At 43.5% G+C, this 234,430-nt stretch overlaps 1 protein-coding gene and 1 pseudogene across 1 annotated transcript; one reads left to right on the forward strand and one right to left on the reverse strand.

Annotated features, from left to right (window-relative positions):
- Positions 1 to 19,739: 19,739 nt before the first annotated feature.
- LOC142596472 (exosome RNA helicase MTR4-like) lies at positions 19,740 to 94,532 on the forward strand (annotated as a pseudogene).
- A 414-nt stretch (positions 94,533 to 94,946) lies between these two features.
- On the reverse strand, positions 94,947 to 199,744 carry LOC142596494 (phospholipid phosphatase 1-like). Its single transcript, XM_075725618.1, has 6 exons — positions 199,687 to 199,744; positions 159,802 to 159,953; positions 154,366 to 154,646; positions 116,875 to 116,932; positions 100,229 to 100,405; positions 94,947 to 95,072 (listed from the first exon to the last, which is right to left on the reverse strand). Exons 1-6 carry the CDS (start codon positions 199,742 to 199,744, stop codon positions 94,947 to 94,949), a joined length of 852 nt encoding a protein of 283 aa, XP_075581733.1.
- Between the last annotated feature and the right edge of the window lie 34,686 nt (positions 199,745 to 234,430).

Consider the following 234,430-nt stretch of genomic DNA (forward strand, 5'->3'; position numbering starts at 1 on the left):
TTTGTTACAAGCTGCATATTACCAATCTATTCTTTCAAGTGTGATTTGCTAAGATTTCATTACATGTATATAAAATTTCCCATAATTTCCTTTAATTCTCTCCTTCATTCCTCCCTCTTGTCTTCATCCCACATATATAGTGTTCTGAATTAAGCTTGTACATCAACTGTGTAATACAAAAGCCCATGGAACCACAAAAAGTAGTTACCACTCCAACACGCCTGAAAATGGATCCAGCCATCAACTGTCAGGAGATGCTCCTGATGCTGGACTTCTATATCCCCACTAAAAAGCAAAATAGGAAAGGGGGATATTAAAGTAGTCTCTCTCAAATATACCTTAGTCTATGTCATGTGCATATAAATACACACAAGCATTAAACCCAACAAAAACCCAAAACCACATAAGAACCATAACACCACATTTGATTGCTACTTTTAAAAGAAAAAAAAATGTATTTTTTGTTTTTAAGATTGATCAACACAAGTCATTATACACAAAACAGCTGGTGGCAATTTGTCTGCTCTATACCATATAAAATACATCACATTTAAACCTCTTAAGTGACAGGCTTATATGCTACTAGGAAACTAGCTAAAGCCACAATTTTCTGGTTAAAATTCAAACAGAAAGATAATGTTAGCCTAGTGCTATCCAGAAAAAAAAGAGACATCAAAACTAACAAACCTACTGAAATAAGAGGCAGGTAAAACTCTTATATTAGACATTCTTAGCAGCAGCTGGCTTGTCAATCTGTTTATCTATATCCACATATGCACATGCATACATGCATAAATGTGGACACAGAGTAAACTATGGGGCTAGACTCAGCATATGCTACTTCTGGCTTTGGAACTTCTTGCAGACAAAGGTGTAACAGGATGAGAGAGGAGTTGTAGCTGGAGGAAAGGAAACAACGAGAGCGCATCTTCACACAGAAGCACAGGCTTTGTTTGTTCCACTGTTCATGGAATAACTTATCTACCTTAGCTGCTGTCTTGCCTTTACACTACAAGGTTATTGGGGCAGGAAATATTTTCAGCTCTCCAAAAAATACTATCGCTTCATATGCGTTAAGAAGTCTAACATAATTTCCTGCTCTTCTACAGTAAAGTTGGCCATTAAGCAACTGCTATCAAGGTTTTGTTGTACCAGAAGTTTATCTAACTAAATGTAAACACTTGACTTCAGCAAACAGCTGACAAAATTTTGAGCTGGGAGGGGGAAGAAAGCAACAGAAGAAAAATGCAATTCACTTAGGAAGTTCAGCAGTCAGTTACAGAACTGGCTATTTCATTTTAAGTTATTATTGGGGATATTCTTTCTTCACATCCTGAAATTAATAAGGTATTAGTAAAACTCTGAATTTAAAAAGGTACATACTCCAGTCCACCAGCAGGCAATGACACTCCATCCCAAATATTCATGCTTTCCAGTAGAAGATTTCTTTCTTATAAAAACACTTGTATTTTCTGCAACCACCTTGGAGTGCGGGCTGTTTCTATGAGGAAAACATTACCTGGAATATGGGATTAGATATATGGTACTATATATACAGCAAATACTAAATCTCTAAGCCGTACTTAAAATAAAAAGATACACTTACATCAAGTATACACTTCTGCTTAGAACTCACACAAACTAAACTAGGAAAGACTAATTAAAACATTTTCTCACCAAAAATAAAAGGCCATTTACATAAGATTGTGACTCATCTTTCAAACTAACTGTTAACAGACTTGTTCTTTGATATGAAGAACAACACACCCTTAGTATTTTAATTCATAAGTTTTGATTCTCTGGTGGAAGTAAGGACTAGCTTCTCCAATACAAGCAACTGCAAAAACGTATACTAACAAAATGCGCATATCAAAGAACTCAAGTACCGACACAACTACCTGAATTGAGGGTTTTTCATCAGTCCCTAGCGTTCCACTTGCTTTTGTCTTGTCTAAATAGTAACTGTGATATATTACCACTTTAAAAGGGCAGGATATTTTCAGAGGTAAATTTTAACAGACATCATTTGAGTGCAGAGCATAATTATTCAGTTTACCTGTAGATTTAACAGTGAAGTCCTATTAAGGAAATGTCTTCTGCAGCAAGTCATTTTAGCATGATACCCTCCTTCTTGTTGAGCCTAAGGAAAAAAAATCCTGTCTTATTAGAGCAAAAAGAGTACATCAAGAGTATAACAATATGAAAGCGGTAGTAAGTTAAAAGGCAATACTGTGTTTTGGTGAGCATTCTTCACTCAAAACCAGAAATAAATGGCATTAACAAAGATGAATGCTGCTGGTCTAACAGCATACAGGAGAACATAGCTGTAACAGGTTCATTGCATTACCAATTACTTGCAGCTGTAGCAGGTCTAATGCTCTGGAAAGGAAATTTTATGAGAGCTGTCATGGTTTAACCCCAGCCAGCAACTAAGCACCATGCAGCCGCTCGCTCACTCCCCCTACCTCAGTGGGATGGGGGAGAGAATTGGAGGAGTAAGAGTGAGAAAACTCCTGGGTTGAGATAAGAACAGTTTAATAATTGAAATAAAGTAAAATAGTAATAATAATAATAAAGAATATGCAAAGCAAGTGATACACAATGCAATTGCTCACCACCCGCCAACCAATGCCTAGTCAGTCCCCGAGCAGCAGTCACTGCCCCCTGGCCAAATCCCCCCAGTTTATATACAGAGCATAAAATTAAAATACATAACTAACTTAAATATCAGTATATTGAGAATATATCTAAATGGTATTTATTTGAAATAAACCTTGGATACAACTGATTAATGAAAGTGTAAAAATTGGAAAATGAAAGTGTTACTGCATTAGTTCATCAAGTCTATCTCCCTGCCAATTCAGAATTGTTCCTTCTAATACATTCTATAGGACATTATAGAATTAAAATGGGCAAAAATTAACTTCTAAAAACTGAGATAGTATAAAAAGGATACACTTTACTTTTAAATCAGTACTTAATCATGATTCTCTACATCTATGAACAAATCCCCTTGTTGTTCTTCACATAATTTGAAAATCCAAAGATTCATCCCAAACTTGTACCTAAAATGAAAGCTCTTCTATGAGCTCAGCACTATTTTTTTTTTCTGTCTGTAAGTGTATGTTAATAAGGATAGAACAAAATTCTTGCAGTGCTAACCTCCCAACATTCACAATAACAGTATGATTTATAAATGTGGTGGGTTGACCTTGGCTGGGAGCCAAATCCCCACCAAGCTTCTCTATCACTCTCCCTCCCACCTGCTCTGGCATGGGGTCCTCCATGGGCTGCAGGTGCATATCTGCTCTGACATTGACCTCTATGGGCTGCAGGGGGACAGCCTGGCTGACCATGGTCTTCACCACAGGCTGCAGGGGAAACTCTGTTCTCGCCCCTGGAGCACCTCCTCCCCCTCCTTCTTTGCTGACCTTGGTGTCTGCATAGTTGTTTCTCCCACATATTCTCACTCCTCTCTTCCAGCTGCTGTTGCACAGCAGTGTTTTCCCCTTCTTAAATACGTTATCACAGAGGTGTGACCACCTTCACTGATTGGCTCAGCATGGGCCAATGGTGGGTCTTTCTTGGAGCTGGCTGGCATAGGCTCTATCAGACATGGGGGAAGCTTCTGGTGTCTTCTCACAGAAGCCACCACTGCAGCCCCTCCCCCTACCAAAACCTTGCCATGTAACACCCCACCCCCACCCCCAAAAAATCATCATACTCTCACATATTTTCTTTTGTTCTTCCAAGGAGACTTTACTCGCATGGCTCACTTCATTATCGCTCTCTACAGTTACCTGAAAGGAGGTTGTAGCGAGGTGGGTGTCGGTCTCTTTTCCCAAGTAACAAGTGGTAGGATGAGAGGAAACGGCCTCAAGTTGCGTCAGGGGACGTTTACATTGGATATTAGTAAAAATTTCTTCACTGAAAGTGTTGTCAAGCATTGGAACAGGCTGCCCAGGGAAGTGGTTGAGTCACCATCCTTGGAGGTATCTGAAAGACGTGTAGACGCTTAGGGACACGGTTTAGTGGTGGACGTAGTAGTCTTAGGACAATGGTTGGACTTGATCTTAAGGGTCTGTCGTGGTTTAGCACCAGACAGCAACTAAGCACCACGCAGCTGCTCACTCACTCCCCCTACCCCGATGGGATGGCGGAGAGAATCGGAGGAGTAAGAGTGAGAAACACTCCTGGGTTGAGATAAGAACAGTTTAATAACTGAAATAAAGTAAAATAATAATGATGATAATAACAATATAATAACAACAACAACAACAACAATAATAATAATAATAATAATAATAATAATAATATACAAAGCAAGTGATGCACAATGTAATTGCTCACCACCCGCCGACCGATACCCAGACAGTTCCCGAGCAGCGATCACTGCTCCCCGGCCAACCCCCCCCCCCCAGTTTATATACTGAGCATGACGTCATATGGTATGGAATAGCCCTTTGGCCAGTTTGGATCAGGTATTCTGGCTGTGCCCCCTCCCAGTTTCTTGGGCACCTGGCAGAGCATGGGAAGCTGAAAAGTCCTTGACCAGCATAAGCAGTACTTAGCAACAACTCAAACACCAGTGTGTTATCAACATTCTTCTCCTACTAAATCCAAAACACAGCGCTATGCCAGCTACTAGGAAGAAAATTAACTCTATCCCAGCTAAAACCAGGACAGGGTCTCGTCCAACCTAAATGATTCTATGCTTCTATGTTTAACATTCATGGGTGACCTGTGTGATGGCCTCCATGGTCAGGTCCACCCCTCAATCACGAGCCCATCTGTATGTTGCATCTCTCCCTAGATGTCCCAATGTTTCGTGGGCCCACTGAGCTACAAATAGCTCACCCTTACACTCCCAGTCCAGGTCCACCTCAGCCACTTCAATTTTGACAGCCTTGTCTGCCTGTTCATTGTTTTGATGTTCAGTGGCACAGCTTTTGGGCATGTGAGCATCTACATGACATACCTTTAGAGCCATGTTTTCTACCTGGGCAGCAATGTCTTGCCACAATGCAGCAGCCCAGATAGGTTTACCCCTGCGCTGCCAATTGGTCTTCTTCCACTGCTGTAGCCACCCCCATAGGGCATTAGCCACCATCCAGGAGTCAGTATAGAGTATTGGCCACTTATCGTTCAGCAATCTCTAGGGCTGGTTCAATGGCTTTTACTTCTGCAAACTGACTTGACTCACCTTCTCGTGCAATGGCCTCAACGACTTGTATAGGATTATCGTGTAGGATTCCATACAGCAGCTTTCCACCTCTGATGCTTTCCCACAAGACAACAGGATCCATCAGTGAACAGGGCATATTGCTTCTCATTTTCTCGTAGTTTATTATACAGTGGGGCCTCTTGAGCACACGTCACCTCCTCCTCAGGTGATATTCCAAAATCTCTGCCTTCTGGCCAGTCCATGATCTCTTCCAGGATTCCTGGGCAGTTTGGTTTCCCCGGTCGAGCTCGTTGCGTGATCAACATTACCCACTACTACTCAATGTAGCGCTAGTTGCCTGATGTGTAGAGGGGATGTTTCCTTTAAACATCCTGTGTAGCACGGGCAATTGCGGTGCCAAGAGGAGATATGATTCTGTACAAACTTCTGAAGCGGCTCAAACCCCCTCATGCTGCTAGCATCTCTTTTTCAGTCAGGGTGTAGTGGGCTTCTGATCCTCAATACCCCTGGCTCCAAAACCCTAATAGTCGACCTCAGGTTTCTCCTGATGTTTTCTGCCAGAGGCTCCAGGTGAGACCATGCTCCCCGGCTGCAGTGTAGAGTACATTTTGCACAGCTGGTCCTATCCGGACAGGCCCAAGAGTTACCGCACGAGCTATCTCCTGTTTGATCTGCTCAAAGGCTTGCTGTTGCTCAAGGCCCCACTCAAAATAGTTCTTCTTTTGGGTTACTCGATAGAGAAGGCTCACAAGCTGACTTTAACCTGGAATATACATTCTCCAGAATCCCACAAGGCCTAGGAAAGCTTGTGTTTCCTTCTTGTTAGCTGGTAGGGACATAATTGCTATCTTGGTGACCACATCCATAGGCAAGCTGCCATTTTACTCCTAAGAACTGGATCTCCTGTGCAGGTCCCTTGACCTCGCTTCTTTTTATGGCAAAACCAGCTTCCAGAATAATCTGATTTTTTTTTTTCCCCTGTATCTCCCTTCTCAAACACTTCTGCTTTCTTGATTATGTCATCGACGTATTGTAGATGTTCAGGGGCATCACCCTTTTCCAGCGCAGTTTGGATTAGTCCACTAGAAATGGTGGGGCTGTGCTTCCACCGCTGGGGTAGTCGATTCCAGGTGTATTGGACACCCCTCCACGTAAAAGCAAACTGTGGCCTGCACTCTGCTGCCAAAGGAATTGAAAAAAATGCATTGGCAGTTGCAGAATACCACTTGGCTGCCTTTGACTCCAGTTCATATTGGAGCTCTAGCATGTCTGGTACAGCAGCACTCAGTGGTGGCATGACGTTGTTCAGGCCATGATAGTCTACTGTTAACTTCCACCCTCTGTCAGACTTTAGCACTGGCCATATGGGACTATTAAAAGGGGAGTGAGTCTTGCTGATGACTCCTTGGCTCTCCAGTTGATGAATCAGCTCATGGATGAGAGCCAGGTAGTCTTGGGTGCTTTTGCCACTTGTCCCTGTTAAGCTCACCTCAGCCTCCAATACAAACAATTCTTGGCATGCCCCTGTCGCTCTAGAGATTCAGATGGGTTCCGTGCCCTTATACCCTGATGGCACCAGCATACACTGGCACCAGTGTCTACCAAAGCCTTATACTCCTGTGGGTCTGATGTGCCAGGCCATCGAATCCACACAGTCCAGTATACCTGGTCATCCGTTTCCTCCTCCTGGCCAAAGGCAGGGACCCTCTAGTCCTGTTCCTGGTCAAAGTATTCACTGTCTGACCCTTGCAGTGCCAGACCAGAAGTCCCCTCACCAGGATCAAGGGAGGTGATCTCAGTCCTTCTATGTCTGGGAGATCGCTCATTGTCTTCTTGTGTCTCTACAGCAACTAAGCTGACAGCCTTCCTGGGTGGCCCCTTCTTAGCAGCTGTCTTCCCTCTCAGTTCACGTACACGGGCTTCCAGCTTAAAGGTGGGTTCACCATCCCACTTCCTCATGTCCTCCCCCTGGTCACACAGGAATAACGAGAGGGTTCCCTTTCCCTCTGACTGGGGCAGGAAGGGACTGACTCCTTGGGGCACGCCTGACAGCCAAGGCTCTGGCCCATGGGGATGAGGGAGAGAGGTTTTCTTCAAAGTTTTGGAGCCAAGAAGACACTCCACAGTTGGTGTATCCATATCCAGGCAATACATCGCTGCCAAGATGTTAGAATATGATGCTGGGGCACTTTGAAACACCTTCCTCCACATGGCCCATGTGCACAGGACATCCTCTGGATCTTTGGAGACCTCATAATTGTCTAGATCACCGTAGATGACTTCCAGCACCACTAATTCTCTCAGGCACTGGATGCCTTCATCTGCAGTAGTCCACTTTCATGGGGAGTTCACAAGATCTTCCTTGAATGGATATCTTGCCCTCACACTTGAGAGGAGCTGTCTCCAGAGACTGCAAATTGCTGCCTTTTTTCCAATTCCTCTCTCAATTCCCTGGTTTCTAGCAAGGGATTCCAGCTGTTGGGCTGCCTTACCTTCCAATTGTTGAATGTCGGCCCCATTATCCCAGCATTGGAGCAGCCAAGCAGCGATCTGCTCACCTGGCTGGCGGCTGTAATCTTTCCGCATGTCTCGAAGTTCTGACGAGGTCATTGGGCACCAAAAAGGACTGTGGTGGGTTGACCTTGGCTGGATGCCAGGTGCCCACCAAGCTGCTCTATCACTCCCCCTCCTCAGCAGGACAGGGGGAGGGAGAAAATAAGATGGAAAAAACCTCATGGGTCAAGATAAAAGCAGTTTAATAAAGCAAAAGCAAAAGCCAAAGCCGCGTGCAGAAGCAAAGGAAAACAAAAGATTTATTCTCTACTTCCCATCAGCAGGCTATGTCCAGACACTTTCTGGGAAGCAGGGCTTCAGTATGCGTAGCAGTTGCTCCGGAAGATAAATGTCGTAATAACAAATGCCGTACCTTCCTCCTCCTTTCTCTCAGTTTTTATTGCTGAGCCGATGTCATATGGTATGGAATATCCCTTTGGTCAGTTTGGGTCAGCTGTCCTGGCTATGTCCCCTCACAAGATCTTGCCCATCCCCAGCCTACTGGTGAGGGGGGGAAATGTTGGAGAGACAGCCTTGATGCCGTGGGAGCACTGCTCAGCAGTAGCCAAAACAATGGTGTGTTACCAACACCTTTCTAGCTACCGATACAAAGCACAGCACTATGAGGGCTGCTATGGGGAAGATTAACTCCATCTCAGGCAGACCCAATACACCCACTTTGTTATCTATTTTTACATTCGCATCATTGTGGGCTACTGAAGGGAAAAAGGGAAATGTGTTGAAACTTCTCCTTTCCTAAGCTGTTTTTCCTTTCTCTCTCTCTTTTCTTTTTCTTCTTTTTTTTTTTTTGGTTTTTTTTTTTTGTTTTACTGGGCTCGAAATACTGAATGTGTTTTGCTGGAAAGGAAAGATTCTTGAAACACATCTCAGTGAGATTAGGAAAGTGACTATAAAAGTTTGAGAGGTTTTGACTGTTAGTTACTTAAAATCTAATTGTTCTTCCTTTTGTGTAAACTTGGTATAAAGGAGAAAAATCCACATTTTTTTTTATGAAGTTCATTAAAAATGACAAGCGTTCAACTTGTAATTAATAATTCTCTTTGAAATAGAACAAGGTACATACATCTGGCTGCCAAGCTTCAGAAGCAAAAGAATAAGCAAGCATCTCCAAGCAAGACAAAGACAAGCAAGGCCAGAAGGTAGCACAGAAGAAAATAAGAATTCAGCAAGGTAGAGCTATGCAAATTGCCTGTGTTTTATTTTGTGGCCTGCATATTTGTTAGGCAAGTCAGTCTCTGAGTCGGATTGAATTGATTTCATCATCTTTGATGTCACTATGTGAATTGCAGGTTTTTCTGAATCTATTCATGTGGGTCAAATTCTAAAATGTTAGTAACACTTCATTACTTCTAGTTTTGGGTGCTCAATTAATATAATGAATCTTTTCTTTTTAAGGAATAGATGCTCAGCAATTGGTGGGTATAAGTTGTATTCTCTCTCCTTGAAAGAAGTGGTAATACTTGAAGAACATGCTGTATTTCATCTGGCTATAAAGATTTCAAACCAACAACAAAATGAAAAGAAAAAAAATCCCTTACCTCATCCTCAAGAAACCACTTTGAATTTGAGCTTGCTTGCTGCAAAAGAAGACAAAGGTGTGTCAGGAATTGTTCAGTACAAGCTTGACATGTACCACAAACTTCCAGTGTAAGTTATCTTTTTTTTTTCTAGGTTGTGTTGCATTGCATTGCAGTGCTCTGATTGTGGGAAAGGCAGGTAGACTACCTCACTGATCCTTTAAAGGATCTATATTTGGTTTAACACATGATGTTGAAAGCTATTTTTGCCCTACCATCATGTCTAAAATCTTGGGGTTTTTTTTTTTCTGTAGTTGTAGGGCTGTTTACTGTTCCCATTGTCACCCTCATCATTTGAAACTATTTTCATTGTAAACTTTCTGTTACTTTATTTTCTAATAGTCAAATATTAGTGAAAGTTCTAAAATTATTTAGTGATCAAAGATGGCAAACAGAATATTGTAATTAAATTCCTGCTAGATACTTTTATGGGAAAAGCAGTGTCACCTGACACTGAGGGGACAGACAAGTTCTTTTAGGGATCCTTGGCAGAATGATGACAGCACTAAATCATAGTTACAATTAAAGCTTTATTGTCTTGACAGGATATTATGATTAGTATAGCACAAAAATTATTATTAGAATGGCACAGGATTTCTACAAGCAGAATCAATGTAGCACAATTTATAATAGTGTAATACAAAATTTTATAGCTTATGGTTTCTAATCACTGGGACCCTCTGCAGATCAGGTCAAATCTTAATACGTGGTTTGCTGTATCAACATAACAATCATAATCTAGACTCAAAAAACATATAAAAGAATACAAGTCACTCAGTCCTCAGAGGAAGCAGATGACAGTGGAGGCATCCCTGACCACTGGAGGGTCATGGGTCTCACTGTCCAGCAGCAGTTCCAGGCCAAGTTCCCCCCTAGGACTTGTAACTGCTTGATTTTATAGACAGTGCTCTGTGTGCTGTCATGCTTTCCTGTTCTGTGATGGGGTCATCAACAACACCTGGTTGGCCAGGTGCCTGGGACCTTCAAGGCTGCTAAGGAGGGAGTAATCGGCCTGGTGCCCAGGAATCTTGAGGCCGGTAGGGAGGGGAAGAAGAAATCTGTTTGGTTTATCTACTTGGTTCATAGGATCTTCAGGGCCTGATAATGAGGGAAAGGAAATGAATATATGACCCACTCGGTCACAGAGAATGGCTGCTTGCCTTATAAAATGGCATTAGTTATGCTAACCACATTACCGGGGTCAGGAGGAGGGGGTACCAGTCACAAGCAGAAATTTCTATTGTGTATCAGTGCCAGTATTTTCCCTCTGTTTATTTAACAGAGCTACAGAACATTTCAGTAAATACTGCTTTCTAGTAAAAATACATTTGAAGAGAAGTCTTGGCTCTCAAAGGAATGTAAAATAAATTTTAGGAGAATTAAAATGTGTGTCTTTCTGCTCTTATAGTGAAAAATAAAGAACCACTAGATATAAGAAACTTTGATTATAGTGCTCGAAGCTGGACTGGTAAGTCTCCAAAATAATTTTTGATTGACTTGTTGTCCTGGTTTCGGCTGGGATAGAGTTAATTTTCTTCCTAGTAGCAGGCATAGTGCTGTGTTTTGGATTTAGTATGAGAAGAATGTTGATAACACGCTGATGTTTTTAGTTATTGCTAAGTACTGCTCATGCTGGTCAAGGACTTTTCAGCTTCCCATGCTCTGCCAGGTGCACAAGAAGCTGGGAGGGGGCACAGCCAGAATAGTTGATCCAAACTGACCAAAGGGCTATTCCATACCACATGACATCATGCTCAGTATATAAACTGGGGGGGGGTTGGCCGGGGAGCAGTGATTGCTGCTTGGGAACTGGCTGGGTATCGGTCGGCGGGTGATGAGCAATTGCATTGTGCATCACTTGCATTGTATATTATTATTATTATTATATTGTTATTATTATCATTATTATTTTACTTTATTTCAATTATTAAACTGTTCTTATCTCAACCCAGGAGTGTTTTTTTTCCACTCTTACTCCTCTGATTCTCTCCCCCATCCCATCGGGGTAGGGGAAGTGAGCGAGCGGCTGCGTGGTGCTTGGTTGCTGGCTGGGGCTAAACCATGTCAGTTCTTTTTGGCGCCCAACGTGGGGCACAAAGGGTTTGAGATAATAACAGATTAACCAGAGTGTATTAAGGAATTTGTTGACAGTTGCCGGTCATGATATTAGTTCATCTGATCTGTACCATGTTCTTTTCCTGGCTGTGCATGTTAAAGCTTGGTGTTGGTCTGTGCATTGCACTATGCTCTGCAGTGATCAATGATGTTTTGCTTGGGAGGTTCCTTATCGAAATCCTGACCTTGAGCATTGTTTGGTATCTGGGTTTCATACACAAGTCATTACTGTACTTTGGGTGCCACCTCATGGAAACAGTTAGCAATTATACCTTTTCCTCGGAGAGGTTTTTTGTGGAGGAAATACAAAATGGCACCTTCATTACCTTATTCTATAATGCTTCCTCCCTCATTACAAAAATTTTTCAGTATCTTGAACATCCCTGGGCAGTTAAGATACTTCTATTGATACTTCTTGGGAATATTGTTTTGGTTTTGACAAAGGTTAGTAAGCGCTTTAAGAATATCATCCAGAGACCTGCCCCAAGGCTGGAGAGTTATGAGTGGCAGGCTGTGTGGGATTGTATGGGCAAGTACCTAGGGCAGTGGGCACCTCCAATGTTTTGGAACTTCACCCCTGAACAAGTGCAGAATCCTGAAGAACTAGTAAAGTATTTGGGAAAAGTATGTTGTCACCCTGGCAACTCCAGAGAGACACAACTCATTGCAACATGCTGGGGGCTGGCCCATGCTTATAGAGCCCTGTTGAACACTATTCAGTACCCTCAAGGGAAACAGAGGGTCTCTGGATCGGATGACAAAACAACAGGCACTGCAGCTACTCCAACCACAGCCACGGGCACTGCGGCTACTAGAACCCCCACCACAGGTACTGCAGCCACTCCAACCCCAGTGACAGGCACTGTGGCTAAAACAGAGAATCAACCCGCGCCAGTATCAGTTGCCCCTATACAGAAGAAAAAATACACGAGAAAATCAGCTCATTTAGTAAGGGATGAAGATGAACCAGGGCCATCACGAGAACCAGAGGAGGAAGAACCCATAAATGAGATGGTAACCACCCAATTCCTATCCCTGAGTGAGCTGCGAGATATGCGAAAAGATTTCAGTCGTCATCCAGGCAAGCACATCATCACCTGGCTGCTCCGATGCTGGGATAACGGGGCCAGTAGCCTGGAATTAGAGGGTAAGGAAGCCAAGCAGCTAGGATCCCTTTCTAGGGAAGGGGGCATTGACAAAGCAATTGGAAAAGGGGCAAAACCGCTCAGCCTCTGGAGGCGACTTCTGTCAAGCATGAAGGAAAGGTATCCCTTCAAGGAGGATGTTATATATAGCCCAGGCAAATGGACCACCGTAGAGAAGGGTATCCAGTACCTGAGGGAATTAGGTGTGCTGGAGGTTATTTATAGTGACCTGAATGATGAGCAGTTACCCAAAGACCCAGATGAAGTCAGGTGCACACGACCCATGTGGCGGAAGGTGATACGGAACACACCAGCATCGTATTCCAACTCGTTGGCAATACTGGCCTGGAAAGATGACGAGGCACCAATGGTGGATGAAGTGGCTGGACGACTCCGGGAATATGAAGAAAGTATCTCTTCATCCCTATGGGCCTGTGTCTCGGCTGTGGAAAAACTGTCTGAAAAAATGTGCCGAGAGTTCCAACAACTCAGAGGGGATCTGTCCTACTCCCCACCTGCACGGACCAGTGTCTCAGCCATTAGGAGTCAACGTCCCTATGCTCAAGAGAGAGGATATAGAGGATACACACCACGGGGCACCCTGTGGTTTTACCTGCGTGACCACGGAGAGGACATGAGGAAGTGGGATGGAAAATCCACCTCGACCCTAGAGGCACAGGTGCATGAGTTGCAAGGAAAAACTATTACAAAAGGTGGTTCTCCCAGGAAAATTGCAGCTCCAGTTTCAAGTGAGCAGTTCCCCAGACAGAGGAGGAGGGCTAATTCTACTCCCGATCTTAATCAAGGGACTTTTGATTCACATGTACAAGGAGTGAACAACGAATACTATGACTAGTGTTAGAGGGGCCCTGCCTCCAGCCAGGTGGAGGAAAGGGACAACCGGGTTTCCTGGACTGTGTGGGTTCAATGGCCTGGCACATCAGACCCACAGGAGTATAAAGCTCTAGTGGACACCGGTGCACAGTGTACCCTAATGATATCAAGCTATACAGGGGCAGAACCCATTTATATTTCTGGAGGGACAGGGCGATCCCAACAGGTAACTGTACTGGAGGCCAAAGTGAGCCTAGCTGGGAATGAGTGACAGAAGCACCCCATTGTGACTGGCCCAGAGGCTCCGTTCATCCTTGGCATAGACTACCTCAGGAGAGGGTATTTCAAGGACCCAAAAGGGTACCGGTGGGCTTTTGGTATAGCTGCTTTGGAGACAGAGGAAATTAAACAGTTGTCCACCTTGCCCGGTCTCTCAGAGGACCCTTCCATTGTGGGGTTGCTGAAGGTTGAGGAACAACAGGTGCCAATCGCTACCACAACTGTGCACAGGCGGCAATATTGCACCAACCGAGACTCCCTGATTCCCATCCATAACCTGATTCGTCGACTGGAGAGCCAGGGAGTGATCAGCAAGACTCGCTCACCCTTTAACAGTCCCATATGGCCAGTGCGAAAGTCTAACGGGGAGTGCAGACTAACAGTGGACTATCGTGGCCTGAGCGAAGTTACACCGCCATTGAGTGCTGCCGTGCCAGACATGCTAGAACTTCAATACGAACTGGAGTCAAAGGCAGCCAAGTGCTATGCCACAACTGATATCGCTAATGCGTTTTTCTCCATCCCTTTGGCAGCAGAGTGCAGGCCCCAGTTTGCTTTTACCTGGAGGGGTGTTCAGTAAACCTGGAATCAACTGCCCCAGGGGTGGAAACACAGCCCCACCATTTGCCATAGACTGATCCAGACGGCACTGGAACAGGGTGAAGCTCTGAAACACATGCAATACATTGATGACATCATTGTGTGGGGCAATACAGCAGAAGAAGTTTTTGAGAAGGGAAAGAAAATAGTCCAAAACCTTCTGAAGGCTGGTTTTGCCATAAAACAGAGTAAGGTCAAGGGGCCTGCACAGGAGATCCAGTTTTTAGGAATAAAATGGCAAGATGGACGTCGTCAGATCCCAATGGATGTGATCAACAAAATAACAGCTATGTCCCCACCAACTAGCAAAAAGGAAACACAAGCTTTCTTAGGCGTTGTGGGTTTTTGGAGAATGCATATTCCAAATTACAGCCAGATTGTAAGCCCTCTCTATCAAGTGACCCAGAAGAAGAACGAATTCAAATGGGGCCCTGAGCAACAACAAGCCTTTGAACAAATTAAACGGGAGATAGTTCATGCAGTAGCCCTTGGGCCAGTCTCGGCAGGGCAGGATATTAAAAACGTGCTCTACACCGCAGCCGGGGAGAATGGCCCTACCTGGAAGCTCTGGCAGAAAGCACCAGGGGAGACTCGAGGTCGACCCCTAGGGTTTTGGAGTCGGGGATACAGAGGATCCGAAGCCCGCTATACTCCAACTGAGAAAGAGATACTGGCAGCATATGAAGGGGTTCGAGCTGCTTCAGAAGTGGTTGGTACTGAAGCACAGCTCCTGCTGGCACCCCGACTGCCGGTGCTGGGGTGGATGTTCAAAGGGAGGGTCCCCTCTACACATCATGCAACTGATGCTACGTGGAGTAAGTGGGTTGCATTGATCACACAACGGGCTCGAACAGGAAACCCCAGTCACCCAGGAATCTTGGAAGTGATCATGGACTGGCCAGAAGGCAAAAACTTAGAATATCACCAGAGGAGGAGGTGACACGTGCTGAAGAGGCCCCACTGTATAATAAATATCCAGAAAACGAGAAGCAATATGCCCTGTTCACTGATGGGTCCTGTTGTCTTGTGGGAAAGCATTGGAGGTGGAAAGCTGCTGTATGGAGTCCTATACGACAGTTCGCAGAAACTGCTGAAGGAGAAGGGGAGTCGAGTCAGTTTGCAGAGGTGAAAGCCATCCAGCTGGCTGGCTTTAGGTATTGCTGAATGAGAAAAGTGGCCAGTCCTTTATCTCTATACTGACTCATGGATGGTGGCAAATGCCCTGTGGGGGTGGCTGCAGCAATGGAAGCAGAGCAACTGGCAGCGTAGAGGCAAACCCATCTGGGCTGCCGCATTATGGCAAGATATTGCAGCCTGGGTAGAGAACCTGGTTGTAAAAGTTCGTCACATAGATGCTCACGTACCCAGGAGCCGGGCTACTGACGAACATCAAAACAACCAGCAGGCGGGTCAGGCTGCTAAGATTGAAGTGGCTCAGGTGGATTTGGACTGGCAACATAAGGGTGAATTATTTATAGCTTGGTGGGCCCATGACGCCTCAGGCCATCAAGGAAGGGATGCAACATATAGATGGGCTCGTGACCAAGGGATGGACTTAACTATGGAGAGTATTGCACAAGTTATTCATGCATGTGAAACATGCGCTGCAATCAAGCAAGCCAAGCGGTTCAAGCCCCTTGGGTATAATGAACGACGGCTGAAATATAAATATGGGGAGGCCTGGCAGATTTATTATATCACGCTCCCACAAACTCGCCAAGGCAAGCGCCATGTGCTCACCATGGTGGAAGCAACCACCGGATGGTTGGAAACATATCCCGTGCCCCATGTCACCACCCGGAACACCATCCTGGGCCTTGAAAAGCAAGTCCTGTGGCAACATGGCACCCCAGAAAGAATCGAGTCAGACAATGGGACTCATTTCCGAAACAACCTCATAGACACCCGGGCCAAAGAGCACGGCATTGAGTGGGTATATCACATCCCATACCATGCACCAGCCTCGGGGATAATCGAGCGATACAATGGACTGTTAAAGACTACCCTGAGAGCAATGGGTGGTGGGACATTCAAACATTGGGATACACATTTGGCAAAAGCCACCTGGTTAGTCAACACTAGGGGATCTGCCAATCGAGCTGGCCCTGCCCAATCAAAAGTTCTACGTACTGCAGAAGGAGATAAAGTCCCTGTAGTGCACATAAAAAATATGCTGGGGAACACAGTCTGGGTTACTCCTGCCTCAGGCAAAGACAAACCCATTCATGGGATTGTTTTTGCTCAAGGACCTGGGTGCACTTGCTGGGTGATGAGCAAGGATGGGGAAGTCCGATGTGTACCTCAAGGGAATTTGATTTTGGGTGAAAATAGCCAATGAACTGAATTGTATGATATTAATTGCTATATAATACTGTATGTTATCTCTTATTGTATGTTATCTCTTAACTGTATGTTAATGTAATAATACAGTATAATGTTAATATAATAATATAGTCTGTTAATGTTAAGTATATAGTACTGTATGTTATGGTTGCTATATGCCATATCAATGGTATTACAGTGAGAACTGCCCAGCTTAATGGAAATGAACTTTGATGAAACCGTGTTGGAATGAGAACTGGCTTCAGCATGCAACCATCCAACACTGCACTCCATCTCTCCTGCTCTGAAAGACAGATGGAACCCAAAGTCATGGGCTAAATGAACTCACTGGACATTGTAGAGGGATGGGCCATAGACGAAGGGAATGATATCTGTGTGTATATCAAGATAGGGAAAGCGGTGGTGATTAATTAGAACACATTGGAGAGGGGAGGGCCTGTGCATGACGTAGATGGTATAGAATAAGGGGTGGATACTGTCCTGGTTTTGGCTGGGATAGAGTTAATTTTCTTCCTAGTAGCGGGCATAGTGCTGTGTTTTGGATTTAGTAGGAGAAGAATGTTGATAACACGCTGATGTTTTTAGTTGTTGCTAAGTACTGCTTATGCTGGTCAAGGACTTTTCAGCTTCCCATGCTCTGCCAGGCGCACAAGAAACTGGGAGGGGGCACAGCCAGAATAGTTGATCCAAACTGGCCAAAGGGCTATTCCATACCACATGACGTCATGCTCAGTATATAAACTGGGGGGGGTTGGCCGGGGAGCAGCGATCGCTGCTTGGGAACTGTCTGGGTATCGGTCGGCGGGTGATGAGCAATTGCATTGTGCATCACTTGCATTGTATATTCTTCTTCTTATTATATTGTTGTTATCATCATTATTATTTTACTTTATTTCAATTATTAAACTGTTCTCATCTCAACCCAGGAGTGTTTTTTTTCCACTCTTACTCCTCTGATTCTCTCCCCCATCCCATATGGGCAGGGGGAGTGAGCGAGCGGCTGCGTGGTGCTTGGTTGCTGGCTGGGGCTAAACTACGACACTGGTGCAGGAAGAATTTTCCCAAGAGTCCAAATCCTGCTTTTGAAAAGGTTCCAGTTGGAAAATATTGGAAATGTAGGTATGTATTTGCTATGAACTTTACATTTTACTTCTGGTTAATTTAAAAATACATATGCTGGGTACTTCTGTCTTGTCATGTTGATCTAGATTTATATGAATATAGTATGTTTAACCTAAACCAATTTTTTTAGTCTACCAGGGAGGTATTTCACTCCGGGTAGCTCTGCAAAAGTAATGCTTAGGCTGTAAACTATGGCAAAAATAAGTTTCTAGTGAATGATCCCTTAAAGAAAGGATTAGCTTTTAATTCTGTACTGCTGACTGAAATGTTCTGAAGCACATTACTTCTGTGAGATAAATTTGGACAATTAACTTCTGGTATTCTCATTCGAAGTAATATATTAAATCGTAGGTTTTAAGCATATGAATACCAAAACCCATTTTGGGATTGTTTAAAATAAAGCAGAAATTAGAAATTTGTGTGAAAGCTACCATAAGTTTGTAACCAAAACAGTGCAATATCAGTGATTTTTAAGTTTATTCTAGAAAATGAGTCTATAATATAGTGGTATAAAGTAGAATATTATAATGTACAAATAAAATATACATGGCATTGCAAATGAGTAATGTTTCTTAAAGGAAACAAGTAAAAGGGAAAACCTGTTAAAAGCTACTAACTATTTAAACATACTGATCCCCCAAGAATATGAGACATTTGGCTGCTGGTCTGGCTGGCACATATCTGTTAATGACCTACTGAGATGCCTGTTTAACTGTCATCTCAGTCAGTGCCAAGTAGTTACAACCACACAAACAAATACTTAGTCCTTGTATTGGGTCTGGCTGGGATGGAGTTAATCTTACCCATAGCAGCCCTCATAGTGCTGTACTTTGTATTGGTAGCTAGAAAGGTGTTGGCAACACACCATTGTTTTGGCTACTGCTGAGCAGTGCTCCCACAGCATCAAGGCTGTCTCTTCAACATTTCCCCCCCTCACCAGTAGGCTGAGGGTGGATGAGACCTTGGGAGGGGACATAGCCAGGACAGCTGACCCAAACTGACCAAAGGGATATTCCATACCATATGATGTTGGCTCAGCAATAAAAGCTGAGAGAAAGGAGGAGGAAGGTGGGGCATTTGTTATTACGACATTTGTCTTCCGGAGCAACCACTACGCGTACTGAAGCCCTACTTCTCAGGAAGTGTCTGGACATCGCCTACTGATGGGAAGTAGAAAATAAAATCTTTGTTTCCTTTTGGTTTTTTGCTTCTGCACGCAGCCTTTGCTTTTGCTTTTTTTTATTAAACTGCCCTTATCTTATCCCACAAGGTTTTTTTTCCATCTCATTTTCTCCCCACCAGTCCTGCTGAGGAGGGGAGTGACAGAGCAGCTTGGTGGGCACCTGGCATCCAGCCAAGGTCAAACCAACCACAGGCCTTTTTGGTGCCCAACGTGGGGCATGAGAAATTCGAGATAATGATAGTAATTGGGAGAGGTAGCGGGCAAAACATAGACTGAACAATGTTAGAAAACAGAATATTCATGGGGAATTTTGGTTGTTATAATTGTGGTGAAGGGACAAGGGGTGGATTGTGTGTAAATTGTCCACTTTCTTTTGGTATTGTGATGATGTTATTTTGATTTTGGTATGGGGAATTTTTTTTGTTGATGTGAGTGAAGTTTGTGAAGATTGTGTGATGAATGTGGATTTTAATGATAACTTAAATATGTGATTCACAGAGGTGAGGGGTGGAATGTATTGGGTTTGTGTGGCAATCTTTTGGTAGCGGGGGGGCTACAGGGGTGGCTTCTGTGAGAAGCTGCTAGAAGCTTCCCCTATGTCCCATAGAGCCAATGCCAGACAGCTCCAAGACGGACCCACCACTGGCCAAGGCCGAGCCAATCAGCAATGGTGGTAGCACCTCTGGCATAAAATATTTTGAAAGGGTGGGGGGGGGGACAACCCAACCGGGGACACAAACTGCAGCTGGAGTGAGGAGTGAGAATATGTGGGAGGAACGACTATGCAGACACCAAGGTCAGTGAAGAAGGAGGGGGAGGAGGTGCTCCAGGGGCCAGAGCAGAGATTCCCCTGCAGCCCCTGGTGAAGACCATGGTGAGCCAGGCTGTCCCCCTGCAGCCCATAGAGGTTAATGGTGCAGGAGATATCCACCTGCAGCCCATGGAGGACCCCATGCCAGAGCAGGTGGATATGCCTGAAGGAGGCTGTGACCCTGTGGGAAGCCCGTGCTGGAGCAGGCTCCTGGCAGGACCTGTGGACCCATGGAGAGAGGAGCCCATGCTGGAAAAGGCTTGCTGGCAGGTCCAGAGAAGGGCAACAAAGCTGGTGAAGGGTCTAGAGAACAAGTCTTATGAGGAGCAGCTGAAGGAACTGGGGTTATTTATCCTGGAGAAAAGGAGGCTGAGGGGAGACCTTATCGCGCTCTACAACTGCCTGAAAGGAGGTTGTAGTGAGGTGGGTGTTGGTCTCTTCTCCCAAGTAACTAGTGATAGGATGAGAGGAAATGGGCTCAAGCTGTGCCAGGGTAGATTTAGATTGGATATTAGGAAAAATTCCTTTACGGAAAGGGGGGGTCAAGCATTGGAACAGGCTGCCCAGAGAGGTGGTGGAGTCACCATCCCTGGAAGAGTTCAAAAAATGTGTAGACGTGGCACTTTGGGACATGGTTTAGTGGGCATGGTGGTGTTGGGTTGATGGACTGATGATCTTAGAGGTCCTTTCCAACCTTAATGATTCCTAGTTTTTACTTTCATTAAAAATAATCCAGCCACCAAGCCAGGAAACATGAAATTGCTACTCTGCCCTTAATTGGTTTAGTGGTGGACTTGGTAGTGTTAGGTTAATGGTTGGACTGGATGATCTTAAAGGTCTTTTCCAACCTAAATGATTCTATGATTAGTAATCTTTGAATCAGGGAGTGTAGGGACTGCATGGAGTACATGCACTGCAGCCTCCCGATTTTTATCAGGGTTAGGGTTGATATTTGAACTGAAGGGCCACACACTGCCGTCCAGCAGGTGCCAGGTTCTGCTGTTCAAAACATCAAAATCCAAAATATTTTCATTGTGATCTTTGATTGCAAAGCACATGTGCTTCTTGCCCAGGAGCCATAAATTAACTTTCAAGGTTTGGCAAATAGCACTTTCTCCATTTATTCCGGTAATTTTAACTCTTTGCTGTCTAGGTCGTACACCCAGCATCCTGTTGTGTTAACATTGAAATTTGTGCTCCTGTATCTATTAGGAATTTTACCAATTGTCGTCGAGGACCAACTGGAATCAGAATATATGGGCCATTATTATTTATCCATTGACAGGATTCCACTTGCCAGACAGGTAGGCCCAGTTGCCATCCTAGCATTACTCATTTTTTGGCCTCATGCTTTGCAATTCATCCCTAAGGGGGAAGAAAGGGTTATCGCTCTTTCTTGGACTGGTTGATGGTGCCGGAGTACTTGGAGTACGCTCTCTTTTTTTGCCATCATCGCCTTTCTGGAATGCTTGAATTAGACTCAGGATAATGCCAGTAGGCTGTCTCTGAATTGTGATTTTGGGAATGCCTAGTGCCAATGCTTTCCTCCACAGCTCATTTCTCCACTCCCAGGATTCTGCTCGAGGGTCTTTAGGCGAACCTCCAGGGTCTTTAGGCATATTTTCCCTTGGTCTAGTTTCTGTTCCCTGTGGGGGTGTTTTTACTGGTTGCACCTGGTTTATTGGTTGCACTCGGTGTTCTCCTGTTCAGGGCCTCGGGTCCGATTTCTCGGCCAATGGATTGTCCCACTGATATACTGCAGAAAATGGAATTTTTTTCTGCTGAGCAAAAACAATGAACCATGTGTAACAGAATCTGGTGGTTGGAGGGAGGAGCTAAGAGATAAAGAAGTATTTACTTTGTCAATTAACTATGAAAAGAAGTGGTGGCTATAACCTTGAAGAGGAACTGAGAAACTGATAAAAGGGAACATCCTGCCCCAGAAGGTGCCGAAAAACTGGATGATTGCCGAAGCATGGTAACTGGGGGAAAGGTGAAAGCAGCAGGGGGAGATCAAGACCATCGACTCAATTTAAGACTGAAATGACTTGACCCCCACCTGTAAGGAGCATGCATGCTAATTTACGTAGCAAGCGAGTCTAATTTAAATATAGCTAACCAACAGCAGATGGGATGGTAATTACTGACCAATGAACATAAATTTAGGTGGGTCTTTGCTAATCATGTAATGGGATAAATACGTTGTGGTTCCTGTGTGTGGTGTGCTAGCTTTGTTGAATTACCACCTAGTACCCATCTCTGTGCAGAAATGAATTAAATAAAATACCCCTGCTCTGTGTATATATTGGCGTATTGCACACTGGGTAAATGATCCTGCTTTTGGGATAACACCACCCCATTTCATGGGCATGGTTTACAATGTCATGCATTAATTCTGCCCAGGTAGGGAATTGGTTGCGGGGGTCATTATCACCTAATCCCTCATTGTGTTCTGTGTCTCTTTTTATTTCATCTCGTTTTGCAATTAAGTAGGGTTTAAGAATTGCCAGGGCTCCTCTAAATAGTGGTTTTAGCATCGCATAATCAGTTGTGGCAGATATTGGGATATTATTGGATTCTTGTTTATGCATGGCTTGTATGCAGTCAGATTTTGTGATAGCTGTGGAGAGCTCATTAAGAGATCTTATGGGGATTATGGAGAGTTCACCTCATTCCATAGCATCTATTCCCCCAGCCCAATAAGCTACTCTGCTAGTGATAGAATGGGATGCATTTGGCGGGTTGGGTCCTAAGTTTAAAAGAATTCCCGGACCCCAAAAGCCATTTGCTTCATCTCCACTCAGCATTATTTGGTCACTGCCACTTAGGCAGACTCACCACAAATACTCTGTTTCAGTTTCACCTGGCTTTCTGCCGTATTTTTCTTGTAAATTTGCCAGTTGTAATGGATCTCAGGGAATGATTCACACGGTATATCACGGAGCACCACCCCGAGGTCCTTCAGATTGTTCTGTTTTAATAATGGGTCTGGTTTCATATTCAGGGGAATTTGAGGGAAACAAAGAATGATCTTCCCCTGATTCACTATTGTCGGGATTACCCCATATGTTACCATCCCATTCTTCAGGGGATGCAATTAATTTTCTAATCTGTACAATGTCAGGGGGATGGGGAACCTGCATAAGCATCATTTCGACCTTTTCTTCCAACTTTTGTTTTTTCTCTTTTTCTTCCTGTAACTGTTTCTGCAGCTGATCAATTTTTAAAGACAGTATTAATTCAGCAGCCTTTCTGCCTTCTATTTCTTCTTTTAGGTCCTGCTCCCTTTTATTGTTATTCTTCCTATCCTGATAAGCAGCTTCCAAACAAGTACCTAGCATTTTGCAAATAATTCCTTTTCCTTTTTCATTCTTTATATGCCCCCTGGCCACATTTAGCTGTTCTTCCACAGCTTCCCAATCATGCCAATTATCATGAGCCCATTCTGAGAATTTGGGACTTATTTGGGACTTATTTGGGACTTATTCCATGCTTCCGTAAGTAATTAGTGATACTACTTGCCATCCTGCCGACTACGCCAATTTGTTGCAAATGGGTGATTTAGGACACTTAAAGAATCATCAACAAAGGCATTAGTAAAAGTGGTTTTAATATGATGTTGTAAAAGTGCGACTTAACAAAGTTCAAGGGCAAGGTTCACTATTAATTACTGCATGGAAGAATTATACAAAGGAAAATTGAGTTACACTCGAGTTAGCTGCACCTAAGCTCCATCGGGAGTTTAGAAAGCAAGGGGGTTTACTCTGAACCTCGTGACTCAATGGGAGGATCTTCCTTACTTTTTGTATTTCTTCCATTAGACATAAACCGTTGTCCAAGTCTGACAAGATTGGACCTGGTTGCACCTAAGCTCCGTCAGGAGTGTAGAAAGCAAGGGGGTCTACTCCGAATCTCGTGACTCAACGGGAGGGACCTCCTTACCTTTTTGTGTCCCCAGTTTCTCTATGAATCAGTCTAACTGATAGATAGATCTTAACACTTGAACAATAACAACTGCTGTAAAGGGAAAAAACAAAACAAAACAAAAACAACTTTTGCAAGAAATCTTTTAGATTTCTAGGTTTAAGATTCAACAACCACAGAAATCAAAACACTAAAAGTACGCAAGGCAAACTTAAACCCACACAAGTACATAGACTGCCAACTGTAAATAAACAGAATGAACCCATTCCAGGAGAAAATTAAGCTATGATTTACCACAAGAATGAACTACAAAAAGTCTTCCAGAATTCACATGAAAAAAACGTTACCTTCAAATAACCATTCCACTGAAGTTAAAATAATGTGGGTGACCATTATTAAGCATATCATCTTTTCAGGAGTTTTCCACATCAGTGTTGAAGTCAATGCAAGTCCTGTATTTTGGAAAACTTCGTCCTCTCTTCCCTCCAAGTAAATACAAATTAATTTCCCAGATTACCTTAGTTTCAGGGCCATTTTCTTTCTTTTTGTTATCTACTAAGCGAGATGGAAGTTCACGTGTCACAGGAGAACAAAATTTTGCTCTAGGTTTCTGTTGCTGTTCTTCAAACTGCTGGCAAGGCAAACCTTCAGGCAAGGCATCTTCAAAATAAAAAGGCCATATCACAGAATGTCAATAATAATTACTTAAAATCTTTTTAAGTGTGTTGGGAGCCAACTAGAAGAACATAAAACAAAAACAGCATGCCTGAAATAAAGTTAGGCTTTAGCATTTAGATAAGTCAGCATTTGCTTGTTGGATTTCCATAAAACTCTAAGAGTAGGAAGAAGAGGACTACAAGACTTTATACATAAAAAAAAAAAAATCACAGAACCAGTCAGCAGCACATCTAGGAAAAGAACACTGTGATGACTACTGGTCTTAATGAAACAATATATTTAATTACTACTATGAAGCATTCCCATGTCATAGTAGGTCCTATTACTCTTCTGTTAAAAACTGTAGTCAATTCTTTGTCACCATACTCGCTGTCAGGAAGGTTTAAACAAAGCCAATCAAGTGCAGAGTGAAGATCACTACCATATTTTACTTGAAATAAAAGAATTCATTCCTTATTGCAGAGAAGGCCCATTTACATCTTCAAGGAAATTTTGTATGTCAATGGAACTACTGTAAGGAAATAAATAATTCTACCAGAAAGAACAAGGCATTTTTCCTCAGCTTACAAGAACTGGTATAAAATAATTTGATCATCAAAATATGATGTGACACACTTCTTCCTATCTGGCTTAAAAAAATAATCCAGACATCATAATTTTAGTATTTTTAACACTTCTAAAACACAAACCAAGCTTAGGTTGCTACTGAGGTGGTTGTATAAAATCTGTTTTCTTCCTCTGACAGGAAGAAGGGTCTATATGCACAGCAGAATCCCAAATATAACTCTTTATAGTCCTGCATGCAATATATCATTTGTTACTTTAGAAATATAGATGTTCTCCTGCCCTGTTAGTTTACCCCTATTTCTTAAAGCACACTCAAAATCCCAAACACCTCAAGCTCAAGAGAGTCAATGTCTAATACATGAATGTAGCTTACCTGCATAACTTAATACTTATACCTGAAGAAATATTTACTCAGCTAAAAAAAGTACTATGAAAACCAAAGCTGTTTTACCTAAAGAAGATACTCACCTTAAGAACAGATTTATCTAGATTTGAAGCAGCACTGGAATCTGTTGTTGAACTACAACTGTAAGTTTTTGGACCTGCAAATTACAAATAACCATCAATTACATAAGCAGAACACAGAGAACATTAATTACAATAGCTAAAGCAAACCAAACATAATGCAGATTAATGCGGGCAAGTATTACACTAATTTGCCAGAGACACACACACATACATAACAACAATAAAAATAATCAATGGTACAGAGAGACCCTTGAACAAGGAATAGCAAAGAAGGGTATGACTCTTAGCAGACAAAATGTAAAATCACGAGTGGCACAATGAGAGGAAATGTAATTGACTGCTCGCTCACTCTCAACCCAGAAACAAGAAGTGCCAAATAGGGAAGCTAATGGCAGGTTCAAAACAAACAAGAGTGATTTTTTTTTTAATTTTATTTTTTTTATTGCCAAGTGCATAGATACATAACAGAACTCTTTGCTGCTAAAGGTGTGGATATTGGGTGTTTACCTAAGTCCAAGGGCAGACAGGATAGCTTTGTAGTTGTATTGGGTTTGCGTGGCAAGGTTTTGGGAGCAGAGGGGCTGCAGGGGTGGTTTCTGTGAGAAGGTGCTAGAAGCTTCCCCTATTTCTGATAGAGCCAATGCCAGCCGGCTCCAAGACAGACCCATTGCTGGCCAAGGCTCAGCCAATCAGCGACGGTGGTAGTACCTCTGTGATAACATATTTAAGAAGTGGGGGGAAAACTGCACAACAGAAATAGCAGCCAGAAGAGAGGAGTGAGAATATGTGAGAGAAATAACTCTGCAGACACCAAGGTCAGTGAAGAAGGAGAGGGAGGAAGTGCTCCAGGGGCACTGCAGATTCCCCTGCAGCCCATGGTGAAGACCATGGTGAGCCAGGCTGTCCCCCTGCAGCCCATGGAGGTACACGGTGGAGCAGATATCCACCTGCAGCCCATGGAGGACCTCACACCAAAGCAGGTGGATGTGCCCGAAGGAGGCTGTGACCCTGTGGGAAGCCCGTGCTGGAGCAGGCTCCTGGCAGGACCTGTGGACCCGTGGAGAGAGAGGAGCCCACGCTGGAGCAGGTTTGCTGGCAGGATTTGTGACCCCATGGGGGACCCATGCTGGAGCAGTCTGCTCCTGGACTGCACCCCGTGGAAGGGACCCACGCTGGAGCAGTTCCTGAAGAACTGTAGCCCATGGGAAGGACCCACATTGGAGAAGTTAATGGAAGACTGTCTCCCGTGGGAGGGACCCCACACTGGAGCAGGGGAAAAGTGTGAGGAGTCCTCCCCTGAGGAGGAAGGAGCAGCAGAGACAATGCGTGATGAACTGACAGCAACCCCCATTCCCTGTCCCCCTGTGCCGCTCAGGGGGAGGAGGTAGAGAATTTGGGAGTGAAGTTGAGCCTGGGAAGAAGGTAGGGGTGAGGGGAAGGTGTTTTAAGATTTGGTTTTATTTCTCATTACCCTACTCAGTTCTGGTTGGCAATAAATTAAACTGATTTTCCCCAAATTAAGTCTGTTTTGCCTATGACAGTAATTGCTGAGTGATCTCCCTGTCCTTATCTTGACCCACGAACGTTTTTATGTTTTCTCTCCCCTGTCCAGTTGAGAAGGGGAGTGATAGAGTGGCTTTGGTGGGCACTTGGCATCCAGCCAGGGTCAAACCACCACAACCTGTAGCAAATATGCTGCCAAATAGAGACTGGGAGAAAAATAACATTTTTTTTCTTTCCTGTTCCTTCACTGTTCTTGCAGGGACATCAGTTCATCTCATATCATGAGACTTGTTAGATTCAACTTGGAAAGCACCTCAACAGCCAATCTTTAAATGCTTTTGAGTTTTGTGCAAAATAAGATTTCATATTGCCATATAAATGTCAACCAAAAATTCCGGCAATTTCTTAGTGATATCTCTGTAACATGACTGTTGTTACTTCATGTGATGGATCTCAGTATTTGTTTTTTCCTTTTCTAGATTTTGAGAAGTATGCTCTACAGAGGTTCTGAGGTTAGGCGAAACGTCGCATGGGTTATTTTTGATGAAATCCACTACATGAGAGATTCAGGTATCCTAGATGTACAATTTTTCTTTTCAAATCTTTTCTTTTTTTTTCAAGAACAAAAAACATTTCTTTTAAAGAATTAAGTCTTTATTCTCTGTCTTAAAGTCTGTCATCATTGTGCATGAATAATTCAGAATTTGTTTTCTACTGAATGTATGAAATAGTTATTGTGTGTCACGGTCTGCATTTTCTTTGCCAAGGCAAAAGCCACTGGCATTTGTGTATACATATAGGGGAGGCTTTTTTTAAGTTTTTGTTTTATTTTGTCTTTAAGCATGCTGTTCTTTGGTCTTTTTCCATTTTCAGAATGTGGTGTGGTTTGAGAAGAGACAATTATTTTGCTCACTGTCCTGGTTTCGGCTGGGATAGAGTTAATTTTCTTCCTAGCAGCAGGCATAGTGCTGTGTTTTGGATTTAGTAGGAGAAGAATGTTGATAACACGCTGATGTTTTTAGTTGTTGCTGAGTACTGCTTATGCTAGTCAAGGACTTTTTCAGCTTCCCATGCTCTGCCAGGCGCACAAGAAACTGGGAGGGGGCACAGCCAGAATAGTTGATCCAAACTGACCAAAGGGCTATTCCATACCATATGACATCATGCTCAGTATATAAACTGGGGGGGGGTGGCCAGGGAGCAGCGATCGCTGCTCGGGAACTGTCTGGGTATCGGTCGGTGGGTGGTGAGCAATTGCATTGTGCATCACTTGCTTCGTGTATCATTATTATTATTATCATTATTATACTGTTACTATTAGCATTACTATTTTACTTTATTTTAATTATTAAACTGTTCTTATCTCAACCCAGGAGTGTTTCTCACTCTTACTCCTCCGATTCTCTCCCCCATCCCATCGGGGTAGGGGGAGTGAGCGAGCGGCTGCGTGGTGCTTAGTTGCTGGCTGGGGCTAAACCACGACAGTCCTTTTTGGCGCCCAACGTGGGGCCCGAAGGGTTTGAGATAACAACAGATTAACTAGAGTGTATTAAGGAGTCTGTTAACAGTTGCCGGTCACGATATTAGTTCATCTGATCTGCACCATGTTCTTTTTTTTTCAGCACGCGTTAAAGCTTGTTGTTGGTTTGTGTAGTGTGCTATGCTCTGCAGTGATTCATGATCTTTTGCTTGGGAGGCTCCTTATCAAAACCCTGACCTTGAGCATTCTTTGGTATTTGGGTTTCATACAGAAGTCACTACTGTACTTCGGGTACTACCTCATAGAGAGAGTTAGCAACTATACTTCTTACTCTGAGAGGCTTGTTGTGGAGGAAATACAGAATGGCACCTTTGCTGCTTTCTTCTATGATGTTTCCTCCTTCATTACAACAACTTTCCAGTATCTTGAACACCCTTGGGCAGTTAAGGTACTTCTATTGATACTTCTTGGGAATGTTGTTTCCATTTTGATAAAGGTCAGTAAGCAGTTTAAAAATATCATCCAGAGATCTACCCCAAGGCTAGATAGTTATGAGTGGCAGGGTGTGTGGGATCGTATGCGCAAGTACCTAGGGCAGTGGGGACCTCCAGTGTTTTGGAACTTCACCCCTGAACAAGTGCAGAATCCTGAAGAATTGTATTTGGAAGTATTTGGAAGAAGTATGTTGTCACCCTGGTAGCTCCAGAGAGACACAAATCATTGCAACATGCTGGGGACTGGCCCATGCCTATCGAGCCGTGGTCAACACTAATCAGTACCCTCAAAAGAAAGAGAAGGTCTCTGGATCTGATGACAAAACAACAAGCACTGTCGCTACTCAAACCCCCACTACAGGCCCTGCGGCTACTCCAACCCCCACTACAGGCCTTGCAGCTACTCAAACCCCTGCCCCAGGCACTGTGGCTACTCCAGCCACAGCCATGAGCACTGCGGCTACTCAAACCACAGCCATGGGCACTGCGGCTACTCAAACCCCAGTGACAGACACTGCGGCTAAACCAGAGAACCAACCTGCGCCGGTATCAGTTGCCCCTATACAGAAGAAAAAATACACGAGGAAATCAGTTCGTTTAGTAAGGGATGAAGATGAACCAGGGCCATCACGAGAACCAGAGGAGGAAGAACCCATAAATGAGATGGTGACCACCCGATCCCTATCCCTGAGTGAGCTGCGAGATATGCGAAAAGATTTCGGTCGTCATCCAGGCGAGCACATCATCACCTGGCTGCTCCGATGCTGGGATAACGGGGCCAGTAGCCTGGATTTAGAGGGTAGGGAAGCCAAGCAGCTGGGATCCCTTTCTAGGGAAGGGGGCATTGACAAAGCAATTGGAAAAGGGGCAAAACCGCTCAGCCTCTGGAGGCGACTTCTGTCAAGTGTGAAGGAAAGGTATCCCTTCAAGGAGGATGTTTTATACCGCCCAAGCAAATGGACCACCGTAGAGAAAGGTATCCAGTACCTGAGGGAATTAGGCGTGCTGGAGGTGATTTACAGTGACCTGAATGATGAGCAGTTACCCAAAGACCCAGATGAAGTCAGGTGCACACAACCCATGTGGCGGAAGGTGGTACGGAGCGCACCAGCATCGTATTCCAACTCGTTGGCAATACTAGCCTGGAAAGACGACGAGGCACCAACGGTGGATGAAGTGGCTAGACAACTCCGGGACTACGAAGAAAAGCTCTCTTCCTCCCTACGGGCCTGTGTCTCGGCTGTGGAAAAACTGTCTGAAAAAATGTGCCAAGAGTTCCAACAACTCAGAGAGGATCTGTCCTACTCCCCACCTGCACGGACCAGTGTCTCAGCCATTAGGAGTCAACGTCCCTATGCTCAAGAGAGAGGATATAGAGGATACACACCACGGGGCACCCTGTGGTTTTACCTGCGTGATTATGGAGAGGACATGAGAAAGTGGGATGGAAAACCCACCTCAACCTTAGAGGCACGGGTGCGTGAGTTGCAAGGAAAAACTATTAGAAAAGGCAGTTCTCCCAGGAAAATTGCAGCTCCAGTTTCCAGTGAGCAGTTCCCGAGACAGAGTAAGAGGGCTAATTTTACTTCCGACCTTGATCAGGGGACTTTTGATTCACATTTACAGGAAGTGAACAGCGAATACTGTGACCAGTGTTAGAGGGGCCCTGCCTCCAGCCAGGTGGAGGAAAGGGACAACCAGGTTTCCTGGACTGTGTGGATTCGATGGCCTGGAACATCAGACCCACAGGAGTATAAGGCTCTAGTGGACACTGGTGCACAGTGCACGCTAATGCCATCAAACTATAGAGGGGCAGAACCCATCTGTATTTCTGGAGTGACAGGGGGATCCCAACAGCTAACTGTACTGGAAGCTGAAGTGAGCCTAACTGGGAATGAGTGGCAAAAGCACCCCATTGTGACTGGCCCAGACGCTCCGTGCATCCTTGGCATAGACTACCTCAGGAGAGGGTATTTCAAGGACCCAAAAGGGTACCGGTGGGCTTTTGGTATAGCTGCTTTGGAGACAGAGGAAATTAAACAGTTGTCCACCTTGCCCGGTCTCTCAGAGGACCCTTCGATTGTAGGGTTGCTGAAGGTTGAAGAACAACAGGTGCCGATCGCTACCACAACTGTGCACAGGCGGCAATATTGCACCAACCGAGACTCCCTGATTCCCATCCATAACCTGATTCGTCGACTGGAGAGCCAGGGAGTGATCAGCAAGACTCGCTCACCCTTTAACAGTCCCATATGGCCAGTGCGAAAGTCTAACGGGGAGTGCAGACTAACAGTGGACTATCGTGGCCTGAGCGAAGTTACACCGCCACTGAGTGCTGCCATGCCAGACATGCTAGAACTTCAATACGAACTGGAGTCAAAGGCAGCTAAGTGGTATGCCACAATTGATATTGCTAATGCATTTTTCTCCATCCCTTTGGCAGCAGAGTGCAGGCCCCAGTTTGCTTTTACCTGGAGGGGTGTTCAGTACACCTGGAACCGACTGCCCCAGGGGTGGAAGCACAGCCCCACCATTTGCCATGGACTGATCCAGACAGCACTGGAACAGGGTGAAGCTCCAGAACATCTGCAGTACATTGATGACATCATTGTGTGGGGCAACACAGCAGAAGAAGTTTCTGAGAAGGGAAAGAAAATAGTCCAAATCCTTCTGAAGGCTGGTTTTGCCATAAAACAGAGTAAGGTCAAGGGGCCTGCACAGGAGATCCAGTTCTTAGGAATAAAATGGCAAGATGGACGTCGTCAGATCCCAATGGATGTGATCAACAAAATAACAGCTATGTCCCCACCAACTAGCAAAAAGGAAACACAAGCTTTCTTAGGCGTTGTGGGTTTTTGGAGAATGCATATTCCAAATTACAGCCAGATCGTAAGCCCTCTCTATCAAGTGACCCAGAAGAAGAACGAATTCAAATGGGGCCCTGAGCAACAACAAGCCTTTGAACAAATTAAACGGGAGATAGTTCATGCAGTAGCCCTTGGGCCAGTCTCGGCAGGGCAGGATATTAAAAACGTGCTCTACACCGCAGCCGGGGAGAATGGCCCTACCTGGAAGCTCTGGCAGAAAGCACCAGGGGAGACTCGAGGTCGACCCCTAGGGTTTTGGAGTCGGGGATACAGAGGATCCGAAGCCCGCTATACTCCAACTGAGAAAGAGATACTGGCAGCATATGAAGGGGTTCGAGCTGCTTCAGAAGTGGTTGGTACTGAAGCACAGCTCCTGCTGGCACCCCGACTGCCGGTGCTGGGCTGGATGTTCAAAGGGAGAGTCCCCTCTACACATCATGCAACTGATGCTACATGGAGTAAGTGGGTTGCATTGATCACAAAACGGGCTCGAATAGGAAACCCCAGTCGCCCAGGAATCTTGGAAGTGATCATGGACTGGCCAGAAGGGAAAAACCTTAGAATATCACCAGAGGAGGAGGTGACACGTGCTGAAGAGGCCCCACTGTATAATAAATATCCAGAAAATGAGAAGCAATATGCCCTGTTCACTGATGGGTCCTGTCATCTTGTGGGAAAGCATTGGAGGTGGAAAGCTGCTGTATGGAGTCCTATACGACAAGTCGCAGAAACTGCTGAAGGAGAAGGGGAGTCGAGTCAGTTTGCAGAGGTGAAAGCCATTCAGCTGGGCTTTAGATATTGCTGAATGAGAAAAGTGGCCAGTCCTTTATCTCTATACTGACTCATGGATGGTGGCAAATGCCCTGTGGGGGTGGCTGCAGCAATGGAAGCAGAGCAACTGGCAGCGCAGAGGCAAACCAATCTGGGCTGCCGCATTGTGGCAAGATATTGCTGCCCGGGTAGAGAACCTGGTTGTAAAAGTTCGTCATGTAGATGCTCATGTACCTAAGAGTCGGGCCACTGAAGAACATCAAAACAACCAGCAAGTAGATCAGGCTGCTAAGATTGAAGTGGCTCAGGTGGATCTGGACTGGCAACATAAGGGTGAATTATTTATAGCTCGGTGGGCCCATGATGCCTCAGGCCATCAAGGAAGGGATGCAACGTATAAATGGGCTCGTGATCGAGGGGTGGACTTAACTATGGACAGTATTGCACAGGTTATTCATGAGTGTGAAACATGCGCTGCAATCAAGCAAGCCAAGCAGTTCAAGCCCCTCGGGTATAGTGAACGATGGCTGAAATATAAATATGGGGAGGCCTGGCAGATTGATTACATCACACTCCCACAGACCCGCCAAGGCAAGCGCTATGTGCTCACCATGGTGGAAGCATCCACTGGATGGCTGGAAACATATCCCGTGCCCCATGCCACCACCCGGAACACCATCCTGGGCCTTGAAAAGCAAGTCCTGTGGCGACATGGCACCCCAGAAAGAATCGAGTCAGACAATGGGACTCATTTCCAAAACAACCTCATAGACACCTGGGCCAAAGAGCATGGCATTGAGTGGGTATATCACATCCCTTACCATGCACCAGCCTCCGGGAAAATTGAGCGATACAATGGATTGTTAAAGACTACCCTGAGAGCAATGGGTGGTGGGACATTCAAACATTGGGATACACATTTAGCAAAAGCCACCTGGTTAGTTAACACCAGGGGATCTGCCAATCGAGCTGGCCCTGCCCAATCAAAACTTTTACGTACTGTAGAAGGAGATAAAGTTCCTGTAGTGCACATGAAAAATATGCTGGGGAAGACAGTCTGGGTTACTTCCCCCTCTGGCAAAGGCAAACCCATTCGTGGGATTGTTTTTGCTCAAGGACCTGGGTGCACTTGGTGGGTGATGCGAAAGGATGGGTAAGTCCGATGTGTACCTCAAGGGAATTTGATTTTGGGTGAAAATAGCCAATGAACTGAATTGTATGATATTAATTGCTATATAATACTGTATGTTATCTCTTAACTGTATGTTATCTCTTAACTGCATGTTAATATAATAATATATTAGGTTAATATTAAGTATATAATACTGTATATTATGATTGCTATATGCCACATCAGTGGTATTGCAGTAAGAATTGCCCAGCTTAATGAAAATGAACTTTGATGAAACCATGTTGGAATGAGAACTGACTTCAGCATGCAACAGTCCAACACTGCACACCACCTCTCCTGCTCTGAAAGACCGTGATGACAGATGGAACCCAAAGTCATGGGCTAAATGAACTCAATGGACATTTTAGAGGGATGGGCCATAGACGAAGGGAATGATACCTGTGTGTATATCAAGATAGGGAAAGCGGTGGTGATTAATTGGAACACATTGGAAAGGGGAGGGCCTGTGCATGACGTAGATGGTATAGAATAAGGGGTGGATACTGTCCTGGTTTTGGCTGGGATAGAGTTAATTTTCTTCCTAGCAGCAGGCATAGTGCTGTGTTTTGGATTTAGTAGGAGAAGAATGTTGATAACACACTGATGTTTTTAGTTGTTGCTGAGTACTGCTTATGCTAGTCAAGGACTTTTTCAGCTTCCCATGCTCTGCCAGGTACACAAGAAACTGGGAGGGGGCACAGCCAGAATAGTTGATCCAAACTGACCAAAGGGCTATTCCATACCATATGACATCATGCTCAGTATATAAACTGGGGGGGGGTGGCCAGGGAGCAGCGATCGCTGCTTGGGAACTGTCTGGGTATCAGTCGGCGGGTGGTGAGCAATTGCATTGTGCATCACTTGCTTCGTGTATCATTATTATTAATATCATTATTATACTGTTACTATTAGCATTACTATTTTACTTTATTTTAATTATTAAACTGTTCTTACCTCAACCCAGGAGTGTTTCTCACTCTTACTCCTCCGATTCTTTCCCCCATCCCATCGGGGTAGGGGGAGTGAGCGAGCGGCTGCGTGGTGCTTAGTTGCTGGCTGGGGCTAAACCACGACACTCACTCAAAATATCCATTATGTGTTCCTTTCTGCAACGATTCGAAATGCCCATCAGTTTGTTGAATGGATTTGCCATCGTCACAAACAGGTAATATTTCTGATGTGATATACCTCCACCCTTGTACTCTTGTGACATAATACTGTCTCTTCAGTTGATGAGAACTGGACTTTTGAGCCTCTTTTTAGTCATCTTATTATTGCTTATAAATGATGGTATAGAATCATAGAATGCTTTGGGTTGAAAGGGACCTTTAGAGGTCATCTAGCTCAACCCCCCTGCAGTGAGCAGTGAGCAGGGACAGCTTTAACTAGATCAGGTTGCTCAGAGCCCCATCCAACCTGACCTTGAATGTTGCCAGGGATGGGGCCTCTACCACCTCTCTGGGCAACCTGTTCCAGTGCTTCACCACCCTCATTGTAAAAAATTTCTTTCTAATGTCTAGTCTAAATCTATTCTTCTTTAGTTTAAATCCGTTATTTCTTGTCCTGTCACAACAGGCCTTGTTAAAAAGATTCTCCCCATCTTTCCTGTAGGCCCCCTTTAAGTATTGGAAGGTTGCAATAGGGTCTCTTCGCAGCCTTCTCGTCTCTAGGCTGAACAATCCCAACTCTCTCAGCCTGGCCTCATAGGAGAGGTGCTCCAGCCCTCGGATCTTTTTGGTGGCCCTCCTCTGGACCCGCTCCAGCAGGTCCATGTCCTTCTTGTGCTGAGGGCCCCAGAGCTGGACACAGTACTCCAGATGAGGTCTTACCAGAGCAGAGCAGAGGGGCAGAATCACCTCCCTCGACCTGCTGGCCACGCTTCTTTTGATGCAGCCCAGGATACAGTTGGCTTTCTGGGCTGCAAGTGCACATTGCCGGCTCATATCCAGCTTTTCATCTACCAGTACCCCCAAGTCCTTCTCCGCAGGGCTGCTCTCAATCCCTTCATCCCCCAGCCTGTATTGATATCGGGGGTTGCCCTGTCCCAGGTGCAGGGCCTTGCACTTGGCCTTGTTGAACCTCATGAGGTTCACAGAGGCCCACCTCTCCAGCTTGTCCAGGTCCCTTTGGATGACATCTCGTCGTTCTGGCGTGTCAACCGCACCACTCAGCTTGGTGTCATCTGCAAACTTGCTGAGGGTGCACTCGATCCCACTGTCTATGTCATTGATGAAGATGTTAAACAGCACTGGTCCCAGTACGGACCCCTGAGGGACTCCACTTGTCACCGGTCTCCATGTGGACATCGAGCCATTGACCACGACCCTCTGGATGCGACCATCCAGCCAATTCCTTATCCACCGAACAGTCCACCCATCAAACCCATATCTCTCCAATTTAGAGAGAAGGATGTTGTGGGGGACTGTGTCGAACGCTTTACAGAAATCCAAGTAGATGACATCCATTTCTTTTCCCTTGTCCACTGATGCGGTCACTCCTTCATAGAAAGCCACTAGGTTGGTCAGGCAGGACTTGCCCTTGGTGAATCCGTGCTGGCTGTCTCGAATCACCTCCCTGTCCTCCATGTGCTTGAGCATAGCTTCTAGGAGGATCTGTTCCATGATCTTCCCAGGCACAGAGGTGAGGCTGACAGGTCGATAGTTCCCAGGATAGATCACTCCTATTTTCTTTGGTTGTACTCCTAGCCTTTGCAGCTATACTGGCTGTTGGTTCTACATAGTAACATTAAAGCTGTTTCTTTAAAGTTTATTTTCAACACTTACTTGCACACTACCTTGATTTCAACAAACATTTTGAATTATGAAACATGATGAACGTAGTATAATTCTCAGAGGGCCGATAGAGAAGTGTATATTTGGAGAATTTTTTGAAGAACTCAGGAAAAAGGCCATGTGGGAATCAAAAGTAAATCATAAATCCATAGGAAATACTATATATGCATGCAAATAAAATGAGAAGAGAGGAATGTGACAAATCTATCCTGTCCCATAACAGGATAAACATAATAAACATAAGTTTATTTTATTCTGTTTTTTAAGAGATGCTTTTGCAGCAAGGAATATAGGAATTAGAATTGGGGAAGTTACTATTCACAAGAGGTTGTTCTGATTTTTATAAATTTCCCAAAGATTGATTCTTGTGTGGTTTGTAATGAAAGGAGTGTAGCATAAGAGATGTCTACTCAAGCTTGGCACAAAACCTTGACTTTGTTTTGCAGAACACTATACTGTGATTTTTGTTTTTAAAGCAGATTTATGTAATAGTTAATGTCTTAAAAGAATTGTTTTGTTTATTTTTTTCTAAACAAGCTTTTCCCATGCATTAAAACCTTAAATGTTTTTAAAAGTCTACAGTGTGTCTTTTTTAGGTGGTGTAAAAATACTGCAGGCTGTTTTACAAAATAGAAATTAACAGTTCTTCCTTTGGTTTTAAAAGGTATTAGGGTTTTGAGTCTGTGTAATAATATAGAAGAAAACATTACTGTCCTTACTTTTTCTGTTTATGAGAAAGAATTTTTGTAGCCAATTTTTGTTCTTCTAAAGGATTTGCAAACTTTCATGTTCTTAAGCAACATTATTAGTACAAATCCATACTCAAGAAAGAAAATTTATCTTAGTTTCTGTGAGTCTTACTTTCTGGTTTTTAGAAAGATGTAGTAGTAGTAATGTATTGAGTTTTCCATCAAGCAAGTATTTTTACAATGCAATTTGAAACATAAAATATTTACGTGTATACTGTTCTTTCTTTACATCCTTGCCATGTGATTTACACAGACTATCGACCCACTCCACTGCAGCATTATATATTCCCAGCAGGAGGAGATGGACTCCATCTGGTTGTTGATGAAAATGTAAGGAATATTCAGTTTGTTTGAAAGACCTTTTTCCTTGCATATCAGTTATGAACTTGATCTCTTGCAAAATTTGGATTTGCTATGCAAAGGATGTTTGTGTTAAAGTAAAATGAAGTACAAATTGGTAACAGTGATCTCCAAATTGCTGTTAGATTTTTGGAGTCATATAGAAGAGATTATTTTTATTACCTAGTGCCATGTAGTCAGCTGAGTAATACTTTGTTGAGATGTCTTAAGTGCCTTCATCCTTGCCTTGCTTTTTCAAGTGCATGCTGCTTTCTGTAAATCTGCAAAGTAGCTGATGTTTCTTGTACAGTTTCTCACTTAAATTAAAAGAAAACTTAGTAGCATTTAAATTTGGCTTCAGTTGAGGGGGCAAAATATTTTTGTGTCTTTAGGTGATTCAGAAGTAACAACTTGTTTAAAACTCATCATCGGCCTGCACAACAGTAGCTAATGCCATAAACAGTAGTACTGCACTTGAAGATGGGTCTTCCCTGGGCAGTATAGTTTCATGCAGACATTCTTAAAAGTCACTTTTGGTGTTGTGTCATTCAGCAGGTCTAGTTGATGGTGTAGTGGACAGAACAATGAGCAGGAACTTCAGACACCAATGTAATTCTGAGTTGTGCCACTGACCTAGTAAACTCACTTGCTAGCTTATGCATTGTTTTTGTCCTTCTGCCTGTAAATATGGGGTAATGGTACTGGCTATGTAAAGCACTAAGTATTTTTAAGTGGGCTATGTAATAAGTAATTGCTTACAAAGGTTGTGGTTTATATCTAGGGAGATTTCAGAGAAGATAATTTTAATACAGCAGTGCAAGTGCTTAGAGATGCAGGAGACCTGGCAAAAGGAGACCAAAAAGGCAGGAAAGGAGGAACAAAAGGTGGGTTTGAATCCCATTCTAAAGTAACTTCTTACATAACACAACAAAGTTGTATGCAAGTTGTGATTGTGTCTCAATTATTCCATAAGATACTTTTTCACTAAAATTACATTGAAATTAACATAATCTCTCTGCAGGTCCTTCAAATGTTTTTAAGATTGTGAAGATGATCATGGAAAGGAATTTCCAACCTGTGATTATTTTCAGCTTCAGTAAAAAAGATTGTGAAGCCTATGCACTTTAGATGACAAAGTTAGATTTCAGCACAGGTACAGATAAGTAAAATATGGTTTCATTCACAATTGTAGTTTGACGTGAAATGTTACTTTGGTTAGATATTTCTGTTTCCTTTGGGACATTTTGTCTAAAAACAAATGAAAAATACGTATCACTTTTTAACGTACTATTCCAGTACATCAGGCTATTTTCAGTAGGAAACAGTGCACAAATACTTGGTCATTACAATGTTGAACTGTTCCTATATTTTAAACTTTATTTCTTTCTCCAAAATCCTGTTCACTACAATAATAATAGCACAAGAGTTCCTAGAAAATTCTATCTAGAATGGGAGAAGAGTGATCATAACAAATGTATTTCCCAAAATTTTCATGTTATGTCCATTAGAAAAATGAGTATTCTCCCAAAGTCAAAACAACTGTATAACAAACCACTAGACTGTTCTTTCTCAACTATTCAATCCACTTTTCTTTCCTTCTTTTCTCCCCATCTCCTCAAAGGAGAAACCCAAATGGTAAACAAAGAAGATTTTTTCATTTTGGATTAAGACCAAGCTTGGGAAATAAGCTTAAGTTCATCGCTTCTCAGAAATGTTAAGAGTTGTAACAAAAATAAAGGGACTGTTGTAAATCAACATATAATTTCATGTTTGTGAACTGTTCAGGGTTCTTGCTGGCTTACTTGCTCCAATCTTTGCATGTTCTGGTTCAGTGTTGCAAAATAATGCAGCCATTTCTGTCAGAAAATGTAAAGATTTGCACAAGTGTAGAGATGCATTTTTATATGCTTTCTTCAGTCATGCCTTTGAATATATATTCTTGATATTTGTACTACTTAATTAGAAAGTGTGTAAACCTTAAGAGTTAATGGGGAAGAGGAGGAGCCTCTATGTCCATGCAGACAGGGACTAGTAGGTAGAAGAGAAACATGCGGAGGTTTATGAAATATACAGAAAGTATGTAAAGCTGAGAAAACCCAAGCTTGGAAATAGCTGAAGTTTGGATTATTCTTCCAGGCTTGTTCTGTTCTTCCTTTTCCCCGAGCATCTACTTCTGGTTACTGTTAAGCTGCTTAAGGCCCACATTCAAGTCTTGATTGTCTGATCCGATATGGGTGGTTTTGTGTAGATTTCACAGTCTTCCACACTATTTTTATTGTAAACTTTTGTAAATATTAGAATGCAGTAACACTTTATTTACATAGGGTATTAGCCTTCTAGGTTTTCTAATAACTTAGAAATTGCCTTCTTAGATGAAGAAAAAAAGATGCTTGAAGAAGTGTTCAATAATGCAATTGATTGTCTGTCAGATGAAGACAAAAAGCTTCCTCAGGTGAGTGGAGACTGAATAGGGGTAGCTGCTGCTCTCTTGCTTTCTGCAACTTTTGAGGCTGTGGGTCTTATGTAGTGGGTACAGAAATCATAAACTGGATATTCTCGTTGATCTCCTTGGGATTTAATATCTCTTGCATTGCTCCTTGGCATTGTGAAATAGGACTCAGTGACTAGGATTCCTTCCAGTTGTGATTCCTGAAAATAACATATGCCAAAATTAACCATGGAGTTCCTACCCTGTGTTTTATTTTTTTCCAATTATGTTTTTAAGTAAATGTGAAGGCTTATAAATGGATATATCTCGGTTAAACTCTCTGGAAATAGTTAAAATGAGGATGCAGTATGCACTTTATCAGGTGTTGACTGCTGAGCCTTCAGAAAGCTGAATTGATGCATCTGTATTCTAATTTACTGTATAATGATGAAGCATAGTGACTGTATCTTTACAGTAGAAAAATCCAAGCTTCTAAATGAACAGAATATTACAGGATTCAGTACTTCTGTAACAAATACTAAAACTATAGTTTCTTTCTTACTCCCTCTTCCCATTATTTATCTGTGTCCATCATTTCTTAATGTAGTGATCTTTATTGTGAGCATGGCAATTTCTCCTTGAAAAAAACAACCATTTAATTTTTGGCCATGCCTACTTGCTTCAGATTCAACATATCTGTTTTGTTTGTGAACTTGACAACTGAAAATAGGAATCCAATATATAAGGTTTTATGTGCTGGTTTTTTAGTAAGCTTATAACAGTGGCATTATATCCAAGTGATCTGGTTTGGTCTCTATGGACAATGATATCTGAAAAGGTTATTCTCAGAATTAGGTTTGGGGTGGTAACCAAGTGTTGATAGATTGTTAACAAGAATCTTTGTTTTTAAAGAAATAAACAAACAGAGATAAAGCTAAGTTTATGTAGACATTTGTTTTAATTAAAATTTTTTAGAATTTAAGAGATTAATTCAGTCATTTACAGCCTGAATTTCCCTGTATGGCTCTCATAGGTGCTGACTTCACTGTTTTACAACACATATCAATAAATTAAATCACTGCAACTGAAATTGAAACAAAATATCTCATGCATACCAGGATCACTATTTCCAAAACCGACAAATTTAAATACTGACTGCATATGTAAATTAGGGCATAGCTTCACAGTTGGCCTAACCCAAACTGGAAAGGTTGAAGGGGTATTTATTGTATTTAAAATCAGTAAATAGTGAATTACATGAACACTAAGAGCAGTGCTGAGGTTTTCCATACTTTTTATATGTTTTAGCAAAGAATGTTAAAATTTGTTTACTGGTCTTAATATGTTTCTTCCCAGTTTGAGCATGTACTTCCTCTTCTCAAGCGAGGAATCGGTATCTGTCATGGTGGTCTGCTTCCTATCTTAAAAGAAACCATAGGAATTCTTTTCTCTGAGGGCCTAATACAGGTATATATTGGTAACCCTGAGAAACTGAGAAGTATGTCTTAGCTCAAAATGTACACTTAGTATTATAGTGGAGATCTGCTTCTTGAATGAAAAAGGGGAAAGACTCATTGCACATGCCAAACTCAAAAAATGCTTTGTGTTTTGAATGTGCTTCTATGCAGGAGCATAAGGCTTAGTACTCACAAAAAACTTTTTTTTAACATTGTATGGACTAGTAAGTAGGCAACATACGTATGAAGGGGAGGGCTCTGTTCTGTGGATCTAAATACTGGGTTCTACAAATGCACACAGCACCTCTGGAAGCCTGTAGGTGTTCCAGTGGCACAGGTTAATTGATGTAACTGGTTGCAGCTGCCTTCCCCTGAGAAATGCAAATATTTGCATAAATGCCTCCATCTTCATCTGAAAAAAACTCTTGAAGCTGTTTTTTTTTCTCTATAAGGAAAAGTTTGTAGTCTTTAATGCTTTGCCTTTGATGTCTTATGTTAGTGCATATTTATAGCTTTAGTTTTAAGTGTTCCAGATTTTATTCTAAAGTATTTAAACTTACAATGACTAACTTTAAAAATTTCTTTAACTGTTGTATGATATAATTTGCTCCTATAAATGATTGTAGACATTTACAAGGCTGTTTATTGGTTGCAGGACCCGGCACTTGGCCTTGATGAACCTCATACAGTTGGCCTCGGCCCATCAATCCAGCCTGTCCAGGTCCCTCTGCAGGGCCATCCTACCCTCCAGCAGATCGACACTCCCACCCAATTTGGTGTCATCTGCAAACTTACTGAGGGTGCACTCAATCCCCTCATCTAGATCATTGATAAAGACATTAAACAAGACTGGCCCCAAAACAGAGCCCTGGGGAACACCGCTCGTGACCAGCCACCAACTGGACTTAACTCCATTCACCACTACTCTCTGGGCTCATCTACCCAGCCAGTTTTTTACCCAGCGAAGAGTATGCCCGTCCAAGCCATGAGCCGCCAGCTTCCCAAGGAGAATGCTATGGGAGACAGTGTCAAAGGCTTTGCTGAAGTCCAGGTAGATGACGTCCACAGCCTTTCCTTCATCCACCAGGCAAGTCACCAGGTCATAAAAGAAGATCAGGTTGGTCAAGCAGGACCTGCCTTTCATGAACCCATGCTGGCTGGGCCTGATCCCCTGGTTGACCTGCACATGCCCGTTAAGCGCACTCAATATGAACTGCTCCATAATCTTCCCCGGCACCGAGGTCAGGCTGACAGGCCTGTAGTTCCCCGGGTCCTCCTTCCGGCCCTTCTTGTAGATGGGCGTCACATTGGCAAGCCTCCAGTCATCAGGGACCTCCCCTGTGTTAACCAGGACTGCTGATAGATGATGGAGAGTGGCTTGGCAAGCCCCTCTGCCAGCTCCCTCAGTACTCTCAGGTGGATCCCATCAGGCCCCATAGACTTGTGAGTGTCCAGGTGGCGTAGCAGGTCATTAACTGCTTCCTCCTGGACTATGAGGGCTCCATTCTGCTCCCCATCCCTGTCTTCCAGCTCAGGGGGCTGAGTACCCTGGGGATGACTGGTTTGGCTATTAAAGAGAGAGGCAAAGAAGGCATTAAGTACCTCAGCCTTTTCCTTGTTCTTGGTGACAATGTTCCCTCCACATCCAGCAAAGGATGGAGATTCTCCTTGGCTCTCTTAGTTGTTAATGTACTTGTAAAAACATGTTTTATTATCTTTTACAACAGTGGCCAGATTGAGTTCTTGCTGGGCTTTTGCTTTTCTAATTTCCTCCCTGCATGACCTAACAAGATCCCTGTATTCTTCCTGAGTTTCCTGCCCCTTCTTCCAAAGGTGTTAGACTCTCCTTTTTTCCCTGAGTCCCCGCAAAAGCTCCCTGTCCAGCCAGGCCGGTCATCTTCCCTGCCGGTTCGTCTTACGGGACACGGGGACAGCCCGCTCCTGTGCCCTTAAGACTTCCTTCTTGAAGAAGGCCCAGCCTTCCTGGACCCCTTTGCCTTTCAGGACTGCCTCCCAAGGGACTTTCCCAAACAGGGTCCTGAACAGGCCAAAGTCTGCCCTCTGGAAGTCCACGGCAACAGTTTTGCTGCCCCTCCGCTTGGCATCACCCAGAATCGAGAACTCTATCATATCACGGTCGCTAAGCCCAAGATGGCCTCCGACCACGACATCTCCCACAAGCCCTTATCTGTTTGTAAACAGCAGGTCAAGCGAGGCACCTCCCCTGGTAGGCTCACTTACCAGCTGCATCAGGAAGTTATCTTCCACACACTCTAGGAACTTCCGAGACTCTTGCCTCTCTGCTGTGTTGTATTTCCAGCAGATGTCTGGCAAGTTGAAGTCCCCCACGAGAACAAGGGCTAGTGATTTTGCTTGCTTAACTTTAGTCTGTTTATTTAGGCCTTATTTGCAACAGAGACTTTTGCTATGGGAATTAATATGCCAGCCAGGAGTGTGCTGTTTACGAGTGCCTGCAAATTTGATGGAAAAGATTTCCAACGGGTAAGTGAAAAACAGGTTCTGCAGAAGAATGACTGAATTGCATTATTTAAATTTTTATTAGGATTAAATTTACTACTGACATATCCACTTCAGTGTAGTAGAAAATAGTTTTTTTCTTTCTTTGGTCACTAATCCATTTATAATTAGCGTAGAAATTCCTGAAGACAAGTTTCCTCAGATTATGCATGAGACTATTTATTTTAACAGATACAGCAAAAGGGCATCAAACACAGGTTAGCAGTGAATATTGGACTAGCCTAAGACTTCTGCACAACTTGTCCAAAACTGAGACCAAGTTTTTTCTTCTGTGTTAGAGGAAGCTAGAGAATAAGCGGGATCAGTATCATATCATGATGATCAATAAGTTTAGGTTTTGACAGACCCAAGAAAAGAGATCATTGGTTGTACTGTTATAGCTGAGTATTTTGTACTGAGTGTTTTGGGTAGCCCATAGGAAGACAGAGATGTGAGGAGGAAGAGACAGGTTCTTAAATATCTGGAACACAAATAATTTAAAAGTTTTAAACATTAAAACCAGATATGTGATTCACATGTAAATAATAATAAGGGCGTACAAATCACAGAAAAGCTTTATAAATAGGCATCATAGTTCCTCTTTCATAGATGGGAAAACTGAGGTAAACAGGACAACTGACTTGACGTGAATTTTGAAGTAAACATCTTCAGTCTCAGTTTGGGCTGTTCAGTTTCATAATTCATTCAGTCTGATTAAGAAATATGCGAGGATATTTATACCTTTGAGGTATCATAGATGTGGAACTCCTGCTTTTAAAATGATTTATCACAGTTTCCTTAAGTAGTTTTTGAGATCTGACTTAAAGTGAAATTCAGGAAGGTGCTGGGAATACAAGTAGCGCAGACGACAAAAAAATTGTTTTATAACCTACTGAAACATAGGAAACCAGTTACAGCTGACTCTTGTCCATGTCCCAGTTCTTTATAACCTTCTGAGTGACAATGATCTCTTCTATTTCACGGTTAGTAGGCATAGAAATACTGCTCTTGCTAGGTATCAGTATTTTAATGTTACATTTGAATCATTTGAATGAAATGATCTGAAGATGGTGAAGATGCATTATCAGTATGTTGAAGATGCATTATATTTTAATCTCCACCATGCCCAGCAGCCTTCCATCGCATAAGGCATTAATAAAATGTTTTTTGTTCTTATTGAAATGATGCAAGGTGTTACGGAAATCGCTGTAGCTAGGTATCAATAAGCGTAGCTATGAGAGCACTGGTTAACTTATTCTGCTGACATACGTTATTCATAGTCATAGATTTATATCTTAGTAGCTTAGTGGTCAATTATGATGAGTAATGAATTCAATCTGTGAAAAGTTCATGTCTTATATAACTCTCCTTTGCTAATTTTTATACATCCTGATCATTTACTGTATAGTTGTAAATAGCACTTTATATGTTCTTGCTATTTTTCTATTGCTTGTTAATTTTTTTTTTTTTTTCATTTTAATCTAGGTGAATACATTCAGGCAAATACATTCAAATATCAAGTCGTGCAGGATGCCGAGGTATGGATGACAGAGGAATAGTAATTCTTATGGTGGATGAAAAAATGAGTCCAACAATTGGCAAGCAGCTTTTGAAGGTAGGAGAGAAGCTAATTTTTTTTTTCTCCTCCCCATTTTCTCCTCCCCACTAAGGTTATTCTCATTTGAATACTGTAACATGTAAATTTATATACCTAGGAACAAAAAATATGTAAATCATTCAGGTAGGAAATGAAAGCTCCTAAAAGGAGTGTGGGCTTCCACTGAATTCTCATTAAAGTGGGAGCTTCTATTGTGAAACAAAGTTAGAAAACTAGTATCATCCTTCTCTGTATAAAAGGAATCTCAGGCAGGAGAGGTAGAATTATATCCTATTTTCTAGTGATATCACTACTACTGCAGTAGTCTGTTTGTTTATTGCTGATCACAATCAGTTTGAGGATATTGCTAAACTAGAAAAGGTTTGCTGAGCTCTCACGAGAATAATTAAAGGGTTGGTTCTGTGGTGAAATAAAACTTTGATAATGGACTTTTCAGTGTATTAGAAAAACTGGACAAAGTCATGCAAAAATGAGGTGCATAGGATAACTAAGGAAAGAAAGACATCTCTCAGTGAGCCAAAATTAACTATGGAGAAATCAGTAGTGGTTGTAGGAAACTTTTAGAGGTTTGCAAATCAAAAGAGATTGAAAACCACTCTTGTGGTTGAGATGGGCATTAGATTATAGGGCTTCTCCAAACTGTAGTGGAAGTTGTTACAGATTATTCCAATAATCTTGCTTTATAATTTGAATGTGAAACATCGCACTCATTCACACTTTTATTTAAATTCCATGGCAAAAATCACCATAATGAAGCAGAATATTCTATTGTGTGTATTGCCTTAGACTGCTTACATTAATTGTGCAAACATGTAAAAATTAAACACTTGGGGAATTACTCTGCATGCTATTCAGGAGCTTGTAGCCTTGCTACACCTAGTAGGTCATTTGTGCTCAAACGGCACTTCAAGTACTTTTAGAGTTCTTATAAATTGTGGGAATAATCTTAAGTCAATGGCAGGGTAAGTTAATAAAAATAATGTATTTGTAGGTCTTGTGCTAAAAAAAACCCAGATGCCAATAATTATTTTGTTTAGACAAATGAAGAACAAGGGGAAAATATGTGCATGGCTGCTGTTACTTATGCAGTTGTGGATTCTTTGTTACGTATCTTGCTCTCTGTGTTCATTAGATCCATGTTATACACAAGTAGTGTTTATCTTCTTAAAGTCAGAATTTTTATGAATGCTATATTATGGCTAACTAACCAGAAATTAGTAAAATAAGAAATTTGAAAAATACTGCAATTCATTCATGTGTGGTAGCATTCGGTTTTGAATTCATTTCTTAGTCTTGATTTGATTTCTATTTTCTCAGTGGACTGGACATATATTTATTTGTTTACATGTACACTTAAAGCATGTGTACATTTCTGACATGTATGAAGACTAAATATTTTAACTGGATTTTTATGAGTTTTCAAAACTTTTAAAAAAATAGATGTAATTTTGTGGCATACTTATTTAAATAAAGGCTTTATACCTTTGTAATACAAAATGAGAGAAGAAGAAAACCACTCCTTATAAATAACATTAATTTTGTGTACTTGTAATCTGTAGCTATATAAAGAAGTAAGTTTGTAAGTTCAGTAGTTTGAGAAATATAGAACTTGAGCTGCATGAATGTTGTGGTTTAACCCGGTAGGCAGCTAAACACCACAGAGCCGTTCGCTCACTCCCCCACTCCCCAGTGGGACAGGGGAGAAAATCAGAAAAAAAAAAAGTAAAATTCGTGGATTGACATAAAGACAGTTTAATAAGACAGAAAAGGAAGGGAAAATAATAATAATACTAATATACAAAGCAAGTGATGCACAATGCAATTGCTCACCACCCACCAACCGATACCCAGACAGTCCCCGAGCAGTGATCGCAGCCCCCCAGCCAACTCCCCCCAGTTTATATACTGAGCATGATGTCATATGGTATGGAATAGCCCTTTGGCCAGTTTGGATCAACTATTCTGGCTGTGCCCCCTCCCAGCTTCTTGTGCACCTGGCAGAGCATGGGAAGCTGAAAAGTCCTTGACCAGCATGAGCAGTACTTAGCAATAACTAAAAACATCAGTGTGTTATCAGCATTATTCTCATCCTAAATCCAAAGCACAGCACTATGCCTGCTACTAGGATGAAAATTAACTCTATCCCAGCCGAAACCAGGACAATAAATTAAGATGAAAAAAGGAAATAATAGATCACTTAAATTTTTTTGATACCATCCTTTTTTTTTTTTCCTAGATTTTAAGGAAATAATAAAGAATATGTCTTTTATTAAAACTATACAGCTCTCATTTTTTTCTTTTCAATTATAAGGAAACAAAAAGGGAAAATAATGGCAATTTTTCCGCTTTATATATTATCATTTGGTTCTTCTCCACAGATCTAAATAAATTCATGTATTTCATTGATTTTTCACACTACCTCACCTGTGAGCAAGGAATGTATTTAAGATTTCTTTGAAAAGGATTGGAAGGGGCTATAATGAAGGTATTGATGCTTCTGTAGCTATTCAGCCAATTGCTGAAAGGGCAGTAAAAGTAATCTTTTATGAGATGAGCAGTACAACATAAAAAAATTCTTCTTATTTTCCTTTTAAAATACAAAACACTTAGAGGAAATTTCATGTCAAAACAGGCCAAGAATGTATGCAGACTAACATTTCTTCAATATTCACATTTTGTACTCATCGTTAAGTGTGTTTGAATTAGGTTTTACTTACCGACTGACAGTATTTGTCTCTGGTAAGATCATGATCATGTCTTGTGGTAGTATTTTGCTGCCACATCAAGTATTGTGGCTTTGCTCCAGGATAAACTAAAGATTTATAGGGAAAACATCAGAAGAAGTAAATTAGCCATATTGAGAATGATAGGACATTTTTAGTATAGCTCTTCAACCGTAATGCATGTCTGATCTAAAGCATTTCCTGAACACTACAGCAAAACGTCTAAGGGGTAATGTATATCCACTGCCTAACACTGCGGTCGGTAGTGAGAGCTTTGAGTATGTTTCAGTCCCAGCAGTATTACTGCAGCTGTGCTGTTTGGTATGACACTGTTCATTGTGACATTGTGTACAGTACTTCAAACTTAAATTCAAAGTTCAAATCTAGGAGGGTTATTTGTAAATATTTCTTAAACTCGGTAACATACATTTGTCTTCTGCAGTGTAACTAGTTTTTTTTTTTGTTTAGCATTTGTTTGACCACTGAATATTTAGTAAACTAGCCACTTGCACAAATCTATAAAACTAAATGCTTACAATACTGTTGAATAGCTTTCTGAAGACAGTAAATTATAGTTTTACATTTGCGTTATATTAAGTAATATTTGATGGGATTTTTTTGTTTTGTTTCCTTAATTGAACTCTTTAACTACATTGTTAGTTTAGGCAGGAAGTGGAAAGCTTCTCCTTGATGGTAGCTGGCCTTTGAAACCGTAGCAGCATCTCTCTAGTTGGAATTTGGCCATGTTACAAGCATGTATTCCTACAGAGACAATTGGGATACTGAACAGTGATAATCTGTTATGTCTCTAAAAGTCAAAAATCTTAAGCTAGTTATGTTACAGAAATGAATGATTGTATAATGAAAGAAAATGTGCTAATGTAAGTAGGTTTGAGAGACTTGAATTTGAGTGTATCAATGCTTTGCATCTACTTATTCCTTCACAGGAGAAGTTAGATGGACTGAAAATTTGAAAGAAAACATTCACCTAGCCAGATAAAATATACAGTATTATGCTTTCCTTGTCATTTGTGTATGGAACATAAAGTGTCCTGATGCCAAGCTGTAGGAGATACTGCACTAGCTACATCTGGCTCCTTGGCAGGGCCTTCATTTATAGAGTTGGCAGTACTGTGCTTATTTGGCCTGTATGCTGCTATTAGAAATCTGTCTGGTCTTTTTGTATTTTATTTTGACTCTTAGGTTGTTTTATTGTACTGGCCAAATGAACAGGGTGGCAAGTCAGAGAGTTTAAAATATTTCTCTAACTTCCTGCCTGTTTGCACAGCTCTCTCATATGACCACTGTGCAGTTGCTGGAAAGTTTCTTAATTTTGAAAGAGCAAATCATCGTTCCATTATAATTGAGGCAGCATCATTAGATTTTTGTGTGGTTTAGTCATCTGCTATGTATCACATATGGCTGTTCCTTTCAGACTCCTAAGTACAAAGAAAATGATATTTAGTGTGAAAAGCAATATTTACATACAAATAAATAAATTTATGCTGATTTGGAATAAATTTAAGATTGGACATGATGAGGAGGTGATGAGAAGTTTCAGTTGTTAGAAGAGGAAGTTTCTGGAACGAGAGCTATCTGATAAAATTTTCTGAAGTTGGTACTTTTGCATAAGCATAACTACCTGTCTGCAAAAGGGATTAATAATAAGCCTTGGGCACCAGTGTCATTTTGTGTGGATTTCTAACATAGAAAGTGTAACAAGCAACTAAAACTCTTGCCCAGGTCATGAGAAACTCTGTATTTATGTGATACTATAAAAAAAAAGTGATAAATCAGAATTCAGGAAAAGCAATGGTTAATGTCTAGGAAAGAAATACTGTTTTATATGGAAGTAGTTCACTTAATCTTTCACTGTGAGGTTGCTTGTTCCTTCTTTTGGCTTGTCTGGTATTGACTGATAGGCCATGGGTCTGCTCATGTATTGGTCTTTCCGTATTTTAAAATAAATATGGGTGTGTATGCTCTTGAATCGGGTTGAAAAATAGTAAAACTTCAAAAGTTACTTAATGGAAGAGTATAGATTCTGTTGTTTGAGGGGCTGGGTTTTTTGGGTGCTTTGTTGTTGTTGTTGTTGTTAGGTAAATTTAGGACAGTCCAAAACTTTTGTTAGTCCTTGTCACTCTTTAAAATACCCATATACATTAACATCATAATCTTGAAATTATTAGTGTGGGTTTGTTCAAACGACCTCCTTTGACTAATATATAGAAAATCTTTCCAGTGAATGGGATTTTTTTTCAGGTGGTAAGATTTATTCTGTTACATTGAGTTCTTATTTTGCTCTTACAAATTGTATTGAATTTTTACTATATGATCAGGCAAGAAGCCCAGGATTAAAGTATCAACAGAGGTCCTTTTTGCAAATGAAATACTTAGCACCGTCTGAAGTAAAGATGCTGAGTTTGGTAGCTATGCATGGCTGCCACTGAAGGCAAGAACAGGGAGCTGCTCTATCAGGAAGCTCAAGGTATAATCAGATACAGGCTATATAGCATAGCAGTTGTTTAGTGCAGCGTTTGGCAAAATTGCAGCACAAGCTTCTTTGGCAAGAGAAGGTATCCTGATAGTAGAATGACTATGAAGAATGTTTTCTTGCGCAAAATGTAGTAGTCTGTATTGAAATTTGTATGGAATGATAAGGCTTACTGCTTCACTTTTATGAAAAAGACTCTGAAAAATCTTTAGTACTCCTGGTTGTCCACCCCTTTTAAAACTGTGCTGTGTGCAGATTTTCCATTTACTTTTCCCCAAATGCTTTAAAGATGTTTCTAGAGAAGCAAACTGATATTTCAGTTCATCTGCCATAACTTGTGAGTGAGTAGTAAATGACAGCTTTCCATTTAATCTTGTTGTTTGGGACTATACACAAGACAGCAGGTGAAACCTTCTAGTGAGACTGTCTTCCATCAGCTTTCAGTCCCTTTGCAAACATCAGCTTAACATGCCAGCTTAATTATACTATTGTATTTTGGTTTGACTTAAAGCTTACTCATATGGGAAGAAAAAAAAAAAAGTGTCAGGATCCGAGAAATTTACCAAAGCATAGTTTGGGAGAGAAATAGACTTCACCTGGAGGCTGGCACTAACACTTGTTGGAAAAGCCATTGCAAAATCTAAAGAAATATATTGTCACTAGTAGTTTGAGGACAGTATAATGTTCTTTCTAATCTAAAGTTGTGACATAGATGAGAATCTCAATGAAACAAACATTTTGGATACTTTATCAAAATTTAGATAAAAATAATTTTAATGTGAAATTTTTATTTTAAGCTGCCAAACTTTTCTTGTTCTTATAAAGCTTGCACTGCAGAAATTTTTGAGGCTTCAATTACTTAACTTCTAACCTTAATTTAAAATCTGCTTAAAGTCAACAAGACTTTAGCGTGAAATCATGGAGGGAATTCAACTGTTTAAAGAGAAACAGATATTCAAATGCCATTGTGAACAGGGTCACAGTTTTGTAGATAATTATGCAAGCCAACAGATAGAAAAGAACAGCAAATAGTTCTTCTTCCTGATGTTTGCAACCAAAATGTGGGACTATAGGGTGCATCAGATGGCATGTAAAATGGTTAGTCACTTGGACTTCATCTCAGGCTTTTCCAGAGCCAGTAGGACTAAGCTAACTGGTATTATTTATTAATTGTGGTTGCTGCTTGTTAATACCACAACTTGCTTGAAGTTTCATTAGGCCAGTCTGTGGAAAGCAGTTTTCCCCCAAATGACAGATTTTTTGGAAATTTTATTTTACTTTGGTAAACTCATCACTGCTGCGTTACAAATTTAAGTCCATTTTGACTGATTAAGCTAGATGTTTTTCTTTACCTTCTTATTCTTAAAACAAAAAAAGTAAATGTGAGATGAACAGAAGACAAAGTTCCTTTTTTAATTTATTTTTATGTTAACGTTTTGTAGAAATATACAGTCTTTGTTAGGGCACACATTTCCTTTAAGTTAAAAAGTACTGCGTATTTACTGAAATTGTAAATTGTCACATCACTGACCTGATACCTGTAGTAGCAAATCTGAAACCAATGTGTGTTGAGGAACTCAGCTAGCTTCTGAGTGCAGATACAGATACCATTTGGGTTTTTTTCCATTTCAGCTTTCTTTGAGCTCATCTAACTTAGAAGGAGCAAAATTATTCTCTCAGACATTATACAAGTACAGTTACAGTGGTACCAGGCCAGCTCAGATCCAAAAGAATCATTGCACAGTATGGTGTTGAACACATTAAATTACTTCCCCCCGCCCCCCCGTTCACTTGTATTCTGTGCAGAACAATTCATGTAGCAACGCTATGATCCTGGTTTTGGGAGGGCCAATATTTAATTTTTTTAAGTTAGTTTAAGTATGATATTTGTACCATATAAAATATTTGTAGTTTTAAATATTTGCTTGAGAGTTTAAATATTGCTTTGTTAAATCGGGATGCCTTGGTACAAGTATGCAGGGGTTTTTTGTTTATTTTTCTGTGTTCAGTTCAGAATGAAGATAAAAGGCTTAGGGGAAGAACAGAACTTGAAGTTACCAGCCTGAAGTAAAACTAAGGATAATTATGATGGTAGGAGCTGCTATATTAGAGAGGGTAAATGACTGAAAAATTCAGTCATTCAGAACTAACTTCAGATGGTGATAGTTGCATGCAAGAGAAATCAAGATACATTTTTTCCTTTTAAATCTCTTATTACAACTGGAGTGTTTGTGGAACCCAAGTCTGAGGTATTTTCATCAGCAAAGCCTGCTAAAAGCAGTCTTTTGCCACCCACAGTGGTTTCTGTTTGTGTTGGTGCAACTGTTTCTGGGGCAAAGCAGTGAGCCAGATTGGTAATAAATTTGGGCTTAAAATAGCTGCTTACCATTGTCTGTTAAAAATAACCCTGCAGGAGGAGTTTTTATGGGATTTGCAGTCATGCTAATGTAGCTCAGTATAATCCTGTTATCAGTATAGCTACACAGTCTTTTTTGATATTTCTGAAAGATCTGATTATTCACGTTGTAACATTGATATGTATGAAAAAATGTATGCTGTTAATATTTCACAAAGGTAGTTGTGTCTTACAGATGTATCAAGCAGTTACTTGCATTTTTATTTAAGGAATTTTTTCATATAAATTAGTAATGACAACTATCACACACAGCTAAGTGTACTTTTTTCCCCCTTATGAGGAAAAAAGTGAGAGACCTTTTAAATATCATCAATATATTCTGTTCTTTGCTCTTTTTGTAAAGTGGTTCTCTGTTTTCTTTTTGGAAACTCATTCATGCCACTTATTTCTAGAAACTCTGATAAGCAAATGAAATTGTCGGTGGACCAAATGGTATAAATATGTCCTGTAATGTATCTGATTTGTGTCATTATGAAAGATACTTTATTGTCACTTTAAAAGTTGCCACTTTCATCTTTTTTAGCTCCTAATGTCTCTGTGAGTTAGTTTCAGACAGTATTTCCCATCTTATGTTCCCTGTGAAAGCTTTGTACAAGTTTTCCATGAGAAGCTGGAGAGCAAGCAAGTTACGTGCAAAATTTGTTCCTCTCTCTGCATGGGAACCATTCTGAAAATCTAAATATTTTTCTCCCACTATAAGAAAGAACAGAAAGTAACCCTTACCAAAAGTATGTCTTGCTCAACACTACGTGCCATAATGCAGCAATGATAGCTCCCGCATCTCTGGTTTGACAAGGCTTCCAAGTCTTAACAGTAATAAAAAAAAAATCTGACAAAAACTATGAGTATCAATTCCAGACACTAATCTTCCTCTTCCCCAATCTTTTTATCTTTCTAGTTTATGTGGGCAAGAAATGGTAGAACTAATAAATGCTGAATGCCCTGTTGGATGATTTGATTGTGTAAGAGACTCCATTCTGAAATTGTTGGCAGTTAAACAGGGGAGAGTGTATAGTGGCTATAGTTTTCAGATAATTCTTGACTAAATTATTTCTGTAGTGAATTGTTTATGGTCATGTTCTTGATTTTTAACATTATCAGCCTAAACTAATAATTCTGTTCCAACCCTAATCTTGGAAAACTTGAAAGGGTGCTACTGGTAAATTGGATTAAAATTTCTCAAGAAATGAAGTGGTTGCAAGCACACCAAGTCAGTCATTAATTTCTGAGAACTTCAGTTGATATATCCAGGCTGTTCTCATGTATCCAGGCTGTTTTCATCCAGAGAGATAAAAAAGCTTGCAAAATCATTCTGTTGTTTTTTTTTTTTTTAAATATTCAGAAATAAATCTGTTGCTACTGTCTGTTGAAGATTTGGGATGGGGGACTGTCCTCTTTGAAGGGGTGAAGAGGAGGATTACTTGCAGAAAGAAGGACAGAGTACTGGGATGGTAGTTCTCCAACAATGATAAAGTCATGGACACAGAGGGTGTTTTGAAAGTGACTTTTTGATGCCCATTCAAGGCAGTCTTTCTCATCAATTTTTGTTGCAGGTCTGATCAGTTAGACTTTTGCCTGATCTTCTGCATGAGTGGTTGGTGGTTCTTCCTTTCTGTGTAATATGGAGCCTTTTCTCTGAAGACAAGGAAGAGGCTTCCTCACAGACTGAGAGAACTTGAGGCAGGTGATTTCATACCCTAGCTTGCAGAAGAGAAAGTGACAGGAGGATCTATGGTAGAGGGTGAGCTAAATGTTATGCACATGCTTCACAATATTTTTAAGAAAGTAAGAAAGAAAAGTAATCAATCTGGGAGCTGGTGACACAGGGCTTGAGCAGAGAAAGGGATTGCAAGAGGAGCAAACCTTCATGGAGAAAATGTAAGTTCAACTTATTTGCCTCTTATTATACTTTAGCAGCAAGCAAATTCCAGGATGGATGAACACTTTATACTGTGTAGATTTTTCGAAAGCAAGTTAGAAAAGGAAAGGCCACCTTTTCCATTTTCCTGTCAGTAATCTCTCTCATCTTCCATCCTGTTTTTCCCTTCCCTCTACCATATGTATCTGACAGGTGTCTTCAGGTAACCACTAATTGCCTCTTCAATAATCATGCCAATCTTTAAAATTTGCCAGGAAAGGCTGATTGTCTACTCATGTGTCCTGGTTTTGGCTGGGATAGAGTTAATTTTCTTCCTAGTAGCTGTCATAGTGCTGTGTATTGGATTTAGTATGAGAATAATGTTGATAATGCACTGATGGTTTAGTTGTTGCTAAGTAGTGCTTACACTAGTCAAGGACAAATGGGGGGGGTTGGCTGAGGGGCAGCGATTGCTGCTTGGGGACTGGCTGGGTGTCTGTCAGCAGGTAGTGAGCGGTTGCATCACTTGTTTTTCCTGGGTTTTGTTCCTCTTTTTGTTGTTTTCCTTTTCACTACAATTTATTATTATTTTATTTTATGTCAATTATTAAACTGTTCTTATCTCAACCCACGAGTTTTCTTACTTTTGCCCTTCCGATTCTCTCCCCCATCCCACCGGGGGGGGAGGGTGAGAGAGCAGCTGTGTGGTGCTTGGTTGCTAGCTGGGGTTAAACCACGACATCATGTTTTGTGTGTATTTAGTATAGAAGAACAACTGTATTTTGCTATAAGATTTCCTAATGCAGCTGCAGAATCCCTATATTGCTCTTAGGTAATTGAAGCAAGGGCATCCAGATCATTGCTGCCCACTAGATGCAAGTCTGCTGATAGCCCAGGGTAGTTAGTAGAGACTAATGCACACTGCAGAATTTGCTGGCTGTGCTGAAGGTGTAATACAGTAAAGCTACTATAGTTATATTTAGTTTGGAGAAGTAACAGTTTCAGTTTTCAGAAAAAAATAAGTTTCTCCTAACTTTATATTTTGGATGTATTATTGCCTAGAGAACAACACTTAGAAAACAGGAATTTCTGAAATTTGGAGAAAGATGAGTTTATGAGATGAAGGAACAGGAACAATTCACAATTTTTGCCAAAACAGGATTCATATTTTAACTGCTTTGTCTTCATAGTATGATCTTATTTTCAAATTGTAAAATGCTGATCATGTGTTTAAAATAAAAATTGCCACATCAGCAATTGGCTCAAATGCTGCCTTTCAAATAAATCTGCTTTATATAATCTTTGAAATAGCTGGTTTTTTAGTTTGTTTTTAAATCACTCCTTCACAGTTGAACTGTGCTGATTTTAAAAAGCCATTTAAAGAGTTTGTTTAAAGTGACTCTGCAGGAATTGTTTGGTCTTTCTTGGCATGTTCTGTACATATATTTTAGTTGTATAAAGTACATTGTTTTCATTTCTCACTTTATTATAGTATTTAAGTGAGTGTGATGCTTCTGATTTTATTCTTTCAAATAATTGATAATCTTGCAAGCACACAGCTAAATTATGCTTTAAAGCAATGTAACATTCTCAGGAATGGAAGGGGGGTGGGTTCATAGCATGATCAGAGCGATCATGGTGGCATTTTGCCAGATCTCTGCTGGTCTGTAGATAGGTTGGTGATTGTAGCTAGCTGGTGGGTGTATTCCAGCTGCTTTAGTTGATGCCTAGCTACAGAAGTGAATGTTCCTGTAGGAAAGAATCTGACCTGCTGTTAACTGATACTGGCATAATCGCTGTGCCGTTCTTTAGTAAATGCCATTCTTTAAATGGCATTCTCCGTTGTAGAGAAGCAAGCTTTTTAGGGAGTGATAATTTCTCTTTCCTAGAACAATTGATATATTTAGAAAAATAGGCAAGAGCTTGGGCACATAATCCTTTTATCAAGTGTAAGGAAAAAGCTGTGTTATACATTGGTTAGCATCAGCAACAGAAGTTCTCTCGTCTTTGTTTGGTGTATCAGACCAGACACATCTGTAGAAACTTGAGCTTTCCTCCGCACACTGCAGCTCAGCTGTTGATGTCATGCTTATTAACACTTTTTTGTTAGTAGAAACCCATTTGTGGTAATTGCAGAACTTATGGTGTTATTTTAAATATACATTTCATGATCTAATTTAAGAGGTATTTTTGTTCTGTGGTGCATCACTTGAGGTGAAAACCTACGTCTGTATTTATGATCTACTCACAGATGTAAGCTAGAATGACTGTGGTACTTTCTTAGTATAAAAATATGCTGAAAGTAACAGCTGTGGGTTTTTCTGAGATGAAATAATCATGGACTGAGTAGGATTCTTGCATTTGTAAGGTAATCTCATAAGGCTCTATATCTTGCATAAAGCAAATGCGTTTACAGTATTCTTAAATCTCCTACATGTGAAGTAGTCTTAGATTCAAACTGTCTCGTTAAATCTGACATCAGTCAGGTTACATCAATGGATGTAATATCAGAATTCCTGACTGTACATTTAAAATGGAAAGAAAAATGTGTATATTGTGGTAATGTCATTTAAAAGCCATTAGACTTAGCTTGATCTAGGAGAGCACTTGATCTCAATTTCAGCATCTGTATATATAAACTAATCATCAGTTTGGTTTTTTTTTAATAGCCTATACATTTTTTATTATGTATAATGAGGGAATATCTCTGCTAGATACCTTACTCTATGGCAAAAGGCAAAGAAATGAGTTGCAAGAGGATGCAATATAATTGTTTTTAGGTAAAGCAAATCTTGAGCTTAAAAGAAAGTGCAGAGGAGCATATTTCCCAGTGTCAGCTCTCTCTGAGCTTCTAAAATGTCTGATAGAATATGTTGAACTTTAGGTAACCATACAGTTGCATGAAAAATATGTCTTGAAACATCCTCATTTTCTCGTTATCTGTTTTAGTTGTTATTAATTTCAAATGTTTAATCATAACTGAATTTACTCATAGGCCTTGTTGAAATGACAACACTTGTTTAGTAAATCTCATTTCATGTATAGGTCACTCTTTTATGAGCAGTAAATTTTAAACCATTGCAGCTGTTGCACTTCATCTTCTTATAATATACTTTCAGATTAAATTTCACTTGCCATTTTATTCCTCTTCATGCAACTCTGTGGATTGCTGGTGTCTTCAGTGATCTAGTAGTTAGTACTTTTAGCAGACCTTGCTATTTTTCTGTCTTTGCCTTTTCTAGATTTTTTATAAGTCCAGACCTTTTTGAGTCCCCACTGGGAAATTTTGTTTGAAAAAATACCAAATTACACTGGTTTTCTGTTTATTAATTCACAAGAGTGGGGTTTTTTTATCCCTAAAAGACTTAATTACATTATTTTGGTGGGGATAAGGAGTGTGTTGTCATAAGCTTTTCAGGAATCAAGAAGGTAGGTTCATCCACGTATTTGTTAACACCTTCAAAGAGCTCTGAAAGATTTGTGAGATCTAACTTGGTTTTATAAAAAGTCTGTTTATGCTGCCATTATGCTGTATTCTGTCCAGCTGTCTGTTGCTTCTGATTTCTCCTCTTTTTGTTGCACAGAAATTGTAATTTTCTGCTTCATAGCTACTGGATTTTCCTTAGTTCCTTTCTGAAGAACTGTCAGGCACCTGTTCCTTTGACACCAGTGCTACTTTAGATGAAGGGTTATGCACCACAGTTGGGCATTTTCATACTTCAGAAGTTTTGGGTCTCTCTCATCTGGTCACAGCAACATCTTATTTGGTTTATCAGTATGGCCTTCTGTGCTGACACTTAAGTTGGAGACAATTTCTCAAGTTTGCCCTTTGCTCAGAAAGGCTGTAGTGTTGCAGTCTTCTAGATCTTCCTTGGACACTGTTTAACTGTTCTGTGTGTTCTTTGAATAGCTAGTTGTTTAAATGTATATCAATTAAATGTTTGTTCTTCTTATGATAATGAGGTCTTCCCCTTGGGTAAGAACATAAGAACAGCCATGGTGAGTCAGGCCAAAAGTTCATCTACCTAGTCCAGTACCCTTTCTTGACAGAGGACATTAGTAGGTGTTCTTAGAAAATAAGATTGAGGAAAGAAGGTAGCGATGTGATGCTTCCCCACAATACATTCCCAGCATCCTTTCTTCTTAGGTTATTCAAAATACCTGTAAATACCACCTTGTAAAAAAATCAAACTTCACGGAATCACAGAATTGTTGAGGTTGGAAGGGACCTCTGGAGGTCATCTTGTCCAAGGCCCCTGCTCAAGCAGGGTCACCTAGAGCAGGCTGCCCAGGACCATGTCCAGATGACTTTTGTGTATCTCCACAAGTAGAGAGTCCACAACCTCTCTGGGGCAACCTGCAAAGTAAATTAATTTTATAATGAGACGTTACTTAAGTTACAGAAGCTGCAGACTACCTATTTTTTGAACGGACTTCCCAAGACTCCAATGTGATCAATAAGTCTTAAGAGAAAAAGGTGTGCAAATACGTTTTTCCAGAGTGTTAAAATAATGGATTACTTTAAATAGTTAAATAACTATTATTTTAAAGTTAAAATAATGGAATCCAAACAATAAACTGTAAGAAATATATAAGTGCTTCATCTGAACTTTTCATTTAATTCAGATCTAATTTATAATGTTGTAGTATAATTATAGATACAATGAGACATATAAATACTGTTACATGTTGAGCATAATAAAATTGCTTAGGATTTGATGAGACACGTAATCTCAGTTCAAGACAAGTTGTACTACCCAGCAAAGCAACTCCTCATAAAACATTGCATTATACTTTATTTGATATGTTCTTATATGCTGCAATTAATATTTTTTTAACTGGGCAGTGTTCTTGAATCTTTTTCAGGGTTCAGCTGATCCTTTAAAAAGTGCATTCCACCTGATGTACAATATGGTATTGAACTTGCTTTGAGTAGAGGAAATTAACCCTGAATACATGTTAGAAAAATCCTTCTATCAGTTCCAACATTACAGAGCTATTCCAGGAGTAGTAGAAAGTAAGTATTACTGTATGTTGTACTCATGAGAGTCAGTATAAAAGATGCTGCAACTGTGAGATTGGGTAATTACACTTCATTATGCTTATAAGGGTTTATACCTGTGCAGTTCTTGTCTTCCCTGTCAACAGTTGCCACTGCACCATTTGCTGTTATGTTATAGTTTCAGGAAGAGTAATTTCCTCTTGTACTTAGGACCTATATTGATCTGCACTGTCAATGTATGAAGAGGGCTTTCCCCTCTGAGTCAGACAAGAATGGTTGTCACGCTGCTAAACTGTAGGACAGGAAGAAGGAAAAACAATTTAAAAATTCTTGTGGCCTGCTAGAGGTGTAGAGATGAAAAGTCTTATTCCTTTTTGATACTCAGAACTTAGCTAAAAGAAATATAATTTTAATATTTCATTACAATCTCTAAAAATAACTAAGGCACACTGCATCCAGAGTAGTGTAGGAAAAAATGTTTAATTAAAATACAAAGCAAAATTCAGAGAGGATTGAGACATTATTTGCACCCCATTGAGTAACTAAATTTTGAGCCATGATCTTTTAAATAGTGTGTTTTCATGAGCCAAAGTCAGTTTCCAAAGATCTCAGCCAGTGTTTGAGAGTGAAGTCTCTTTCAAAATTTAACCCAGAAGAATCTTAAGAACATGAGAGATAACTACTTCCTTTGCCACTGATGAATGAGCAGTTTATCTATTCATTTGATAATTGAATATCAAGAGAGACAGTGTGCGTGCGCATGCGCGTAACGTTGATAGATATGCAGGGGGGTTGGGGTGGTGGTGTTTGTTTCCCTTTTCAGAGTTTCTGTTAGCTTGCAGGTGCAGTATTTAAGACAGTAGTAGTCAAATATAGTATGTGTTTCCTGAGAACCTCCCTGTTCCAATTGGCATGCCTAGATCTTCATTCTGGCATTCCAGCATTGCTATTTAAATAGAGAAATGGAGCTGGGGAACATTTTTTGTGTTTCTTGGTCATTTTTTGTTTAGGCACCGTATCGGGCATTAGAATTTTGTAATCACTTCAGCTGCAAATAAAAACACAAAGCAGAGAAATGGTTGTTCAGATCAAGGTGGAAATTATGCCATGAGTATGGATTGCTAGCTTTTTTCTTTAAAAAGTTGGCAGCTAAAAATAGGGAGCATTTCCCTGAGCTGTTTCTCAAGTCCTAGTGAAGTGGAATTTCTGAGTCATCCATATGCATTCAAGTAGCATGCAAGAGGGTGAGTTGGTAGAGAGGAAGGAGATCTATATAATGTGACCTTTGTTTATGTTTACTAGTGGTATTACCAGTGTGAGAGAATGAAGTATGTTGCTTATAATAAAAACTGATTTCCCTAAATAAGGTGTAAAAATGTTAGAGGAAGAAAAGATTTCAAACTAATTAAATCAGAGCCTAAAACAGGTTAAGAACAACATCATCTAACAACTTCCCTCTTGTTGGAAGACATCTTGTTAGAAGATGTCTTTGACCAATCTTATTTTCATAGGAGGAGGTAGAAGAATGCCAGTAGGCAGTGAATACCCTCCTACAAATCATTGCAAGTCTGTGGGACTTTTGTGCAAACTTAAATCAGTGATTCCCGGACAATTGGGGGTCCAGCCTTCTCCATTTTCTCAAGTTTGTTTATATTTTTTTTAATTTAGTATTAATATTTAATTTCCTATAAATAAAATGTAACGGACACATTTATAGATTTTTAGCTTTCCAGAGAATGGATTATTGTACAGAGAAAATGAATGCCAAAAATGGTGACAAAATAGTAGTTATGTAAATCTGAAAGTGAAACATTGATTTCTAAATCTGTGAAGTTATTAATTTCCATGAGATTTTACTTTTTATTATAGAGGTGAATAAATAGGAGTGACAGTACAACAAAATAGCCATTTCCAATGAAGAAAATGAGGTCATATACTATAGAATCCAACAGCAGCTGGGTAAAGAGATTGAAAAATATGTTCACAAACCAAAGTATTGCTTGCCCTTTCTACAGCCAGGAAGACTGGTAAAGGTAATTTGATTTTTTTGTTTTGTTTTGTTTTTATTTCAAATCTCTTCCTACCCATGAAATTTGCAGGGTTCATTTGTCTTTGCCAGTTTACCATCTTGAAAAATTACATGCATCTGCACTAAGCAACAATTTTGTCTTTTATTATGTCTCTTTCTTAAACATTCAACAATGAATTAAAATAAATATTGTTTTCAGGGTGAATAATAGTCCATGACTGCTGTTGTAAATAACAGAAATACAAAAAGATATGCTTGCTAGGATGTGATTATACATGGGTTATGTTATAACATCTTGTAATATTTTCAGGTGAAAAATTAAGATGATGACTTTGGATGGGGAGTGTGTTGCGCGAAGAGAGGCTTTGGAAGGTACCCAATTTATCGTTATAAGTCCGGTCGCGTTCAGCACACTGAACTATCACGATTACGGATTCACAAATAACGTAGGCACCTTTCGTCTAGTCATGCTGCATGAACTACCACGGCCACACTTAAAGTGTGTGGTCGCGTTCAATGACCACTATCACGCTAGACCAATAAATCAAAGCAATTTATTAAAGCAACAGACACACAGGTTCTTTGGATTACCGGTGATAAATTCACTGACTGCAAGGCACCTACGAGTACCAAAGTTTAGAATAACACAGATGCATCAAAAGACATAAAGTGACTCTATAGAGGTTTCTAAGTTTCCCGCGGAGGCACTTGGTATAACCAAGTGTTAGATTCTTACCCAAAGGCGTCCCGATGGGGGGGAAGAGAGGCTCAGCCCGTCGACTGATCCCAGAGGTCAGAGTAGTACACGGTGATGTCTTCCCTAACATCCCCTTTCCCTTAGGCCAATTTTATAGTATTTTTACACATTAGGTGGAGCTTGAGGGACTCTAGTCATACATACTTTTGTTACGATTGGTGTAAAACTTTCTTGCTTCGTTTTAAAGGTACAGGCTCAGAAAAATTCAGAGCGCAGGCTCAGTGAGGGGGGGTCTTACCTTGGAGGCGGGTGGGTTTTGAGATGGGAGTGTGTTCTAGTATTATAATGACATTATAATGAGTAAAAGTTACTAAAGGACAGCATTTTTGTCAACATCATGATAGTTTGCTGACGCAGGGTATCACTTATGCAGCTTATCAGGACCATGGTGCCCCTTCGAGTTCCCTTATCACAGGGCTTGGCCGTGATGTCTCCACACCACTCCACCCCCTGGGCAGCTCCTCTCAGAATCAGCACACCAGGCTCCCCTGGGTTGCGACATCCAAGGTTACAGGCTTAGGAACTTCTGTGGGATAGATTCCTTGCATCCAGCTGCATTCCATCCAGAGAGCTTCTTCAATGCTGTACCTTTCTTGTAATCGTAAATCTACGTCTGGTGTCTAAGTCACCTCCAGCAATCACTCCACAGAGTGGTTGTTAATTTCTCTAAGAAATCAAATGTTAAGGTAAAATATACATTCCCTCCATTAGAAAAATATGTATCTTACTGCTTTTTCTGAAAATAAGACAAAACTCCTATTTTCTTTGTAGTTTTCAAAGGCAAAAAAAATTTGTCCTTTCACCCCAAATTTACAAAAAGCTCAGGCCTCCCTGAAGTCAAAGTATAAAGAAAAAAAACACTATGGAAGGTGGGACAAACCCTAAGTCCTGCGTTCATTTTTTAACTTTTGGCCTATTTATGGAGGAAATGCTTGCTTGTGTCTGGGATAAGTAGTTCAAAAGCGCACTTAGCACTACAAATATTTCAAACTGTTTAGTTTGTTTCTGAGACATCCCCAACAGCGCTACACTAAGCCATACATAGGAAAGATGTTATGTCAGAAAATCTATAGAAGCTGTGAGCGTTGAGAGCATAGTGAGACTGACATTTGGCACTGTGTAGAAGGTTATCTTAAACTGGTGAATTGTATCTTGAATCCTAAGCTAGTGCATGAGACATGGGATTGCTTGTCCTCTGAGATGTTGCTGTAGAGTTGAGGGTTGGGAAGTCAAAATAGAAAGAGAGCAAAACAATAGAAATGGATTTCTGGAAAAGTGGAAGAAAATACAGACTGCAGTGATGCAATAGAAGCCAGATGTGTTTTTCCTTCCGAAAATCCATGTTTATAGTTGGTCTCTGCATAACCCCAGAAATCATGTTTTAGTCTCCTTTTCAGAAATGTTTTGACAGGCTACTCTGCTGGCTAAATTAAAAACTAAGTTTAAAGTATATTTTTCTGTGGTAGCATTTTTGCTGTAGTTTTGGCAGGAGAGCATTGGCATTAATTACTAGGTCTAAGAAGCTGTTTCTGTCAAGTTCTGGTGGCGTCTGTACACTGTAGCATCTTTTGGTGCTTCTCTAATATATTCATAAGAAAAAAGGAGAAAAATGTGTGCATACAGAACTTATTAAAAGAGATTTTGTTTTGTTTTTCCATCTTCCTTTTGAAAGTCACATTTCTTTGTTTTTCAAGTTGGAAAACTAGAATGTTACTGCTGTTGCTTAAACTTTTGCTTCTAGACTGCTTTTTCGTAGAACCACGAGTAGTAAAACTGATTTGTTCCCCCATCACCCCGGCCTTTTATGTAAAATTGCCAACTTCTGTGTCACTGGAGGAATTTCTTCTATCTGTGCCATATTTTATCCATATATATTTTTGCCTTCCCTATCTAGCCTTTCTCATTGTTGTATAATGTGCCAAAAGACAAGCTGGCCAGGAAGAAGACTGGCCTGGCTGAACAGAGAGCTTTGGCTGGAACTCAGGGAAAAAAAAAGGAGAGTTTATGACCTTTGGAAGAAGGGGGCAGGCAACTCAGGAGGACTACAAGGATGTTGTGAGGTTACGCAGGGAGAAAATTAGAAGGGCCAAAGCCCAACTAGAAATTCATCTGGCTACTGCCGTAAAAGACAATAAGAAATGTTTCTATAAATACATGAGCAACAAAAGGAGGGCTAAGGAGAATCTCCAGCCTTTATTGGATGCGGGGGGAAACATTGTGACAAAGGCTGAGGAAAAGGCTGAGGTACTTAATGCCTACTTTGCCTCAGTCTTTAATAGTAAGACCAATTGTTCTCGGGGTACCCATCCCCCTGAGCTGGAAGACAGGGACGGGGAGCAGAATGAAGCCCCGATAATCCAAGGGGAAGAAATGGTTAGCGACCTGCTACACCACTTAGACACACACAAGTCTACGGGGCTGGATGGGATCCACCCAAGGGTACTGAGGGAGCTGGCGGAAGTGCTCAGCAAGCCACTCTCCATCATTTATCAGCAGTCCTGTCTAACCGGGGAGGTCCTAGTTGACTGGAGGTTAGCAAATGTGACACCCATCTACAGGAAGGGCCAGAAGGAGGATCCGGGGAACTACAGGCCTGTCAGTCTGACCTCGGTGCCAGGGAAGGTTATGGAGCAGCTCATCTTCAGTGCCATCACGTGGCATGTGCAGGTCAACCAGGGGATCAGGCCCAGCCAGCATGGGTTTATGAAAGGCACGGCCTGCTTGACCAACCTGATCTCCTTCTATGACAAGGTGACCTGCTTAGTGGACGAGGGAAAGGCTGTGGATGTTGTTTACCTGGACTTCAGTAAAGCCTTTGACACTGTTTCCTACAGCATTCTCCTGGAGAAACTGGCTGCTCATGGCTTGGATGGATATTCTCTTTGCTGGGTAAAACACTGGCTGGATGGTGTGGAGTGATTGCTGGAGGTGACTTAGACACCAGACGTAGATTTACGATTACAAGAAAGGTACAGCATTGAAGAAGCTCTCTGGATGGAATGCAGCTGGATGCAAGGAATCTATCCCACAGAAGTTCCTAAGCCTGTAACCTTGGATGTCGCAACCCAGGGGAGCCTGGTGTGCTGATTCTGAGAGGAGCTGCCCAGGGGGTGGAGTGGTGTGGAGACATCACGGCCAAGCCCTGTGATAAGGGAACTCGAAGGGGCACCATGGTCCTGATAAGCTGCATAAGTGATACCCTGCGTCAGCAAACTATCATGATGTTGACAAAAATGCTGTCCTTTAGTAACTTTTACTCATTATAATGTCATTATAATACTAGAACACACTCCCATCTCAAAACCCACCCGCCTCCAAGGTAAGACCCCCCCCTCACTGAGCCTGCGCTCTGAATTTTTCTGAGCCTGTACCTTTAAAACAAAGCGAGAAAGTTTTACACCAATCGTAACAAAAGTATGTATGACTAGAGTCCCTCAAGCTCCACCTAATGTGTAAAATACTATAAAATTGGCCTAAGGGAAAGGGGATGTTAGGGAAGACATCACCGTGTACTACTCTGACCTCTGGGATCAGTCGACGGGCTGAGCCTCTCTTCCCCCCCATCGGGACGCCTTTGGGTAAGAATCTAACACTTGGTTATACCAAGTGCCTCCGCGGGAAACTTAGAAACCTCTATAGAGTCACTTTATGTCTTTTGATGCATCTGTGTTATTCTAACCTTTGGCAATCGTAGGTGCCTTGCAGTCAGTGAATTTATCACCGGTAATCCAAAGAACCTGTGTGTCCGTTGCTTTAATAAATTGCTTTGATTTATTGGTCTAGCGTGATAGTGGTCATTGAACGCGATCACACACTTTAAGTGTGGCCGTGATAGTTCATGCAGCACGACTAGACGAAAGGTGCCTACGTTATTTGTGAATCCGTAATCGTGATAGTTCAGTGTGCTGAACGCGACCGGACTTATAACGATAAATTGGGTACCTTCCAAAGCCGAAAGGTGCCTGCGTTATTTGTGAATCCGGAATCGTGATAGTTCAGTGTGCTGAACGCGACCGGACTTATAACGATAAATTGGGTACCTTCCAAAGCCTCTCTTCACGCAACAGATGGCTGGGCCCAAAGAGTTGTGGTGAATGGAGTTAAGTCCAGTTGGTGGCTGGTCACAAGTGGTGTTCCCCAGGGCTCAGTATTGGGGCCAGTTCTGTTTAACATCTTTATCAATGATCTGTATGAGGGGATCGAGTGCACCCTCGGTAAGTTTGCAGATGACACCAAGTTGGGTGGGAGTGTCGATCTGCTGGAGGGTAGGATGGCCCTGCAGAGGGATGTGGACAGGCTGGATCGATGGGCCGAGGCCAACTGTATGAGATTCAACAAGGCCAAGTGCCGGGTCCTGCACTTGGGTCACAACAACCCCATGCAATGCTACAGGCTTGGGGAAGAGTGGATGGAAAGCTGCCTGGCCGAAAAGGACCTGGGGGTGTTGGTCGACAGCCGGCTGAATATGAGCCAGCAGTGTGCCCAGGTGGCCAAGAAGGCCAATGGCATCCTGGCTTGTATCAGTGTAATGGTTTAACCCCAGCCAGCAACAAAACACCACACACCTGCTCACTCACTCTCCCCACAATGGGATGGGGGAGAGAATCAGAAGGGTAAAAGTGAGAAAACTTGTGGGTTGAGGTAAAGACAGTTTAATAGGTAAAGCAAAAGCTGTGCACACAAGCAAAGCAAAATAAGGAATTCATTCACTACTTCCCATCGGCAGGCAGGTATTCAGCCATCTCCAGGAAAGCAGGGCTCCATCATGCATAATGGTTACTTGGGAAGACAAATACCATAACTCCGAATGTCCCCCCCTTCCTTCTTCCTCCCCCAGCTTTATATGCTGAGCATGATGTCATATGGTGTGGAATATCCCTTTGGTCAGTTGGGGTCAGCTGTCCCAGCTGTGTCCCCTCCCAACTTCTTTGTGGATCCCCATCCTACTCTCTGGCAGGGCAGTGTGAGAAGCAGAAAAGGCCTTGACTCTGTGTAAGCCCTGCTCAGCAATAATGAAAGCATCTCTGTATTATCAACACTGTTTTCAGCACAAAAAACATAGCCCCATACTAGCTACTATGAAGGTAATTAACTCTATCCCAGCCAAAACCAGCACAATCAGCAATAGTGTGGCCAGCAGGACTAGGGAAGTGATCGTCCCCCTGTACTCAGCACTAGTGAGGCCACACCTCTAATACTGTGTTGAATTTTGGGCCCCTCAGTACAAGGAAGACATTGAGGTGCTGGAGCACATCCAAAGATGATCAACGAAGCTGGTGAAGGGTCTAGAGAACAGGCCTTATGAGGAGCGGCTGAGGGAACTGGGGTTGTTTAGCCTGGAGAAGAGGAGGCTGAGGGGAGACCTTATCGCTCTCTACAACTACCTGAAAGGAGGTTGTAGCAAGGTGGGTGTCCGTCTCTTCTCCCAAGTAACAAGTGATAAGACGAGAGGAAATGGCCTCAGGTTGTGCCAGGGGAGGTTTAGATTGGATATTAGGAAAAATTTCTTCACCAAAAGGGTTGTCAAGCCCAGGGAAGTGGTTGAGTCGCCACCCCTGGAGGTATTTAAAAGACATGTAGATGCTTAGGGACATGGTTTAGTGGTGGAATTGGTAGTTTTAGGTTAATGGTGGGACTCGATGATCTTAAGGGTCTTTTCCAACCTAAATGATTCTATGATAAAGCCTTTAGATTTGAACGTTAGCTTTGAAATTACAGTCTGTTCTGAAGGAGATGGTTCTGGCTCCAGCAGCACTTTTTTCGTTAAGTCATTCTAGCAGCTGGGTTGAATTTTTCCTTCTGAGTTCTATGGAAAGAATGACAATAGGTGCTGAAAATTATGGAACAGACTTAAAGCTATGTAGCTTTTAAAATCAGGATGGAAAAACTAGTTTCTATGGGCAAAAGAAATGACCACTTAAAGAAGCTGTTATTTTCCCATTTTAATGTGTTTATTCATGTATCTTTGTCCTGGGATATAGATGCATTTCCCCATTACTATTTAATGTAGTAGTATACTTAGTGAGTATTGGAAATATATCGCTATTATGCCATATCTTTAAACCTTCATCCACTTCTAAGCTGTGACAGTTCTGTGGATTTGCTTTCACAAATTATGTTGAATTCAGTCTATATTACTAGCTTTTCTTTAGTTGTCAATTTTTCTTCACTGTATCATAGCTTCTAATGTAGTCCTTTTTCTAGTGAGGAATACATATAATTAAGATTGACATTCAGGGTTACAGTATTTCACTGATTAATTCTCTTAAAAAAAGATACTACCTATATTTGTTCAATATCTAATAATCTTTTTCCCCTGCAAAATCTGATAGCAAATGGGGAAGCTGAATGAGAATTTTATCAACTTCCTGACCTTCAGGAGCTGTTTGCTGATGAGTTATACTTTTCTTTGTAAAAAAATCTACATTTTTTTTCCCATCCTATGCATTTGTCTGATAAACTCCAAAAATAAAGGTACAGTCTTATCAACAATTGATCCAAATAGCACGCTTGGATTTTGTATCTGCATCATGCACTTCTTTTTATAATTCATGATTAAGTCTTTATTCTACAAAGTAAATTGAAGCAAGTTTGTTCCTCTTTTCAGTATCTTGGAAATATCCAGTTGAATCTCTTTTTTTTTTTGAGCAGCAACAGTACCAATTTTAGTCCTTTTCATAAACTGCCTCACTTTTCAATCTCTTGATGTCCTATCTGGTAAAAACTGACTAAAGCAACTGTTAATACTAACTTTTATGAACTATCAGGAGAGATTCTTTGTAGGTCAGTAAGAACTTTTAGTTTCTTTAAAATACTGTCTCACTCTCTTATTAATTAGCACCCCCCTTAAAAAACTAATATATTAGGATTTGGTTTTCCAGTAAGTAAAATTAAGAAACTGTTGTTTCTTATATATATCTAGTTGCTTCACAAAACAGATTAATAGTACTTCATTAAAAAATACATTTAATAAGTCTTTTCTCTAAGCTTCTTTCTATTTCTCTATTTTAGTGCTGATGAACTACTCCTGACAGAGATGATGTTCAATGGTCTCTTCAATGACTTATCTGCAGAACAGGCAACTGCACTACTAAGCTGTTTTGTATTTCAAGAGAATGTGATTTACTTCTTGAATTTATGAATTCTAGACATTCCTGTCTACCAACAGTATTGCTTTTAAATCAATTCCAGAAATTGGTCATAACAGTACAAGTCATGGCACATTTTTATCTTTTCCTAAGGTGATTGACATGAACTCTCATTGAACTTACCAAAAGTATTGCAGCTTCAGTGCTAAAACGCACAGAAAAAACAGGTCCATACCAGTTATTTTAAAATACCAGCGAGAATTGTTTGAAAGATCTCTCACGTAGAAAAACACACTTGAAAAAATTACGTCTCCCCCGTCCCCCCTTCCCAGTGTAGCCTAAAGTCTAATTGCAGCTTTAGGTGCTTCTGCCTTTTCCTTGTCCTCAGTGACAATGTTCCCCCCCGCATCCAGCAAAGGATGGAGATCCTCCTTGGCTCTCCTTTTATTGCTGATGTACTTGTAAAAGCATTTTTTATTATCTTTTACAGCATTGGCCAGATTGAGTTCTAGCTGGGCTTTTGCCTTTCTAATTTCCTCCCTGCAGGACCTAACAAGATCCCTGTACTCCTCCTGAGTTGCCCGCCCCTTCTTCCAAAGGCGGTAGACTCTCCTTTTTCCCCTGAGTCCCCGCAAAAGCTCCCTGTTCAGCCAGGCCGGTCGTTTTCCCCACCGGTTGGTCTTGCAGCACACGGGGACAGCCCGCTCCTGCGCCCTTAAGACTTCCTTCTTGAAGAAGGAATTTTACCAAAATTTTACCAAAAATTTGGGGAATCTGTTTAATTTGCAGGTTTATAAGTTCAAGTATTTCCCCACAATAAAGATCACAAAAAAAAAAAAAAATCTTTCAAGCGTAACAGCTTGTATCTGCAGCAAACAGGAAGCTATATCTTGTAGGCCACATCTTTATACACCCCAAACTGCACACTTAACATCTGACATCTATTTAAAGAACACAAACATGCAGATATGGCGGTTAAAGAGTATTGTTCACAAAGCCAAAGGGGGCGGGAGAGATGGGGGGGGGAGAGGAATCCCTTGTTAGTTCAGTTTTACTGGGCAATATTTTTCATTGCAAACTGTTCCTCCGTCTTCTGTCCTACATTTGCAGAAAGCACTCACAGCAGTCATGTACAAGATCCACAGTCCACTGCTGTTCTCTGAATTAGAATTTGAAAATAATATCCACATATACCAAATCAGTATCCAGTCAAAGCCACAGAAAGCATAATGCTGGCTTGAAAGAAGAGGAGACTAAACTCATAGCAGCACATATATACTAGAGAAAATACTAGAATTGGAGATGTCTAGAAAATTATGAGAGAAAAAAAGATTTCTATCAGTAACTACTAATAAAGGAGGAGTATAAATGTCATTAACATTTGCTGTTAATATTACTCTTTGTAAGTTTAGGTATACCAATGGCTTTCAGAAAATGCTGACCAGATGTGACTTAATCTATAACTGCTTTTTGAATGTGTGCTGTTTCCTTCAATGGGTTTCCTACAATTTTTTAGGTACTAAAACCTTGAATAGGAACAGCCATGTTTTTATATGTAAGAGTAAAAGGCATCTAGAACACCCTGTAAAAACTTGTTAGTCACAGAAGTCTCTGTCATATCAAGTTTGAATGATCCTTTGATTCATGCTGCATCAATTCACATGCTTCAAGGATAAAATTCTGCCCCCTTTGGCAGAATATTGCATGATTAGGTGTATTCCAAGGATTTTAGATTTGCCCTGAAACATCTATTACTTCATGTGCCTGAAAACAAAACAAGATAAAACAGCTGATCATATCTGCAAAACAAGAAATATGGCACAGATAACAAATTCAGATTCCCAGATTAATAACATCAGACTTACTGAAAATTCAATGACCATGACACAGCACTCTAAAAATGAGAATATTGTGGGAGATGGTGTCAAAAGCTTTGCTGAAGTCCAGGTAAATGACATCCACAGCCTTTCCATCATCTACCAGGCGGGTCACCAGCTCATAAAAGGAGATCAGGTTGGTCAAGCAGGACCTGCCTTTCATGAACCCATGCTGGCTGGGCCTGATCCCCTGGTTGACCTGCACTTGCCTGTTGAGTTCACTCAAGATGAACCTCTCCATAATCTTCCCTGGCACCGAGGTCAGGCTGACAGGCCTGTAGTTCCCCGGGTCCTCCTTCTGGCCCTTCTTGTAGATGGGCATCACATTGGCAAGCCTCCAGTCATCAGGGACCTCCCCTGTTAACCAGGACTGCTGATAGATAATGGAAAGTGGCTTGGAAAGCTCCTCTGCCAGCTCCCTCAGTACTCTTGGGTGGATCCCCTTCCCCTTCCCCCTTCAAACCTAGTTTAAAGCCCTCTCAGCCACCTGTTAATCAGGTGAGTTTTCCCGTTCCTTTTAGCACTCCTAGCTGCCACTGACGGGATTGAGGAAAATACTACCTGCGCTCCCAATCCTGCGACCAATCGCCCCAGTGCCCTGAAGTCCCTCTTCATTCCCTTAGGACTTCTATGTGCGATCTTATCACTGCCCACCTGTACAACCAGCAACAGGTAATAGTCGGAGGGCCTCACGAGGTCAGGCAGTTTCCTAGTAACATCCCTAACCTGGGCCCCAGGGAGGCAGCAGACTTCCCTGTGGGATGGGTCCGGGCGACCTGGACGTGCAGTCCACGAGTTGGCGGGACTCATTGAGAGGGCTTTAAACTAGGTTTGAAGGGGGAAGGGGAAGGGGATATAAACGGGCCCGCTAGTGAGGAGCCCAGGGGCAGCATGGCATCATTAGGGGTGAAATCGATAGCACAGCTCAAGTGCATGTACACCAATGCACGCAGCATGGGCAACAAACAGGAGGAGCTGGAAGCCCTTGTGCAGCAGGATGGCTATGACATAGTCACCATCACAGAAATGTGGTGGGACGATTCTCATGACTGGAGCGCTGCACTGGATGGCTATAAGCTCTTCAGAAGGGATAGGCAAGGAAGGAGAGGTGGTGGGGTGGCTCTGTATGTTAGGGAGTGTTTTGACTGTATAGAGCTCGACAGTGGTGATGATAAGGTCAAGTGCTTATGGGTAAGGAAGAGGGGGAAGGCCAGCAAGGCGGATGTCCTGTTGGGAGTCTGCTATAGACCACCCAACCAGGATGTAGAGGTAGATGAAGCGTTCTATAAGCAGCTGGCAGAAGTCTTGCAATCGCCAGCCCTTGTTCTCGTGGGCGACTTCAACTTGCCAGACATCTGCTGGAAATACCATACAGCAGAGAGGCAGCAGTCTCAAAAGTTCCTAGAGCATGTGGGGGATAACTTTCTGACGCAGCTGGTAAGCGAGCCTACCAGGGGAGGTGCCTCGCTTGACCTGCTGTTTACTAATAGAGAAGGGCTTGTGGGAAATGTCGAGGTCGGAGGCCGTCTTGGGCTTAGCGACCGTGATATGATAAAGTTCTCGATTCTGGGTGATGCCAAGCGGAGGGGCAGCAAAACTGTTACGATGGACTTCCGGAGGGCAGACTTTGGCCTCTTCAGGACCCTGGTTGGGAAAGTCCCTTGGGAGGCAGTCCTGAAAGGCAAAGGGGTCCAGGAAGGCTGGGCCTTCTTCAAGAAGGAAGTCTTAAGGGCGCAGGAGCGGGCTGTCCCCGTGTGCTGCAAGACCAACCGGTGGGGAAAACGACCGGCCTGGCTGAACAGGGAGCTTTTGCGGGGACTCAGGGGAAAAAGGAGAGTCTACCGCCTTTGGAAGAAGGGGCGGGCAACTCAGGAGGAGTACAGGGATCTTGTTAGGTCCTGCAGGGAGGAAATTAGAAAGGCAAAAGCCCAGCTAGAACTCAATCTGGCCAATGCTGTAAAAGATAATAAAAAATGCTTTTACAAGTACATCAGCAATAAAAGGAGAGCCAAGGAGGATCTCCATCCTTTGCTGGATGCGGGGGGGAACATTGTCACTGAGGACAAGGAAAAGGCAGAAGCACCTAAAGCTGCAATTAGACTTTAGGCTACACTGGGAAGGGGGGACGGGGGAGACGTAATTTTTTCAAGTGTGTTTTTCTACGTGAGAGATCTTTCAAACAATTCTCGCTGGTATTTTAAAATAACTGGTATGGACCTGTTTTTTTCTGTGCGTTTTAGCACTGAAGCTGCAATACTTTTGGTAAGTTCAATGAGAGTTCATGTCAATCACCTTAGGAAAAGATAAAAATGTGCCATGACTTGTACTGTTATGACCAATTTCTGGAATTGATTTAAAAGCAATACTGTTGGTAGACAGGAATGTCTAGAATTCATAAATTCAAGAAGTAAATCACATTCTCTTGAAATACAAAACAGCTTAGTAGTGCAGTTGCCTGTTCTGCAGATAAGTCATTGAAGAGACCATTGAACATCATCTCTGTCAGGAGTAGTTCATCAGCACTAAAATAGAGAAATAGAAAGAAGCTTAGAGAAAAGACTTATTAAATGTATTTTTTAATGAAGTACTATTAATCTGTTTTGTGAAGCAACTAGATATATATAAGAAACAACAGTTTCTTAATTTTACTTACTGGAAAACCAAATCCTAATATATTAGTTTTTTAAGGGGGGTGCTAATTAATAAGAGAGTGAGACAGTATTTTAAAGAAACTAAAAGTTCTTACTGACCTACAAAGAATCTCTCCTGATAGTTCATAAAAGTTAGTATTAACAGTTGCTTTAGTCAGTTTTTACCAGATAGGACATCAAGAGATTGAAAAGTGAGGCAGTTTATGAAAAGGACTAAAATTGGTACTGTTGCTGCTCAAAAAAAAAAAGAGATTCAACTGGATATTTCCAAGATACTGAAAAGAGGAACAAACTTGCTTCAATTTACTTTGTAGAATAAAGACTTAATCATGAATTATAAAAAGAAGTGCATGATGCAGATACAAAATCCAAGCGTGCTATTTGGATCAATTGTTGATAAGACTGTACCTTTATTTTTGGAGTTTATCAGACAAATGCATAGGATGGGAAAAAAAATGTAGATTTTTTTACAAAGAAAAGTATAACTCATCAGCAAACAGCTCCTGAAGGTCAGGAAGTTGATAAAATTCTCATTCAGCTTCCCCATTTGCTATCAGATTTTGCAGGGGAAAAAGATTATTAGATATTGAACAAATATAGGTAGTATCTTTTTTTAAGAGAATTAATCAGTGAAATACTGTAACCCTGAATGTCAATCTTAATTATATGTATTCCTCACTAGAAAAAGGACTACATTAGAAGCTATGATACAGTGAAGAAAAATTGACAACTAAAGAAAAGCTAGTAATATAGACTGAATTCAACATAATTTGTGAAAGCAAATCCACAGAACTGTCACAGCTTAGAAGTGGATGAAGGTTTAAAGATATGGCATAATAGCGATATATTTCCAATACTCACTAAGTATACTACTACATTAAATAGTAATGGGGAAATGCATCTATATCCCAGGACAAAGATACATGAATAAACACATTAAAATGGGAAAATAACAGCTTCTTTAAGTGGTCATTTCTTTTGCCCATAGAAACTAGTTTTTCCATCCTGATTTTAAAAGCTACATAGCTTTAAGTCTGTTCCATAATTTTCAGCACCTATTGTCATTCTTTCCATAGAACTCAGAAGGAAAAATTCAACCCAGCTGCTAGAATGACTTAACGAAAAAAGTGCTGCTGGAGCCAGAACCATCTCCTTCAGAACAGACTGTAATTTCAAAGCTAACGTTCAAATCTAAAGGCTTTATCATAGAATCATTTAGGTTGGAAAAGACCCTTAAGATCATCGAGTCCCACCATTAACCTAAAACTACCAATTCCACCACTAAACCATGTCCCTAAGCATCTACATGTCTTTTAAATACCTCCAGGGGTGGCGACTCAACCACTTCCCTGGGCTTGACAACCCTTTTGGTGAAGAAATTTTTCCTAATATCCAATCTAAACCTCCCCTGGCACAACCTGAGGCCATTTCCTCTCGTCTTATCACTTGTTACTTGGGAGAAGAGACGGACACCCACCTTGCTACAACCTCCTTTCAGGTAGTTGTAGAGAGCGATAAGGTCTCCCCTCAGCCTCCTCTTCTCCAGGCTAAACAACCCCAGTTCCCTCAGCCGCTCCTCATAAGGCCTGTTCTCTAGACCCTTCACCAGCTTCGTTGATCATCTTTGGATGTGCTCCAGCACCTCAATGTCTTCCTTGTACTGAGGGGCCCAAAATTCAACACAGTATTAGAGGTGTGGCCTCACTAGTGCTGAGTACAGGGGGACGATCACTTCCCTAGTCCTGCTGGCCACACTATTGCTGATTGTGCTGGTTTTGGCTGGGATAGAGTTAATTACCTTCATAGTAGCTAGTATGGGGCTATGTTTTTTGTGCTGAAAACAGTGTTGATAATACAGAGATGCTTTCATTATTGCTGAGCAGGGCTTACACAGAGTCAAGGCCTTTTCTGCTTCTCACACTGCCCTGCCAGAGAGTAGGATGGGGATCCACAAAGAAGTTGGGAGGGGACACAGCTGGGACAGCTGACCCCAACTGACCAAAGGGATATTCCACACCATATGACATCATGCTCAGCATATAAAGCTGGGGGAGGAAGAAGGAAGGGGGGGACATTCGGAGTTATGGTATTTGTCTTCCCAAGTAACCATTATGCATGATGGAGCCCTGCTTTCCTGGAGATGGCTGAATACCTGCCTGCCGATGGGAAGTAGTGAATGAATTCCTTATTTTGCTTTGCTTGTGTGCACAGCTTTTGCTTTACCTATTAAACTGTCTTTACCTCAACCCACAAGTTTTCTCACTTTTACCCTTCTGATTCTCTCCCCCATCCCATTGTGGGGAGAGTGAGTGAGCAGGTGTGTGGTGTTTTGTTGCTGGCTGGGGTTAAACCATTACACTGATACAAGCCAGGATGCTATTGGCCTTCTTGGCCACCTGGGCACACTGCTGGCTCATATTCAGCCGGCTGTCGACCAACACCCCCAGGTCCTTTTCGGCCAGGCAGCTTTCCATCCACTCTTCCCCAAGCCTGTAGCATTGCATGGGGTTGTTGTGACCCAAGTGCAGGACCCGGCACTTGGCCTTGTTGAATCTCATACAGTTGGCCTCGGCCCATCGATCCAGCCTGTCCACATCCCTCTGCAGGGCCATCCTACCCTCCAGCAGATCGACACTCCCACCCAACTTGGTGTCATCTGCAAACTTACCGAGGGTGCACTCGATCCCCTCATACAGATCATTGATAAAGATGTTAAACAGAACTGGCCCCAATACTGAGCCCTGGGGAACACCACTTGTGACCAGCCACCAACTGGACTTAACTCCATTCACCACAACTCTTTGGGCCCAGCCATCTGTTGCGTGAAGAGAGGCTTTGGAAGGTACCCAATTTATCGTTATAAGTCCGGTCGCGTTCAGCACACTGAACTATCACGATTCCGGATTCACAAATAACGCAGGCACCTTTCGGCTTTGGAAGGTACCCAATTTATCGTTATAAGTCCGGTCGCGTTCAGCACACTGAACTATCACGATTACGGATTCACAAATAACGTAGGCACCTTTCGTCTAGTCGTGCTGCATGAACTATCACGGCCACACTTAAAGTGTGTGATCGCGTTCAATGACCACTATCACGCTAGACCAATAAATCAAAGCAATTTATTAAAGCAACGGACACACAGGTTCTTTGGATTACCGGTGATAAATTCACTGACTGCAAGGCACCTACGATTGCCAAAGGTTAGAATAACACAGATGCATCAAAAGACATAAAGTGACTCTATAGAGGTTTCTAAGTTTCCCGCGGAGGCACTTGGTATAACCAAGTGTTAGATTCTTACCCAAAGGCGTCCCGATGGGGGGGAAGAGAGGCTCAGCCCGTCGACTGATCCCAGAGGTCAGAGTAGTACACGGTGATGTCTTCCCTAACATCCCCTTTCCCTTAGGCCAATTTTATAGTATTTTACACATTAGGTGGAGCTTGAGGGACTCTAGTCATACATACTTTTGTTACGATTGGTGTAAAACTTTCTCGCTTTGTTTTAAAGGTACAGGCTCAGAAAAATTCAGAGCGCAGGCTCAGTGAGGGGGGGTCTTACCTTGGAGGCGGGTGGGTTTTGAGATGGGAGTGTGTTCTAGTATTATAATGACATTATAATGAGTAAAAGTTACTAAAGGACAGCATTTTTGTCAACATCATGATAGTTTGCTGACGCAGGGTATCACTTATGCAGCTTATCAGGACCATGGTGCCCCTTCGAGTTCCCTTATCACAGGGCTTGGCCGTGATGTCTCCACACCACTCCACCCCCTGGGCAGCTCCTCTCAGAATCAGCACACCAGGCTCCCCTGGGTTGCGACATCCAAGGTTACAGGCTTAGGAACTTCTGTGGGATAGATTCCTTGCATCCAGCTGCATTCCATCCAGAGAGCTTCTGGAGCGCGGCGACCAGGACGGGCAAACAGGGCGTGGCGCGTCAGGAGGGCGTGGCGCGTCAGTTTGCGCGTCAGTTCGCGCAGTCAGGGCGCGCAGGAAAGGCTGAGTGTCCCCCCCTCCAAGTTCCAAAGGGGAACCCAGGCAGTGGTCACCGTCCTCCCAGGAGAACACCTGGCAGCCATGGTCACCACCCGCCTGAAAGCCGCCGCCAAAAGGAATGCGGCGACCCAGACGGAGCTCCCGCACAGACACGCGGCCGTCCAGGTCACTGGCTGCAGGGAGTGCCTGGGCCTGTCGCTTGTGCCAGACAGCAGCGGGGACGGCAAATGTCTTCGGTGTGAGCAGGTGGATGATCTGCTCAGCCTGGTGGCAGAGCTGAAGGAGGAGGTGGAAAGGCTGAGGAGCATCAGGGAGTGTGAGCAGGAGATAGACTGGTGGAGCCGCACCCTGCCGTCCCTGGGGCCAGGGCAGCGGGCAGAGGCCCCACAAGGAGCAGAGGATCCCCTACCCTCTTGCCGGCAAGCAGAAGGAGGGGATCCAGGAGACGGGGGGGAATGGAAACAGGTCCCTGCCCGGGGAGGCAGGCGAATCCCCTCCCGGCCTCCCTCACCTCCCCAGCTGCCCCTACACAACAGATACGGGGCTCTGGAGGTTGAGGGCCAGGCAAGCGGGGAGGGAGGTGAAGGGGAAGGTCCAGCCAGGGGGTTGCCGAGGGTCAGTCAGTCACCCCCACGGATTACGACTGCCCCTGTTAAGAAAAAAAGGAGGGTGATTGTGGTGGGGGATTCCCTCCTGCGGGGAACTGAGGGCCCGATCTGCCGCCCGGACCCATCCCACAGGGAAGTCTGCTGCCTCCCTGGGGCCCGGGTTAGGGACATTACGAGGAAACTGCCTGACCTCGTGAAGGCCCTCCGATTATGACCCACTGCTGGTTATACAGGTGGGCAGTGACGAGATTGCAGAGAGTAGTCCTAGGCCAATGAAGAGGGACTTCAGGGCACTGGGGCGATTGCTCGCAGGATCGGGAGCACAGGTTGTGTTTTCCTCTATCCCGTCAGTGGCAGCAAGGAACACTGAAAGGAATGGGAAAACTCACCTGATTAACAGGTGGCTCAGAGGCTGGTGCCATCGCTGGAATTTTGGGTTCTTCGATCACAGGGAGGTCTACACAGCACCGGGCCTGCTGGCGGCTGATGGAGATCGGCTGTCTCCAAGGGGGAAAAGGATTCTCGCCCAAGAGTTGGCGGGACTCATTGAGAGGGCTTTAAACTAGGTTTGAAGGGGGAAGGGGATATAAACAGGCCCGCTAGTAAGGAGCCCAGGGGCGGCATGGCAACATTGGGGGCAAAATCGACAGCCCAGCTTAAGTGCATGTACAGCAATGCACGTAGCATGGGCAACAAACAGGAGGAGCTGGAGGCCCTTGTGCAGCAGGATGGCTATGACATAGTCGCCATCACGGAAACGTGGTGGGACGACTCTCATGACTGGAGTGCTGCACTGGAGGGCTATAAGCTCTTCAGAAGGGATAGGCAGGGTAGGAAAGGCGGTGGGGTGGCTCTGTATGTTAGGGAGTGTTTCGACTGCATAGAGCTTGACAGTGGTGATGACAAGGTGGAATGCTTATGGGTAAGGATGAGGGGGAAGGCTGGAAAGGCGGATGTCCTGTTGGGAGTCTGCTATAGACCACCCAACCAGGAGGTAGAGGTAGATGAGGCATTCTATAAGCGGCTGGCAGAAGTGTCGCAATCGCTAGCCCTTGTTCTCATGGGGGACTTCAACTTGCCAGACATCTGCTGGAAATACCACACAGCAGAGAGGCAGCAGTCTTGGAAGTTCCTAGAGCATGTGGGGGATAACTTTCTAATGCAGCTGGTAAGCGAGCCTACCAGGGGAGGTGCCCCGCTTGACCTGCTGTTTACCAACAGAGAAGGGCTTGTGGGAAATGTCGAGGTCGGAGGCCGTCTCGGGCTTAGCGACCACGACATGATAAAGTTCTCAATTTTGGGTGATGCTAAGCAGAGGGGCACCAAAACTATTACCATGGACTTCCGGAGGGCAGACTTTGCCCTCTTCAGGACCCTGGTTGGGAAAGTCCCTTGGGAGGCAGTCCTGAAGGGCAAAGGGGTCCAGGAAGGCTGGGCCCTCTTCAAGAAGGAAGTCTTAAGGGCGCAGGAGCGGGCTGTCCCCGTGTGTCGTAAGACCAACCGGAGGGGAAATCGACCGGCCTGGCTGAATAGGGAGCTTTTGCGGGGACTCAGGGAAAAAAGGAGAGTCTACCGCCTTTGGCAGAAGGGGCGGGCAGCTCAGGAGGAGTACAGGGATCTTGTTAGGTCCTGCAGGGAGGAAATTAGAAAGGCAAAAGCCCAGCTAGAACTCAATCTGGCCAGTGCTGTAAAAGACAATAAAAAATGCTTTTATAAGTACATCAGCAATAAAAGGAGAGCCAAGGAGGATCTCCATTCTTTGCTGGATGTGGGGGGGGAACATTGTCACCGAGGACAAGGAAAAGGCTGAAGTACTTAACGCCTTCTTTGCCTCTGTGTTCAACAGCCAGACCGGTCATCCCCAGGGTACTCAGGCCCTTGAGCAAGAGGATAGGGATAGGGACCAGAATGGAGCCCTCATAGTCCAGGAGGAAGCAGTTAATGACCTGCTATGCCACCTGGACGCTCACAAGTCTATGGGGCCGGATGGGATCCAGCCGAGAGTACTGAGGGAGCTGGCAGAGGAGCTTGCCAAGCCACTTTCCATCATCTATCAACAGTCCTGGTTAACAGGGGAGGTCCCTGATGACTGGAGGCTTGCCAATGTGACGCCCATCTACAAGAAGGGCCGGAAGGAGGACCCGGGGAACTACAGGCCTGTCAGCCTGACCTCGGTGCCGGGGAAGATTATGGAGAGGTTCATCTTGAGCGAACTCCACAGGCAAGTACAGGTCAACCAGGGGATCAGGCCCAGCCAGCATGGGTTCACAAAAGGCAGGTCCTGCTTGACCAACCTGATCTCCTTCTATGACCTGGTGACCCGCCTGGTAGGTGATGGAAAGGCTGTGGATGTCATCTACCTCGACTTTAGCAAAGCTTTTGACACCGTCTCGCATAATATCCTCCTCGGGAAGCTGGCAGCTCACGGCTTAGACAGGCATACTCTTCGCTGGGTAAAGAACTGGTTGGGTGGCCGAGCCCAGAGAGTAGTGATAAATGGTGTTAAGTCCAGTTGGCGGCCGGTCACGAGCGGTGTTCCCCAGGGCTCTGTTTTAGGGCCAGTCTTGTTCAATATCTTTATCAATGATCTGGATGAGGGGATCGAGTGCACCCTCAGTAAGTTTGCAGACGACACCAAATTGGGTGGGAGTGTCGATCTGCTCGAGGGTAGGATGGCCCTGCAGGGGGACCTGGACAGACTGGATCGATGGGCCGTGGCCAACTGTATGAGGTTCAACAAGGCCAAGTGCCGGGTCCTGCACTTCGGTCACAACAACCCCATGCAACGCTACAGGCTTGGGGAGGAGTGGCTGGAAAGCTGCCTGGCCGAAAAGGACCTGGGGGTGTTAGTAGATAGCCGGCTGAACATGAGCCAGCAGTGTGCCCAGGTGGCCAAGAAGGCCAACAGCATCCTGGCTTGTATCAGGAATGCTGTGGCCAGCAGGAGCAGGGAGGTGATTGTCCCCCTGTACTCGGCGCTGGTGAGGCCACACCTGGAATACTGTGTCCAGTTTTGGGCCCCTCAATACAAGACAGACATTGAGGTGCTGGAGCGTGTTCAGAGGCAGGCAACGAAGCTGGTGAAGGGTCTGGAGAACAAGTCTTATGAGGAGCGGCTGAGGGAACTGGGGTTGTTTAGCCTGGAAAAGAGGAGGCTGAGGGGAGACCTTATCGCTCTCTACAACTACCTGAAAGGAGGTTGTAGTGAGGTGGGTGTTGGTCTCTTCTCCCAAGTAGCTAGCGATAGGACAAGAGGAAATGGGCTTAAGCTGCGCCAGGGGAGGTTTAGACTGGAAATTAGGAAAAATTTCTTTACGGAAAGGGTGGTCAGGCATTGGAACAGGCTGCCCAGAGAGGTGGTGGAGTCACCATCCCTGGAGGCGTTTAAAAAACGGGTAGATGTGGCACTTCGGGATATGGTTTAGTCTGGTCTACCCTTGATTAGTCTAGAGTGGGCTTGGTAGTGTAGGTTAATGGTTGGACTGGATGATCTTAAAGGTCTTTTCCAACCTAGATGATTCTATGATTCTATGATTCTATGAATGCTGTACCTTTCTTGTAATCGTAAATCTACGTCTGGTGTCTAAGTCACCTCCAGCAATCACTCCACAGAGTGGTTGTTAATTTCTCTAAGAAATCAAATGTTAAGGTAAAATATACATTCCCTCCATTAGAAAAATATGTATCTTACTGCTTTTTCTGAAAATAAGACAAAACTCCTATTTTCTTTGTAGTTTTCAAAGGCAAAAAAAATTTGTCCTTTCACCCCAAATTTACAAAAAGCTCAGGCCTCCCTGAAGTCAAAGTATAAAGAAAAAAAAACCTAAAAAAAAAAAATCCTTGTAGGCCTCCTGAGTTGCCTGCCCCCTTCTTCCAAAGGTCATAAACTCTCCTTTTGTACTCTCTTTTTGTACTCTACTGTACAAAAAGATTTTGTTTTCTGATGTAGTTTGAGGAACAAGTACTTGGGGAATTCAATAAATTTTAGAGTGTTTGATAATAGGTTTGAGAAGTCACTGGAATAATTTAGGAAGGCAGTAGCGCACATTTTGATGCAACTTCTGTTTTTTGCATCTAATTTGGTGTAGAGCAAATATATGGGAGTACATGAGATTATTTAATGTCGTCTTTTTCAGTCCAATGGAATGCCAAAATTGACAGAGCAGTTGGCAGGACCACTTCAGCAAATGCAGGTAATGTGTCCATTAGAAATCTGAGCTCAGGGTTAATGCTAACATGAGAGAAGTGCATGTATAATAAGCGCATGAGGAAGACTTGATTTTGGATCATCAGTGAATTTGGCTGGCACTGATTGCATGTGGTTTTGCAGCGTGTAATAACAGGTTTTCTCATTTGCAATAAACTTTTATGCTAATTTAGAACATGCCTTTAAAAACTTTTATAAGCTTGCTTACTAAGTTGTTAGTGCAGGCAGACTTAATGTAAACTGGTTTACTTTCTATTTCTGAATAATTTCACACTGAAAAGGAAACCTCATCTTGTTTGCAGTATCTTGTAATATTGAAGCCCTTCTATTGGTTAAACACTTGATTAAGATTTTTTAAAGCATATTATAAATTTAAAATATTTTAATTTAAAGGAGTGTGCCAAAAGAATTGCCAAGGTGTCAGTAGAAGCAAAAGTGGAAATTGGTGAAGAAAATTACTTAAATTCTTTCAGACCCAACCTAATGGACGTTGTGTATACATGGGCAAATGGAGCTAACTTTGCTCACATCTGCAAAATGACTAATGTCTTTGAATGTATGTTAATCAGTTCTTCTTTAGGAGGTGTGAGATGGTAGTTCCGTAACAGATATACAAAAATGTGTTCTGAATAACCTTGTAATAGGTCATAACTCAGATGTATTAAAGTATCTGCATGGCTGAAACGAAGTGGGGAAAAAATTTACTATATATCTTAATTTATAGTTACACTGTTGATAATTTAGAATCTATAGAAGACTTTTTAAAAGGGCTATCTCTACATCTTTAAACTTTCTATAAAACTCAGAAATCCTAAGTATTGCAAAAAATGGTAATACTTACCTTTGCTGGAGGGAAAAATACCATATTCCAAATGCTTGCCATTAAGAATTACAGCTCTTGCACTTATCCTCATTACAGTCAATTGTTTTATTTACTTGGTAAGTTGAAAGTTCCTCCTGCTGTCTTAAAGATGACAGAAGTGAGATGTGGTAATCAAGTCTCTGTTTTGGATGGGTCATCACAGCAGTGCAATACAGATATTTGAGAAGCCTAGATGTAACCTGTCACCTGGGTTAATTTGGTTCCTAAAATTGGAGTACCAGAAACTGTGCCTTGAGGAAAGATACTGAGTAGTTTTCATTATTTTAAAAGTAGGATGAATTAAAGCCCAGATAATTTGTAAAAAGACAAGCCATTCACCTGAAGGTCAAACCAGAATGAAAAACCTAATTTCTTCTTTTACTAGATATGTTGAAAGTTGTGAGGAACAGTAGGATAGGTGCACCAGTCTTACAAGTCTGTGTGTAATGACTGATATTTGAAAATCTTTTTTGAAGTTGTTACTGTCACCATTGTCTTGCCTCTCTCAAATGATATTTTTGTCTTTGTATGTACACAGCTGCATAATGTGAGCCCTTAAAACAAAGGAATTAATGCATTTTGGTAATCCAGTGCATAGACTGAGGAATTTCCTAAAGCAGGTTGCCTGCAAGCAACAGGAATCCTGGCAGTCTTTGACTCTGCATTCAGCAGATTCCACCTATCGCACTGAATGTCTGAGCCTTACATCTACTGCAGAGGCATCCTGAGTAAGGAGAACACAAAAGGAGAAGCAGTAGCTCACTTATGTTTTTATGTCAGTGCTTGACTGTTCAGAATACACAGGCGCAGTAACATTTTCCATGTATTGTATTTTGGTTAAGGATAGCCAGTCAGTTTTGTCCTAGTCAACAGTCCTAGCTCCCACAAAATTAGATCTTATGGGCCTATTTTGAGAAGTTCAGCTCTTGTGACAGGGGTTGACATATGATTCTTCCCTTAATTTTTAACAGGCTGGTTTTCTGTGCATTGTCAAAAAGGAAGTAAATGGCCTCCTTTTCAGGTTGCAGTGTAAGCCTGAGTGCTCAAAGAGCAAGCATCAGTGCCACAGATAGGAGCAATGTTGATTGGCTAGTTGTTGCAGTTTAGACCCAGTCGGCAGCCAAGCACCACACAGCTGCTCGCTTACCCTCCCCCTGCAGTGGGATGGGAGAAAGAATCTGAAGGGCAAAAGTAAGAAAACTCGTTTGTTGAGATAAGAACAGTTTGATAATTGAAATAAAATAATAATAATAGTAATGAAAAGGAAAACAACCGTCAGCAACCCCACAATAGAAGGGTCCTCTGAGAGACCGGGCAAGGTGGACAGCTGTTTAATTTCCTCCGTCTCCAAGGCAGCTATACCAAAAGCCCACCGGTACCCTTTTGGGTCCTTGAAATACCCTCTCCTGAGGTAGGCTATGCCAAGGATGCATGGGGCCTCTGGGCCAGTCACAATGGGGTGCTTCTGCCACTCATTCCCGGTTAGGCTCACTTTGGCCTCCAATACAGTTACCTGTTGGGATCCCCCTGTCTCTCCAGAAATACAGATGGGTTCTGCCCCTCTATAGCTTGATGGCATTAGGGTACACTGAGCACCGGTGTCCCCTAGAGCCTTCTACTCCTGTGGGTCTGATGTTCCAGGCCATCGAATCTACACAGTCCAGGAAACCCGGTTGTCCCTTTCTTCCACCTGGCTGGAGGCAGGGCCCCTCTAATCCTGGTCATAGTATTCATTACTCACTTCTTGTACATATGAGTCAGGAGCCCTTCATTAAGATTGGAAGTAAAATTAGCCCTTTTACTCTGTCTGGGGAATTGCCCACTGGAAACTGGAGCAGCAATTTTCCTGGGAGAACCGCCTTTTGTGATTGTTTTTCCTTGCAACTCATGTACTTGTACCTCTAGGGTCGAGGTAGTTTTTCCATCCCACTTCCTCATGTCCTCTCCCTGGTCACGCAGGTAAAACCACAGGGTGGCCCGTGATGTGTACCCTCTGTATCCTCTCTCTTGAGTGGAGCAACGCTAACTCCTAATAGCTGTGATACTGGTCCGTATAGGTGGAGGGTAGGACATATGCTCTTTAAGTTGCTGGACCTCCTGGGACAGTTTCTCCACAGCCAAGATGAGGGAGGAAGAGAGAGTTTATATTCCTGGAGTTGGCTAGCCAATTCATCCACTGTTGGTGCCTCTTCATCTTTCCAGGTCAGTATTGCCAACGAGTTGGCATACGATGCTGGTGCGCTCCCTACAAACTTCTGCCATATGGGTTGTGTGCACCTGACTTCATCTGGATCTTTGGAAAATTGCTTGTTGTTCAGGTCACTCTACATCACCCTCAGCATGGCTAATTCCCTCAGGTACTGGATACCTCTCTCCATGGTGTTCCACTTGCCTGGGCGATATATAACATCTTCCTTGAAGGGATACCTTTCCTTCACGCCTGACAGGAGTTGCCTCCAGAGGCTAAGGGCTTGTGCTCCTTTTCCAATCACTTTATCAATGCCCCCTTCCCTAGAAAGGGATCCCAGCTGCTTGGCTTCCTTACCCTCTAATTCCAGGCTACTGGCCCTGTTATCCCAGCATCAGAGCAGATAGGTGACATTGTGCTTGCCTGGATGATGGCTGAATCTCGCAGCTCACTCAGGAATGGGGATTGGGTGGTTTCCGTCTTGTTTACGAGTACTTCCTCTTCCTCCTCCTCCTCCTCCTCCTCTCCTTGTGATGGCCCTGCTTTTTCATCATCCCTTTCTAAATGAGCTGACTTTCGCTTCCAATATTTCTTCTTGTGTACAGGGGCGAGTGATACCGGCACAGGTTGGTTTCCTGGAGTAGCCACAGTGCCTGTCGCGAGGGTTGGAGTAACCTCAGTGCCCATCGTTTTGTCATCAGATCCAGAGACTTTCTGTTCCCCTTAAGGGTTCTGAATAGTGTTGAACAGGGCCTGGTAGGCATGGGCCAGCCCCCAGCATGTTGCAATGATTTGTGTCTCTCTGGAGTTGCCAGGGTGACAACATACTTTTTGCAAATACTTTACTAATTCTTCAGGATTCTGCACTTATTCAGGGGTGAAGTTCCAAAACACTGGAGGTGCCCACCATCCTAGGCATTTGCCCATGCTGTCCCACACACCCTGCCACTCATAACTCTCCAGCCTTGGGGCAGATCTCTGGATGATATTCTTAAATTGCTTACTAACCTTTGTCAAAACTGAAACAATATTCCCAAGAAGTATCAATAGATGTATCTTAACTACTCAGGGATGTTCAAAATACTGAAAAGCTGTTGTAATGAAGGAGGAAACATCACTTACCAACAACTAAAACATCAACATTATTCTCATACTAAATCCAAAACACAGCACTATGCCAGCTACTAGGAAGAAAATTAACTCTATCCCAGCTGAAACCAGGACACTAATGAAAATGAGTTGGCATTAAGCTGAAATGTGTGTGTTGGGAAGAACTAGAAATTAGAGAATCTTTTCAAAGCTGTAGGGAAGAATGGTTAAACTAAGTACCCTATTAATCAATTCCAGATCGACTGTTTTGTTTTGTGGATGTAAGTATAGACAATAGTAATTTATTCCAAAACTGCAATTTTTTTCATGCTCAAAAAACTGTCTGCAACAACCCCAGCTATGCTGCCTGTAAACAAGTACTCCCTGGAACAGTCTTCAGGGTTAGCCTTGTAAATAGAGATGTGCAGGATCTTTGAGAGCTGAGCTGGGGCCTGCCAGAATGCAGCGTGGCCGTGCTCAGGGGAGCTGCCCACAATCCATCTGCTTTGGATTTGTGCTTTGTGTCCAATAGACAACATATTTCCACCTCATAGGAATAAGTTTTATAGACTGCTGCCCTCACACAAACTATCCTTACTGTAGAAACTGACATGACATACTGGTACCATATGAATGCTATTTTTTTAGAAGAGAAAGCTCATTTTACTTTTCCTAACTTCTCACTTTCACAACAGCTTTGTAGAATGTTCTTTTTCTATAGACAGTTTTTCTCCAGATATTACGCTTTGTCCAGAACTAATATTTACCCTGTTTTTTTAAAACTGTAGATTTTTTTTTTTAATATTTAGACTGTTATTTTGCATACAATAATTTGACTCTCAGTGTGAGATGATGCGGGAGGAAATAACCAAACAGCATACTGTTTGTATGCTGCTATAAGCATTAGGCTCATTCTGTGCAACTTGCTACAGTGACTTGGGCTGAGCTGAGACGTTAGGAGGAGATGAATGTATAACAAACTATAGTTATAGTGTAGGAGCTATTTCAAGATTGAGCTTGTATGCACTTCTGTAAGCACTCAATTGCATAGTAGAGTGGTCCATAGACTTGAGTGGTACAGGAGTAGTAAGTAGTAAGGTAGACCACTTACTGTCTCTGCCAACAAAAGAACTAAGGAGTATCAAAAAAAAAACCAAACCCAAAACCAAAACCCCACACACCAATGTGTGGTGGTTCTTAAAGCAGCAAACTTGTCAGTCCCCCAAGCCTGTATGTTTTTTGAGAGAAGTCTGAACAAGTACTTGAAAGAAAAATCCACTTGGAATTACTAAACAGCTCAGAAAGTCATAGAATCATAGAATCATAGAATCATCTAGGTTGGAAAAGACCTTTAAGATCATCCAGTCCAACCATTAACCTACACTACCAAGCCCACTCTAGACTAATCAAGGGTAGACCAGACTAAACCATATCCCGAAGTGCCACATCTACCCGTTTTTTAAACGCCTCCAGGGATGGTGACTCCACCACCTCTCTGGGCAGCCTGTTCCAATGCCTGACCACCCTTTCCGTAAAGAAATTTTTCCTAATTTCCAGTCTAAACCTCCCCTGGCGCAGCTTAAGCCCATTTCCTCTTGTCCTATCGCTAGCTACTTAGGAGAAGAGACCAACACCCACCTCACTACAACCTCCTTTCAGGTAGTTGTAGAGAGCGATAAGGTCTCCCCTCAGCCTCCTCTTTTCCAGGCTAAACAACCCCAGTTCCCTCAGCCGCTCCTCATAAGACTTGTTCTCCAGACCCTTCACCAGCTTCGTTGCCTGCCTCTGAACACGCTCCAGCACCTCAATGTCTGTCTTGTATTGAGGGGCCCAAAACTGGACACAGTATTCCAGGTGTGGCCTCACCAGCGCCGAGTACAGGGGGACAATCACCTCCCTGCTCCTGCTGGCCACAGCATTCCTGATACAAGCCAGGATGCTGTTGGCCTTCTTGGCCACCTGGGCACACTGCTGGCTCATGTTCAGCCGGCTATCTACTAACACCCCCAGGTCCTTTTCGGCCAGGCAGCTTTCCAGCCACTCCTCCCCAAGCCTGTAGCGTTGCATGGGGTTGTTGTGACCGAAGTGCAGGACCCGGCACTTGGCCTTGTTGAACCTCATACAGTTGGCCACGGCCCATCGATCCAGTCTGTCCAGGTCCCCCTGCAGGGCCATCCTACCCTCGAGCAGATCGACACTCCCACCCAATTTGGTGTCGTCTGCAAACTTACTGAGGGTGCACTCGATCCCCTCATCCAGATCATTGATAAAGATATTGAACAAGACTGGCCCTAAAACAGAGCCCTGGGGAACACCGCTCGTGACCGGCCGCCAACTGGACTTAACACCATTTATCACTACTCTCTGGGCTCGGCCACCCAACCAGTTCTTTACCCAGCGAAGAGTATGCCTGTCTAAGCCGTGAGCTGCCAGCTTCCCGAGGAGGATATTATGCGAGACGGTGTCAAAAGCTTTGCTAAAGTCGAGGTAGATGACATCCACAGCCTTTCCATCACCTACCAGGCGGGTCACCAGGTCATAGAAGGAGATCAGGTTGGTCAAGCAGGACCTGCCTTTTGTGAACCCATGCTGGCTGGGCCTGATCCCCTGGTTGACCTGTACTTGCCTGTGGAGTTCGCTCAAGATGAACCTCTCCATAATCTTCCCCGGCACCGAGGTCAGGCTGACAGGCCTGTAGTTCCCCGGGTCCTCCTTCCGGCCCTTCTTGTAGATGGGCGTCACATTGGCAAGCCTCCAGTCATCAGGGACCTCCCCTGTTAACCAGGACTGTTGATAGATGATGGAAAGTGGCTTGGCAAGCTCCTCTGCCAGCTCCCTCAGTACTCTCGGCTGGATCCCATCCGGCCCCATAGACTTGTGAGCGTCCAGGTGGCATAGCAGGTCATTAACTGCTTCCTCCTGGACTATGAGGGCTCCATTCTGGTCCCTATCCCTATCCTCTTGCTCAAGGGCCTGAGTACCCTGGGGATGACCGGTCTGGCTGTTGAACACAGAGGCAAAGAAGGCGTTAAGTACTTCAGCCTTTTCCTTGTCCTCGGTGACAATGTTCCCCCCCCACATCCAGCAAAGAATGGAGATCCTCCTTGGCTCTCCTTTTATTGCTGATGTACTTATAAAAGCATTTTTTATTGTCTTTTACAGCACTGGCCAGATTGAGTTCTAGCTGGGCTTTTGCCTTTCTAATTTCCTCCCTGCAGGACCTAACAAGATCCCTGTACTCCTCCTGAGCTGCCCGCCCCTTCTGCCAAAGGCGGTAGACTCTCCTTTTTTCCCTGAGTCCCCGCAAAAGCTCCCTATTCAGCCAGGCCGGTCGATTTCCCCTCCGGTTGGTCTTACGACACACGGGGACAGCCCGCTCCTGCGCCCTTAAGACTTCCTTCTTGAAGAGGGCCCAGCCTTCCTGGACCCCTTTGCCCTTCAGGACTGCCTCCCAAGGGACTTTCCCAACCAGGGTCCTGAAGAGGGCAAAGTCTGCCCTCCGGAAGTCCATGGTAATAGTTTTGGTGCCCCTCTGCTTAGCATCACCCAAAATTGAGAACTTTATCATGTCGTGGTCGCTAAGCCCGAGACGGCCTCCGACCTCGACATTTCCCACAAGCCCTTCTCTGTTGGTAAACAGCAGGTCAAGCGGGGCACCTCCCCTGGTAGGCTCGCTTACCAGCTGCATTAGAAAGTTATCCCCCACATGCTCTAGGAACTTCCAAGACTGCTGCCTCTCTGCTGTGTGGTATTTCCAGCAGATGTCTGGCAAGTTGAAGTCCCCCATGAGAACAAGGGCTAGCGATTGCGACACTTCTGCCAGCCGCTTATAGAATGCCTCATCTACCTCTACCTCCTGGTTGGGTGGTCTATAGCAGACTCCCAACAGGACATCCGCCTTTCCAGCCTTCCCCCTCATCCTTACCCATAAGCATTCCACCTTGTCATCACCACTGTCAAGCTCTATGCAGTCGAAACACTCCCTAACATACAGAGCCACCCCACCGCCTTTCCTACCCTGCCTATCCCTTCTGAAGAGCTTATAGCCCTCCAGTGCAGCACTCCAGTCATGAGAGTCGTCCCACCACGTTTCCGTGATGGCGACTATGTCATAGCCATCCTGCTGCACAAGGGCCTCCAGCTCCTCCTGTTTGTTGCCCATGCTACGTGCATTGCTGTACATGCACTTAAGCTGGGCTGTCGATTTTGCCCCCAATGTTGCCATGCCGCCCCTGGGCTCCTTACTAGCGGGCCTGTTTATATCCCCTTCCCCCTTCAAACCTAGTTTAAAGCCCTCTCAATGAGTCCCGCCAACTCTTGGGCGAGAATCCTTTTCCCCCTTGGAGACAGCCGATCTCCATCAGCCGCCAGCAGGCCCGGTGCTGTGTAGACCTCCCTGTGATCGAAGAACCCAAAATTCCAGCGATGGCACCAGCCTCTGAGCCACCTGTTAATCAGGTGAGTTTTCCCATTCCTTTCAGTGTTCCTTGCTGCCACTGACGGGATAGAGGAAAACACAACCTGTGCTCCCGATCCTGCGAGCAATCGCCCCAGTGCCCTGAAGTCCCTCTTCATTGGCCTAGGACTACTCTCTGCAATCTCGTCACTGCCCACCTGTATAACCAGCAGTGGGTCATAATCGGAGGGCCTTCACGAGGTCAGGCAGTTTCCTCGTAATGTCCCTAACCCGGGCCCCAGGGAGGCAGCAGACTTCCCTGTGGGATGGGTCCGGGCGGCAGATCGGGCCCTCAGTTCCCCGCAGGAGGGAATCCCCCACCACAATCACCCTCCTTTTTTTCTTAACAGGGGCAGTCGTAATCCGTGGGGGTGACTGACTGACCCTCGGCAACCCCCTGGCTGGACCTTCCCCTTCACCTCCCTCCCCGCTTGCCTGGCCCTCAACCTCCAGAGCCCCGTATCTGTTGTGTAGGGGCAGCTGGGGAGGTGAGGGAGGCCGGGAGGGGATTCGCCTGCCTCCCCGGGCAGGGACCTGTTTCCATTCCCCCCCGTCTCCTGGATCCCCTCCTTCTGCTTGCCGGCAAGAGGGTAGGGGATCCTCTGCTCCTTGTGGGGCCTCTGCCCGCTGCCCTGGCCCCAGGGACGGCAGGGTGCGGCTCCACCAGTCTATCTCCTGCTCACACTCCCTGATGCTCCTCAGCCTTTCCACCTCCTCCTTCAGCTCTGCCACCAGGCTGAGCAGATCATCCACCTGCTCACACCGAAGACATTTGCCGTCCCCGCTGCTGTCTGGCACAAGCGACAGGCCCAGGCACTCCCTGCAGCCAGTGACCTGGACGGCCGCGTGTCTGTGCGGGAGCTCCGTCTGGGTCGCCGCATTCCTTTTGGCGGCGGCTTTCGGGCGGGTGGTGACCATGGCTGCCAGGTGTTCTCCTGGGAGGACGGTGACCACTGCCTGGGTTCCCCTTTGGAACTTGGAGGGGGGGACACTCAGCCTTTCCTGCGCGCCCTGACTGCGCGAACTGACGCGCAAACTGACGCGCTACGCCCTCCTGACGCGCCACGCCCTGTTTGCCCGTCCTGGTCGCCGCGCTCCTGGTCGCTCGCGCTCCCTGGGGGCTGCTTTTATAGGTGGGGGGGGTTTGCCCGCCGTCACTCCTGGCCCCGCCCACGCCGCGTCAGAGCTGCCGCACGTCAGCAGCTCGCCCTTTCCCGCTCTTTCCCGCTCTGGGAGGGGGGCTGGGCTGCCCGCTCCCGCCCTTCGCGCTTTGTTTTTGCCGCCTCAGCAAGGGTGCCCCGGCACGAGTGTCCGCTCCGGAGCCCTTGGCCTCGGTGACTGCGCCCAAGTGGCAGTTACACCGGGTTTTAAACTGCCGCCGTCACTCCTGGCCCCGCCCACGCCGCGTCAGAGCTGCCGCACGTCAGCAGCTCGCCCTTTCCCGCTCTTTCCCGCTCTGGGAGGGGGGCTGGGCTGCCCGCTCCTGCCCTTCGCGCTTTGTTTTTGCCGCCTCAGCAAGGGTGCCCCGGCACGAGTGTCCGCTCCGGAGCCCTTGGCCTCGGTGACTGCGCCCAAGTGGCAGTTACACCGGGTTTTAAACTGCCGCCATCACTCCTGGCCCCGCCCACGCCGCGTCAGAGCTGCCGCACGTCAGCAGCTCGCCCTTTCCCGCTCTTTCCCGCTCTGGGAGGGGGGCTGGGCTGCCCGCTCCTGCCCTTCGCGCTTTGTTTTTGCCGCCTCAGCAAGGGTGCCCCGGCACGAGTGTCCGCTCCGGAGCCCTTGGCCTCGGTGACTGCGGTGTCCTCTGAGCAGATAATAGAGGCTGTGAAAATAGTAGAAGAAAACAAGAACAGGACAAGCAGTTGGAGATAACTTCAAGGAAATGCCTGATGAAAAAAAGATACTGTTAAACAGAAACCAAGCTTAAAGACAGATGGCTGTTCTTGCCCTTGGCTTCTAGATAAACTGGGTTAGAGAAAACTAACTGTTCTAGAAACAGGGTTAGAGAAGGAACTATTGCTTTGGTCCAAAGTGAGCTCAAGCAACTGAATTATTCAGTGACATGATGTGGCACGGGATGCAACATTATACCTCACCATTTTTATACAGTTAGCGTAATTCATTGCATGAGAAGGCTAGAATTGCTTCGACAGATGTGCCAGGCTGCAAAAGTCATTGGAAACACAGAGTTGGAAAACAGGTTTGCAGAGGATATGTATTTCACTTCCACAGTGTAAAAAGTAATTCTAGAAAGCATATGAAAGGCAAGTTTGGGGTATAGTCGGGGGGGGGGGCGTGTTTGAATGATTTGGGAATATAAACTTCTGCTATTGACTTCATGGTAAACAGTATCATTGCTCTTTCCAGATACCATCTATGTTAGAAAGTTTGACTTAAAGAGGTAGTGTTGCTTTGAGGCATACTGACACATTAACCAAGTTTATGACTGAAAATGGATGCACAATGACTTCTATTTAAGACTTGTAACACTTTCTCTACTGCAAAGTATAACATGCCTGTCACTATACTTAAAACAGGGATTGTTTCAGTTATAACTGCTATTTATGTTTTTTCTTTTTCATAGGGATTACAAAAATCAAGAGAGATATTGTGTTTGCTGCAAGCCTTTACTTGTAACAGAAGGCATCTTCTAAAAACAGTACTAGATCAATTCCCACTTCACATTATGGAACAAGTTCATCAGCTTCACATGCTACTTCCATCACAAGTCAAGACATTATTTTTAATGGTGTGTATTTAAACCACAGTTGTTTCAACAAGACATGTACAAACAGCAGTGTATGTAATATAATTGTTATCATGTTTTTAATACATTTACAATTTGAATAGCTTTTTTTTTAAAGCAAGAGCTTGAACCAACAGAAATTTAAAGTTTAGATATACGTAGCTGTGGTAGATGTTACTATATACAGGTAAAGTGAGCATCCAGGAACAGCAGCAGTCCCTTTAAGGCATTTACTTATATTACATAGTTAGACTTGTGAAATTGTTTTCCTTTTGGAGAGCAAGACAGGTGAGGTGGGTCATTCTTCATGGCTGATGATTACTGTCAAAGTGATTTCCATTTGTTGGAGTCTCACGTAGGGTTGTATGGGATTCTTCTTTCGGTTGAAACATACATCTTCTCACTTTGAAGAAGTCAGACACATACACAGCCTAAGTGAACAAATTAGCGTTAAGCTCCTGCAACTTGTAAGTCTTCAAAACAATGGGTAAATGCTTTTGCAGAAGGTAAATTCCTTAAACAGATTAGAACATTAGAAAATTGCTAGGAAGTCTCATATGAAATTCTGGCATCTGTTCTTTCAGTAGCTTTTTCTCCATTGACCACTTAGCCATTGATGGTTTAAGCCAAATTCAAAGGCTTGTGTGCTAACTGCTCTAACTGCCTTATCAGGCACTGCTTCATTACAACAGCCATAGTTTGAACAACTAAATGAAGGAGCAAGATACGCTTGCTGAGGACCCAGTTGGCATGTATGGTTAAATTTATTCTGTAATTTATGTAGGACAGGAGAGCTTGTGCTTTAGCTGAGCAAGAGGGTTCAATGGTTAGTCACTAGTGTTCTCTTGAGCATCACTCTCACTTGCATTTCTTTAAAAGCTGGTTAAACCAAACTTGGACTCCTTGCCATGGCAAGGCTCACAGCAGCTCCCTCCGTGATACACATCTCACTCACAGCCCCTGCAGCTGCAAGACCAACTCTACCTACAGTATCCTTTCCTGCATTTCTTTGAACATACCACCTTGCTTCCTTCACAGCTACTGACTATAAGATAGGTCCATTGATCCAATTCTGCAGCTTCCTCTCCCCCCCGCCACACTTCACCAAGTCATACTAGTAGAGGTGCTAGGTACAGTGATGCATGAAGTGCAATAAATGAGAAGCCTTCTCTCATGATCTCTTCCCTTGCTACATCACCTCTTCCCCTCCTACTGCAAACCTGAGGACTGCAGAACACAGTTTAGGGAGACTGAAGAAACCATCTTCCACACTGAGGGCTGATTCCTGCACAGGCAGTGGAAGCAGGGACAGGTGTCCTGGGAAGAGTACAGGGAAGCTGCCTGGTTTTGTAGGGATGGGGTCAGGAAGGCCAAGGCACGGCTGGAGCTGAATTTGGCAAGGGATGTAAAGAATAACAAGAAGGGCTTCTACAGGTATGTCAATCAGAAAAGGAAGGTTAAAGAAAGAGCACCCCCCCCCCCCCCATGAACAAGAATGGCGACCCAGTATCAACAGATGAGGAGAAGGCTGAGGTACTCAAGTTTTTTGCCTCAGGCTTCACCGGCAACCTCTCTTCTCACCACCCCCCCCCCCCCATGGACCGCAAGTTGAGGACCAGGGGGGTGAAGCCCCTCCCACTGCAAGGGAAGATCAGGTTCAAGACCACCTGAGGAACCTGAATGTACACAAGTCTATGGGACCCGATGAGATGCATCCCAGAGTCCTGAGGGAATTGCCTGACATAGTTGTGTCAGGGACTGAAAGAGTTAATGCCTCAAACACTGTGGTAAGGCAAGTTAAGGTCTGCAAAGAGACAAGTTAAGGTCTCCATAGTGATAAATTGGGGTCTGCATAGCACCACAGGTGAGAAGCCAATTGGTGTGGAGTTGGTACTGAGCCAGAGTGAGGCGTGTCAGAGGACTCCCAGTTCCTCCCTCTGATGGCCAAAGGTCATGCAGAGTTCATTTGAGGAAGGGGCTCACAACCACCCGAAAGACCACCCCCTCCACAGTGGCGCCTGCGCAGAAGGTGGAGAACATTCTGGAATAAGCCTCAAGGGGGGCGAAAGTAGAGGCGGGGACTGACCTATAAAAGACACAACTTCGAGGAGCTGTGTGGCACACCCCCACCACTGGAGAACCCCGTGCTCCTGCGGCCCCTGCTCTGGACCAGCCTCCCCCACCCGCTGCCGGTGCTGCTGGAGGCCCTGCACTCCAAGAGCAGTGTGCCCGCTGCCGGAGGACTGCCGCGTTTATCGTCGATATCGTGGGATACAAGGGTGGTGATATCTCTCTCTTTCTCCTCTTTCTTCCTTTTCCTTTCCTTTTGTAAGTATTTGGATTAGAACCCACATTGCTTATTGTGGTGCTTTCCTGGTTTGGGTTGCCTCCTTATTCACATAAACTGTTGAACAAGTCTGAGACTAAGATTAGACCTAGCTGCAGCTAGACTCCTCTCTGGAAAGGAGTTCAGAAAGCAAGGGGGTCTATTCTGAACCTCGTGACTCAACAGGAGGGTCCCCCTAATCCCCTGCATATCGTGGTGCTTTCCAAGTTCAGGTTGGTGTTTACCGTCAATAAAGTGTTTTAATTGATCATTTGGTGTTGTTTCACCTTAATTTAGCCCAAGGGAATCACAGAACCTCCATGATCCTCTCTGGACAGTCCAGTTCCGGTCATGACAAGTTGCCAAGCCACTCTCCATGATATTTGAAAAGTCATGGCAGTCAGGTGAAGTCCCTAGTGACTGGAAAAAGGGGAATGTTGTGCCCATTTTTAAAAATGGAAGAAAGGAGGACCCTGGGAACTACCGACCTGTCAGCCTCACCTCTGTGCCTGGGAAGATCATGGAACAGATTCTCCTAGAAGCTATGCTCAAGCACATGGAAGACAAGGTGATTCGAGACAGCCAGCATGGATTCACCAAGGGCAAGTCCTGCCTGACCAACCCAGTGGCTTTCCATGAAGGAGTGACTGCATCAGTGGACAAGGGAAAAGCAATGGATGTCATCTATTTGGACTTCTGTAAAGCGTTCGACACAGTCCCCCACAACATCCTTCTCTCTAAATTGGAGAGATATGGGTTTGATGGGTGGACTGTTCTATGGATAAGGAATTGGCTGGATGGTCACATCCAGAGGGTCGTGGTCAATGGCTCGATGTCCACATGGAGACCGGTGACAAGTGGTGTCCCTCAGGGGTCTGTACTGGGACCGGTGCTATTTAACATCTTCATCAATGACATAGTGGGATCGAGTGCACCCTCAGCAAGTTTGCAGATGACACCAAGCTGAGTGGTGTGGTTGACACGCCAGAAGGACGAGATGTCATCCAAAGGGACCTGGACAAGCTGGAGAGGTGGGCCTGTGTGAACCTCATGAGGTTCAACAAGGCCAAGTGCAAGGTCCTGCACCTGGGACGGGGCAACCCCCGATATCAATACAGGCTGGGGGATGAAGGGATTGAGAGCAGCCCTGCGGAGAAGGACTTGGGAGTACTGGTGGATGAAAAGCTGGATATGAGCCGGCAATGTGCACTTGCAGCCCAGAAAGCCAAACATATCCTGGGCTGCATTAAAAGAAGCGTGGCCAGCAGGTCGAGGGAGGTGATTCTGCCCCTCTGCTCTGCTCTGGTGAGACCTCACCTAGAGTACTGCGTCCAGCTCTGGGGCCCTCAGCACAAGAAGGACATGGACCTGTTGGAGCGGGTCCAGAGGAGGGCCACAAAAATGATCTGAGGGCTGGAGCACCTCTCCTACGAGGCCAGGCTGAGAGAGTTGGGATTGTTCAGCCTGGAGAAGAGAAGGCTGCAAGGAGACTTTATTGCAGCCTTTCAGTACTTAAAGGGGGCCTATAGGAAGGATGGGGGCAATCTTTTTAGCAAGGCCTGTTGTGACAGAACAAGGAGTAATGGATTTAAACTAAAGGAGGGTAGATTTAGACTAGATATAAGAAAGAAATCTTTTACAATGAGGGTGGTGTAACACTGGAACAGGTTGCCCAGAGAGGTGGTAGAGGCCCCATCCCTGGCAACATTCAAGGTCAGGTTGGGTGGTGCTCTGAGCAACCTGATCCAGTTAAAGCTGTCCCTGCTCACTGCAGGGGGGTTGGGCTAGATGACCTCTAAAGGTCCCTTCCAACCCAAAGCATTCTATGATTCTATGATTACCCAGCATGTGGCTTTAGCTGCACACTAGGTGAGTTTCAGTTTCCACTTAAATGCTAAATTCGCTCAACTCAGTTTTAGTGCTCCATTTCCTATTGCTTTTCCAGCATGCTCTTACCTCACCTTTCTGTTTATGGAGGTGAAACTTCAGTTCTTTCAGCTAAGGGTTTTGTTTTGTTTTGTTTTCTTGGTTTGGGGTTTGTTTTTTTGGGGGTGGTGGTGGTTTTTTTTTTTTATTTCCTCAACTTTCAACTCTTTATTCACTGTAATACCACTTTCTACTCATTCTTGGATTACCAAGCATCAATAAGACATCCTCTTAAACACCAACACCTTTCACTAAACTTATTTTGCTAATGAAAAGTACCCTTGTCTCTTCAATCCCTGATACTTCTCATTCCCTCCACTCTTCGTCTTAGAAATTGAGATTGTACCAAAACAAGGGGTAGGATTATGTTTTAGTCAACAGAGACATTTAATAACAGATAATGCAGTTTGTATGGTTTCCCAGACCTGCTCCAAGATTTGTTTTTCTAATTCATTCTAACAAGAACAAAAAAAAAGCTTTATCTTGAAACAAACCATACCCTTCTGTCTTTCAGCTGAGAAAATGTTATTTTGGAGGTGGTTCTTCCAGGTGAGCCTCAGTTCTTGGTAACTGAATTCTTCAGCATGAGCTCAATTAGTTCATGTCTGAACCAGAAGTCTCTCTTCCTTGATTTGTCCCTTCCCATGAAGATTTATCCATGGCACTCTATGGTGGCATCCAGCACAACTGCTCAGCTGTCACTAAGTTAACCAGGCCCGCAGCTTTAAATTTAGCTGATTTCCTGTTCCTTAGGATAGCCTTTCACTCATCAGTACAGCTAAGCATCACATGCAGGTTATTGTGAACACCCTTTTAGCACTCAAAATGCACACAAGAAATGGTAAAGGGCTTTAATTTCCCATCAGACTGAAAAAAATTAACAAGAGGCTGTAGAAGCTGGCAGCTGGAAACACTTTCATGCTCTGTCCTTATTCTTAGAGGCCTTTTTTTTCCCTGCTTACTTCATACACAGTTCTCTGCTATTATACTTGGGATTTAGAATTTGGCTAGAAACAAAAGGTATGGTTATATAGAGGTCCACATGTTTTTGTAGTTGGTTGTTTCCATCTCAGTTATTTGAAAAGCTCTTGGGCAGGGACAATTTCATGTTGTCTAACAGCTAAAACAGCCTCTTATCATTGGCCCAGAATCTGCCTCACTAGCAATAGTACTATTACTACACCCAGTTCAAGGAGTTTTCCCCCTCTCCAGCAATTTTCAAAGCATCAGGAAAACAGGTCTGCTTTCCTCTGGACACAGCCTGCAATTCTAAGGTGCTGTTTATAAAAGCAGCATTTAAAACCAAACACACACACCCCTTCAGGAATTACTTACAATAAGCACAGCTACCACTGCTCCCTGAATGAGTCCTGTTAAAACATCACTCCAATGATGTTTGTAATCAGAAACACGTGAGAGACCCACATAGATGGATGCAGCAATAAGACCAAATTGTAGAGCAGGACGTACAAGTCTTGCCCAGTCTCCTTTCATTCTGGCCTGAAGGTAAAGCTAAGAGGAAAAGAAAAATTGTTATAAAATGCAGTAAATACAGAAGCAGTTATCAGTTAAAATTGTCTTGGGTCTGTTCAAACAGCCGAGCTGGAACATTTGTGGACATTATCATGTCTCAACACTGATTTCAAGTGCTATGCTCTCACAAGTATGCTAAGGCAGAGTTTGATAGCCAGTGTTGATCTTTATGTTTCATATAAAACTACACAACACTATCATATTGTTATGATACAGAAAAACTTGCTGTATTTGTACCAATGTGACAAATGACTATTTTGAAGATAAAGGTACTGGTAGTAACAGAGCCATTTAAGGTTTAGAAAGAATCCAATGGAAATCAAAGCAGTATTTTACTCCTACATTGACTACAAGTAAGTCTGTCTTATACAAAGAATAGCTGGCAACTGTCCAAATGTACAATCTTCTAAATATAGGGAGCCCCATCTTGCTCTGAGCAGGAAAACTATTAACATCTTGAATATAATAAAGTTGACATATAGCATACATAGAGCTGACAAGTTTTTAGCTTTATTCTCAATTCCAGTTACCTTTAGTATTATCAACTTTTAGCATAATATTCCAGCTGTAGTTAATTGTCACAACTAACTTGAGTATAATAATTGATAAGATCTAGGATCACATTCTTCAGTTGTCACTGGTGTATTTCATTGAACTCTATTCCTAGTCCTTTCTAGGTGCATATTAATCATGTTACCACTCTGGTAAGCAAGTGGATGCATGCAATTCCCATCCTTTTTCTCTCCCCTCAGCTGTATATGTTCTGTATATCTATGCTTTTGATGCATCATCTCAAATTCATTCTATGAAACCATAAAATTTAACTCCATTACTTTCCCATCTAATCTATTTAAGACCCTCCTTTTCTCTCCTCTGTTCTGTCTAGGACAGAGACCTCTTATTTCAGCAATAAGAGGAGCTTCTCCAAGTGCACCCTGTAAACATAATTAAATTTATTCTGGAACTTGATCCTGTCACCAAAAAAGGCACCATAGTTACTGTATTTACAGAGAAGAACAATACAGTTGGAAATTATTAAACATTTCAGGTATATCTTTTCAGTACCATCTAGGAACTTCAGGTCTAGTACAAAACCTTAATTGACAGTCTTGCAAAATCATAGAAGCTATCTAAAACTTAGTGCTTCAGGCACTAAGACAGCATACTAAACTTCTAGTAAATCCCTCCAACTTCAAAAGCCATGGCTACCTTTTAGAAGCATTAACATTTACAATGTAAATACGGGCATAGAGCATACACTGTAGATGCAAAGGTGCTACTTTCCGAAGTTTAACATTTGGGGAATCTTTGGTTGGTTTCTCTGAGTAATTTGCATCATAATTTTGGCATGCTTTTTCAGCTATAAATGGAGTGTCAAAAAGATCAACCCTATCCATAACTGGTTCTCTTTAATAGTAAGGTCAGGGTGAAATCAGGCTCTGGAGAAGCTACAGCTAAGCCTGAACTGGAAAATAATTTTTTCCCCAAGTAGTAGGCACTCTACATATTTCTGGGGACCAAAGTTTCACCACTAGGGAAAAAGGGAAAAATAGTGTTTAGCCACTTCAAAAATTAGCTGTCACACAGTGCTTTTAACAAAAGGTGTTTTAATGGTCTTGTATTAACACTACTTCTGGATTTACAAACAGTAGACCAGAACACTACCTGAGTGCCAGATGGAGCAGAGGTGGGTCCAAGGAGCTGGTAGCCTACAAAGAGCTGGCTGATTATTCAATACTGGCTGTTCTTTCCCCTTTCCCTATTCCCACTAAATTCTGCTGAAGACAGCTAAAAATACCTTGCTGTAATAAAGTTTTTTCCATGTAAGCATTTCTGGTAGTTGGCAAAGATGTACAGTCGTATTAGAAAGAAAAAGTGTTATGCAACTGCAGATAGGTGGGAAACCAGGTTTACTTCTGAACAGAGAAAGAAGATGAGGCAAACCTCACAAAAAACAAGCTTGGAAAAATGCCAGCCCACAACACCAAATGACCAATAAAATAGTCTTTGAATCTCCCTTAAGCAGCATGTATTCAGGACAAATTTCTCATCTTCTTTCTGCCTGACAAAGCAGCAAACAAGAAACTTGGATTTAACATCTACATGAAGATTTAATTTCTGTATTAAAAGAGTAATCTCTAGTCATAGAGAAGATCTGGAGCTACTTTATCACCTGCAGAACACATGCAGTTGGCTACAGGCTTTATCAATTCTAGGTGCTTCTTGTAGACTTGCACACCAACTCCAGTAGATATACTAGGAAATCCCCAAAGCCCTTCTTGCACCTTCTACCAGCAGATGGATTTATATTGTTCTAAAACTAGGTCTGAGAAGGGTGAGAAATCATACCACAGATAAGTTGTCAGTGACTGATCACTGCTGTGTTTAACCAGAAGAACAGCTGCTACTTCTGAAATCACAATTGTTTTTCTGATATTGCTTGTTCAATTGAGAGTAATTTCGTATTAACCAGATGCTGCAATGGCAAATTCCATGTTATTTTTAAGCAAGTAACTTCAAACTGACATTGCTTTTAATAGGCTCAGGCAGTCATGCTTCCCTGCAAATATTCTTCCTACTACCATGACTCACACTTAGAAAAACAACAGCAACATATCTGAGCTGAAACAGGCCAGTAGTACTACACAGGAAAATAAAGCAGCCAAAGAAAGGAAGGAGCTTTTGCCTTATAATTCCATTAAATATAAAACAAGGTTGATACCAGGAGTATGCCCAAAGAGTCCTTTAGATAGCGTTATATGCACAATATAGAGATGTCCTGGTGTTACGCTGCATTAACACTTATTACTATTTTATCCCTGTTGACTAACAGAGGGCAATGACTTCAGACTGTTTACAGAACCCCTCCCTACATACGCAGCATGCCTCTGGTTTTTGAGCCTAATTTTGCTCCTCTTTGAAGTAATTTACAACACAGGCATAAAAAAGGGAAATAACCAAATCCCTGCCTGTCTCCCCACCCAAGTCTCTTTACTAGAAAGGAATAAACTTGACAAGTAAAACTTTTCATCTACAGAAGCAGCAGGAACTTTAGGAAACATCATCTGGTTAATAGCACTGTAATGTCCCTTACCAGCATTTCACCTGTCGCTGAGAAATATATTTGTGAGCCTATGAACACAGTATGAGCATCCAGAGCTGTTCTGGTAGCAACGTGATCCTATCAATGACAGTTATTTGACCATGCTATCTTCCCTGCTACTCTGTTTCTCAGAAGCACCTGTCTGGTCTTTCAGTAATATCACAGAATCATAGAATCATAGAATCATAGAATCATTTAGGTTGGAAAAGACCTTTAAGATCATCCAGTCCAACCATTAACCTAACATTACCAAATCCACACTAAACCAATTAAGGGTAGACTAGACTAAACCATGTCCCGAAGTGCCACGTCTACCTGTTTTTTGAACGCTTCCAGGGATGGTGACTCTACCACCTCTCTGGGCAGCCTGTTCCAATGCTTGACTACCCTTTCCGTGAAGACATTTTTCCTAATATCCAATCTAAATCTCCCCTGGCGCAGCTTGAGCCCATTTCCTCTCATCCTATCGCTAACTACTTGGGAGAAGAGACCAACACCCACCTCACTACAACCTCCTTTCAGGTAGTTGTAGAGAGCGATAAGGTCTCCCCTCAGCCTCCTCTTCTCCAGCCTAAACAACCCCAGTTCCCTCAGCCGCTCCTCATAAGGCCTGTACTCCAGACCCTTCACCAGCTTCGTTGCCCTTCTCTGGACATGCTCCAGCACCTCAATGTCCTTCTTGTATTGAGGGGCCCAAAACTGGACACAGTATTCCAGGTGTGGCCACACCAGAGCCGAGTACAGGGGGACAATCACCTCCCTGCTCCTGCTGGCCACACTATTCCTGATACAAGCCAGGATGCTGTTGGCCTTCTTGGCCACCTGGGCACACTGCTGGCTGATATTCAGCCGGCTGTCAACCAGCACCCCCAGGTCCTTTTCGGCCAGGCAACTTTCCAGCCAGTCTTCCCAAGCCTGTAGCATTGCATGGGGTTGTTGTGACCCAAGTGCAGGACCCGGCACTTGGCCTTGTTAAACCTCATACAGTTGGCTTCGGCCCATCGGTCCAGCCTGTCCAGGTCCCTCTGCAGGGCCATCCTACCCTCCAGCAGATCAACATTCCCACCCAGTTTGGTGTCATCTGCAACCTTGCTGAGGGTGCACTCAACCCCCTCATCGAGATCATTGATAAAGATATTAAACAAGGCTGGCCCCAAAACGGAGCCCTGGGGAACACCGCTCGTGACTGGTCACACACTGGACTTAACTCCATTCACCACAGCTCTCTGGGCTCAGCCACCCAGCCACTTTTCTACCCAGCAAAGAGTACGCCCGTCCAAGCCATGAGCTGCCAGCTTCCTAAGGAGAATGCTATGGGAGACAGTGTCAAAGGCTTTGCTAAAGTCCAGGTAAATGACATCCACAGCCTTTCCATCATCCACCAGGCGGGTCACCAGGTCATAAAAGGAGATCAGGTTGGTCAAGCAGGACCTGCCTCTCATGAACCCATGCTGGCTGGGCCTGATCCCCTGGTTGACCTGCACTTGCCTGTTGAGTTCACTCAAGATGAACCTCTCCATAGTCTTCCCCGGCACCGAGGTCAGGCTGACAGGCCTGTAGTTCCCCGGGTCCTCCTTCCGGCCCTTCTTGTAGATGGGCATCACGTTGGCAAGCCTCCAGTCATCAGGGACCTCCCCTGTTATCCAGGACTGCTGATAGATGATGGAGAGTGGCTTGGAAAGCCCCTCTGCCAGCTCCCTCAATACTCTTGGGTGGATCCCATCTGGCCCCATAGACTTGTGAGCGTCCAGGTGGCATAGCAGGTCATTAACTGCTTCCTCCTGGATTATGAGGGCTCCATTCTGGTCCCCATCCCTATCCTCTAGCTCAGGGGGCTGAGTACCCTGGGGATGACTGGACTGGCTATTAAAGACTGAGGCAAAGAAGGCGTTAAGTACTTCAGCCTTCTCCTCATCCTTACTGACAATGTTCCCCCCCACATCCAGCAAGGGATGGAGATCCTCCTTGGCTCTCCTTTTATTGCTGATGTACTTATAAAAACATTTTTTATTATCTTTCACAACAGTGGCCAGATTGAGTTCTTGCTGGGCTTTTGCTTTTCTAATTTCCTCCCTGCATGACCTAACAAGATCCTGAGTTGCCCGCCCCTTCTTCCAAAGGTGTTAGACTCTCCTTTTTTCCCTGAGTCCCCACAAAAGCTCCCTATTCAGCCAGGCCGGTCGTCTTCCCCGCCAGTTACTCTTACAGCACACGGGGACAGCCCACTCCTGTGCCCTTAAGACTTCCTTCTTGAAGAAGGCCCAGCCTTCCTGGACCCCTTTGCCTTTCAGGACTGCCTCCCAAGGGACTTTCCCAAACAGCGTCCTGAACAGGCCAAAGTCTGCCCTCCGGAAGTCCATCGTAACAGTTTTGCTGCCCCTCCTCTTTACATCACCAAGAATCGAGAACTCTATCATATCGCGGTTGCTAAGCCCAAGACGGACTCTGACCACGACATCTCCCACAAGCCCTTCTCTGTTTGTAAACAGCAGGTCAAGCGAGGCACCTCCCCTGGTAGGCTCGCTTACCAGCTGCATTCAGGAAGTTATCCTCCACACACTCTAGGAACTTCCGAGACTGTTGCCTCTCTGCTGTGTTGTATTTCCAGCAGATGTCCGGCAAGTCCCCCACAAGAACAAGGGCTGGCGATTGCGAGACTTCTGCCAGCCGCTTGTAGAACGCTTCATCTATCTCTGCATCCTGGTTGGGTGGTCTATAGCAGACTCCCAACAGGACATCCGCCTTGCTGGCCTTCCCCCTCATCCTTACCCATAAGCACTCAACCTTATCATCACCACTGTCGAGCTCTATACAGTCAAAACACTCCCTAACATACAGAGCCACCCCACCACCTCTCCTTCCCTGCCTATCCCTTTTGAAGAGGTTATAGCCATCCAGTGCAGCACTCCAGTCATGAGAGTCATCCCACCACGTTTCTGTGATGGCGACTATGTCATAGCCATCCTGCTGCACAAGGGCTTCCAGCTCCTCCTCTTTGTTGCCCATGCTGCGTGCATTGGTGTACATGCACTTGAGCCAGGCTATCGATTTTGCCCCCAGCGTTGCCATGCCGCCCCTGGGCTCCTCACTAGTGGGCCCATTTATATCCCCTCCCCCCTTCAAACCTAGTTTAAAGCCCTCTCAATGAGTCCTGCCAACTCATGGGCGAGGATCCTTTTCCCCTTTGGAGACAGCTGATCTCCATCAGCCGCCAGCAGACCCAGTGCCATATAAACCTCCCCATGATCGAAAAACCCAAAATTCCACTGATGGCACCAGCCTCTGAGCCACCTGTTAATCAGGTGAGTTTTCCCATTCCTTTCAGCATTCTTCGCTGCCATTGACGGGATAGAGGAAAACACTACCTGCGCTCCTGATCCTGCGACTAATCGCCCCAGTGCCCTGAAGTCCCTCTTGATCGCTTTAGGACTTCTCATCACTGCCAACCTGTACAACCAGCAATGGGCAATAATCGGAGGGCCTCACGAGGTCGGGGAGTTTCCTAGTAATGTCCACTTGGCTTGCTTGATTGCAGCACATTTTTCACATTCATGAATAACCTGTGCAATAGTGTCCATGGTCAAATCCACCCCTCGGTCACGAGCCCATCTATATGTTGCATCTCTTCCTTGATGGCCTGAGGCATCATGGGCCCACCGAGTTATAGACAATTCAGCCTTATGTTGCCAGTCCAGATCCACCTGAGCCACTTCAATCTTAACAGCCTGATCCACCTGATGGTTTTTTTGATGTTCTTCAGTGGCCCGACTCTTGGGTACGTGAGCATCGACCTCGAGTCTCTCGTGGTGCTTTCTGCCAGAGGCTCCAGGTAGGGCCATTCTCCCCGGCTGGGGAGTAAAGAATGTACTCTACATTTTGACCTGCCTGGACAGGCCCAAGGTCTACTGCATGAAGTATCTCCTGTTTAATTTGTTCAAAGGCTTGTTGTTGCTCAGGGCCCCATTTGAAATCGTTCTTCTTCCAGGTCACTTGATAGAGAGGACTCATGATCAGACTGTAATTTGGAATATGCATTCTCCAAAAACCCACAATGCCTAAGAAAGCTTGTGTTTCCTTTTTGCTAGTTGGTGGGGACATGGATGTTATTTTGTTGATCACATCCATTGGGATCTGACGACATCCATCTTGCCATTTTATTCCTAAAATCTGGATCTCCTGTGCAGGTCCCTTGACCTTACTCTGTTTTATGGCAAAACCGGCCTTCAGAATGATTTGGACTATCTTCTTTCCCTTCTCAAAAACTTCTTCTGCTGTGTTGCCCCACACAATGATGTCATCAATGTACTGCAGGTGTTCTGGAGCTTCACCCTGTTCCAGTGCTGTCTGGATCAGTCCATGGCAAATGGTGGGGCTGTGCTTCCACCCCTGGGGCAGTTGATTCCAGGTGTACTGGACGCCCCTCCAAGTGAAAGCAAACTGTGGCCTGCGCTCTGCTGCCAAAGGGATTGAGAAGAATGCATTAGCGATATCAATTGTGGCATACCACTTGGCTGCCTTTGACTCCAGTTCGTATTGAAGTTCTAGCATGTCTGGCACGGCAGCACTCAGCGGCAGCATGACTTCGTTCAGGCCGCAATAGTCCACTGTTAGTCTCCACTCTCCATTAGACTTTCGCACTGGCCATATGGGACTGTTAAAGGTGAGCGAGTCTTGCTGATCATTCCTTGGCTCTCTAGTCAACAAATCAGTTTATGGATGGGAAGCAGGGAGTCTCGGTTGGTGCGATAGTGTCACCGGTGCACTGCTGTGGAGGCAATCGGCACCTGTTGTTCTTCGACCCTCAGCAACCCCACAACAGAAGGGTCCTCCGAGAGACCGGGCAAGGTGGACAACTGTTTAATTTCCTCCGTCTCCAAGGCAGCTATCCCAAAAGCCCACCAGTACCCTTTTGGGTCACTGAAATACCCTCTCCTGAGGTAGGCTATGCCAAGGATGCACGGAGCGTCTGGGCCAGTCACAATGGGGTGCTTCTGCCACTCAATCCCAGTTAGGCTCACTTCAGCCTCCAGTACAGTTAGCTGTTGGGATCCCCCTGTCCCTCCAGAAATACAGATGGGTTCTGCCCCTCTATAAATTGATGGCATTAGGGTACACTGAGCACCGGTGTCCACTAGAGCCTTCTACTCCTGTGGGTCTGATGTTCCAGGCCATTGAATCCACACAGTCCCGGAAACCCAGTTGTCCCTTTCCTCCACCTGGCTGGAGGCAGGGCCCCTCTAATCCTGGTCATAGTATTTGTTACTTGCTTCTTGGTTCTTGGATATGCAAATCAAAATTCCGTTGATTAAGATCAGAAGTAAGATCAGCCCTTTTACTCTGTCTGGGGAACTGCTCACTGGAAACTGGGGCTGCAGTCTCCATGAGGTGGTATCCGAAGTATGTTAATGATTTCAGTACAAATCCCAAATACCTGATAAAGCTAAAGGTCAGTGTTTTAATAACAAATCTCCCAGGCAAAACATCAGTAATCTCTGCAGAGCACAGTAAACTGCAAAACCCAACACCAGTCTTTGGGGTTTTTAATCCTCCAGCCTCAATTGGCTGTATATTGCAGAAATAATTGTTTATTGACATCATTTTACCATAAAGCAGGATAAACAATAATATTTTATTCCACTATGAATGCTTACACTTGGCCATTTTCTGATAAGGAAAAACCTAAATGTGTTCCTTCTACTTGAAATAACACATTTTTCTGTTGTATCTACCACGTTATAGAAACCTTCACTAAAAGAACATAAGCACCGCAAGGTATTGCTTTCAGCTCAGTCCTACGGGATCTGATTCACAATAATCTCATCACTGCTGACAGCCATAATTCCCAAGCACACTACAGAGAAGTTGTTTTGCTTTTTTTGTTTACTATTAAAAAGTCTAAATACCAGTATTAAAAGAATACTAAGAGCACATACAAGTAGGAGAAAGAAGCACAAGAGTCTCCATATTTCAGCCTCACAGCATGACCAGTTATCCTTTATTTTTTTCCATCTCTCCTTCAAGTAAGATGCTTGGTACTGCCCAAAGCTACAGACAAACAAAACATTTTCAGTAAGAAATATCTTTTCACTAGGTTTTGAAGACTAGGTAGTCCTCAACTTTCATGTGGGCAGGAACACATTAGGGACTGTTCTGTAGCTCTAGTCAGTAGCATTTGGGAAAGTAAAGAAATATTGCCATGCAAACAGACATACCTAGAATACTGTGTTAAAGGCTCCTAGGCTTTTATTTGGGTACTGTTTCACTCAACCTCCAATTGCAACATAAACAAAGTATGAGATTTCAAGAGCAAAGCTTGATTGGCACATTTAGGAGCATGAGCACAAAAAAGCAGCCTAAACCCTGCTTTCACTTGTGTTTAGCCTATGTCCTCTCTGCAAAAGGAGCAGGCTGTCAGCCCAAGTCACTGAAATACCAGTCGCCCTCCCATTCTCTTCTGTAATTCCACATTTTCTTGGGCACACAAGATGTTCTTTCCCAATGAACTGTGGGAGAGCTTAAGAGCAACTCAAGTTACATTGTGCAGAGGTTCATCATCCCCTTTCATCCCAAGTCGAAGCAACACAAACACGTTGCCGTCCCCAGAATAGCAGGGCACCTTGGCCGGGTTTCTGCAGTCCAGTTCCTCATCCCAGGTTAGGTACAGGCAGGGAAGTGCCCAGGCCAGCTACAGCCAAGACTGTCTCCATTACAGCAACCTGATCCTCAGAGCTGCACTCATTTCTGCCAGCTGCAACAGTTGCAGTGAGGTCATTCTAGCTACTGAAGACAGAGAACACACATTTAACATTTTAATTTATAATAGCTTTCAGACAGAAGTTTAAAAAAATAAGTTGAATCAAAAAATTATGATTAACTGCAGTATCTTCCCCTCTAGGGGAAGGGTGCTAGTTTGGTTGCATGGACATTGCTAGAAGAGGTGTTCAATTAAACTCATCCTCCCATTCTCGAAGCCAAGATAAAATGGTTTTGTTGATACAGAAGAGATCGTGCAAGCTCTTTAACTATGAAAGAAAAGGAGAAGCAGGGGGAGGGGATGACAGAGACTTTTTGGGATCCAGCATCTGTTATTAATTCACTGGGTTCCCACACACTGTTGCTGCTCAAACTCCCTCTAGTTTCCACATGAAGCTGCTGTTGGCAAAAGCATCCCAGAGATAACAGGTCAGTCTGGACCCAAACTGACCCATCTAGCTCTGCCAAATCAATCTCAAAATATGTTCTCCACCACAGCTTCCTGGCCTGACAGTCTGCAAGCAGATTTTTCCGTGGTTTCACTCATTCCATATACCGACAAGTTAGTAACTAGAAGAAACCAAAAGTCTAGCCTAGAAGTAGGCTGAAAACCCAGGTCTTAACCTGGTCCAGCTAGAGACAACAGCTTTTTGACAAGTACATGGCAACATAACGTCCAGGTAAAAATACAGCAGTGATCTCTATGCTATAAGAATGATAAAAGTGATATACACTACTGTTTATTTAAGTAGGCAGATTAGATAAGCTATTTAACATTTCCTGAAATTACTCAAAACTCACACATTTCCTCTGTATTATCATTCTTTTAGAACTTGTTAGATAAATGTTTTATGAAACAGAATTAATGCATTCTTCTCCTTACTCTGCAAATGAGCAAACTTCTTTTCTCAATGGCAGGTGCCACAGTCTGAGTCGCAGTAGGCACTATCCTCACTTCTGTTTTAATGCCAGTCACATACAGCAAGCTACACAAGACCAGTTTGAATATTTTGCACATGAACACACTGACAATACAAACATGATAACAAAATGTAGATTCATTATAGTTTTCCATAAAAGGCTTTAAGCAGGGACTAGCTTAATGAAGCTGCTATCAATTATGGAAGTATATAAGTTGATATGGTATCAAAGACTCATTCCTTTTATTTAGATAACCTTTAAGCTTGACTGCTACATGCATGGAAGGTGAACATTGTTCATGCAAGGAAAAGCTAATAATAAGAAAGCTAATATTAAGTAACTGTAAATGCTGGGGAGCAAAGGTTATTTGTGTCCTCCCAGAAAGACATGAGCCCAAATTACATACCAAGTATTTCCATTCCTGAAGTTAAAAGTTAAGTTCTGCTCTCCAATCCTGTCCCACAAACCAAAAGACAAACTAAGGAGAAATGTTCCAAATTCCCATATATGTGCTTGCTTAGACTATTCCTTTTGAACAGTTCATGTGGCATGATATTCTTACATAATTTACATTTAGGAAGAACTAAAGAAACATGAATTTTCAATTTGGAATTTTAAACTTTTCAGCTTCTATCCTTCCTTCTGAACTAAATAACACATTTTCTTCTATATGTTCCTGAAGCAAGGAAATGAGAGACCATCTAGTTAAAATCCTTGCTTCCCAGGTAATGAAGCCCCCAGAATATGAAGACACTGAAGTCACAACATCCCTAAGAGAAGAACTTAAAAAAAAACCCCAAACCAAAACAACCAAAAAACCCCACCACACCCACAGCTTACAGTTTTTGCCAACAACTTCCTTCACATTAAGTATAAAGCCTGAGCTGTTGGGGTTTCCATGTACCCTGCCCTCACTATGAGATGGGACATGCAGCACATGAGTACGTTCAAAACTGCAGTTTTTTCTCCTAATACCAGAGAAGCTATACAGTCAGAACTCTGATACCACAGTTCCCACTGAGACTTGTGGAATTTCTCATGTTACCAAAGGTTTAAACAGTGCTTCCTGCAAAGTACTGTGCACCTGTAACCAGCAGAAGTCACCACTGTTGATACATAGCACATTGCATGCCTGTCCCTGTACTTGCTTCCAGTTGGATCCCCTGCTAACCTCTCATGCTAAACCATTCCTTGGTAGGGATCACACAGATGATTCCAACAGAGATGTTTCTAAAGCCCACTCATGTATTGCAAAAACCAAGCACTTATAAGAGATTTTTGTAAGAGAAACTACCATTTAAGTAAGAAAAAAACATTTTAAGTTACAAGACTTCAACTCAGGCTGCAGCATTTTGAGTTCTCTCAATACTGAAGAATCTTTTTTTCCAAATATTTTTATATCAGTCTAATGTAGCTACAAGAAGAGCTTCCTCCTTAATTCAATCCTCATTCAAAGCATAAAGAATCAGTGACACCCCACTAAGTAGGAAATCAGACCCTGAAGGATTATTACATATAGCAATATTATTATACATTATATATATTATTATATATAATAATAAAATATATAATAATTATATATTATTATATATAGCAATAGACTGCTGTAGCCATTCACAAGTCAAAGCATCTAAAACATTTGAAAATACTGGTGAACCACCTCATGTTCATTTTTAATCCATCATGTGCAAGCGCACAGAACAGAAAATAAAGCTACAATTTAACTTGTTTGTAATTCAGCAATTCTGCGTTAAGTAACTGAAGCTGCAGAAGTATTTCACTACTTTGCCTAGTATTTTGCAAGGTGGCTTGATTTAAGCCACATACTTCAAGCATCTCCCATTTCATAGTTGCAGTGTTTGTGCTGTCTGTGGCAGAGATCATTTCCCCTTTGATTCCCCCAAAATGTTCCCTCATTTCTGAAATGCATAACCTGACACGGTATACGTGTTCACCAAATAACATTTAAGAGTATGCTTTTTGCAGTATGCATACATGGCAGACTCCTCCAGTCTCTCCAGAAACCAGCATGCTAGTGTCTGGTTATGATTAATACTGCCTATGAGTAATGCCACATGTTAACAATTCTGTCCTGCTCCTGACTCAGTATGCGGCTGGCATAAGTGTGCAAAGAGCAGATGAAGCCAGCATCAGAGTTCAGTTAATGAACAGGTCATCAAGTGCCACTGGTTTGGTTTAGAGCCAGTGGCAGCACTCTGCCTTGCCATGTGGGAGGGTCAGAAAGCAGTTTTCCCTAACCTTCCCCTGCAGTAGCTGTCTGCTTGAAGACATGTGTACTTTTTTTTTTTTTCACTTTTTTTTTTTTAAAAAAAGACCACATTCAGTGCAAAGGTTGGTATGTAGTAATGCTGTGTTAATCAGCAAGGAAAAAACATCCTGCGCAGGAGTTAACCTTCTTCACATGTCCTTCTGAAGGCCTTCCAACAGTTGCAGGACAGAAGAAGGTAGAAGTCTAATCTCCACAAAGCCTCTTATTATTTGTACTGGGTGATAGCTCAGCCAGATACAAGACAAGAAACTGGAGTGCAGGAATAGAAGAACACCTTCTCCTCCATCCAGGGTTCTGGCTACTCATTAACAAGTTTACTGAATAACAAACTAATCTCCAATAAATCATTTACTGTTTAACTCTCTTAACATGACATTTGTTAAAGACATTAGTACCCTTCTAGATTAAGGGAGCTGCTGTCTCACAGTTACTACAGGACTGAACGAACACAAGGACAGTTTCTGTAGCAGCATGCAAAGCCACAGCAAGTTTTATTTCATTGCTGAACCAGGACTGACACAAGCTCTGTATTTACAGCATTTCAAAGTGGCAGAGGATGGATTTGACTCCCACTGTCCCACCTCTCCCCCATGCAGAAGGTTGCTAAGAGTGAAGCTCACACACACAAATCCCGACAGGTAAAGTTCATAGTTGCCTATATCTTAGCTCAGTAGTTCAGGAACTCTCCACACAAGCTCCTTTGCATGGATTAAAAAAAACCCAAAACAAACAAACCATGCCACAGTCAGCTACAAAGCTTTATTCAACCCACATAAAGAAGTCAGTATGTTGAAAATAAAAATTAAAAAATTCTTGACTTTCTTGCCAAAGGCTGCATTTTTTAAATCCTAGTAGGTTTAACAGCAAGGCCGAAAGTCCAAGCTGTTCAGCACAGCTTCTAATTATATTATATTCAACTGTTTGAAACTAAAGATGGTCTCAGATTTACAGCAAGCAATGGGTGGGGGTGGGAGGGGAACCGGGGCATACCACAGATTTTAATTAACAGATGCAAGGTTTGAAAATAGCATCTCCTTTCTCAGTCTCTACCATCTGAGAAGTCCTCCTGACCGCAACCATTGCCCCAGGCTGTAGCAAGCAGGACTCTCCTTACACATGCATGTGACAGGTAAAAGTTCAGACACTCAGGTCCCTGCCAAATGACTAATCCAGTGTACTGGTTTTGGCTGGGGTAGAGTTAATTTTCTTCATAGTAGCTAGTATAGGGCTATGTTTTGGATTTGTGCTGGAAACAGTGTTGATAATACAGAGATATTTTAGTTACTGCTGAGCAGTGCTTACACAGAGTCAAGGCCTTTTCTGCTTCTCACACTGCCCTGCCAGAGAGTAGGCTGGGGGTGCACAAGAAGTTGGGAGGGGACATAGGTGGGACAGCTGACCCCAACTGACCAAAGGGATATCCCATACCATATGATGTCATGATCAGCAATAAAAGCTGGGGGAAGAAGAAGGAAGGGGGGGATGTTCGGAGTTATAGCGTTTTGTCTTCCCAAGTAACCATTATGCGTGATGGAACCCTGCTTTCCTGGAGATGGCTGAATACCTGCCTGCCGATGGGAGGTAGTGAATGAATTCCTTGTTTTGCTTTGCTTGCGTGCACAGCTTTTGCTTTACCCTTTAAACTGTCTTTATCTCAACCCTCGAGTTTTCTCACTTTTACTCTTCTGATTCTCTCTCCCATCCCATTGTGGGGGGAGTGAGCGAGCAGCTGTGTGGTGCTTAGTTCCCGGCTGGGGTTAAACCACGACATCCAGTCACTATAAATTATAAACCATACTCATTACCACAGCTAGTAAATTTTCTCTTGTCTCTAAGTTTGTGCTTCTGAGAGGTGGCAGTATCACATTCTCACATTGCTCAACAAAAATATGCACGGAGAAGTTAGATCAGGTAGGTATGGCTGAACACAATGGAGCAAATCAGTATTAGGTTGCTACATAGCAGCAATTGCTTCACTGTACTATGGAAATAGTGGGTTTGATCCATGGATTTTATTTTTGGAATCACATCACAAGTGGACCTATATAATTTTGGAGACTGACAGTCATAATGAGCATGTAAAGACACTTGACTTTTTTTTTTTTTTTAAACAGCTGACAGATAGGAAGTTGTGCTATACTGTAGTCAAACCCAGGACATAATACTTTTATGAACCCTTTGTATTTATAGTAGATAAAGACAGGTAAGAGAGGGAGAGGAACTAAACAGGTTTCACTATAAATAAACTGCAGTGATAGACCCAAACTGAACACTGAGCTTCTGAAAAAACTCAGCTTCTCCAGACAAAAATCAATTTAAAGACCTATGCCATACTAAAGAACCACCTTTTTGTGTGTGCTGTTTCGGGGGGAGGGGTTAGTTCATTTTGAATAATCTGGATGTTATACTATTGCCAAACAAGACAATAAAAAAATTAAAAATGCAATCAAGATGGGAAGGCAAATTGAATCTGAGTTCTGTGAAGATCCTGATATGTATGTATTATGTTAGTAATTTATACACAGGACTGGAGCTTAATTTTACAACTGCATTAACAACAAAATTGCACAAAATTGTTTAATGACTTCTGTGTTACAAATTAGCAGGGGGAGAACAAACAAATCAATCTTTTAGTGTTACAAAGCTTATTCTAGGAGTGAAGATAATTTGCCCTAGCCGACTTATAACAATTTGGACTGAAATGTATTAGGCTCCAATTGAAGCACTCAAATCCTCATTATATAGTACTTATTAGTGAAATGATCTTCTCATTAGTATTTACTTCCACAGATAGATCTCTTTCCCCTTGCTTCCTGTGACCTCCCTCCCTGCCCCCAAAAGACAGGAGAATATTAAAAGCAATTTAAAATTCAAGTTGATCTGCTGTTTTGTGCTTATGGGCCCACCCATGTTTGATCAAGGTTTAAGTTTAGGGTTTTGGGTGGTTTTTTTTTTGGGGGGGGGTTCTTTTTTGGTTGTTGGGTTTATTCTGTGTTTAGGTTTTTTTCTTTTCTTTTTTTTTAAGTAGGTTTTGCATGTTTCATTGTGAGACATCTTATATTTTTTTTTATTTATGGCTTGCAATACTTTTAATATAACCAAATTTAAGTAGCAGTGTATTTTCCAAACCCACTGTCAACAGGTTTGTTTGGGACAAGACACACAAGCCAACTGCCATATTAAATATTTTTAGGCATCTTGAATATAATTCTGCTACTTCTTGTCCCAGTATCAGTGACCTTATCTTACAAATCCACTTACCTCAGACAAACATCCTACAAAAGAAGTGTCCCTTGCACAAAGCAGCCAAGTAAATGTTTTAATTTTGTACTAGATAACTAACAGACTTTGTTGCCATGTAGATGGAAAGAGTATACTTACTGCTAGGAAGAGCATGCAGTACATGGAGAATGAAGAATGGCCGGAGTAAAATGATAGTCTGGAAGAGAAGAGAGTAGATGTTTCATTGTTTTTCATTTGCAACACTCGGTCTACAGTGATATTGTTATCTTACACAAGTGAACTGGTAAAATGCAAACATCCCCATGCTTGTTCTTCAAGGAGGCTACCTAGGAAAAACAGCAATCACTCATGTCCGACAACAGCTTTTGACAAACAGCACAGACTTTACTACTCAGCAGCTATCCTATTTCAGCATTAAGTTGATCTCAACATCAGGTATTAACTGCTAGTCTTTTAACTGAAGTTTGAACAGCAAGTGAACACATCCTCAAAGCTAGAAATAAAGCGTCCTTTAAAGCAGTATATTTGTTTCATCTTCTTGATAAATACCAGAACAAAATACTGTAAATATCAATTTTAAAAATTACTTGTCTGAAAGTCACAGTATGCGTATGAGAATAAATGACACATTAAACACCCAAACTGATCAGTTGCATTCGGTCACCATCAAGAGGCAGTACTTAACTACTCATGTTTATACCATATATACATATGTTTGTTAAATGTACCAATTCATACAGACCACTATCATCTATCACTGAAGGGTAGAAGGAAAGGCAAGAAGGCAATTCAATAGCCAGCCAACCTCAAAAGATGACACCTCATCTAATAATTGTAGGAATAGCTTCATACTTGGATATCTGTGGTGGTTTGACCTTGGCTGGATGCCAGGTGCTCACCAAGCTGCTCTATCAGTCCCCCTACTCAGCTGGACAGGGGAGAGAAAATATAATGAAAGGCTTGTGGGTCAAGATAAAGGACAGGGAGAGATCACTCACCAATTACCACCATGGGCAAAACAGACTTGACTTGGGAAAATTAATTTAATTTATTGCCAATCAAATCAGAGTAGGACAATGTGAAATAAGAACAAATCTTAAAACACCTTCCCCCCCACCCCTACCTTCTTCCCAGGCTCAACTTCACTCCTGATTTTCTCTACCTCCTCCCCCCGAATGGCACAGTGGGACGGGAAACTGGGGTTGCGGTCAGTTCATCACACATTGTCTCTGCCGCTCCTTCCTCCTCAAGGGGAGGACTCCTCACACTCTTCCCTGCTCCAGTGTGGGGTCCCTCCCACGGAAGACAGTCCTCCACGAACTTCTCCAATGTGGGGCCTTCCCACGGGCTGCAGTCCTTCACAAATGCTCCAGCTTGGGTCCTTTCCACGTGTCCTTTCCATGGGGTGCAGTCCTTTAGGAACAGACTGCTCCAGCGTGGGTCCCCCGCGGGGTCACGAGTCCTGCCAGCAAACCTGCTCCAGCGTGGGCTCCTCTCTCTCCATGGGTTCACAGGTCCTGCCAGGAGCCTGCTCCAGCGCGGGCTTCCCACAGGGTCACAGCCTCCTTTGGGTGCATTCACTTGCTCCTGCGTGGGGTCCTCCATGGGCTGCAGGGGGACAGCCTGCCTCACCATGGTCTTCACCACAGGCTGCAGGGGAATCTCTGCTCCAGTGCCAGGAGCACCTCCTCCCCTTCCTTCACTGACCTTGGTGTCTGCAGAGTCATTCCTCTCACATATCCTCACTCCTCTTCTCCGGCTGCCATTGTGCAGCAGGTTTTTTTCCCCTTTTTAAATATGTTATCACAGAGGTGCTACCACTGTCGCTGATTGGCTCAGCTTTGGCCAGTGGCGGGTCCATCTTGGAGCCGGCTGGCATTGGCTCTATCAGACATAGGGGAAGCTTCTGGCATCTTCTCACAGAAGCCACCCCTGTAGCTCCCCCACTACCAAAACCTTGCCACGCAAACCCAATACAATATCTCATTTAAAGAATGGCACCATTGCCTTCAACTTTTAAAGGCTTCTAGCTGGTCCAGACTGAAGGGACTTGAGAATTGACAGTGACAGTCCTGTGGACTCCTAGAACAGGGTGCTTTTGGCAAGGTCCTCCCCTGCACAGGTGGTTTCTGCAAGGAGCTGAGTAGCAGAGGCTTAAAACAAATCCCACCCACCTCTTTGTCGAGAATAGACAGCAAAATGGAAAGACGTTTCTGATTCAGTCTTAAGTGGAGAGATGAAAAACTGTACTTAAACTATTTTTTTCTATTTTATGTGCAGAGCCTTGTAACTGTGCTGTTTCACAGGATATCAGCCAGGTCACAGCCAGGCTTCTGGCTATTTAACACAGCACTCTTTGCTCAAGAGAGTTTGGCATACACAAACAAAGCCAACTTAATAAAAAGTTTCATTGCTCTCCAGGCTGCCCTCTACCATATCCAGCAGGTATCACAGCACATTCCTATTTCAGTGCCTAAAGACAGGTAGAGAGCCTGGGTCCAGAGAAATTCCTGGTCAAGGGAAATGTTTCTACTCTTTGGACCGAGAGTAATGAAGGAAGCTCTGATGTGCAGTAAGATAACTGGGTTCAACATTCACCACTCAAATACCACAAAGGCAGCAATAAAGCAATCTTGTGCACAAGTGAAACTGCAAAACTTCTTAAATTAATTTGCATGCACAACATTAAGAAACTGCATCAGACACCAGAAAGAAAAAACCCACATAAGTTTCCTCTGTAGGTTTTAGAGTTCTTGGTTTATATTTGATTCCAAACACTGTCAATATATTTCAGTTTCAGAGATACTAAACAAGCACTCTGAAAAGAATAACAAGATGACTTTTGTGTGTGTATACACACACACACTCTGGATATTTTTCAATTCGGTTCTTAAATAGAAAAACTGTATTGACAATGTGTTATCTTCAGATGCTTAAAATTCAAAAACATTAATATTGCACTTTTGCTAGACATCCCTTCTCCACTTTAGTACTCTAATTCTTCACCAGTTAAAGTCTCTGGGCAAAAGTCCACTATGAAAGCCAATACAATAAGAATTTTGAAGAGTTCTGTCCTTCCCGACAAACACATCGTCTGAGCCATGAAAGCAAAGCATGCTGTTCTACAAAACAGAAGATACAGAATAAGGAATTCCTGGCTCCTAAGCCAATATTTTATCCACTGACTTTGGGGCTATTCCTGTTGTCCATAAGATGATGTTTCCTACAATTCCTAAAGGCAACCTATTGCCAATTGGAGGAATTCAGAAGGCTAATGAATGACAGAAGGAATAAATACAGTTCTTTAAGATTATTTTGGAATTCCTATACCATTTTAAAGGTGTTGTTGACTACTGGCATTCTTTGTTTTAGACATACATTAGCCCAATGTAACATTAAGAATGCCTTGTTCCAAGTTGAAGATTACAAAATTTAAATGCATTCTCATCAGGCATAGATAAATATGCTGTACATGACTGAAAATGTTGTGCTTAGGACATGAAGTATTTCCAGAAATACAACTGGACAAAGTACTGATCCAACTTGTACAGTGTGCAATCCCAGTGAAATTTCTTTGGCAATACTGCTGTTTCTAGACTTCTTAAAAAACTCACACACATTTAAAAAAAATGCTTAAGACTCCTTCAAACATTAAGTTTAACGATGGAAAAGTTTCCCGACAGTTCCTCAGCATGCAAACAACATCTTCCCAAAGCCAGGAGAACATCCTGTCTATCAAACCAGCCAAGCAGCTGCACAGCCCAGGCTTCTTTGTGACCATACTGCAAGTGCTGGTTTGCCATGAGCCAACATTTAATAAATAAATAATTTTTTAATTAAAAAAACAACCAGTATTTGCTAGTCTCAAGAATGCAGAGGTATTAGAAGAAAATACATTTATAAGTAAAATGGTACAGACAACACTCAGAACTCCTACCTTTCACTAATAAAGGAAAGGCTAAATTATCCCAGTAGGAATTTGCACATCAGATTTCAGGACCGTATCTTTTTCAAATGAACATTAGAACAGTATCCAGTGAAACTGTAGTGTCATGAAAGAGTTAGCAAGACTTATTTTGATTTTTTCCCAAATGGCAAAGTCTGACATCAAAAGAACAGCTTTGCAGAGACCCATGCCTTTTACTCCATCAGTATCTACCTCACAGATCACTTCTGATGTGAGGAGCAAGGCTTCATTTTAACAGGAAAAAGCATAAGCTTTAATTATTTCTACTTGGACAATATATTACTACCAAGTTAGAAGAATGCCTTAAGTAGTAATATGAAATCAGTTTCAGATCTCAGTTGAGGTCTAAAGTATACTCTCAGTTTCTAATGTATAGAGTACAGCTGCACATCTCAAAAAGGTCTTAAAACAAGGTAATTTAAGGGCTGTTTAGCTTTCTTGAAACTTAGTTTTGCCACAAATTTCACATAGTATACAATAAAGACAAAAGTAAAAACACTATACTTTCTAAAAAAGGTTGCCATAAGACTGATTACAATTAATCACTACAGTCTGTTATTGTAAGTCTGCATTTTTAAAGATTACCTGGAAAAATAATTGAAGTACAAACAATTCCTGCAAGAAAGCAATTGGAGTGAACTGAACCACTTGGTACTTTTAGCCAGGATTTCTAATCCCAGATAAGCAAGTCTAAGACAGATTGCCTTGCAGGACTTGACACCTACAACCCTTTCATTCTGTTCTATTCCTTTCCATGCACACAAGGCAACTTAGCCTAGAGAGCAGAACCTGCCTGACAGAAGGTACTGTTTCTCAAATCCTCTAAACTAGACAGTAAACCTCACAGTATAAACTAAACTGCGTGGTCCCCTTTATTCAAGCCTTCTACAAGGAAACACAGTACAGCTTGAGGAACAAGACTTTGCTAGCAAGGCACTAGATGGGTTGTGTTATCTAGTGGAGCTGTACAGAGCCATGTCCATAAATCTGCTAAGCTCTCTATAACGTTTACAGAAGTACAGAATGGCAAAAGAGAAGTCTTCTCAATGAAGACTGAGATGGTTTGGAAAAACCCACACATCTACAATGCTCTACAAACACCATAGCTTGGATTTTGATTTCTCGTGGCACCTATATGGTCTAGTATATTGTGTTTTATATCTGCCCCCAATTAGAGCCTCTGCCCGTTTCCAGCACTCAACTTCCCCCCCCCCCCCATTTAAACAGCTTAACAGTAAACTGCTGTTAAAATGATAGTTCTGTGGATAGAGCAATTCTAGCAGTTACACACCCGTATGTGAATTAGTAGAAAAATAAAAGAAACAAATAAGACAAATAAAAGAATCATTTGTCTTACACTGTCACTTGCAAGAAAAAGCATGTTTTAGGTAGTAAGTTCTGCTTGGCAGTATTTTGTAAAGTGCATTATTTCATAAGTGAATTACTGAACACTGGAGTTCAGTAAACAAGCTGATGTCATGTCTCCATGTAATGTAAGGACAACTGAATGCACAGAAACACTTAAGCAAAGTGCAATAGTCTTATTGGGAAGTGAATAGCCTTAGTGAAACAAGAGACTAGGAAAAGAGCTAAATAGATATGGAACAGTGAAGCATTAAATGGTGAGAAATTAAAATGTTAGAAATTACAGTAGAAAGGGATAAACCAGAAGAAAGCATATCCTGTGGTGCCACAATAAACCTGACAGAAGCTGAACGATAAGGGAATCTTCCCAATATAATTATTGAATTATGGAATAAACCCTTAGAGGAAAAACAGGAGGTCCAGCAAAACATTATGCACACTGCCACATCAAAGCAAATAAAACCACCCACTGGATTAGCCAGCAAGTCCTTGCTGTCCTCAAGCTCTCTGGATTCTCCAAGTCTGACTCAAAGCTTCCGCTGACATTCATGTTACCCATTCCATTGATCTGGAGGGGAATAAGTGTCAGACAGAGCTGCAGCCTAGCACATCTGTGTCGAGTAGGCCAGAGCACTCCACACGCTTGTCAGGGAAATATTCCTAGAATTTCAGTGCAATGAGGACTTGGTTTAATAAAGTGCTAGTCCTATGCTCAAGCTGAGGCACCACATTCTTTACAGACAACTAGCTTTGCATTCAGCAATCAACATGTTCTCACAGCACCTGCTCTCTTCTCAAGTGCTACAGAGTTGCACTAGTACAACTATCATCAGTGGGGGTTGAAAGGTTTGAGGACTCTGAAATGAAGTGCTTCTGTGATTATTGCAAAGAAATGTTTAAGTAAACACACAAGCAATTCATGCATTTAACAATATCAGCAACTACTCAGAACTTAGAAATCCATTTTCAAAAGACAGTATTCCCAATTTCTCTACTTTCTTCCTCCTCTGCCAGCAGTTAAATCCACACTTAAGTACAAAGCCTTACACTTACAGAGAGGAAAAAGCTGCCAGAGTCTTTCCAATTCAGTAATCCTTATCTGGACAATTTTATTGACAAAGGTGTTTCAACATGAGACTTCTATTAGTGTCTTGCACAATTCCCTAATCATATTTGGGGTGAGGGGTCGATCCACTCAGCTCTACTTTAAGTAGTGGCAGATAGTGAGCAAACATTGCCAGTGCTGAGACATAACATGCCATGAGACTATACCCAGCTTTTTGCAGACAGGTAGTTACATGTTTTTCCTTTTACAGGCTCTCTCACCATATTCTTATCTTACACAAATGAAAGTTCCTTGCTTATCCTACTAACGTAAAACAGATCTAGCAGGTTCTAGGAAGAAATAGGCAGTCTTTTTCTAATTTGTAATCAGCTTCCTCCCCCATCACCCTTTTGAAACAAGCCCTGCAGACAGTGCAAGAAACAGGGGTATAAAGTAACCTTTTCCTGAGCTCAGGATCAACACAAAGTAGCTTGACTCAGCTGAGTTACTACAAGGCTTGCCTTCACTGCTAGGTTTAACAGATTTTAAAGTTTGTTACAAACTGGCATAATTTGTTTTTTTCCTTGCTGGAAATTGAAGAAATACATCATAATACATATAAGCATGCTGCACGCTGATGGAACACTAATGATTAGTTGCTAGCTATTCTGCATCTGTCAGCTGTGGTTTGTACCAGCAGCTACTAGAGGAGTAAACTTCACTGTAAGGTAACTAGTAAGGAAAAAACCTCATCCCCCTACTATTTTTTCTTTTCAAATGAGCAGCAGTTAACCTGTTTTGAACTTACAAATATTTTTTCTTAAAAGTTTCATCCAGGGAGCAAGAAGTTACCAACTCCTGGCATTCTTGCCACACAAACATGTATGTTCTGAACTCTCAATACTACAAAGTCCAACCAACTGACATGATGCAATGGCATTCCACATGCACATTGCAAAACCACCACAAAGCAAGTTCTCTGTCAGTTTTGACTTGTCACTCAATTTAACTCAACACACAAGAGGAAAGTTTAACTTTCCCCTACATTGCTAGTTAGCCTCCTCCAATAAAACAAACAAACCAACCAACCAACCAACCCACATTGGGACTTTGTTTACTTCTCTTTCCAAGTAATCCCCTCTCAGAAAAGAGTACAAGTGAAAATGGCAGCAAGGGGGACTCAAACTAACATTTCTAAAGGCTAATGGTTTGCTCACATGCATCAGATTACAGGCTTCTGTTCCATTAGCCATGTCTGCACAAGTTATCCACATAATATTGTTCTGACTCACAGGAGTGTTATTATAATTTTACATAAAGGGAATGAGAACAAGAAAAGATAATCCCTGTTAAATCAGGGATTTGATGGTCATTTGCTCTTTAAGAAACTGCTTTGGGCATGAAGCACCTGGCAAGTGTGCAGAACCCCTCCCCCCAACAGATTTTTGTAATCTTCAAGAGGGAAAAAGGGAAGAGAGGCAGCAGGAGAACAGTAAGCATTATGGGGATTTCAGTCCCCACGGTACTGTTTGAGCTTTGAGCAATACACAGTTATACACATGTCCAAAGTTTTATCTTAAGAAGATTCTTCCCTTCTGTTAACTTGGACATAAGCTTTGCAAATCAGTGAAATTCTGCCAAGAGTGAGAAGATGCATCTACCTGCTCCATTAGCTAGCTTACAAATAATTTTCAGGGCGTACTGAACACAAGTTACAAATTTTGATTTCTAATGAACTTAAGCATGATAAGCTACTGAACGTGCAGATAATTTTTTTTTAAAATAGGTATTTTTCAGCCTGACATTTGTCTATTCTGCAGCTTAGAAATAAACCAGTCCAGTTGCACAGGAAATGCAGTACTGTAGCTTACATGACTAGACCAATGGATAGGAAGTACCACATAATGGCCTTTAAAGATATCATATCTGCTCTTCTCTACACAGTGATTAAGTAGAAGAATCGCTGTACCCATAGTTCAAAACATAAGGCCAAAGACTGCAAGCATAGCTTCTTCTGAAAACTGTTCAAGGTGAAGAGTTTTATTTTCAGTTATGAAAATGAATGCCATCAATCATCACTGAGAAGGGCCAAGTCACATTAGGGCAAAGGAGATGTAAGATCAGAAACGTGATCCAGATTGCAAAACTGTTGAAGGCTAACTCATCATATCAGGCCAAGATGTTTTTGTAAGCTAGCAAGTAAAGGACACTTAATCATCCCTAATCAGAAGAACAAACATTCAGTATCCTTTAACCAAAGACATCCTGGAGCAACTAGACCTTGAAGAAGTACTGAGAAACTGATAAAAAGGAACATCCTACCCCAGCAGGTGCTGGAAAAACTGGACGATTGCCGAAAAACAGTAACTGGGGGAAAGGTAAAAGCGGCAAGGGGGGATTGCAACCACCAACTCAATTTAGGACCAGAAGGATTTGCCCCCCCACACCCATAAGGGGCATGCGTGCTAATTTACATAGCAAGCGAGGCTAATTAGAATATAGTTGACCAATAGCAGATAGGATGGTAATTACTAACCAATCATCGTAAAAAGGATAATGACTAACTCTGTAAGTTTTGGTATAAATAAGGCGCAGAAAGTCTCATTCAGTGTGCTAGCTTTGTGGAATTACCACCTAGCACCCACCTCTGCACAGAAATTAAATAAAATTGATATCTCGACTCAGTGTGTGGATTGGATTGTTGCACACTGGGTAACGAACTCCCTTTGTGAGACAACAGAACTGCATCTCAATTGGATACAGCATGTTCATCTTTCAGATTTGGTTCTCCCTACTACCAGTTAATTTCTATTGCAAAGGCAGCTCTTTATGTTTCTAGATCAAGTACAGCCCCATTTCATCATCCACTGTAGGCCAGAAGAAGCTTCTAAAGTTAAATATTTAAGACAGACACTCATTCACTACCATATTTCAGCTTTTTCCTTCCCTGTAAACTTCCAGCAAGTGTTAAATGTAGGTGACCTGACTTTAAGTTCCAATTCTCAGAAGTGGTGGATAATTTGGTTAGGACTGGAAGTGTTCCCAGATCAGCTGTGTTACATCTTGAATAACAGTAATGACAGAAGGGTGAGAAGTAGTGTTTAAGGAAAAAGTTGCACCATTTGAATAATAGTAAAAATATATCTGGCCTTCCATTCATCTCTTCAACTGCTTTAATATCCAAGCTTCTTGAGAATTTTTTGGCATATATCTTTTCAGAAGTGAAAACTACTAAATTATGTTCTGATGAAAACTCCTGAACATTTAAGTTTCAGTGCTGTATAACACTTCACAGGTTAAAAGCTCTGTAACAGAAGTCATCAGAATGCTATACACAACAAACCAGTATACCCCTAGCAAACATGTAGTTAAGTCCGCAGCAGCTTTAGAGACATTTCTGATTCACAATGCTGTTAGAAACTACCAGTTTAGATAAGTAATCATTCAGGCATAACTAAATGGATTAAGTGCAGTTTGATTTTTGACAAAGCTTTAAGAAGTTTCAAAACAAAGCTTGTATGAAGTGTGCCAATAAAACAAAATAATGTTTCATCTTAGAAATACTCCCAGTACTGAGAAGTGGGGGAAGGGGGAGAAAACAAGAGGGAAAGACAGGAACAACTGTTTAATAGAGATGGACTGACCCGAAGCAAGTGTCCCAGTCCCTCAGCTTATCTTTATAAATCCAAAGCAAACCAATTGCAAAGGCTATCTAATGAAACAAGGAAAAACAATAATATCCATTAAAATGGAAGTAATGTATGAAGATTTTTTTTTAACAGTTACAGTTTTGAAGGTGTTTTTAGTATACAGAACAGACAACATAAGAGTTTCAAAAGTTTGGTTGAACTTCAAAACAAAGTTATGCAGGTTAGCCCCATACCAGCCACAGGTGCCTAGCTACTGGGAACTGCTTGAAGTGATTTAACTGCACTCATAGAATCATAGAAAAGTTTGGGTTGGAAGTGACCTTAAAAGGTCATCCAGTCCAACCCCCCTGCAATAAGCAGGGACATCTTCAACTAGATCAGGCTGCTCAGAGCCCCATCCAACCTGACCTTAAATGTTTCCAGGGATGGGGCATCTACCACCTCTCTGGGTGTATTGGGTTTGTGTGGCAAGGTTTTGGTAGCGGGGGGGGCTACAGGGATGGCTTCTGTGAGAAGCTGCTAGAAGCTTCCCCTATGTCCGATAGAACCAATGCCAGCCGGCTCCAAGACAGACCTGCTGCTGGCCAAGGCCGAGCCAATCAGCGACAGTGGTAGCACCTATCTGATAACATATTTAAGAAGGGGGGAAAAAAAAAACCACCGGGAGTCAAACTGCAGCTGGAGTGAGGAGTGAGAATATGTGAGAGAGACAACCATGCAGACACCAAGGTCAGTGAAGAAGAAGGGGGAGGAGGTGCTCCAGGCACCGGAGCAGAGATTCCCCTGCAGCCCGTGGTGAAGACCATGGTGAGCTAGGCTGTCCCCCTGCAGCCCATGGAGGTCCACGGTGGAGCGGGTACCCACCTGCAGCCCGGGGAGGACCCCACGCCGGAGCAGGTGGATGTGCCTGAAGGAGGCTGTGACCCTGTGGGAAGCCCATGCTGGAGCAGGCTCCTGGCAGGACCTGTGGACCCATGGGGAGAGAGGAGCCCACGCTGGAGCAGGTTTGCTGGCAGGACTTGTGACCCCATGAGGGACCCATGCTGGAGCAGTCTGCTCCTGAAGGACTGCACCCTGTTGAAGGGACCCATGCTGGAGCAGTTCCTGAAGAACTGTAGCCCATGGGAAGGACCCACGTTGGAGAAGTTCATGGAGGACTGTCTCCTGTGGGAGGGACCCCACGCTGGAGCAGGGGAAGAGTGTGAGGAGTCCTCCCCTGAGGAGGAAGGAGCGGCAGAGACAACATGTGATGAACTGACCACTAACCCCATTCCCCATCCCCCTGTGCCACTCAGGGGGAAGGAGGTAGAGAAAATTGGGAGTGAAGTTGAGCCTGGGAAGAAGGGAGGGGTGGGGGAAGGTGTTTTAAGATTTGGTTTTATTTCTCATTACCCTAGTCAGTTTTGATTGGCAATAAATTAAACTGATTTTCCCCAAGTTGAGTCTGTTTTGTCTGTGACGGTAACTGCCGAGTGATCTCCCTGTCCTTATCTTGACCCACGAGCTTTTTCGTTATATTTTCTCTCCCCTGTCCAGTTGAGAAGGGGAGCGATAGAGCGGCTTTGGTGGGCACCTGGCATCCAGCCAGGGTCAACCCACCACCCTGGGCAACCTGTTCCGGTGCTTCACCACCCTCATCATAAAAAATTTCTTCCTTATATGTAGTCTGAATCTACCCTCTTTTAGTTTAAAACCATTACCCCTTGTCCTATCACAACAGGCCCTGCTAAAAATTTTGTCCCCAGCTTTCTTATAAGCTCCCTTTAAGTACTGAAAGGATGCAATAAGGTCTCCCTGGAGCCTTCTCTTCTCCAGGCTGAATAACCCCAACTCTCTCAGCCTTTCCTCATAGGAGAGGTGTTCCAGCCCTCGGATCATTTTTGTGGCCCTCTTCTGGACCTGCCCCAACAGGTCCATGTCTTTCCTGTGCTGAGGGCTCCAGAGCTGGATGCGGTACTCCAGGTGGTGTCTCACCAGCATGTGCACAACATGCAAAAGAGCTCTATACAAAGCTGAAATAAAATTCCTGGGAAGTGATTAGTAAAGGGCACCACCTTGGCAATTGTGCTGAAATAAATTATCAGGGTCAAAACAGTCAGCTCTAATTTCCTAAAGATTTCTTTGAAGATTACATTTTTGAGTTTGCAATGGCAGAGTGCACAGCTTGTTTTGAGTGCAGTCAGCATGGGAGCACTATATCAACTGAAATAGGGAACTGTTTTATCCTTTAGACATCTGAGTTTTGATATGAATCTGTACATTAGTAATACAATTATAATTATGAACTTTAACAGCTGTGTTATCTGTTACAGCAAATGGAACAAAGTGAGAGACTGAAATTAGAGACCTTCAACTATCCAACGTTAAATTGAACTTCAGAGAAAGTGTTTCGCACACACATACACATCCCTGCTAGCTGCACAAGTCTGCTTTGGAGCCTAATAACATTCAGACTGCACAAAGTGCCTCTGAAATATCTAGATTTGTACAACATGGTTTAATATTTACCACCTTAGGTTCACAGGTTTCACTTGTGTGTATGTGCTTCGTGAGCTAAGGAATAAATCAGAAAGGACAGCTTCTTGATCTCCCTAGTCACTGGGTTTTCAGTGTTCCTCCAAACCCCCGACTCTGAGCTTTCAGGTCCCACCCCATGACCATACTCAGTAAGAAAGCTAAAAAGTGATATCTAACAAAAAATATTTAGAAGTCAGTGATTGCAATATTGGGAAAAACCCGTACTGCTCAGCTAAAATGCAATAAATCCTGCATCCAAGAAAAAATTGTAGTACACTCAGGAAGCCTGAGCATGTAGATTAAGAGTTCATCTTCTAAATATCCATACCGCTGCTCCCTTCCCCAACCTTTATATTTAACTGTCCCATTAAGGGAAAGCATAGATTTCAGGAACAATTATTAAAAAATGATTTTGTTTTAATTGTTGAAGTTTTCTAAAATCTAAAAGCAAGCTCTGAAAAATTAAAGTATGTCCTCAGAATTGATTTCCAATATGACAAGCTTCCAACTACAAAAAATTTGAACAGCAAATTCCTTTTAATATATACTATAGAAGAGAATTAAGACAACCATTTAAAGTACATCCACTGTCAGTACTCATTTGCAGATCACCTGCACCACTCTATGCGCTCAGAAACAGAAGTTACTCAAGACACTGTATTATGCACATGCATAATACATGTGTATTGCATGTATTGCATGTGTATTGCATGTGTATTGCATGTGTATTGCACATGCATAATACATAGTGTACACACACTCTCTTAATTGGTTAGTTAGGAACCTGCTATCATAGTTAAAATTGCTTGCTTAAAGGGCTAATTGTCAAAAGACTCTTTAGAATTACATTCTCACATCCTTCCATGGAAAGGAGCTGAATCCCTATTTTCTACTCCCAACTTTGCAATGTATTAATCAAGGAAGAACATGTAATGCTTATACCTTCCCAGTCTCCAAAATGGAAGCAACTTTTTCGTATCTCATACCAACAGCATGGTAATTAAGCACTTTACATCCCTGGAATGAAAAAAGCAGCTTAGTTTACCTGAAGATTATAGAACATTGTTACACATGTGTAATACCTCTGCTTTCTCCATTTTAAAGAGCAGGAAAAGAGCAGGGAGTGAGAGGTTTGATATATGCATCTTTTTCTCTAACGAATACTGCCCCTTCCACTTTCAGGAGTTTAGAAACCTGAACCATCTCCTTATACAACGCTCAAATCTCTTTGTTATGGAACTAGTGACAATATTTCAGTTTCAAAAATGTGAAAGAAAGTTTTTGAACTGCATTCAGGAAGACTTCTAATTTTTTTTTTACCCAGATTTGAAATTCAATCCAAATTTTTAAGTTGCAGTCCAAAATGGCAATAAAATTCCATCACAAAATTACACATCTGACAATTATAAAATCCAGTTTGGAGCAGATTTTTATATATAAACAAGTCATAAAGCCCTCATACCTATGTTTCCATAGAAAAACAGAAACAAGCCAACAATACCTCACCTGTAGATGTTTTAAGAGACAGGAAGACTGGGACACCTCCAAATCTGCACCTTAATTGAGAGCTCAATAAATAAGCTCCAGAGTAAAAGCTAGTGGATTGAAGGGTTCAAGAAATTAAACCATATGTTGACCCTTCTCCTTTTCACTCACCATAAGGTACAGCTGGAGATGCATAAAAAGGAAAAGCAAAGGCATTAGAGAAGTTCAGCAAAGAGGAAGCTCACTTAGATGTTTAGAGGTCAGGGTTCAAGTCTTTCCCAAGACTGAAGAATATGAAGAATTGCTAAGTCTTCCTTTCAGGCTCAATAAGTAATTGTTGTATATGGGGTGGGAGGACACACCACACCCTCCACAAACATTAACCCCAAGATATCTTAGAATCCACTAGTTAGAATGGGCATCTCTAACACTGAAATACAGATTCAAGTTTCTAGAGACTGGAGGCATAGGAACCCAGGCATCTCATATCCAGAACGGCTTCTCAAAATTCTCAAAATTCAGCTGCCTCAAAATCTGCTGGAAGGGCAACATGGCAAGGTGCAAGCAATTCAACAGCTTTCTTTTTTGACACTGCTGCTGGACAAGTGTCATGGTTTAGCCCCTGTCGGCAACCAAGCACCACACAGCCGATCGCTCATCCTCCCACCCCCCCCCGGTGGGATGGGGGAGAGAATCGGAAGGGCAAAAGTAAGAAAACTCATGGGTTGAGATAAGAACAGTTTAATAATTTACATAAAATAAAATAATAATAATAGTAATAAAACTTGTAATGAAAAGGAGAACAACAAGAGAGAGAAACAAAACCCAGGGAAAAAAAAAACAAGTGATGCAACCACTCGCCACCTGCCAACTGATGCCCAGCCAGTCCCCGAGCAGCGATCACTGCCCCCCGGCCAACTCCCCTCCCAGTTTATATACTGAGCATGATGCCATATGGTATGGAATATCAGCTTGGTCAGTTCGGATCAACTATCTTGGCTGTGCCCCCTCCCAGTTTCTTGTGCACCTGGCAGAGCATGGGATGCTGAAAATGTTCTTAACTAGTGTCAGTACTACTTAGCAACAACTAAAAACATCAGTGTGTTATCAGCATTCTTCTCATCCTAAATCCAAAACACAGCACTATGCCAGCTACTAGGAAGAAAATGAACTCTATCCCAGCCAAAACCAGGACAACAAGCCTAACAGGAAAGGTGCTCCGTGCTAATCTGTTACTCAGGAGCAAGGATGAACTAGCTGGACACGTCAGCAGCAGCCTTAGTTGCAGTGACCATGAGATGATAGGATTTCAGGGACAGCCTCCTCAGAGTACAAGGACATTCCATCCCTTGTGGAAGAAAACATGCAGGAATAGCAACAGGCCATCTTCATTCAGTGAGCAACATCTGACTGAGCTCAGATACAAAAAATCATGAGAAGTAGAAATAGACTGCCTACCAAAGACAAGTACTGAAGCATCACCCAAGCATGCAAAGAAGGAATCAGAAAGGCCAAGGCTGGAGCTAGTGAGGGATAAAGGGCAACGTGAAGGTCTTCAACTGGTAGGTCAATAGCAAAACAAAGACAAGGATAACATGGGCCCACCACTGAATGGGGTAAACTACCCTATGACAAGGGGCATAGAAAAGCTAAAAGTACTTGGTGCCTTCTTTGCCTCAGGTTTTGAAGTCTTTTCCAACAAGCTCTCTCCAGCCTCCCAGGTCTTCGTGCCTAGTAGTAAAGTTTAGAGAAGAGAGGTACTATCTAGTCAAGGAAGATCTAACCATGATTACTTAAAGCTAGACTTGCAAGTCCATGAGACTGGATGGCTTGCATTCAGTAGTGCTGAAGAAGGTGGATGATGCTGAGATGAGGCTGTTCTAGATATCTTTAAGAAGCCATGCTAAGGAGGCAGGGGGTCCACCTGATTATTAGAAAAGGGGCAAGAAGGACTGAAGGAACAGATTTTCCTAGCAAGCTGTGGAATCTCCATCTCCAGAGATCTTGAACAAGTGAAGATACACAGGGCCTTGTCAAAACTCTACAGTTATCCCTGCTTTAAACTGGAGGTTGGACTAGATGACCTCCAGAGGTTCCCTCTTGAATATACACAAAGGCTTCCTAAGCATCCAGCCACATACCAGAAGTATTTAAGCCATTCTTGCTAGACATTTTAACAAGGTCTCCACAGCCTCCAGGATGATGTGGACATTAACAATACTGGGGGGGGGAAGAAATCGATTCAGCAGTAAGAAAAGGTTCAATGAAAAAACCAGAAGACAAAGATGCACAGAGTTTTATAAGATATCTCTAAGGTATATTCAAAAGGATAGAAAGCATTAGCTTTTAAGAGAAGCCAGCACGATTATTTTCTTAAATGTATTAATACTTTTCTTGGTGAAATTTTAGAAAGGTTTTTTAAAGTAGTTTTCGCCATCATTTGCAGGTAACAATCATCCTGAAATACAGTATTGAAAATATGGATTTATGTTAACTTCATAACCCAATTGCCAGCTATTCTTCATAGTTTTGGATTATCTGAATTGATTCTTTAACTTTTATCCACTAAATTCATTGGTCCCAATTAGTTTCTGTTTCAGAGACTTTTGTGGCTAATACGGCACAACAAGCAAATCAGGTACACTGAACATGCGAGAACACCACCACATTAATTAAAAGCCCTTTGGTTTCAAAGGTTATAAGTTCAACACAGCATTAGCAACAGTTGTGTTTCACATTCCTTATTGAGTATTGATATGACAAACCTACTTTTTTTTCCTACATTACTGCAAGAAGTGATTCTAAAACCAGAAAACTTAAGGAAGTATGCTTTAAAGTTTTAAAGTTCTAGGAAGACATTTGCACCAGCAGTAACTAGAACTTATATTTATTTCCTCCCTAGTATATTATTGTCCCTGTGACATTATTTAGAAGACAGAGTAATAATACTGCATACTTCATGCTAAAACATTTATTCTTATCTTTTTGTGGATAAAATGTAAGTTTAAATAGTATCAGATTCAATATACCTGACCTTTACACAAGGCTTTAATGTGCAGTTTGTGCTGCCAAGTTTATAACATGATATATACACAAAAGTGACAGCACAATCCTAAATTAAATTCTAAAAATACTGTCAGCTGCATATAGCACCTGCTATGTTGTCTGAGAATTAAAAGGGACTCTTATTCAAATGCTCTTTCAATTACACACAACTCTTCAATACCAGAAGCTTGGTTTGTGGGTTGGGGGCAGGGGTGTTCAGTTTTGGGTTCTTTTTGGTTTTGTTTTGTTTTGGGTTTTTTGCTGTTGGTTTTTGTTTTTGCGTTTGTTTTTTTTTTTGTTTAGGGGGTGGGGGTTTTTGTCATTTGGGAAGGGGGAGTTTGCTTGTGGGCTTTTTTGTGGGTTTTTTTGTTTTGTTTTTTTTGTGGGGGTTTTTTTAGTTTGGTTGGTTTTTTTAAGGTTTTACCTGCTTATAGAAACAATTTTTTAAATCTGGAGAGAAAAGCCTATAGCTGTTACTATGTTCCCATCCTCCTCCAAAAAATATTGACAGAATCTTTATTTAAGCCACATTTACTGTCTTTGGGATTGGATTTTACAAGCAAGAAGAAATACCCATTCTTTGCTTAAGATGATGCTCCAAATTTACATACACGGTTAAAAACACTGACCTTTCCCATGTTCAGGCTGACCTGGTCAAGCTTGTCTGCTGGATTCCAGATCCTACTACCTAGGGATTATCAATGCTCTTCTGCACTAAGGTGACCAAGGTGGGATTAGCAACTCCTGACTGCCAAAATGAGTCAGAAGCAACCAGTTAGCATTTCCACACAATATATCAGTATAGTCTAACAATACAGTTAGAAGGCACTCCATCACCATCTTGAAGTCCTGAAGTACAATACATTTAAGCATAACTAAAATAGCTTTTAAGGCTTCCTTCCCATAAAAAAAAAAAAAAAAAAAAAAATTCCAGACCAATGAAGTGTTAGATACACTAACAAAGTTTTTTTTGAGGGTGTTGAAGACATCCCACAATTCATATACTAGAACAAAATAGAAGCTCTTACTGTTCTAATTTCTTACAAGTTTCACTGTTTATGAACTCATTTCAGACAGACAACCAGCAACTACAGCAATATACACTCAAGAGAAGAATAGTAAAATATTAATTCACAGCTCCTGTTGGTGAACATTTGTTGTTTCTACTAACTCCTTCGGATGCAAGAAAGCTAACAAACAGGATACATGAACAACCTGCCATGGATTGGCTGGAGTGGACAGGTTTGGGAAGTATGCCTTAGCAAACAATAAGGAATGGAAAAATCATCTGTCCCTTCCACATCTTCTCTACCTACTTCTCTTTGAGGAATTTGAATATCTTGCCAACCAACTCAAAGCTAGGTAGAGGTAAGTCGTAGCAAGACAAAAGAGAAGGAAGAATTGAACAACAATTAGAGCTATAAAAAACCAAAATGATCAGAGAACAGCAGACACTGCTCACTCGCATACTTATTCAGTCAAGGTTAAAGTTTAGCACATTTACCTATTTTACTGAGTCCTACTTTGCTGATTTGAAAGAGAAAACACCCATTTGGCAAGTCATGATCTCTATAGGCGCTAAAGAAAATACCTTAAAGGCAATCCAGCAGAATTAAAGTATGTACTGATATACTAAAAGTGACATACTAATTCCTACTACCATTGACAGGAGGACTCCTTGGCTTTGATCTTCCTTCATTCATAGACACTAAAACTTGTGCTTGTATATCAAACTTACTTTTTTAAAATAGTAAAACAAGCCAATATTGTCTAATATCATTATCAGTGATCTGGATGAGGGGATTGAGTGTGCCCTCAGTAAGTTTGCAGATGACACCAAGCTGGGTGGGAATGTCGATCTGCTCGAGGGTAGGAAGGCCCTGCAGAGGGACCTGGACACGCTGGACCGATGGGCCGAGGCCAACTGTATGAGGTTTAATAAGGCCAAGTGCCAGGTCCTGCACTTGGGTCACAACAACCCCATGCAACGCTACACGCTTGGGGAAGAGTGGCTGGAAAGTTGCCTGGCCGAAAAGGACTTGGGGGTGTTGGTGGACAGCCGGCTGAACATGAGCCAGCAGTGTGCCCAGGTGGCCAAGAAGGCCAACAGCATCCTGGCTTGTATCAGGAATAGTGCGGCCAGCAGGAGCAGGGAGGTGATTGTTCCCCTGTACTCAGCGCTGGTGAGGCCACACTTGGAATACTGTGTCCAGTTTTGGGCCCCTCAATACAAGAAAGACATTGGGGTGCTGGAGCATGTCCAGAAAAGGGCAACAAAGCTGGTGAAGGGTCTGGAGCACAGGCCTTATGAGGAGTGGCTGAGGGAACTGGGGTTGTTTAGTCTGGAGAAGAGGAGGCTGAGGGGAGACCTTATCGCTCTCTACAACTACCTGAAAGGAGGTTGTAGTCGGGTGGGTGTTGGTCTCTTCTCCCAAGTAGTTAGTAAAAGGACGAGAGGAAATGGGCTCAAGCTGTACCAGGGGAGGTTTAGATTGGATATTAGGAAAAATTTCTTCACGGAAAGGGTGGTCAAGCATTGGGACAGGCTGCCCAGAGAGGTGGTGGAGTCACCATCCCTGGAGATGTTCTAAAAACATGTAGACATGGCACCTTGGGACATGGTTTAGTAGGCATGGTGGTGTTGAGTTGACAGTTGGACTGATGATCTTAGAGGTCCTTTGCAACCTCAATGATTCTATTCTAGTTTTACTTTCATTAAAAAATAATCCAGCCACCAAGCCAGGAAACATGAAATTAATTATTACTCTACCCTTAACTGGATTAGTGTTGGACTTGGTAGTGTTAGGTTAATGGTTGGACTTGATCTTAAAGGTCTTTTCCAACCTGAATGATTCTATGATTCTATGAAAAACTATTACAAAAGGCTGTTCTTCCAGGAAAATTGCAGCTCCAGTTTCCAGTGAGCAGTTCCCCAGACAGAGGAAGAGGGATAATTTTACTTCTGATCTTAATCAAGGGACTCTTCATTCACATTTAAAAGGAGTGAACAGCGAATACTATGACCAGTGTTAGAGGGGCCCTGCCTCCAGCCAGGTGGAGGAAAGGGACAACCAGGTTTACTGGACTGTGTGGATTCAATGGCCTGGCACATCAGACCCACAGGAGTAGAAGGCTCTAGTGGACACTGGTGCACAGTGTACCCTAATGCCATCAATCTATACAGGAGAAGAACCCATCTGTATTTCTGGAGTGACAGGGGGATCCCAACAGCTAACTGTACTGGAGGCCGAAGTGAGCCTAACTGGGATTGACTGGCAGAAGCACCCCATTGTGACTGGCCCAGAGGCCCCATGCATCCTTGGCATAGCCTACCTCAGGAGAGGGTATTTCAAGGACCCAAAAGGGTACTGGTGGGCTTTTGGTATAGCTGCCTTGGAGACAGAGGAAATTAAACAGTTGTCCACCTTGCCCGGTCTCTCGGAGGAGCCTTCTGTTGTGGAGTTGCTGAGGGTTGAAGAACAACAGGTGCTGATCGCCACCACAACAGTGCACTGGCAGCAATATCGCAACAACCGAGACTAACTGAGTCCCATCCATAACCTGATTTGTCGAGTAGAGAGCCAAGGAATGATCAGCAAGACTCGCTCACCCTTTAACAGTCCCATATGGCCAGTGCGAAAGTCTAACGGAGAGTGAAGACTAACAGTAGACTATTGCTGCCTGAAAGAAGTCACACCGCCACTGAGTGCTGCTGTGCCAGACATGCTAGAACTTCAATACGAACTGGAGTCAAAGGCAGCCAAGTGCTATGCCACAATTGATATTGCTAATGCATTCTTCTCAATCCCTTTGGCAGCAGAGTGCAGGCCACAGTTTGCTTTTACCTGGAGGGGCGTCCAGTACTACCTGGAATCGACTGCCCCAGGGGTGGAAGCACAGCCCCACCATTTGCCATGGACTGATCCAGACGGCACTGGAACAGGGTGAAGCTCCAGAACACCTGCAATATATTGATGACATCATTGTATGGGGCAATACAGCAGAAGAAGTTTTTGAGAAAGGGAAGAAAAGAGTCCAAATCCTTCTGAAGTCCAGTATAGCCATAAAACAGAGGAAGGCCAAGGGACCTGCAGAGGAGATCCAATTTTCAGGAATAAAATGGCAAGATGGACGTCGTCAGATCCCAATGGATGTGATCAACAAAATAACAGCTATGTCCCCACCAACTAGCAAAAAGGAAACACAAGCTTTCTTAGGCGTTGTGGGTTCATGGAGAATGCATTTTCCAAAGTACCATCTGATTGTAAGCCCAGGTGACCTGGAAGAAGAACGATTTCAAATGGGGCCTGAGCAGCAACAAGCCTTTGAACAAATTAAACGGGAGATAGTTCATGCAGTAGCCCTTGGGCCAGTCCGGGCAGGGCAGGATATTAAAAATGTGGTCTGCACCTCATCCGGGGAGAATGGCCCTACCTGGAGCCTCTGGCAGAAAGCACCAGGGGAGACTCGAGGTCGACCCCTAGGGTTTTGGAGTCGGGGATACAGAGGATCCGAGGCCCGCTATACTCCAACTGAGAAAGAGATATTGGCAGCATATGAAGGGGTTCGAGCTGCTTCGGAAGTGGTTGGTACTGAAGCACAGCTCCTGCTGGCACCCCGACTGCCGGTGTTGGGCTGGATGTTCAAAGGGAGGGTCCCCTCTACACATCATGCAACTGATGCTATGTGGAGTAAGTGGGTCACACTAATCGCACAACGGTCTCAAATAGGAAACCCCAGTCGCCCAGGAATCTTGGAAGTGATCATGGACTGGCCAGAAGGGAAAAACCTTAGAATATCACCAGAGGAGGAGGTGACACGTGCTGAAGAGGCCCCACTGTATAATAAATATCCAGAAAATGAGAAGCAATATGCCCTGTTCACTGATGGGTCCTGTCATCTTGTGGGAAAGCATCGGAGGTGGAAAGCTGCTGTATGGAGTCCTATACGAAAAGTCGCAGAAACTGCTGAAGGAGAAGGGGAGTCGAGTCAGTTTGCAGAGGTGAAAGCCATCCAGCTGGCTTTAGATATTGCTGAACGAGAAAAGTGGCCAGTCCTTTATCTCTATACTGACTCATGGATGGTGGCAAATGCCCTGTGGGGGTGGCTGCAGCAATGGAAGCAGAGCAACTGGCAGCGTAGAGGCAGACACATCTGGGCTGCTGCATTGTGGCAAGATATTGCTGCCCGGGTAGAGAACCTGGTTGTAAAAGTTCATCACGTAGATGCTCACGTACCCAGTAGTCGATCCACTGAAGAACGTCAAAACAACCAGGAGGTGGATCAGGCTGCTAAGATTGAAGTGGCTCAGGTGGATTTGGACTGGCAACATAAGGGTGAACTATTTCTAGCTTTGTGGACCCATGATGCCTCAGGCCATCAAGGAAGAGATGCAAAATATAGATGGGCTCGTGATCGAGGGGTGGACTTGCCCATGGACACTGTTGGACAGGTTATCCATGAATGTGAAAAGTGCTGCAATCAAACAAGCTGTCCTGGTTTCGGCTGGGATAGAGTTAATTTTCTTCCTAGTAGCAGGCATAGTGCTGTGTTTGGATTTATTATGAGAATAATGTTGATAACACACTGATGTTTTTAGTTGTTGCTGAGTACTGCTTATGCTGGTCAAGGACTTTTCAGCTTCCCATGCTCTGCCAGGTGCACAAGAAACTGGGAGGGGGCACAGCCAGAATAGTTGATCCAAACTGACCAAAGGGCTATTCCATACCATATGACGTCATGCTCAGTATAGAAACTGGGGGTGTGGGTGGGGTGGGGTTTGGCCGGGGAGCAGCGATCACTGCTCGGGAACTGTCTGGGTATCGCTCGGTGGGTGGTGAGCAATTGCATTGTGCATCTCTTGCTTTGTATATTATTATTACTATTATTATTATATTGTTATTATTATTATTTTACTTTATTTTATTTCAATCCTTAAACTGTTCTTATCTCACCCCAGGAGTGTTTCTCACTCTTACTCCTCTGATTCTCTCCCCCATCCCATCGGGGTAGGGGGATTGAGTGAGCGGCTGCGTGGTGCTTAGTTGCTGGCTGGGGCTAAACCACGACACAAGCCAAGCAGCTAAGCCCTTTCTGGTATGGTGGGCGATGGCTGAAATATAAATATGGGGAGGCTTGGCAGATTGATTATATCACACTCCCGGAAACCCACCAAGGCAAGCGCCATGTGCTTACAATGGTGGAAGCAACCACCGGATGGCTGGAAACATATCCTGTGTCTCATGCCAACGCCTGGAACACCATCCAAGGCCTTGAAAAGCAAGTCCTGTGGCAACATGGCACCCCAGAAAGAATCGAGTCAGACAACGAGACTCATTTCCGAAACAACCTCATAGACACCTGGACCAAAAAGCACGGCACTGAGTGGGTATATCACACCCCCTCTCATGCACCAGCCTTTGGGAAAATCAAATGATACAATGGACTGTTAAAGACTACCCTGAGAGCAATTGGTGGTGGGACATTCAAACATTGGGATACACATTTAGCAAAAGCCACCTGGTATTCTGGTCAACACCAGAATATCTGCCAATCAAGCTGGCCCTGCCCATTCAAAACTTTTATGTACTGTAGAAGGAGATAAAGTCCCTGTAGTGCACATAAAAAATATGCTGGGGAAGACAGCCTGGGTTATTCCCCCCTCGGGCAAAGGCAAACCCATCAGTGGGATTGCTTTTGCTCAAGGACCCTGGTGCACTTCGTAGGTAATGTGGAAGGATAGGGAAGCGTGATTTGTACCTCCAGGGGATTTGATTTTGGGTGAAAAGAGCAAATGAACTGAACTGTATGCTGTTAATTTTTATATAATACTGTATGTCATCACTTCTATGGTTGTGTTGTGGTTTAGGCCCAGCCAGCAACTAAGCACCACGCAGCCGCTTGCTCACTCCCCCTACCGCAATGAGATGCGGGAGAGATTCGGAGGAGTAACAGTGAGAAACACTCCTGAGTTGAGATAAGAAGAGTTTAATACTTGAAACAAAATACAATTTTAGTAGTAATAATAACAATATAATAATAACAATAATAATAATATACAAAGCAAGTGATGCACAATGCAATTGCTCACCACCCACCGAGCGATACCCAGACAGTTCCCAAGCAGCGATCGCTGCTCCCCGGCCAACCCCCCCCAGTTTATATACTGAGCATGACATCATATGGTATGGAATAGCCCTTTGGTCAGTTTGGGTCAACTGTCTTGGCTGTGCCCCCTCCCAGTTTCTTGTGCACCTGGCAGAGCATGGGAAGCTGAAAAGTCCTTGACTAGCATAAGCAGTACTTAGCAACAACTAAAACATCAGTGTGTTATCAACATTCTTCTCCTACTAAATCCAAAACACAGCACTATGCCTGCTACTAGGAAGAAAATTAACTCTATCCCAGCCGAAACCAGGACAGGTTGCTATATGCCATATCAACGGTATTACAGTAAGCATCACGCAGACTAAAGAAGAATGAACTTTGATGAAGTGAGCAAAGCGCAGCGGTGATGGAACCAGAAATGGCTTTAGCATGCAACAATCCAACACCACACACCATCTTTCCTGGTTTGAAAGACTATTATGATAGATGGAGCCCAATGTCATGGACTAAATGAACTCGATGGACATTTTAGAGGGATGGGCCATAGACTAAGGCAATGATATCTGTGTGCATATATCAAAAGACAGGGAAAGCAGTGGTGATTAATTAGAATGTATTGGAAAGTGTAGGACCTGGGAATGACGTAGATGGTATAGAATAAGGGGTGGATACTGTCCTGGTTTCGGCTGGGATAGAGTGAATTTTCTTCCTAGTAGCTGGCATAGTGCTGTGTTTTGGATTTAGTATGAGAAGAATGTTGATAACACACTGATGTTTTAGTTGTTGCTAAGTAGTGTTTATACTAGTCAAGGACTTTTCAGCTTCTCATGCCCTGCCAGCGAGAAGCTGGGAGCGGGCACAGCCAGGACAGCTGACCCAAACTGGCCAAAGGGCTATTCTATACCACATGACGTCATCCTCAGTATATAAGCTGTGGGGATTTGGCTGGGGGGCAGCGATTGCTGCTCGGGGACTGGCTGGGCATTGGTCAGCGGGTGGTGAGCAATTGCATTGTGCATGACTTGCTCTGTATATTACTCTTACTACTACTACTATTTATTTCATTTCAATTATTAAACTCTTCTTATCTCAACCCATGAGTTTTCTTACTTTTCCCCTTCTGATTCTCTCTCCTATCCCAGCAGCGCAGGGTGAGTGAGTGAGCGGCTGTGTTGTGCTTAGTTGCTGGCTAGGGTTAAACTACAACAGTACCACTTCTTCAGTATTTTTTAAAGACTTGCACCTTATTCCCATCTCCAGCTCACTCACACACTCCTGCTCACACTCTGTTTCAGGCCAAGAGCCCTGATCTACTCAGAGATCCTGAATACCAAAAGTATTTTATACTTGGAGTTTAGGGATGAGAAGGGAGGAGAGAACAAACAGAACAGTTCAACAGTTCTGGGAGTCTGGAGAGGTCCCAGTTGACTGGAAGCTGGTAAATATTGTCCCAGTTTTCAAGAAGGGTAAGAAGGAAGACCCTGGTAATTACAGGCCTGTCAGTCTCACTTCAGTGCCTGGTAAAATTATGAAGAAGGTTATTCTGGGAGTTATTGAAAAACACTTGAGAGATAATGCAGTCATTGGTCATAGCCAGCACAGGTTCACAAGGGGAAAGTACTGCTTAACCAACTTAATTTCCTTTTATGACAAGGTCACCCATCTAGTTGACCAAGGGAAGCCAGTAGATGTGCTGGTTTTGGATTTTAGCAAAGCTTTTGAAACCGTCTCTCACAGTATCCTTCTGGACAAAATCTCCAGGATACAGCTAGACAAGTCCATAATATGTTGGGTGAAGAATTGGCTGACGGGTCGGGCTCAAAGATTTATAGTAAATGGGTTTACATCAGACTGGCAGCCAGTCACCAGTGGGATTCCCCAGGGCTCAGTTTTAGGGCCGGTGCTCTTTAATGTTTTTCTAAATGATCTGGGTGCAGGAATCAAAAGTACGTTAAGTAAGTTTGCCGACGATACTAAACTAGGAGGAGCTGTGGACTCCCTTGAGGGTAGAGAGGCCTTACAGAGAGATCTGGATAGACTAGAGAGCTGGGCAATCACCAACCGTATGAAATTTAACAAGAGCAAGTGCTGGATTCTGCACCCGGGACAGAGTAATACTGGTTATACATACAAATTGGGGAACGAGAGGCTGGAGAGCAGCCCCCCAGAAAGAGATCTGGGGGTTCGGGTTGGTGGCAAGTTGAATAGGAGTCAACAGTGTGCCCTGGCACCCAAAAGGGCCAACCGTGTCCTGGGGTGCATCAAGCACAGCATAGCTAGCCGGTCGAGGGAGGTGATTGTCCCACTCTGCACTGCACTGGTGCGGCCCCACCTCAAGTACCATGTGCAGTTTTGAGCACCTCAATACAAGAAGGACATCAAACTATTCGAGTGTGTCCAGAGGAGGGTGACCAAGGTGGTGAAAGGTCTCGAGGGCAAGACTTATGAGGAGCGGCTGAGGTCACTTGGTTTGTTCAGCTTGGAGAAGAGAAGGCTGAGGAGTGACCTCATCGCAGTCTACAACTTCCTCAAGGGGGGCAGTGGAGGGGGAGGTGCTGATCTCCTCTCTCTGGTGACCAGCGATAGGACACAAGGAAATGGAATGAAGCTGCATCAGGGGAAGTTCAGACTGGACATTAGGAAAAGGTTCTTCACTGAGAGGGTGGTCAGTCACTGGAACAGTCTCTCCAGGGAAGTGGGGACGGCACCAAGCCTGTCAGAGTTCAAGGAGCATCTGGACGGTGGTCTTAGTCATAAGGTTTAGTGTTAGGTAGTCCTGCAAGGAGCAGGGAGTCGGACTCGATGATCCTTTGGGTCCCTTCCAACTCAAGATATTCTATGATTCTATGTGTAGCGGAAGCACACAATAGATTTTCACACTAGAAACATTATTTTCCTGTTATGAATTAAGAAACAGTAAACATATTATATTTGTCCTTTTGACTGTATAACTGAGCATGAATCTTTAAAAATATTCAAAAACAACCTCAAGTTCTATTACTACACAGGAATAATAGGTTCAGTTCAGAATATAAGATTCTGTATGCAATATTATGATTGTCCTGTCTTCTTTCTTTGTACTTTTACCTGCATATTTATTTTATGCAAATGAGGGTAGATGGTAATAAGTTTGCCTCTAATAATTTTATCCAACTGATCCAGAAATTCACCTCTGGGTTACAGCTCGAGAGCCTGCTGACCTCCTCCAACTTGCTGCAAAACTCACTGCAATCAAACTCTCCTCTTAGTGGCTTATTAACTGTAAGGTATGTAGGCACATGACCAAAAAGCACTGAAACCACCCTCCCAGATGTAGGGCCTAATTTACATAAGAAACTCAGAATTATTTACTGGGTCACTGCATCTATGACATCCACCTGTATCATTATGTCCCACTTTAATCTACCCTCCTTTAACCACTCACTAACTTACTTGCACAGGAAGCTGTAAGCAAAACAAGTATGCAAAAGCCCAAGTTGAAAGCAGAAGCACCAAAGGTGAGCTCACATTGACGTCATCACTTCAAGGCAAGTTTTAACCAAACAGAAGAGCCTTCTTACATCATTTTCTAGGGAGCAACAGGGACAACAGAAAAAAGGGAACAAAATAGTAGCTGTGAATACAAACCTAACATCAGTTTGTTAAGAGATGACAAACAAATCTTGCTTCCCATATGCAAGTCGTTATTTTAAAGCACTAGCTGCACAGGGAAGAACAAAAGCTAAGTGATCACTCTGCCATTGTTCCCCCATGTTATTCTCATACAACAAAAAAAACTGGTTTTCCCTATTTGAGGATAAACTAACTTGGATTGTTTTTCAGCATCCCCAAAAAACAGAGAAAGCTTTATTTCAGGACCATTTTAGGCATTACAATCAACTCAAATTTTCTCCTTTTCCCACTTTATATTTGAGAAGCCTTTTTAGATTCATGCAGAAGTTCAACTGATGACTCGGAGCTATACCCAAGTTGAATTTTGACCCCACAATTTCATGCTGAAAGCCAGGCAGTTCTGTTTCACAAAGCACCTGAAGATGTGCAACTTTTTTTAAAGACTCATTCCATTTGAAACTTAGACAAGTATCTTTTTACATAGTAGTGGAATAATAAAAATAAAATACCACATTTAGTGAGTTGAAGCAAAAAAGTCAAAACATTTTTACAGAAACAGCTCATATTGAGAGGACTGGAAGAACATAGTTTTGTAATATTCAGACACAGAAAGGCTGCTTCCCCCCTCTTGCCACAATGTAATACACAACAAAATCAGTATTTCCCCATTCATGTGTTATAAATTACCATTTTATTTTCTTTTAAACTTGAAAGAGTTCATTTCTGGCAATTACTTCTGCTAACTCACCACACTAAAATTTGCAAAGCTGACAAGATACCAAGACAATTTGGTATGGGGGAGGTAGCGTCTCCTTTATTTCAATTATTTAAGCCTGTTCAATGACAAGTCAGATCTTTGATAAGTCAGTAACTTAGAACTCTGACAGACATGCTGGTTTTTGTACATTTCATGAAAATTCTCCTTTGTTTACTCTGCCTTTTTCCAAATTGAAGTTGACAGTCATATAGAAAGTGACCATTACAAGTTTTATTTAGAAGTACATCACATATTTCTTGGAACAGAGATAAAAGTTATACCTTACTAGTGGATATTCTGACTCTACAGGGCTACTCACAGGCGAGGGAAGTCCATCCAATCAGTGTCTAGAATAGCTCAGAATAAGTAAATAAAAATCTTCTAAACAGAATTATGTGCATTAGTAATAAAAAAAGCTGCACATGAAGAACTTTTTAATCTCTCATAGAACAAGCTCCAATTTGTCTATTTACTACCTGCATGAAGCTCTGCTCATTTTAGGACTATCTGCTTGTCCTGGTTTTGGCTGGGATAGAGTTAATTTTCTTCCTAGTAGCAGGCATAGTGCTGTGTTTTGGATTTAGTAGGAGAAGAATGTTGATAACACACTGATGTTTTAGTTGTTGCTAAGTACTGCTTATGCTAGTCAAGGACTTTTCAGCTTCCCATGCTCTGCCAGGTGCACAAAAAGCTGGGAGGGGGCATAGCTGAGATAGTTGATCCAAACTGACCAAAGGGGTATCCCATGCCATATGACATCATGCTCAGTATATAAACTGGGGAGGGTTGGCCGGGGAGCAGCGATCGCTGCTCGGGAACTGCCTGGGTATCTGTCGTCGGGTGGTGAGCAATTGCATTGTGCATCATTTGCTTTGTATATTGTTGTTATTATTATTATCATTATCATATTGTTATTATTATCATTACTGTTTTACTTTATTTCAATTATTAAACTGTTCTTATCTCAACCCAGGAGTGTTTCTCACTCTTACTCCTCCGATTCTCTCCCCCATCCCATCGGGGTAGGGGGAGTGAGCGAGCGGCTGCGTGGTGCTTAGTTGCTGGCTGGGGCTAAACCACGACACTGCTGTACTGCCAGATCATGCTCCTCTATCAACAGCCCTTCAAAATGTAAAATGCTCCTGGAACCTTTGAACAGCTGCTGTCCTGTTGGAGCTAGACCTGGTCCCCAACCAAATCAATATGCAACATTTTCCTATGGCTGCTGAGGAATACCATGCGTGCTGCTGGAATATCCATAGGGGACACATGCTAGGAGAGCAAATGAGCAGAGGAGAATGAGCAAAACCTATGCCCATGTATTAAAAGAAAAAAAAAAAAAAACAACCCCCCAAAGAACCCCCCAAAACAAAGAAACAAACAAAACCCACACCACTGTCGTGGTTTAGCCCCAGCCAGCAACTAAGCACCACGCAGCCGCTCGCTCGCTCACTCTCCCTACCCCGATGGGATGGCAGAGAGAATCAGAGGAGTAAGAGGGAGGAAAAACTCCTGGGTTGAGATAAGAACAGTTTAATAATTGAAATAAAGTAAAATAGTAATGCTAATAGTAACAGTATAATAATGATAATAATAATAATGATACACGAAGCAAGTGATGCACAATGCAATTGCTCACCACCCGACGACCGATACCCAGGCAGTTCCCGAGCAGCGATCGCTGCTCCCTGGCCACCCCCCCCCCAGTTTCTATACTGAGCATGACGTCATATGGTATGGAATAGCCCTTTGGTCAGTTTGGATCAACTATTCTGGCTGTGCCCCCTCCCAGTTTCTTGTGTACCTGGCAGAGCATGGGAAGCTGAAAAAGTCCTTGACTAGCATAAGCAGTACTCAGCAACAACTAAAAACATCAGCGTGTTATCAACATTCTTCTCCTACTAAATCCAAAACACAGCACTATGCCTGCTGCTAGGAAGAAAATTAACTCTATCCCAGCCGAAACCAGGACAGTATCCACCCCTTATTCTATACCATCTACGTCATGCACAGGCCCTCCCCTTTCCAATGTGTTCCAATTAATCACCACCGCTTTCCCTATCTTGATATACACACAGGTATCATTCCCTTCGTCTATGGCCCATCCCTCTAAAATGTCCATTGAGTTCATTTAGCCCATGACTTTGGGTTCCATCTGTCATCACAGTCTTTCAGAGCAGGAGAGGTGGTGTGCAGTGTTGGACTGTTGCATGCTGAAGTCAGTTCTCATTCCAACATGGTTTCATCAAAGTTCATTTTCATTAAGCTGGGCAATTCTTACTGCAATACCACTGATGTGGCATATAGCAATCATAATATACAGTATTATATACTTAATATTAACCTAATATATTATTATATTAACATGCAGTTAAGAGATAACATACAGTATTATAAAGCAATTAATATCATACAATTCAGTTCATTGGCTATTTTCACCCAAAATCAAATTCCCTTGAGGTACACATTGGGCTTCCCCATCCTTTCACATCACCCACCAAGTGCACCCAGGTCCTTGAGCAAAAGCAATCCCACGAATGGGTTTGCCTTTGCCAGAGGGGGAAGTAACCCAGACTGTCTTCCCCAGCATATTTTTCATGTGCACTACAGGAACTTTATCTCCTTCTACAGTACATAGAAGTTTGATTGGGCAGGGCCAGCTCGATTGGCAGATCCCCTGGTGTTGACTAACCAGGTGGCTTTTGCTAAATGCGTATCCCAATGTTTAAACGTCCCACCACCCATTGCTCTCAGGGTAGTCTTTAACAATCCATTGTATCGCTCAATTTTCCCGGAGGCTGGTGCATGGTAAGGGATGTGATACACCCACTCAATGCCATGCTCTTTGGCCCAGGTGTCTATGAGGTTGTTTCGGAAATGAGTCCCGTTGTCTGACTCAATTCTTTCTGGGGTGCCATGTCGCCACAGGACTTGCTTTTCAAGGCCCAGGATGGTGTTCCGGGTGGTGGCATGGGGCACGGGATATGTTTCCAACCATCCAGTGCATGCTTCCACCATGGTGAGCACATAGCACTTGCCTTGGCGGGTCTGTGGGAGCGTGATGTAATCAATCTGCCAGGCCTCCCCATATTTATATTTCAGCCATCGTTCACTATACCCAAGGGGCTTGAACTGCTTGGCTTGCTTGATTGCAGCGCATGTTTCACACTCATGAATAACCTGTGCAATACTGTCCATAGTTAAGTCCACCCCTCGATCACGAGCCCATTTATACGTTGCATCCCTTCCTTGATGGCCTGAGGCGTCATGGGCCCACCGAGCTATAAATAATTCACCCTTATGTTGCCAGTCCAAATCCACCTGAGCCACTTCAATCTTAGCAGCCTGCTGGTTGTTTTGATGTTCTTCAGTGGCCCGACTCTTAGGTACATGAGCATCTACATGACGAACTTTTACAACCAGGTTCTCTACCCGGGCAGCAATATCTTGCCACAATGCGGCAGCCCAGATGGGTTTGCTTCTGCGCTGCCAGTTGCTCTGCTTCCATTGCTGCAGCCACCCCCACAGGGCATTTGCCACCATCCATGAGTCAGTATAGAGATAAAGGACTGGCCACTTTTCTCTTTCAGCAATATCTAAAGCCAGCTGGATGGCTTTCACCTCTGCAAACTGACTCGACTCCCCTTCTCCTTCAGCAGTTTCTGCGACTTGTCGTATAGGACTCCATACAGCAGCTTTCCACCTCCAATGCTTTCCCACAAGATGACAGGACCCATCAGTGAACAGGGCATATTGCTTTTCATTTTCTGGCAATTTATTATACAGTGGGGCCTCTTCAGCACGTGTCACCTCCTCCTCTGGTGATATTCTAAGGTTTTTCCCTTCTGGCCAGTCCATGATCACTTCCAAGATTCCTGGGCGACTGGAGTTTCCTATTCGAGCCCGTTGTGTGATCAATGCAACCCACTTACTCCATGTAGCATCAGTTGCATGATGTGTAGAGGGGACCCTCCCTTTGAACATCCAGCCCAGCACCGGCAGTCGGGGTGCCAGCAGGAGCTGTGCTTCAGTACCAACCACTTCTGAAGCAGCTCGAACCCCTTCATATGCTGCCAGTATCTCTTTCTCAGTTGGAGTATAGCGGGCTTCGGATCCTCTGTATCCCCGACTCCAAAACCCTAGGGGTCGACCTCGAGTCTCCCCTGGTGCTTTCTGCCAGAGGCTCCAGGTAGGGCCATTCTCCCTGGCTGCAGTGCAGAGCACATTTTTAATATCCTGCCCTGCCCGGACTGGCCCAAGGGCTACTGCATGAACTATCTCCCGTTTAATTTGTTCAAAGGCTTGTTGCTGCTCAGGGCCCCATTTGAATTCGTTCTTCTTCCGGGTCACTTGATAGAGAGGGCTTACTATCTGGCTGTAATTTGGAATATGCATTCTCCAAAAACCCACAACGCCTAAGAAAGCTTGTGTTTCCTTTTTGCTAGTTGGTGGGGACATAGCTGTTATTTTGTTGATCACATCCATTGGGATCTGACGACGTCCATCTTGCCATTTTATTCCTAAAAACTGGATCTCCTGTGCACGCCCCTTGACCTTACTCTGTTTTATGGCAAAACCAGCCTTCAGAAGGATTTGGACTATTTTCTTTCCCTTCTCAAAAACTTCTTCTGCTGTGTTGCCCCACACAATGATGTCATCAATGTACTGCAGATGTTCTGGAGCTTCACCCTGTTCCAGTGCTGTCTGGATCAGTCCATGGCAAATGGTGGGGCTGTGCTTCCACCCCTGGGGCAGTCGGTTCCAGGTGTACTGAACACCCCTCCAGGTAAAAGCAAACTGGGGTCTGCACTCTGCTGCCAAAGGGATGGAGAAAAATGCATTAGCAATATCAATTGTGGCATACCACTTAGCTGCGTTTGACTCCAGTTCATATTGAAGTTCTAGCATGTCTGGCACGGCAGCGCTCAGTGGTGGTGTAACTTCGTTCAGGCCACGATAGTCCACTGTTAGTCTCCACTCCCCGTTAGACTTTCGCACTGGCCATATGGGACTGTTAAAGGGTGAGCGAGTCTTGCTGATCACTCCCTGGCTCTCCAGTCGACGAATCGGGTTATGGATGGGAATCAGGGAGTCTCGGTTGGTGCGATATTGCCGCCTGTGCACAGTTGTGGTAGCAATCGACACCTGTTCTTCCTCAACCTTCAGCAACCCTACAATCGATGGGTCCTCTGAGAGACCGGGCAAGGTGGACAACTGTTTAATTTCCTCTGTCTCCAAAGCAGCTATACCAAAAGCCCACTGGTACCCTTTTGGGTCCTTGAAATACCCTCTCCTGAGGTAGTCTATGCCAAGGATGCACGGAGCCTCTGGGCCAGTCACAATGGGGTGCTTTTGCCACTCATTCCCAGTTAGGCTCACTTCAGCTTCCAGTACAGTTAGCTGTTGGGATCCCCCTGTCACTCCAGAAATACAGATGGGTTCTGCCCCTCTATAGTTTGATGGCATTAGCGTGCACTGTGCACCAGTGTCCACTAGAGCCTTATACTCCTTTGGGTCTGACGTTCCAGGCCATCGAATCCACACAGTCCAGTAAACCCGGTTGTCCCTTTCCTCCACCTGCCTGGAGGCAGGGCCCCTCTAACACTGGTCACAGTATTCGCTGTTCACTTCCTGTAAATGTGAATCAAAAGTCCCCTGATCAAGGTCGGAAGTAAAATTAGCCCTCTTACTCTGTCTCGGGAACTGCTCACTGGAAACTGGAGCTGCAATTTTCCTGGGAGAACTGCCTTTTCTAATAGTTTTTCCTTGCAACTCACGCACCCGTGCCTCTAAGGTTGAGGTGGGTTTTCCATCCCACTTTCTCATGTCCTCTCCATAATCACGCAGGTAAAACCACAGGGTGCCCCGTGGTGTGTATCCTCTATATCCTCTCTCTTGAGCATAGGGACGTTGACTCCTAATGGCTGAGACACTGGTCCGTGCAGGTGGGGAGTAGGACAGATCCTCTCTGAGTTGTTGGAACTCTTGGCATATTTTTTCAGACAGTTTTTCCACAGCCGAGACACAGGCCCGTAGGGAGGAAGAGAGCTTTTCTTCGTAGTCCCGGAGTTGTCTAGCCACTTCATCCACCGTTGGTGCCTCGTCGTCTTTCCAGGCTAGTATTGCCAACGAGTTGGAATACGATGCTGGTGCGCTCCGTACCACCTTCCGCCACATGGGTTGTGTGCACCTGACTTCATCTGGGTCTTTGGGTAACTGCTCATCATTCAGGTCACTGTAAATCACCTCCAGCACGCCTAATTCCCTCAGGTACTGGATACCTTTCTCTACGGTGGTCCATTTGCTTGGGCGGTATAAAACATCCTCCTTGAAGGGATACCTTTCCTTCACGCTTGACAGAAGTCGCCTCCAGAGGCTGAGCGGTTTTGCCCCTTTTCCAATTGCTTTGTCAATGCCCCCTTCCCTGGAAAGGGATCCCAGCTGCTTGGCTTCCCTACCCTCTAAATCCAGGCTACTGGCCCCGTTATCCCAGCATCGGAGCAGCCAGGTGATGATGTGCTCGCCTGGATGACGACCGAAATCTTTTCGCATATCTCGCAGCTCACTCAGGGATAGGGATTGGGTGGTCACCATCTCATTTATGGGTTCTTCCTCCTCTGGTTCTCGTGATGGCCCTGGTTCATCTTCATCCCTTACTAAACGAACTGATTTCCTCGTGTATTTTTTCTTCTGTATAGGGGCAACTGATACTGGCGCAGGTTGGTTCTCTGGTTTAGCCGCAGTGTCTGTCACTGGGGTTTGAGTAGCCGCAGTGCCCATGGCTGTGGTTTGAGTAGCCGCAGTGCTCATGGCTGTGGCTGGAGTAGCCACAGTGCCTGGGGCAGGGGTTTGAGTAGCTGCAAGGCCTGTAGTGGGGGTTGGAGTAGCCGCAGGGCCTGTAGTGGGGGTTTGAGTAGCCACAGTGCTTGTTGTTTTGTCATCAGACCCAGAGACCTTCTCTTTCTTTTGAGGGTACTGATTAGTGTTGACCACGGCTCGATAGGCATGGGCCAGTCCCCAGCATGTTGCAATGATTTGTGTCTCTCTGGAGCTACCAGGGTGACAACATACCTTTTCCAAATACAATTCTTCAGGATTCTGCACTTGTTCAGGGGTGAAGTTCCAAAACACTGGAGGTCCCCACTGCCCTAGGTACTTGCGCATACGATCCCACACACCCTGCCACTCATAACTCTCCAGCCTTGGGGCAGATCTCTGGATGATATTCTTAAATTGCTTACTAACCTTTGTCAAAACCAAAACAATATTCCCAAGAAGTATCAATAGAAGTATCTTAACTGCCCAGGGATGTTCAAGATACTGGAAAGTTGTTGTAATGAAGGAGGAAACATCATAGAAGAAAGCAGCAAAGGTGCCATTCTGTATTTCCTCCACAACAAGCCTCTCAGAGTAAGAAGTATAATTGCTAACTCTCTCTATGAGGTAGTACCCGAAGTACAGTAGTGACTTCTGTATGAAACCCAAATACCAAAGAATGCTCAAGGTCAGGGTTTTGATAAGGAGCCTCCCAAGCAAAAGATCATGAATCACTGCAGAGCATAGCACACTACACAAACTGACAACAAGCTTTAACGTGTGCTGAAAAAAAAAGAACATGGTGCAGATCAGATGAACTAATATCGTGACCGGCAACTGTTAACAGACTCCTTAATACACTCTGGTTAATCTGTTGTTATCTCAAACCCTTCGGGCCCCACGTTGGGCGCCAAAAAGGACTGTCGTGGTTTAGCCCCAGCCAGCAACTAAGCACCACGCAGCTGCTCGCTCACTCCCCCTACCCCGATGGGATGGGGGAGAGAATCGGAGGAGTAAGAGTGAGAAACACTCCTGGGGTGAGATAAGAACAGTTTAATAATTGAAATAAAGTAAAATAGTAATGCTAATAGTAACAGTATAATAATGATAATAATAATAATGATATACGAAGCAAGTGATGCACAATGCAATTGCTCACCACCCGACGACCGATACCCAGACAGTTCCCAAGCAGCGATCGCTGCTCCCTGGCCACCCTCCCCCCAGTTTATATACTGAGCATGACGTCATATGGTATGGAATAGCCCTTTGGTCAGTTTGGATCAACTATTCTGGCTGTGCCCCCTCCCAGTTTCTTGTGCGCCTGGCAGAGCATGGGAAGCTGAAAAAGTCCTTGACTAGCATAAGCAGTACTCAGCAACAACTAAAAACATCAGCATGTTATCAACATTCTTCTCCTACTAAATCCAAAACACAGCACTATGCCTGCTGCTAGGAAGAAAATTAACTCTATCCCAGCCGAAACCACGACAACCACATACACCATAAACACACACACAGAGAAAAGTTCTAACTACAAGGGTATATAGTTCTTCTGGAAAAAGAACGACAATGACTTTCTCTAAAACTGAGCTTCCAGGGAGCTCAAGCAACTTTAATACCAGAAAGTATTCTGAACATGCTTTATCATTTCCAATAGCATTCAAACATTGTTCTTTATACCACAGTGAAAAAAATCAAGTGTGTCACATGCTTCATTTTTGTTTCCTCGTTATCTTGCTGCAAATGAACTGGCAGTTAAGTATTTAAGGTAATGAAATGCCTAATAATTAGAAAACTGAGTAAAGTGATTCTCTTAATAGTCCTCTGTATTTTTATATGGATACATCCAATTTTTATTTGCTTTCATTCTAAATCTGAACTATTTTCCCTGTCATTCCACATAGTTTTTTTGAAGGCATATTTCAAATTCTTCTCTTAATTAGGATACACAGACATTTTAGAAATATATAAACAGAAGCCAATCAAAATTGAATGTCACTCACATTTTGTTAAAAAGCAGAAGTGAATACACAATAATTTATGCATTCTTCTGTACATTAATAAAACCATTTTCCACGATTTGGAAAAAAAAAAAATCCCGGTGTCTAGACAGGGCTCAGAGTTTAAAATTCATTACAAGAAATTTATTCTAGGAGAAGCACAAAAAAATGCAGTAGCAATACCAAACTCATCATCCCAGAACATTCAGAAGTTAAGGAACAGGTCTCACAACCAAGTACACAAGGTTACTCAGACTCACCTTCCCTCATTGATTTTTGCTTTGTCTCCTTGACAAGAGAAGTTCTCAATGTAACCTAGACTGCAGTTGATTTGTGTCCAGTCAGGCTGGCAGACAGCAAGGAAGTGAGGACGCAGTCTACCTATGGAGTACTTGGCAATGTCTGTCAACGACTGGCTAGCAGCTGCTCCAAAAATGAAGGTCCCAATGGCTTTGTAAATAGTGGCTATGTAGTTATTTCTGACAAATGAGTTTGAGTGCAAATGATTATAAAAGACAGAGAGTGTCTCTCCTAGGATTATCTGAAAGAGAAAGGAGAATAGTTAAAGAAAGATAATTGCTTAAAAAGAAAGATTACTCTATTTTTGTTAATACTCAGATATGTAGTTTCAGAAATTAATTTTTTTAAACATTTGGAAAATTTAAATTTGCAGCTTAGAGTCAGCAGTATCCATTCCCAAAACTTTAAACACCATTTTTATGTAGAAGAAAAAAATACCCAAACCCTTTTACCTTACCCTGCTTCATGTGAACTTATTATTGATTTTCAGAATATTTATTAAAACAAAGCCTTCTCATAATAACATTTATCCATATTACTTGACATGGCCCTAATTAGAAACATTCTCTCCAGTATTACATTTTATTCTACATTGAGCCTTCTTCAGCTAAACTTCTGCTGAGCAAAATTTTTCTATTTCATCATAAAGTTGTTGGGCTTTTTGTGAAGCCAGAGACTATTCTGAAGGATCTAGACTTCATTTCCAGATGCGAAAGGCCAGTTATTTAAACAAAGAAATTTCCTGTTCCTCAGGAAAATTAAATCTTTAGGGGAGAAGAGAAAACTAATGAGAGCAGGGAAAGACACACATTACTGAGGGTTTTCAAAGGATTTTTCACCTTGCATGTCCAAGGTGTATGCATCAAGTGTTGACAGGAAAATAATTCAATTTTGTTTTCCTGTAGCTTCTAACTTTTGCAGAAAGTGAGTTTTTTTTTTTTTCTCTTAAACCAAGTACAAAAATTCAGCCTCATTATTGATATAGTTAGTTCTTCAGCCCAGGCAGGTTGGATATAAACCAGGCGGTCCCATTTTATACAGAAAGGCTCACCTCATACAGGTGATCAAATACGTGGGGAACTGCATGCATATATGTGAAATGATCTTTAAAAATCTGAAAAGATTAAATGATGGCTGTGTCTGTCACCTGAGAGAGTGACACAGCTAGGATCCCAGCAAAGCAGAGCTTTGGTGTATGAAGCTGTTATTAGACATTCTAACACCTGGGCAAACAAAGTAGCTGTCAGTGGCTTTGGACATTAAGACAATCCAATCAGATGCATGACACTGAATTTGTGCACTCTGCACCATACTGAAACATGGACTGAAGCAAAGAAACACCAGAACATAGACTAAAGCAGAGAAACTTAAGCTTTCAGTAAAGTAAATGTTGGTATGCTCTTATACAGAATCTACCCATTCTAGAGAATAACCTCTTAATGAAGATAGTTGAGCAGAAATATCACAGAGGTGACAATATATTGACTGGTAAAGAATTAATCCCTTTTAAAAAACACTGGAAGAAGGTCACTTCTCAGTTGAGGCAACAAAAAAAATTAGGTGATGTCAATGCAGCTGCTTCACTGGACTCAAAGAATATTCATCTTCCATCATCTATCAGCAGTCCTGGTTAACAGGGGAGGTCCCTGATGACTGGAGGCTTGCCAATGTGACGCCCATCTACAAGAAGGGCCGGAAGGAGGACCCGGGGAACTAGAGGCCTGTCAGCCTGACCTCGGTGCTGGGAAAGATTATGGAGTGGTTCATATTGAGTACGCTCAACAGGCATGTGCAGGTCAACCAGGGGATTGGGCCCAGCCAGCATGGGTTCATGAAAGGCAGGTCCTGCTTGACCAACCTGATCTCCTTTTATGACCTGGTGACCCGCCTGGTAGATGAAGGAAAGGCTGTGGCTGTCATCTACTGGACTTCAGCAAAGCCTTTGACACTGTCTCCCATAGCATTCTCCTTAGGAAGCTGGCAGCTCATGGCTTGGACGGGCGTACTCTTCTCTGGGTAAAAAACTGGTTGGGTGGCCGAGCCCAGAGAGTTGTGGTGAATGGCGTTAAGTCCAGTTGGCGGCCGGTCACGAGCGGTGTTCCCCAGGGCTCTGTTTTGGGGCCAGCCTTGTTTAACAGCTTTATCAACGATCTGGATGAGGGGATTGAGTGCACCCTCAGCAAGTTTGCAAATGACACCAAACTGGGTGGGAGTGTCGATCTGCTGGAGGGTAGGATGGCCCTGCAGAGGGACCTGGACACGCTGGACCGATGGGCTGACGCCAACTGTATGAGGTTCAACAAGTCCAAGTGTTGGGTCCTGCACTTGGGTCACAACAACCCCATGCAACGCTACACGCTTGGGGAAGAGTGGATGGAAAGATGCCTGGCTGAAAAGGACCTGGGGGTGTTGGTCGACAGCCGGCTGAACATGAGCCAGCAGTGTGCCCAGGTGGCCAAGAAGGCCAACAGCATCCTGGCTTGTATCAGGAATAGTATGGCCAGCAGGAGCAGGGAGGTGATTGTCCCCTTGTACTCGGTGCTGGTGAGGCCGCACCTGGAATACTGTGTCCAGTTTTGGGCCCCTCAATACAAGAAAGACATTGGGGTGCTGGAGCATGTCCAGAAAAGGGCAACAAAGCTGGTGAAGGGTCTGGAGCACAGGCCTTATGAGGAGCGGGTGAGGGAACTGGGGTTGTTTAGTCTGGAGTAGAGGAGGCTGAGGGGAGACCTTATCGCTCTCTACAACTACCTGAAAGGAGGTTGTAGTCGGGTGGGTGTTGGTCTCTTCTCCCAAGTAGTTAGCAATAGGATGAGAGGAAATGGGCTCAAGCTGCGCCAGGGGAGGTTTAGATTGGGTATTAGGAAAAATTTCTTCACGGAAAGGGTAGTCAAGCATTGGAACAGGCTGCCCAGAGAGGTGGTGGAGTCACCATCCCTGGAGGTGTTCAAAAAACGGGTAGATGTGGTACTTTGGGACATGGTTTAGTAGGCATGGTGGTGTTGGGCTGATGATTGGACTGATGATCTTAGAGATCCTTTCCAATCTTAATGATTCCTAGTTTTTACTTTCATTAAAAATAATCCAGCCACCAAGCCAGGAAACATGAAATTGCTACTCTACCTTTAATTGGTTTAGTGATGGACTTGGTAATGTTAGGTTAATGGTTGGACTGGATGATCTTAAAGGTCTTTTCCAACCTAAACGATTTTATGAGTCTATGATTCTATAATAGTCTGTCTGAGCACTGAGTAAAAGACACCAACATTTGCTTTTACCATCTGACTTTCAAATGATCTTGCCAGAAAAGCCTGATTTCACCACTGGAAGATGGTCCCTGATGTTACAAAGGTAACTTTGCTAGCTAAATGTTCATACAGTCTGATACAGAGATTGTATAAATTCAATGGAAATAAATCCATTAAAAATTACTATATTCACTGAAGCCTTGTCTGACTCAGGAAGTCCCCGAGCTGCAAATGGCTGGTATGAAAGTACTGAGGGCAAAATATGAGTCTTTGATTGCTCTATTTTTCTGTTCTTCCTCACTCATCTGTTTTAACCACTGCTAGAAATGAGATTAAAAGCTAGATGGACCTCAGCTGTGACCGCGTACTACTGCTCTTAGATAATATTGATTACCAATGATAGTACAGTGTAAAAAAATAGTCCTATCTTAAAAGGCAGGATCTTTTAGCATAAACCACTTGCCGGTTAGTTGAATAGACAAAAAAAACAAAAACAAAAAACAAAAAACCCACACACACAACAAAGTTTTGTCTGCTCCAGAAGTATTTCTATAAGTTTTTGAAGCAGTTTTTCCAAGAAAAGGAAAACTAGGTAAATCACAGTTTTGCTTCCCAGCCCCACATTTCTACAGTTAAGGAAAAAAACTCCATGCAAGAGCAAACATAAGCTACAGGTTGACCCTTATGTTGGAACCTAGATAAAAATCCATGCAGTCCCTATGCAAGAGTTAGAGTGCCATAATATCCCCCCTGATTTTAACCCATTAGCCCAGAGAAACAGCTGGCCAATACTGAGGTTTACATTTAGCTGCTCCTTTCCAGCTTTGATTCTTAAAATATACTTGGATAAATATTTATACACCTAAAAGTCTTATTTGGCATAAGAGTTTTAACTCTGCTCAAATTGTAGCTCTGATGAGCTTGGATGTCACCCAACACAATGCCATGACTGGAGTCTGAAGCTTTTTAGCACATCTGGACAGAGATTTTGAAGCCTCTGTTGAAGGGCCATTGTTGGAATTAAAGTCCAGTCCCAGGAGACTTAGGGCACAAAATGGTTAACTGATGAGGTCTAGCTCTCCCCTCTGCCCATGCCTGAGGACATGCTCCCACCACTTTTTGCCTCAGCACTGATATTTTATTCCACAGGCCATTTTACTCAATAACCTAGCACAAAGAAACCAGCTATTTTCTGCCAGATTAAGGAATTTCGCTAATTTGTCCTGGTTCAGACAAGTCACTAGAGATGACAAAAGACAGGGCAATAGTGGGACCTCACCTTTTGTCCACAGCAAGCTATTAGGTTAGTTCAGCTGATAGCATGTAATTAAGTCTTAAGGATACAGAGTCACTACATGCTTGAACCAGTTCCACTGAGCTAGGAGCTGTGGTCAGAGAGATCCCAAACTGGCAGTTGCAGAGGCAATCTCTCCAGCTCACTGATCTGGTCTAAAGAAGAGGGAAGGAGAATAGTATCCCTTTTTCAACCAGATTAGGTGCAGTGCAAAAGTGAGCCTTAGCATTAACTCAAACACAACTGGGCCCAGTGTTTTATCCTGGCCTTTGGGGGAAATATCCAGGGAAAAACTCCCTGGCTACTTATTCTTTCTATTCTAAAGTTATGTTTGGGGTAAATTCTGATTGGAAGTCATAATATTTTTCTATTAAAGAACTTAGTATCTGTTATACTTCCACACAGAGAAGTATTTCCAATGACTCTGTAGCAGATAAAAATGCTGACTTAATAGGTTGTACAAACTCATATTCTGAAAGTAGTAGCTCTCAAAATAGAAAAGCTTGAGACAGTCATTTAAAATACATTAGTGTTATTCTTATATGGAAAAGGAGGAAGTTTTTACCAGTTATCTCAGACTATAGAATTAAGTCACCTATAAACAAAATATGCCACCATAGTTCTAAGGTATTTTTCTGTTCTACAGTTCTATTTGTTTGGCCTCAGTAGAAAAACTTTTAGTTATCCTTGTCAGAACACCATTTGTATTGTTGTAGCACATAGTCCAAGTGCATTATTTTAAAGTTGAGGAATCTTATAGAACACAGTTTTAGAAATCTGTATTAACAGATTGCCCCTCCTCCCTTTTCCCCACCCCATTGAAATCAAATGCAATGAAGAAAAGTTTAACTTACAACAATTATACTGAAAGGAACAATTATTCCTGCTAACAACTTATAAGAAATTGTGTCCTCTTTGTATGGATACCGGATGGATTCATCACTACAGAAAACTCCTCTCTGGAAAGGGATACGTCTTGAATTGAGAATTGCAAAAGGCAAGCCAGCTAGCAAAAAGGAATAAAAAAATACATTACAAAAGCAACACAAGCTCTAGTGATGATTATACCCCCATGTTTCCAAAGAGAAGTGCATAAAGAGGAACAAGCATGCAGCAAGTCAGAAGGTTATGCACTTTCTTTGTCCAATGACTACTACCTTGTCTTTGCAGCTCCCAGGAAAGACTGTTGAATGAAGAAGAGCAAAGACAGGATTTCTCTCAGCTTCAAATTTGTGGCACATCAAGTATGGAAACATTCCAAAACCATGACTGAGTAAACAGTTCGGTGACAACCACTGAGTTGCTCAATCTGCTGCTACTGCGACAATTATTGACTATTCCTTTATATTCCAGTTGCCCCTTTATACTTTCTCTGGACAGCTTTACAAATCAAAAGAGCATAAATTGCATTTGATGAAATCAGAAAAGGGGTGCTCCTCAGGGAATGCAAGTGCAGACGGAGTTTTCGGAAAGAGATATGGAAAAAGGGAAAAGTTACGCATGCATGCGATCCCCTCACTTCCACACACACTGGATAGTTCCCTGAAACAATGTGGTCACTGCACAAGCCCTACAACCTCAGGGCATGGAGATTTTATTCCCCTCTCTTCCACAAAAGAGAAAGCAGAACACAAGATTAAGGTGCACAATGCTTTATGCTATCATGCCTCAAGAGACCTGCAACACTAACTAAAACTAGTCATTTGAACAGCAAAGGTTTTTTTTAAAAAAAAGCTCAAAATAGGATACAAATTACTACAAACTAATAGAATTACATTTTTAAATGCTGATCCTCCATCCTTGACACACAAGCAGTGTCTGCAGAATCTATTTGTGTATAGGGATGAGTACCCTCAGAAAGAAATGGCTATATGGAAAAAAGAAATGGAGGACTACCAAGAATGTTCAACAAAACAATAGACAATGTTCTTTAACTTAGGGATGTACAGCCCAGTGGTGTTAAAGTGCTTAAAAGCACTTGATTTTGTGCTCAAAATTCAGTAGTATCATATATAAAATGCATACCAATTTAGAGTTAGACAACAAAAATCATTGGGTGGGGGGGGAAGACACTCCTAATCTACCAGTAAGGGATCAAAAGGATGAAAACCAGCCTCCTTCCTGCCTGCCTGAGAAGGATGTTGCTGTAGTCTCAGTTCTCTCCTCAGGACCTCTGTGTCAGGGCATAGCCCACCTCTTCCTTTCCATATACATACCAGCTACCCCCAAATAAATGTCTACAAACAAAACTAAACACTGAAAAAACAGAAAAGACAACAGGAGAAAAAGAAAGGATTAAAAAGATACCAATCAAGCAATAAGAGAACTGGGGGAGAAGAGAAGAGAAACACTAAGTTACATAGTTGGGATTTACAAAAAGGAAAAAAAGAAAAGACCTAGGATCCTTGTCAACCCCCTTCCCCCTTTAACCCCCACCCATGAAGTCCTCCAAACTAAGCCTGACTCCTGGGTCCATCATGAATGGGGAATACTGTGGTTTCACCAATAATTTGCTATGGATTTTGTTCTTCACATCATATGGAAGTGACTGTTTAAAAAAATACTTCAGTTTGAAAACAGACAAGGAAGAATAAACAAACTAATGGCTCATAAGGTGAAAGCTTCCTTGAAGCAACATCTGATGATTGACATGCAGCTTTGTTCCACAACCAGGTAGTTACAGGCTTATCGTAGTGCCCATGTATTTCAGCTAAGCATGTCACAAAGAATCCAATGTCTTCTGTACCGTTACAGTCATAAAATCAATAGCATGCAAAACCTCCCCTCTAAAAGTGACAGAAAAAAACCACTGTCATTGTGAAAAGGGGTTGTTTCCAGTTCCATGCCAGCGGGACTACAACTGACCTAGCTCTGGAAGCTGTCCAAGCACACCAACAAAGCAGGACAGCAGGATGAGCTAAAAGCCAAGCCAGAGCCTCGCCAAAACACTGAACCATTCAGACACCAGCCAGCACAGAACCCTGGAGCTGGACTCTGCAGTACAGCACAAAAACATAGCCTTTCCTATCAGGAAGAAATCCTCTTCCTTTCTCCTAATATTAAGAATAGCAGGGTTTTGAAAAACACTGCAGTCCAGCTGTCATTTCCACCCTCCCCCTGTGTTGGTATTGTGATAGCATGTCACAATATATCATCAGTTGTTTATTATTTAGCTAAGTTGTGTAAGGGAAGAGGCAGAAGCAGTGTGCAGTCATGATGAGGGAAGGACATGTTTTTGTCAACATAATGCTGTAGCATATTTCTAACACCATTTATTCTATAAAATTATGTATGGAATGAAAGCTTCATCCTTTGCCCTACACACATACTAACACCAAGATTCAAGACTGCATATTTGAGAAAAGTGTATTTTTTTTTAGATCTCCAGAATTGGAGAATGAGGCATACACAAATAAGAGTCTCTTGATTATTTACAATTTACTTCTTTAGAGTAGGTAGTTTTAATCATCATGGTAAAACAGTTGCTCACAAAATTAAGTTCAGCCTAAAAAAACCTTATCGCAGCTTCAGCACACTGCCACTAATACTTGCTACCCTAGTTAGGTGCAGTCATTGACATCACATCACCAGCTCTGCATCATCCTTTTTAAAGATCTGCTCTATGAATAATGGCGTCATGGTGACTTAGTCCTCATTTCCTCCTACTCATACCTGACTGTTTCAACTTCTCAGGGTAGGGGAGAAAATTTTCAGAGTGCTGGGGTTATTCAGTTGTTGGGGGGGGCTTTTTTTTTTTTAATGTAATTACCTGCTGCTAAATCAGAAATGCAAAGCAATGGCATATGGATCAAGGGAATTAAGTCCCTCATGTAGTGACAAGGTGCACTCTTCCATGCAAAGAGAAGCTGCTTGAAATGTGTGGTCACTCTTTTATTTCGCAATATTGAGATTATGATGTAATTAGTCTGTAATTGCTTGCAGCACCTTCCTATATTGAAAATCATGCAAACAAAATACCAAACAACTCAATGCTTAGTTTTGTTTCACTTTTTAAGCAAGTAAGAACCATCTAAAATAAGTGATTAAAATGCCTCCTTTTTTCACAATTTCCACCTCTTTTACTCTAACCTTTTAAGAAAAAAAAAAAAAAGCCAATCCCAAAACAATGTCCAGTATAGCTTGATTGCACTCACCAGACAAGTTTTTTCACCTGCTCTGCTTTCTTCTCCAATATAGTTTTCAACACGAGGGAACTAAGAATTGTTGTTCTGTCTCTTCCTAGTATTCTCACAATCCTTTTAGATGAAAGGAGAGTATCTTCATATTGTCTAAGCTAAAAACCCATACTGCTGGCTATTATCTGCAGGAATTAAGTAGATTACAGCCTGTTTCCAGAGAAGAACCATGACCTGAGCACCCACAATGCATCTTCATCTGTCTATTGTTCCACAGCTCAAATTTTCTAGACTACTCTCTTGATCTACCAAAGTGATGAACAGCATGGTTAAAGAACTTGCATTTCACTCTAGTACTCAAACTTCTTTCCAAACTTAAAGAAAAAAGGATTCTGATCTTCTTGGACTATAACTCCTTTAAGCAATATTATTGAGACAAAACAGAAAGCATCAAGTATTATGCAGTCACTTGTGTCTAGCAGGGTCTAAGTGGACTAATGAAATATCAGCATTAGGTAAGAAACTATAGGATGAATTTATTCTAGAGAGCTTTGAGGAAAGTATTACATCTATACCTGAAGATCACTTAGTATTGGGAAGAATACCATTAAGAAAAAAAAACTTATAAACAATTTCCAGAAGTCATAACCAGCAAAATTTAGGTAAGACGGCATGAGTCTTAAAAGTTGAGATATCTACCTGGTTTGAAGTAACAATTACTTGGAAGAGCATGCATTGAAATACAATACTGCTAAAAAGCTTATATAGTAAACTTCGTGAAGTGTTTCTTCTGTTTCCCCAAACTGTATAACAGATTTAAAAAGTAATTCCACCAGTCATTTCTTGTTTTATTGCTGTTCTCAGCACATTTCAGTGCTGAAAGAAGAGCTGCTCCAAGAAAGCTTGAGATAAGAGTTTTAATTTAAAAAAAAACAGATTACAGTAAGATTGATCAGATTAGTTTTCAGTTTAACAGTGCTAAGTCAAAGTCACAGAACTACAACATTTGTAATTTACCTTTTGCCCAATCCAAGGCAGTTATTAGCCTGAAAGACCATGCCAGTATTGGCTTTTGAAGTCTTTTTGGTTAAAGTACTCTCCAATGTCAATACCTAATCGCTCAGAACATGCTCCATACAGCAGATTTAAATTTACTTCTTTTAAACACACATGAATTAGCTTCACTATTACCTGGTGGGAGGAGGGAGAAAAAGAGAAGTCAACCAGAGGGGCAGCAACTCCTACTGTTTCTGGCAAGTGAAGCCGTTAAAAAAAAAAAAAAACCACCCCAAAACAAACTTCTCACAATACTTAGGGATTTTGTTCTGGTTTAAATGAATCAAAGTTTGGTTTTGTGGTATTTTAAGTTTAAAAAAAAAACCAACTTAATTTCTAAAAGCAAATCCAAGCTATTTGAAATATATAGCTTGAGTACTTTCTGCAGTGCACGTCTCTCCCTCAAAGACAATGCAAATGAGAGATATCAATTTCAGAGGACAGGAATAAGTTTTTGCATCATGGTAGCAATTTCCTAAGTATGAAACCTCCTGCACAGGAGGACAGGATATGACTGAAGATATCAAATGATGTTTGTCTTCATAATAGTACAACTATCATTAGTATCAAGGTCTTCACTAAAATTTGTTCTCCAGTTGTATTTGGGAAGTTAATGGTATAGAGATATTATATTTCCTAGCCAGAACATATATCGACATAAAAGTCTAAAAGTAGTTTCTCAAGGAAAAGTAGCAAAGATTCAACAGCAGATCACTGGAGAAAAAAAAACCCTACTCAACTTGCATACTCATGTGTTGCCACAGTAACTTAAAAGAAAGGCCCTGCTTTTTCTACTGTCCTGGCTTCGGCTGGGATAGAGTTAATTTTCTTCCTAGCAGCAGGCATAGTGCTGTGTTTTGGATTTAGTAGGAGAAGAATGTTGATAACATGCTGATGTTTTTAGTTGTTGCTGAGTACTGCTTATGCTAGTCAAGGACTTTTTCAGCTTCCCATGCTCTGCCAGGCGCACAAGAAACTGGGAGGGGGCACAGCCAGAATAGTTGATCCAAACTGACCAAAGGGCTATTCCATACCATATGACGTCATGCTCAGTATATAAACTGGGGGGGGTTGGCCGGGGAGCAGCGATCGCTGCTCGGGAACTGTCTGGGTATCGGTCGTCGGGTGGTGAGCAATTGCATTGTGCATCACTTGCTTTGTATATTATTATTACTATTATTATTATTATATTGTTATTATTAATATTATTTTACTTTATTTTATTTCAATTATTAAACTATTCTTATCTCAACCCAGGAGTGTTTCTCACTCTTACTCCTCCGATTCTCTCCCCCATCCCATCAGGGTAGGGGGAGTGAGCGAGCGGCTGCGTGGTACTGAGTTGCTGGCTGGGACTAAACCACGACAGTCCTTTTTGGCGCCCAACGTGGGGCACGAAGGGTTTGAGATAAGAACAGATTAACCAGAGTGTATTAAGGATTCTGTTAACAGTTGCCGGTCATGATATTAGTTCGTCTGATCTGTACCATGTTCTTTTCTTGGCTGTGCATGTTAAAGCTTGGTGTTGGTCTGTGCATTGCGCTATGCTCTGTAGTGATTAAGGATGTTTTGATTGGGAGGTTCCTTATCAAAATCCTGACCTTGAGCATGGTTTTGTATCTGGGTTTTATACACAAGTCATTACTGTACTTCGGGTACCACCTCATGGAGAGAGTTAGCAATTATACCTTTCCCTCGGAGACGTTTGTTGTGGAGGAACTACAGAATGGCACCTTCATTACCTTATTCTATAATGCTTCCTCCCTCATTACAGAAAGTTTTCAGCATTTTGAACATCCCTGGGCAGTTAAGATACTTCTATTGATACTTCTTGGGAATATTGTTTTGGTTTTGACAAAGGTTAGTAAGCAATTTAAGAATATCATCCAGAGATCTGCCCCAAGGCTGGAGAGTTATGAGTGGCAGGGTGTGTGGGATCGTATGCGCAAGTACCTAGGGCAGTGGGGACCTCCAGTGTTTTGGAACTTCACCCCTGAACAAGTGCAGAATCCTGAAGAACTAGTAAAGTATTTGGAAGAAGTATGTTCTCACCCTGGCAACTCCAAAGAGACACAACTCATTGCAACATGCTGGGGACTGGCCCATGCTTATAGAGCCCTGTTCAACACTATTCAGTACCCTCAAGGGAAAGAGAGGGTCTCTGGATCTGATGACAAAACAACAGGCACTGTGGCTACTCCAACCACAGCCATGAGCACTGTGGCTACTCCAACCACAGCCACAAGCACTGCAGCTACTCCAACACCCACCACAGGCACTGCGGCTACTCCAACACCCACCACAGGTACTGCAGCCACTCCAACCCCAGTGGCAGGCACTGTGGCTAAACCAGAGAACCAACCTGCGCCAGTATCAGTTGCCCCTATACAGAAGAAAAAATACACGAGGAAATCAGTTCGTTTAGTAAGGGATGAAGATGAACCAGGGCCATCACGAGAACCAGAGGAGGAAGAACCCATAAATGAGATGGTGACCACCCGATCCCTATCCCTGAGTGAGCTGCGAGATATGCGAAAAGATTTTGGTCGTCATCCAGGCGAGCACATCATCACCTGGCTGCTCCGATGCTGGGATAACGGGGCCAGTAGCCTGGATTTAGAGGGTAGGGAAGCCAAGCAGCTGGGATCCCTTTCCAGGGAAGGGGGCATTGACAAAGCAATTGGAAAAGGGGCAAAACCGCTCAGCCTCTGGAGGCGACTTCTGTCAAGCGTGAAGGAAAGGTATCCCTTCAAGGAGGATGTTTTATACCGCCCAAGCAAATGGACCACCGTAGAGAAAGGTATCCAGTACCTGAGGGAATTAGGCGTGCTGGAGGTGATTTACAGTGACCTGAATGATGAGCAGTTACCCAAAGACCCAGATGAAGTCAGGTGCACACAACCCATGTGGCGGAAGGTGGTACGGAGCGCACCAGCATCGTATTCCAACTCGTTGGCAATACTAGCCTGGAAAGACGACGAGGCACCAACGGTGGATGAAGTGGCTAGACAACTCCGGGACTACGAAGAAAAGCTCTCTTCCTCCCTACGGGCCTGTGTCTCGGCTGTGGAAAAACTGTCTGAAAAAATATGCCAAGAGTTCCAACAACTCAGAGAGGATCTGTCCTACTCCCCACCTGCACGGACCAGTGTCTCAGCCATTAGGAGTCAACGTCCCTATGCTCAAGAGAGAGGATATAGAGGATACACACCACGGGGCACCCTGTGGTTTTACCTGCGTGATTATGGAGAGGACATGAGAAAGTGGGATGGAAAACCCACCTCAACCTTAGAGGCACGGGTGCGTGAGTTGCAAGGAAAAACTATTAGAAAAGGCAGTTCTCCCAGGAAAATTGCAGCTCCAGTTTCCAGTGAGCAGTTCCCGAGACAGAGTAAGAGGGCTAATTTTACTTCCGACCTTGATCAGGGGACTTTTGATTCACATTTACAGGAAGTGAACAGCGAATACTGTGACCAGTGTTAGAGGGGCCCTGCCTCCAGGCAGGTGGAGGAAAGGGACAACCGGGTTTACTGGACTGTGTGGATTCGATGGCCTGGAACGTCAGACCCAAAGGAGTATAAGGCTCTAGTGGACACTGGTGCACAGTGCACGCTAATGCCATCAAACTATAGAGGGGCAGAACCCATCTGTATTTCTGGAGTGACAGGGGGATCCCAACAGCTAACTGTACTGGAAGCTGAAGTGAGCCTAACTGGGAATGAGTGGCAAAAGCACCCCATTGTGACTGGCCCAGAGGCTCCGTGCATCCTTGGCATAGACTACCTCAGGAGAGGGTATTTCAAGGACCCAAAAGGGTACCAGTGGGCTTTTGGTATAGCTGCTTTGGAGACAGAGGAAATTAAACAGTTGTCCACCTTGCCCGGTCTCTCAGAGGACCCTTCGATTGTAGGGTTGCTGAAGGTTGAGGAAGAACAGGTGTCGATTGCTACCACAACTGTGCACAGGCGGCAATATCGCACCAACCGAGACTCCCTGATTCCCATCCATAACCCGATTCGTCGACTGGAGAGCCAGGGAGTGATCAGCAAGACTCGCTCACCCTTTAACAGTCCCATATGGCCAGTGCGAAAGTCTAACGGGGAGTGGAGACTAACAGTGGACTATCGTGGCCTGAACGAAGTTACACCACCACTGAGCGCTGCCGTGCCAGACATGCTAGAACTTCAATATGAACTGCAGTCAAACGCAGCTAAGTGGTATGCCACAATTGATATTGCTAATGCATTTTTCTCCATCCCTTTGGCAGCAGAGTGCAGACCCCAGTTTGCTTTTACCTGGAGGGGTGTTCAGTACACCTGGAACCGACTGCCCCAGGGGTGGAAGCACAGCCCCACCATTTGCCATGGACTGATCCAGACAGCACTGGAACAGGGTGAAGCTCTGAAACACATGCAATACATTGATGACATCATTGTGTGGGGCAACACAGCAGAAGAAGTTTTTGAGAAGGGAAAGAAAATAGTCCAAATCCTTCTGAAGGCTGGTTTTGCCATAAAACAGAGTAAGGTCAAGGGGCGTGCACAGGAGATCCAGTTTTTAGGAATAAAATGGCAAGATGGACGTCGTCAGATCCCAATGGATGTGATCAACAAAATAACAGCTATGTCCCCACCAACTAGCAAAAAGGAAACACAAGCTTTCTTAGGCGTTGTGGGGTTTTGGAGAATGCATATTCCAAATTACAGCCAGATCGTAAGCCCTCTCTATCAAGTGACCTGGAAGAAGAACGATTTCAAATGGGGCCCTGAGCAGCAACAAGCCTTTGAACAAATTAAACAGGAGATAGTTCATGCAGTAGCCCTTGGGCCAGTCCGGGCAGGGCAGGATATTAAAAATGTGCTCTGCACTGCAGCCAGGGAGAATGGCCCTACCTGGAAGCTCTGGCAGAAAGCACCAGGGGAGACTCGAGGTCGACCCCTAGGGTTTTGGAGTCGGGGATACAGAGGATCCGAAGCCCGCTATACTCCAACTGAGAAAGAGATACTGGCAGCATATGAAGGGGTTCGAGCTGCTTCAGAAGTGGTTGGTACTGAAGCACAGCTCCTGCTGGCACCCCGACTGCCGGTGTTGGGCTGGATGTTCAAAGGGAGGGTCCCCTCTACACATCATGCAACTGATGCTACATGGAGTAAGTGGGTTGCATTGATCACACAACGGGCTCGAATAGGAAACCCCAGTCGCCCAGGAATCTTGGAAGTGATCATGGACTGGCCAGAAGGAAAAAACCTTAGAATATCACCAGAGGAGGAGGTGACACGTGCTGATGAGGCCCCACTGTATAATAAATTGCCAGAAAATGAAAAGCAATATGCCCTGTTCACTGATGGGTCCTGTCGTCTTGTGGGAAAGCATCGGAGGTGGAAAGCTGCTGTATGGAGTCCTATACGACAAGTCGCAGAAACTGCTGAAGGAGAAGGGGAGTCGAGTCAGTTTGCAGAGGTGAAAGCCATTCAGCTGGCTTTAGATATTGCTGAAAGAGAAAAGTGGCCAGTCCTTTATCTCTATACTGACTCATGGATGGTGGCAAATGCCCTGTGGGGGTGGCTGCAGCAATGGAAGCAGAGCAACTGGCAGCGCAGAGGCAAACCCATCTGGGCTGCCGCATTGTGGCAAGATATTGCTGCCCGGGTAGAGAACCTGGTTGTAAAAGTTCGTCATGTAGATGCTCATGTACCTAAGAGTCGGGCCACTGAAGAACATCAAAACAACCAGCAAGTAGATCAGGCTGCTATGATTGAAGTGGCTCAGGTGGATTTGGACTGGCAACATAAGGGTGAATTATTTATAGCTCGGTGGGCCCATGACACCTCAGGCCATCAAGGAAGGGATGCAACGTATAAATGGGCTCGTGATCGAGGGGTGGACTTAACTATGGACAGTATTGCACAGGTTATTCATGAGTGTGAAACATGCGCTGCAATCAAGCAAGCCAAGCAGTTCAAGCCCCTCGGGTATAGTGAACGATGGCTGAAATATAAATATGGGGAGGCCTGGCAGGTTGATTACATCACGCTCCCACAGACCCGCCAAGGCAAGCGCTATGTGCTCACCATGGTGGAAGCAACCACTGGATGGTTGGAAACATATCCCGTGCCCCATGCCACCGCCCGGAACACCATCCTGGGCCTTGAAAAGCAAGTCCTGTAGCGACATGGCACCCCAGAAAGAATTGAGTCAGACAACGGGACTCATTTCCGAAACAACCTCATAGACACCTGGGCCAAAGAGCATGGCATTGAGTGGGTGTATCACATCCCCTACCATGCACCAGCCTCCGGGAAAATTGAGCGATACAATGGATTGTTAAAGACTACCCTGAGAGCAATGGGTGCTGGGACATTCAAACATTGGGATACGCATTTAGCAAAAGCCACCTGGTTAGTCAACACCAGGGGATCTGCCAATCGAGCTGGCCCTGCCCAATCAAAAGTTCTACGTACTGTAGAAGGAGATAAAGTTCCTGTAGTGCACATGAAAAATATGCTGGGGAAGACAGTGTGGGTTACTTCCCCCTCTGGCAAAGGCAAACCCATTCGTGGGATTGCTTTTGCTCAAGGACCTGGGTGCACTTGGTGGGTGATGTGAAAGGATGGGGAAGCCCAATGTGTACCTCAAGGGAATTTGATTTTGGGTGAAAATAGCTAATGAACTCAATGGACATTTTAGAGGGATGGGCCATAGACGAAGGGAATGATACCTGTGTGTATATCAAGATAGGGAAAGCGGTGGTGATTAATTGGAACACATTGGAAAGGGGAGGGCCTGTGCATGACGTAGATGGTATAGAATAAGGGGTGGATACTGTCCTGGTTTCGGCTGGGATAGAGTTAATTTTCTTCCTAGTAGCAGGCATAGTGCTGTGTTTTGGATTTAGTAGGAGAAGAATGTTGATAACATGCTGATGTTTTTAGTTGTTGCTAAGTACTGCTTATGCTAGTCAAGGACTTTTTCAGCTTCCCATGCTCTGCCAGGCGCACAAGAAACTGGGAGGGGGCACAGCCAGAATAGTTGATCCAAACTGACCAAAGGGCTATTCCATACCATATGACGTCATGCTCAGTATATAAACTGGGGAGGGTTGGCTGGGGAGCAGCGATCGCTGCTCGGGAACTGTCTGGGTATCGGTCGTCGGGTGGTGAGCAATTGCATTGTGCATCACTTGCTTTGTATATTATTATTACTATTATTATTATTATATTGTTATTATTAATATTATTTTACTTTATTTTATTTCAATTATTAAACTATTCTTCTCTCAACCCAGGAGTGTTTCTCACTCTTACTCCTCCGATTCTCTCCCCCATCCCATCAGGGTAGGGGGAGTGAGCGAGCGGCTGCGTGGTACTGAGTTGCTGGCTGGGACTAAACCACGACATCTACAAATATCCATTTTTCCCCTAAGCAAGCTAAAATTTCAAAGGGCAAAGTTTGGCACATTAAAAAGTAGAATTAGTAAGAATTGGCTGGGCTCAGTTTTACATGAAAGTAAAAAAAGGTTGACAGATTCTAAGTACTCCTTTTAAGTAAGGAGTAGAGATGGCAGAGGGTCATAGAATCATAGAATCATAGAATCGTTTAGGTTGGAAAAGACCTTTAAGATCATCCAGTCCAACCATCAACCTACACTACCAAGTCCACACTAAACCAATCAAGGGTAGACTAGACTAAACCATGTCTGAAAGTGCCACATCTACCCGTTTTTTGAACACTTCCAGGGATGGTGACTCCACCACCTCTCTGGGCAGCCTGTCCCAATGCTTGACCACCCTTTCCGTGAAGAAATTTTTCCTAATTTCCAACCTAAACCTCCCCTGGCGCAGCTTGAGCCCATTTCCTCTCATCCTATCGCTAACTACATGGGAGAAGAGACCAACACCCACCTCACTACAACCTCCTTTCAGGTAGTTGTAGAGAGCGATAAGGTCTCCCCTCAGCCTCCTCATTAAACGTTCTCTACTTGTCCTGGTTTCGGCTGGGATACAGTTAATTTTCTTCCTAGTAGCAGGCATAGTGCTGTGGTTTGGATTTAGTAGGAGAAGAATGTTGATAACACACTGATGTTTTAGTTGTTGCTAAGTACTGCTTATGCTAGACAAGGACTTTTCAGCTTCCCATGCTCTGCCAGGTGCACAAGACACTGGGAGGGGGCACAGCCAGAATAGTTGATCCAAACTGACCAAAGGGCTATTCCATACCATATGACGTCATGCTCAGTATAGAAACTGGGAGGGATTGTCCGGGGGGCAGCGATCGCTGCTCGGGAACTGGCTGGGTATCAGTCAGCGGGTGGTGAGCAACTGCATTGTGTATCATTTGCTTTGTATATTATTATTATATTGTTATTATTATCATTACTATTTTACTTTATTTCAATTATTAAACTGTTCTTATCTCAACCCAGGAGTGTTTCTCACTCTTACTCCTCCGATTCTCTCCCCCATCCCACCAGGGCAGGGGGAATGAGCGAGCAGCTGCGTGGTGCTTAGCTGCTGGCTGGGGCTAAACCACGACACTACTGAATACTTCCCATATGACAATACCAAAAAGCATCCCTGATATATATTTCATTTTCCAAGTCAACTCTAACAGTGACGAAAATGCCTAAAGGGAAGATGACAACAGAGGAATTATAAGTTTGGGAAGAGGTTACCAGTACGGTAACCTCGAGGATAAAATCAATGAGCTAGAGTTATGCAGTGTATAGCCATTAATGATTCTGGCACAACTAGTAGATGTACTGCTGACAAAGCTGGCAATTCATTGATACACTGTGCATTGGGTTTGCGTGGCAAGGTTTCGGTAGTGGGGGGGCTACAGGGATGGCTTCTGTGAGAAACTGCTAGAAGCTTCCTCCATGTCTGACAGAGCCAATGCCAGCCGGCTCCAAGATGGACCCACCGCTGGCCAAGGCTGAGCCAATCAGTGGCGGTGGTAGTGCCTCTGTGATAACATATTTAAGAAGGGGGAAAAAAAGCTGCACAACAGCAATTGCAGCCAGGAGACAGGAGTGAGAATATGTGAGAGAGACAACCATGCAGACACTAAGGTTAGTGAAGAAGAAGGGGGAGGAGGTGTTCCAGGCACCGGAGCAGAGATTCCCCTGCAGCCTGTGGTGAAGACCATGGTGAGGCAGGCTGTCCCCCTGCAGCCCATGGAGGTTAACGGTGGAGCAGATATCCACCTGCAGCCCGGGGAGGACCTCACGCCAAAGCAGGTGGATGTGCCTGAAGGAGGCTGTGACCCTGTGGGAAGCCCGCGCTGGAGCAGGCTCCTAGCAGGACCTGTGAACCCATGGAGAGAGAGGAGCCCACGCTGGAGCAGGTTTGCTGGCAGGACTTGTGACCCCGCGGGGGACCCACGCTGGAACAGTCTGCTCCTGAAAGACTGCACCCCGTGGAAGGGACCCACACTGGACCATTTTGTGAAGGACTGCAGCCCGTGGGAAGGACCCACATTGGAGAAGTTTGTGGAGGACTGTCTCCCGTGGGAGGGACCCCACACTGCAGCAGGGGAAGGGTGTGAGGAGGAAGGAGCAGCAGAGACAATGTGTGATGAACTGACCGCAACCCCAGTTCCCCGTCCCACTGTGCCACTCGGGGGGAGGAGGTAGAGAAAATCAGGAGTGAAGATGAGCCTGGGAAGAAGGTAGGGGTGGGGGGGAAGGTGTTTCAAGTTTTGTTCTTATTTCACATTGTCCTACTCTGATTTGATTGGCAATAAATTAATTTTCCCAAGTCGAGTTTGTTTTGCCCATGGTGGTAATTGGTGAGTGATCTCTCCCTGTCCTTATCTCAACCCGTGAGCTTTTTGTTATATTTTCTCTCCCCTGTCCAGCTGAGGAGGGGAGTGATACAGCAGCTTTGGTGGGCACCTGGCATCCAGCCAGGGTCAACCCACCACACAGTGGAAGATGAAGGTCAGCCAGTTCTGCCTGCAAAAAAACTCTAAAGGCTGAATGTCGTGGTTTAGCCCCAGCCAGCAACTAAGCACCACGCAGCCGTTCGCTCACTCCTCCTACCCCGATGGGATGGGGGAGAGAATCGGAGGAGTAAGAGTGAGAAACACTCCTGGGGTGAGATAAGAACAGTTCAATAATTGAAATAAAGTAAAATAGTAATGATAATAGTAACAGTATAATAATGATAATATTAATGATATACAAAGCAAGTGATGCACAATGCAATTGCTCACCACCCACTGACCGATACCCAGACAGTTCCTGAGCAGCGATCGCTGCTCCCCGGCCAACCCTCCCCAGTTTATATACTGAGCATGACGTCACATTGGTATGGAATAGCCCTTTGGTCAGTTTGGATCAACTATTTTTTGGCTGTGCCCCTCCCAGTTTCTTGTGCACCTGGCAGAGCATGGGAAGCTGAAAAGTCCTTGACTAGCATAAGCAGTACTTAGCAACAACTAAAACATCAGTGTGTTATCAACATTCTTCTCCTACTAAATCCAAAACACAGCACTATGCCTGCTACTAGGAAGAAAATTAACTGTATCCCAGCTGAAACCAGGATACTGAAGCAAGAGAACAGATGGAGATTTGTGCAGTAATGAGTTTGGAGTCATACACTTGGAGGTTAAACAACTCAGATGAGCTGGGAGCTTGTAAGTTCAAAATATGAGGGGAAAGTAATGTCTGCTTCCTATGGCTGTTGTACATCAATATAATACTGTAGTCATTAGACAAGTCTTTCCAAAAGCATGAACATTTCTAAACACCTGACAAGAAATTTTTTCTGAAACAGCATTCAATCATTTGCAAACATCTTTGGTTTTAATTCACCTGTCAAACTCAAACAGAGAAGGACTGCTAAGATACATTCCTCAGTATCTCAAAAACTAGAAAAGTTGGGGTTTGCACAGTTTAGCAGAACATAAGGGCTGTGAGTCAGCTAATTGCATCAGTAGATACCAGAAAAAAAATGAGCAATACTGATCTAATAACAAGCAAGAATTAAAAAGAAACAGAGTTGTTAAAGATATTCATAGTGAGTGAGATACAGGCCTCTGAAACAGCCTTTCAGTCAGAACACAAGAGTTCAACTGATCAGACTAAATATTTTTTTTTAAATTATAGTATGTTTGTCCAATAGTCTGACTCATATAGACTAATGAATTAGATTTCCTCACAAGCTGATATGAATGAGTGATTATGTTTTCATTTTACTGATGGATGAAAAGCTGGACATGAGCCAACAATGTGTGCTTGCAGCCCAGAAGGCCCACCGAATTCTGGGCTGCATCAAAAGAAGCGTGGCCAGCAGGTCGAGGGAGGTGATTCTGCCACTCTGCTCTGTTCTGGTAAGACCTCATCTGGAGTACTGCGTCCAGCTCTGGGGCCCTCAGCACAAGAAGGACATGGACCTGCTGGAGAGGGTCCAGAGGAGGGCCACAAAAATGATCCGAGGGCTGGAGCACCTCTCCTATGAGGCCAGGCTGAGAGAGTTGGGGTTGTTTAGCCCGGAGAAGAGAAGGCTGCGAGGAGACTTTATTGCGGCCTTCCAGTACTTAAAGGGGGCCTATAGGAAGGATGGGGAGAATCTTTTTAACAAGGCCTGTTGTGACAGGACAAGGAATAATGGATTTAAACTAAAGGAGGGTAGATTTAGACTAGATATAAGAAAGAAATCTTTTACAATGAGGGTGGTGAAACACTGGAATGGATTGCCCAGAGAGGTAGTGGAGGCCCCATCCTTAGAAACCTTCAAGGTCAGGTTGGACGGGGCTCTGAGCAACCTGATCTAGTTAAAGCTGTCCCTGTTCACTGCAGGGGGGTTGGGCTAGATGACCTCTAAAGGTCCCTTCCAACCCAAAGCATTCTATGATTCTATGATTTGTGGGATTGCCTTCGCTCAAGGACCTGGGTATACTTGGTGGGTAACGCGGAAGGATGGGGAGACCCGGTGTGTGCCTCAAGGAGATTTAACATTGGGGGAAAAATAACCTGTGATGTGAGTTGTATGTTGTAGGAAGTAATGTAAGAGGAACGACCTGAACGAATGAAGAGTGAGTTTTGCAAGGAACCAGACAAGTACAACGATGACTCAAACCAAGCCGGTGTTGGTGCCCAACAATCAAACATGCTGCTTCTCCTGTCCTGAACACCCATCTTGACAGATGTGGCCCAAGTCATAGCCTGTTTGTGAACATCTGGAGGAGTGGAGAAAGCCCAGGGGACAGTAGTTAATGAGAATGTATAATTCTGTATGTTGGGTATAAAAATGGTTTCAGTATGTAGTTCAAGTTGTAAGTGTTGGTAAGAAGGGATTTCAGTAGTGAGAATTAAGTACAATGGAATGGTCAGACGATATATATTAAATTATGTGGGACCTGAGCATGATGCAAATGGTATGGAATAAGGGGTGAAGGTTGCATTGGGTCTGGCTGAGATGGAATTAATCTTCCCCATAGCAGCCCTCATAGTCTTGTGCTTTGTATTAGTAGCTAGAAAGGTGTTGGTAACACACCAATGTTTTGGCTACTGCTGAGCAGTGCTCCCACAGCATCAAGGCTGTCTCTCCAACATTTCCCCCCTCACCATTAGGCTGGGGTGTGCAAGATCTTGGGAGGGGACATAGCCAGGACAGCTGACCCAAACTGACCAAAGGGATATTCCATACCATATGACATTAGAAGGAAGGGGGGACATTTGTTATTTACATTTGTCTTCCAGAGCAACCGCTACATATACCGAAGCCCTGCTTCCCAGGAAGTGGCTGGACATCGCCTGCCTGACAGGAAGTAGAGAATAAAATCTTTGTTTTCTTTTTGCTTCTGCATGCGGCCTTTGCTTTTGCTTTTTTATTAAACTGCCTTTATCTTGACCCACGAGATTTTTTGGGGTTTTTTCCATCTCATTTTCTCCCTGCCTGTCCTGCTGAGGAGGGGAGTGATAGAGCAGCTTGGTGGGCACCTGGCATCCAACCAAGGTCAACGAACCACACTCAAAAATTCCAAGTCTCTTGCCACCAAAGTACACGTTTACAGTTATAGGTCATGCATTTTTTTCAAGGAAGATTTCTTTAGGAACTGGAAGAGAGCCATTACACAAGTATACATTAAAAAGTACCTTAAGTTTGACAAGCAGTGTTTTAAACTTACCAGCAAAACAAACAATCGGTTTGAATATAAAGTTTTTGTTGTTTAACTGCAGCAGGAGAGAATTACTCACTACATAACCTAGTTAAGACAGAAGCTCGAGGGCTTTTTTTTTTTTTTTAATTCGGAAGAATTCCTGACAGCAAGTATTATGTGCTCAGTTTTCATTAAACAAAGAGGAAAGGAACTCAAGATTGAATTTAAGATTTCTTTTCTTCCTATTAAAGTGAGAACTTTTACATAACCAGCAGTTATCCAAATTTTTCTCATGCCTCTAGATTTAAATATTGCTGCTTCTTACATTTTTGTTCTTTTCTACATCCGTTTCATTGAAAGAAAAGGATGCACCTTTTTGTTAAATCAAAGTGTTTTGACTACATTATGTTGTACTTAGTACTTTAAAAGTATGTAACCTAGAATGGAATTAAGACACATTTTTACTTTTTGGGAAGGGAGGGAGGGGAAGAAGAGCAGCAAATGAAGGGGTCGGACGAGGACAGTTTATACGAGAAATTGGAAACTGGTTACACATCCTACACTAACTGGCTATTTCCATTTGTTCCATTACTGCTGGAATTCCTACTGCAATCTAAATGATGCACTGCTTTCCAGACAGCAGTGGAGTAGAAGACTTCATGAAGTGGTGTTTAGTTGAAAGTTAACCTGCACCAAAGAAGTAGCAGCATTTTCACTATTACTCATTTTACAGGGGGAGAAGACAACACTTAGAACATGTAAACAAACAGTCCTGAAGCTCACTATAACAGAAACAAACACTACTGTACATAACAGACTAGTATTGCTATTGCAGATGCCAAGCATCTCCGTGACCTTTAAGCAAGCTGACTGCACACTGAACTTCTGAGGAATGTGCATATGTTCAGATTCATTATCTTTTACAAACTGGAGGAAAGGATGACCAAGATCTAGTGAAAGATTACAAGGCTAAAAAGCAATCTTGTAAACCAACCCTCATGCCTTGTCCTCTTCATAACGTACATGCTCCTCCTCTTTACCTAGCCAGTACCAGCAGTAACCTCTAAGCATACACTTCTGATCTAGGTAACTTTATACCTTAAGGGATCATAAGGGCTCAGTTGTTATTTATCTCGTCTAAGACATAGCCTTCAGCTGTAAAGGACCGTTCCTTGAATTTCTCCATGCTTCAGGCTCAGAACTGGAGTTTCCCTATTTTCTGTTAAAATTTGCCTAGTTAATCTAGTCAAGGACTAGTGACAAACAGATTCAGAGCTGTTTTGCTAGGGAGCAGCAAGAAACAGATGGCAATCTCCTAATACACTGATCTGATTTCTCTCCCCTTAAAATATACAGTGAAACCAATCTGATAACTCAACTGCTCTGGAACAGGCCTTTTCAAGACTTTGTAAAAGATGGTAGGCACGTCTCCTACAATACTCAAGCAAACAAACTCTGGCTAACCCCAAAAGCTGCTGCAGTAGTAACAAAGTGGAAGAGGAAAAAAAAAAAAAGACTGCGGAGATTTAAAACATTTCCCTATGAAAAAAAAGTGAAAAAGCTTCATACGCATGGACCAGAATAAAAGAGCACAGGACGGAGAGGGAGATTGTCCTCTTTTCAGCTGGGATCGGGTTAATTTTTTTTTTTCTTCTAGCAGCTGGTGTAGTGCTGTGGTTTGGATTTAATATGAGAAGAATGCTGATAACACACTGATGTTTCAGTTGTTGCTAAGTACTGCTTATGCTAGTCAAGGACTTTTCAGCTTCCCATGCTCTGCCAGGTGCATGACAAACTGGGAGGGGGCACAGCCAGAATAGTTGATCCAAACTGGCCAAAGGGCTATTCCATACCATATGACGTCATGCTCAGTATAGAAACTGGGGGGAGTTGGCCGGGGAGCAGTGATCGCTGCTCGGGAACTGTCTGGGTATCGGTCGGCGGGTGGTGAGAAATTGCATTGTGCATCACTTGCTTTGTATACTATTGTTACTATTAATATATGATTATTACTATTTCACTTTAGTTTATTTCAAATATTAAACTGTTCCTATCTCACCCCAGGAGTGTTTCTCACTCTTACTCTTCCAATTCTCTCCCCCATACCACCAGGGCAGGGGGAGTGAGTGAGCGGCTGCGTTGTGCTTAGTTGCTGGCTGGGGTTAAACAACGACAGTCCAAATTTGGCACCCAATGTGGGGCACGAAGGGTTTGAGATAACAACAGATTAACGACAGTGTATTAAGGAATCTGTTAACAGTTGCCGGTCACAATAAGAGTTCATCTAATCTGTGCCATGCTCCTTTTTTGCTGTATATGTTAAAGATTGGTGTTGGTTTTTGCAGTTTGCTGTGCTCTGCAGTGATTAGTGATGTTTTCCCTGGGAGATTTGTTATTAAAACACTGGCCTATGAGCATTCTTTGGTATTTAGCTTTCATACACAAGTCATTACTGTACTTCGGGTACTACCTCATGGAGAGAGTTAGCAATTATACCTCTTCCTCTGAGAGGCTTGTTGTGGAGGAAATACAGAATGGCACCTTCACTACCTTCTTCTATAATGCTTCCTCCTTCATTACAACAACGTTCCAGTATCTTGAACATCCCTGGGCAGTTAAGATACTTCTATTGATACTTCTGGGGAATATTGTTTCAGTTTTCACAAAGGTCAGTAAGCAATTTAAGAATATCATCCAGAGATCTGCCCCAAGGCTGGAGAGTTATGAGTGGCAGGATATGTGGGATAGTATGGGCAAGTACCTAGGGCAGTGGGCACCTCCCGTGTTTTGGAACTTCACCCCTGAACAAGTGCAGAATCCTGAAGAACTAGTAAAGTATTTGGAAAAACTATGTTGTCACCCTGGCAACTCCAGAGAGACACAAATCATTGCAACATGCTGGGGGCTAGCCCATGCCTACTGAGCCCTGTTCAAACCTGTTCAGTACACTCAAGGGAAAAAGAAGGTCTCTGGATCTGATGACAAGATAACAGGCACTGTGGCTACTTCAACCACAGCCACAGGCACTGGGGCTACTCCAACTCCCGCCACAGGCACGGTGGTTAAACCAGAGAACCAACCCGTGCCGGTATCAGTTGCCCCTATACAGAAGAAAAAATACACGAGAAAATCAGCTCGTTTAGTAAGGGATGAAGATGAAACAGGGCCATCACGAGAACCAGAGGAGGAAGAACCCATAAAGGAGATGGTAACCACCCAATCCTTATCCCTGAGTGAGCTGCGAAATATGCGAAAAGATTTTGGTCGTCATCCAGGTGAGCACATCATCACCTGGCTGCTCTGATGCTGGGATAACGGGGCCAGTAGCCTGGAATTACCTTTCTAGGGAAGGGGGCATTGACAAAGCAATTGGAAAAGGGGCAAAACCGCTCAGCCTCTGGAGGCGACTTCTGTCAAGCGTGAAGGAAAGGTATCCCTTCAAGGAGGATGTTATATATCGCCCAGGCAAATGGACCACCACAGAGAGAGGTATCCCATACCTGAGGGAATTAGGCATGCTGGAGGTTATTTATAGTGACCTGAATGATGAGCAGTTACCCAAAGATCCAGATGAAGTCAGCTGCACACAACACATATGGCCGAAGGTGGTACAGAGCGCACCAGCATCGTATTCCAACTCGTTGGCAATACTGGCCTGGAAAGATGACGAGGCACCAACAGTGGATGAAGTGGCTAGACGACTCTGGGAATATGAAGAGAGTATCTCTTGCTCCCTAAAGGCCTATGTCTAGTGCGTGGAAAAACCGTCCCGAGAGTTCCAGCAACACAAAGAAAATAGGTCCTACTCCCCACCTGTACGGACCAGTATCTCAGCCATTAGGAGTCAACATCCTTCTGCTCAAGAGAGAGGATGGAGAGGATACACACCAAGGGGCATTCTGTGGTTTTACCTGCGTGATCATGGAGAGGACATGAGGAAGTGGGATGGAAAACCTAACTTGTCCCTGAAGAATAGCCACGAGCAGGTCGAAAGCTTATGGGTAAGAGTCAGAGACAGAGGCAACAAAGGGAGCCTTGTGGTTGGTGTCTACTACAGGCCGCCTGATCAAGGGGAGCCTGCTGACAAAGCCTTCTTCCTCCAGCTCCGGGAGGCTTCGCGCTTGCAGACACTTGTCCTGCTGGGGGACTTCAACCACCCTGACATTTGCTGGAAAAGCAACACGGCGCGCTGTAGGCAATCCAGGAGATTCCTGGAATGCATAGACGACAACTTCCTAAGCCAGGTAATAGACACCCCTACCCGAGAGGATGCAATACTGGACCTGATGGTCACCAATGCAAGTGAGCTCATCGGTGATGTCAAGACTGGAGGCAGCCTGGGCTGCAGTGATCATGCGTTGGTGGAGTTCACGCTCCTGAGGGACATGGGAATAGTGGGGAGTACAGTCAGGACCCTAAATGTTAGAAAAGCAAACTTCCAGCTCTTCAAGGAGTTAGTCAGAAGGACCCCCTGGGAAATGGTCCTCAGGGACAGGGGAACGGAACAGAGCTGGCAGATCTTTAAGGACACCTTCCATAGAGCACAAGAGCTCTCAGTCCCCAAGTGTAAAAAATCAGGCAAGGAAGGGAAGAGACCAGCATGGCTGAGTCGAGACATGCTGGTCAACCTAAAGAGCAAGAGGGAACTGCACAGGCAGTGGAAGCAGGGACAGGTGTCCTGGGAAGAGTACAGGAAAACTGCCCGCTTGTGTAGGGATGGGGTCAGGAAGGGCAAGGCATGGCTAGAACTGAATTTGGCAAGGGATGTAAAGAATAACAAGAAGGACTTCTACAGGTACGTCAGCCAGAAAAGGAAGGTTAGAGAAAGCGTACCCCCCTTGATGAACAAGAAAGGTGACCTTGTATCAACAGACGAGGAGAAGGCTGAGGTACTCAACAACTTCTTTGCCTCGGTCTTCACCGGCAACCTCTCTCCTCACCCCTCCCAAGTCGATGGACCAAAAGAGCCCCTCCCACTGTAAGGGAAGATCAGGTTTGAGACCACCTGAGGAACCTGGATGTACACAAGTCTATGGGACCTGATGAGATGCATCCCAGAATCCTGAGGGAATTGGCTGATGTAGTTGCCAAGCCACTCTCCATGATATTTGAAAAGTCATGGCAGTCAGGTGAAGTCCCTGCTGACTGGAAAAAGGGGAATGTTGTGCCCATTTTTAAAAAGGGAAGAAAGGAGGGCCCCGGGAACTATCGACCTGTCAGCCTCACCTCTGTGCCTGGGAAGATCATGGAACAGATCCTCCTAGAAGCTATGCTCAAGCACATGGAGGACAGGGAGGTGATTCAAGACAGCCAGCACGGATTCACCAAGGGCAAGTCCTGCCTGACCAACCTAGTGGCTTTTTATGAAGGAGTGACTGCATCAGTGGACAAGGGAAAAGCAATGGATGTCATCTACTTGGATTTCTGTAAAGCGTTCGACACAGTCCCCCACAACATCCTTCTCTCTAAATTGGAGAGAGATGGGTTTGATGGGTGGACTGTTCGGTGGATAAGGAATTGGCTGGATGGTCGCATCCAGAGGGTCATGGTCAATGGCTCGATGTCCACATGGAGACTGGTGACAAGTGGGGTCCCTCAGGGGTCTGTACTGGGACCGGTGCTATTTAACATCTTCATCAATGACAGAGACAGTGGGATCGAGTGCACCCTCAGCAAGTTTGCAGATGACACCAAGCTGAGTGGTGCGGTTGACACGCCAGGAGGACGAGATGTCATCCAGAGGGACCTGGACAAGCTGGAGAGGTGGGCGTGTGTGAACCTCATGAGGTTAAACAAGGCCAAGTGCAAGGTCCTGCACCTGGGACGGGGCAACCCCCGATATCAATACAGGCTGGGGGATGAAGGGATTGAGAGCAGCCCTGCGGAGAAGGACTTGGGAGTACTGGTGGATGAAAAGCTGGACATGAGCCGGCAATGTGCACTTGCAGCCCAGAAAGCCAGAGAGCCCAGAGGCTCCGTGCATCCTTGGCATAGATTACCTCAGGAGAGGGTATTTCAAGGACCCAAAAGGGTACCGGTGGGCTTTTGGTATAGCTGCCTTGGAGACAGAGGAAATGAAACAGCTGTCCACCTTGCCCGGTCTCTCAGAGGATCCTCCTGTTGTGGGGTTGCTGAGGGTCAAAGAACAACTGGTGCCGATCACTACCACAACAGTGCACCAGCGGCAATATCGCACCAACTGATTCCCATCCATGAGCTGATTCGTCAACTGCAGAGCCAAGGAGTGATCAGCAAGACCCGCTCACCCTTTAACAGTCCCATATGGCCAGTGCGAAAGTCTAATGGGGAGTGGAGACTAACAGTGGACTATCGTGGCCTGAATGAAGTCACACCGCCACTGAGTGCTGCTGTGACAGACATGCTAGAACTTCAATACGAACTGGAGACAAAGGCAGCCAAGTGCTATGCCACAACTGATATCACTAATGTGTTTTTCTCAATCCCCTTGGCAGTAGAGTGCAGACCTCAGTTTACTTTCACTTGGAGGGGTATTCAGTACACCTGGAATTGACTGCCCCAGGGTTAGGAACACAGCCCCACCATTTGCCATGGACTGATCCAGACAGCACTGGAACAGGGTGAAGCTCCAGAACATCTGCAGTACATTGATGACATCATTGTGTGGGGCAACACAGCAGAAGAAGTTTTTGAGAAGGGAAAGAAGATAGTCCAAATCATTCTGAAGGCCGGTTTTGCCATAAAACAGAGTAAGGTCAAGGGACCTGCACAGGAGATCCAGATTTTAGGAATAAAATGGCAAGATGGATGTCGTCAGATCCCAATGGATGTGATCAACAAAATAACATCCATGTCCCCACCAACTAGCAAAAAGGAAACACAAGCTTTCTTAGGCATTGTGGGTTTTTGGAGAATGCATATTCCAAATTACAGTCTGATCATGAGTCCTCTCTATCAAGTGACCTGGAAGAAGAACGATTTCAAATGGGGCCCTGAGCAGCAACAAGCCTTTGAACAAATTAAACAGGAGATAGTTCATGCAGTAGCCCTTGGGCCAGTCCGGGCAGGGCAGGATATTAAAAATGTGCTCTGCACTGCAGCCAGGGAGAATGGCCCTACCTGGAAGCTCTGGCAGAAAGCACCAGGGGAGACTCGAGGTCGACCCCTAGGGTTTTGGAGTCGGGGATACAGAGGATCCGAAGCCCGCTATACTCCAACTGAGAAAGAGATATTGGCAGCATATGAAGGGGTTCGAGCTGCTTCGGAAGTGGTTGGTACTGAAGCACAGCTCCTGATGGCACCCCGACTGCCGGTGCTGGGCTGGATGTTCAAAGGGAGGGTCCCCTCTACACATCATGCAACTGATGCTACATGGAGTAAGTGGGTTGCATTGATCACACAACGGGCTCGAATAGGAAACCCCAGTCGCCCAGGAATCTTGGAAGTAATCATGGACTGGCCAGAAGGGAAAAACTTAGAATATCACCAGAGGAGGAGGTGACACGTGCTGAAGAGGCCCCACTTGTATAATAAACTGCCAGAAAATGAGAAGCAATATGCCCTGTTCACTGATGGGTCCTGTTGTCTTGTGGGAAAGCATCGGAGGTGGAAAGCTGCTGTCTGGAGTCCTATACGACAAGTCACAGAAACTGCTGAAGGAGAAGGGGAGTCGAGTCAGTTTGCAGAGGTGAAAGCCATCCAGCTGGCTTTAGATATTGCTGAAAGAGAAAAGTGGCCAGTCCTTTATCTCTATACTGACTCATGGATGGTGGCCAATGCCCTATGGGGGTGGTTGCAGCAATGGAAGCAGAGCAACTGGCAGCGCAGAAGCAAACCCATCTGGGCTGCCGCATTGTGGCAAGATATTGCTGCCCAGGTAGAGAACCTGGTTGTAAATGTCCGTCACGTAGATGCTCATGTACCGAAGAGTTGGGCCACTGAAGAACATCAAAACATGGGTGCACTTGGTGGGTGATGCGAAAGGATGGGGAAGTCCAATGTGTACCTCAAGGGAATATGTTTTTGGGTGAAAATAGCCAATGAACTGAATGGTGTGATGTTAATTGCTATGTAATACTGTATGTCATCTCTGCCATGGTTGCTATATGCCACATTAATGGTATTACAGTAACAATCACCCAGCTTAATGAAGATGAAATTTGATGAAACCGAGCAAAGTGCAGTAGTGTTGGAAGCAGAGCTAGCTTCAGCATTCAACAGTCCAGCACCGCACACTACTTCTCCTGCTCTGAAAGACTGTGATGACAGATGGAACCCAAAGTCATGGACTAAATGAACTCCGTGGACATTTTAGAGGGATGGCCCACAGACTAAGGCAATGATATCTGTGTGTATATATCAATAGACAGGGAAAGTGGTGATGATTAATTGGAATGCATTGGAACGGGGTAGTACCTGGGCACGACATAGATGGTATAGAATAAGGGGTGGATACTGTCCTGGTTTGGGCTGGGATAGAGTTAATTTTCTTCCTAGTAGCAGGCATAGTGCTGTGTTTTGGATTTAGGATGAGAAGAATGTTGGTAACACACTGATGTTTTAGTTGTTGCTAAGTACTGCTTATGCTAGTCAAAGACTTTTCTGCTTCCCATGCTCTGCCAGGGGCACAAGAAACTGGGAGGGGGCAGAGCCAGAATAGTTGATCCAAACTGGCCAAAGGGCTATTCCATACCATATGACGTCATGCTCACTATGTAAGCTGGGGCGGTTGGCTGGGGAGCAGCAATCACTGCTCGGGAACTGTCTGGGTATGGTTTCAGCAGGTGGTGAGCAATTGCATTGTGCATCACTGGCTTTGTATATTATTATCATTATTATATTGTTATTATTATCATTACTATTTTACTTTATTTCAATTATTAAACTGTTCGTATCTCAACCCAGGGGTGTTTCTCACTCTTACTCCTCCGATTCTCTCCCCCATCCCACTGGGGCAGGGGGAGCGAGCAGCAGCTGTATGGTGCTTAATTGTTGCCTGCAGTTAAACCAGGACACCAGGAGAACCATGTTTGCTTTTCTGCTCATTTTTGAATGTACAGTCTGGGTAAGGAAATATGCAAGGTCTTAAGAAACTGAGACACGTCAACCTCATGGTGCTGGAGAGACTTTGAAAGCATCTGTAAGAGACTGTTCCTTGCAGAAAAGCAGAGGTGCTGAAAATTTTTTTCCATAAGCAGTCAAAAGACAAAGAAGTTGTGACAGAATCAACACCTCTTAGGCAGTAGGTTCTGGGAATACAGAAAACTACTATAAAAGAGGAAGTGATCAGAAAAATGAGCAAGGGTTTAGACTTCTGACACCTAGATATAAGGGATATACAGGAGAAAAATCAATACACTATTTATTTTCAGTAGCTGAGATGAGTGGGTAGCCCACAACTCAACTCCTAGCCAACAGCTGTCATGAACCTTCCCAGCAGACTTTTATCTTACTCTTCTACTTCAAGGAATGCAAGATATTTCTAATACCAGCACACTGATTGTTCTGATAACACCAGAAGCTGTGCTAGGCTTCAGTAAACAGGAGATACATATTTAAAAGCCTAAATTACATTCTAGTCTCTGCTACTATTCTACTTCCAGAATTTGCAACTATACACTACCTACATTTTGATTTGTTTTCTGATCTATAATTTGGCTAGCAGAGAAGCCAGATCAGCAACCCAGGCCAGCTGACAACAGTTCCACTCAACAGCTCCCTCACCACACCTCATGCTTTTGGTTGAGCAAAGGCAAGGGTGATGGAGGCAGGAAGCAAAGGAAGCCTTCCTCTGAGCTGGACCAGCCTCACAGAGGAGTACGATTTCTAGTCCAATCATTTCCTAACAGAAAACTACATCCTATTCTAGTTTCTCTACATTCAACAGTTTAGTACCACATGGGAATACCAATTCATTTATCTATATTACCAACCCATTAGAACAAGTCACAACACTTGTCTACCTGAATATTTTTCAACAAATGTATTCTCCCTTACATCTACATTTCAGCTGTTACAGGATGGCACAATCAACTTAAAAACTGGAATTTAGAAGCACTAAGTACCCATTAGTCTAAAAACCATGCAGTTCTCTCCTGTGAGTATTTACAAGGTACAAATACAAAATAAAAAATACAGAGAAAAGAGACAATAATATATCCTCACCTGCTCTATTACTTACACAAAGAAAAATATGCAGCTCAAGCAAACCAATTGCAAGTCACAAGCAAAGGCTATGCCCTGGGCTCTGCTTCTGCTCAGGAGGCAGAGGAGGTTGAAGTTAGACCAGTCAATAGACAAGACCTGGAACTCATTAGCAGTTCACCTAGTGGGGCAGAGGCCAATTGCTCCGATTACTGACAGAAAGATTTAAGACCATGAGGCTAATTACTAAAAGGGAAAGGTCAGTAACTCCTTGTATTGAAATGCTCATAGCATGGGGTGCAGAAGAATCAAGTGGGTTGCAGCCAGAACAAGCAAGAGTGAATTCTCCCACTATAACCCTTCCTCTTTAGGAGAAATTAAATATTTAATTGCTGCTTACATTTGTGCTCAGTATTATGTTCACTGTTAAAGGCTTTGACTGTGCTGTGCAGAGAATGAAAAAGCCTAGATACAAAGCCACATACATGCCCCTGAAGATCAAGATCTTCTACATTCAACCTAAAGCACTGCTCTTACAGACAGGGAAAACAATATAGCAAAAGAAACTGAACTATCAAGGTCAGCTGTTGGCAAGACAGGGAGGGAATTTTATTTTTTTTACTGAAGTTGACACCACCTCTCAATGTCATTTAAGACCACTGCACTTTTAAGCTTCACAAGTTATAACTATTTTTTCCATTTTAATCTTTGTTTTGTAGGAGTTCACATCAAGAAGCTTTCAAAGTATTTCACATATAGCTACACACCCTGACCTGAAATAACATTCAGTCTCTAGAAATAATAGTCAATTAGTTGTTAGGAGTGTAAATGCTCTTTTTCCAATAAGTCTTATAAGCATAACAATATTTTATTTAAACACTCTTTAACAAAGTCAAGCCTTACAATGGCAGTGCTACAGAGGGACTCAATTTCCAGAAGATGGTATACCTTGTCATCCACCAGAATGTCATTTTATACTTCTGGTGGGTTGACCTTGGCTGGACACCAGGTACCCACCAAGCCGCTCTACCAGTCCCCCTTGCCAACTGGATAGGGGACAGAAAATATGATGAAAAGCTTGTGGGTTGAGATAAGGACAGGGAGATCACTCACCAGTTACCATCACAGGCAAAACCAGAGTCGACTTGGGGAAAATTAATTTAATTTATCGCCAATCAAAAAATCAGAATGGGATGAGAAATACAACCAAATGTTAAAACACCTTCTCCCCACCCCTCCCTTCTTCCCAGACCCACTTTCACTCCTGATTTTCTCTACCTCCTCCTCCTCGTGAGGAGTGCAGGGGGACGGGGACTGGGAGTTGTGGTCAGTTCATCACACATTGTCTCAGCTGCTCCTTCCTCCTCATGCTCTTCCTCTGCTCCAGCATGGGGTCCCACCTACAGGAGACATTACTCCACAAACTTCTCCAATGGGGGTCTTTCCCATGGGCTGCAGCTCTTCATGAGCTGCTCCTGCATGGGTCTTTTTCACAGGGTGCAGTCCTTCAGGAGCAGACTGCTCCAGCATGGGTCTCCCACAGGGTCACAAGTCCTGTCAGCAAACCTGCTCCAGCATGGGCTCCTCTCTCTCCACAGGTCCTGCCAAGAAGCCTGCTCCAGCACAGGCTTCCCATGGGGTCAATAGCCTCCTTCATGGCACATCCACCTGCTCTGGCATGGAGCCCTCCCCAGGCTGCAGGTGGATATCTGCTCCACCATGGTCCTCCATGGGCTGCAGGGGGACAGCCTGACTCACCATGGTCTTCACTATGGGCTGCAGGGGAATCTCTCCCCCTCCTTCTTCACTGACCCTGGTGTCTGCATAGTTGTTTCTCTCACATATTCTCACTCCTCTCTCCTGGCTGCTGTTCTGCAGCAGTTTTTCCCTCTTCTTAAATATGTTATCACAGAGGCACTTCCACCGTTGCTGATTGGCTCAGCCTTGGCCAGCAGTGGGTCCATCTTGGAGCCAGCTGGCATTGTCTCTGTCCGACACGGGAGGCAGCTTCTGGCATCTTCTCACAGAAGCCACCCCTGCAGCCCCCCCAGCTACCAAAACCTTGCCACACAAACCCAATACAATACTGTATACAATGCTGCATGCCACTGTGTCTAAGAGCTAAGTTATCAGAGCCACATTTTTTCATGGTACACTGAAGTCTGTAGTGTGTAACAATACATTTTGAGAACATAAGCTCTATATTAAGCGAGATCTAAATGGAGTTTAACAAGGAAAACTGAGAATACCCTATATATTTTAGGACTATGTCGTGGTTTAGCCCCAGCCAGCAACTGAAGCACCACACATCTGCTCGGTCACTCCCCCTGCCCCGGTGGGATGGGGGAGAGAATCGGAGGAGTAAGAGGGAGAAACACTCCTGGGTTGAGATAAGAACAGTTCAATAATTGAAATAAAGTAAAATAGTAATGATAATAATAACAATATAATAATAATAGTAATAATAATATACAAAGCAAGTGATGCACAATGCAATTGCTCACCACCCGCCGACCGATACCCAGACAGTTCCCAAGCAGCGATCACTGCTCCCTGGCCAACCCCCCCCCCCCCCCCCCAGTTTATATACTGAGCATGATGTCATATGGTATGGAATAGCCCTTTGGTCAGTTTGGATCAACTATTCTGGCTGTGCCCCCTCCCAGTTTCTTGTGCACCTGGCAGAGCATGGGAAGCTGAAAAGTCCTTGACTAGCATAAGCAGTACTTAGCAACAACTAAAAACATCAGCATGTTATCAGCATTATTCTCATGCTAAATCCAAAACACAGCACTATGCCTGCTACTAGGAAGAAAATTAACTCTATCCCAGCTGAAACCAGGACAGGCTATCAGAGCAGCTTTTTTGTATTTATTCAGAAGACTTCCTGCAAAGTTCATTTAACCAGAATTTTTAAAATATATTTATGTAACACTGTGTCCTGGTTTTGGCTCTTGGTATTTGAGTATAATGAATAGTGCCACAGTACAGAAAGTCTTCCTGTACTCATATAATAGAGCAAGCATCACTTTCCAGTTCCAGTAGAGGTTATCAGCATTAGATTTGTGATCTTAGTGTCTACGTATTAATGATTAGAGATTTCATTTTCTAGCGTTGATGACTGGAGTCTTAAGAGTCAAGAAGAGATGTGAAGAATGATAAGAGATTGAGTCTGCAAGCAGAAATAGTAATCTTACTTCCATTCCCAGAATTTCCATTAGCATCAGAGCCAGCCACCACACTGGAGTATTTTAACTGAATATTAGTACTGCAGTATAGACTCACCTAATGAAACAAAATTGAAGCCTCAGTTTCTCTGAGTCAGTAAAAAGCTACAGAACTCACTCAAGAAACATCAAGAAAAGGAGACACCAACCAAGAAGATTTTTGGAATTTAATGGGGAACAGTTCCTGACTGGAGCTATTTGCAGGGCTCAAGCTCACCACCTCCCTTCTGTATCTCAGAATTAAATGCCCTCTTGGCCTCTTAAGGGCCACATATGCTCCCCATTAGCTTGCTGCACATCAGAAGGTTCCCTGGCTATAATTAGAAGTTTATTCTCTCAGGTCTCTCCGCCACTAGCTTCTAAACCAGCCCCTTCAGCTCAAGGTAAGCATAGTCCATTGCCATTTGGATACCTTAAAATAAGGTAGATAAGCTTAGATACCTGTGTTCCTTATCATCCCAGTATTCCAGTTTCAGGGAATATTGCACCTACTGTTAAATTTCAATGACTCAGAACAGGCTTACAATAATCTGCAGATCTGCAGTAACAGAACAAAGTTAAAGGGGGAAAAAATGCATTAAGACTAATTTGAGGGAGAAATTCCACCTTATTCTAAGAGAGGCAGAAGCTACTCGAGATGCTGAATATATATAATCCCTTCTACACTTAAGGCAAAACCTGAGCAAAACTCCTGTTCAGTATAGCTTCCTCCTTCCCCAAGGAAAGGCATCATGGAGCAAAATGCTAGGACCTTTCTATACCAGGGATGGCTAGCTAACATCTCAGAGCTACCTTATGAGATCAAGCCACCCCAGTGTGGCCCCTCTGAAATCTGCATGATTAGCAGTGGCAGCTAAAGGGGAGGGGGCACTAAAATCTAGGCTAAGTCTAGCAAAATCTGTTGTTTCATCTGCAGAGTCACAGAAATAAGGCTGTATTGATATGGCTCCTGCATACCTGAGAGTAAATAGACAAGGACAGAGAAACAAGCCATTCCAAGATGGGTGCTCTGATCTGACCTACTTGCCTTTTTTCATTTAAATTTAAAAAAGCATTATTTTCCTTTTGCCAGATATCAAGATGCCACACAAACAGGGGATGCCAAAAAAGCATTGAAGTACAATACAAATAAAAATGCTACCTGAAATACCGTAACACACTTCTGGAGTCAGACTGCTTCTTGGTTACAGCTTTTTAAAGATGAATCAGCAAAGTCTATTATAGAGGAAGACCAGCCTGGCACTGCTTCTCATACTGATTGTTTGAAATCCTGTAACTTGCTTCATGTGATAACAGAAAGAGTGTTTGCACCAGAGAGTAAGTGCAACAGACAATTTAAACATTATTTCTTCATATCATGTTCTGCCAGAGAAGCTTATTTGGGTCTATTTTTGACTTCTGTATGAACAGGCAGTATTAATTTTAAAAGCTAGATGGATTAGTGTACCAGAGAATCTGGCAAAAGTAGTTTGAAAGACACAATGCAAGTTGATCAATAGACAGTTTAGTTCTGTGCCTCTGAGATCAATCCCATAACTTGGAAAGGAAAATTCCTCCCAGAAACTGGGTCAACTCATTGTCGTGGTTTAGCCCCAGCCAGCAACTAAGCACCATGCAGACACTCGCTCACTCCCCCTACCCCGATGGGATGGGGGAGAGAATCAGAGGAGTAAGAGTGAGAAACACTCCTGGGTTGAGATAAGAACAGTTTAATAACTGAAGTAAAATAGTAATGATAATAATAACAATAACAATATACAAAGCAAGTGATGCACAATGCAATTGCTCACCACCTGCCAACCAATACCCAGTCAGTTCCCGAGCAGCGATTGCTGCCCCCCAGCCAACTCCCCCCAGTTTATATACTGAGCATGACATCATATGGTATGGAATAGCCCTTTGGTCAGTTTGGATCAACTATTCTGTCTGTGCCCCCTCCCAGTTTCTTGTGCACCTGGCAGAGCATGGGAAGCTGAAAAGTCCTTGACCAGCATAAGCAGTACTTAGCAACAACTAAAAACATCAGTGTGTTATCAACATTCTTCTCCTACTAAATCCAAAACACAGCACTATGCCTGCTACTAGGAAGAAAATTAACTCTATCCCAGCCAAAACCAGGACACCCATTAGCAGCTGATCATTAAACAAGAAGAGATGAGCAGAAGATCAGTAATCTAAGTGGCACAGTTTTCTTCCAGTTTTTAAAGCTGCAGGACAACACCACTCTGGTTGGAAAACTGCTTGTGGGTCTACTCACAGGTGGGAACTGAGAGGTCTATTGCTGTAGCTGAACTGGTTATTATTTCCTGATGTAGTGACAACTATATTGTTCCAACAAAACTGTCTAAAAGTATCTTAAGGGAATTTTGCCTCTTCAGGATAGCTTTAAGTTGTTTTGATTTTTGTCACATAATTAGGCTAAAACTAGTCACTCACTAGTCATTCATTATCTGGATTTCTAGTGTTTGTGATTTTTTTTTAGTTTTCTTCAGTCAACTGTTTTACTTGATTAGATCCCAAGGAGGAGCTTCCTTTGCAGGATAAGGGATAGGGAAAAGAGCCAACCCCTGGTGCTACCACCACCCCCCTGAGCAGACAAGACAATAATCAAGCCCATACCAGTTAATCTGACTTTTTAAAGCTACACTTCTGTGGGTAGTATATTTTACCAATAAGGTTCTACATAGTTCTGTTCAGCTTTTTCTTCTTTTTTTCCCTTCCCATCTTCCAAGGTGAGTTTGTTTTAATTCTCCTGGACTAATTCTGGAAAGAGCATTATCAGTTATCTGGGATAAATCCAAGTCAACTTGAGCTTTGTAGCCTTCCAAGTATCTCTCATCATCAGGTACCTTCCAGAGTTAGGTCACCTCTCATGCTACTCCCTTCCATGGCTCCAGACACAGCCACAGATAGAGGACTATTACAGCTTTATCCTGTCATTAGTATCTGGTCAGTGCAACAGTGCTCCTACATAATACTAAGTAGTAACAGGCAACCAGCAGTTAACTCTTTTTTGCCTCCTCTCACACCAGGGCTGTGATTGTGCAGGTTTCAAATGAAGCTGCTTTTGGTCAGTACGAGTTAATGCTATCCAACTCTTCAAAATCAGGTCACTGCATTGAATCAGCTCAGCACAGGCTCAAACAAGTACCCGAGCAGATATAAAGGTGAGGTGAGGACCTCTTCAGCTATGAGGGATGAGCTATTTTACCATTTAGTTGTAGCGTGGTACTTCATTTTCTACAGAAAATGTCAGAAGCCCCTTCCCTCCCATTCCCTTAAACAAAGGGCACCACCTTCACATAAGCATGCTGCAAGAGCCCTTTTATGCGTTTAAGGTTAGAAAACCACCAGGACTCAAGCAGCTGGTAAGGAACCTCACTGTTGACAAGCATCTTCCTCTATTATGCCAAGAGGAAAGATTATAGTGCCAGATTCAAGATTTGGTTCTTGGGAAGGTACTGGAAGGTGAATTAGAATTTACCTATCATTGTGAGAGGCAAGTGCAAGAACTTCTCTTTGAGACAGGGGTTAGCCAGAGTACAAGATACACTTTAACAGCAATACTTGACAAAGCAAGAACCCAATTGCTGACTTTGAATAGTGTTCATTAACTAGTCAAGTTCTAACCTGAAGCTTTTCTGTAGGCTTCCTAGCAGGATGGAGAGAGTCTCTGGGTAGAGCATCTTTCTTTATGGGGGGGGGGGGGGGAAATAAAGTGACTGTTGCCAAGAACAGTACCAAGGGACAGTGTCACAACTGGAGTATTCAGTCTCATATGTTTGAGAAAGCACAGTGTGAGAGGGAAGACATTCCCTGTTTTAGGTGACAACCATGTTTCCAATGAACTGGGAGTCAACTTAATGACTATCATCTTGCAGTACCTGGTGGACAGTGTCACTTGAAGACAAGCTGCTCTTTCACATGAGCCTGTTACAGCTTAACAATGAATTAACATACTAGAAAAAAAGATTTATTTTCCACATCATGTGGATGCTAAGGATGGTGACACATATGTCAGTGAATCACAAATAATAGGGGAGGAGGTTTTATTTGAACTAGGGCAATCAGGAAATGCTAACCCACATAGGGTTAGGTAGGCCTTCCTTGACTGAACAACAATACCTTAAATTGTCACAGAGACTGCTGCCTTCAGTGATGGGGAAAGTAAACATTCCCAAAAAGGAAGAACAGCACCTAAAGCAAAAACATTGTACAGGGTGTGCAGAGTGGTCCAACCATCTCACTCTCCCAGGTCACATAGTGCAAAAGCAAATTCACCTGTTCTATACACATGCATCTGCTATTTAACACATTGCCCTGTATCACACAACATTCCTGCAGTCTTTAAATAGTAAGTATTTAGTATTTCTGGGTTTAGTTCACATGTTCTTCTGTTTGGAAGACTAGAACTTCTCCTTCCCTTACTCAGAAATAGCTTAATGACAAAAAAGATAAATTAAAGACTACAACAGTCCTAACTTCCCCACCACCAGCCGCCTACCAATCCCCTTCTCTTTTTGCACGGTTACTGCTTGCAGCTCAGGGCACTTCGATACCCAAGTAGCAGATAGTTCCATTGCTGAAGAACAGCTGGGCAGCAGGTAAGTTTTCAGTTGGCTTCTTGAACCAGCACAGGGTAGGACATGGAGAGAAGAAGAAAAAGAAATCCCTACACATACACCAAACATAACTATATTTCAGAGCAGTTTTAAATTTAGTTAACTAGTCCTTTACTATTTCCAACATATTGCAGAAAAGTGGATCAGAACAGTGAAGGGCTAAATTCTTTAAAGACATCAATTTTTCTAATCTTAGGTTGTACATATTCTTGCATTACACCAGCAATCACATATTGACAAGTACACTCCTTAATTACTTACAATAGCTTGTCAGTGATTGTATAGTCAGACAAGGGACTAAAGAAACACAGTTCTGTTGTATTGCATCCCTGCACTCAAGTTAGACATGAATTGCAACAAGCACAGTCCAGATTGGAGTTGTCCTTGAGTCTAGCTTCACAGAGAATGTTTTCTTTACTGCTCTAGTCACCTCTGCAGAACTTACTTTAGAAAAATTAATGTTTTTCAAACAGTAATCTGACTTGGTCTTAATGAGAGTTTGGTTTAAAGGTAAATGGATTTAGTAGTTCTTTCACTCATTACAGGATATATTACCATGGGTTTCCCAACCTTGTTCTTCAAGTGTTGTTTACTTGTCTTAATGAAGAAGAAGCCTGATTTGCAGTCAAACAATAGACCTGTAAGAGTGGCACAGAGTATATGTATAGTGCCTAATGAAGACATCAGTCACAAGCTAATTAAGTTATTCTAATAAGCTGTTATTTTTGCAAGACAAATTGAAAGTGTAATAATAAGAAAGAATCAAGTCTCATTATCAATGTAAAACTGTTTTACTATTGTCTAGAACTGTCAATCCATTTACACATCTGTGCCATGCTATATAAAATATCTCTCCATCAGAAAAATAATGAGGGACAAGTAACAACAAGTAAGTATGCAGGAGAAGGAAACCCTGCAGTCCATGCCATTCATGCTTTCCAGCAAAGGAAGAAGTTGACCACTGTCTACTGGACCACACAGAGTAAGGGAGCTGTTGCCTGCAGCACTGCAGAGCTGCATACAGACATGCAGCACACACTCACCCAGCACTGTGGATCAGCACACACTCAGAATACAGATACAGCCTCATTGCACTATTTAAGGACAGATACTGCAGAAATCTGCAGCTTTTTTTTTTTTTAGATTACAGAATATGAAACTAGCTTGATGCTGAAACACTAGTATCAGTTTAGTAGGAAAGAATTATCATCCTGATAAGGGGGAAAGAGCATTTTTATTTATTTTCTCAGGGCACTGAAGACTGCTTTCCCTGAATTCTCTCTCCCTTACTGGGTAGAAAGGTGGATGAGGGAGGGAGTTTCCTTAAAGGCCAATTAAGAGCAACCTTAGACTTAAGTTTCAGGCAACCAAACTGATCTAATAGCTTAATGCCACATAAAGGGGGAGACATTGCTCCCTCCTGCACTGCCTGCTCTTTTTGATCTCTTTCTTGTCTCTTACCTCTGTTCCATCTTTGGCACTTGTCAGACCTTTCAATAAACCCATTTAAATCACCAAAATCACAGTAAAGCTCTTTTTCCCTTCCTTCCCTTTTGAAAACTTGTGTTGGGAGAGTTGAACCTGCACAAAGAACAGTTTGACTAAAACAGGAGCAAGTAAGTCACAGACATACACAGCCAGAGTCATCTACTTCCATAGCAGTGAGCTGATAAGTCAGGTCATCATAACTGGAAGTGATATCCTTAGTTTTTTCTGTCCAACACTGCTGAGACAATGAAATTTATTGTTTTTCTTCCCCATTTTCACTTACTATGGGGAAGGTGGGGGCAGGAGAGAGAGGAGAAAAAAAGACAAGCTCTGTATCAAGTGACAGTAAGAGTTACCTTGGGAATCATAAGTATGATAATGGTAGCCCTTTCTGTGGCAGAATGGGCTACCACACCAAGATTGAGAGTTCAGTCCTCAACTGAAGCTGGTCTACATAGTTTTAAACTTCCAGTATGACACAGTTGAAGTTTTCTCTTGGAGGCTCCATGGTCTCTTTAGTGGAAATATATCAGGTTATCAATGCCTGTAAGTCACTTTATCTGGGCAGTTACCTCAGTCATTTGAGCTGATATCAAAGTGCATGTGTGGGGGAAGGGCAGGGGAAAAGTGAGAGTTAAAGTCCACAGTCAACAGGAACTATTTTTCTTCTATTAAGAAATTAAAACAGGTTCCCCCTTTAGACACACAGGCTTAAACCCTATGTTCTTCTAAGTACTTGTCTCAATTACATGGGAGTCAGGGAGAAGAGGAAGAAGATTTGGTCCTACATCCAGTATCTAGCCCATTCCTACATTTATATATTTTGTTTCAGCTAGAGTTTAATTGAAACCTATAACTCAATGTGTTGAAAGTTGCAGGTGTCAAGAAGACTTCATGCTATGCACTGGCTGCATTTTTCCCCCCCACTAATAAATAAACAGGCCCAAGGAAAAAATAAAAAGTCTGTCAACCCTCCAGCACACTGAGGTATCAATCAGGGCGTTTGTGATCTAAATGCTACGTGGGGGCAGGGGAAGGTGCGTTACTACCTATGTTGACCAGCCTGGTTAGCTCAGTTGGTTAGAGTGTGGTGCTAATAATGCCAAGGTCACGGGTTCAATCCCTGCTCACTGCAGGGGGGTTGGGCTAGATGATCTCTCAAGGTCCCTTCCAACCCAAAGCATTCTATGATCTGATCTATGTTAGATTCTACTTACATTAGAATATGCACATATGCTTCAAAATGACCAAGGTATATGCATAGTGCAAACTCTTGCCTAATCATAAAGATTTTTGTAATGGCAATTATCAGAACAGACAAAACTGCTTTACTGGCCGTGAAGATAGCATGGAAATGTAAGCCTTGTTACAGCATAGCTTAGTAAAACTTCTGATCTGAATAAAGATTACTCCTACTAGACTACATGGATCCACTATAATTCTCCAAAAGCTCTATCCCATATAACATTTATTCAGAGCAACACATCATTCACCATAATTTTGTTCTTTAATGCCATTTAGCTGCAGGTAGCATTGCTGTTTGAAGCATCTAGCAAGATAAAAATGTTACTTATTATGTTCATACTGATGCTGGAGACATCTTCAACCAAGAGGGACTTCATGAGCCAGGCCTGTTTGACTGAACACCACCCACTGAACGTGACAAGAAAGCACTCAGATTTATTACTTAAGTACTGCTCTCATTTGATTAAGAAGCAAGCATCCAACAAACCAAGATCAAGTAACACTTCTTAAGATTGACCAAGAAGTAGACCTTCAGATACTGAAGACACTTCCCTGGCTCTCAATAACCAGAGGTCAAGAAGAGTCACAACATTTCACAGAGTACAGCTTCCCCTTTGCTGATCAATAACTAACAGCATTACTCCTTACACCATGTCATTACATAGAATGAGAAAGTTAATGCAAATTGACAGGCCGTGATATAGTTTTAACAGAGCTAGAGATTGAAACAGAAGAAAGAAACATTAGGAAGGTGTTCTTATTTGGACTAGTTAAGACAAGCATTTGCAGTGCTGTGGCAACGTGCTGTGATTGTTCAACACATGACCATCACCGCATCAAAGTATCACTCCTGCCTCTACATGCGTCCCTCACTGCTACACACAAACATGAGGACACAAACATAATGTTCTAATAAATACCCCATTTTACTTTAAAACTCAACCTAGAGCATTAGTTTAGTTTCACTGAGACTGCATACAACTCAAAGTGATTTGAATCTTTTCTCTAGTGCATAATACCTATTGTGCCACTTCTGTTTGACACTAGGATGAATCGTGTTTCCTGTGACAGCCATGATCCCAACCACTTTCATGGCAGCTTTCAGAACCACCATGAGTAACACATCTCAGGCTGCAAACACCTACCTTCCCAGTACAGGCTTTTGCCACATCCAGTTTATTAGCTAACAGAAGAGGTTAGGAAAGGAAGAATAAGGACAGTAGAAAGAAGAGGGAGTTCCAGATGTCAGTGGATAAGCAGCAGGAGCTCCCTCCCCTAGGATTTTTCCCTTCCAAGTTACAGCCTGCATAGCTGTGTTAAAATCGCTTCGCTGAGGTTTGAATATTGTTAATAATCTCCCAATTTTCAAGGACCTCCAGAAAGAGAAAAAACGAGACTCATCTGCTCTCTACTACAACCCGACCTGACGGCAAGACCCGCTGAGCACCTCGCCATCTGCTGCTACGGACCGCGCTGGGGGCCAGCTCTGTGGCCCCAGCGGGGCGGGGCGGGGGGTGGTGGTGGTGCGTGTGTGAAGAGATGGCAGGCAGCAGTGAAAGCAGCACATAGACACACACTCGCAGGCACAGCGAAGACACAAGCTGGAAGAAGACCCGCTCCAGGGTGGTGTTTAGCGCCGAGGGGAGGCTAGCATGCGATTAGCACGGTGCCGTGCGGGGAGGGAAGCAGAACTCCCCAAGGACGGCTTCCCTCGCCCCCTCCGCGGCCCGCCGACCTACCCAGTACCACGCAGACCACGTCCAGCGCCACGAAGGGCAACCGCGTCCTGTCAAACATGCTGGCAGCGCCGGGCGCCCGGCGGCAACTCCTCGCACGGTGACAGCCTCAGCCCGGGAGCGGAGCGGTTCAACCGCGCCCAGCCGAGGCGAGGCGAGGCGCTGCGCTGCGCTCCAAGCCAATGGCGCCCGCAACCAGAGATCCCAGCACAAGCACAACCACAGCCACCACCCGCACTGCGGTACTGCCACTACTGCAGCGCCCACCCGGGGCTTTAAGGAGGGCGGCAGGGTGGAGGGAGGGAGGAGCAGGCTGGCGGCAGCTCTGCCCGCCCCTACCCGCCGCCGTGACGCCTCACCCGGCGGCCGCGCTTCAACAGCCGGCTGGGACCGACCAATCGCGCCGCGGCCCGCCCATACGGCGGCCTGCCTCCCTCCCTGCGGCGTGAGCCCCGCTAGGCCCCGCCGTGGTGGGTCGGGAGGGACAGGAACACCCCCCCCAGCGGCCACCCTCCATCCTTCGCCTGCTGGCCTCCGCCGCAGGGCCGGCGCCGACTGAGGGAGTACCCCGGCAGTCGCCTATGCTCTGCTCGGCCCCGTCCTGAGGCGGTGTGGGCTGTGGCAGCGGTTCGTGGCCTGCCCGGCTCCCCAAGGGGCTGCCGGGTTGACAAACACGGTCAGCAGGTAGCGGGGAGGGACCAAAACGGGTGTCGGTGGCACCCGACCCTGGCCGGACACGGAGACTCCAACCGCAGCAGTGCCCCGGCCTGCCTGTGACAGAGCTGGGGAGGGGTTATCTGCTGCAAATACGGGGGCTTTTTTATTTATTTATTTATTTATTTTAACAAGGAAAAAGCTGCTTCCACCTCTGGAAGAGTGTTGAGAAATTGCAAAAGAACTGAGAAATTGAGTTTCAGCCCAACCCAAACCAATCTTTTTCCTTGTTAAAAGCTTTTATTTGGAAAGAAAATAGTGACCAACACAAAAAAAAAAATCTGTTTTCTGCATAACTGCATTTTTATTTTAACAGCATTTACCACAAAACAGGCAACTTTTTTCACCAGTGTTATTAGTGCTGCTGGGCACAAACTTATCACTCATGCCACTGAGCACATTTGTGTTTTCTATGTAACTGCAGGTGGGATGAGTGGCACTTCCCATACTCAAAGCATCAGGCATTAACTTTTCTGCAATTTCACCCTCTAATTCTGTAAACGCCTTCACTTTGTATTATATCCTAAAGGCTGAATAACAGGTTTGGCAGATCAACAAGGGAAACAAGTTCTTGAGATGGAAATGCCTCGCTAAATATTCTGTATCTTCAATTCAAGCATACTGTCTAAAAAGAGAGATAGAGCAGATCCATATAGAATATATAAAGAAGCTCTACATAGCAGCCTATACAGGAGTTCCTGATTTCACCTCAAGGCCTAAGAAGCATCCCAGCTACAAATCAAAATGGGCAGGTCTAAAGATTAAAACTACCCTTGGTTTATGTAACTATAGTGTAATTTACAGAACTCATTTTCCTGTGCAAGTATTCTAGGATGGTCTCATGGAGGTAGAAACTCCAGTGTTGTCTTAAAATGCAGAAAGTAATGAAATAAATTGTAGCACAACCTGGCAATGACAAAAACTGGGCTTATCTTTGTGAGAACTGCTGCTGAAAGTGAAGTGTGGAATCTGCTCTGCTCTTCTCAAAGTGGGGGATTGTTCACAAGGTCTTAAATCAGGAGTAGATAACATCCCCAAAATTGCAAGATGGTTAGAAAAACCAGAAGACAAGCAATGCAAACATTCCATGCACAATTGCTGTAATTGCTTTCTTCAACCCCAAAGCATCATGTTAATCTTGTTCAGGCTAAGCAGCAAACAGCTCTCCTGATCCACTCCCCTATGCAGTAAATTAGAGACTGAAAAGATTGTGCTGTCTAATTTAAATGGACCTCTTCCCAGAAGAATGTAAGCAAGATAGCGATGACACTTAAAAACACCTGGAAACCGGGCTGCTGCAGCAGCACAGCATTCACCAACAAGAGAAATTAATCACGGTTTATTGTCTTGCAGTTTCTACATCTGTTTCACCCTTGAGATGTAGCTTTCCTGAGGGAAAAGGCATCTCTGCAATCTTCTGCCAGAATTCAGGAAAGAAATCAGTCACCCAGTTCCTCTCCAAACTTTCCGTTGCACAAGGGATATGTGCCTTGCTGTTGCAACCTTATTCCCACCACTAGGCTTCCTGTCCTGGAAACCCATAATTAAACACAATTTAAGGGATTAGGTTAGCTCTGCACTGTTCTGGGCATTCAGAAGGCTTTTCTGGGCCTTCATATATGGACAAGTATTAACTATAGAAGCATGCCAACCTGTGGAGTAATTGCTGGAGGTGACTTAGACATTAGACTTAGATTTACAATTTCAAGAAAAACACAGCATTGAAGAAGCTGTCCAGATGAAATGCGGCTGGATGCCAGGAATCTATCCCACAGGGAGTTCCCTAAGCCTGCAACCTTGGATGTCGGCAACATCAGGGGAGCCTGGTGCACTGGCTCTAAGGGGAGTTGCCCAGAGGGAGGAGTGGTGTGGAGACACCACGGCCAAGCTCTGTGATAAGGGACTCAGAAGAGGACCATGGCACCAATAAGCTGCATAATTGATACCCTGAGCCAACAAACTGTCATGATTTTGACAAAATGCTGTCCTTTTGGTAAACTTTGCTCATTATAATATCATTATAATACCAAAACACACCTCCATCCCAAAACCTACCCGCCTCTAAGGTGAGACCACTCCTCACTGGGCCTGAGCTCTGAATTTTTCTGAGCCTGTACCTTTAAAACGAAGCGAGAAAGTTTTACACCAATCGTAACAAAAGTATGTATGACTAGAGTCCCTCAAGCTCCACCTGAAAGGTAAAAATACTATAAATTGGCCTAAGAGAGAGGGGATGTTAGGGAAGATACCATCGTGTACTACTCTGACCTCTGGGATCAGTCGACGGGCTGAGCCTCTCTTCCCCCCCATCGGGACGCCTTTGGGTAAGAATCTAACACTTGGTTATACCAAGTGCACCCCCCCCCCCCCCATCATCGCGCGAAACTTAGAAACCTCTATAGAGTCGCTTTATGTCTTTTGATGCATCTGTACTATCCAAAGCTTTGGTATTTGCATGTGCCTTGCAGTCAGTGAATTTATCACCGGTAATCCAAAGAAACTGTGTGTCTGTTGCTTTAATAAATTGCTTTGATTTATTGGTCTAGCGTGATAGTGGTCATTGAACGCGACCAGACGCTTTAAGTGTGGCCGTGATAGTTCATGCAGCACGACTAGACGAAAGGTGCCTATGTTATTTGTGAATCCGTAATCGTGATAGTTCAGTGTGCTGAACGCGACCGGACTTATAACGATAAATTGGGTACCTTCCAAAGCCTCTCTTGACGCAACACAACCCAAGCACTTTCAGCCTGAATTAGTACTTAGATTAGAAAAACCCTATATTACTCCAGGGTTGTGTTAGTACAAATGCTGCATCTTCAGATGTTACTGATTCTGCATGTTCAGATATGTTGTTATTTCACACAAAAAAGGATGTATAAAATATATATACTCTTGAGTATAAAACTCAAGAGGAAAAAAACCCCGCATGCTTAAGCACCTTTAACAAATAATAAAGTATCTGTGGCAGCAACAATGCCCAGCGTAGCAGAAATGTCAAACTGATGGTGCTTGATCAGAGAGCATCTGGAGCAGTAAGTTCCAGAGGGGATGGAGGATGTTTGATTATAAACACAAATAGAAATCACGTTCAGCATCAGTTGAAGGTTTTTTTTTTTAAGTATACAACATGAATATCAGAGCTTCTAAATTTAATTTTCTCCTGGTACTGTGAGAGTTTTGTAGTATCTTCTGACTTCCTGGCACTAGCAGAATTAATTGCTGGTAAGTATATGCCCATTTGATGGAGTAAAAAAAAAAAAAAAAAAAGAGACATTTTTCCTGTCTAGGATTTGCTTGATATCGTTCCCTCACAGCAAGGCTCTTAGATATTCACCATTCTTAACCACCTTAGTAACCCACTGATGTCAAGTCAGATCTACTCATAAGCTTAGCAGGGTCTATACTAAAGAACATTTTTGAAATGGAACCCGAGTAAAATGAAGGCAACAGACCAAGCTCATAAGTTATATTTTATCCCTTCATTAAATGTACATTTTTAAATAGTCTAATATTACTTTCTAGAATTTAAACTCTTCTAAATATCTTACCCTCTCACCTCTTCTCATTTGGTATGGTTATTTAGTTGTTTTCTTTCTTTTTTTTTTTTAATTGTATCTTTTTTGTCTTTTTGTTTGTTTAATTGAGAACACTGAGCAACAGAGAACATCAAGACCAAGTTAAAGCCCTGTTCATTTCTTTGTTTTCTTCTGGTTCTTCCAGAAATCCTGATCTTCAGTGTTTTACCCATCCTCCTTAGAAGTTTTGTGTGTACTAAGGAAGTTTATCATTAGTCTGTAGTAGTACTTTGTATGTGTCGTGGTTTAGCCCCAGCCAGCAACTAAGCACCACGCAGCCACTCGCTCACTCCCCCTACGCCGATGGGATGGGGGAGAGAATCATAGAATCATAGATCATAGAATGCTTTGGGTTGGAAGGGACCTTGAGAGATCATCGAGCCCAACCCCCCTGCAGTAAGCAGGGATTGAACCTGTGAACTTGGCGTTATTAGCACCATTCTCTAACCAACTGAGCTAAACCGGCTGGTCTCAGAGGAGTAAGAGTGAGAAACACTCCTGGGTTGAGATAAGAACAGTTTAATAATTGAAATAAAATAAAGTAAAATAATAATAATAACAATATAATAATAATAGTAATAATAATATACAAAGCAAGTGATGCACAATGCAATTGCTCACCACCCGACGACCGATACTCAGACAGTTCCCGAGCAGCGATCGCTGCTCCCCGGCCAACCCCCCCAGTTTATATACTGAGCATGACGTCACATTGGTATGGAGTAGCCCTTTGGCCAGTTTGGATCAACTATTCTGGCTGTGCCCCCTCCCAGTTTCTTGTGTACCTGGCAGAGCATGGGAAGCTGAAAAGTCCTTGACTAGCATAAGCAGTACTTAGCAACAACTAAAACATCAGTGTGTTATCAACATTCTTCTCCTACTAAATCCAAAACACAGCACTATGCCTGCTACTAGGAAGAAAATTAACTCTATCCCAGCCGAAACCAGGACAGCTTCCAGTATTTCTTCTTGTGTATGGGGGCGACTGATACCAACATCTGTTGGTTCTCTGGTTCAGCTGCAATGCCTGTCACCAGGGTCTGAGTAGCCACAGTGCCTGTCGTGGGGGTTGGAATAATCGCAATGCCTGTTGCCGAGGTCTGAGTAGCAGCAGTGTCTGTCGTGGGGGTTGGAGTAACTGCAATATTCCTAAACAGGAATTATATTATATATATATAATTATAACCCTAAGCAAGACCTGGCACACATTCAGGAGAATATTAATAGGAACATGCTGGTTTTAACATCCCAGGAATTTTCAAAATCCTCAAGAGCTATTGTAATTAGGCTGGAGAAGAAGGAGAAGATGGAGGAAGGTGTCTCCCACATAGGTTGGCTCTCCAACGAGAAAAGGTAAAAATTGTAATTATTAGTAATTTCTGATAGATGGCTCCTGAAGTGCAGATGTGATGGCAATGCTGAGTACAAATACAAGATTGGTCTCATGACCAATAATTTTATCATACCATAAGCCAGTGTTACAGAGTACAGCAAAGCGATAACCTTAATCCATCTACCAGAGGTAATAAACAGGAAGAAAATTTAGCTGTGTGGACATAAGCTGTGCTGTACCAGTTGGCCTTAGGGCTAAGAAACTGTCCCTGTTTGCTCTTTATTGGATTTTATTATTTGTTTCAATTACAGATATTGCTCTGAGCAATAATAAATTCTTTCATAAAGAATCATATGTCTCAAGGGCACTCACAAAATGTTCATGGTCAAGTGAAACTTTTATTTAAAAAGTTTTATGATTATTGCAAGTTGGAGTGATTTAGGGGCTGCAGGGCTTGTGTCCTCTGGCTTCTGCTTTCCCCTCTCTCTTCTTCCCTTCTTGGTCATGCTTTCCAGTCAAACCAGTGATCAAAACAGAGGTAACTCTGGCAGCAGTAGGAATCTCAAGAGATGAACTTCAACAGGGTAAACCAGTTGCACAGTGAAGAATTTGCCAGTGATGTATAAAAGGCACCTGGTTTTGATCCATTAAACACCTAAAGCAGTAACTCAGCCTCCTGTGCCTGGTTCCATATATATTTGGATATCCATGTATCCACTTCAACAGATAAAAGAAGATAAGCTTGAAGGAAAATGTGTGTCATTGCACCTCTTCCAGGTACATCTCCATGTGCTTCACTGGCTGATCAAAACTGTGCATTCAGAGTACAGCAGCTGAGGTGTCTGTTCCTTCTGCTTGTCCCTGCTTGGCAGCAACAGTCCCACCCCTGCCACTGTGCTTTAAACAAGCAGCAATCTACACTGAAGCTGTTGCGAGGCAGCAGCTCCCAGTCCCATACCACTTCAAGATGGCTTGGATGCCAGTAGAAGTACCACTAGAAGTACAGCATGGGAGCAGACAAAAGCAGAAAGACCTGTCAAGAAGTAGACCTGAGTTTTTTTCCTGGCCCAATTGTTACACTCCTGCTAGGTGGATGAACTGCCTGACTGCTGCCCCTTCAGTTCTACACATCCTGCTCATTTATGTTGAAAAGTCTTCAGAACAGCAATGGTCCCTTACTATGTATGTTGCCTAACACAGTGAGATGGGCCTCCAGACGTTACTGTAACACTTGTAAGTCATATTCATCCAAAACTACACTCCAAAGCTAAGGCAAAGTTAATATAACCAGAATGGCTATGGAAATATGTCCGTAGGGGGGCCTTTTGCAACATATGGTATTGTGCTGTTACAGTTGTCAATGTTGCTTTTGTTTGAGCTCCACAAATTTGTGATTTTTTTTTTTTTTCAGTGGCACAGAACTGAAGGAATTTATTCACAAGTTCATAGCATTTTGTTGTTGTTTTCTTAAGACATTATAAATATATTGGATAAAATTCAACCTTGGACACATCTCCCTGCACTAATATAATGCAGTTACAATAGCCTAGCACATAAATAATTGCAACTACAAAAATAAATTATGAGTGGGCTTTGAAAGTGAAATAACAATAGGCAAAATATCACCAAAAACCTCAAGCTGGCAGAATCAAGTAAAACAAAAAGAACCACACTTCAATATTGATTGTGGAGCACGTTTATTTCTTGCATCTCTGAATTATTCTTCACAGAGCATGATCAGGGTCAGTTCCTGCTCAAAACAGAGTTAAGGGTGGAGGAGAATAAATCAACAGATAATCGCAGCATTAATTATTTAGTATTCCTCTTCAAATAATTATGAGAGGATTTGGGTCTTAATACAATCATTATCTAATGAAAGCTTTTGCATCTCCATCTTCTATAAAATAGTACTTGACTCCTTGAAATAGTCATCAGAGTTGAACACAAAAAGCCACAGCTAGAGCTGCTCCAACGTACAGAGAGTTCAGTTACTGAAATCACTTCCTCTTAGTTTGCATCCTACACGCTGAGCAGGAAACGTGGGATTTCATTTTGCTGTCTTGTCCCTTTACATGGATTCATCCTCGTGCCAGCAGTAGATTCAGTGCCATAAGGTACAAGTCAATGGCACCTGTAATCTATTGCCAGAGCACAGAATGTCCAGATTATAATTAAGCCCTGACTGCTTGGTATTTATTTTTATTACTCTAATACCAAGAAGCCCCAGTAAGATTGGAGCCAATTGTGCTATGTGCTGTACACACTCACAGCCATTGCCTCAAAGACCTCACAGAGCAGGGTGAAAGAAAGTAGTATTTTCCACAGCAGCAAAAAGAGCCTTAATTTTGCTGCTGTTCTCCTTGAGGCATTAATGCTGAGAGAGACAAGGAATAAACCTGTCCCATATGAGTCATCTGTGCAGATGAAAGCATAAAAATATCCTCTTATCTCCTGTTTTATCTTTCTCTTTGACATTGCTGCTTCTTTCCCAACTAGAATAATAACAATGAAAATAAGAGTGAAGTCAGCACTGGGTAGGGATGTTGTAGTGTTTGGAGCACCAGAAGCACTGGAAGCAGGCAGGAGTCTTGCTTGATGTGCTCTGGCTCCTGTCAGAGCAAGCACTTGGCAAAGGAGAGGAGAAGGATTATATCTGTCAGAATAACTTTTATGGGACCCAACTCTTCCAGGGATTGTTTCAAATCCACATAATGCTCTTGAGTGTTAATGCTTGCATTGGGATGTTTGCATTAGCAGATAAATGTGCAAGAACATGTTTCCAGACATCTGCCTAGTGACTGCATATCTGAGCAGTTTGCTGAAACTTGGTCCAAGGTCCATGAGGTCCTTGGGCTCCTGAAATGACTTCCAAGGTTTGTAATAAATTGTGATGCTGAAGTGTACCACAGTTAAGCAATTCTCACATGATAGAAAGTGTGGTGCACTACACTAAAACCACTCTATGTTATTGTAACTTTTCAGCCTTTGAAAGCATTCAGAAGGGAACAGAAACATACTGAAGAAATTAATACCTACAGATGTTGGGAAAAAAAGAAGAAAACATGGGATGATGCCCCCAGATTATCACCCTCCCAATACAGGCTAGTGGATAACATAATACGGATCTTCGCTATGCTTCATATTAGCCAGAAGTGAGGAAGATGAGTGTAGTTGTTAAGGTATAAGCACTCACCCATATTTCCAGGGAGCCTTGGTTGAATTGTTCACGTCCCTCCAGCTAGGTCCATATATTTTAGTCATGTCGGAGTGAGGACTTGAATGTGCAATGCCATAGGGTTAAGTGGTGGTGTCTGGGAGGGAGGGGTTTGTTTTCAGGCACAAAAGGAGTTGCAGTGTTGTTGAGTTTCCTTTCCTGGTGCACACATGGGCTTGCATCAGAGTGTGAGTCAACAAACAGATGGTGTGGACTTTCAAGGAGCTTGGGCTTGAATGGAAATGCAAGCCATGAGCTAATGTACACTGTTCCCTATTGTCAGGTGGGGAAGATAGCGCTGCTGTACTGCAGGTAGATATTGTGAAGATAAACGTCATGGAAATGACAAGGGGCACAGATACTACTGTCATGGGTATAGATTTAGAGCACAGATTTACTTTGTTCCTTTCTCTAATGCAATTAATATTATTATAAAATTCACAAATAATAATCAATTATCAGGCTTAGATAGGAGTTTTTCGTCAGCCGTACTTAGGATGAGCACAACTGCTAGATTTCAGATGCAAAGCCAAATTATTTTAGATAAGATACACTAAGGTACCACTGCATCAACATCAGCAATAAACAGCTGGGATGGTTCCTCCTATAAACAGCATCTTACAGAATACACACAAATGATGCAGATCCATGAGAGTATAATCAGGCAGTGTGACGGCTACTTGTGCAGTATTGGTTTTCTGGAAACAAATACAAAAGCAGAGCAGCCTCATCATACAATCTTTGCACAAATCAATAGGGCAAAATCTGTCTCACTGTGTATGTACTTTGTATGACTAAAGCAATTAAGAGGCATAAAAAGGCCATACAGTTGCTAAAAATAGCCAATTGGGGAGCATCCCATCCTAGACTTAGCAGTTGGCAGAGGGTATGTGCTGCAGTCATTTGTCATGAACCTGATCTTTGTTTTGCTTAAGAGCCCATGAAGCATGTGATAAATGAACATATACTGGAGCAGCCATGGCAGGTTGGCAGAGGTACCCAGGACTGAACCTGCTTTTTATTGCCCAGTTACATGCAGTCTTAAAAAAATTTGGTAACCAAGAATCAATATAGGTGACACATAAATGCTGAGTGGTGTTTCACCACTGCTTCTAGAATAAGAGCTAAAAGGAAAGCTATAAGCAGAAGTGGGAGGGGACATGGTACAGGCAGATAAATGCAGGTCTATAAAACATGTTAGATCCTGTTAAAAAGTGACAGGTGTGTGATGCAATGCAATTTTAATATTACATCTGCTAAGTATATCCACAGTATGGTTTGTTTTCTATCAAGCCCTTTGTGCTATCCTTGTTTAAAAAAATTAACTAGTTTTATAAAATGAAAAAAAAAAAAAGACCGGTTTAAAAATCAGAGATCAACTCTATGTGGTAAAGAACATGCTTGGCTGTATCACATTTAAGAACAACTGAAAGAAGTGGTTCTGTAAGGCTAGTGATTAGGAAGATCTCTGAGACTAACTTTTGCTCTAAGTCCGCTCCACATGTGTTATGGAAAAGAAGGGGGAACTCAGCTTCCCAAATCTCCCATCTCCCAGCTGAGCGCTTTTACTGCCGGACTTGGGCAGGACATAACCTGTCTGCTTGTGGCTGGAAAGCTGCCTGGCTGAAAAGGACCTGGGGGTGTTGGTCAACAGCCGGCTGAACATGAGCCAGCAGTGTGCCCAGGTGGCCAAGAAGGCCAACAGCATCCTGGCTTGTATCAGGAATAGTGTGGCCAGCAGGAGCAGGGAGGTGATTGTCCCCTTGTACTCGGCGCTGGTGTGGCCACACCTGGAATACTGTGTCCAGTTTTGGGCCCCTCAATACAAGAAAGACATTGAGGTGCTGGAGGGTGTCCAGAGAAGGGCAACGAAGCTGGTGAAGGGTCTGGAGCACAGGCATTATGAGGAGCGGGTGAGGGAACTGGGGTTGTTTAACCTAGAGAAGAGGAGGCTGAGGGGAGACCTTATCGCTCTCTACAACTACCTGAAAGGAGGTTGTAGTGAGGTGGGTGTTGGTCTCTTCTCCCAAGTAGTTAGCAATAGGACGAGAGGAAATGGGCTCAAGCTGCGCCAGGGGAGGTTTAGGTTGGATATTAGGAAAAATTTCTTCACGGAAAAGGTAGTCAAGCATTGGAACAGGCTGCCCAGAGAGGTGGTGGAGTCACCATCCCTGGAAGTGTTCAAAAAATGGGTAGACGTGGCACTTTGGGACATGGTTTAGTCTAGTCTACCCTTGATTGGTTTAGTGTGGACTTGGTAGTGTAGGTTAATGGTTGGACTGGATGATCTTAAAGGTCTTTTCCAACCTAAATGTTTCTATGATTCTATGCTTCCTGGCTGTGTTTCAAGGGACAGCTAGGCATGCTCTGGCTATTCCTGCTAGACCAGGATCAGCAGGTGACAAAGACTGGAGAACCCCAGTTTTTTTGCATCTCCCTTGCTCTCACCTGTGAGGTAGGCTCTGAGCACTCTTGTGACTCTGGGGGTGACAGTAGGTGCCTGCAGGGTTGGGTCACAGACATTGTGAATATACCTAAGTGCCGATATCTAAAAAGCCTGTTAGGCATTGAAGACTGTGAATCTGACTCACGATGGATACTGTCACAGAGCTCTAAGTCTTCAGCCCTGACCCTTCCTAAGTGCATTTCTTTAATTTTACTCATCTTTGCTGAGACTTGTTTGCTCAAATGCTTAATCCAACACATGTAATTGCAAGATGGGAAGCTTCCCTTTCCTCTGTAGCCTGTTTCTAGCAGACCCATGTTGTTGATTTTTCTTGCACTTTGATCATTTGGAACACACCTGTATTTGAATGTCTCATAAAAAAAAAGTGTGTGTGTGTGTGCGCACGCATACCTGTATTTATCAGATTAAATAAAACTATTTTAATTTGTCCTGGTTTCGGCTGGGATAGAGTTAATTTTCTTCCTTCTTCTCAAACAACATGACAGGGTATCTAGAACAAAAACATGAGAAATGTTCAGATTCCAGAAACACAGTGACTCATGCATTTCCAAAACAGTGTTATAACAACTTGCTGCCCAAATTTGCTGCTGTATTATATGTAATGCACATTCAGTGGTGCTGCTGGCACACTTCCCTCTGAGTCAGTACTGAACCACTGCCCCAATTCATTTAGGCGACCACTGTGCTGCTGGAGCTTCTGTCGTTACAAACAGATGTAAAACAAATGTCCCAGTTCCTTGTAGTCATCAGTATCCTCTTACAGATGGTAGAGTCTAATTCATCTCTGACCTGATGACTATGTATAAAGATGGGCATTTACCTTCTGCATTTCTGTGCCCTTCCAGTTGGTTATGACTTGGATTAACATTTAGCATTGCTCTGGGGAGCTGGACTCAAAGTTAAGGAAAGAGAACAGGAAGCTGGAAGGGAGAATTACTATACATGTTTTCTCTTTCTTTCAGTACCTAATGCAATGATATTATGTCTTAATGCTACATGACCTTTCCTGTGCATCCTCCTTTTCCTGTGTGCTTGACAAGCCCTTAGAGGCACAGAAAACCATGGGGAGTGGTGGGGAGGAAGGTAAAGTGGAGAGAATTGCAAGTACCAGCCTTACCCATACAGACATGAAGGGATTCATGGGTGCCAGGAGCAAGATAACTTGCCTACTCCACAACCCCTGGAGTAATCCTCCATGGGGCTCGCTCTCAGTTTCCCTCTTTTTTCTACCCTGGGTCTTACTGCTAAAGAGAGGCATTTCGGCCTTTGGGAAATATTGACCTGTCTAAGAGAAGTTCACTGCATCTTGTAAATGAACTATAGGAAAGGGCAATAATAAAGAATTAGCAGCGTTGAGCTTGGACTAAAACGATCATATCCAAGTCTTCTGAAATTGCAAAAAGTAAGAAACCAGACTGCAATCCAAAATTTGGGCCCTTCTCTAATTATTAGATGCCATCACAAATATGAAGAAAGAATAGCAAAAGCCTCTTTTCTTTCTTTTTTCTTTCCTATTAACGTACTGGTGGTTTCCTTGAAAAAAAGACATGACAAGGCTCTGTGTACCTTCCTAGTAAAATTTTTGCCCTCTGTAAATGTGACTGACTCATACCATGTGGAAATCTCGAAATAAGAAACTGTATCCTAAAGTCAATTTAATTGAATTGATAGTCTGGTTTTAAGGAGTCAAGTTTGAATATTTCCCAGAGCACATTTGTCATAGTTTTGGCTAGGAAAGAGTTAATTTTCTTCCTAGTAGCAGGCATAGTGCTGTGGTTTGGATTTAGTAGGAGAAGAATGTTGATAACACACTGATGTTTTAGTTGTTGCTAAGTACTGCTTATGCTAGTCAAGGACTTTTCAGCTTCCCATGCTCTGCCAGGTGCACAAGAAACTGGGAGGGGGCACAGCCAGAATAGTTGATCCAAACTGACCAAAGGGCTATTGCATACCATATGACATCATGCTCAGTATATAGACTGGGGGGAGTTGGCCGGGGAGCAGCAATCACTGCTCGGGAACTGGCTGGGTATGGTCTCAGCAGGTGATGAGCAATTGCATTGTGCATCACTTGCTTTGTATATTATTATTATTATTATCACTATTATATTGTTATTCTTATCATTACCATTTTACTTTCTTTCAATTATTAAACTGTTCTTATCTCACCCCAGGAGTGTTTCTCACTCTTACTCCTCCGATTCTCTCCCCCATCCCACCGGGGCAGGGGGAGTGAGCAAGCGGCTGCGTGGTGCTTAGTTGCTGGCTGGGGCTAAACCACGTCATCTTCTTTGGCGCCCAACGTGGGGATCGAAGGGTTTGAGATAATAACAGATTAACCAGAGTGTATTAAGGAGCCTGTTAACAGTTACCGGTCACGATATTAGTTCATCTGATCTGCGCCATGTTCTTTTTTTTGCAGCACGCGTTAAAGCTTGTTGTTGGTTTTTGCAGTGTGCTATGCTCTGCAGTAATTCATGATCTTTTGCTTGGGAGGTTCCTTATCAAAACCCTGACCTTCAGCATTCTTTGGTATTTGGGTTTCATGCAGAAGTCACTACTGTACTTCGGGTACTACCTCATGGAGAGAGTTAGCAATTATACTTCTTCCTCTGAGAGGCTTGTTGTGGAGGATATACAGAATGGCACCTTTGCTACCTTCTTCTATAATGCTTCCTCCTTCATTACAACAACTTTCCAGTATCTTGAACACCCCTGGGCAGTTAAGATACTTCTATTGATACTTCTTGGGAATATTGTTTTGGTTTTGACAAAGGTTAGTAAGCAATTTAAGAATATCATCCAGAGATCTGCCCCAAGGCTGGAGAGTTATGACTGGCAGGGTGTGTGCGATAGTATGGGCAAGTACATAGGACGGTAGGCACCTCCAGTGTTTTGGAACTTCACCCCTGAACAAGTGCAGAATCCTGAAGAACTAGTAAAGTATTTGGGAAAAGTATGTTGTCACCCTGGCAACTCCAGAGAGACACAAATCATTGCAACATGCTGGGGACTGGCCCATGCTTATAGAGCCCTGTTCAACACTATTCAGTACCCTCAAGGGAAAGAGAAGGTCTCTGGATCTGATGACAAAACAACAAGAACTGTGGCTACTCAAACCCCCGCTACAGGCATTGCGGCTACTCCAAGCCCCGCTACAGGAACTGCAGCTACTCCAAGCCCAGTGACAGGCACTGCGGCTACTCCAACCACAGCCACGAGCACTGCAGCTACTCAAACCCCCGCCAGAGGCATTGTGGCTACTCCAACCACAGCCACGAGTCCTGCGGCTACTCCAACCCCAGTGACAGGCACTGCAGCTACTCAAACCCCCTCCACAGGCACTGCGGCCACTCCAATCCCCGCCACAGGCACTGCAGCCACTCCAACCCCAGTGACAGGCACCGTGGCTAAAACAGAGAACCAACCCGTGCCGGTATCAGTTGCCCCTATACAGAAGAAAAAACACACAAGAAAATCAGCTTGTTTAGTGAGGGATGAAGATGAACCAGGGCCATCACGAGAACCAGAGGAGGAAGAACCCATAAAGGAGATGGTAACCACCCAATCCCTATCCCTGAGTGAGCTGCGAGATATGCAAAAAGATTTCAGTCATCGTCCAGGTGAGCACATCATCACCTGGCTGCTCCGATGCTGGGATAACGGGGCCAGTAGCCTGGATTTAGTGGGTAAGGAAGCCAAACAGCTGGGATCCCTTTCCAGGGAAGGGGGCATTGACAAAGCAATTGGAAAAGGGGCAAAACCGCTCAGCCTCTTGAGGCAACTTCTGTCAAGTGTGAAGGAAAGGTATCCCTTCAAGAAGGATGTTATATATCACTGTCGTGGTTTAGCCCCAGCCAGCAACTAAGCACCACGCAGCCGCTCACTCACTCCCCCTTCTCCTGTGGGATGGGGGAGAGAATCGGAGGAGTAAGAGTGAGAAACACTCCTGGGTTGAGATAAGAATAGTTTAATATTTGAAATAAAGTAAAATAGTAATGATGATAATAACAATATAATAATATAAACAATAATAATAACATACAAAGCAAGTGATGCACAATGCAATTGCTCACCACCCACCTACCAATACCCAGACAGTTCCCGAGCAGCACAGGTCAGTGTCCTGGTTTCAGCTGGGATAGAGTTAATTTTCTTCCTAGTAGCAGGCACAGCGCTGTGTTTTGGATTTAGAATGAGAAGAATGTTGATAACACACTGATGTTTTAGTTGTTGCTATGTACTGCTTATGCTAGTCAAGGACTTTTTCAGCTTCCCATGCTCTGCCAGGTGCGCAAGAAACTGGGAGGGGGCACAGCCAGAATAGTTGACCCAAACTGACCAAAGGGCTATTCCATACCATATGACGTCATGCTCAGTATATAAACTGGGGGGGGGTGGCCGGGGAGCAGCGATCGCTGCTCGGTAGGTGGCTGGGCATCGGTCAGCGGGTGGTGAGCAATTGCATTGTGCATCACTTGCTTTGTATATTATTATTACTATTATTATTATATTGTTACTTTATTGTTTATTGAGTCACAAAAATACTGAATCATGGATGGTGGCAAATGCCCTGTGGGGGTGGTTGCAGCAACGGAAGCAGAGCAACTGGCAGCGCAGAAGCAAACCCATCTGGGCGGCCGCACTGTGGCAAGATATTGCTGCCTGGGTAGAGAACCTGGTTGGAAAAGTTGTCAGGTAGATGCTGACGTACCCAAGAGTAGGGCCACTGAAGAACATCAAAACAACCAGCAAGTAGATCAGGCTGCTAAGATTGAAGAGGCTCAGGTGGATCTGGACTGGCAACATAAGGGTGAATTATTTATAGCTCAGTGGGCACATGATGCCTCAGGCCATCAAGGAAGAGATGCAACATATAGATGGACTCATGATCGAGGGCTGGACTTAACTATGGACAGTATTGCACAGTTTATTAATGAATGTGAAACATGCGCTGCAATCAAGCAAGCCAAGCGGTTCAAGCCCCTCGGGTATAGTGAATGATGGCTGACAGGTAAATATGGGGAGGCCTGGCAGATTGATTATATCACACTCCCAGAAACCCATCAAGGCAAGTGCTGTGTCTTCACCATGGTGGAAGCAACCACCGGATGGCTGGAAACATATCCCGTGCCCCATGCCACAACCCGGAACACCATCCAGGGCCTTGAAAAGCAAGTCCTGTGGCGACATGGCACCCCAGAAAGAATCGGGTCAGACAATGAGACTCATTTCCAAAACAAACTCATTGACATTGGCCAAAGAGCACGGCATTGAGTGGGTATATCACATCCCTTACCATGAACCAGTCTCCAGGAAAATCGAACAATACAATGGACTGTTAAAGACTCCACTGAGAGCAATGGGTAGTGGGACATTCAAACATTGGGATACACATTTGGCAAAAGCCACCTGGTTAGTCAACACCAGGGGATCTGCCAATCGAGCTAGCCCTGCCCAATCAAAACTCTTACGTACTGTGGAAGGAGACAAAGTCCCTGTAGTGCACATAAAAAATATGCTGGGGAAGACAGTCTGGGTGACCTCCCCCTCTGGCAAAGGCAAACCCATTCGTGGGATTGCTTTTGCTCAAGGACCTGGGTGCACTTGGTGGGTGATGCGAAAGGATGGGTAAGTCCGATGTGTACCTCAAGGGAATTTGATTTTGGGTGAAAATAGCCAATGAACTGAATTGTATGATATTAATTGTTATTTAATACTGTATGTCGTCTCTTTTATGGTTGCTATATGCCACATCAATGGTATTACAGTAAGAATCGCCCAGCTTAATGAAAATGAAATTTGATGAAACCATGTTGGAATGAGAACTGGCTTCAGCATGCAACAGTCCAACACCGTACACCACCTCTTCTGCTCTGAAAGTCTGTGATGACAGATGGAACCCAAAGTCATGGACTAAATGAACTCCATGGACATTTTAGAGGGATGGGCCATAGACCAAGGGAATTATATCTTTGTGTATATATCAAGATAGGGAAATTGGTGGTGATTAATTAGAATGCATTGGAAAGAGGTAGGACCTGTGCATGACGTAGATGGTATAGAATAAGGGGTGGATACTGTCCTGGTTTTGTCTGGGATAGAGTTAATTTTCTTCCTAGTAGTAGGCATAGTGCTGTGGTTTGGATTTAGTATGAGAAGAATGTTGATAACACACTGATGTTTTAGTTGTTGAGTGACATGCCATGTCTCTGCAGTTCAGACTGAGGTGAGTATCTCCCTGCAGCATTTCCTTCCCTACAGCATTCTTGCTGGCTAGATCACAATTAATTTTTAGCAATGATGGCTTCCACAAATCTTTTTCTTGGAGATATAACTCTCCCTCCAGGAACCTATCCTGAATGGCAGGGCAGTAGAAATCAGACATTGTAATGAAGAGCAACCTACATCTGGTATCTTTTTTAACCTGATGCTAAGAAGTCCAGGAAATCCAGATTATAATCTGTTTTAGTTCTGTCTGAAATAATCCAGGTAGACTTCATGCAAATGTCTGTTTTTTGCAATGACCTTTCTACAACACCACTCTTAAAATACTTAGTTGCAAAATCAGACAAGGGTAAGTTGAAAACAGAGCTACTGAAAGATGAGGGAGGGTCATGGGTGGCTCTTATAATAATGCTTAGTTTCTAGTTCTGCAGCTGACAGGATCTATAAGCTTTATTGATGTCTGGAGATCTCTGAGTGTGTGCAGCCACATTCCTGTGCATACAATAGCTGGAAAAATTGCCATTGCAGCCTTGGGAAACATGGCTTTTCTTCACAATTATGATTCATTTATATAACAGCAAGATGCAAACCTAAGACTGCAGTTGAGAACACAGCAAATCATTAGGGATGCTCTACCTTGTGGGATATATTAATGAGTCATATTAAATAAAGTGTTATGTACTGACATTAAATAAGAATATTCATGTACTCCGGTACATGACATTAAAAAAAAAAACAAACCACAACAAAACCGAGAATGATGCAACATGTACACACCTGGGAAAGGAAGAAGAATGAAAGAAAACCTGTTGAATAAGTAGTGCTATAAAAAGCAGTAAAACTTTTGCCAGAGACCTTGTAGTCTCTTGCACAGATTTACAATTGTGTTTGATCCTCCTTCTTCAGTTTCTCATTGGACCCTTGTCTAGATTTGTCATTCTTTATTATGGGACTGACATCAGTCAGATGGTTTGTAGCCAATTGCACTAATAAACTGGCAGGGAGATCAGAAATTACTGGAACTATTTGGTCATCTTGAAACTGAAAAAGGAGGACTACTCCAAAACTCTTGTAGGCAAAAAAGGAACACTCTTAAATGCCATTTCTATAATAGTTGTTTCACAGTAGAAAAAGTCTACAAAGTTCAAATTGTTTCAGTTTATTTAATGCTATGTTGGCCTCAGAGTTGTGAGGAGGGACAGGCAACAGAATCTCTCTCCTCCAAGAGAAATTCATTTAATATTAGCAAACAAAAATATATATTGTGAAGGACCCAAACCTTTAAAAGCATAGAAATAATTTATTAAGGAGAAGGGCTTTTCATACCGTATTGCCTACAGCTTTTTAAGTAACGTACTCCATTTTTCTCATAAGGTTTATAGTCTAATATGAAATGTTAACAGACTGTATAGGCTTTTGCATCAGCTACACAAGCACACTGTGTGATGGATTTGCATACTTGACTGCCCAACTTGCAGTTTTTTGAAGACATTCAGCTCTCCTGTGCTAAGGTCATTCACTTACAGCGTTATAGTTCTAATTTGGCTCCACAGAAGGACGTAGTGCTTTTGAATACCTGTCTGAAGAGAGAGCTTGGTGAAACTCGGAAGTATCTTACTAATACTCTCATGAGTGATAAGAAGATGGAAACAATGACACAATGTTTTCCTCTGTCTCTGCACCTTTAGGTTTCTGTGTGGAACTGCACATTTCGTAAAGTAGCTTTTGCCATTGCATGCCATTTTTCTATTAATTTCCTATTATTTCTTCTACAGCTTTGGTGTGCCTCAGTAAGGCATCATAACACATCTTACCCCTTTGAAAGTTCTTGAAGTAAGAACAGCAAAGCAATCCATAGAGTTATACCAATGTCATGGTTTAGCCCCAGCCAGCAACTAAGCACCACGCAGCCACTCGCTCACTCCCCCTGCCCCGATGGGATGGGGGAGAGAATTGGAGGAGTAAGAGTGAGAAACACTCCTGGGTTGAGATATGAACAGTTTAATAATTGAAATAAAGTAAAATAGTAATGCTAATAGTAACAGTATAATAATGATAATAATAATAATGATATACGAAGCAAGTGATGCACAATGCAATTGCTCACCACCCGCCGACCGATCCCGAGCAGCGATCGCTGCTCCCCGGCCACCCCCCCCCAGTTTATATACTGAGCATGACGTCATATGGTATGGAATAGCCCTTTGGTCAGTTTGGGTCAACTATTCTGGCTGTGCCCCCTCCCAGTTTCTTGTGCACCTGGCAGAGCATGGGAAGCTGAAAAGTCCTTGACTAGCATAAGCAGTACTCAGCAACAACTAAAAACATCAGTGTGTTATCAACATTCTTCTCCTACTAAATCCAAAACACAGCACTATGCCTGCTACTAGGAAGAAAATTAACTCTATCCCAGCCGAAACCAGGACAACCAAGTTTAGCAGTAATGATGGAACTTGCCAGCTGGAGGGCACCCCCCTCAGGTGTGAATAGCTGGAAACTGGTCATAGCCTGGAGCAGCTGTGGTTGTGTGTACCTGTAGCATACCAGCCCATCCACAATTGCTCCCTCCCCTTTACTGTCAGTGGGAAACATATGTCTTGAACTCACTCATGCCATCATGGCTAATACATAACATCAAATCAAAATTCTTAGAGCTAAAAGCATGATGTTTTCTTGTTCCTGAGAGCCAGGCTGTCAAGTTGACTGCCATCACATACTCATCCTCTTGGTGGACTGGATATCAAGGTGGCAGCATGATGCAACTGATCACAGCCCAGCATAGCCAAACTTCATGACAAAAGGGTGTGATGTATACTTCAGGGGTTTAAACAACAGCATATGTTATCTGTGTGTCATGCATACCCAGCGGTGCCCTCTCTAAATAGGTCATCACCAGAATGTGAGTTCTTAGGCCTCTAGATCCCCAAAAGAGATTCTTTCTACTCAAGCTGCACAGTCAGTGGCTCCTCTGTAGCCTGGTCACTGGAGGAGAACTTGACACAGACATACCTGATGGGCTATGCAACTGTTTATTCATCTGCTGAAGAAGAACTGTCATCAGGAGTGCCACATCAGGGACAGTTTGTAGTTAAGTTAAGCAAAACTGGATTAGTTGCTCTAAAAAGCAGTGTGATACAATGGAGAAGCCGTGGGGCTGATGGAGAAGCACATGGCAGAAAACTGAGTTCTGAGTCTTCCATGACTATATATATTTCAGATTAACATTTTAAAATAAACATGGTCAGAAAAGTTCTCAGCTCCTCTCCAACTGTCTGCTGGCTTGAGGTTTGCAGCTCTAGTCAGTAATGAAGGTAGTGAACTGCACTTAGAAAAAGGAGGAACTTTTAAAGTTCTGGAACCATTCCTTACAAGTGTTTTTTGAAGAGGACAGAGTGCCCTTACTGGTTTTTTTCTTCCCCAGAAATACATGATAGCATCTACACACAATGGTTTATTCACCAAATTTAGCAGGTTCAGCTTGGCGCATACTTTCCGTGTGCTTCAAGTGCTATAAAATACTCCACAGAGAAACGCTGCTGACAAACAGCTAAAAGGCAAAGAATAAGCACATAGGGGAGCAACAATGCAACTATGTACAAATCCCAGAGTGCTTATAAATTTTTGCCCAAAGAGTCAAAGAAAAACAATATCCACCCTAGGATGAAATAGCCAGCTGAGGGTACTTTAAAGGTGTATTGGGTTTGCATGGCCAGGTTTTGGTAGCGGGGGGGGGCTACAGGGGTGGCTTCTGTGAGAAACTGCTAGAAGCTTCCCCTGTGTCCAACAGCACCAATACCAGCCGGCTCCAAGACAGACCCACTGCTGGCCAAGGCCAAGCCAATCAGCGATGGTGGTAGCACCTCTGTGATAACATATTTAAGAAGGGGGAAAAAAATTGCACACCAACAGCAGCAACAAGAAGAGAGGTGTGAGAATATCTGAGAGAAACAACTCTGCAGACACCAAGGTCAGTGAAGAAGGAGGGGGAGGAGGTGCTCCAGGCACCGGAGCAGAGATTCCCCTGCAGCCTGTGGTGAAGACCATGGTGAGGCAGGCTGTCCCCCTGCAGCCCATGGAGGTCCACGGTGGAGCAGGTACCCACTTGCAGTCTGTGGAGGACCCCACGCCGGAGCAGGTGGATGCACCCAAAGGAGGCTGTGACCCCGTGGGAAGCCCGCACTGGAAGGGCTCCTGGCAGGACCTGTGGACCCATGGAGAGAGAGGAGCCCACGCTGGAGCAGGTTTTCTGGCTGGACTTGTGACCCTGCGGGGGACCCACACTGGAGCAGTCTGCTCCTGAAGGACTGCACCCTGTGGAAGGGACCCACACTGGAGCAGTTTGTGAAGAACTGCAGCCCATGGGAAGGACCCACATTGGAGAAGTTTGTGGAGGACTGTCTCCCGTGGGAGGGACCCCACGCTGGAGCAGGGAAAGAGTGTGAGGAGTCCTCCTGTCCTGGTTTCGGCTTATGCTCAAGAGAGAGGATGGAGAGGATACACACCACAGGGCACCCTGTGGTTCTACCTGCGTGACCACGGAGAGGACATGAGGAAGTGGGATGCAAAAACCCACCTCGACCCTAGAGGCACGGGTGCATGAGTTGCAAGGAAAAACTAATACAAAAGGTGGCTCTCCCAGGAAAATTGCAGCTCCAGTTTCCAGTGAGCAGTTCCCCAGACAGAGGAGGAGGGCTAATTCTACTCCCGATCTTAATAAAGGAACTTTTGATTCACATTTACAAGGAGTGAACAAGGAATACTATGACCAGTGTTAGAGGGGCCCTGCCTCCAGCCAGGTGGAGGAAAGGGACAACAGGGTTTACTGGACTGTGTGGATTCGATGGCCTGGAACATCAGACCCACAGGAGTAGAAGTCTCTAGGGGACACCGGTGCACAGTGCACGCTAATGCCATCAAACTATAGAGGGGCAGAACCCATCTGTATTTCTGGAGGGATAGGGGGATCCCAACAGCTAACTGTACTGGAAGCTGAAGTGAGCCTAACCGGGAATGAGTGGCAAAAGCACCCCATTGTGACTGGCCCAGAGGCTCCGTGCATCCTTGGCATAGACTACCTCAGGAGAGGGTATTTCAAGGACCCAAAAGGGTACTGGTGGGCTTTTGGTATAGCTGCTTTGGAGACAGAGGAAATTAAACAGCTGTCCACCTTGCCCGGTCTCTCAGAGGACCCTTCGATTGTAGGGTTGCTGAAGGTTGAGGAACAACAGGTGCCGATCGCTACCACAACAGTGCATCGGCGGCAATATCGCACCAACCGAGACTCCCTGATTCCCATCCATAACCTGATTCGTCGACTGGAGAGCCAGGGAGTGATCAGCAAGACTCGCTCACCCTTTAACAGTCCCATATGGCCAGTGCGAAAGTCTAATGGGGAGTGGAGACTAACAGTGGACTATCGTGGCATGAACGAAGTTACCACCGCCACTGAGTGCTGCCGTGCCAGACATGCTAGAACTTCAATACGAACTGGAGTCAAAGGCAGCTAAGTGGTATGCCACAACTGATATCACTAATGCATTTTTCTCCATCCCTTTGGCAGCAGAGTGCAGGCCCCAGTTTGCTTTTACCTGGAGGGGTGTTCAGTACACCTGGAACCGACTGCCCCAGGGGTGGAAGCACAGCCCCACCATTTGCCATGGACTGATCCAGACAGCACTGGAACAGGGTGAAGCTCCAGAACATCTGCAGTACATTGATGACATCATTGTGTGGGGCAACACAGCAGAAGAAGTTTTTGAGAAGGGAAAGAAAATAGTCCAAATCCTTCTGAAGGCTGGTTTTGCCATAAAACAGAGTAAGGTAAAGGGACCTGCACAGGAGATCCAATTTTTAGGAATAAAATGGCTAGATGGACGTCGTCAGATCCCAATGGATGTGATCAACAAAATAACAGCTATGTCCCCACCAACTAGCAAAAAGGAAACACACGCTTTCTTAGGTGTTGTGGGTTTTTGGAGAATGCATATTCCAAATTACAGCCAGATCATAAGCCCTCTCTATCAAGTGACCCGGAAGAAGAACGATTTCAAATGGGGCCCTGAGCAGCAACAAGCCTTTGAACAAATTAAACGGGAGATAGTTCATGCAGTAGCCCTTGGGCCAGTCCGGACAGGGCAGGATACTAAAAAAGTGCTCTACACCGCAGCTGGGGAGAATGACCCTACCTGGAGCCTCTGGCAGAAAGCACCAGGGGAGACTCGAGGTCGACCCCTAGGGTTTTGGAGTCGGGGATACAGAGGATCCGAGGCCCGCTATACTCCAACTGAGAAAGAGATATTGGCAGCATATGAAGGGGTTCGAGCTGCTTCAGAAGTGGTTGGTACTGAAGCACAGCTCCTGATGGCACCCCGACTGCCGGTGCTGGGCTGGATTCTTCAAAGGGAGGGTCCCCTCTACACATCATGCAACTGATGCTACGTGGAGTTAGTGGGTTGCATTGATCACACAACGGGCTCAAATAGGAAACCCCAGTCGCCCAGGAATCTTGGAAGTGATCATGGACTGGCCAGAAGGGAAAAACCTTAGAATATCACCAGAGGAGGAGGTGACACGTGCTGAAGAGGCCCCACTGTATAATACATTGCCAGAAAATGAGAAGCAATATGCCCTGTTCACTGATGGGTCCTGTCGTCTTGTAGGAAAGCATCGGAAGTGGAAGGCTCCTGTATGGAGTCCTATACGGCAAGTCGCAGAAACTGCTGAAGGAGAAGGGGAGTCGAGTCAGTTTGCAGAGGTGAAAGCCATTCAGCTGGCTTTAGATATTGCTGAAAGAGAAAAGTGGCCAGTCCTTTATCTCTATACTGACTCATGGATGGTGGCAAATGCCCTGTGGGGGTGGTTACAGCAATGGAAGCAGAGCAACTGGCAGCGTAGAGGCAAACCCATCTGGGCTGCCGCATTGTGGCAAGATATTGCTGCCCAGGTAGAGAACCTGGTTGGAAAAGTACATCACGTAGATGTCACGTACCCAAGAGCCAGGCTACTGAAGAACATCAAAACAACCAGCAGGTGGATCAGGCTGCTAAGATTGAAGTGGTCCAGGTGGATTTGGACTGGCAACATAAGGGTGAATTATTTATAGCTCGGTGGGCCCATGACGCCTCAGGCCATCAAGGAAGGGATGCAACATATAGATGGGCTCCTGACCGAGGGGTGGACTTAACCCTGGACAGTATTGCACAGGTTATTCATGAATGTGAAACATATGCCGCAGTCAAGCAAGCCAAGCGGTTCAAGCCCCTCGGGTATAGTGAACGATGGCTGAAATATAAATATGGGGAGGCCTGGCAGATTGATTACATCACACTCGCACAGACCCGCCAAGGCAAGCGCTATGTGCTCACCATGGTGGAAGCAACCACCGGATGGCTGGAAACATATCCTGTGCCCCATGCCACTGCCCGGAACACTCTCCTGGGCCTTGAAAAGCAAGTCCTGTGGTGACATGGCACCCCAGAAAGAATTGAGTCAGACTACGGGACTCATTTCCGAAACAACCTCATAGACACCTGGGCCAAAGAGCATGGCATTGAGTGGGTATATCACATCCCCTCTCATGCACCAGTCTCCAGGAAAATCGAACAATACAATGGACTGTTAAAGACTCCACTGAGAGCAATGGGTGGTGGGACATTCAAACATTGGGATACACATTTGGCAAAAGCCACCTGGTTAGTCAACACCAGGGGATCTGCCAATCGAGCTAGCCCTGCCCTATCAAAACTTTTATGTACTGTGGAAGGAGACAAAGTCCCTGTAGTGCACATAAAAAATATGCTGGGGAAGACAGTCTGGGTGACCTCCCCCTCTGGCAAAGGCAAACCCATTCGTGGGATTGCTTTTGCTCAAGGTCCTGGGTGCACTTGCTGGGTGATGAGCAAGGATGGGGAAGCCCGATGTGTACCTCAAAGGAATTTGATTTTGGGTGAAAATAGTCAATGAACTGAATTGTATGATATTAATTGCTATATAATACTGTATGTTATCTCTTATTGTATGTTATCTCTTAACTGTATGTTAATGTAATAATACAGTATAATGTTAATATAATAATATAGTCTGTTAATGTTAAGTATATAGTACTGTATGTTATGATTGCTATATGCCACATCAACGGTATTACAGTGAGAATTGCCCAGCTTAATGAAAATGAACTTTGATGAAACCGTGTTGGAATGAGAACTGGCTTCAGCATGCAACCATCCAACACTGCACACCATCTCTCCTGCTCTGAAAGACCGATGAAACCCAAAGTCATGGGCTAACTGAACTCAATGGACATTGTAGAGGGATGGGCCATAGACGACGTGAATGATATCTGTGTGTATATATCAAGACAAGATAGGGAAACCAGGGGTGATTAAGTAGAATTGGAGAGGGAAGGGCCTGTGCATGACGTAGATGGTATAGAATAAGGGGTGGATATAGTCCTGGTTTCGGCTGGGATAGAGTTATTTTTCTTCCTAGTAGCAGGCATAGTGCTGTGTTTGGATTTACTATGAGAATAATGTTGATAACCCACTGATGTTTTAGTTGTTGCTAAGTACTGCTTATGCTAGTCAAGGACTTTTCAGCTTCCCATGCTCTGCCAGGTACACAAGAAACTGGGAGGGGGCACAGCCAGAATAGTTGATACAAACTGGCCAAAGCGCTATTCCATACCACATGATGTCATGCTCAGTATATAAACTGGGGGGGGTTGGCCGGGGAGCAGCGATCACTGCTCGGGAACTGTCTGGGTATCGGTCGGTGGGTGGTGAGCAATTGCATTGTGCATCACTTGCTTTGTATATTATTATTACTATTATTATTATATTGTTATTATTATCATTACTATTTTACTTTATTTCAATTCTTAAACTGTTCTTATCTCAACCCAGGAGTGTTTCTCACTCTTACTCCTCCGATTCTCTCCCCCATCCCATCAGGGTAAGGGGAGTGAGTGAACGGCTGCGTGGTGCTTAGTTGCTGGCTGGGGCTAAACCACGACACCTCCCCTTGAGGAGGAAAGTGCGGCAGAGACAATGTGTGATGAGCTGACCACAACCCCCATTCCCCATCCCCCTGTGCCACTCGGGGGGAGGAGGTAGAGAAAATCTGGAGTGAAGTTGATCTCTTGAAGAAGGGAGGGGTGGGGGGAAGGTGTTTTAAGATTTGGTTTTATTTCTCATTATCCCACTCTGATTTTAGATTCGCAATAAATTAAACTAATTTCCCCAAGTCGAGTCTGTTTTGCCTGTGACGGTAATTGGCGAGTGATCTCCCTGTCCTTATCTCGACCCACAAGCTTTTCATTATATTTTCTCTCCCCTGTCCAGCTGAGAAGGGGAGAGATAGAGTGGCTTTGGTGGGCACCTGGCATCCAGCCAGGGTCAAACCACCACAGTCTTGAAAAGATTTTGGCAATTTAGGGCGTGGTGGTTTGAGGAGGACTGTATTTATGCAAATCCTCCCTCTCAAGCTGAAGGACTGCAGACAGGATAGGTAAGATTCGGTCTTCCCTTCTTAAAGAGTGTTGTGCTCCTATAGAAGAGATGCCATGTGAACATGAGCTCTCCCAAATCCCAAACCCACAATGCCAGCACAAAGCATCAGCAGGAATCATCTTCACTGCCTCTGCCACCCTGTACCTGTCCAGACCCCTTCAGCTCTTATGCTGGAAGGTGAAGGGATCTCACTGAGTTTGCTTACGCTAACGTGGTATCCCAACCTGGGCTCTTAGTACATATCTGTATGCAAAAAACCCTAGATATTAACTGAGGAGATAAATCAAAAAACAGTTTCAATACAAAATAGCCTCTGCTCTCCTCCCATAATGGTTCTGTAATTTAAATCCCCTTTCGGTCTAAGAGATTGTGGTGGTACATCTTCCCCCTGCCCCTGGTTTTTTTTCTGTCCTGTTTTTCCCCTTTACTTCGTCTGCTTTACAATCTCAGGAATTCGCAGGCCGCAGCTTTTGCGTAGAGAGTTGGTCAGTTAAGCGCTCCTTAATTGTACCAGAAACTCCTACATGGCTGGAGCAGAGAGCGGCTCTGTTCTTATCAACATTCATATTATGGCTAACGAGGGGAACAAGAACAAACAGCTACCCCGGACAGCCTTGAAACAGGGTGGTATCATCGCTGCTAGAATTCCAGCAACTACCAACCCAAATTGTGGCTCAGATGGAAATTTACTGGTGATTAAAGTCAATCATCTCACAATCCTATAAATGGCAGTCCTAAGTGAGGCCCTTTGAGCTCTCCTGGACCGCCGTGGGCCGCACCAGCATCTCCCTCTGATCGAAATGTCTCTCAGAGTCAGCGAAAACTAGCAGACTCCGAAAGTCTGCTGCCACCAGAACTCCATTGCCGGAGATCGACAACGGAGCCTGGGCTGCTGATATTCTTCACTCCTCGAGACTCTACTCTCGCCCGTTGAGAAATGCCAAGGCATTAGACGTGAGTATTTCACTAAACTCGAGGGGAATTTTTAACAGGTATACTATTTTCATATATGCATTTATAGTTGTAAGTGTGCATGCATGAAGTAATTTAAGTAGTTTGTAGATGTATGATTTAATTTTAAAAGGAGTTTTATATTGCTGTATCATTCTTATAGCATTACTCTCCTAAACCATTGACCAAGTCTGAGACTAAGAGTGGGCCCAGCTGCACCTAGGTTCCTCTCTGAGAAGGAGTTTAGAAAGCAAGGGGGTCCATTCTGAACCTCGTGACTCAACGGGAGGGTCCCCTTTCGCCCCTCCCCCCCCTTTTTGCCTTTATTCCATATATATGCAATGCTTTTATGAATCATCTTAACTTGTTGTGATTTAATTCTCTTTTATGTGCTTCTGTGTAGTAATAGAGTGAACCTTGCCATCTTCGAATCTGTAACTAAGTCACTGTTTGATCAATTTTGTCTAATCACTTTATTAATCATTGATGATTGAGTGCTATTAAAAATACTATAATCAAATTCTGCAATTCGCTATAAGTAAATTCTAACTTTTACTAAATCAAACTGTGTTAAGTCACTCATTCATAGTGAATCGACATAATCAGCAGGATTCACAGACCTGCATTCGTGACAGAGATGAAGCCAGCTGGGCAGCGGGGACAATGTCTCTGGTGTGGCATTTAGTACCTAGCCTGGAACTCAATGTGTAGGCATTTCTCCTCCCCTCATATTGCAGCTGAATGACTCCACTGTGTTGATTTGAAATGATCTGACTAATCTGAACTTCCTCTAACAGTTTAATGAAATGTCAGAAGTGAACAAGGTCCACAGAACTGAAAAAAGACCATTCAAACAATGATGAAAAGAAACACATGGATAGCAGTTTTTAAAAAGTCTTTGGGCTATTGGAAATAGTTCAATAAGCTTTAGCCAAGCTGCAATATAAACATACTAAGAAGGGATCAAAAATGTTTTATATAAAGCCGCATTTTTCATCTGGGCTGTTTAATCTACTTCAGGATTACAAAAAGGAGGTATATGGGGAAAGCTACAATTAGATAAATTTGAAAAAAGAAAAGGACCCTTCCTGCCCCACTCAGATCAGTTAGTGTTTGGAAATACAAACCACAGAACAACAACAGTTATGTAGCACTGCTTCCACCATCTGAAATTACAGGAGTGAGAGGTAGAGAGGATCTGGCAAATTGAGTCCTGTTCCTTTCCAAGAAAAGTTTAATGGTGTTCTCAACTGCAGAAGAAATTAAATATGCTGATCGTGACTCCAATCTCACAGAATACCAACTCAGATGGAAAAGCTTACACTGTACTCCCCTGTCAAGCATGGTACAATCAGCTAAAACAAACATGTTGGTGCTTTGCATATCATTAATATTTTACTTCCTATTAGGAAGTTATTGAGAGCTCTGCTAAAATAGCATTGTCATTACTGAAGACAGCCCCCAAATTTCATGAACTGTCCATGGAAATGAATTTCTGCTTCTGACTGAAGGTAAGAGGGACACTGTTTTGCTGGTAACAGCTATTACCAAGCATTAATCCTTTCCCCATTCTTATTTTTTTTCTCAGGTACCTTCATATCCATTATAATCATGACAGATGTTTAGTGCAATTGTCCTGTGGAGCAAAACATCCTGAAAAGCAAAAATACACCATATCTCTCACCTCCCTTACTACCATTTCACTGCAGACCATTGCCATTGCAGCACAGTACACAGGAATCACTGGGACTTCCCAGAATGCAGACTGTATCTCAAAGATTTGACTGTCTAAATTACTCTGGGAAGCCTCTCCTCCTTCCTGTAGCAGCTCCAGCATTCAGTTCTACTGTCACTGCCTCTCAGCTTTCTGCTATTATGCCATGTTGGAGGGACATTCATGAACATGAGCCACAAAGGAGTTTTAAGCAAACTTAGGGCTGACTGTACATTCTTACATATTAATTAACTTTTGCCCAAAGTCCAGCGCTCAAAGTTAGGAAATGCCAGGTCTGAGAAATGATAGGGAACCAATTGCCATTGCAACCTTTGCACTCTCAAGCTGATGCCCTATGGAAAAAAAGTTACGCGATCACGTAATCAAAAGCCAACCGTTGTGCGGAAACCTGGTAGAGGAGAGGGCAGTCTAGAAGTTAGGTGGACAAACTGTCAATCCACTAAAGCATTCAGCATTGCAACTAAATACCATTACCTTTACATATTTTTTGTACGTTGAGTTCAAAAGGCTGAACTTTCAAGAAAAAAGGAAATGTTACATAAAATGTCCTCCCTGAGCCCCTCCATTTGAATTATGCAATGTTTGAATCCTGAATGCTCATTTTTGCTGTGCAGATCACTTGAGCTACAGGATTTAATACATTCACATTACATTATTAATCCAGATAGAACAGGAAAAATGGATTTGTAGGAATGGATGCAGCTGTGAGTGACTGGAAAACCAAGGGGAAACAGAGCTAATAAGCACAGGAGAGATTTTGAAGACTGCTAGAAGCTGAAAGGAAGAATCTGGACCTTGATAATATTAAGAAACTGGAACAGCTAGGCCATTACAGAAAAGGCAATGAGGTTAGTACAAGCTTGGCTATGGAGAAGGTAATTTTTTTTCTCATCATGGCAGAAGGCAGACAGCCCCATCATCTGTCCTTGTCCTTAGAGAGTACGACTACTTCTGTTAAACACAAAGCTCCCACTAAAAAACAATCCTTCAGTCTTGGTGCTCAGACTGTGTGTAATCACCCACTAAACATGTCTGTGTGGTGAAGTTGTGGACATGTCCATGACTGCTCTTGGAGCTTCCTGGGAATTTCCCTGGCTACTGGTGCTTTGGCAATGTCTAAAAGGTCATGCTGGGTTAATGCCTTATATATCTTGAGATCTGGATTTTAGCTCGATGATATCAGCACAGATGATTACAGCTCCTTGAGCCTCATGCAACAAAAACTTCAGTTTGCAGCACAGAGTTACCACATAATATGGAAGGCTGGATTTTCAGAGTGCAGTGAGGTAGGGATGACATCAAACAAAGAGCCTGGTACTGTTATGAAGAAAACCTTGGACTCTTACTCAATGCCCAGAGCTGACAGTATTTCACCTTACAGCTTACTCCAGCAAAGCTCAAACGTAAAGACAAAATTCAATATTTCCAGCAGATTTTTTTCTTCGATGAGAAGGTAATAATTGACATTACACAATACACCATTGGGTCAATATATTACATTTTCTGCTCCATTAAATCACATCATGATTTTCTGGAACAGAGAACATAAGGAATTGGAACTAGCTGGACATCACTGCAGGTGGCATGGGCAAGCAGGATGAAGTGTGTGTTTGTGGAGAACTAAATTTTGTGCCTGCATGAAAAGAGACACTGCAATCTACTTCTGGTCTTTTAGACCATTTAAGTTGCCATTAAATTTTAAAATATTACTTAACTTAGGATGTTGACTTGTCAAAGAAAAAAACACTGAAAATTTGATTCTATTTACACACTCCTAACTTGCTTCTGGTACTTGTAAATATTCCAACTGCATGTAGTAAAATGAAAAAAATACTTTCTCATAAGAAAATGTACTTCACATGATGACCATGTAATGAAATATTTCTTATAACTTTAATACTTACTAATTTATAATTCAAATCAAAGCTGTTAAAGGCCTGTATAAATAAACAGTGAAGAAAGAAGCTCTCTTTAATGCAGAGCTAAAACCAGGTTTTTAGAAAAGTACAGAATAATTTCCTTTTAAATGTTAACTCAGATCATTGTACATTGCACAAATGGAAAAGAGACAAACAGACAGAAGATGCAATTAAGACACTTCACCGTGAAATTTGTCTTACTTGGGAATTTCTGTTGAACTAGAATCATAGAATCATAGAATCATTTAGGTTGGAAAAGACCTTTAAGATCATCCAGTCCAACCATTAACCTAACACTACCAAGTCCACCACTAAACCAATTAAGGGCAGAGTAGCAATTAATTTCATGTTTCCTGGCTTGGTGGCTGGATTATTTACAATGAAAGTAAAAACTAGGAAACATTAAGGTTGGAAAGGACCTCTAAGATCGTCATGCCAACCATAAACCCAATACCACCATGCCCACTAAACCATGTCCCAAAGTGCCACGTCGACCCGTTTTTTGAACACTTCCAGGGATGGTGACTCCACCACCTCTCTGGGCAGCCTGTTCCAATGCTTGACTACCCTTTCCGTGAAGACATTTTTCCTAATATCCAATCTAAACCTCCCCTGGCGCAGCCTGAGCCCATTTCCTCTCGTCCTATCGCTAACTACTTGGGAGGAGAGACCAACACCCACCTCACTACAACCTCCTTTCAGGTAGTTGTAGAGGGCGATAAGGTCTCCCCTCAGCCTCCTCTTCTCCAGACTAAACAATCCCAGTTCCCTCAGCCGATCCTCATAAGACTTGTGCTCCAGACCCTTCACCAGCTTTGTGGCCCTTCTCTGGACACGCTCCAGCACCTCAATGTCTTTCTTGTATTGAGGGGCCCAAAACTGGACACAGTATTCCAGGTGCGGCCTCACCAGCGCCGAGTACAGGGGCACAATCACTTCCCTGCTCCTGCTGGCCACACTATTCCTGATACAAGCCATGATGCTGTTGGCCTTCTTGGCCACCTGGGCACACTGCTGGCTCATGTTCAGCCGGCTGTCTACCGACACCCCCAGGTCCTTTTCGGCCAGGCAGCTTTCCAGCCACTCTTCCCCAAGCCTGTAGCGTTGCATGGGGTTGTTGTGCCCGAAGTGCAGGACCCAGCACTTGGCCTTGTTTAACCTCATACAGTTGGCCTCGGCCCATCGGTCCAGCCTGTCCAGGTCCCTCTGCAGGGCCATCCTACCCTCCAGCAGATCGACACTCCCACCCAACTTGGTGTCATCTGCAAACTTGCTGAGGGTGCACTCAATCCCCTCATCCAGATCATTGATAAAGATATTGAACAAGACTGGCCCCAAAACAGAGCCCTGGGGAACACCACTTGTGACCGGCTGCCAACTGGACTTAACTCCATTCACCACTACTCTCTGGGCTCGACCACCCAGCCAGTTTTTTACCCAGCGAAGAGAATGCCCATCTAAGCCATGAGCTGCCAGCTTCTTTAGGAGAATGCTGTGGGAGATGTTGTCAAAAGCTTTACTGAAGTCCAGGTAGATGACGTCCACAGCCTTTCCTTCATCTACCAGGCGGGTCACCAGGTCATAAAAGGAGGTCAGGTTGGTCAAGCAGGACCTGCCTTTCATGAACCCATGCTGGCTGGGCCCAATCCCCTGGTTGATCTGCACTTCCCTGTTGAGCACACTCAATATGAACCGCTCCATAATCTTCCCCAGCACCGAGGTCAGGCTGACAGGCCTGTAGTTCCCCAGGTCCTCCTTCCGGCCCTTCCTGTAGATGGGTGTGACATTGGCAAGCCTCCAGTCATGAGGGACCTCCCCTGTTAACCAGGACTGCTGATTAATGATGGAAAGTGGCTTGGCAAGCTCCTCTGCCAGCTCCCTCAGTACTCTCGGGTGGATCTCATCCGGCCCCATAGTCTTATGAACGTCCAGGTGGCGTAGCAGGTCATTAACTGCTTCCTCCTGGGTTATGGGGGGTTCCATTCTGCTCTCTGTCCCTGTCTTCCAACTCAGGGGGCTGAATGTCCTCGGGATAACAGGTCTGGCTATTAAAGACACAGGCAAAGAAGGCATTAAGTACCTCAGCTTTTTCCTCATCCTTGGTGGCAATGTTCCGCCCCCGCATCCAGCAAAGGATGGAGATTCTCCTTGGCTCTCTTTTTGTTGTTAATGTACTTGTAAAAACATTTTTAATTATCTCTTACAACAGTGGCCAGATTGAGTTCTAGGATCTACTAGATCCTAAAAGAATTTAAGTCTGCTAAAATAAATGGGCATTTTACTATCAGCTTCAATGGCAAGGATTTAATTCATGGGATCATATCCAGATGGAACATGGAAGGACATAATCAAATTGAAGTATCTGCACTCATCAGGGTTTGTACCTAAATTAAGCACTGAATCTATAATAAATAAGCACAAGAACTGAATGTGAATTGGCCAATGATGCTTGCAATCCTGCATCTTTTGTCATTTCTTTTTGTTGTTCAAGTACTCTTCTTCTGTATCAAGTAATGCGGAGGGTTTAGCAATGTATTACAGTTGTGGGACGGTAAATGTGTAAAATTTTTTTGAAAGAAGGGGATGTTTGTTGGAAAGAAAATAATACAGAAAGTTTAATTTGTGAAATACGCTACTGAGAACATTGAGGGAATGTAGCCATTGAGTTACATGCAGTGATGACTACCTAGACATTCAAAGAAGAATTTTACGGGAGAGGTCAGACCCAGTCCCTAAACAGCAGGTGTGTGGGCCAGTGCTAAATATGTGAGCCAGTGAAAAGGGTGGACAGATATGCCTTAGAGAATAAGGAAATCAAGCAGTGGAAGATAAGAGTACACAGGGATAATGTCCAGGATGGGGCAAGCATATCTCTCTAATACAGAACAGATGGTGGGTGTATTCTCCAATTCTGATTTAAAGGCACAAAAAGTTCCACAAGACAAAAAGAGAGAATCTGAAATAATTATTCTGTTCTGCAGATAATATTCCAAACCCATATGCTCTTGTATTTCATACAAATCAAGGGACATTTATGCAATTCAGTGCCCTTTACTCAGTTAGAGGAGCCTAAGTCAAACAAACATCATTACTACAAAAATT

This window comes from Pelecanus crispus, chromosome W, assembly GCF_030463565.1.
Source record: "Pelecanus crispus isolate bPelCri1 chromosome W, bPelCri1.pri, whole genome shotgun sequence".
NCBI classification, from domain to species: domain Eukaryota; kingdom Metazoa; phylum Chordata; class Aves; order Pelecaniformes; family Pelecanidae; genus Pelecanus; species Pelecanus crispus.

Excerpts from the sequence above, each read along its gene's own strand:
- LOC142596494 (XM_075725618.1), bottom strand. The coding sequence starts at position 199,744 with ATGTTTGACAGGACGCGGTTGCCCTTCGTGGCGCTGGACGTGGTCTGC. Across the intron at positions 159,954-199,686 it reads CGTGGTCTGCGTGGTACTGG|CTGGCTTGCCTTTTGCAATT; the intron begins GTAGGTCGGCGG and ends CCTTTTTGCTAG. Across the intron at positions 154,647-159,801 it reads TTCCTTTCAGTATAATTGTT|ATAATCCTAGGAGAGACACT; the intron begins GTAAGTTAAACT and ends TTTCTCTTTCAG.